General features: G+C 36.1%; 4 protein-coding genes, 1 non-coding gene and 3 pseudogenes across 10 annotated transcripts; 4 read left to right on the top strand and 4 right to left on the bottom strand.

Annotated features, from left to right (window-relative positions):
- Positions 1-19903: 19903 nt before the first annotated feature.
- Positions 19904-21077, bottom strand: LOC102998262 (glycerophosphodiester phosphodiesterase 1-like; annotated as a pseudogene).
- A 302-nt stretch (positions 21078-21379) lies between these two features.
- Positions 21380-78479, bottom strand: EFCAB7 (EF-hand calcium binding domain 7). Of its 4 annotated transcripts, none has more exons than XM_007164335.2 (14): positions 78183-78283; positions 76061-76248; positions 68659-68870; positions 67936-68022; positions 67180-67375; positions 66638-66759; positions 56303-56444; positions 52456-52565; positions 49967-50124; positions 48959-49092; positions 38860-39008; positions 24384-24593; positions 22655-22762; positions 21380-21632 (listed from the first exon to the last, which is right to left on the bottom strand). In XM_007164335.2, exons 2-14 carry the CDS (start codon positions 76245-76247, stop codon positions 21558-21560), a joined length of 1890 nt encoding a protein of 629 aa, XP_007164397.2. In that variant the 5' UTR covers position 76248; positions 78183-78283; the 3' UTR covers positions 21380-21557. The 4 variants fall into 4 exon arrangements, with proteins under 4 accessions (XP_007164397.2, XP_057386206.1, XP_007164398.2 ...); XM_007164336.2 differs by lacking the exon at positions 78183-78283 and adding an exon at positions 78328-78479 and having other exon boundaries at positions 21381-21632; XM_007164334.2 differs by having other exon boundaries at positions 21381-21632; positions 78178-78298.
- Positions 78480-78527: 48 nt separating this feature from the next.
- On the top strand, positions 78528-166267 carry ITGB3BP (integrin subunit beta 3 binding protein). 2 transcript variants are annotated; one of them, XM_007164339.2, is made up of 8 exons: positions 78528-78689; positions 99780-99822; positions 114215-114350; positions 131459-131528; positions 152326-152389; positions 152812-152905; positions 153239-153298; positions 165934-166267. In XM_007164339.2, exons 1-8 carry the CDS (start codon positions 78685-78687, stop codon positions 165939-165941), a joined length of 480 nt encoding a protein of 159 aa, XP_007164401.1. In that variant the 5' UTR covers positions 78528-78684; the 3' UTR covers positions 165942-166267. The 2 variants fall into 2 exon arrangements, with proteins under 2 accessions (XP_007164401.1, XP_007164400.1); XM_007164338.2 differs by having other exon boundaries at positions 78530-78689; positions 152326-152404.
- Positions 85354-85489, top strand: LOC114236573 (small nucleolar RNA SNORA16B/SNORA16A family). Its single transcript, XR_003622498.1, has one exon. It is a non-coding gene; the product is annotated as a small nucleolar RNA SNORA16B/SNORA16A family (small nucleolar RNA).
- On the top strand, positions 115056-115871 carry LOC103006594 (peroxiredoxin-1-like; annotated as a pseudogene).
- On the top strand, positions 117432-118169 carry LOC103006300 (heat shock factor-binding protein 1-like). The gene has a single exon (XM_057530267.1). The coding sequence runs from the start codon at positions 117468-117470 to the stop codon at positions 117696-117698; it is 231 nt and encodes a 76-aa protein (XP_057386250.1). The 5' UTR covers positions 117432-117467; the 3' UTR covers positions 117699-118169.
- LOC103016445 (keratin, type II cytoskeletal 8-like) lies at positions 128709-130463 on the bottom strand (annotated as a pseudogene).
- A 2907-nt stretch (positions 166268-169174) lies between the features above and the next one.
- ALG6 (ALG6 alpha-1,3-glucosyltransferase) lies at positions 169175-228444 on the bottom strand. 2 transcript variants are annotated; one of them, XM_057552962.1, is made up of 15 exons: positions 228317-228444; positions 224057-224328; positions 207986-208070; positions 202754-202843; positions 201518-201606; positions 199653-199735; positions 198206-198270; positions 194747-194932; positions 194044-194179; positions 191220-191305; positions 189720-189804; positions 186481-186551; positions 177008-177076; positions 176677-176875; positions 169175-170358 (listed from the first exon to the last, which is right to left on the bottom strand). In XM_057552962.1, exons 2-15 carry the CDS (start codon positions 224136-224138, stop codon positions 170161-170163), a joined length of 1524 nt encoding a protein of 507 aa, XP_057408945.1. In that variant the 5' UTR covers positions 224139-224328; positions 228317-228444; the 3' UTR covers positions 169175-170160. The 2 variants fall into 2 exon arrangements, with proteins under 2 accessions (XP_057408945.1, XP_057408939.1); XM_057552956.1 differs by lacking the exon at positions 228317-228444 and adding an exon at positions 227611-227913.
- Positions 228445-230267: the final 1823 nt, after the last annotated feature.

Here is a 230267-nt window from a genome sequence, read left to right as displayed (position 1 = left end):
TGGTGGGCTCAACTTCAGATTTCATGCTCTTTCTCTATTCTTCCCTATCTTTGGAACTAGGATGGGGCTTTTCATTTAAGAGGACTTGTTGCATACTTCTCTCACCTCGGAAGTTGTAACAATTAGCTTTAGCTATATAACAAACCACTCTTAAACTTAGACAATCATCATTTATTATTATTGCCCATGATTTTATGAGTTAACTGGGTGGTTCTGCAGATCTTGACGGGCTCCTGTAGATGGTCCCCACGATCCTCTCCTCCTGGTAATCATGCCTTTATGTCATCCCCTTATATTATTTTTCTTGCTGTGTAACACATTACCACAGAGTAAGCAACTTAACGCCCATTTATTCTAACAGTTCTACAGGTCAGATGTCTGGGCGGGTTTGGCTGGGTTGAATGTTCATAGTACATATACAACAAGGCTGAAATCGAGGTGTTGGCTAGGCTGGGCTCTTACCTGGAGGCTCTGGGAAGAATCTGCTTCCAAGTTCATTCAAATTGTTGCAGGATCCGTTTCCCTGCAGTTGTATGTCTGAGGTCCTTGTTTCTTTGGTGGCTCTCAGCCAGGCTCCACCCTCTGCTCCTAGAGGCCACCTACAGTGAGTCCTTCTCATGGCTGCAATCTCTGATTCCCTCTTCCACCGTCAGCCAGAGAAAACTACTGTTTTGTAAAGGGCTTGTGTGATTAGATCAGACATACCTGGATAACCTCCATTTTGCCACATAATGTAACAATCATGGAAGTTATATCCCATCATATTCGAATATTCTACCTGCACTCAAAAACTGACTTACAGATTTCCAAGTTGTAGTATTGAGAAAAGCAGCAGAATTATTCCTGTTCCCTCCTGGGTGGCAAGTGAAGTGGGAGAAGAAGCCATTGGACATGAAGTGCCCATACAAATAGAAATGAGAATTCTTGGCAGTGTGGACCAATGGTCAAGAATTCCGGGGGCTTCCCTGGTAGCGCAGTGGTTGAGAATCTGCCTGCCAATGCAGCGGACACGGGTTCGAGCCCTGGTCTGGGAGGATCCCACATGCCGCGGAGCGACTAGGCCGGTGAGCCACAATTACTGAGCCTGCGCGTCTGGAGCCTGTGCTCCGCAACAAGAGAGGCCGCGATAGTGAGAGGCCCGCGCACCGCGATGAAGAGTGGTCCCTGCTTGCCGCAACTGGAGAAAGCCCTCGCACAGAAACGAAGACCCAACACAGCCATAAATAAATAAATAGATAGATAAATAAATAAAATTTAAGAATTCGGCAGGATGATGTGTGCCTCCAAAGACATTTGGTATCAGAGGCCAGGTATTCTTCCCCAATGTTTGGTGCTATATAAGCTAATTGTACCTAATGATAGTCCCAGATGGATTATCTCAGGCAAATGAAATAGAAATCAAGATGAATTCTAGAGAAATAAATATTATTTCCTGAACACCTAACTCTGTGGACTGAGATTTGTATCTACTCAAAGAAATCTAAGTCTCTGCCACCTGAGCAGAATGGAGTTTAGAAAACATTAAGTTATTATAGAAAAAGTAAGTTGTCTTCCTTGCAGTTAGATTATAGTGAGATATGTGCCCCTTTCATCTTTTTTTCTTTTTTTTTAAAGTTATTTTTTTTTTTTTACTTGATTTTATTTATTTATTTATTATTTATTTTTGTCTGTATTGGGTCTTCGGTTCGTGCGAGGGCTTTCTCCAGTTGCGGCAAGCGGGGGCCACTCTTCATCGCGGTGCGGGGACCGCTCTTCATCGCGGTGCGCGGGCCTCTCTCCATCGCGGCCCCTCCCGTCGCGGGGCACAGGCTCCAGACGCGCAGGCTCAGCAATTGTGGCTCACGGGCCCAGCTGCTCCGCGGCATGTGGGATCTTCCCAGACCAGGGCTCGAACCCGTGTCCCCTGCATTAGCAGGCAGATTCTCAACCACTGCGCCACCAGGGAAGCCCTCATCTTTTTTTCTGATTCATATTTTTTTCATATTCATACAATATATCTACTTTCACTAATTAATCCTAATAAAAATCCAAGATGCTGTCAAAGATTTATCAAAAGATATTCTAACTCAGCATTACTTATATTATGGGCTTAAGTAAATAGTGTAACGTAAAAAAAAACAAAATTGTGTATATAGTATCATCCTACTTGAGTGTTTTAATTTCTTTCTTTTAGAAACACATACATGCAAAGGACTAAAAGGAAATAGATCAACATATATAACAATGATTACCTCTGGGTTGTGAGATAGGGTAATTCTTATATATTCCTTTATGCTTTATCTGGATCTTCCATGCTTTCTATAGAGAATTTGTATTGTTTTTATAATAATAAAAACACATTTTTTTCCTTTTATTACCTCTTTTAAGTGGTAATTCTCATGTTATTTCATTAATGAGTTATCCTTTATCTTTTAGATGGCATTCATTCATTCATGTATTGATTCATTCATTCTACAAATACGTTTTGAACTGCTACTAAGCACCAGCTCTTGAAAAGGTGTTAGGTGAACAAGTCAGAATGGTACCTGATCCCACAGAGTCTTCCATATGTTAGAGGAGACAAATACTGAATAACAAATCATACTTGTGATAAGTGCTACAAATACATAGTGGTGTTTTAAAATGTAAATAGGAGGATCTATCATTGGAGCGAGTCAGGGAAGATATCCTGGAGGAGCTGATGCACGAGCTGAGGACGGGAAGGATGAGCAGTCGTTGGCCAGGTGAAAAGGGAGGAAAGAGCATTTCATTCCATGAGAGGGAATGTTAAGGGGGCAGGTTGGAAGTAAGAAGGAAAATTTGTGCCATCGAGGATTTAAAGAGCAACCAGTGTCACTGTAGCGTAGAAACCGAGGGGTAGAGGGCCTAATCATGTCAGGCCTTCTAGGTGGTGTCAAACATTAGGATCTTTATCATAATAGCAATGAGCAACCAAAAGGTTTTTTTTTTAATTGTGGTAGAATATACATAATATAAAAATTACCACTTTAACCATTTTTAAGTACATTCAGTGGCATTAAATACATTCATTGTGCAACCATTACCACTATCTCCAGAACCTTTTCATCACCCCAAACTGAACCACTGTACCCATTAAATAATAGCCTCTCATTCCTCCCTCTCTCAGCACTTGGGAACCACCATTCTACTTTGTCTCTATGAATTTAACTATTCTATTCTCATATAAGTGGAATCACACAACACTTGTCCTTTTGTGTCTGGCTTATTTCACTCAGCATAATGTCTTCAAGGCTCATCCTGTTGTAGCATGCCAAAAGGGTTTTATGCAGAGGAATACTATGATCATAATAGCATTTTTAAGAGATCACTCTGGCTCCTGTGTGTATGAATGAAAGAAAGTGGATGAAGTGAAACCAAATAGGCAAGTGGAAAACTATAGTGGATTGTACTAGGTTGAAGTCAATGGAGATATATAGGAGTGAATAGACTCAAGATATTTTCAGAAAGTAGAGTCAACAGAACTTGCTGATAGACTGTATGCATAGGGTAAGTGAAAAGGAGTGGTATCTCCTGGCAACCTGGGACTGGGACCATTATGAGAAATGTGGGGTTGGAGGGTAGTGCAGTATAATCATGAATTCTGTTTTAGATATGTAAGGTCTGAGGTGACTGCCATGCATCCAAGAGGAGTTATAGAATAACGTGTTAGATATAGAGGTCTAGAGCTTAGAAAAGAGACTTGGCCGAGTGATATGAACTTATAACCCATTAGCATATAGATGGCATTTGAAAACATGAGAGTGAATGAGATAACCCAAGGAGAGAATATAGAGTACAGAAAAAAAAAGAGAGTCCAATACCAAGCTCTGAGAAACCCCAACATTTAAAGGCCAAGAGCTGCAGTGTGAAAAAGTTAGGCATTTCTACCTTTGAAAAACAACTTCTTTAGGAACATCGACCTAGCAGGAAGATTTAGATGTGTTTCTTCTGTATGTTATCCAGCCTTCCATAAACCTGAGTTCAAACCTATTAGGTTACATTCAAAGGCAAGGAAGATTTGCTTCTTAAGTAAGTTATTAATATGCCATTTAGGAGCCTTCCTATAAACCAAATTATCCAGAATTTTGTTAAGTTTGATCTAGGTCAAGGAACAAGCAGTTGGCGATTTTGTGAAAGAGTTGAATGATTTCTCTGTCTACATATACAAGTGTGTATAAATGGAAGGTAGGTTAAATCGTTGCTAGATAAGTATACAATACTTGGTCAAATCCCATTTCCAAATACAGTGCTCATTAAAGCAGCTTTACCTTCATCTTTCACAAATCATCATTTGCATTCCAACTATAATGATTTAAAGAAATGTGTTTAACATAGGATATCAATTTTTGATGACTTCAACAAATTGCAAATGGTACGCATTTTATAATGAAAAAGACATGTATGGAATTTATAGTGGAAACACTGGGTGGTGAAATGGGTGATCTAGTGGCATTAGCCATTTAACACTGGTTATATGGCTTATACAGAAACTGATTATCAAAATAAAAAACACTGAAAAGTCATTAACAACATGTAGACAAGGCCTTAGAAAGACCCTATATGGCATACAATAAAAACGTGTATCATATTGTAGTTAAAAACAAAACACAACTCATTATTTGTGTACACTCAACTTCCTATCTGGTGGTGTCAAGTGATAGCAGAACAGTATATATTGAGGAATATCGGAATAGTCTCCAGTTTAGGCCTAGAATGGTCACCCAAATCTCTCTCCTACCCAAGTGTTCTACTAGGCCTGTAAGGAGGTCTCTCAATTATGAGAAATCTGATGGAATACGTAAGTAAGTTGTAGATAATCTTCTACAACTGAATTTTCAATTATTTGTAGCTGTCAAATAACTAATTGATGACTCCATATCCCCATACAAATTAATACTGAACAACACTGCAAATGTCATTTTTGTTCTTTTGTTAAACCTAAATCATAGGTTCTTTGTGGCTGTAGATTTAGTTCATTATGTTAAATTTTGATCTATTTATAATTTGCTGAAATGACTTGTTCCTACATGTGTAAGTAATATAAAACCATTCAATATCTATTCTATCTGCACCTGTAAGTTATTCAGGTGCTTAAAACTTATTTGAATAAAACTTAATGGATATCTGTAGTCAGAGATTCTGAAATTGCTTGTTCCTTGCCAAAATAATAATAGTTTCTGCACTCATGTTTCAGTGTCAAATGGTTATTCATGAAGTTTTATGTGAAAAAGATGGATATATGATAAATTGGACTTTTCCCTTAGAATTCATTTTTGGAATCTACTATAAAGGATATCAGTCTGAATTAATTTATATGAATATTTGATATGCAAATATTCATATAAATGACAAAAAGATAAGCTTTTTAAAATACAGATTATGAAAGACATTTTTTAAGAGATAATGAATGTCTTCTGTTATCCCATTTCATCAGTGTTCTTGATTAAGAAATCAAGATGCTATGGTAGGCTAAATACTGCCCCCCAAAAAGATACCCATGAATGTTATCTTTTTTGGCAAAAAAAGGACTTTGCAGATATAATTAAGAATCTTGAGATGGGAGATTATCTTGGATTAATCAGGTAGACTTTAAATGCAATCACAAGTGTCCTTACAAGTGGGAGAAGGAGGGAGATTTTGACTACAGAAGAGGAGAAACAATATGACCATAAAGGCAGAACTTGGAGTGATGCAGCCACACACCAAGGAAAGCCAGCAGCCACCAAAAGCTGGAAAAGGCAAGAAATGCTTTCTCCTCTATAACCTCTGGAAAGAGCATAGCCTGATGATAACTTGATTTTGCTCAGTGTTGCTGATTTTGGACTTCTGGCCTCCAAAACTGTGGGAAAAAATTTATGTTGTATTAACCCACCAAATTTGTGGTAATTTGTTACAGCAACCATAGGAAACTAACACAGATGCTTTAACTTTATGGAGAAGTCTAGACAAGAGACTCATGGCCTGATTCTTTAGAGGCCTAAAGTGTGACTTCAGGTGGTCAGCAAGAGACAGAATAAGAAAAGAAGGCTATCCTGAGGCTCTACCAATGAATTAACAACAGAGGAAAGTATCTCAGGTATATCACAAATAAAAAAGGAATTGAGAAAATCATGGATGTAATTATTTCCAAATTATTGTTTTGCTTAAATTATCTAACAAATTAAAAATTTTTTGTTGAATTGTCTAGGAAACAGAGTCTCTGTTTCATCCACTATGTAGAATTGAACATAACATACTGTGAGTGTTCTGTATACCACTCTGAGATTCTGAATACTCCCTATCAGAAGTAGCTTAGATTGGCTTTAGCAATTTTTCCTCAGAGTGAATTGTTTTGTTTCCTTCCCTTGACACTCCTGACTCCTGTAGCTCCTGCTGTATGTTTTCTTAATATCAAAGATATCTTTGAAATAATTTATATTCATTGTCTTCACTAACTCTCCTTTTATCCATCCATCCTTCCATTCAAGCCTTCTATGAAATACTTACTAAACATATAGTACAAGATACTTAGGTAGGCCCAGATTTGTCACGTAAGATAAGATCCTTGTACTCAAGGAGTTTAAAATAGGAGAGTACAGACATGTATACAAATTAATAAAATACAAGAAACAAGCATGAGCCACAAAAAAACAGTATTGATTTTTAAAGCTAGTATTAGAATAAAAAGGTCCCAAATCAATAACCTAAGCTTTTACCTTAACAAACTAGAAAAAGAACAAATAAACCCAAGGCAAGCAGAAAGAAGAAAATGATAAACAGCAGATTTCAATGAAATTGAAAACATAAAAATAGGGAAAAATTAATGAAACTAAAAGTTGGCTCTTTGAAAAGATCAATAAAATCAATAAACCTGCAGCCAGTGGCAAAGAAAAGAAGACACATTTTACTAATATTAGGAATTAAAAAGGGGATATCACCACAGACCCCATAAACAATTTTTTAAAACTCTATGTGCATAAATTTGGCAACTTAGATAAAATGGACCAATTCCTCAAAACCCACAAACTACCAACTACCCCCCACCCAAGATGAAATAGATAAACAGAATGGTTCCATAATTGTTAAAAAAAATTGAATTAATACTTAAAAATCTCTAAAAATCTCCACACCCAGATGGTTTTAATGGCAAATTCAAACATTTAAAGAAGAGATAACACCAGTTCCATACAATCTCTCCCAGAAAATAAGAGGAGTGAACATTCCAGACTCATTTTATGAAGCCAGCATAGCTCTGATACCCAAACCAGACAAAGACATTACAAATCGAGAAAACTACAGACCAATATCCCTTATATACATAGTCACAAAAATGCTCAATAATATACTAGTCAATTGAATCCACAATATATATAAAAAAATAATGTATCACAACCAAGTGGAGTTTATCCTGAGAATGAAAGGGTGATTCAATATTTGAAAATCAATCAGTGTAATCCACTATATTAACAGTCTAAAGAAGAAAAACCATAGGATGATGAAGAAAAAAATATTTCACAGAATTCAGGATCCTGATAAAAACTCTCAGCAAACTAGGAATAGAAGGAAACTTCCCAAACCTAATAAAGGGCTTCTACAAAAACATTTTCAGCTAACATCGCATTAATGGTGAAGGAGTAAATGCTTCATTCCCTAAGACTGGGAGCAAGGTAAGGATATCCACTTTCATCATACTTATTCAACATAATTATGGAAGTCTTAGCCAATGCAATAAAGAAAGAAAAAAGAAAAGGCATACAGATTGAAAAGAAAGAAATGAATCTGTTCTTATTGCAGATGACATGTTTTTCTATGTAGAAAATCCTAAGAAATCTACAAACAAAAAACTCCTAGGACTAATATATTAGTTTAGCAAGAGTCTCAGGATATAACACCAACACACAAAAATCAATCATATTTTTATATACTAGCAATGTACAACTGTTTAAACTGAAATTTTAAAAAATAGATTTACAATAGCTCATAAAAATAAAATACTTAGATACAAATCTAATAAAGAATGTATACAATTTGTATGCTAAAAACTATAAAATGCTTATGAAATAAATAAAAGAACGCCTAAATAAATGAAGAGCTATACCATATTCATGGATTGGAAGCATCAATATAATAAACATGTCAATTGCCCCCAAATGATCAATACATTTAACACAATATCAATCAAAATTCCAGCAAAACTTTTTGTAGATATAAACAGACTAGTCCTAAAATTTCCTCAGAAAGGGAAAGAAACTAGATGACTTTGGAAAAGCACAATAAAATTGGAGGAATCACATTATCTGATAAAAAGTCTTACTATTTATAAAGCTACAGTAACAAGACAGTGTAGTATTGGTTAGGGGAACTACAGACAGATCAATGGAACAGACTAGAGTCCAGAAATAAAAGAGCGATTTAACAGAGAAAGAATAATCTTTTCAGCAAATGGTGCCAGGATAATTGACATCCATATGAAGAAAAAAAAAAATGAACCTCAACCTAAACCTCACAGCTCACACAAAAATTAATTCAAAATAGATCACAGTGTTAAAAAAATAAAAAATAAAAAGCTCAGTCAAATATTTAATTAAAATGGAAAAAAATAGATCATAGATAAAAATGTACAAAGTAAAACTACAAAATTTTTAGAAGAAAACAAGAGGAAATTTTTTTTGACCTGGGGTTAGGCAACAACTTAGATTTGACACCAAATGCATGATCCATTGAAGGAAAAACTGATGAATTGGAGTTCATCAAAGTTAAACTTGCTCTCCATATGACACAATTGAGAGAATGAAAAGACAAACTATAGACTAGGAGACAATATTTGCAAATCACATCTCCAACAAAAGATGTACCAGAATTTATAAAGAATCCCAAAACTCGGCCTACCCGGGCTCTTTGGTAGGGCTAATGGCAGACCCTGGGAGGGCTCACACCAAGGAGTACTTCCCAGAACTTCTGCTGCTGGTGTCCTTGTCCTCACGGTGAGACCCAGACACCCCCCACCTCTGCAGGAGACCCTCCAACACTAGCAGACCAGAGAGAAGACAGCAGAAGCAAGAAGAACTACAATCCTGCAGCCTGTGGAACAAAAACCACATTCACAGAAAGATAGACAAGATGAAAAGGCAGAGGGCTATGTACCAGATGAAGGAACAAGAAAAAACCCCAGAAAAACAACTAAATGAAGTGGAGATAGGCAACCTTCCAGAAAAAGATTTCAGAATAATGATAGTGAAGATGATCCAGGACCTCAGAAAAAGAATGGAGGCAAAGATCGAGAAGATGCAAGAAATGTTTTAAAAAGATCTAGAAGAATTAAAGAACAAACAAACAGAGATGAACAACACAATAACTGAAATGAAAACTACACTAGAAGGAATCAATAGCAGAATAACTGAGGCAGAAGAACGGATAAGTGACCTGGAAGACAGAACAGTGGAATTCACTGCTGTGGAACAGACTAAAGAAAAAAGAATGAAAAGATATAAAACAGTCTAAGAGACCTCTGGGACAACATTAAATGCAACAACATTCGCATTATAGGGGTCCCAGAAGGAGAAGAGAGAGAGAAAGGACCAGAGAAAATATTTGAAGAGATTATAGTTGAAAACTTCCCTAACATGGGGAAGGGAATAGCAACACAAGTCCAGGAAGTGCAGAGAGTCTCATACAGGATAAACCCAAGGACAAACACACTGAGACAAATAGTAATCAAATTGGCAAAAATTAGAGACAAAGAAAAATTATTGAAAGCAGCAAGGGAAAAATGACAAATAACATACAAGGGAACTCCCATAAAGTTAACAGCTGATTTCTCAGCAGAAACTCTACAAGTCAGAAGGGAGTGACATGATATACTTAAAGTGATGAAAGGGAAGAACCTACAACCAAGATTACTCTACCTGGCAAGGATCTCATTCAGATTCGATGGAGAAAGCAAGAGCTTTACAGACAAGCAAAAGTTAAGAGAATTCAACACCACCAAACCAGCTCTACAACAAATGCTAAAGGAACTTCTCTAAGTGGGAAACACAAGAGAAGAAAAGGACCTACAAAAACAAACCCAAAACAATTAAGAAAATGGTCATAGGAACATACATGTCGATAATTACCTTAAATGTGAATGGATTAAATGCTCCAACCAAAAGCCACAGGCTTGCTGAATGGATACAAAAACAAGACCCATGTATATGCTGTCTACAAGAGACCCACTTCAGACCTAGGGACACATACAGACTGAAAGTGAGGGAATGGAAAAAGATATTCCATGCAAATGGAAATCAAAAGAAAGCTGGAGTAGCAATTCTCATATCAGACAAAATAGACTTTAAAATAAAGACTATTACCAGAGACACAGAAGGACACTACATAATGATCAAGGGATCAATCCAAGAAGAAGATATAACAATTGTAAATATTTATGCACCCAACATAGGAGCACCTCAATACACAAGGCAAATGCTAACAGCCATAGAAGGGGAAATTGACAGTAACACAATAATAGTGGGGGACTTTAACACCTCACTCACACCAATGGACAGCTCATCCAAACAGAAAATTAATAAGGAACACAAGCTTTAAATGACACAATAGACCAGATAGAGTTAATTGATATTTATAGGGCATTCCATCCAAAAACAGCAGATTACACTTTCTTCTCAAGTGCACATGGAACATTCTCCAGGATAGATCACATCTTGGGTCACAAATCAAGCCTCAGTAACTTTAAGAAAACTGAAATCATATCAAGCATCTTTTCTGACCACAATGCTATGAGATTAGAAATCAATTACAGGGGAAAAAAACGTAAAAAGCACAAACACATGGAGGCTAAACAATACGTTACTAAATAACCAAGAGATCACTGAAGAAATCAAAGAGGAAATCAAAAAATACCTAGAGACAAATGACAATGAAAACACGATGATCCAAAACCTATGGGATGCAGCAAAAGCAGTTCTAAGAGGGAAGTTTATAGCTATACAAGCCTACCTCAAGAAACAAGAAAAATCTCAAATAAACAATCTAACGTTACACCTAAAGGAACTAGAGAAAGAAGAACAAACAAAACCCAAAGTTAGCAGAAGGAAAGAAATCATAAAGATCAGAGCAGAAATAATGAAATAGAAATAAAGAAAACAATAGCAAAGATCAATAAAACTAAAAGCTGGTTCTTTGAGAAGATAAACAAAATTGATAAACCATTAGCCAGACTCATCAAGAAAAAGAGGGAGAGGACTCAAATCAATAAAATTAGAAATGAAAAAGGAGAAATCACAACTGACACTGCAGAAATACAAAGGATTATAAGAGATTACCACAAACAACTATATGCCAATAAAATGGATAACCTGGAAGAAATGGACAAATTCTTAGAAAGGTATAACCTTCCAAGACTGAACCAGGAAAATATAGAAAATATGAACAGACCAATCACAAGTAATGAAATTGAAACGGTGATTAAAAATCTTCCAACAAACAAAAGTCCAGGACCAAATGGCTTCACAGGTGAATTCTATCAAACATTTAGAGAAGAGCTAACACCCATGCTTCTCAAACTCTTCCAAAAATTGCAGAGGAAGGAACACTCCCAAACTCATTCTTTGAGACCACCATCACCCTGATACCAAAACTAAAGATACTACAAAAAAAGAAAATTACAGACCAATATCACTGATGAATATAGAGGCAAAAATCCTCAACAAAATACTAGCAAACAGAATCCAACAACACATTAAAAGGATCATACACCATGATCAAGTGGGATTTATCCCAGGGATGCAAGGATTCTTCAATATATGCAAATCAATCAATGTGATACACCATATTAACAAATTGAAGAAGAAAAACCGTATGATCATCTCAATAGATGCAGAAAAAGCTTTTGACAAAATTCAACACCCATTTATGATAAAAACGCTCCAGAAAGTGGGCATAGAGGGAACCTACCTCAACATAGTAAAGGCCATATACGACAAACCCATAGCAAACATCATTCTCAATGGTGAAAAACTGAAAGCATTTCCTCTAAGATCAGGAACAAGACAAGGATGTCCATTCTCGCCACTATTATTCAACATAGTTTTGGAAGTCCTAGCCATGGTAATCAGAGAAGAAAAAGAAATAAAAGGAATACAAATTGGAAAAGAAGAAGTAAAACTGTCACTGTTTGCAGATGACATGATACTATACATAGAGAATCTTAAAGATGCCACCAGAAAACTACTAGAGCTAATCAATGAATTTGGTAAAGTTGCAGGATACAAAGTTAATGCACAGAAATCTCTTGCATTCCTATACACTAATGATGAAAAATCTGAAAGAGAAATTAAGGAAACACTCCCATTTACCATTGCAACAAAAAAAATAAAATACCTAGGAAGAAACCTACCTAGGGAGACAAAAGACCTGTGTGCAGAAAACTATAAGACACTGTTGAAAGAAATTAAAGATGATACCAATAGATGGAGAGATATTCCATGTTCTTGGATTGGAAGAATCAATATTGTGAAAATGACTATACTACCCAAAGCAATCTACAGATTCAATGCAATCCCTTTCAAATTACCAATGGCATTTTTTACAGAACTAGAACAAAAAATCTTAAAATTTGTATGGAGACACAAAAGATCCCGAATAGCCAAAGCAGTCTTGAGGGAAAAAAACGGAGCTGGAGGAATCAGACTCCCTGACTTCAGACTATACTACAAATCTACAGTAATCAACACAATATGGTACTGGCACAAAAACAGAAATATAGATGAATGGAACAGGATAGAAAGCCCAGAGATAAACCCACGCACCTATGGTCAACTAATCTATGACAAAGGAGGCAAGGATATACAATGGAGAAAAGACAGTCTCTTCAATAAGTGGTGCTGGGGAAACTGGACAGCTACATGTAAAAGAATGAAATTAGAGCATTCCCTAACACCATATGTAAAAATAAACTCAAAAATGGATTCAAGACCTAAATATAAGACTGGACACCATAAAACTCTTAGAGGAAAACATAGGAAGAACACTCTTTGACATAAATCACAGCAAGATCTTTTTTGATCCACCTCCTAGAGTAATGGAAATAAAAACAAAAATAAACAAATGGGACCTAATGAAACTTAAAAGCTTTTGCAAAGCAAAGGAAACTACAAACAAGACAAAAAGACAACCCTCAGAATGGTAAAAAATATTTGCAAAGAATCAACGGACAAAGGATTAATCTCCAAAATATATAAACAGCTCATGCAGCTCAATATTAAAAAAACAAACAACCCAATCAAAAAATGGGCAGAAGAACTAAATAGACATTTCTCCAAAGAGGACATACAGATGGCCAAGAAGCACATGAAAACATCACTAATTATTAGAGAACTGCAAATCAAAACTACAATGAGGTATCACCTCACACCAGTTGGAATGGGCACTGCGGGGGGGGTGGGGATGGTGGTGTGATGAATTGGGAGATTGGGATTGACATGTATACACCGATGTGTATAAAATTGATGACTAATAAGAACCTGCTGTATAAAAAAATAAATAAAATTCAAAAAAAGTTACATAATTAAAAAAAAAAAGAATCCCAAAACTCAACAGTAAGAAAACAACCCAATTTAAAATAGACAAAAGACTTAAAGAGATACCTCACTGAAGAGAATATATACAGATAGTAAAGAAGCATATGAAAAGTTGCTCAATATCATTGGCCATTAGGGGAATGCAAATTAAAACCACTATGAGATAACACTTCATATCTATTAGAATGACTAAAATAAAAAATACTGACAAACTAAGTGCTAACAAGGATGCAGAACAACTGGAACTCTCATATATTGCAGGTAGAAATGCAAACTGGTACAGCCACTCTGGAAAACACTGAAACAGTTTCTTAAAAAGTCAAACATACACTTAAACATATGATCCAGTAATCTCACGTTCGGGTATCTACCCTACAGAAATGAAAACTTATGTTCACATAGGAACCTATACTTGAATGTTTACAGCAGCTCTGTTAATATTGCCAAAAACTGGAAACAACCTAGCAGATGAATGAATAAACAAATTGTGTAAATCTTTATGATGAAAAACTACTCAGCAGTAAAAGGAACAAACTATTGATACACCAATTTGGATAATTCTCAAAGGCATTATGCTGAGTGAAAAAATTCAGTCTCAAAGGGTTAATACATGATCCCATTTATATGACATTCTCAAATAGAGAAAACCATAGTGATGGAAAACAGATCAGTGATTGCCAGGAGCTGGGAGTATGGAGCTAGGAGGAGAGGAGGATGTGACAAGGGAGTTTATTGGTGATGGAACTGCTCTGGATCCTGATTGCGGTGATGGTCAAACGAATCTATACATGTGTTAAGTTAATAGAAATACATAACCTCACCTCCTCCCCTCAAAAGGTCAAATTTATTGTATAATAATTATTTTAATATGGAATTAAAACCACACAGAGGGATTCCCTGGTGGCGCAGTGTTTAAGAATCCACCCGCCAATGCAGGGCACACGGGTTTGAGCCCTGGTCCGGGAAGATCCCACATGCCGCAGAGCTCCTAAGCCCGTTCGCCACAACTACTGAGCCTGTGCTCTAGAGACCTCGAGCCACAACTACCGAAGCCTGCATGCCATAACTACTGAAGCCCGCGTGGCTAGAGCCTGTGCTCTGCAACAAGAGAAGCCACCGCAATGAGAAGCCCACGCACTGCAATGAAGAGTAGCCCCCGCTCGCCAAAACTAGAGAAAGCCCGCGTGCAGCAATGAAGACCCAATGCAGCCAAAAATAAATGAATAAAATAAATTTATTAAAAAAAAAAACTCACGAAAAAAAAGTATTAGATGTAAAGTAGAAGCTCAACAGGGCCTAGAGATCAGAGTGCACTCTGTAGCATTGTCTCTGCAGGGCCCAACAAACAGTTGTTTACCAAGCGTTTGCATTTGCGTTTCCAACTCCACTTGAACTGCCCTCCTTTGAAGTCCCAAACCACCACCCTCAACATCCTCTTTTGTCTTTAGCTGATATGGTTTTTAAGGGAGGGCTTTGGCCATTTTAGTGAGCTGTTCAGTTTTCCTGATTCTCTCCCACATTATTAAACTTTTGTTTGATTTTCTCCTATTAAAAAATAAATAAATAAATAAAATAGAAGCTCAAGAAGAGAATAGTTTCTTCTGCATTGGGGAAAGGTTTAAAGGCTTCATGAAGAATGAAGCATTTAAAAAATATATGTTAAAGGCCCAGTGTGTAATACTTGTTCACAATCTATCTTCTCTGATAGACTATATATAATGAGAGCAGGAACAATGTCTAGTTTGGTCACCTCTGTACATGCAGTAAATAAAGCAGTGCTCTATACATATTAGGCAATCAATAAGTATATGATTATTGACTTATTGCCTATGATATTAATAGGCAGAGATACAATACAGGAAATTGTAGGAAAAGTGAAAAACATGAGAAAATGCCTGAAATTTCCTCCTCCCCCTTCTAAATCCCTTTTATCCCTTCAAGTTCAGTTAAAGTTCTAGCTCATCTCCCTGATTCTTCCAGCCACACTAATCTTTCCAACTTGTCCAAACTGGTTCTACCAAACATGGTCTAATATTTTAGTGTAGTACTTCTCAATATTTTAAAGCCTATGACTCATTTCCTTTAATAGTTATTAAAATGTGCCTTTTCCCATTATTTAAAATTTAAAATACATTGTATTGCATGACTAAAAACAAATCAAAGCACTTGTCGGCTTCAAACCACACTTCTTTCATTCCTTCAGTCCTCCAAGAGAATCTTATCACCCCTCTCCCCTCAAAATGGGCAAGTCTTCCCTTCCTCTTCTGTTCCCGTAACCTAACTCATCCCTAGTTTATGCTTAATGATCAGTGTTTACTACTGTAATTTAAGACTTAATATCATTCCTTAGTAGGATAACATGTAACTCATTTCCTCAGCTCTTTCTTCTCCTGAGGACAGAGATCATGTCTACTACTTCAGTCTTGTAACAAATGCCATGTGTGCTAGATACTTGCTAATTTTATGTCCTTGTATACCATTCACCAGTCTACTTGTCTTCCAAAATTTTTACTGCTCTGCAAGGAAGAAAACAAGTCTTTTTGAAGAAGCTAAATCCAAACAATTTTTACAACAGATGTTTAGAAACGGCACAGAGAAATGTACTTTTTAGTAATGCTGCATATTCATATCTATAATTGCCAGAAAGGTTACAATGCTGGTATTCTGTAACTGGCACTATTGCATTAATATTATATGTTGACATTAGCCTCATACGGATGATTGAACTTAAGCTGGCCTTGAATTTAATTTAGATGATCTTGTGTTAAATTGTAGAGGAAAGAATAAAGTTAAGAATATGTATAAAATGTTGGATGTTTACCAACTGTATTTAAGAGAAATTTTAAAATATTGTTTTTAAATTTGGGGGGAATGGAGCCATACTTTAACCACTTTATAATATGTTGATCTTCTTTTTAACATTCATATATATCTTTAAATCAACTGTGGTCAAATATCACAAATATATGCAGCTTGTGAATTATTCATAAGAATTGAGAATGCCTATTCTTCATCTTCCTTAGACAAGAATTAGCCATAGCTAATAAGTACAGACACTTCAATCAAAGTCCTTTACCTCTTAGATTTTCAGCAACAATTCCTAGTCCCTGGCCCCTAAATTGTGTCTCCACATGAATCGCATCTACTTTCCCTAAATCAATTCCATTATTTGCCTTATTTTCCCTCAAATCTTTATGTAGTTCTTATTTTTTCCAGAAATTAAGCAAGGCTGAGTAGCAAAGATAGGCTTTATAATCCTATGTAAAGCTAGCAGGGCTATCTCTATATGTCCTTATATAATACTTGTAACATCATGAATAAGTGAAGAGCCTTTTAAGAGCTGAAGATTTAGTATTCACTTTACACGTTAGAAATAATTTTTATATATTCTCTAATAAGAATGGGTGTATATGCCTGTGTATGGATGTATCCACAATATACAATATATTTCCCCAAAGCAGTCTTAGAAGTCATAAAGGACTTAATCCACTGCTGAGAAATATTATCAGTCTCTCGCTCTCTGGGGCATATGTGTGCACTAATGAATAATGAAATAATATGCTCACCCTCTGGTGGTCAAAACCAGAAATACATTTCCATTTTCCTGGATTATATCCCAAATATGATCACTGTGGTATATTAAGTTTCTGCTTCCTATTTAACCTACACCAAAAATAGATCTAAAAGAAGGCCACTGGCTTAAAAAAAAACACCACAGGTCTACTACAGTATGTAATGGAAAAATCAACAAAATTATTAAATATAGTAATTTAAAAATTACTTATGACAGCATTTGATAATTAACACTAATTTGGCTTTAAAATATCGGAACTGTAGAATTTTAGAGTAGGAAGGAATTACAGCGATCATTTAGCCATTTCCCCTCCCATTTAAAACTTAATGAAAAAAGATTTCATTTTGTTTTAGTTGTTTAATCTGTTTCATGTAATTAATTACATGAAAAACAAAGTCTGTATAAGTGCAATTGGATAGTAATGAGACCTTGTGTTTCTTTTCTTATGTTTCTATTTTTAACTTACAAATAGCCCAAGAACTAGGAAAAAATTATACCACATGTAAGTTTAAATTTTCTGCCCACTTTATTCAATCATCCAAAAAATATTTATTGTATATTATGGTTCCAATGGTATATGCTGGAATTGTAACTATCCCTGCTTTCAGCCTAGTGAAGGGTACAGATAAAACAGTAATTCCAGTATAGGATGCTGAGTGTGACCACAAAGAGTGAGCACAAAGTAATAGGGCCATCAAAGTGGTCTTGGTGGGGGCAGTAATCAAGAAAGGATTCTTGGGAAAACTGACATATTTGGTGAGACCTGAAGGAAGAAGAGGAAAAGGGGAAGGAAGACTTATTCTATGGGCAAGAAGGAAATATTACATCCAAAGGGCCTGAGGTGAGAGAGAATGAAGAAACTGAGAGAAGGTACAGAAGTATGGTTGGCAGAAGCCTGAAAAGGAATGGTCAGAGGTTGGAAGAAAATCTGGAGAATATGGTGTCAGAGAGATCAACAATATCTAACACTGGAGAGAAGACTTCAAAACATCCACTGTGTTTAATGATAAGGAAGTTATTGATGTCCTTGGAAAAACAACCATTAGTTGAATTAACTGGAAAGAATGAATGGGAGTCAAAAAAGTAGGTATAGCAAACAATTCTTTCATGTCTTTTTGGTGTGAAGGGGAGGACAGAATAATGATAGAGATAGATGGGGAATGAGAGGTTTCTTAAAGATGGAAAGTCTAGAACACATATAAATAATGATGAAAAAAAAGCCAATTTCAAGGAAGTGTTTGTAGATAAAATTTATTCATGGGGAGCTTTAATGTAGATACCATGAAGATAGGAAGGGCACAGGAGAGACTTGGGGCATTTAGATGTCTTTTTCGTAAGTTGACTCCTTGTGCTTTTAAAATTAAACAACATGAAAAGTTACCTTTGAAAATGTAATAGTCAATCTGCACAAAACTACCCTGAAAAAGGGTAGCACCTCTTGAATTTAAAGAAAACATTCTTACATGTTAATCAACTTTATTTTAGTTGAATAAAGAATCATTATCAACCTATGAGTCTGGTATTTCAGGACTTGAATTAATTTTTTCTGGATATTCTAGTACCACAGTACTGAAGTAATCCTTAGAAAATCATTTACTTAAAGGTCAAAAAATGGAACCCAGCTTATTATAATCATTAACTAGCTGATTCCCTTGGATTTTCATTTGCTTGGAAGAAAGTTTAACTTGAAACAAAATATCTTTCTTTTCTACTGAGTAATTGAAAATGGGACCATAAGATAGCTGGGTTTTTTTCCCCTCTAATAAGTGAGTAATGGGAAGAAGAAAAAAGCCTTGGTATGTCTAAGTGGTGACAGTGGTGGAAGATTAGGCTTAAGTGCTCACTATTCTTTCTTGAGTCTCCATGTTCCAACGATACCACTTTATGTCACGTATCATCCTATTATAAAAAGCCTTTTTACAACTTGCTGCAAAGATAGCAACTTTGTCATAGGCTTTTGGTAACAGAGCCAGATAATTTATTTCCTGCAACTCAATACTTTGTGAAATAGAATATAAGGCCACATTTATTTGACTTACAAAGCATCTGGCAATTAATAAAATGCTTTCACATTGCATTTCTTTTTAAGACATCATCTGAAGAATTCAAACTGCTAGATAATGACAACCCATTTTACAGACATCTAATCAAGGGCCAAAAATCCAAGTGACATTTAAACTATGTGCTAGCATGTGCTGGGTAAAAATAATATACTGCTATACTGGTATTCATATTTCAAAAGCTGACATTTACTAGCCAAATATTCTGTTACTGATATGGTTACGCAGTTCTAAATTGCTTAATATAATTTTTCATGCACTGTACTACTTCATTAATTGCTATTTGATTTAATTTCTATTATTTCAAAATACATTTAATTAAAAATACTCCACAAGTAAATCCATTAAACAATTTACTGTCAGAACAAAATATTCCTACTGTTGTGATTAGATTTTGGCTTCTTTAATACAAAAATTAATTTCTACAAATTTTGCTTTAATTATATTTTCTGATGGGAAAACTAAATACAGTATATAATTAAATGGCTGTTTCTGCATTCACTTTTTTATTCCTTTTAATGATTTTTAGTGTGGTCACAAGTTTGACAGCCACAATACATTGATAACATAGCTGAATACAGTATTTGAAATAAATGTTACAGAAGCGTGGCAAGTTTTAAAATGTAAACTCTGAGTGATGGTGCATTTCCCATGTATTTGCATCTGTACCCCCAAATTTCACAACTCAGTCTGTGCTTATCCTCACCAGGTTAAGGTGTATGCCTCACTTAGGTCGTGGCAGGAGCTGTTGTGCCTTTTTGCAGACCCAGATTTTCAAGAGCAAGTGTTGAACTCAGGCATTCCATGGAGCATGTTGGCAACACCAGACTTTGCTTTGGTTCAGGTAAAAATGCAATTACTATTACTTGTGTGAGCTACCTGATCTCCCAGGGTCTGGGCTAGCACAAGGGGTATTTTGATATCCCTGCATGAGACCAGCAGGCAGTTTCTGTACATGTTTCCTTGGGGAGGGGGTTGGGGGAGAGTCTAGAACTGATGTGCAGTCTTCCAATACACTGTCAGTGACAGAGCTGGAAGCAAGATGGGATTCATAGTAACTTTTTTCATCAAAGGTATTAACCGTCCAAGCAACAACCTGAATGCCTTTAGTTGACCACTTCTTCAAGTAGTTTGGGGATACAAAATCCTTTTGCATGAGGAAACCTGAAATTCCACACAGGTACCATAAGATATTACGTATGCTCCAAGCAAACGAAACATCTATTACCACAAACATGGATTGTATCCAGAGAGTATCATAGTCCCATCTGCTGTATGGCTAAGGTTCCAAGGTCTGTGAGTTAAAGCCATTACTACACTGTGATCTGTTTGTCTCATAGATAACTTCTGGCAAGAAAGAGCAAATAATACTACTATTGTATAGTTGAGGAAATTCCATACACATTTTCTTTAGAACATCAGTAGCCATATTTGCATGGCCTTTGACATCAAAGAAGACTGTGACGTTATGTTTCAGGCACTCTGCTCCAGCTTCCCTCAGGGCAGGGATCTTCTCATCAGGGAAATTATTCCTGAATCTGTGATCTGCTGCAGGATTAAACTTTCTAATTTGTTCAAGTGTCAAATCACACATCGACCAGTCCCATCAGTTGTTGTATCTACTTGTGCTACTGTGCATTAAGATAGCAATCTCATCAGAAGTAAACGCAACATCCAACTGTTCTCTGACTCATTGTGACTGCCACTGCCAATGGCAGAAACTCGGGCCTGGGGCTTGAGCACCAGCAGAGCCCTGTGGGAGGGCACATGCTCAAGGCTGAAGAGGCGCAGCAGGAGATCGAGGCTGCCAGTGAAGAAGCAAGCGGTGAAGGGGCTGCACGCCACCAGCCACAGCAGCAGCAGCAGGAAGGAGGACTCCTGGTCCTCTCACAGCCACATGCCTGTGACTATACCGGTGAGGACAGGAGTCCTGGATCCACTGGGCTTCTTGGACAGGCCAGAGCACAGGGATAAAGCACAAGGCACTCACTGCAGCTTGCCCATTTACATTTTATTCCAGGATTTTTTTGATAAATAAATCAAAAGTGTATAGGATTTTATAGAATTCATTGAGTATTACTTTTTAAAAGTTTACCTGTACTTTGATTTCAATTTACTAGTCATAAATGAAATATGCCCAGATTTCCCATTAAATTAATAAGGCCACACATTAAAAAAATTATTTCTATTTTAATAATAAAGTATATAATATGGACATGACATGTAAATGCATACAAATTAAAATGATTATTATGTACATCAGTTAAATTGATTAGCATTTTGTTGATCAACAAATAACAGACTAAACTTGAAATAATTCTTCTTAGTTTGATAGTCTCAAGCAAAATTATTTCCTAAAAACAGTGTTTAAGATATAAGGGAATACACACAATAATATATCCATTCTTGTCGTTCATTCAGAGGCATCACATGTTGACAAACCTGCATATAAAAATAGAAAGCCTTTACCTTCCTTTTATATACTGTAATTTTGGGCTAATTTTTCAATAGGACAACATTTCTAGAACCTATGTAAAAAATATATCTGTGCAGATAAAATTCTTTAATATTTGTCCTTAGCAGGGACCTGCAATCTACGATCTGATGTCTAACAGGATAATCCAGCCTAAATTTTACGTAATGTAGTATTTGGTAGTTGGTATTTGTGAATGTGGGTAAAGAGGAGTGGTAGAAAGGGAAGTAAATATTCTTTCCTCTCTAAGCCTAGAACATATAAAAAAAACCATGATTGGGATAACAGAAAAGATAAACTCTTCTTATCCTGTTTTAGCATGTTTTAGGATTTCACTGACAGTATGGAGAAAAAAAGGGAAAGAATAGAAAGTTTTCTCCTTTTTCCCTTGACTAAACTAGTTTCAGGGTCTACTGATCTCTCCCTGCCTTTGAACTCCTGGCTAAATCAGAAACCCAGAGTTCTGCTAACACCAGAACTTCAGCTATTCCTAGCTCTTGACTTAGTTGGTTATATAAAACTCACAGGCATTTTCTCTTTTAGGTTACCTCAGAAAATCTTAATAATGTAGATAAAAATATTTTGAGTTGTCAAAAGTCCTACTACTATTAACACTACTTTGTATTTCTATATAATATTCAATAGTGCTTTCACATATATCATTTTATTTTTATCTTTACATTAATTTTGTGAAGTACCTAAAACTGGTGACATTACATTAATTTTACACTTAAAGAGACTGAAACAAACAAAAAAGAGACTGAAACAGAGAAGTTAAGTGAATGTCCCATAATCACTGAACCAAATAGTGAGAACTGGATTAGAACCAGTCTCCTATCTCATAGTACAGGATGGTACTAATACAAATATCATACTTAAAATAATTTTCTACTTTATTTCATATCTACATATTTATCCATAACATTAATAGCAAAAATGTTTTTTTCAAATTGATAAAACAAAAGGCTTTAATAAGAAAACAATGCATTACCATTGTAGATTTTGGTGCCACTTCTACTGCAAATATGTCAAGTCCTCTGTTGTTTACACAGTTTTTACTCAGCTCGTTGTTGATGTGAATAATCACTTTATTATCTGACTATAAAAGAAAGATTTTATAAGTTGCTAGTCCTTTCTTTACTAAATACATACAAACAAAACGATAATTGCAAAACACTTTGCAAGTCTTGTGATAGAGATATTCACAGGGTTCTATAGAAACAAAGAAGACATTATAGAAACACAGAAACATTAGCTCAGACTAAATCTAAATCCTAGTTATCCTTCAAATCCTATACACATGTTTAAATCCCACATCACAGTTCCCTTCCCCCTAATCACAAACTCTTCCCCAACTTCTATAGTCCAAACTAACATCAAGTACAAGAGATGCAAATACAGTTGAATTCTTATTGCACACACAAACAGTACTATGTAATTTAACATTTAACTGTTGTTTCGAGAGTATTAATTTTGCCTTTACAACTAGCCCATAAACTCCTTGACAGCAGAGACCATGTTATACTTTCTAGTGGCCCCTATTGTGACTATGAGAGTTACATAATATATATTCACATTGACTCAATACTCAGTCAAATCTTAAGCACTTTAAGAAATTTATGGCAGGCAAAAAAATAATGTAAATCTCACCCAGGAACTAAAAGAAATAAGCCAACAGTTCTAAAAACCTAGCCATCTTGAGTAAGATTTTATAAAAATTTATAATTTCTAGAAAACTCAGTATATCTGACTTTAAGAATTTATGTGTGTATTCTCTTGACCTGCAATATCAATAGTAGCAGAGAAGATGGCCAAAGTCAGAAATAATTGGCTTGATAAAAACAGGTCCTGGGGCTTCCCTGGTGGCGCAGTGGTTGAGAATCTGCCTGCTAATGCAGGGGACACGGGTTCGAGCCCTGGTCTGGGAAGATCCCACATGCCACGGAGCAGCTGGGCCCGTGAGCCACAATTGCTGAGCCTGCGCGTCTGGAGCCTGTGCCCCGCGACGGGAGGGGCCGCGATAGAGAAAGGCCCGCGCACCGCGATGAAGAGCGGTCCCCGCACCGCGATGAAGAGTGGCCCCCGCTTGCCGCAACTGGAGAAAGCCCTCGCACGAACCGAAGACCCAACACAGCCAAAAATAAATAAATAAATAAATAAATAAATAAATAAATAAATAAATAAATAAATAAAACAGGTCCTGGACAGTAGAATATATTTAATTGGATAAAATGATGATAATCTGTAGGATTTCTGATACTGCAAAGTTTGTATAAAACAGTTGGGCTACATTCTTTTCTTTACTTTGTTTATATTTCTTTAAAACATGATGTCCATTGTTTAAAATAGCTATGTTATGTGTGAAGACTTTTAGTAACAAACTAAATAAAATATTTTGTACCCAGATTATGCTCTATCTTCATAGATCTCCAAATATTTAATTTTCATAATATTTTAAGAGAAAAACAATTGTCTCATAAAGAAACACAAAAAATAAATATCTAATAAATAAAGTAAATATTATATACCTTAAAAATATATAAAAATTATCATGCCCAGTTTGAGTTAGAAACTCAAAAAGAAAAAAGAATAAATTGACTATTATAGATATTATTAATGTAATGGGGTATTTAATTACTATGCAAGAATAGGGTGAGAAAGAAGATGGAACATAGTAGCAAACATTGCTGTTATGAGGAGAACCACCTCATAACTGATACCTTGTTTTCAATAACTGACGTTATCCAGGTGTCACACTTATAAGTATGTACAATTATATTTTCATAGCCATCCATTACTTTGGCATCGCCTTTGTTAAGAACAGATTTACAAATGGCCTTCTCAAGTTGCCCACTGCATGCCTCCATATGGACAGTTTTAATTCTTGGCTTGCATTTGTCTGCATAGATATCGATGACAAATGGGCATGCCTGAAATGAAAAATAAATCAAACCTTGTTTTAGCCTTTTGATAGAATTTAAATTATTTATTATTAATATGTTTATCATATGACTTAAGAAGATACTTTCTAGCTTGTCCTTCTGATACACATTTATGAGGAAAATTTTAGTACTATGAATTGATTAATAAAAAAGCATGAAATTCTGATTTTTTGGTTGCATATTAACTGATAATGTTCATAGAAAAGGAAAGAAACCTCCTTTACACCAACCCCTCCATTTGCTCTAAAGCTAACTCATGTCATGTTAGTTACTTAATTTCCTTTCCTAACTACAGAAAGACTACAGAAAGAATTCATCAACAGGCTCTAAAGAAATTATGTGAAACTCAATACACGAATATACAGCACCAAAAATAACTAAGTGTAGAAAAATTAATTCACACAGTTTATAGTTAGTGTAAAAGCACCTTTAAAAATCTGAGATCTAAAGAGATTTTCTGCATTTGGAAATAGATTTTTCTAATGTCTACTCTTTAGTCTCTACTGTAGCCTACAAGATACTGCACACGGTAGCCTCTCTATACAGCCCCGTCTCCTGCCTTGCAGGAGATGTTCCAGTTACTCTGCTCTTTCATATCCTAGAACAAATAAAGCTCCTTCCTGTGTCAGGGATTTCGTATGTAGTATTCTCCCTGCTTAGAAGATTCATACCTTTTCACATATATATCTCATCCTCCTCTTTCAGGTTTAAGCTTAAGTGTCACTTCTGCAGAGACAGTGGCTCTGGTCCCCCAATCTCCTTCACTCCCCCACTGTTCTCTACTTTGGCCACTGGCTTGTTTCCTTCAAAACACTTTTGAAATGATTTTATTAATTTTGCATTTAATTAGTCATCCTCCTTCATGGAATGTCCATGAGGGCAGAATTTTTGACTATTTTATTCATCACTGTGCCTCTTTATTACAAGCTTACTTTTTGTAGGCATTAAAGTGTATTCGTTGAGTAAATGAATGAATTCACACAAATTGATGATCAACTTTTTATTATGGGGACAAAAGATAAAAGTCTGAACTTAGTAGAACAATATACATTTTTATTTTTTTTAAAAAAGTTTAAAAATATTTAATGACTCCAACCTTTGGCAATAATAAAGTCACCTTTTTAAGAGATAGTAGACTGAAAAATCGTTGGAAAAGAAAGCAGAAGATCTGAGTTTGTAATTGGGTTTTGCCATTTACTAGCTTCGTGATCTGGGGAAGTCATTTCACTTCTAAGAGGCTCGGTTTCTTCATTGAGAAGGTGGGGATAAACAGTATATATCCTGCCAAGAGTTGCTAGAAATATCTAATAGGTAACATGTGTCAAAATATTTCACAATATAGAATTCTAAAAAAATTTGTAATAATTATGATTATGGCATTTTAAAGGTTTAATTTATTTTTTCAGTACTGAATAGATTCTGGTATTATTTTACCATTTTTCAAGTCTTGCTTATTTGTTTTATTCGACCAAAGAGTATCAATATTACATTCAGATGTCACTGACCTCAAACGTCTTAAAGTCTTTGTTAAAGACTTATTCCCTAAAATTTTTAAATAAAATCTTATCTACTCTAAAAATGGTGCCCTTTAACCGTATTATTTTTTTCTGTTCATGGACTTGATCTTTTATTTACTTATCTTTTTTATCCTACTAAGTTAATATAGGAAGCATACAAGACGGAAGAAAACAATTCATTGTAAATTGGTAATTGTAAAAATATTAACAATATATAATAAGGAAGACGGGGAAGACGGTAATAAAAAAACCTAGATTAAGGCATGCTACTAAAATTTTGCACAAAGTGTGGTTCTTAGCTACCTGTTAGCCAAGATAAAAGTGAAATAGAGTGTATTACATAGCTCTCAATATCTAAAAAAAGAAGGAAATTTTTCCCAGTTCTGAATTCCAAAAGGAATTTATACCATTAAATTCTTTTTTAAAAAATAAGAGAAGGAGGGGCTTCCCTGGTGGCGCAGTGGTGGAGAATCCGCCTGCCAATGCAGGAGACACGGGTTCGAGCCCTGGTCTGGGAGGATCCCACATGCCGCGGAGCAACTGGGCCCGTGAGCCACAACTACTGAGCCTGCGCGTCTGGAGCCTGTGCTCCGCAACAAGAGAGGCCGCGATAGTGAGAGGCCCGCGCACCGCGATGAAGAGTGGCCCCCGCTTGCCGCAACTAGAGAAAGCCCTCGCACAGAAACAAAGACCCAACACAGCCATAAATAAATAAATAAATTTATTAAAAAAAAAAAAAAAACTAAATCAGTCCAAATACCTTCAGATTTTGTATGAATCCTTTAAATAAAATGTTATCACATGTGTATATCCCTATCATTAATGGAAGCAGTCAATATTTTTATACCAATTAATTAATTATGAATCATTACTTTCTCCCTGTATTACCATCTGCTGATTTAATACTTTCAATCCAACAACTCTGAATGAGGAGAATCTCCTCATTATGATTCTGTAAATCAAGAAGTATCCATGCCCAGAAAAAAATTTTGGACGCTTCAATACCAAATCCTGATTTAATATTGTTTGCTGATGGGGTTATATTAAAAAAATAAAAAGGACAATACCAGGCTTGACATACAATAAGTAGCTTAGTCTCTTTTGTAAAATCTATTTCCTTACCATGAAATAGCTTAGCTCAAATGATTAAATTATGGCTCTCTCTAAGGCATACCAAATCAGTAGAAGAGAGTAAAATACATATAAGCTAACAGCTAGTATGCTTTTAGAATAATTGACTTTTAAAAAATGTTATAGAAAAAAAACAAGGTTTTTTTTGTGCTTTCTCAAGTACTCTTTAAAAATGAACAACAAATACATTTTTTGATACCTAAAATAATTGCTATCATAAAGGAAGAGACAGTAAAAGAAGTTCTATAGAAGCTAATATCTATACTATAGATACCACAGAAATACTTTAGAAGTACTATACAAATACTTTTAACACACCATTATATTAAACAGACTACTCTGACTAAAGTCCTTATGTAAAAGCATTGTAAGAATAACAAAATAAAATCCATGGAAAAAAAAAATCCATGGAAAAGTTCAAGGATTCCATTGTAGATATACAAATTTTGGCCTGCCAAATTCTGAAAAGAAACAATGGGTACAATCAGGTTATAAGAACCACGAGGATTAAGATCTGACAAAACCAAAATAGCCACCTGGACTATAAAAATAAAGGATTAAATCCTCTGTGAAACAATTCATTCCAATAGGGACAAACTGGCTATAATATCAAACACTAAGGAAAAAACCTTCATAGGATGATGAAGGATAAAGTCAGTCCATGCTTTATTTGTAACTAAATTAACCTAGAAAAATTGAGGGACATGAACTGAGACTATGCTCTAAAAGACTCTGGGCATTTCCAAATTGAATTTCTACAGTTGCCTCTCCTGCTATGGTTTCTGAATATGTCGTACTAATAATAGCACATTTCTTTTCAGAATGGATCAAAATATTTCCCTGTTGAAAGGTCACAACCATCATGACTGCCTAGGACATTTCAATTTACTGATCCCATGACAAGGGACACATTTAACTGGAACAATTAGTCATAAATTTGGATTATGTAAGGCTTTGCTCCTTACTCAAAACATTTTTGTCTTTATCATTCCCAAATCCCTGGGAAAACGATAAGGGCCTTAACAGAATTAGAAAGATACATCCTTTAAAGATCCTAAAGTGAGGTTTTCCAGAGAACCTCCAGAAGCCAGCTGTACACAGAATTAACTGCTAATCCAAAAACCTTTCAATAAGCACATGACCATATGAAGTAAGAAGCTTCCTCTCGAGACCACTGGAGCAAGATTCTTCTATAGGTTACAGTCTTCTTTGAACACTCTTGTTTATTCATAGCTTTCCTCTTTACTGATTTAAGGGTATATATGTCTGACTTAGCCTATCATGTTCTCCTTATTAGTAATACTGACTTTCCTAAGTCTAGGCTTTAAGGAAAATATGTTTGAACTATGAGAAATAAAAATGCAATATTTATTATTTGTCACAGCACCAAGAAACAATATACCTACAATCCCATAAAGGATGATTACATGATTTGTGCAGCTTCTATGTGGAAATCAGACTATTTAATGCCAACCCAGAACGAAGGTAAATTATTTTGTACAGCTATTAGTTAGGCCATTCCAAGGGCATGACCCTCCAATACCCTCAGTGGGTTATATTTCCTTACATACACCCCAAAAGAATAAAACCCTTTCTGCAAAAGACTCCTGAAGATAGTAAGCCAATGCACAGCAGTTATGCCACTTCACATGATCACCAAAAAATTGTTCCTTCATTTTGGTTGACACAGTAATTAATATAGCCTAAGCCCTGGGGGCACAACAATCCAGTTGAGTTAAATTCTTTAACTCGAATAGGTATAGATAATAAAAAAGCCTGACTTTCTTTTGAACAATCAGGGAGGCATCTGAACTAATGCTAATACTTCAGGTTGTACCTGGATTAACACTAGAAGTAAAACTAACTAAAACTACAAAAGGCTATAAAAAATAGACTTAGGGAGTCCTTGGGACTTTTCTCGGCCAAGTCTGGAAAATCTGGGGTCATGATTCTGGAGTGCCCTTCAGTCCTTTCTTATAATACTTCTAGTTGTACTTGTCTCAGAGTTTAATGTTGTCCAGAATCTTAAAATGCTTCAGTAACTTAAAAAGTTACTTTCCCAACAGATGACTTAAAGGCAAAAACAGGATGAAATCATGATACACACACAAACTGAAAATTAGATCTCCACAGAGGAAACCTCTTCAAAGAGAATCAACATCAGTGGTTGAGTGAATCTTTGATGGTTTTTTCTGCAGCCTTAGCTGGATGAAAATCAAAAGGAAAGACTGGGAATAAAAAAGTGCCCATAAACTTATGAAAAAACTGATTATTCTGTTGTCATGGTAATGAGTAGTCATCAGAACTTGTTTTTTTCTTTAATATATATTTAATTTTTATAAGTAAAATAGTTAATTTACAATGTTGTGTTAGTTTCTGGTGTACAGCAAAGTGATTCAGTTATATACGTATGTATATATATAAACACACAGATACGTACGTATATATTATATATATATTTTTTCATATTTTCTGTTATAGTTTATTACAAGATATTGAATAGAGTTCTTTGTTCCATACAGTTGGATCTTGTTGTTTATCTATTTTATATGCAGTGGTTTATCTATTTTATATATATAGTAGTTTGCTAATCCCAAACTCCTAATAATTTACCCCTACCCCTCTTTCCCCTTTGGTAACCATAAGTTTTTGTTCTATGTCTGTGAGTCCGTTTCTGTTTTGTAAATAAGTTCATCTGCATCATATTTTAGATTCCACATATAAGTGATATCATATAATATTTGTCTTTCTCTGTCTGACTTACTACACTTACTATGATAATCTATAGGTCCATCCACGTTGCTGCAAATGGCATTATTTCATTCTTTTTTATGGCTGAGTAGTATTCCATTGTGTGTGTGTGTGTGTGTGTGTGTGTGTGTGTGTACTCCATTGTGTGTATGTATGTATATACCACATCTTCTTCATTCATTCCTCTGTTGATGGATTTTTAGGTTTGCTTCCATGTCTTGGCTATTATAAACAGCACTGCTATGAACACTGGGGTGCATGTATCTTTTTGAATTAGAGTTTTCTCTGGAAATGTGCCCAGGAGCAGGATTGCTGGATCATATGGTAACTCTATTTTTAGTTTTTTAAGGAACCTCCACACTGTTCTCCATAGTGTATGCACCAATTTACATTCCCACCAACAGTGTAGGAGGGTCCCTTTTCTCCACACGCTCTCCAGCATTTATTATTTGTAGACTTTTTGATGATGGCCATTCTGAACAGTGTGAGGTGGTACCTCATTGTAGTTTTGATTTGCATTTCTCTAATAATTAGTGATGCATCTTTTCAGGTGCCTGTTGGCCATCTATATGTCTTCTTTGGAGAAATGTCTATTTAGGTCTCCTGACTGTTTTTTGATTGCATTGCTTGTTTTTGTTTTTGTTTTTGATATTGAGCTATATGAGCTGTTTGATATTTTGGAGATTAATCCCTTGTTGGTCACATCATTTGCAAATGTTTTATCCCAGTCCATAGGTTGTCTTTTCACTTTGTTTATGGCTTCCTTTGCTGTGCAAAGCTTTTAAGTTTAATTATGTCTCATTTATTAATTTTTTTAAAATTTATTTATTTATTTTTGGCTGTGTTGGGTCTTCGTTTCTGTGTGAGGGCTTTCTCTAGTTGCGGCGAGCGGGGGCCACTCTTCATCGCGGTGTGCGGGCCTCTCACTGTCACGGCCTCTCTTGTTGCGGAGCACAGGCTCCAGACACGCAGGCTCAGTAGTTGTGGCTCACGGGCCTAGTTGCTCCACGGCATGTGGGATCTTCCCAAACCACGGCTCGAACCCGTGTCCCCTGCATTGGCAGGCGGATTCTCAACCGCTGCACCACCAGGGAAGCCCCCCATTTATTAGTTTTTGCTTTTGTCTCCATTACTCTAAGAGACGAATCAAAAAAAAATATTGCTGCAATTTATGTCAAAGACTGTTCTGCCTATGTTTTCCTCTAGGAGTTTTATGGTGTCAAGTCTTATATTTAAGTCTTTAAGCCATTTTGAGTTTATTTTTGTGTATGGTATGAGGGAGTGTTCTAACTTCATTGATTTACATGCAGCTGTCCAGCTTTCCCAACACCACTTGCTGAAGAGACTGTCTTTTCTCCATTCTCCATTGTATATTCTTGCCTCCTTTGTCAAAGATTAATAGTCCGTAGGTGTGTTTGTTTATTTCTGGGCTTTCTATTCTGTTCCATTGATCCATATGTCTGTTTCTGTGCCAACACCATACTCTTTTGATTATTGTAGCTTTGTAGTATTGTCAGAAGTCTGGGAGGATTATGCCTCCAGCTTTGTTCTTTTTCCTCAGGATTGCTTTGGCAATTCTGGGTCTTTTGTGATTCCATATAAATTTTAGGGTTATTTGTTCTATTTCTGTGAAAAATGTCATGAAAGGGATCTCATTAAGTCTACAGATTGCTTTGGGAAGTATGGCCATTTAAACAATATTAATTCTTCCAATCCAAGAGCATGGAATATCTTTCCATTTCTTTGAATCATCTTCAGTTTCCTTTACCAATGTTTTATAGTTCTCAGCATATAAGTCTTTTACCTCCTTGGTCAGGTTTATTTCTAAGTATTTAATTTTTTGATGTGATTTTAAAAGAGATTTTTTTTTCACTTTCCTTTCTTATATTTCATTGTCAGTGTAAAGAAATGCAACAGATTTCTGTATGTTAATCTTGTATCCTGATACCTTGCTGAATTTGTTTATCAGTTCTAGTAGTTTTTGCGTGGAGTCTTTAGGATTTTCTATATATAGTATCATGTCATCTGCATATAATGACAATTTTACCTCTTCCCTTCCAATTTGGATACCTTTTATTTCATTTTCTTGTCTGATTGCTGTGGCCAGGACTTCCAATACTATGCTGAAGAGAAGTGGTGAGAGTGGGCATCCTTGTCTTGTTCCAGATTTTAGTGGGAAGGTTTTCAGCTTTTATCATTGAATATTATGTTGGCTGTGGGTTTGTCATAAATAGCTTTTATTATGTAGAGATATGTTCCCTCTAACCACATTTTGGTAAGAGTTTTTATCATGAATGGATGTTGAATTTTATCAAATGCTTTTTCTGCATCTATTGTAATGATCATGTGCTTTGTCTTTGCTTTTGTTGATGTGGTGTACCACATTGATTGATTTGTGTATGTTGAACCATCCCTGTCACCTTGGGATGAATACATTTGATCACAGTGTATGATCTTTTTTATGTGTTGTTAGAATTTTTGCCTCTATATTCATCAAAGATATTGGCCTGTAATTTTCTTTCTTGGTAGTGTCTTTGGTTTTGGTATCAGGGTGATGGTGGCTTCATAGAATGACTTTGGGAGTGTCCCTCCTCTTCAACTTTTTGGAAGAGTTTGAGAAGGTTTGGTATAAGTTCTTCTTTGTATGTTTGGTAGAATTCCCCAGTGATGCCATTGATTCTGGACTTTCGTTTGCAGGGAGTTTTTTTTTTTTTTTTTTATATAGATTCTATTTCACTTCTAGTGATTGGTCTGTTCAAATTACCTATTTCTTCTTGATTCAGTTTTGGTGGGCTTTATGCTTCTAAAAACCTGTCCGTTTCTTCTTGGTTGTCCAACTTGTTGGCAAATAATTGTTCATAGTATACTCTTATGGTTTTTTGTATTTCTGCAGTATCAGCTGTTATTTCTCCTTTTTCATTTCTTATTTTGTTTATTTGGGTCCTCTCTCTTTTCTTCTTGGTTAGCCTGGCCAGAGGTTTATTGATTTTGCTTACCCTTTCAAAAAGCCAGCTCTTTGTTTTATTGATTTTTCCTAATGTGTTTTATCTCTATTTTATTTATTTACTCTCTGATCTTTGTTATTTCCTTCCTTGTGCTGACCTTAATTTTTGTTTGTTCTTCTTTTTCTAAGAAGGTGGTGGGTGGTAGGTTAAGTTGTTTATTTAATTCATTGTTGACCCATTGGTTTTTTAGTAGCATGTTGTTTAGTCTCCATGTAATCATTTTTTTCTCATTTCTCTTTCTGTGGTTTATTTCTAGTTTCATGCCATTGTGGTCAGAATAGATGCTTGAAATAATTTCTGTCCTCTTAAATTTGTTGAGGCTTATTTTGTGTCCTAGTATGCGGTCTATCCTAAAGAATGTTCCATGTGCACTTGAAAAGAATGTGTATTCCGTTTTTTGGATGTAATGTCCTGAAAATAGCAATTAAGTCTAACTGGTCTATTATATCATTTAGGATCTCTGTTGCCTTATTGATTTTCTGTCTGGATGATCTGTCCATTGATGTCAGTGAGGTGTTAAAGTCTCCTACAATTATTGTATTCCCATCAATTTCTCCCTTTATGTCTGTTAGTATTTGTTTTATGCATTTAGGTGCTCCTATATTGGGTGCATATATGTTAATGGGTGTTATGTCCTCTTCTTGTATTGATCCTTTTATCATTATATAGTGTCCTTCTTTATCTTTCTTTATGGCCTTTATTTTACAGTCTATTTCATCTGAGTATTGCTATCTACCCCTGCTTTCTTGTCATTTCAGTTTGCATGAAATATCTTTTTCCATCCCCTCACTTTCAATCTCTGTGCGTACTTCACCCTAAAGTGGGTCTCTTGTAGGCAGCATATTGTAGGCTCTTGTTTTATTATCCACCCTGCCACTCTATGTCTTTTGACTGGTGCATTTAGTCCATTGACATTCAAGGTAATTATTGATAGATATGCATTTACTGCCATTTTAAACCTTGTTTTCCAGTAGATTTTCAATTTCTTCTTCGTTCCTTTCTTTCTCTTTTTGTTTTTCCTTTGGTGGTTTGATGGTTTTCTTTTGTGTTATGCTTGAGTTCTTTTGTTCTTGTTTTTTGTGAATCTATTATATGTTTTTTTGATTTGTGGTTACCCTGTTTTTCAAGTATGTTAACCCATTAGTATATCTACTTGCTTTAGACTGGTAGTCATATAGGCTCAAACACATTCTTAAAAAAAAACCCTACATTTTCTTACTCCTCTCCTCCACATTTTATTTTGATGTCCTCTTTTACATCTTCATGTTTATGCTTTTGCTGTTCATTGTAGTTATCATTGCTTTCACAAAGAAATTGTTTTTCTGTGTAATGCCTGATTTGACTGTGATTTTCTCTTTCCTATAGATTCTTGTTTCTTTTCTATTTAATTTTTATTTATTTATTTATTTATCTATTTATTTATTTATTTATGGCTGTGTTGGGTCTTCGTTTCTGTGTGAGGGCTTTCTCTAGTTGCGGCAAGTGGAGGCCACTCTTCATCGCGGTGCGTGGGCCTCTCACTATCGTGGCCTGTCTTGTTGCAGAGCACAGGCTCCAGATGTGCAGGCTCAGTAGTTGTGGCTTACAGGCCCAGCCGCTCCGCGGCATGTGCGATCTTCCCAGACCAGGGCTCGAACCCGTGTCCCCTGCATTGGCAGGCGGATTCTCAACCACTGCGCCACCAGGGAAGCCCTCTTTTCTATTTAGAGAAGACCATTCAATATTTCTTTTAGGATAGGTTTAGTATTGCTGTATTCTTTTAGTTTTTGCTTATCTGAAAAATTCATTATCTTATCTCTCCTTCTATTCTAAATGATAATTTTTCTGGGTAGAGTTTCCTAGGTTGCAGGTTTTTCCCTTTCAGAACTTGGAATATGTCTTGCCACTCCCTTCTGGCCTGCAATGTTTCTGTAGAGAAATCAGCCTTATGGGGCTTCCCTTGTAACTAACTCTTTGTTTTTATCTTGCTGTCTTTAGAATCCACTCTTTATCTTTGATGTTTGCCATTTTAATTATATAATATGTCTTGATATAGTTCTGTTTGGGTTCATCCTGTTTGGGACCCTCTGTGCTTCCTGTACCTGGATATGTTTCTTTCTTTAGGTTTGGGAAGTTTTCAGCCAAAATTTCCTCAAATACATTTTCAATCTCTTTTTCTCTTTCTTTTTCTCCAGGGATCCCTATTATGCATAGATTGGCTTGCTTTATATTATCCTATAGGTCTCATATATTGCTTTCTTTTTTTTTTTTTTTGCTGTTTATCTTTCTATCTGCTGTTCTGATTGGGTGATTTCCATTATTCTATCTTCCAGATAACTTATTCGTTTTTCTGCATTACTTAGTTTGCTATTTACTGCCTTTACCTTGGCTTTCATCTCAGCAAATAAGTTTTCTAATTTTAATTGGCTCCTCTTTTATAGTTTCTAGTTCCTTGTTACAGTTCCTTGATCTGCATTTCTATCAATAGGCTTTCTTAATTCCTTCAGTGTTCTGTTGTTGTGTTGTTTTGTTTTTTTTATTTTGGCTGCGCTGTGAGGCTTGCAGGATCTCAGTTCCCCAACCAGGGATTGAACCCAGGCCGTGGCAGTGAAAATGCCAAATCCTAACCGCTAGACCACCAGGGAACTCCCTCTTCAGTGCTGTTATTACCTCCTCTTTGAACTTGGGATCTAGTAGACTGGAGAGGTCCGTTTCATTGTTTGTCCTTTCAGGGACTTTCTCTTGTTCTTTTCATTGGGAGTGGTTCCTCTGATTCTTCATTCTACTTATATTTCTCTGACTCTGAATTTAGGAGAAACAGGTATCTACTGTGGTCATGAAGGGCTGTTTTTATGTGGGAGTATCCCTGTGTAGCCTGCATGAGTCTAATAGTTTTGGTGCGAGGGCTGTTTTTAGTATGGATGCCTGCCACATTTTTCCTCAGTGTGTGCTGGCTGTTATCCCCTTGATAGGGGGCGTGATTGGACTTGTGGTGACCAGAGCCTTCACTGGATGTTGAGCAGGGCCTCCTCTTTGCTCTGTGGCTGTCATAGCCTTGTCAGGGTCAAGGTCTGCTCTTCAGTTGTTGAAGTAGAAGTCCCCAGATCCATTTCTGAGCTGTGGTGTGGGGTAGGTGGGGTTGAAGTACCTCTGCTGGGAGAGCCACTGAGTATTCCTCTGTGGGAGCTGTCCACAAGGTAGTGTGCTCCAGTGTCGCGTGTCACCCGTCGTGTGCTCACGAAGTACACTGTTGTTGGCACTGCCCTCCGCCCCACCTCAGCCATGGGATTGCAGGCAATCAACCCAGATGTCCCTCAGGCACTGTGTTCACAGGCACCAGGACCCACAGTAGTCACATATAGTTGTGCCTCTGAACCCGCTGTGGGCACTAGGGAATCAGCACAGACCCTGGCCCTGCCTTCGCATGTGCATGCCTGCAAAGCCCACAGCTGCTAACTCCAGGCCTGCCCCAGCCATGGGAGCACCAGTAATCCATGCAGATGTCCCACAGGTGCTGAGCTTACAAAGGTGCTGGCAGCATACATCCATCAAAGTTGCAAAGCCTCTGGACAAGGCTCAGATTTCAGCCCGGCTTCTGAAGTCGAGCGGCCCCTGGGGATTGGCTCAGATTTCAGCTCTGCCTCTGCATGTGGGCAACTGCAGCTTGGTGCTCCCAGAGCTCATGGAGGTGGAGCTGCGCCTGCTGTGAGGTCACTGGAGAATGAGGCTGCTAGTGTAGGGCCCTGCCCCTCCCTTTGCATGCATTAACAACGGGGCTTCTATGGCAGACCTAGGCTTCATCCTGTGCACACCCCCATTTGCGGCCCAGGCCACACTCCAGCCCCTTTGGGCCGTCTCCATGCAGCCAACCCCAGTCCCCTCCCCAGGTCTGTCCGCTGAAACCCGAGTTTCAGCACCCAGCCACTGTGCACACCAACAGATGCGCATCTCAGGCTGGAGTGTGCAGCAAGGTGGCCAGGACCATCTGTGCTGGTCTCTTTCTGCTCTGCCTGCTGCAAGCCTATTGCTGCACTCTCCTCTGAGCCTCTGAATCTCCCTTTCTGTCCTGGCTGATCTCCCAGCTGGTGAGGGGGGTTCCCAGGGTGAGGGAACCTTTCCTCTTTCACAGCTCCCTCCCAGGGGTACAGGTCCCATCCTGATTCCTTTTTTTTTTTTCTTCGTCCTACCCAGTTACGTGGTGATCTTTCTTGTAGTTTTGGTTGTATGAGATCTGCCAGTGTCCAGTAAGTATTCTGTGAGAATTGTCCCACATGTAAATGTATTTTTGATGTATTTGTGGGAGGAGGTGAGATCCACATCCTTCTATTCTGCCATCTTGATCTCTCTCCCCAGAACTTGTTTTAAAACTGTTCAGTTGATCTGCAACAACTCACTTCAATAAACACACTTTTGTTTAAGTCAGCCAGTGTTGGCTCCTCACTTTTGAAAGTCAAGCAATCACAGACAGACTCATGTAAATAAATATACCACTGAGTGCCAACCAGTCAACAGTCTCACCTGAGTAACCATGCTTCCCCAAAACACTTTATAAATAAGATGAACATTCTGCTTTGCATAGAGAGACTACACCTGACCAGATAGCTCTCCCTTGTAGTAAGCAATCAATTCATTTTTGTCTTTTTATTTCAGCTACTGAGTGGTGGTCTCATCATCCTTTGACATTTTCACTGTATAAATTTTTTTTTTTTTACCTTTCAAACATTCAATGATATGAATATATTACCTATTCAATAAAAAAATAAAATTTAAATAAAAAGATATTTGTCTCAGAAATCCTTCTTGCCTGTGACTTCAGAAGTCAATGACATCAGCAAATGTTATAAAATGTCTTAATTTGCTCTTAACTAATTCCTTTGTTAAGTGAAAGCATGTGTAGCAGACACAATATTATTCACAGATTAGACGCTGATTTTGCACCATGCTTAAAAATGTGAGATTCACTAAATGTTAGGTTAAAGTAGGATGTAAAAAGTTACTGGAACTATTCACCTCTTATTAATAAAAATGGCAAAAAAAATTATAGAGAACTTCTCAGAAAACAAATTTATGAGGAATGTTAAATGATGTCAAAACTAGGAACTAAACCAAAGACTCAATACACCCAAAACTTAAAATTTGTTGGTGGTAGTGTTACCCTCTGAGGTTGATTTATTTATAGAAAGGACAGATACTATTTTTAATTTATAAAAAAATGTATTGTTATCTAATTGTGTGGTCTAAAACTATTAAATCCTTTATTCTAAACTTTATTAAAGGACACAAAAATATAAAATTTAAGAAATAGGCCTAATTTTTATTATTCCTCTGGTTTATTGTGAGTCTTATTCAACTTTTATACCTTATCATGTTAATAAATAATAATAATGATAGCTAATACATACACAGTGCTTTCTATGAGCCAAGCGCTGTTCCAAGTGTTTTACAAATATTAACCCAAGGAATACCTCTGTAAAAAGATCAGAATTCCAGTTCTCATCCAGACATATTCTCCTTATTATGAGAGCCTTTATTCTATTAGGACAAAGAGTCTCTGAATAGAAACGAAATTTTAGCAACTCAAATAGCCATCACCAATTAAGAAATATAATTTTTTATATTACCAATCTTTTTCCTGAATATCATATGCTCAAACTCCTTTCGTTGCTGAATTACTTAAATGTTGGCAGTAACTAAATTTCAGGTAAGAACTTGTATAAACTAGCAGAAACATACTGTTGTGCCCAGGATTCATTCATGTATTTAAGTTCAAGGATTTTAGAGCCCAATTCAAAAGTCCTGTGTCAGGAAAATGCTCATGGGGTAAAATATTATGTACATTAAACCCACTGCAAAAATTCAAGATTGTTTTACCTCTGTCAGTTCCAGAGCTTTATTGTAGCCCATTGAGTGTAGAGTTACCCAAAGGTCACGAGGATCTCCTTCTCCATCATTGGCTTCCATTAGATTCAGATCCATAAAGCCCTGTCTTGTTAGTTCATTCTTCTTTGTATCGAAATTCTCTGTCAAAACAACCAAAAGTTTCTTTCTTACATAATTTTAAAATTCATACACTTACTAAAATGTCTATTATTTATTAGTATTCACAAATGTTTATTTTAAAGGAGGCCTTAGGAATCTGTGAGCACTACAAAAGTGAAATAAGAATGACTCAAAACATGTTTGAGAGATACTGTTCTAATTTTCCACAACTCAGCATAAGCACTGTCACAGTGCATGATTTAGTTTTTCAACAAGATCTGAAGTCAAAAATAGTGCAAATATATTCCAAAATCAGAGGAAACTTTAATTTTTCTGGATAAATTCCAACCTGCCTGCTTATCTAAAGTATATACTGACATATATTTCAAAAATTAGTATATGTGCTGCCAAAGCCAGCGCTGTATTTCAAAAATTAAAATGCTTCTTATATATTTGCCATTTAAACCCAAATGAATTTGATGTAATAGCCCCCAAACTACTGGTGTTTCAAAAGGGAAATGTGGATGGTGCCAGGTTTAAGGAGACTGCTATATTCTTTTTTTTTTTTTTTAAATAAATTTATTTATTTATTTATTTTTGGCTGTGTTGGGTCTTCGTTTCTATGCTAGGGCTTTCTCTAGTTGCGGCAAGTGGGGGCCACTCTTCATCGCGGTGCGCGGGCCTCTCACTATTGCGGCCTCTCTTGTTGCTGAGCACAGGCTAGGAGACTGCTATATTCTTAATTGCTTTAATTTTAACTGAATTGTCCACTGGTCCCTAAAAAACTGTTAGATAATGGGGAACACTTTGGAGTCCATGAATGTCCCAGACAAATCTAAGTACATCCATTTTAACATTGTTTATAAGCATAAATTCATGAAGAAATATCTAGATATATATAATTCCTGAATGTTTCTATAATATAGATAATAAACAGCTACTCATTTTGGATTACATTCTGTTAATTGTCCTACAAAAAAGAAAGATCTTATTTTCCAACTCCCATCTGTAATATACTGAAGGAAAATGGGTACTCTTATTTGAGATATCTCTTTTGTACACATTATTGTGAGAAAAGAGGCAGAGACATAACTGTTTAAAACTGGTTGACTGATGAATAGTTTAAAAAGTTTAGAGTTTGGAAAGTGACTCACAACTTTTGTAAGGAAAAAAAGTAAATGTAGATTAAATTAGATCATAGAAAGATATGGTAGCCACTAAAATGGAAGCTGGAGCTACCAAGTAGAAAAGCAAGATGAAAAAAATTAATATTTGATACATAATAAAAAGAAATTATTACTTTCAAGAAAAATGTATCTAGATACTATGCTATAGAGACTATCAATAACTAATCTACTTTTAAAACTTAAAATGATCAATTCTCCATTAAGTTTTTAAAGTTTATTAATACCCAACTTCAAAACTTACTTTAAAGCTACAGTAATCAAGACAGTGTGGTACTGGTGACAGATGAGACAAACAGATCAGTGGAACAGAATAGAGAACTCAGAAAGTACTCATACAAATATATTCAACTGATATATGACAAGGGAACAAAGAGAATCAAAATATTATATCATTAAAGTTACAGGATGATTACATCCTCCTAAAAATAATACTCTATTATGTGTGTTATCAATCTTATTAATTGAAGTTTACTATTATAAATCAATATACATTTCTTGTTACTGATTACAGTATATAAACTTTCAGTTAAAAAGAGATGTATTGGAGGATTGGAGAAGATGGCGGAAGAGTAAGACGCGGAGATCACCTTCCTTCCCACAGATACAGTAGAAATACATCTACACGTGGAACTGCTCCTACAGAACACCCACTGAATGCTGGCAGAAAACGTCCGACCTCCAAAAAGGCAAGAAACTCCCCCCGTACTCGGGTAGGGCAAAAGAAAAAAGAAATAACAGAGACAAAACAATAGGGACGGCACCTGCACCAGTGGGAGGGAGCTGTGAAGGAGGAAAGGTTTCCACGCACTAGGAAGCCCCTTCGCGGACAGAGACTGCGGGTGGCAGAGGGGGGAAGCTTCGGAGCCACGGAGGAGAGCGCAGCCACAGAGGTGCGGAGGGCAAAGCGGAGAGATTCCCGCACAGAGGATCAGTGCCGACCAGCACTCACCAGCCCGAGAGGCTTGTTTGCTCCCCCGTCGGGCGGGCGGGGCTGGGAGCTGAGGCTCGGGCTTCGGTCGGATCGTCGGATCGCAGGGAGAGGACTGGGGTTGGCGGCATGAACACAGCCTGAAGGGGTTAGCGCACCACAGCTAGCCGGGAGGGAGTCCGGGGAAAAAGTCTGCAGCTGCCGAAGAGGCAAGAGACTTTTTCTTCCCTCTGTGTTTCCTGGTGCGCAAGGAGAGGGGATTCAGAGCGCCGCCTAAACGAACTTCAGAGACTGGCGCGAGCCGCAGCTATCAGCGCGGACCCCACAGCAACAGGGGCGCAGAGGAAAAAACGGAGAGATTCCCGCACAGAGGCTCGGCGCCGAGTAGCACTCAGCAGCCCGAGAGGCTTGTCTGCTCACCCGCCGGGGCAGGCGGGGCTGGGAGCTGAGGCTCGGCTTCAGTCGGATCCCAGGGAGAGGACTGGGGTTGGTGGCGTGAACACAGCCTGAAGGGGTTGGCGCACCACAGCTAGCCGGGAGGGAGACCGGGAAAAGGTCTGCAGCTGCCGAAGAGGCAAGAGACTTTCTTGCCTCTTTGTTTCGCTGCACGCAAGGAGAGGGGATTCAGAGCGCCGCCTAAACGAACTCCAGAGAAGGGCGCGAGCCGCGGCGATCAGCGCGGACCCCAGAGACGGGCGTGAGACGCTGGGGCTGCTGCTGCCGCCTCCAAAAAGCCTGTGTGTGAGCACAGGTCACTCTCCACACCGCCCCTCCCGGTAGCCTGTGCAGCCCGCCACTGCCAGGGTCCCGGGAGCCGGGGACAACATCCCCGGGAGAACACACGGTGCACCTCAGGCTGGTGCAACGTCACGCTGGCCTCTGCCGCCGCAGGCTCGCCCCGCCTCCTCTGTACCCCTCCCTCCCCGCGGCCTGGGTGAGCCAGAGCCGCCGAAGCAGCTGCTCCTTTAACCCCGTCCTGTCTGGGCGGGGAACAGACGCCCTCAGGCGACCTACACGCAGAGGCAGGTCCAAATCCAAAGCTGAACCCCAGGAGCTGTGCGAACAGGGAAGAGAAGGGGAAATCTCTCCCAGCAGCCTCAGAAGCAGCGGATTAAAACTCCATAAACAACTTGATGTGCCTGCATCTGTTGAATACCTGAATAGACAACGAATCATCCCAAATTCAGGAGGTGGACTTTGGGAGCAGGAGATATTAATTTTTCCCCTTTTCCTTTTTTTTGTGAGTGTATATGTATACGCTTCTGGGTGAGATTTTGTCTGTATAGCTTTGCTTTACAATAGCTTTATTTTACTTCACTATATTATAGCCTCTTTCTTTCTTTCTTTCTATTTTTTCTCCCTTTTACTCTGAGCCGTGTGGACAAAAGGCTCTTGGTGCTCCACCCAGGCATCAGGGCCGTGCCTCTGAGGTGGGAGAGCCAACTTCAGAACACTGGTCCACAAGAGACCTCCCAGCTCCACGTAATACCAAACAGCAAAAATCTCCCAGAGATCTCCATCTCAACATCAAGACCCAGCTTCACTCAACGACCAGCAAGCTACAGTGCTGGACACCCTATGCCAAACAACTAGCTAAACAGGAACACAACCCCATCCATTAGCAGAGAGGCTGCCTAAAATCATAATAAGGCCACAGACACCCCAAAATACACCACCAGACGTGGACGTGCCCACCAGAAAGACAAGATCTAGCCTCATCCACCAGAACTCAGGCACTAGTTCCCTCCACCAGGAAGCCTACACAACCCACTGAACCAACCTTAGCCACTGGGGACAGATACCAAAAACAACGGGAACTATGAACCTGCAGCCTGTGAAAAGGAGACCCCAAACACAGTAAGATAGGCAAAATGAGACGACAGAAAAACACACAGCAGATGAAGGAGCAGGGTCAAAACACACTGGACTTAACAAATGAAGAGGAAATAGGTAGTCTACCTGAAAAAGAATTCAGAATAATGATAGTAAGGATGATCCAAAATCTTGGAAATAGAATAGACAAAATGCAAGAAACATTTAACAAGGATGTAGAAGAACTAAAGAGGAACCAAGCAATGATGAAAAACACAATAAATGAAATTAAAAATACTCTAGATGGGATCAATAGTAGAATAACTGAGGCAGAAGAAAGGATAAGTGACCTGGAAGATAAAATGGTGGAAATAACTACTACAGAGCAGGATAAAGAAAAAAGAATGAAAAGAACTGAGGACAGTCTCAGGGACCTCTGGGACAACATTAAACGCACCAACATTCGAATTATAGGGGTACCAGAAGAAGAAGAGAAAAAGAAAGGGACTGAGAAAATTTTTGAAGAGATTATAGTTGAAAACTTCCCTAATATGGAAAAGGAAATAGTTAATCAAGTCCTGGAAGCACAGAGAGTCCCATACAGGATAAACCCAAGGAGGAACACGCCAAGACACATATTAATCAAACTGTCAAAAATTAAATATAAGGAAAACATATTAAAGGCAGCAAGGGAAAAAAAACAAATAACACACAAGGGAATCCCCATAAGGTTAACATCTGATCTCTCAGCAGAAACTCTGCAAGCCAGAAGGGAGTGGCAGGATATACTTAAAGTGATGAAGGAGAAAAACCTACAACCAAGATTACTCTACCCAGCAAGGATCTCATTCAGATTCGATGGAGAAATTAAAACCTTTACAGACAAGCAAAAGCTGAGAGAGTTCAGCACCACCAAACCAGCTTTACAACAAATGCTAAAGGAACTTCTCTAGGCAAGAAACACAAGAGAAGGAAAACACCTACAATAACAAACCCAATACATTTAAGAAAATGGGAATAGGAACATACATATCGATAATTACCTTGAATGTAAATGGATTAAATGCTCCCACCAAAAGACACAGGCTGGCTGAATGGATACAAAAACAAGACCCATATATATGCTGTCTACAAGAGACCCACTTCAGACCTAGAGACACATACAGACTGAAAGTGAGGGAATGGAAAAAGATATTCCATGTAAATGGAAATCAAAAGAAAGCTGGAGTAGCAATTCTCATATCAGACAAAATAGACTTTAAAATAAAGACTATTACAAGAGACAAAGAAGGACACTATATAATGATCAAGGGATCGATCCAAGAGGAAGGTATAACAATTGTAAATATTTATGCACCCAACATAGGAGCACCTCAATACATAAGGCAAATACTAACAGCCATAAAAGGGGAAATTGACAGCAACACAATCATAGTAGGGGACTTTAACACCCCACTTTCACCAATGGACAGATCATCCAAAATGAAAATAAATAAGGAAACACAAGCTTTAAATGATACATTAAACAATATGGACTTAATTGATATTTATAGGACATTCCACCCAAAAACAACAGAATACACATTTTTCTCAAGTGCTCATGGAACATTCTCCAGGATAGATCATATCTTGGGTCACAAATCAAGCCTTGGTAAATTTAAGAAAATTGAAATCGTATCAAGTATCTTTTCCGACCACAATGCTATGAGACTAGATATCAATTACAGGAAAAGATCTGTAAAAAATACAAACACATGGAGGCTACACAATACATTACTTAATAATGAAATGATTACTGAAGAAATCAAAGGGGAAATCAAAAAATACCTAGAAACAAATGACAATGGAGACACGACGACCCAAAACCTATGGGACGCAGCAAAAGCAGTGCTAAGAGGGAAGTTTATAGCAATACAAGCCTACCTCAAGAAACAGGAAACATCTCGAATAAACAACCTAACCTTGCACCTAAAGCAATTAGAGAAAGAAGAACAAAAAAACCCCAAAGCCAGCAGAAGGAAAGAAATTATAAAGATCAGGTCAGAAATAAATGAAAAAGAAATGAAGGAAACAATAGCAAAAATCAATGAAACTAAAAGCTGGTTCTTTGAGAAGATAAGCAAAATTGATAAACCATTAGCCAGACTCATCAAGAGAAAAAGGGAGAAGACTCAGATCAATAGAATTAGAAATGAAAAAGGAGAAGTAACCACTGACACTGCAGAAATACAAAAGATCATGAGAGATTACTACAAGCAACTATATGCCAATAAAATGGACAAACTGGAAGAAATGGACAGATTCTTAGAAATGCACAAACTGCCGAGACTGAACCAGGAAGAAATAGAAAATATGAACAGACCAATCACAAGCACTGAAATTGAAACTGTGATTAAAAACCTTCCAACAAACAAAAGCCCAGGACCAGATGGCTTCACAGGTGAATTCTATCAAACATTTAGAGAAGAGCTAACACCTATCCTTCTCAAACTCTTCCAAAATATTGCAGAGGGAGGAACACTCCCAAACTCATTCTACGAGGCCACCATCACCCTGATACCAAAACCAGACAAAGATGTCACAAAGAAAGAAAACTACAGGCCAATATCACTGATGAACACAGATGCAAAAATCCTCAACAAAATACTAGCAAACAGAATCCAACAGCACATTAAAAGGATCATACACCATGATCAAGTGGGGTTTATTCCAGGAATGCAAGGATTCTTCAATATACGCAAATCAATCAATGTGATACACCATATTAACAAATTGAAGGAGAAAAACCATATGATCATCTCAATAGATGCAGAGAAAGCTTTCAACAAAATTCAACACCCATTTATGATAAAAGCCCTGCAGAAAGTAGGCATAGAGGGAACTTTCCCCAACATAATAAAGGCCATATATGACAAACCCACAGCCAACATTGTCCTCAATGGTGAAAAACTGAAACCATTTCCACTAAGATCAGGAACAAGACAAGGTTGCCCACTCTCACCACTATTATTCAACATAGTTTTGGAAGTGTTAGCCACAGCAATCAGAGAAGACAAAGAAATAAAAGGAATCCAAATCGGAAAAGAAGAAGTAAAGCTGTCACTATTTGCAGATGACATGATACTATACATAGAGAATCCTAAAGATGCTACCAGAAAACTCCTAGAGCTAATCAATGAATTTGGTAAAGTAGCAGGATACAAAATTAATGCACAGAAATCTCTTGCATTTCTATACACTAATGACGAAAAATCTGAAAGTGAAATTAAGAAAACACTCCCATTTACCATTGCAACAAAAAGAATAAAATATCTAGGAATAAACCTACCTAAGGAGACAAAAGACCTGTATGCAGAAAATTATAAGACACTGATGAAAGAAATTAAAGATGATACAAATAGATGGAGAGATATACCATGTTCCTGGATTGGAAGAATCAACATTGTGAAAATGACTCTACTACCCAAAGCAATCTACAGATTCAATGCAATCCCTATCAAACTACCACTGGCATTTTTCACAGAACTAGAACAAAAAATTTCACAATTTGTATGGAAACACAAAAGACCCCGAATAGCCAAAGCAAACTTGAGAACGAAAAATGGAGCTGGGGGAATCAGGCTCCCTGACTTCAGACTATATTACAAAGCTTCAGTAATCAAGACAGTTTGGTACTGGCACAAAAACAGAAATATAGATCAATGGAACAGGATAGAAAGCCCAGAGATAAACCCACACACATATGGTCAACTTATCTTTGATAAAGGAGGCAAGCATATACAGTGGAGAAAAGACAGCCTCTTCAATAAGTGGTGCTGGGAAAATTGGACAGGAACATGTAAAAGTATGAAATTAGAACACTCCCTGACACCATGCACAAAAATAAACTCAAAATGGATTAAAGACCTAAGTGTAAGGGCAGACACTATCAAACTCTTAGAAGAAAACATAGGCAGAACACTCTATGACATACATCACAGCAAGATTCTTTTTGACCCAGCTCCCAGAGAAATGGAAATAAGAACACAAATAAACAAATGGGACCTAATGAAACTTAAAAGCTTTTGCACAGCAAAGGAAACCGTAAACAAGACCAAAAGACAACCCTCAGAATGGGAGAAAATATTTGCAAATGAAGCAACTGACAAAGGATTAATCTCCAAGATTTACAAGCAGCTCATGCAGCTCAATAACAAAAAAACGAACAACCCAATCCAAAAATGGGCAGAAGATCTAAATAGACATTTCTCCAAAGAAGATATACAGATGGCCTACAGACACATGAAAGAATGCTCAACATCATTAATCATTAGAGAAATGCAAATCAAAACTACAATGAGATATCATCTCACACCGGTCAGAATGGCCATCATCAAAAAATCTAGAAACAATAAATGCTGGAGAGGGTGTGGAGGAAAGGGAACACTCTTGCACTGTTGGTGGGAATGTAAATTGATACAGCCACTATGGAGAACAGTATGGAGGTTCCTTAAAAAACTACAAATAGAACTACCATACGACCCAGCAATCCCACTACTGGGCATATACCCTGAGAAAACCATAGGTCAAAAAGAGTCATGTACCAAAATGTTCATTGCAGCTCTATTTACAATAGCCAGGACATGGAAGCAACCTAAATGTCCATCGACAGATGAATGGATAAAGAAGATGTGGCACATATATACAATGGAATATTACTCAGCCATAAAAAGAAATGAAATGGAGGTATTTGTAATGAGGTGGATGGAGTTAGAGTCTGTCATACAGAGTGAAGTAAGTCAGAAAGAGAAAAACAAATACAGTATGCTAACACATATATACGGAATCTAAGGGAAAAAAAAAAAAAAGGCCATGAAGAACCTAGTGGCAAGACGGGAATAAAGACACAGACCTACTAGAGAATGGACTTGAGGATATGGGGAGGGGGTGGGGTGAGATGTGACAGGGTAAGAGAGTGTCATGGACATATATATACTACCAAATGTAAAATAGGTAACTAGTGGGAAGCAGCCGCATAGCACAGGGAGATCAGCTCGGTGCTTTGTGACCACCTAGAGGGGTGGGATGGGGAGGGTGGGAGGGAGGGAGATGCAAGAGGGAAGAGAAATGGGAACATATTGTATATGTATAACTGATTCACTTTGTTATAAAGCAGAAGCTAACACACTATTGTAAGGCAATTATACTTCAATAAAGATGTTTAAAAGGGAAAAAAAAAAGAGATGTATTTTTAAAAACCTTTATATTAATAATATTTCTACCTTACTTGCTGTTTAGATAAACAGACTTATCAGACTCCTCTCTGGCTCACTGACTGCCAAGCTTAGACCATTTCAAGAACCAGAGGATTAGGACACATTACTACCCCAGTGACAGCAACATGTGAGTTAATCTCTCTCCTGACTGCATTCTAACCTCCTCAACTTCTTGTTCTGTGATCTAGAGTTGGCTGTGGCTTTCTGGCTTTCCCCTTTGACCTTTCAGCCGTTGGCTTAAATATACAAGCTCTACCCTCTTCCCAGACTCCTTGCAAGTGACAACTGACTTCGCCTAGCTCTCAGTATTTTTCTTTGCCTATCTTAGCATTTTTGGCTTTTATACGTCCATCGATGGACTTTCTTAATTCAACTCAAGTACAAAAAACAAAAGAATTCTTAACATATATAAACAACTTCCTGGAAACCTCTTAATTTTTAGTAAAACTCTAGCCTATTAGCTCTTTGCTGCCCTCTCCTGGGCGCAGTTTGGGTCTCTCAACCACTTCAGTCCCTTTGCTATCAGAGCTAAGACAAAGTTTTTTACATTCTAAGCTCCAAAGAACATAGAAATTATGATTAAGTAATTCACATTTTCTTTTAACTTGAGTACTATACCAACTACCAATTTAAGGAAAATAAATGTTTAATTTTTTATGGTCTACAAACAATGCTACTACTTTTAAACTGTCCTAATTGCTATAATATTCCACGGAGAAATTTGACATTTCACTTCTTAAGGATGAAAGGGTGTGTGTATGTATATATATATATTTTACATATCTATTAAGAAAAAGAAAAGTGCTTACCTCTGCAGACAGCCCAAGCATCTTCATCACATTTCTCACCACTTGTTCTCAGTTCAAAAAAATTATATTCTTCAAGGCTAAGAAGACCATTTCCATCTAAATCAATTACTTCAAATATATCTGATAAAGCTGACCTAAAATTACAAAAAAATAGCAGATTATTTGTCTCTAAGGCAACTAGACTGAAAAAGGTTTCTATGAGGATAACTTTCAAAAGGAAGTAATATAAAGGCATTAAACAATATTTGTAATGATCTTATCTATGAAACAGAAACAGATTCACAGACACAGAGAACAGACTTATGGTTGTCAAGGGGGAGGGAGAGTGGGGGAGGATTGGATTGGGAGTTTGGGACTAGCAGATGCAAACTATTATATATAAAATGGATAAACAACAAGGTCCTATTGTATAGCACAGGGAACTATATTCAATATCCTATAATAAACCATAATGGAAAAGAATAAAATAAAAAACAATATTTGTGAATGATAAAATTAATGTATCCAAATATATATTTTACTCAGTCTAGCATTACATGACATAAACAAGTTTCCAAAGCAACCACAGCATGTCAACATGTAGTAGGAACACAAAGAGAAGTTCCCTTCTTCTTTTCTCCTTTCTCCATCTACTTTCTTCTTCCTCTCTACCTGCAGCCAGATCTTACTGTGTACATGTAGGGTATGGGAGGACTACCCTATTTGGATTTCATATTTGATAGCTATCTAAGTCAATAGTGCAACTAGCAGGACCTGTTTCTAGTGGAGGAGAAATCAGTAGATACACAACTAAAGTTGACTTGCCAAATGTATGGAACCCAGAAATGAATGGCAATCCCAGACCTATGAGCAGAAGGTCACTTTCAGATGCCTAGTGGATGAGTTGAGCTATTGATTAGAATCTGGGGTTGGGATTTGCAGCTAGCCAAAGGAAAGGATGGAAGACAGGCTACTGATATATATCCAGTCTAGATGTTATAGCTCTTAACTTTAATAAACAAAACTTACCTAAACTCCTTTGTGAGAAATAATTCCCCTGTTTCATCTCTATATACAAGCTGGGCTTCTTCTGTTATTGGTTTTCTTTCTTTCTTTAGCCTGCAGCCAGTTGTGGAAGGAATTAACCAGTAAATTCCAGGTCCTAGTTCACCAGTCCACCCAAACATCTTTTCTCAAAAGAATTTTAAAAACAAACAAACAAACAAACAAACAACCACCATGAGTCTTAATGAATTTTAATCTTTCTTATGAAAGGGAAGCATTAGAAATAGTTTCTTTTTTCACCAATATTCACCAATTCTATTATGGTTCTATCAATGCTTTATAGGCTTCAAAATATTTTTGTTAATGGTAAGGCTAATAATATTAGATGTAGTTCTTTATATATTTTAAAAACAAATGCCTAAAACTGTAACAGGTTCGAAGTTATATAACTTCTAAATCTTCCCAATAATCTTCAAAAATGTTTGTTATGCAAATATTTCAACAGGAAGCAAAGAGAAAAATCTTAGAGTAATTTTTCTGGGTTATAGTTGCCTAATTTGATTCAAATATAAATATATGATTTGTAATTCAGATTTCTATGCCACAAAATAAAAATTAAATATATTTTAAAAGAGTTCCCTATTTGTATGAATTAGCCATATTTGTAAAAATACAATTATGTGGACAAAAGCACTGGAATTTTACTACTATTTATGTAATATGGACTATAAAACAAGAAGGCAGAGTCCCAGATAAACCTACCTTATACAAAATTCTTTTCCATCACAGGATATTTATAATGAGTGCCAAGACATTTGTATAGGAAAACATTTTATCCTCCTGTTCTATAAGAAAAAGCAAAATGGCATCCCTCTATGAACCTTCTAGGTGCTTTCTGGAGCCCAATGGCTTCCTATAAAACCTAGGGATTGTCTCTGTCAAATATATTAAACCTAAGCATTTCCTAGTCGTGTATAATATCTAAGCAAGTAGCCATTTGCCCTTCAGCACAGAATAACCCTAGGGAATTCTGTCTGGTATTGTGTCTAAAACTCCTTTCAAATCCCAGGTTTATTTTAGGTCATCCTGGGGACTCATATACAAAACAAAGTTGCTCATCCAAATTCTGGGTTCAGCCCTATTTCTACCCTCACAAGTCAGAGGAACCATAATCATCCTAAAGTGACCATGTCCTATTTTGATAAAAGAAGCAATCCAATAAAAGTGAGGGCCATTTTGAAAACTAAAGATTGACCAAACCCATCTTTTGGAAATCATAATCTTTTAGATTGGCCAGATGTAGACTGATATCCAGGAGTGAAAAGCAGTTCTTGCTGTTTCCTAATATATGTTATCCCTTGAACCTCCCTTATCTCTACATATAAACTTGAACTGCCACAGTGGTTGGCAAATAGAAAGTCTTTCATGGGCACAAAACTCTTAAAGAAAATAACTGTGAAACTAAAACTAAAAATCCTTTGTAAATAAGACATATTACAGATAAACAGAGGCCTATAGTAAAGAGGTAAATAGAAACTCATCCAAATTTTATTATAGGCTTGCTATGTACTAACATTTTTATACATGTAATCTCATAAGAAAGTAATTTTAACCAAAACAAAGTGGGAAAGCTATTGTTTTAGACAATGCTTTATCTTGAATTTAACTTTGTAGTCAGTTTTGAAGAAGAGTTTAATCAAAACATTAACTGTTGTCATTTTATTTGTTTCTTGCCTATAACTATTCTTGTCTGTTAGGAAGCCAACAATAAAGACTTTTATATAACATTCCATCAGGGAAATGTTTGTCTGTCGTTGGGCCTATATAAAGATTAAATATGATATTGCAGTAAGCCCTTGAATAGTATTATTCCTGTTGTTGTGTAGCAGATGTATTTTGTAGTCCTCATAAAACAAATAGCCACATTTATGTATCTGCCTCACATATTTGGCCTCTGAGTAAATGTATAATTAGAAAAGATCAGAACAACCCCATGGGCAAAATATAAAATCATTTGAAAGCATTTCTTCAGATCAATCTGTTTTTGGACCCTATGAGTCAAGCCTGAGGATAGTAATCTTGAAGTTTTTCTTTTTTGCAATAGTAGTATAAGTAAGACAAACATCTACAGGAACATTTTCAAAGCCTTGAATTGCTTGTATTTAGGGGAAAAAAATCCACTGGCATCAATCATTTTTATTGAGTATAACAAAAAAATGTTCACATGTGGGGTATCAGGTCATTAGAAAAGAGGAAAGTGAAGTACAATGTCACACAACTTATAAGTTATGAAGCCAAAATGGCCAATCAATCCTCAATTTTTAAATCTCAGCAAATAAGAAAAAGTCCTTCACAATTAATAAAACATATGTAATATGAATAGTGATTACTGTATATACCTTAATTGGAAGGGAAGATAAAAAGTTTTAAAATATATAGAAAAACTATTATTTTCCTCAAACTTGAGGTCATACTATATTTTTAACTAAACATTAGAAAATAAATAGGTATACTTCTCTATTTCGTAGTTCAGTAAAACACATGAGCTGTAGATTTGCTTGACTCTCATTTTCCTTAAGAATATACAAGGCAGTATCAACTGATAACCAAGGGGATGGTTTTCCTATAAACAAAAAAAACCAAACATCTTAAAATAAGCAATCACTACTTACCCTTTCCTATTTAAAAAAGTAGTGGTTTCTTTCCCCTTTGGATTTTTTTTTTTAGAAATACACATCCATTTTTATAAACATCATAGCATTTGCAATAAGGCATATACCTATACACAATGAAATTGTTAGAAACATTCTCTATATACACACTTTCTAAAAATCATAACTTTTCTTAAACTCATCAGAAAGCTAAGGTTGCCAGGCAACCAAGTAGGCTGAAATCCAAGGACAAACAAACCCTTTCAAGAAGACAGAAGATGCAAGCACTGGCTTACCTGTAAAAGAGCATAGGAGGAAGAGATGTTAGACATCATCTATGTGCTGTTAACTCCAAAATTTGTATCTCTTGCTAGGACCTTTCCTCTGAACATTAGACCCATATATCCAACTGCCTATTTGACATTTCCACTTGGATTTCTGTCTAAAACTGGCTTTCCCAAACATCTGAAAAAAAAAACCTGTCCATCTATACTCTTTTCTATCTCAGATAAGAGTAACTCATTCCTTCCAGTTGCTAAAACCCAAAATCCTGGAATCATCTTTAACTTTTCCCTTCTCTCACGTATCATAACAAAGCCTCAGGAAATGCTATGGTTTGACCTTCAAAATATATCCGGAATCTCTACTTCTTATCCCCTCTACACCCCAGTTCAAAGCAACACGAGTCCCCTCTTAGAATTCTGCAATAGAGTCCTAGCTGGACCCCTTGCTTTCTGTACCTTCAATCTGTTTTCAATACAGCAACCTGACTGTTCTTGTTAAAATATGTCAGATTATGTTCCAACTCTACTTAAAAATCCTCTAATGCAGTTGAAAGTTGGAAGAATGTTGCTCCCACCCTAACAATGAGAAAAAATGCATGAAATACAAAATCATAACATTTCTTGAACCTGTCAGAGCTGAGGTCACAGGACAACCAAGCAGCCTGAAATCCAAGGAAAGACAGACCCTTCCAAGGAGAGATGAGATGCAAGCACTGGCTTATCGGTGGTGGCGCACAGGAGAACAAGATGTCAGGTGTATAAGTGGAAGAAAAGAGAGAGCAGAAGAGATAAAGATGGAAAATGTTCTAAAAATAATGAGACAACAAGCCATAAATCTAAGAAACTCAGAGAGCCCTTTGTAGGATAAATACCAAAAAGATAAACACAAACAAGCAAACAACCAAAAAAAACAAAAAACCTCCCCAAAACTCAAAAACAGCATCAACAACAACAAAAAAACCCCAAAAAACACCAAGACACATATTCAAACTATTGAAAATCAAAGATGAAGAGAAAATCTTGATGGCAGCCTCCTAAGGGTTCCTCTTTTCTCTCAGAGTAAAAGTCCAAGTTCTCATTATGGCAAAAAACAAAACAAAACTCTACCTGATTTTTGTCCTTGTTTCTCTCTGTCTTCATCCCCTACACTCTCTCCTTACTTACTTCAATATACCCACTCTAGCCACCTTGTTGTTCTTCTAACACCAAGCACACTCTCACCTCAGAGCCTCTGAACAGAGGATTCCCTCTACCTGTCACTTCCTCCACTCTTCACCCATCCCCTTCCACCAGCCCTACATCCACAGAGCTTACTCCCTTGCCTCCTGTGGAAGACAGCAAAAATGGCCATCCCTCTCTGTATCCACAACCCCTTGCAATGTGACTTGGTAGCTCTTCCATCAAGATGTCAAATCTATTTCTCCACCTTGTAAATCTGTACTTGCCTTTTGACTTGCTGTGCACAACAGAATGTAACAGAAGTAATGTGCTGGTTCTGAGCCCAGGCCTATGGTGCTTCTGCTTTCTCTCTTAGATTCCTGTTATACCATAAGAAAAGTCCAGGCTAACTTACTAGAGGGTAAGAGACTGTAAAAGGCTGAATCAAGTGTCTCAGCTGAAACCCATACACAGGAAAGAGCCCAGCCAAGATCAGTTAAAGCCAGCCACCAGCTAACCTGCAGCTGATCACAGATGCATGAGCAAGCGCTACAGAGAAAAGCCAAGCCCAGCTCAGACCAAAAGAACTGCTCATAAGCAAACAAACGTTTAATTGTTTTAAGCCACTGAGTTTGTTACACAGAAGTTGATAATTAATACACCTCTTTCAAAGTCTGCTCAAATGTCAACCTCTAATGAAGCATACACTAATAATCCCTTTCAATGGCAACTCATATTCCTTCATATTCACAATGCCCCTTTTCCTCTATGTTTTTCCCATAGCACTTATAACCTTCTAACACACCATGTCATTTACTATTTATTATGTTTATTATTTATTGTTTATTTCCTCCACTAGAATGTAAGTTCATAAGGGCAGGGATTTTGTATTTTTTGTACTCTGATGTATCTGTATCTTAAGCACCTAAAACAATACTTGGTTTATAAGGTCTTCAATAAATATTTGATAAATAAATGAAAAAAAAATCTTCTTCATAAGAATACAGAGAATAAACAACTACATTGAATTTGCAGACCTATCTTGATACTTTTATCTGAAAAATGACTATTGTAATTGTCATTTAAAAGTATCAATTACCAGGGCTTCCCTGGTGGAACAGTGGTTAAGAATCCGCCTGCCAATGCAGGGGACATGGGTTCGAGCCCTGGTCTGGGAAGATCCCACATGCAGCAGAGCGATTAAGCCTGGGCGCCACAACTACTGAGCCTGCGCTCTAGAGCCCATGAGCCACAACTACTGAGCCCACGTGCCACATCTACTGAAGCCCGCATGCCTAGAGCCCATGCTCTGCAACAAGAGAAGCCACCGCAATGAGAAGCCCACGCACCTCAACGAAGAGTAGCTCCCGCTCGCCACAACTAGAGAAAGCCCGCGCGCAGCAACAAAGACCCAATGCAGCCAAAAATAAATAAATAAATATATTTATTTAAAAAAAAAATTTAAAAGTATCATTTACCAAATGTTGTAAGTGTCCTACAAGATATACAGTGAAAACTTTCAGAATCTCTACTTTAGGAGGGAAAAGTAATGTAAGTGGGGAAGAATCCTCTAGTAAGTAGATGTTTATATGTAAACATAATAAAAGAAAAATAAAGATTGATACTTAGAACAATAACATTAAAAGGATATCTACGGAAAGCACCCATATAGCCATTTTTCACTAATTAAAAATTATGTAATAACCACTGTAGACACTAGGAAATTATTAATTTTTATCTAGCATTGGTGTATAGAAAAAGAAGATACGAAAATTATTAATAAGGATTGTCTAAGTCATATGACATAGCACTTTGAAGGTATTCAAAAATACTTGCAGTTCATATTTGTCCCAAATTATCCTCCTATAGAAGTTGTCTCATGCATATTAATTTAAAAAATTGATAAATGGAAAAAGCTAAGGATTAATTAGCAGATAAAAAGTTAATTCTACCTCAAAAGGAAACCAGGTAACATTTTGTTCTCATTTTTAAATAAATTAAAAGAAAAATACTTTAAACATGTACAAAAACAATTTACTTTCTTTGCATAATATGACAACACAGTCCATGTGTTGTCAACGACTTGTCAACGACTTTGTTGTCAAAGAAAGTCAATGACTTTCTTTAAGTGTATTGCAATATGTAACCACATGTTTCTTAGGCAGATCATTTTCTTCACTAACTAGAACCATCAAATACTTACATAAGTATTTTCAAAGTGGGCATAAATTGATATTTTTTAAAAAATACAGAAAATTTAAACTTGCCTTCAGCTTGACTCAGGTTTAATGGCTTAATTGTTAGATAAACCAGGGATCTCTGAGCTATTTGCATCCTATATTGATGACTAATGATTTCACCATCTTCTTCTAAGAAAAAACAACCTTTTGATTGTACACATTGCCACTCCTGAAATGAAGGAAAAATATTTTCAAACAATATTTATTACAAGTTTCCAGCATGCAGAGCAATGAGAAGAAACCTAGGGAACATATAAAAGAAATGTCAACTAGAGTCAGTGCCCTCCAGGAATTTGCAACATCATTAAGAGGCAGCATTTAGATAACAAAAAGTTAGGAAAAGATATAATGGAGAGGAGAAATATGAAAAATATAGTTCATGAGAGCTGGAGAAGTACGGAAACAACGTAATAAATGAACATGCTGCTGCAATAATCAAGGTGAGATTAGTGCTTAGAGCACACTAAGAAAGAAGAAGTAAGGATTGTTAAAACTGATACGTTGAAAGAAAAAGTGAAAAGACTTTATATTTAAAAGATAAAGTATAATAAACCAAAAAAATTGTTTCAAGTCTAGGTAACTAAAAGACTGAATTCATTTCACAGCTATAGCAAAATGCTGATAAATACCAGTTTTCAGAAAGACCTCTCTATAAAATTAGCTCTACTATCTCTTGGTCTCAAATTCCTTCTCCTAGTTCCAAACCAACATGCTTATATGTGATCTCATAACTAGAACTTCATAACAGGTTTTACTTGAAGATGGCACTTTATGCAGAAAGTAAAGGATTCTTTGTAGAAGGTATGAGAAATTGTTCCATTACCATAGATGTGAGCAAAAATGCTTTCCACTTTATCATTAGTAGGCTTGCCCACCTATAACACATATTTCTGTTCCACTCCTAATGGCTTCCAAAAATAGAATATTAATGAGGTTTTGAAGTGACTTTATAAAGGATGACTTTGAAAAATTATCTGTTAGTATATTTAGATAATAAGCTCAAGGCTTTAATAATATTAAGATAACAACTGAAAAGGCATGCATTAGCTATGTAACAATAATATCAAAAATATTATTAATCCTGGGACTTCCCTGGTGGCTCAGTGATTAAGACTCCACGCTCCCAATGCAGGGCGCCTGGGTTCGATCCCTGGCCAGGGAACTGGATCCCACATGCATGCCGCAACTAAGAGTTCACATGCCACAATGAAGGAGCCCACATGCCGCAACTAAGGAGCCGGTGAGCTGCAACTAAGGAGCCGGTGAGCTGCAACTAAAAGGAGCCCACCTGCTGCAACTAAGACCCGACACGACCAAATAAATAAATATTAAAAAAAAAATATTATTAATCCATTTTAGAAGGATTTACTATGGCACTGAAGAGTCAAGAGCAAACATTATTTACATTGATATTGATATCTTACTCACATTTTTAAAGGCTAAACTATCTTAACATATACTTACACACCATTTTTCTATTATGTAAATTATAATTACATTTATATTTTATATTATTTCCTTGGTACCAAAATACATTTAAAATTAGAAATTTAAAAATAAGGAAAAATAGTCCCCATAGTTCTACCACCCTAGTTTGATTCTTATGTAATCATTCCTAATACTGACCTTACATAAAAACCTATTTTTTTACATTCTAATTAATATTATTTTATGTCCTGCCTTTTTCATTTAATGTTATATCTGAAACATTGTGCTATTGAAAAGGAACAAAGTTGAAGAACTCACATTTCCTGATTTTACTGCAAAGCTACATTAATCAACACAGTGTGATACTGGCATAAAGACAAACATATAGACCAATGGAACAGAAAAGATAAACCAGAAATAAACTCTCACAAATATGGTCAAATGATATTCAACAAGGGTGCCAAGACAATTCAAATTTCAACAAACGGGGCTGGGAAAACTGGATATCCCTGTGCAAAATAATCAATTTGAACCCTTACCTTATACCATATACTAAAATTAACACAAAATGGATCTAAGACTTAAATGTAAGTACTAAAATTACAAAACTCTGAGAAGAAAACATAGGGGGAAAGCTTCATGACATTAGATTTGGCAATGATTTCTTGGATATGACACTCCAAAAGCATAGGCAGCAACAAAAAAATATAGATAAACTGAATTCATCAAAATTAAAAACCCTTTGTGCATCAAAGGACACTAACAACACAGTGAAAAGGCAACCCACATAGTGGGAGAAAATATCTGCAAATCATATATCTGAAATGGAGTATTATCCAGATTATACTAAAAACTCCTACAACTCAACAACAAAAAACCAAAAAAAAAAAAAACCAATTAAAAAATGGCCATAGGGCTTGAATAGATATTTCTCTGAAGAAGATACACAGATGGCCAATAAGCATATGAAAAGATGCTCAGCATTATCATTACAGAAATGCAAATCAGAACCACAATGAGTTACCACCTCATACCCACTAGGATGGCTATTAAAAAAAAAAACAGACAATAACAAGTGCTGACAAGGACGTGGAGAAATTGGAACACTTGTGCATTGCTCATAGGAATGTAAAGTGAAGAAGCCACTGTGGAAAAGGTTTGACAGTTCCTCCCCAAAAATTAAACATAGAATTACCATATGATCCAGCAATTCTACTTCTGGGTACATATCCAAAAGAACTGAAAGCAAAGACTCAAATATATAAAATGTCCATTGACAAATGAATGGATAAACAAAATATGGTATATACCTACAATGGGATATCATTCAGCTTTAAAAAGGAATGAAATTCTGACACATGCTACACATGGATGAACCTTGAGGACATATGCTAAGTGAAGTAAGCCAGAACAAAAGCAAAAGGACAAATATTGTATGCTTTCACTGATATGAGGTAGCTAGGATGGTTAAATTCAGAGACAGAAGGTAGAACGGCAGTTGCCAGGAGCTGAGGGCAGGAGGAAATGAGGAGTTACTGTTTAATGGGTAAAGAGTTTCAAGTGGAGATGATGAAAAAGTTCTGGAGATGGATGGTGGTAGTGGTCTTACAACAACACAAATGTATCTGAGGCCACAGACTCATACATTTAAAAATGGTTAAAATGGTAAATTTTATGTTATGTGTATTTTAGCACGATAAAAAAAAATTTTGCTAAGCAATATTCAAATTTTCAATTTAACTGGTTCTTTTATTACCCATTGAGTTTGTATACCATTACTTACTTAACTATTTCTAAAGTGTTGGACATGTAGGTTATCAGTATAGATAATGCTAAAATGAATACTATTTTGTCTAAATGTTTTTCTTCTGATGAATATCCTTTAGAAGAATTTCTAAGCAAAAAGTATGTGGGGACTTCCCTGGTGGTGCAGTGGTTGGGCATCCACCTGCCAATGCAGGGGACACGGGTTCAAGCCCTGGTCCGGCAAGATCCCACATGCCGTGGAGCAACTAAGCCCGTGCGCCACAACTACTGAGCCTGCGCTCTGGAGCCCACGAGCCACAGCTGCTGAGCCCATGTGCCACAACTACTGAGGCCCACATGCCTAGAGCCTGTGCTCCGCAATGGGAGATACCACTGCAATGAGAGGCCTGCATACTGCAGGGAAGAGTAGCCCCCACTCGCCACAACTAGAGAAAGTCCATGTGCAGCAACGAAGACCCAATGCAGCCAAAAATAAATAAAGTAAAAAATAAACAAATTTTAAAAAAAAGTATGTGTATTTTTAAGGCTAATGACATATGTTCATAGCGCTTTATAAAACAGCGGTGCAACTTTACAGTACCACTAATGGTGTCTAATGTGATAATTTGTTATTACCATAACTTGATCAGTAGTATTACCATTAAAAAATTGGTTAGTGGTTGGGGATACTTTCTTAAGCTAGGTGTGAGTACATAAAATATTCATTATAGTACTCCATATATTTTTGTATATGGTATTGTTAATGATTTTTTACCATAATTTATATTAATGTAATAAAATATAATAAATTAAAATGGTATTGCAATGATTTTTGCATTAATTTCCCTAATTACTAGCAAGGTTGAACATTTCCCCATGTGTTTATAATTTTGTCTCCTTCTGTGTGAACTGCCTATTTATCCCCTATTGTCATAGATCTATTGTGGACTTGGTATTTTTCTTACATATTTTAATAAGTTATTTTGACTATTTTAGATATTAATCACCTTTGTAAACTTTGATGCATGTATTTTCTCTATTTCCTTTAATTTTAGTTTTGGTTATTTTTCAATTATGTAAGTTTTCCATTTTTATATTCATCTTCTCTCTGGAGATTTCTTCTTAAACTGAATTTTAAGAAATTATCATTATTTCTAAACTATTACTCAAGCTTTTAGTCAGTCATTAGTCACATGCACTGTCACACCTTTGGGTGTATATATAAAAGATATGTGTACTTTTAATTCTGAGAAATTAAAATGTGACCTTAAATTACTGGAATTCATCTTCACAAGTATACTTGCCCATGACAGAAACAAGTCATTATACATGATATTTCAACAACATCCCTATAAGACAATATGGGGTAGATATAAATTAGTCATTTTAATAAACAGACAAATTGAGATACCCATAGATTATATGGGTTCAGAGTTACACAAGGAGTTTGTAGAAATATTAGGTGTAGAGTCTAAGACTTCTAGATCAAAGCTTTACCATTAAATCATGTTTCTAAAAGAAAATATACTCAGGGTACTAAATTCAAAATTTTTATAACACAATGAGGTTCAAAGTTGGGCTTGAGTCAAAAGTTCAAGTTCAACTGTTAATGATGAGTAAGAGTATGTACAGACTTTCATTTAGCCTCCCTGTAAATCTCTTGGATGGGAATATATTATTGACTAACAACATATGCTGACGTTATTTCAAAGCCCATTGTCCTGAACATAATCAACATGACCTTGGACGATGATGACTGCCACAGATAAGAAAGGAAAGATATAATCATATAGAATTTTGAGACAGTTTGAACTAAGATTCTGACATCAAATGGAAAACACTTAAACTGTTTTCCTTTCAATCAATTTTTTAAAAATATTTATTTATTTATTTATTTGGTTGCACCAGGTCTCAGTTGTAGCAGGCGGGCTCCTTAGTTGCAGCACGCGTGGAATTTAATCTAATATAATTTATGAATATATTTTTTACATTTACCCAACTGGAATGGTAAAGGATACTAGTTTAGAATTACAGAATATTAAAGGTAGAGGTCTAAAAAGCAATTCAGTCAGACTTCTCTTTTGACTGATGAAACTCTGAAAAATAAAGTGATATGCTTAATTCACAATTCTCGTTGATTGCAGAACCAGACCTGAACCTAAGTATCCTTACTTTCTCTCCAAACTACCAGCTATATTCAAAATTCTATTTTTTCCCCACATTTAAATATCTGCCATGATTTTTCTAAAGCTAATATTTTTAAAACTTCATGTTTATGAAATTATCATAAGTATGATAACTTATTATCATTCAGAATTATACATATACTGAAGTGTTAAGATAAACATAATTATTTGGTTTTCTTACTAAAAAAATGTAGATTTTAGTAGCTAAAAAATTTCTTAAATTTGTATTGGAATCATGGGTATGGCAGCCTCCTACTCACTGGTTAAAAAATGTTTAAATGAAACTAAAAAACAATGCACTTTGCCTGGTACACACAGTGAAAAGTACTTGTGGCATTTGGGAAACTCAAAAATGGAAGAGCTTCTCCATGTGCTTATGGTATCTCTGGCTGATAGGAGATGCTTTATAAAATTTAGCTGGGGAGCGAATTAAGTATTTTTATTAGACGTCTTTCCTAAGTTCCAATTTTAGAAAAGGTACAGGTAGAAGGGAATTTACAAGTTTCTTTGAAAGACGATCAATCTGAATACAACACATGGTTAATAAGGCTGGAAAATGGTAAGAAAACAGATATTATTAAATAGAAGAAAGCCTATATATTATATATATCAACCAAACTTCAAAGTGATAATCAGTTTACTTTGAATACTAAATAACACCACTAGGAGAATTTGTAGCTCTCTTGTTTGAAAGGAAGAATTCAAATTCTTAAGATCTGTCAGAGTTATTAAACACACAATGCTTATTCAACCCCGAATTTCCTTTAAAACAAATAGACTTTCAATCACACAGAGCTTTTTCTCTAGGACCTAGACTAAAATGTTATGAATTAAAAGGAAAAAAGTACTGACAAATTGGCTGGCTCATTCAAATAAATCAACTTGAAAGGATTATAGATTAAGTTGACAGTTTGAGTATTATGAGAAAAATGGAAGAAGGTTGAGTTTTTAAAAAATTCTTAGAATGATAGAGTAAGAAATTCCATGTATGATATAATTTTTGACAATATAAAGCAGAAATAAAATAGTAGCTTGTAATTCTTATATAGGGCATAAGGTGGTGCTATATTCTACCAATTCAAGTAAATTCATATAAAAGGAAAAAGAACTGTTAATTCATTTGTCATATACAAATATTATTTATTTTCATTCACAATACATAAGGAAATGCTTAAAAGCATAAATTAAAAATAGTAAAGTTGGGCTTCCCTGGTGGCGCAATGGTTGAGAATCTGCCTGCCAATGCGGGGGACGCGGGTTTGAGCCCTGGTCTGGGAAGATCCCACATGCCGCGGAGCAATTGGGCCCGTGAGCCACAACTACTGAGCCTGCGCGTCTGGAGCCCGTGCTCCGCAACAAGGGAGGCCGCGATGGTGAGAGGCCCGCGCAGCGCGATGAAGAGTGGCCCCCGCTCGCCGCAACTGGAGAAAGCCCTCGCACAGAAACGAAGACCCAACACAGCCAAAAATAAAATAAAATAAATAAATAAATTTAAAAAAAAAATAGTAAAGTTGAAAATTCTAGCTCTCAAAAACTTAAATATATCAGTAAAGTTACATTTTTCTTGGAACACTGTAGAGAACATGATTTGTTTTGACATACAATTCTGTATTATTAATTAAAGTTTTAGGTGAGGTAGAATTATTAAGCAGTATATCTGCCATAGACTTAGTCAAAGGAGGAACTTATATGTCATCATTACCATCATCATCATCACTGTTGCTTTCTATAAAGATACCCTATGTCACACTATTCAAAGGCTATTTACTTTTTGTTAAGTAGGTAAACAGACTGCTATTGAACTTTTTGTTATTAAAGAATTATAAACTGTACATACTTAAAAACTGTACATACTTAAAAACAAGAGGTTAAACAGACGATTTATAAGGGGAAAATTTGATATAGATTGCTCACCTAATTGACAAGTTGAATTGATCAACATTTTGAAAATGAGAGACTTTTATAAGAAAATTATTATTTGGAGCCTTCACAAAAATTAAGTTAGACAACCATCTGAAGTCTAAAATGTTTATATTTGTATTGTTTTACATATATAGACATATATAACCTACATGTTACAGAACATATTCACATACAACACATATGTTGTATTATATATATGTTACACAACACATATATATGTAAAATATATGTAGACATAGTCTAACTAGGAATCTGGATATAGTATTGCATCTCTGGAGCTTACAACTCATGGCTTTCTCTAATTTTAGTCGTGACTGGCAACTGAAGCTATATTTCTCTCAAAGAAAAATTTCTAACATTCCTTGTACATTATGAAACCTAAGTAAATGGATAGAATTCAGGATTAAAAAAAGAATAGTGATACAGTACTTACATATGGTATACAGAAAGTAACACATGTATAGTCCCTGTGAAGGTGGTACTTTCCTCCCATAATTCAGGTCTTTTACCATTTGTGTAGATTTATGATTTAAAATCTGGCTTATGTGTACCCCACTACAATAATTTTCTAATTTCTGAAAAGACCTTTCTTTTCTGTCCCAATTCCATACTTCCCCACTCCACATGAAACTGAGGTACCCAAACTTGTTTAAAATAGATTTAAAATATTTGAAGAAAATTAATTTAATAATTTTTTTAGTAACTTATTCTATCACTCTCAATTAAAACAAATTATACAATAACTGTATTCCTAACCAAGTACTTCTTAGAGTTGTTGTGAAACTTAAGAAATATACAAAATTTAAGAAATTAAAAAAAATAACTTCAAGGTAAAATGCAAACAAAGAACTGAATCCTGCTGAATAGCAAAAGGATCACAGATTTAAAAAAAAAATCATTTCAGCTCATCTAAGAAATATCAGAGAGTACAAACAGTGGGCAATATCAAAATCAGAAAAAGGACATAAAAAGTCAGGTAAGTAATATGAAAGCTATGAAGTATTTCTAAAAGATATTAAATTTTATATGGAAGTCACAGAATTTACGAGTTGACAGTACACCATCTTCTTTTAATCATTAAATTCTCCTACTATCTTTTACCTAATTCCTAATTATCATCAGTACCTTTCCTTGCTCTTGATGTCTTAGATGCAAAACTTTAGTCTTTTGTTATACAATCACTATGGCCTACAGATTAATTTTGGTGTTGTCTATTAGAGTTGTCCCTTCCTTACTATGTTCAGGTACTACCCTTGGCCTAGCTGTACTTACTTTATACCTGGATAACTCTATCAGCCTCTCTATAGTCTCCCTAATTTGAAGTCTCCATACACAATATACAACAGTATAATAACTTTTCTTAAACTATACTTTCATCATGTTATTCCCACATAAAGACATACAGTAATTTCTTAGTTCCGTAATAATATTAATAACAATATTATTTATTAAAGTAAAACTATGTCCCTGGCATTGTGCTAAATTATTTATATATGTTAGATGATTTAAATCTTTCAAAAACACACTAAATATAATTATTCCCAATTTATAGATAAGGAAACTAAAACTCAGAGGGGCTGCTGACTAACTTACCAAAGGTCACACAGTTATTAAGTGACAAAGCTAAAAGTTAAACACAGGTCTGTCTATTCAAAGGTTTTAATCAGCACCTTAGAACAGTGCTTTGCACAAAGTAGTCATTCAATAAATATTTGTTGTTGTGGGAATTCCCTGTTGGTCCAGTGGTTAGGACTTCACGTTTTCACTGCTGAGGGCCCGAATTCAATCCCTGGTCAGGGAACTAAGATCCCACAAGCCACGCTGCTTGGTGCAGCCTAAATAAATAAATAAATATTTGTTGAATAAATGACATGCTATACTAACTTGGTATATTGTTAATAATGAAATGAAAATCTTTATTTTTTTAATTCAGGGCCCATTACACTAAGCAAAATAGCTCGCATACGTTACCTTTTTAATGAATATTTGTTGAGCTGAACTAAATTAAAGGAACTGTATTGGTATGTACCCAATTAATAAGAGCATGAAAAAGAGAAAAAGTTTTATTATGGCTTTAATATAACCCATATTAATATTCATTTATATTTTATAAAATTATATTTATTTACACTTTTGAATCAGGTAAGCAACAATTATTTAAGTTGATTTTATTAGTTAGCATTTAATTTAGTTGCAAAATACAGAAAGTTTCCACTGGTGGAAAATAATATTGTTGGAACACTAAATATTGTGTGTGAACATGTTGGACATGCACACCAAATTGCTTAGGGTGTATAGATTCCTAAACAGTCTGAAAAAAGTTCCTTGGAGATAATGTTTTAAAATTTTAATATAGAACAAATGTCACTGTCTAGCAATTTAAAGATATAAGGGACTTCAGAGTTCAATAACAAATACAGAGTTGTTATTTGAAACAAAAATGTAGCTCTTGAGAACAATCAGTTCAGTTTTCTAACAGCAGTTATAGTATGTGGTCATAACCATTTTTCCCCCTTTTACAGAGGTCCCTAGGTACACATTTTTAATGTATCCTAGCAGTTTCCAGTTAATGTTTTATATTTCTGTAGCTATTATTTTCTGTTGAAAGAAAACTAGTAAAGGTTGAGTCTAGAAAGGGAAAACAAAGGAAGAAGATCAATATTAACACTCTACAAATATTGACTTAGCGAAGTGACTTTGTTGTCTTTCTCTCAAAGGAACTGGTATTGAATGAATGATTTATTTATAAGAAACACCTATGAAAAGTATTTGTTAAACAAAACCAAAAAATTGCTTGGCAAAGTACATAATTGCATAATCTATTCATCAAGTTCAAAAACTGAAGAGTCATCATTTTTAAACTGAAGACCATTTAATAATATTCTTGTCCATCATTTTCACTTTAAATTTATTAAAACTGGCTTATAGGTAGAAATGCTACAATCCACAAAAAACCTCAAAGAATTACTTCATAAACTTTACTTGTTCTCTGTAAACACCAAAAAGTTATTAATAAACTTAATGTCAAATTTGTTTTCAGAAAAAGTCATACCATACCTATTCATTTAAAATACTATACCTTTATTGAGTTTGGCTCAGTTAACTTTGAGTTTCGGTTACTATTAGCACCCATGGTAATTGTGAAAGAAACAGATGTTCTGAACTCTCTAGTTGTTGTCAGTAAAGAACTCTTGGTGTCTCCTGTAACAAGTAATAGTTATTCAGTGTCACATTATGAAAAGCTGTCAATAAGAAGTCTGTTTCTAAACACAGTGTAGTATGAAAGGACTATGTATTAATTTCATCTCTTTGTTCTTCCTATTGAAATAAACTCAAAAGTTTTATATTTATCAGACTTTAATGGCTCCTAATTTCTGATCTACTAATAAGATTCTTTATTTCAATCTGTCATCTTTTAGCCTGAAATTTTAGTTTTAATAAAATATAATGAGCAAAGCCAAGTCAAGTTCCATAATAAAATTTTACTTCAATAGATTTTTATAGCTAAGTGAGTCTAGAAACAGTAGCTAACAAAAGTTTGTTTTATCACTGATAAGCTAAGATGGAAAGAAAAATTTATCTGAATATGATCCTTAATTCTTGAACAAGAAAAGTAAATACCTTTATCTGAGAATGACTCCTGATCAGTTTTTCTTATGATTCTGGGTGATGGTTTTGGTACTGGTGATGGGTCCCTTTCAGGGGCCCCTTCTATGTGGCTTCCAAACTGTTGACGCCTCAGTTTACCGTCAACCTCCAATTTTTCTAGCGTAGTTTTGAGACATTGTTCATTGGTTGTCATATATAATTTACAAAACTACAGGAAGCAAGTACTCCAGTGAGTAAAACATTCAATCATACATTTGGGAGGAGAAAGAAAATGCACATTAGTAGGCAAGGGATAGACTGATAGATGGAATATATTTCCTATTGAACTACGTTACTCATTTTATTTTCTTGAATCAGATTGACCACCCTCAAGTGACCTAGTGAAATGCAGCCATGATTCAATAAGGAGGCCATACCCTGAGTGAAAATAAAATGTTACACAAAGAAAGGTGATTTATTATTATTTTTTTACAAGACATGTGCAGACTTGCATTTGTTCTAAATAATTTTTATGATTCTTCCACTCCCGAAGAGGCATATTTCAAAGAAGAGTGTGTGTGTGTGTGAGCACATGCATGTATTTTAACTTTGTTACATTATTTTTAAGGTAGTCATCAGATTACAATTGTGGGACTGGAGAGATTAAATTTCAAGTACAATTAGTACATAATATATAATTATATCATTGTCAATATTTAAAAGATGTGTGCCTTTAAAAATACTTCTCCTATACAGTAAGCAAATTTACATCAGTATGAGCTTATGTACCTTGACATAGTCAAATCTGCCATCAGCATTTACGTCAGCCAAATTGATTATGGCATTTACTTCTTCTCGAGTCATCTTCTCACCTCTCTGGAAAAAAAAGATTTATTTTAAAGCAACATGACTATCACTTTGTTATGCATGGGAAAAGTGGAAATTAATTTTAATCTTTTCTACAAGTAAATTTGAATATATGGTTTCATTAAAAATCTCAGAATGAGTATTATGTCAAGCAAAAATGAACCTATTGTATGACATAAAATTTTACAATTTTATTAAATTGTGTAAAAGTTTGCTGAATTTCAGTTTACTAAATTTCAACAATATATATCATAGATTCAGTAATAACTACTATTAAATTCAGAGTAACAATACTTTCTCATGCTGTACCAAGAAACAGAATGGTTTCTGAATCTCATTTATACTTTAGTTCTCTTTTACTTATCACATATGAACCTATCACTGATTTACAAAGAGTTCTGGCAGGAAAGAATTGCAAAGGAGCACAAGAGGATTACAACACAGGCTCAGTTTTATGCTTTATCTTTTATTTATAAAGCACCTTTCATCCAGAAGGATCTTTAAGTACTTTACAAACAACATATATGTGATTCATTTCACCTGCCAGTGAAATAGTTATTTCTGATGTGGACTTTGGTAGCCAAAGCTAGATTCCAAGTTGTTCTGCAAAACATGCATATCACAAAACTGTTTCACAGATCTTACCTTTGTTAGAAGTTTATAAAGATCAGTGTGTAAAATAGAGCCATCATCATTTACATCTAATTGCTTAAATGATTTTAGCAATTCTGCTTTTGAAGTAGGTTTTTCCTTTCTTAAAATTAAACAAAAATCATCAAAATTCAGTTTGGCAGTTTGAGGAGTCCAATACTTATTAATGGTCTTTTGGGATGGATTTCTTCCTGCATGCTGAAGAGCTGCCCAATAAAACAAGTATTATTTGTTACAGTAACATTTGGAATTGGTATTTAAGTGCATTTTAAAAAAATCATTATATACTACAATATTATACAAAAGTACACACATACCAATACATTACCTTTGATGTTGATAATCTAGTGCTATCAGTGTATGCCTGACTTTCAAAAATGACAATATACATGTATGTTACCAGCTAAAGATTCTCAAATATATTAAAATGCCAGAATTAAATAGATTTTTCCTATTCTTATAGTTGGTTCTCATCTTACATGGTTTAATTAACTGACAATATCTGAGTTACCTCATAAGAGTGCCTGGAGAAAAGAAAAAGATTTAAAAACAGCCATTCACTTAATTGTTTTGAGGACATAGGAATAAAAAAAAGCATAAATTATTACTTTTTCTGGCTCAACAAATATCTTAATGAAATGAGTAAATCATTAGTTTGAGAATATCGTTGACAACAAGTCATTATATCTAAAATGTTCATCACTGCCAGCTATTAGTTTCAAGAACATGAATCACGTCCCAAATGTCAAATACATGCACAAAATGTATCCTACTTGCAGTTACAGCCCTGCTAAAAATCAAGAATGTCAAGAAACTTTGAGAGAACTCTATTATAGAGATACAATGGTCAAATTACTTTTCATTTTTAACCAGAACATTTAAAAATAGTCCTATAACCAGTTATTCATAAGATATTCCTATTTTAAAAGCTATGCCCTTATAACTATGAGATGCAAAGAATTACAATGTGAGAAAGGCTTTGTATATTTGCATGTCATATCACACTAAAATATAATGGTTTTAAACAATTGTAGATATTTTGTACAGTTGAATAGGAGTAACTTGGTAATTTGCAAATAGACTAATCTCTTCATATTAAGACTTTAATATCTTAACACTATCTAAAATGATCCAATAGTAAGTTTCCTAAGCACCACAGACAAAATTAACAGAATTTTAAAAGGTGTAACTGTCCTGAATTATACTACAAACTTCTATTATAAAACCTTATATTGGATATTTCCCGCTATCTTAGGTGAGATTTCACAAGATCTATGCATTGTCAATCACCATTAAAAATTGAAAACCTAGATATTCTACAATTTAATGTAATAAGGAATAATATATAAAAAACAATTTAACTAAAGAAATATCCTCAAGGAAATAGAACCCAGATTAAGGCAATAAAATGCAGACATTTGTGAGTCCATTATATTGAACATTCATTGTACACAAGAATAATATGAGGTGATTTTTTATTTTTAAAGATATAAGCTTCTTGGTTCCTAAGAAGTTTTATAATCTAAATAGCAAGTCCACACCTTAAGTGTAAAGTTGCTACTTGTGGTCAAGATTTATGGCTAATAACATATTAGAAGTTAATGGACTAAGATAAATGTTCCCATCTTCCAGATTATGCCAGTGCATTGTACCTAGATAACATAAACTTTGGCAAAGAAACAGAAACAAGATCATCAACTAGAGGTGACTCTCAGAGTTACCAAAAGTTACAGCTATAGCAACTGCCATCTTCCATTCACCTAGAAAGCCTTTGTGGAAATTTGTAACAGTGGAAATAACATGTTTTTTAAAATTTCCACAAGTTTATTTTGGAAGTAGACAAAAGCCCTAATTACCATGTTGCCCAGGAATAAAAGATAAGTAGTCTGCCTAGTGTATAAGTGGACAATTCCTTAATTCATCTATCAAGATAATCACAAAAAAGGGCATATGTGTTTTAGGATTCCATCCCCAGTCAGCCTCCTCCCTTTAAAATCTGGGAATACAAGTAGGACCTAAATGAAGTTGTGATTTAAAGTCAAAAGTCCATGTGAAAAAAATGGTATTTTCTGTCCAGCTCTGGAAAAATAGATGTGTAACTCTTCCCCACAAGTGGCAGCTCAAATGCTTGTTGCTATCTTCAATAACAAAATATTTTAAAAATATTTTTTAAATTACTGTTGTCTAAAAGAACAACTTTCTCAGAATAAAATTATTTTTGCCAAAACATGTATTAACTAAACATTCCCATATCTAAGAAATAGGTACAATACTAACCTAACTTTAATCTTTAGTTTTAGAATTAGTTGGAGCTCATTATTAAGTCCAATAACAGTGAAAACACAATGTAATTGTAGATGTTTAAAGGTTTACACCAAAATACTGATCTTCTGCCAGGGTTTACTTTAAGCTTTGACATGAGTTTATAATACCTGTATTATTTGTAAGCTGGGAAAAAAAGGAACTCTAAAGTTCTCTTTGACTTTCCATTTCCAAATAAGATAAAGTACTGCTTTATCCTATTTCAAAATGGAATGTCAAAGCACATGTACGTGCATAAGTGGCAGAAGGTTATAGACGAAAGGCATAAAAGTTTAAGAAAGAGACATCACTGGTTCACACAACCAGTTTTTTAAAATCTAGATTATCTGAAATCAATCATTACAATTTTACAAAGAATATTCCACCATAAAATCAAAAGTTGTAGAGATGAACACTACATTATTATCCTCCCAGATAATTCTATACGACTGATAACACCTTAGTAATACATACTCATTGATTTAAACTAAATGCCATAGTAGCAGAAAGCATGTTAAACTTTTAAACTTTGTAGATTCATGATCTCAGCCAATATTCAAAAGAATAGAGAGAAAAAACTAAAATTATAGTTTATAATAAAATATAAATTTTAATCTTTTCAATTTTTATATTTCCCAAAATGGGTTTCCTCAAATAGATATCTTATTGCATATAAATCCAAGACACTGTTGCAAGAATATGTCAGATTTTTTATTTCAGGAAACTGTTTCTAAAGTTGGCAAAAAAACTCAGTTTTTCTACCCATAAAGTTATTAGCCTTGATGAAACCGACATGAGCATAGTATTATCTGGTATTGTTGTTTCCCACTTTCTTAAGACTAAAGACCTCCAAGTCATTTGACACACCTAGTAAGGACCAAATTCACTGGTTTGGGGGATATCTGCACCAGAAGATTTAAAATATAATGGAAAACACAACCATACAAAATCTACGGGATGCAGAAAAAGCAGTTATTAGAGGAAAGTTCATAGCAATACAGGTCTTCCTCAAAAAACAAGAAAAATCTCAAATAAACAACCTAAACTACCACTTAAAAGAATTAGAAAAAGAACAAACAAAACCTAAAGTCAGCAGAAGAACGGAAGGAAGAAAGATCAGACAGGAAATAAATAAAACAGAGCTTAAAAAAAAAAATAGAAAAAGTCAATAAAACCAAAAGCTGGTTCTTTGAAAGAATAAACAAGACTGACAAACCTCTGGCCAGGCTCACCAAGAAGAAGAGAGAATACAAATAAACAAAATAAGAAATGAAAAAGGAGACATAAGAACTGATACCACAGAAATACAAAAAAACCACATGGGAATAGTATGAACAATCATATGCCAACAAATTTGACAACCTAGAAGAAATTGACAAGTTTCTAGAAACATACAGCCCACCAAAATTAAATCAAGAAGAAATAGATAATTTGAACAGATGGATCACTAGAACTGAAATAGAATCTGTAATTTAAAAACTCCCTACAAACAAAAGTCCAGGACCAGATGGCTTCACAGGCAAATTCTACCAAACATACAAAGAAGAACTTATACCGATCCTTCTCAAACTCTTTCAAAAAGTTGAAGAGGAGGGAACACTCCCAAGGTCATTCAATGAAGCCACCATCACCCTGATACCAAAACCAGACAAAGACACCACCAAAAAAGAAAATTGCAGGCCAATATCTTTGATGAATATAGATGCAAAAATTCTCAACAAAATATTAGCAAACCAAATCCAACAACGCATAAAAAAGATCATACACCACGACCAAGTGGGATTCATCCCAAGTTCACAAGGATGGCTCAACATATGCAAATCAATCAATTTTGTTTATGATACACCACATAAACAAAAGAAAAGTCAAAAACCACATCATCATCTCAATAGATGCAAAAAAAGCACGTGACAAAATCCAACATCCATTCATGATAAAAACTCTTACCAAAGTGGGTATAGAGGGAACATATCTCAAAATAGTAAAAGCTATTTATGACAAACCCACAGCCAATATAATACTCAATGGTGAAAAATTAAAAGCCTTTCTGCTAAAATCTGGAACAAGACAAGGATGCCCACTCTCACCACTTCTCTTCAACACAGTATTGGGAGTCTTAGCCACAGCAATCAGACAAGAAAAAGAAACAAAAGGTATCCAAGTTGGAAGGGAAGAGGTAAAATTGTCATTATACGCAGATGATATGATACTATAGATAGAAAACCCTAAAGACTCCACACAAAAACTACTAGAACTGATAAACAAATTCAGCAAGATAGCAGGATACAAGTTTAACATACAGAACCTGGTTGCATTTCTTTACACCAACAATGAAATATCAGAAAGGGAATGTAAAAAACAATACCTTTTAAAATCACAACCCCAAAAATAAAATATTAGGAATAAACCTCACCAAGGAGGTGAAGATTTATATGTTGATAACTATAAAGCATTAATGAAGGAAACTGAAGATGATTCAAAGAAATGGAAGATATCCCATGCTCTCGGACTGGAAGAATTAATATTGTTAAAATGGCTATACTACCCAAAGCAATCTACAGATTTAATGTGATCCCTATCAAATTCCCATGACCTTTTCCACAGATCTAGAACAAATAATCCTAAAATTCATATGGAACCATAAAAGACCCAGAATTGCCAAAGCAATGCTGAAGAAAAAAAACAAAGCAGGAGACATAGCCATCCCAGACCTCAGACAGTACTACAAAGCTACAGTAATCAAAACAGTGTGGTACTGGTACAGAAACAGACATATGGACCAATGGAACAGAATGGAGAGCCCAGAAATAAACCCACACACCTATGGTCAATGAATCTTCGACAAAGGAGGTAAGAATACACAATGGGAAAAAGACAGTCTCTTCAGCAAGTGGTGTTGGGAAAGTTGGACAGCTGCATGTAAATCAATGAAGTTAACACACTGTCTCACCATACACAAATATAAACTCAAAATGGCTTAAAGACTTAAACATAAGACATGACTCCATAAAACTCCTAGAAGAGAACACAGGCAAAATATTCTCTGACATAAATTGTACCAATGTTTTTTTAGGTCAGTCTCCCAAGGCAATAGAAATAAAACCAAAAATAAACAAATGGGACCTAATCAAATTTACAAGCTTTTGCACAGCAAAGGAAACCACCAACAAAATGAAAAGACAACCCACAGAATAGGAGAAAATATTCGCAAATGATGCAACTGACAAGGGCTTAATTTCCAAAATATACAAACAGCTCATACAACTCAACAATGAAAAAACAAACCACCCAATTGAAAAATGGGAAGAAGACCTAAAGAGACATTTCTCCAAAGAAGAAATACAAATGGCCAATAGGCACATGAAAAGATGCTCCACATCGCTAATTATTAGAGAACTTCAAATCAAAACTACAATGAAGTACCACCTCACGCTGGTCAGAATGGCCATCATTAAACAAATAATAAATGCTGAAGAGGGTGTGGAGAAAAGGGAATCCTCCTACACTGTTGGTGGGAATGTAAAGTTTGTGCAGACACTGTGGAAAACAGTATGGCGGTTCCTCAGAGAACTAAAAATAGGGCTTCCCTGGTGGCGCAGTGGTTAAGAATCAACCTGCCAATGCAGGGGACATGGGTTCAAGCCCTGGTCCGGGAAGATCCCACATGGTGCATAGCAACTAAGCCTGTGTGCCTAACTACTGGGCCTGCTCTCTAGAGCCTGCAAGCCACAACTACTGAGCGCACGTGCCACAGCTACTGAAGCCTGTGCACCTAGAGCCCATACTCCGCAACAAGAGAAGCCACCGCAATGAGATGCACGCACACTGCAACGAAGAGTAGCTCCCACTCACTGCAACCAGACAAAGCCTGCGCACAGCAACAAAGACCCAACGCAGCCTAAAATAAATAAATTTATTTAAAAAAAAAGAAAACTAAAAATGGAATTACCATATGATCCAGTAATCCCACTTCTGGGCATATATCTAGACAAAAACTATAATTCAAAAAGATACATGCACCCCTATGTTCATAGCAGCACTATTCACAGCAGCCAAGATATGAAACAACCTAAATGTCCATCGAAAGATGAATGGATAAAGAAGATATGGTACATATAAACAATGGAATACTACTTAACCATAAAAAGAACAAAATAATGCCATTTGCAGCAACATGGATGCAACTAGAGATTATCATACTAAATGAGAAAGAGAAAGACAAATACCATATTATATTACTTATATGTGGAATCTAAAATATGATACAAATGAACCTACTTATGAAACAGAAACAGAATCACAGACATAGAGAATAGACTGGTGCTTGCTAAGGGGGAGGAGGGTGGGAGAGGGTTGGACTGGGAGTTTGAGATTAGCAGTTGCAAACTGGTATACATAGAATAGATAGACAACAAGGTCCTACTGTATAGGACAGGGAACTATATTCAATATCCTGTGATAAACCATAATGGAAAAGAATATGAAAAAGAATGTATATATATAGCTGAGTCACTTAGCTGTACAGCAGTAATGAACACAACATTGTAATTCAACTCTACTTCAATAAAAAATAAACTAAAAAAATACAATGGAAAGAAGCAAAAAAAGATCAACTCTCTCTAACTCTCACCCCTAAAGAGCAGGACAAAGCCCAGAATTCTTAACTTTCTTTTAAAATGTCACTTATTTCCTATATATATATATATTCCCTTTACATTTTCCCCAGTGTAGGTCAAATTCAGACTAGTGATTCAGTTGCCAGAAGTGTTTTAATTCTATCATTATAAATCTTAAAGTACCAACATAAGAATTTATGAATCTTAAAGTATGAAGATAAGAATTTCAAAAATGTTTTTAAGCAAGTAATTGATGGAAGCTTTAAAAATACTAATCTAGTCCATTTGAACACTGAAAGTTTTATTTTGAACCTCTTAGACGATGTAGCTATATAAAATGGCACAATAGCATAAGGTAGTTCCATTGCTCAAGCTTAACTAAGAAACTGGAATGATTCAACAATGTAATTCTAATTGCAGTCTTTCTGATCTATTAGCTTTCAACAAATAAGGCAAGCTACTTAAGTTAAAAAAATTACCTAAGCAAAGTTGATCTTTAGAAATAATGTTATCTAAGCTGCTTTTGAAAACAGTTAAGTAGGCAGCTCTACAATTCATATAAAATATCTCCTCTTCAGTTAGTGGAAATTTCTTTGATCGAGGACTCTCTGAAAGCGTTGATTTCTGACTGGAGAAAGCTGCATCACTTCCTGGACTGATGGCCATTCTATTAGAAAATAATTTAAAATTTTATTTTAGTCAATGTTAATCCTAAAATGCAAGTGTCACTTTGCCTTTCAAACTGGGGCGGGGGGGGCGGGAATCAAGACATCAAGGTTTTTATATGTGGAAAAAAGCTGTACATTATAATATGCATACAGTTATATTATCATATGTTAAGCTAGAATAAGCCTTTGGCAGTTGCTTTCTAAATATATATATATAAGAGAGCCAAAAGAACAAAGCCAAAACAAAGGTGTAACATAAATACAAAAGAAGAATCACAGGGCAAAGGAAAAGCATGCATCTATTCTCTCAAAATTAGAGGACAGTCAGTTGAGACTCTTCATAGGGTTGTAATGAGGATTAAGTAAATTAACACATGTGAAGCATATAGAACAGTGCCTGGCACATAATAAGTGCTAAATAAACTGTAGATAGAGTGAATCGCCACCATAATGAGAATTTGACTATAATGTGATTGGCAGTTGGCATCCATCTCCACAGCAGCATCAACCAGGTCATTTCACTAACATCTCAGTAATTCAGCCCCACATTTTAAATGACTGAATTTTAAAAATCCAGTCATTTATAGCATTATCCTGAGGTTTTACTGTGTTCCATTACTACCAATAATAATGTTAATAATAATAATAATAATTTGGGGGGTTTATATAGCACCTCTGCTCATAAGAGCTTAAAGAACTGTCATACATCTTGATTTATACCTACTACAGTGGTCAGGTATTTTTTGCCTGTTTTACAGATAAGGACATTGAGAGACAGAGATGTCATCCAGCTAATAGTAAGTAGCAAAAGGCAGTAAATTTCAATACCAGTTTCTTCTTTTTTTAATGTGAATGAAGGCTTCTTGTACAACAGTTACTATGAGGCCCTAAATTGTGCTGGAGGTCTAACAGCTTGCAACATTATTTTACCCAGCTCTGACTTCTAAAAATACATTCCAACATAATAAATTGAATATTTCAAGTTTAACAATAAGACGACACAGGTAGGGTCCCCTTCAGGACTCATTGGATTCTTACTCAGGAGGCCTAAATCACTTGCACCTTCTTGAATTATATAGGTCTTTTACACTTGGGAAAGAAAGATAATAATCGCTTATCATGGATGAAGTACCCTATTTATAATACACAGACCGCCTGCCTGACACTTTCATCTTACACCAGATTTAGAAGGACCCCACAGGGATGCGGTGTCACAGTCTGGTTACTGCAAATTGGTATCACTATAATTAAGCATCACAGTTCTAAACACATACGCATGCAAGCATCTCCTCACAAATGTGAAAGAAAACTGTTCCAATAAGGAAGGGAGAATGAACGTTCGTTTTGCAGCCAGCAACTTAAAAATGTAAATATTTTTTTAAGATTGTCCTCAAATGCTCTTTCCAAATAAGGTGACTCCCTCACGTGGAAATTCCATGTGTGATATGTTCCAGAATGCTATTTTTTCCCTCTCTGTAACGAGAGACTAAACTGAAGCTTAAATATATAATTAAATATATAATTGCGCCCCTCAGGCTTGGAAACCTCCTGCATCTAAAACTCCAGCCCAAGACCAAGACAAGGGCCTAGAGAGTACATTGCAGCGAACCGCTCCATAAATAAGCAGCCACACAATAGCAAGAAAAATAAACTGTGAACAAGCGCCTAAGGCTTCTAAAGGGCCAAGGGAAAATAGCCATCCAGTCGCCGTCCCTACACAGTAACATACGTTCACAGCTGATATCCGGCAACATCTCTCTATTTTTGTATTCCTCTGGGAATAAAACTGCATTTATATGTACATTTTTAAGTACAGACACGGAGCAAGTGTACGTATGACAGAGAGGTAAAAGATGCAGGTGGAGAAAGAGAAGCCGAACAGTGACGAACGGAGCGGGCGAAGAGACAGACAGCGAGCTGCTTGCTACCTAACTGCAGGTCACAAACGAGGAAGCGCAGCCAATTCTCCTCACGGATTCCGCAATCCTCTCACAGCGGCCGGACGGTCCTTGGCCTTCTTTTAATTACCATGGCAACTGCACCTCTCCGCTACCGGAAACAAGATACGGAGTACCTACCCAAATGGTCCGGCTAGAAATCTAGGGATAGTTAGTCCAGAGCCAACGGAGATGGCTCTGCCTCTCTTCTATCGGGGGCCTTCTGGTCAGAGTCGTGAGAGAGGGTCCTGCGTTGCCCTGGCAGGGACTGAGAGCTGTCCTAGGCTAGACTCTCCTCCCCCCTTCCCGGCATACACTGGGATCCCTTGTCGCTGGGGGAGTGTTTCCGGCGGGCCGCGTGGAGTGTGGCACAGCGTCGAGTCACCGTTCGCCCGCGCTTTTCAGGCTTCAGTGTTTCCCTCCGAAGGTTCTCTGTTTTCGTAAGAGGTTGCTCAGTGGTTTTTATCCAGCGACAGGGGTGCGTCCCTGAATGTCGAAATGCCGTAAGTATCTCCTCCCCGGGTGTTGCTGTGTTTGGGCCCCTCTGTGAGCAAGAAGATATTATGTAGCCCAATAACCTTTTCTGTTTTCCCACTTTTCCTACTTTTTCTTTATCTTTTCCTCCGACAGTTCCTAGTGCTTGGTTCCCTCAACCTACGTCTGCTTCCCTTCCAGCCTTACTTATCCGGTAGTATTTGTCCACTTTAGTTCTGATTCCACAAGGCTTCTGACAGATTTTATAGGCTGTGGGTTTTATTTAGTGATGTATTGCTTGAAATAATTTCAAATATGGTTAACATACCGAGAATAGGACAGGGTAGATTGCATCACGCCGTATAATTTGATAAAGCCATTTAATGCCTAGATTAGTGTCGTGAGCTCATACAAACTTGTGGCAGAACTCATGGACCGGGTCCCAAGAGACCTGAACGCCAGCTCTCAAATGAGGAAGCATAGCCAATTCTGTAAAGAGCTGTCCAACGTTGAGCGAGTCAATCATCTCCGGGCTTCAGTTTTCTTGCTTATCACTGCCCAATAGAGCCTTTTTTTTTTTTTTTAAGCTCCGTAAAGGACTTTTTTTGGGGGGGTGGGGGTGGGGATAATATATAACACATGAAATTCTCTGGCTGCCTCTTTGTCCCCAGGCTGATTTAGGTACCCTCTCTTGCGTGCTTCTAGAGTAACTTATTTCTCTGTCACATTCAGGTTTGAGCAAATGCAGAGTAACACAGGGTGGGAGGAGGGACATCTGTATCAAATAGGAATTGACATGAAAGTGGAAAGATTTGCAGAAATAATAACCTACATTTGTTGAATGTTTAATTATGATTTGGATACTGTGTTTAGCAATTTCCCTACATTTTCTCATTGAATCTTAAAAAGGACCTTGGGAGGTAGGCGCTGCTGTTATCTCTACTTTCTAGATTAGGGAACTCAGCACCTAATACGGTGTCCTACACACAGGTATCAATAAATACATGTTTCACTTATACCCTTAAAAGGTATGGATTATTAAAGAGGTCTTCCTTTCCCCAAAATGAAGCAAAAAGACTTGCCTCACTACTCTTGCACTAGAAGAATAACCCAGTTAGCACTTATACAAAGCTGTGAGGAAAGTGTAACAAAGTCCCTGCCAAATAGGAATACAATGGAAACTTGTGTGTGTTTGCTTAACAAGTAGTGATACTTTCTGAACTATGCTCCTGTTCTGCTGTAGATAGTAGGGAACCCCAAAAAAAACTGTTAAACGGGGACCTTTTGGACAACTGTTTTCTTAACATATTAACAGGTACATGTTATATTAGGAGTGTCTGCAGTAATTATATTTTGGAAATAAATACATAACCTTAAAGTTGAGGTTGACATCTTAAATATATAGCGACTTCACTGAGTTTATTTTGGCATAGTGATTTAAGACCAAATTAATGGTTAAATAATGCAAAAGTATTTTAGTAGAGGATCTCCACAATTGTTAGTAAACTTTTATTTTTCAATGTGGTTAAACTGCAGGGTCACAAATGGTGGTGCAAAAAGTCATCTTGGCAAGTTACATGTGAAAGTGGTATGGTTTTTAAGTGATGTTGAGATGTTGACTTTTTGGTACTTGGTATTTTGGGTATTGGATTGTGTGATCTATCTCTTTTCTAATTTCTTTAAACCTTGACAGGAAAAAAATATAATGAGTGTGGAAATACACATGGCCTAAATTAATCTAAAATGAATAATAAACAATAAATATCCAATACCAATAGAGTGGATGGATGAATCTTAAAAATATACTGGGTGAAAGAACCAATTTGTAGAAAACTACATATAGCATATTATCTTTATAAAGCTTAAGAACAAGCAAAAAAACTTTAATTTGGGATTCTATATGTATATGATAAGATTATTAAGGGAAGAAAAACAGGGAATTGATAAATACAAAATTTAGTTTAATGGTTGCCTTCTCGGGAAAGCAGACGTAATAGAGAAGGAGCATACAGGTGTACCCATCCATATTGGTAATGATCTAGTTCTTAAATTGTGTGGTGAGTTTATGGGTGTTTATTTTCTTATTATGCTTCGTAACTTGATTATTATACATGTATTCTTTAGTATGCATCAAATACTACTTAAAATGTTTTTAAAGGATTTAGAGATTACTTATCTTGAATTAAATTCTCAATAAGTATAGTTTTCTCTGCCTTCTCTTTGTTTCTATAAGACAGATGCTATCTTGGAACTGGGAAAACAAATGAATTGGATAAATGTGTTTCCTGGTTTCATTAGGCTAATCATCATCCCTTTCAAATTTGCTCCTCCTCTGTGTACATTATAAAATTAGTGGCATCATCATTTCTCTATCTAGGTTGAAACCTTAATTTAAAATTTTATTTTATTTTTATTTTTTGGATTTGAAGACTTTGAAATGAGACAAACCAGGGTTTGAATCTTGGTTCTGCTACTTTACCAGCTGTGTGACCCTTAGATTGTTACTCAGTGAGTTCATGGATTAGTATAGTTACTCATTAAATAGTAATTGAATTATAAAGTTGCTGCTTGTAAGAGATTTCATCTTTATAGACAAATTTCACACCATGTTTATATTTGCATAATACTAAAGTCAAACATACTTTTGTAATAGCTCTTTCTGTAAATAATCAAATCCCCTTCTAGTGCTTTTTCCCCCCTTATATTTTTTCCTTTATAAAGATTCCTAGTATCACTTGCTTAATCTTTCTAATTAGTGTGAATTATCATGCTAATTCAGCCAAAGACATTCCATCTATTCCTGTAAGAGTTAATTTTATTCTGTTCCAAGCTATAGACTGAATTAAGATTATAAAGTTGGAATACCTTTAGTGTTGGAGGAAACGGTTAACAGTATTTCTGTGGGGTCCATTCTGATGATGTATTCATAAAAATCTGAGAGTTTTCTGAGAGAACTTTAAAATATGCTTTATTTTCCTTGATAAAAGAAAATGAATATAAGAATATTCTGGGTCTGATAAGCTATTTTATTGCACCTATTTGGGTTTGTAGTCATGCTGGTGATAGCGCCAAGTACAATGATTTTTATTGTTGGGGGGGGTGAAATGATGTGCCAGGTTAAGTAAAAGTTAACCATTTAATAAACACCCATTGAATCATAGTAGATATTCAAAGTTCTATTAATTCTTTTACTTTAAAAGTATAGTACATTTTAAAAGAAGATTGAAGTTGTTAGTACTTGCTTTAAGTATGAAAAACATGAATTTTAAATACAATTCTTTCCTGCTTGTGAAAGTCAGCAAAAAAAGTAAGGACAGAAATGAGGAAGCTATAGTACAGCCTTGTAATAGTGACATGAGGGACTCCCCTCATATGGCAGACAAGAATCTCTCAGACTCTTATCAGTCAAAAGCAACTTGACCCTGCATAAATCATATTTTTTATTGCATCCTTGGACTTGGAGGAAGTTAAATCTCAAGGGGTGAAACAAAAATAGCCAAAACCAGATCTGTAATCAGTAAGCACAGATGAAAGGCAGATTGCCCTGAATATAAATACTGATATCCATGTTGTGCTTGATAGACTAAGCCTTGGGCTATAGGCAAGGTAAGGAAGTTAAACTTGAGACTACATTTAAGCTGGGAAGGGAGCTAAAATGATCCCTAGTTGGTATGGATCCCTTGGCTAGTAATGAAATTAAATGTACATCTTTGGAGGAAGCATCCTCAATTTAGGCCTCTACTTTTTCACAGGTTAAGATCAACCAAATATCCAAAATCTAGATAAACAAACATAAAAGGAAACAAACTACCATGAGTGAAAGTTAAAACACATAGTAATCAACGGATTTAGATCCCAAAGACTTTACAAAATGGAATTATCAGAGATACAATATGAAATAATTGAACAGAATACTTAAATAAAAAGTTGAATCACAAAAATTAGCAAGTAATGAGACTACCCAAAATGACGAGGCAAATTTTAAACTAGGATGATTAAAATGTTTAGAAACAAAAAATATATAATTGTTGAAATAAAAGCTCAGTAGATGGACTTCAGTGTTATAGTAGATTGTGTTGAACTGAACCTTCCATAGATAACAATTTTAAACTCTGGGCAAAATATTAAAAGTAACTTCTTGAAGGCACTGGAAAGCAACCATACTAGGTAGAAATTGGAGGGGAGTTGACCCTTGAAAGAAGGGAACTACAATGTGCAAAGTTTGCATTTATATTGTTTTATCCAAGGGCAGTCCATATGATGTAGTACAGCTAGAACTCAATGAGAAAGCTCCAGTTTTACTTGTTTGAAGAGTTGGGTTAAGAGCTTGGGATTACCAGAATTGCTGGCAAGTAAAGGGAAAATCCTAAAAAGAGGGTAGCCCCAAAATCTGATTATAAACTGCCAGAATCCTTGATGGATCCCTTAACTGCACATGGATTAGGGATTCTCCATGAAGCCTGGCAGGAAGCAACAGCTGGGATGCTGAAAGAATTGAACAGTGATTTCAGCTGCTGTCCATCACTGGGGAGACAGATTTTATAGTTTGAGTTTATTCAAGTTAAATGCCTGCTAGAACAAAACAACACTTAAGAGTTAAGAGTAAGAAAGAGTAAGAAAGCAGAATTCAGAGTCTCAATGTCATATCGTCTACAATGTACAAGATGCAATAAAATAATACCAGACAAGCAAAGAAACAAAATATGACTCGTTGAGAGAGAGTCAATTGAAATTGACCCCAAGATGACTTAGATTTTAGAATTAGCAGACAAAGACTTTAAAGCACCTACTATAAATATGTTCAAGAACTTAAAGGGAAAAAAATGGTCATAATGAAAGGACACATGGGGAATCTCAGAAGAGAAAAAGATGCAATGGAAATTCTGTATTTGAAAAGTACAATACCTAGAATGAAAATATTTACTGTGTGGGCTTTATAGCGCAAGAAAAGAACTTGAAGATAGAATAATAGAAATGATCTAATTGAAAAAATAAAATACAGAGACTTAGTGACTTCTGGGACAATATCAAGTGGTCTAATATATGTAAGTAGAGTCCTAGAAACAGAAGAGAATGGGAATGAAATTAAAAATATATGTATTTTAAGAAATAATGGCTCCTAAATTTCTCACTTTTGCTGAAAAACATAAAGTACAGATCCAAGAAGCTCAGCAAACTCCAGTTGAGATGAAAAATATGTATGTGTTTGTCTATGCACATGTACATATACGTGCCATAGTCAAACTGATAAAAATTAAAAATGAAGCAAAAATCTTCAAAGCAGCCAGAGAAAATTGATGCTTTACCTGTAGGGGAAACTGTTCAAATGAAAGCTGACTTCTCATAAAAAAACCATGGAGGTCAGAAGACAGTAGAATGACATTTTAAAGTGCTAAAAGGAAAAACACCTCAACCCAGAATTCTATATGTAGACACTATCCTTCAAAATGAAGGTAAAATAATGATATTATCAGATAAAAACAGAATATTTGTCACCAGCAGACCTGCATAGAAGAAATGCTAAAAAAAGTTCTTTGAGCTGAAGGGAAATGATATCAAGTACAAATTTACATCTATTTGAAGAATACTGGGAATGGTATATATGTGATAAGATATAAAAGACTATAGTTGTCCATCAGTATCTGTGGAGGATTGGTTCCAGGAGGCCCCACTTATACTAAAATCACACAGATTTTATGCTCAAGTCCCTTATATAAAATGGTGTAGTACAATGAAAACAGTTGGCCCTCCGTATCCAAGGGTTTTCTCTCCACAGAGTCAACCAACCATGGATGGAAATCTTGATCCACAGATGTGAAACCCATGAATATGGAGGGTTGACTGTATATTTATAGAAAAAAAATCTGTGTATAAGTAGACCAGCACAGTTCAAATGCATGTTGTTCAAGGGTCAACTGTATATATTTTTTGCTTGTAACTTCTTGAATAGATGTGAGTGTTTAAAGCAAAAATTATAACACTTACTGTGGGTTTTATAACATGTATAACAGTATAGCACAAAGGACAGAGGAAATGGACAGTAACATTGTAAGATTCTTGCATTTATGTAAAGTAGTATTGTATTAACTCTAAATGAACTGTGATGTGTTAAAAAGGCATACTGTAATGCCCCAGAGTAACTAATAAAAAATACAAAGAAAAATAATACATAACCCAAAAAATACATAAAAAACAACAGAGGAATTGAAGTGGTATACTGAAAAATGTTTAATCAAAAGAAGGCAGGAAAGGAAGATCAGAGGACTAAAAAACAAATGAGACAGATAGAAAACAAGTAGCAAAATGTAGACCCAACTGTATAATGATTACATTAAGTTTAAGTGCAATAAAGATACCAACGAAAATGTACAGAATATCAGACTGGATTTAAATATATATAGATTGATGTATATATATGTTTATATGTATATATGTATATATCCCAACTCATTTAATCCTCATAACACTGATACCACCCTAACTGGATACCAAAATACAATAAAAGAATTATAAGAACATTGCTGAACAATGTATTTCATGAACATAGAATCAAAAATCCTCAGCAGAAGATTAGCAAATCTAATTCAGCAGCTGTAAAAGAGACAATACATCATATCCAAGTAGGATTTATCCCAAGAATGCAGTTATTTCAATATTTGAAAATCAATTATTGTTTTTAAAAGGAGAATAAAGGATGGTCCTAATCGAAGATGCAGCTGCTTCTACATAACTGCTCTGGTCAAAAAGGAGTCCAAAGTGACAGTTTTCCTTGATGATCACTGTTCTGTTTGCTGTAAATGATCTACAGCATTTCAGGAAAAAGACAGTTCCCATTGTACCTGTCATTTCTCAGCTGTGCCAGCTGAAGGTTGAGCTTTCTGGTGAGTGAGGACTCTGGGGTCATGACAGTGATGGAACACAACAGCCTCAGGACCTGGTTGCCCCAAAGTTTTCCTAGCAGTGTCTGAACTGAAGAATCTTGAAGATACCAGCTTGTTGCTGGAGCTGTGCTTTAGAATAAGATTTGTCTTAAACTGTGATTGTGGCTCTACAGAGTTGGGAAAGAAACGCTATGGGAAGAGGCAAGCTAGGAGAGTACAGGCTCTGTTAGATGGAAACATTGACCTTTGTTGGGTTTTTTTTTTTTTGCTAATATTGGTACTTGGCATATAAGTGACCAATAAAAGACTCCTGGTTGGATGAATTGATTGATAGATAGGTGAATACATAGATAGGTACATACTATAGAAGATCATATTAATAGTTCTACGAAGAACACACCCATTTATGATATAATAAAAACTTAGCAAACTAGGATAGAAGGGAACTCCTTCCTATGAAAAACCTACAAATATCATACTCAGTATTGAACGCTTTTTCTAAGATTAGGAACAAGACAAGAATGTGCCCACTCACAACTTCTATTTAACAAAGCACTAAAAAAAAAGGAAATGCATAAATGTTGGGAAGGAGAAAGTAAAATTGATGATCCTCTGATGATATGATCATGAACATAGAAAATCCTAAGGAAGCTGCAAAACAATTATTAGAACTGTTTAGCAAAGATGTAGAGCACAAAGTCATTGTACAAAAATCAATTCTATTTCTACATGTTAGCAATAAACACCTGGAAAATGAAGCTTAAGTTTTTCCATTTATAATTATGTAAAAAAAATATAATAAGTTCAACAGAAGACATGGAAGATTTCTACTGTGAAAATTACAAAATGTTGCTTAGAGAACATAAAGATTTAAATAAATAGGGGCATGTATGGATTGGAAGACTCTATATTAAAATGTTGGTTCTCTCCAATTGATCTTTATTTATTTTTTTAATAAATTTATTTATTTTATTTATTTATTTTTGGCTGCATTGGGTCTTTGTTGATGCTTGTGGGCTTTCTCTACTTGCCGCGAGTGGGGACTACTCTTCGTTGCGGTGCACGGGCTCCTCATTGTAATGGCTTCTCTTGTTGCAGAGCATGGGCTCTAGGCACACGGGCTTCAGTAGTTGTGGCACGTGGGCTCAGTAGTTGTGGCTCGCGGGCTCTAGATTGCAGGCTCAGTAGTTGTAGCGCACGGGCTTAGTTGCTCTGCAGCATGTGGGATCTTCCTGGACCAGGGCTTGAACCTGTGTCCCCTGCAATGGCAGGCAGATTCTTAACCACTGAGCCACCAGGGAAGCCCTCCAACTGATCTTTAGATTCAATGCAATTCCTGTCAATCCTGGCAAACATTTTAAGGAAATAGAAAAACTGATTTCAAAAATTTTATAAAAAGGCTGAGGACTTACAGTAGTCCAAACAATCTTAAAAAAGAAGAATGAAGTTGGAGTACATAGACTAACTAGACTTAGTGTATGTACAAAGTATGTACACTACCTAGACTTAACTATACTGTATAAAGTGGCAATGAAATCAATGTGGTTTGGGCATAATGGCAAATCGATAAAATGGAAAAGAATAAAAAGCCCAGAAGTAGAACCAAACCAAGTACCGAAGTAATTCAGTTGTGGAAAGAGAAATCTTTCCAACTGGTTCTGGAACACCACGTGGAAAAACAAACCAAACAACCTTGACTTCCACCTTATACCATATACAAAACTTAATTTGAGATGTAGCATAGTCTTAAATATAAACAGTAAAGTTTCTGGAAGGAAATACATGAGAATATTGTTACAACATGGGGTAGATAAAATTTTAGGCGAGGTACATAAAACAACCGTAAAGGAATAAAATTGATAAATCAGACTACATCTAATTTATATATTGTAAATATAAGTTTAGAACATATAAAGAACTCTTGGTACTTCCCTGGTGGTCCAGTGATTAAGACTCTGCTTTTCCACTGCAGGGGGCACGGGTTCCATCCCTGGTCAGGGAACTAAGATCCCACATGCCACGCGGAGCAGCCAAAAAAAAAAAAAAAAAAAAAAAAAAAAAAAAATATATATATATATATATATATATATATATATGAAGAACTCTTACAACTCAACAGTAAAAAGATAAAAACCTTATTAAAATAATGGTCCAAAGACTTGATCCAATACTTAATAAAAGAAGTTACGTGAATGGCAAATAAGCATTTTGTTAGACATCAGGGAAGTACAAGTTAAAATTAAATTGAAACACTATATAACACCCAGTAAAATAGCTGTACAGTTGACCCTTGAAGAACATGGATTTGAACTGTGAAGGTTCACTTACATGCCCATTCTTTTCAATAAATGTGTACTACAGTACTGCATAATCTATGGTTGGTTGAATCTGTGGATGTGGAACCAAAGATATAGAAGACCGAGTATAAAGTTATACATGGATTTTTTTTTTTTTTGATGTGGACCATTTTTAAAGTCTTTATTGAATTTGTTACAATATTGCTTCTGTCTTATGTTTTGGCCTTTTGGCCACGAGGCATGTGGGATCCTAGCTTCCCAACTAGGGATTGAACCCGCCCCGCTGCCCTCCATCCCCCCCACCCCCGGCCCCACACCGGAAGACGAAGTCCTAACCACTCGACTGCCAGGGAAGTCCCTATACGTGGATTTTTGACTGCAGGGGATTCAGCACCCGTAACCCCCCACATTGTTCAAGAGTCAACTGTGTATTCATTTTACATTTTGAGAATACTAGGTGAATAATGAATCTTAGTAAATAGATTTGCTTTGCACAGAAGTATGGGTTAGCACTTCTTCAACTAGTTTCTGTGTGCTCTAGGCTTGAGAGAATAAGTTTATTGCAAATAATGTGAGCTAGGTTTTCACTGTAGGCTGAGGGATTTAAAATATGTTGCCTTTGCATTGGAGGTATCAATATGAAATCATGGATTTTTAAATATATGTATAAAAATCCAGGTAGATAGAAAAGTATGTGTGTGTGTTTTCTGTTCTAGCTCTGTCCATTGCCTTTAAGCAATGACATAAGTAGCAATGAACACATCTAGTGCCGAGATTTTGATTTATAAATGCCATTGTCCACTAAAAAGAACCAAATTTCTTTAAAGCAAAAGCTAATTCCAATGCTGGAGCAGAGAACATTTTGTGAGAGTGAGTGTGCATGTGCAAATAAGGAAATATAATGAAGTGCTCAAAGAATTACAGGTACATGAGGTACATTGGAGGTAGTGTGAAAGGGGAATGATCCAATTGCCAAATCTGGGACAATTAAGCATCAACATAAATGGTAGGAATTGATTATAATCCATTGGATTAAATAAAATTCCATGATTCTGTAGTGATATAAATAAATGAATAAAGAGGAGAGAAAGGAAAGCTATTCCTTGGAGTGGAATGCTAATTAATAAATATAAATATGATAGGATTAAAAAATCATCAATGGTTCTTTAAAAGTATTAAGACAAAGTTTGATAGGAAACAAGCTATTTACATATAAGATTTCTTATGTATTACATTGGAGAAAACTGGCAGATAACATCTTAATCAATGATCAAAATACATATCTCACTGATATTGTGCGAAACCAACATCATGTGCCTCAAGTAATCATGCTCTCAAAAGGATACAGCATCATTTTTGTAATACTTATGGCAAAAAACCCACATAGCCTCATCATGGGAAAATGTCAGATAAACCCAAATTGACAGATATTCTACAAAGATAGCTAGACTGTGCTCTTGAAAAATGTCAAGGTCAAGCAAAAGAAAGGTTGAGGAGGATCTGTTCTAGGTAAGGGGGACTAAAGAGATGGGACAATAAAATGCAATGAGTGATCCAGGATTGGATCCTAGACTTGGCGGTGGGGGAGGGAGGGGAGATTGGCTATAAGGGGCATCTTTGGAGCAAGTTGTAAAATTTGAATATGGACTCTTGATAATAGTATTGTATCAATGATAAATTTCCTGATTTCGATCAGTATGCAAAAATCAGTTGCATTTCTCTACACTAGTAACAAACTACCAGAAAAACAAATTAAGAAAACAATTCTGTTTACAATTGCATCAAAAAAGAATAACATTCCTAGGAATAAATTTAACCAAGGAGGTAAAAGACCTGTACACTGAAGACTATAAGACATTGATAAAAGAAAATGAAGACAGAAATAAACACAAATATATTCCATTCTCATGGATTGGAAGGATTAACATCGTTAAAATGTCCATACTACCCAAAGCAGTCTACAGATTCAATGCAGTCCTTATCAAAATTCCAATGGTATTTTTCACAGAAATAGAACAAACAATCCTAAAATTTGTATGGAACCACAAAAGACCCTGCATAGCCAAAGCAATCTTGAGAAAGAGCAAAGCAAAGTTTGAAAGCATCATGCTGATTTCAAACTATATTACAAAGTATAAAAATCAAAACAGTATGGTATTGGCACATAGATCAATGGAACAGAATAGTGACTCCAAAAATAAACTCACACATATATTGTCAATTAATTTACAACAAAGGAGCCAAGAATATACAATACAATATGAAGGACAGTCTCTTCAATAAATGGTGTTGGGAAAACTGACAGGCCGATGTAAAAGAATGAAATTGGACCCCTATCTTACACCATACACAAAAAAATCAACTCAAAATGGATTAAAGACTTGAAGGTAATACCTAAGATCAACCCTCTTGAAGAAAACATAAGCCATAAGCTCCTTAACATTGGTCTTGGCAATGATTTTTTGGATCTGACACCAAAAGCAAAGGCAATAACAACAAAAATAAGTGGGACTACATCAAAGCAAAAAGCTTCTGCACAGCAAAGGAAATCAACAAAATGAAAAGGCAGTCTACAGAATGGGAGAAAGTAATTGTAAATCGTGTATCTGATAAGGGATTAATATACAAAGAACTCATACAACTCAATAGCAAAAAAAACCCCAAGCAATCCGATTTAAAAACTGGGCAGAGCTAGCTGCTTGTAAATTTTGGAGATTAATCCTTTGTCAGTTTAATCTCCAAAATTTACAAGCAGCTCATGCAGCTCAATATAAAAAAAAAAAAAAACCCAATCCAAAAATGGGCAGAAGACCTAAATAGACAGTTATCCAAAGAAGATATACAGATTGCCAACAAACACATGAAAAAATGCTCAACATCATTAATCATTAGAGAAATGCAAATCAAAACTACAATGAGATATCATCTCACACTGGTCAGAATGGCCATCATCAAAAAATCTACAAACAATAAATGCTGGAGAGGGTGTGGAAAGGGAACCCTCTTGCACTGTTAGTGGGAAGGTAAATCGATACAGCCACTATGGAGAACAGTATGGAGGTTCCTTAAAAAACTAAAAATAGAACTACCATACGACCCAGCAATCCCACTACTGGGCATATACCTGGAGAAAACCATAATTCAAAACGAGTCACGTACCAAAATGTTCATTGCAGCTCTATTTACAATAGCCAGGACATGGAAGCAACCTAAGTGTCCATCGACAGATGAATGGATAAAGAAGATGTGGCACATATATACAATGGAATATTACTCAGCCATAAAAAGAAACGAAATTGAGTTATTTGTAGTGAGGTGGATGGACCTAGAGTCTGTCATACAGTGTGAAGTAAGTCAGAAAGAGAAAAACAAATACCGTATGCTAACGCATATATATGGAATCAAAAAAAAATGGTCATGAAGAACCTAGGGGCAAGACGGGAATAAAGACGCAGACCTACTAGAGAATGGACCTGAGGACACAGGGAGGGGGAAGGGTAAGCTGGGACAAAGTGAGAGAGTGGCATGGACATATATACACTACCAAATGTAAAATAGATAGCTAGTGGGAAGCAGCCGCATAGCACAGGGAGATCAGCTCAGTGCTTTGTGACCACCTAGAGGGGTGGGATAAGGAGGGTGGGAGGGAGGGAGATGCAAGAGGGAAGAGATATGGAGATATATGTATATGTATAGCTGATTCACTTTGTTATAAAGCAGAAACTAACACACCATTGTAAAGCAATTATACTCCAATAAAGATGTTAAAAAAAAAAATGGGCAGAGGACCTGAATAGACATTTTTTCCAGAGGAGACATACAGATGGCTAACAGGTACATGAAAAGGTGCTCAACGTCACTAATCAGCAAGGAAATGCAAATCAAAACCACAATGAGATGTCACCTCACACCTGTTAGAATGGCTCTTATCAAGAAGACAAGAGATAGCAAGTTCTGGTAAGGATGTGGAGAAAGGGGAACCCTGTGCACTGTTGGTGGGAATGTAAACAGATGCAGCCACTATGGAAAACAATAAGGAGGTTCCTCAAAATACAGAACTTCTATATAATCCAGCAACTCCACTTCTGGGTATTTATCTGAAGGAAATCAAAACATTAACTACAAAAGACACATGCACTCCCATGTTCATTACAGAATTATTTACAATAGCCAAATATCCACCAATGGATGAACGGATAAAGAAAATGTGAGATATATATATATATATATATATATATATATATATATATATATATACACACACACACACAATGGAATATTATTCAGCTATAACAAAGAAGAAAATCCTTCCATTTGCAAGATGGGTGGACCTTGAGGGCATTATGCTAAATGAAATAAGTCGGAAAGTAAAAGGTGAATACCATATGATCTCGCTTACATTTGGAATCTTTAAAAAGAACAAACTCATAGAAAAGGAGATCAGACTGTGTTTACCAGAGGTGGGGGTTAGGGAGGGAGGAATTGGAGGAAGGTGGTCAAAAGGTACAAACTTCTAGTTATGAAATAAATTAAGTCCTGGGGATGTAATGTACAGCAGGGTTACTATAGTTAATAATACTATATTGTATGTTTGAAAGTTGCTAAGAGATTAGATCTCAAAAGTTCTTATCACAAGAGAAAAAATCGTAACTATGTGTGGTGATGGATTTTAACTAGACTTACTATGATGATCATTTCACAATATATACATATATTGAATCATGTTGTACATCCGAAATTAATGTTATATTTCAATTATATTTCAGAAAATTTTCCTGATTTTGATGATTGTATTGTGATTATGTAAGAGAATATCCTTGTTCTCAGAAAAACACACAGAAATATTTATGGATAAAGGTATACAGTGTCTCCAGCTTATTTTCAGTGGATCATAAAAAAGATTTTGCATTGTATATATATGTGTGTGTGTATGTTTCTATAGAGAATGATAAAGCAACTGGGACAAAATGTAAACAAGTATTAAGTCTGGGTAAAGGATATCAAAAACTGTTATTCCTAGGATATTTTTTAACTTTAAAAATATATAAAAATTAAAAGTTCCCAAAAATACCCATCAAATTGTTTTAAAAAATGCTAATGGATGGATTAAACAGTAAATTAGACAAAATTAAAGAAAGAATTACACAACTAAAGATAGACCTGAAGAAATTGCCTGACAGCATAGAGATCAATGATAAGAAATAGATGTTTAGAGATATGGAAAATGGAATAGAAAATCTAAAATTTCTTCTAGAGGGAGTCTCGGAAAGGTAGAATCAAGGAGAGCCAATATTTGGAGAAATTATGGCTTAGATTTTTCCAGAACTGATAAAACACAAATCCATATAAGAGACTGCCTTAGAGATAAGACAGTGTTAATATGACATCCTTTGGGAACCTGCATTTAAAGCACCTTAAATAGAATTGAAGGATTATAAAAAATGAAAGGAATTAAATATATTCTTGAATTTAAGACTGATGTTTTAAGTAAAAAAAAAAAATTAAATACTAATTTATATAACACCTTTGTGCCAATCACTGTGTCAGGCTTTGGGGATTCAAATATGAACCGATGTTACACTCTCTAGTTTGCATTTTAGTGGGAGAGATAGTTCAACAAGTATTTTTAGAACTCATAATTTACCAGTTAACAGACAAGATGCTAATGATATAAATACATTAGTCTAGGGAGGAAATAGACTATTTCAACTGGATAAGTTTAATGAGAAGGACATGCACAAGTATTATAGGTATGGAATGGAAAGATCCTTAGTGCAATTTGGACGGTGTCAGGGAAGAATTAAATATGACTGTGCTGGAATCTCAAAGAAAAGGTAGACATCAATGTTAGTTTATTATTGTTAATTTTCATGTTGTAAAATATTATACATACAAAAAGGTATATAAAATATCACCAATCTACCACATTTAATTCTGATAAACCTGTTTAGCCCCTTTTAATAGAATCTTTTGAAAGACTTATTCATGTCCTTTATATATGTATGTGTGATGATACACATATGTATATGTTTCTCACAGAAGGTAATAGTAATGAATGTTTTATTAATGTTCATTTTTGAGAGTACCCATTTAAGAATGAAATGATCTTATGGCATTTCTCATTTTATTCAACCCAAAGAACATCTCACCTCCATCCATATATCTTCTGGGTTCAGTATTCCCAAATATATCCCTTTTATGTCTGTAAAAATTCTTTAGCTAATTCTTTATTAATCTTTTGATAAAGCAGCTTTTGACACCATAAACGTGTTGCCCAATAACTGGTTAAGGTTTTGGCTAGTTTTATCATGAAGAATAACAAGATTAATCATTTATTTAGTTGCTTTCACGTGGTGACCATATTTCTCCATGCAGTGGAGTGATAATCCCACTTACCCATGCTGTGATAGTGAATTATTATGTGACCTCTGTCAGTGTTGAACATAAAAACGCATAGGCTTGAATGAAAGGGAGAATGCAAAAGGATATAGGAGATTCTTCTCCCTTCTTTGCTCATTCCCATACATGGAATGGAAAATGTATCATTTTAGATTTCTCAATTTGTACCTAGAGTCACATGGGATGTGAATTGGGCCATTGCCTTTCATCAAAGGATTTCTAAGCATCTCATAAGCATATTCCATAATCCTCTAAACACTGTTTGTGTAGTTGTAGCGGGCAATATTATTATCTCCATTATGGAGAGAAGTAAATGGAAGCACTGATATACTAAGTGATATTTTTATCTTTCATTCAGAAATTTACCACTGGTTTACAAGCCAGTATTATTTATCACCTTTATGAAGCTTAGTGAGATTATGTGATTTGCCCAACCTTAGGGGAGAAATTTGGCATAACGTCAAGGCTCCTGAGTGTTATATGCCTTACTAATTTTATCTCCTCCCCACACACATACACTCTTACCCTCAGCTCTATTGAAAATCATATTTAATCCAATGTTTTAAAGTCCTGTAAGGGACAAGGGATTACTATTATTCATGATTGTGGTTACTTATATGGGAGAAAGGAGGGGTGAACAAGATGGGACAAATGGAAGGTTTTGGGGGATAGCTGGCAAACTTCTATTTCTTGATCCTGGGTGATGGTTACAAGGGTGGTTGCCTTATAATAATCCATTAAGCAATATACTTTTTAATGTAAAAAAAAAAAAAAAGTCCTGTAAGGGAACCTTAAATCATGTTGCTTCATGAGTCTTTGAGGTGTCATTCCTGGTTCTTAATTAGGAATCAAATGATAGTTTATTTTTTCTAGAATAGTTTTTTTTTAATATTGTAATATTGTAACTGCTGTTAGTAATGTTACATACTAAAACTCATGCACTTGTTCTGTTCTGATGAGTTAGAGAATCCTATTCAGGATACTACCATGTGGTAAGCTAAATAAAATAGTGGAAGATGGTCTTAGAGAGTAATATGGCTAATTCTACATGGTTACTTTCTTTTCTTTTCCTGTTGATATAAAACTACATATCTTTATCTTTCTTAAATTCTCACCAGCAATAATGCTGGTAGCAACCAGAATTTTGATCCCAGTGAACCTAAACCTAGTACACCTAAGTGTACTAGGGGTACTGTAGTATTCAAATTGTGGGCATTGGTGTAAATTTGGGTTAAGTTGAAAGTGAGAAGTAACCTGTAGAGCAGCGGTCCCCAACCTCTTTGGCACCAGGAACCGGTTTCATGGAAGACAATTTTTCCACGGACCAGGGTGGGGGTGTGGGGGGTGGATATGATGGTTCAGGCAGTAATGCGAGCGATGGGGAGCGGCAGATGAAGCTTCACTCACTCGCCCACCACTGCCCACTGTGCAGCCCAGTTCCTAACAGGCCGCAGACTGGTACCGGTCTGTGGCCTGGGGGTTGGAGACCCCTGCCATAGAGATTATAAGGTTACCCATAAGAGGGAGGTAATTAGGATATAATAGGTAGGTGCCCATTTAAAATTTATTTATTTATTTTTAATTGTGAAATATACATAGCATAAAATTTACCATTTTAACCATTTTAAAGTATACAGTTCTGTGGCACTTAAGTCCAGGTAACCCTTGAGTAAATTGGGGATGTACTCTAGTCATAGTCCACCTATAACTGTACAGTCAGCATTCTGTAGCCCTGGTACCACATCCGTGGATTCAACCAACTGCAGATGGTGTAGTACTGTAGTGTGTATTTCTTGAAAAAAAAAAAAACTTGAGAATAGGTGGACCCTTGCAGTTCAAATTCGTGTTGTTCAAGGGTCAGCTGTACATTCACATCGTTGTACAACTATCACCATCATCCAACTCCAAAGCTTTTTTCATCTTGCAAAACTGAAACTTCCTATCCATTGAACAGTAACTCCCTGTTCACCCCTCCTCCTAGCCCCTGGCAACTACCTTTCTATTTTCTTTTTTTTTCTATAATATATATATACTTTTAATTTTTATTGGAGTATAGTTGCTTTACAATGTTGTATTAGTTTCTACTGTACAGCAAAGTGAATCAGCTGTACGTATACATATATCCCCCTTTTTTGGATTTCCTTCTCATTTAGGTCACCACAGAGCACTGAGTAGAGTTCCCTGTGCTATACAGTAGGTTCTCATTAGTTATCTATTTTATACATAGTATCACTAGTGTATATATGTCAATCCCAATCTCCCAATTCATCCCACCCCCCCCCCCCCGCTTCCCCCTTGGTATCCATACATAAATGTCTGTGTCTCTATTTCTGCTTTGTAAATAAGATCGTCTATACCAGTTTATTCAGATTCCACGTGTACGTGTTAATGTACGATATTTGTTTTTCCCTTTCTGACTTACTTCACTCTGTATGACAGTCCCTAGGTCCATCCATGTCTCTACAAATGACCCAATTTCGTTCCTTTTTATGGCTGAGTAATATTCCACTGTATATATGTACCGCATCTTCTTTATCCATTCCTTTGTTGATGGACATTTAGGTTGCTTCCATGTCCTGGCTATTGTAAATAGTACTGCAATGAACACTTGGGTGCATGACTGCTTTAAGCACCACATTTGAGTGGAATTATATAGTATTTGTCCTTTTTTGCTTGGCTTATTTCACTTAGCATAATGTCTTCAAGGTTTATGCATGTTGTAGCATGTGGACTTTCTTTCCTTTGAAGGCTGAATAATATTCTCTTGTATATGTATATACCAAATTTATTACTTATTCCTCTGTCCACAGACACTTGCATTGCTTTCACCTTTTGGCTATGTGAATACTGCTGTTATGAACATGGGTGTACAAATATCTGTTTGTGTCCCTACTTTCAGTTCTTTTGGGTATATATTCATAAGTGGGATTACTGGATTATATGTTCATTCTAGGTTTAATTTTTTGAGGAACTGCGAAACTATTTCCATAGCAGCTGTACCATTTTACAGTCCCACCAGCACAAGAGTTCCAGTTTCTCTATCCTGGCCAACACTTATTTTCTGGTTTTTTTGATAGTAGCCATCCTGATGGTTGTAAAGTGGTATCTTGTGGTTCTGATTTGTGTGTGTGTGGTTCTGATTTGCATTTCCCTAATATTAGCGATGTTGAGCATCGTTTCTTGTGTTTACCAGCCATTTGTATATCTTCTTTGGAGAACTGTCAATTTGAGTTCTTTGCCTATTTGGGGGTGCCCATTTTTTTAAAACCAAGGTAGTAACCACAAGAGCTGCTTTTTACTTTACAGAACTACCAGAGATATATCGCTTTTAATTGCTAACTAATACTGGTAGCAAATGAGTAAGAACTTTAGGAAAATATTTGTCCCACATATCTAATCAAGTTTTGCCTGTCCTTCCTTTGTGGTTTTCATCCATCTCTTCCTCTCTGTTTCTGTTAAGATCATCCTAATCCACTTAGCATCATCTATGCTACAGTTGTTTGTGAGTTTTTTAAAAAGGGTAAAAGCATTTAGTAGGCGCTTAATTTAATAACTGATATCTTGACACTGGGCCCAGTTCTACCAGAATGGTAAAAATAGATGGTCATAAATTCCTCTAGTAGGTTTGTTCTTCTTTACCTCTTCTTTAGCTCCTCCCCCTCAATTCAACAAGGATTTATTATGAACAGGGTGTAAAATCTGAGTTTCTCTCCTTCAAACTGTGTGATAGGGGGCAAATCACACCAACTCTTCCCTATTGGATGACCTAAGTAATCTCTTAGGTTTCTCCTAGTCTTGTCTAGTAAATGTCTTTATGATTCTTGTAACTATTACCAGCTTTTGGATATTAGATGCCTGAATTATCTGAGAACCACATTACCCACAATAAGTCATGTTTTTAGATTCTCACTAAACTGTTAGAGTGAGAGATAACAGTCTAACTCAGATCACTTTCTTATTTACTTTTACATATCTCCTTGGGCTTCTTAGATCAACCTAGGACCTAAACTGGAAACCTTTTAAATACAAACATTTAGTTTCTCTAAGAATTAACCATCACTAATAAAGCAAGAATATTTTGAACGGTTAATATCGGGGGTGGGGGTTGTTTACTTCTATAAAGTATTATTTCATCTTAACAGCATTTAAAAACAAAGGCTGAAAAATGCTGTACTGTGTACTTTTAGTTTTTGATTTCTACTTTTGAAGTTTTATAAATACAAAAACATCTCACACACCTGAATAGGGTAATATATATTCCAAAGCTAAATATAAGTACTTTTTTGGATTAGCTGCCATTTTTGTTTGTTGATAACCTCTGTTCTCTTCTTGCTTCATTGAGAATTCACATTAAATTGATTTCAAGTGGACTTTTAAAAGATATGAGTAATTCTTTAAACCAATTTAGTTAATTTTAAGAAATAATGTTATGTGATAGGCTAATGTAGATATAATAGCAAAATTAAGTGAACTATTTTAGATAGATTAAATTTTTGTATTTAATATTTATTGCTGAGTAATTTTTATAAATTGTCCATCTCTTCTATTCCTGCTTCTGTCACTTGCTTGAAAGTCAGTAGTCAGTTATTTATGAATAGTCATTTTCTAGGATCTATAAATTTTGTTTTGTTTTCTGTAGTACAACCTTTATAATAAAATTTGTTTGCTTTATGCTCAAATTCTCTAATATTTTAAATAACTTAATTTCTTTTTCTCAGAGATCGAGAAAGTACTTTTAACGTCACATTTGTCACTGGGAAAACTAGTTTTAATTTATATTGACCTTTTTCTCCTTTGAGCATTTAGTCTGTGTTCAATAAAATGTTGATGACTGTTCTTTAGAAGACAGCTGTACGAAATAAAGTATTATAAATATTCAGCTTTCCTTTCTAAGCATTGTCACCAACAGCTGGGCATCCAGTTTAGCAGAACAGGTTTTGCACAGAGAGAGCCTGGCATGTTCCTGAATCAGTTTAGTGAAGGAGACAAAAAATAGTTTCTTATGGATTGGGGACTTATAAAGACATAGAGCATCTGTTCCTCAGTTAAGTCATAGTCTGGTAGCACTGAATCATGTTTAAAGCTAGAATAATGTGCAAAACTTTTTCACCTTGCTCATACTTTTATTTTAGTAGCTAGTGTATTATTTCTGCAAATAATATACTTTCAACATCTCCATTGAAGGTATGTAAATTATTTTCCTTTTATGTATAATTTTTGTTAGTGGTATTTTAAAACACACAAATATATTAATTTTTTACTAAGATTATTTTATAATATAACTTTAGTGTTTGAATTGTATAATGGTGCATATATATAAAACTACATACATAAAAATCCATTTAAATATTTAATTATGATTTCATCTTGATATATGCTATCAAAAAAACAGTTTCATCATTGTGAAAATTGCTTTCTTCATAGGTATTCTCCTTTAGTTGGTGAAAGTAACTTAGAATCTTTGTTTATATAGATTACTCTTAAATACTTGGCTACTTAAAGCATATTAAATCTAAGATGTCTTTAACTATTTTGTTTGCAGTGTTAAAAGATCACTGAAATTGGATGATCTGTTAAAAGCAAATGTAAGTATTTACTTATGAGTTTGTAATTGCGTAATAAGATTGTGTTTTTAATTTTTTAACAGCTAATTTACCCTTATACTAAATGTAAAAAGTATCAAAAAAAAACCCACTGTGACATAATTGTTATTGGTACACCATTTTCTACATATAAAATTTGTAATCTAATATATAGAAATTCCTGGCCAGCTTGAGGTTTTTATTTAAAGGGCAAATTATTTGAAGCCTTAATGAAATAATTTAGTAGAAATTAATTCACTATTTGTAGAAAAAAAATGCTCTGCCACTTAAATGCAGATAAATAAAGATGGAACAATGGCAGTGCTTTAATCTGCATTCCCTAATCTGCTAAATTGAAATAAAAGCATTAACAACATTTTTATGTCAAAAAGGTAATTACCCCCTCAGCTACGCTGGCATGAATAAACAATTAAATACTAACACTGTAATAAATTTCACTGTGGTTGTCACAATAAGAATAAAATTGTACTGTTGCTATTACTTTTTGTAAATCTCATCATAGCACATTACCAATACCAGCATATCATGACATATGCTAGTTTATTATCTTTTCATTACCAATATTGGATCTAGATACAAACACTAATACTGGGATACTTATGGCCTTAGTAATCTTAAATGAAAGTAAATTGGTGAGAAAGTAAATTAAAACAAATAGCTAGTCAGTAAATGGGCTCCTATGCGAGATCCCGTATGAGAATGCCATTTCAAGAAATGGGTTTTATATGGAATTTCTCTTCAGAAGACTCACTGGTATTTAACAATTTACCATTTTTAAAACTTCCTAGATGCTTTTAAAAAAAATTTAAATAAAGGTGGCAAAATACTGCATTGCCACTAAAAAAATCATTAGCGGTGTAGTTAGCAATTTAGAACGCCATTATCCAACTTGTTCTATACAGAATGCAGCTGTGACTGTAATTTTGCATCTGTTTCTTTGGTCAGAATGGTATTTTGGTAGATGAGTAGTCCAGCTTGAAATGAAATACTGTTCTTTCCTGCCCCAAAACTGTTCTTTGGGAGGTGGTAACATCATTTGAATGGAAGAGAATGGCCATTTAGGAATTCATCCTTTTCATGAAGTACAGTTGTCGTCATGGCAAGCTTTCTATCCATTTTTTCTCCAGATTAGGATGTGTCAAGGTAGCCAGTGACACAGCTAATATCCTGTATTAGAAAAATACATTGTTATGTTTGGCCCAATTCTGTACCTTTAAACCAGTTGACTTAGCTTGGTACCACATGGCCACCAACTGCTAAATGCAGGTTCCTAGCATCCTAGCCTGGGCCTTCAACATTTCGGTTTTCTAACCTATTTCTAATATTTATTATTATTTCTGATATTTTCAGCTTTTGTATCTTGCCTCATAATTTGTTCGCAGCTCTATCTTAGATCTGACAGCTTTTGCTCTGGTGCTAAGTCTAGGCTTCTCTCTTTAGCTACATTTATGCTTCTATCCATTCCAGTAACAGCTAAGCCCTGAAGCAGCCTGGTTCCCAAGAATCTGCCTACATGCCAGTGATCCCATTGAGGCTGCCTTAGTCCATGCGAAGGAAAATCAGACATTTACCTATAATTCTAAGAGCACCTAATTGCTGTGAAGCTACAGAGGAACTCGTAGTAACTTTGTGGTCATTTTGCCTTACCCATATGATGCTGAAGGAAGAAGACTCTGGTGTCCAAGGAAAGGAGATGGCTCTTACATGCCAGTTGGTTGAAGTGGAGCCTGTTCATTCTAAACAACTGGTGTTTCCTCTCCCAGCAATAATTAGAACTACAAAATCCCAGTGCTCCCAATGTGGCTACAGACCTTCATGGAGATTAATGCTCCATGATGTTAGGGCAAGTCTGCAAAAGTAATTTTCCTTATGATTCCCCTAATAGGGAAAACAGAGGTATGGATCATTCCGTGTTATCTTCCTTTAATATATATAGAGTATATACTACGAGTACCACTACTTGCTGAACCTCTCAAATTGTTGGGGGGTAATGAGTGATGAAGGTTTTGATTTATCATTGCAATATTGGGGTTGCTGAAGTTATTGCCCTCCAAGCACTGTTTCTAGATGAATTTTCAGAAACAAAGTGGAATTATTTATTACAAACTGTTGCCAACGGCAGTCCAGATGAATTTATAGGAACAGCTGGCTACCTGGTCATATACCTAGCCAGCTTGACCTAATCTCTTTCAGGCAACTTCAGAGAAGGAATGGGAGAAGCAGATACTGCAGATTGGGAAGGGAAGGAGCATGCTTCCTACCAAGGCCAACTCAATAGGCATGCTGCTAGAAGGAATGCAGTGCAGGTTTGGGGGAGGTTTGCTGATTTGGACATACATACCCAGTCGAAATTATTCCCTTACCGTTTGTAGGATACTTCTAAGTCTGATTATTCCCATGGCCTAACCTTATCTTATCTCTCTGAGATAAGGCTTTTACTGACTCCTGAAATTAGAAAGAACTTGGGACTTCAGGGCATTAGGAAATATTATAGCTCACATTCTGTAGGTTTACTTATTGATTTGGCTCGTCTGCTCTTTTTTCTCCCCCTTCCTCCCTCTTCTTCCCTTCCTTCCTTACCTTTTTATTACGGAAATTTTCGAACATACACGAAAGTAGAGACAATAATACAGTGAACTACCATGTAACCATCACCCAGCTTCAAAAATTATTAACATTTTGCTAATTTTGCTTCATCTATTTATATATATATGTACACATATATTAATGTATATATGTGTGTATGTATCTGTATATTTTTTCCTGGAATTTTACAAATCCCAGACATGTTATTTCATCAGAATATTCTTCAGTATACATTTCTAACAGATAATGACTTCTTTCATAACTATAGTGCCATTATCATATCTTACACAATAAGAAGTAACTCCTTAATAATATCTTTTTAAAATTATTATTTATTTATTTGGTTGTGCCAGGTCTTAGCTGTGGCTCATGGGCTCCTTAGTTGCAGTGCATGGGCTCCTTAGTTGTGGCATGCAAACTCTTAGTTGCGACACGCGTGTGGGATCTAGTTCCCCGGCCAGGGATTGAACCCGGGCCCCCTACATTGGGAGCGCGGAGTCTTTACCACTGTGCCACCAGGGAAGTCCCAATAATATCTTTCACCCAGTTTATATTCACATTTCTATAGTTGTTTCAAAATGTCCTTTTACAGTTGGCTTATTAAAATCAGGATCCAAACAAGGTTTACACATTGTAGTGGTTCTTATGAACCTTGATAATTTTTTCCCCCCAACTTCTTTTAAATCTTTTAAAATCTCACTCTTTTTCTTGTAATTTATTTTTTGGAAAAAACTGAAATATTTTTTCCATATTTCACATTCTAGATTTGGTTGATTGTTTTCTTGTGGTGTCCTTTAAGTGATTTCTCTAATCTTCATATTTCCTATAAAACTTGTAGTTAAAACTAGAGGCTTGATTAGATTCTGGTTCATATTTTGATAAGAATGCCTCATAGGTAGTCTGTGTAGTTCCTGTCTCATCACCTCAGGAGACACAAAATGGTCTTGGTTTCATGTGTTACCAGCCTGATCCACCCATAATAAAATTCTCTGTCAATCTTTCTCCTAATGGTTTTTTTTTTTAATTCATTGATGATTATTTTATAGATTCCTTATTTCACTACAGTTACCAAATACTGATTCCTTTTTTTACCTTTTGATTTTGGAGAATTTTGATTATGGAGAATGCACTGCCCATTACCCAGCTTCAGTAATTATCAACACAAGGCTAATCTTGTTTCATTTATAGTCCTACGCATACTTCAGTATCCCCCATACTAGATGATTTGAAGCAAATCTCAAACATCATCCATATCATCCTAAATACTTCAGTAATTATTTCTAAAAGATAGACTTTAAAAAAACTATAATAGTATTATCATATCTCTCAAAATTAATTCCTTAATCATCAAATGAACATCTTTGTTCAAATTCTCCAATTATCTCATATACTTTTTGACAGTTCAGTTCTCTTTTTTTAATTTTAGCACTTTTTATTGAGATATAATTCATGTAATATAAAATTCATAATTTTAAAGTATACACCAGTGGTTTATTATATACTCATTACATTGTGCAGCCATCACTGCTATCTGATTTTAGAACATTTCCATCACCCCAAAAAGAAATCCATTACCTATTAGCAGTTAGTATCAATTTCCTCCCCCCCCACCCCCCCAGTCCCTGGCAACTACTAATTCATTTGCTGTCTCTATGGATTTGCCTATTCTGGACATATTATATAAATGGAATCATACAATATGTGACTGACTTCTTTCATTTAGCATAACATTTTCAGGGTTTATCCATGTTGTCACATGTAACAGTACTTTATTCCTTTTTATGGCTGAATCATATTCTTTTGTATGGGTATATCACCTTTTATTTATCCATTCCTCAGCTGAAGGACATTTGGGTTGTCTCCACTTTTTGACTATTATGAATAATGTTGTATATAACATTCTTGTACAATGTTTTGTATGAACATGTTTTCAGTTTTCTTGATTACGTACCTAGGGGTGGAAATGGTGGGTCATACGGTAATTCTGTCTAACTTTTTGCGAAATTGCCAAACTCTTTTCTACAGCAGCTGCACCATTTTACATTCCCACTATCAGTGTACGAGGGTTCCATTTTCTCCACATCCTCATCAACACTTGTTATTTTCTGAATTTTTGATTCTAGCCACCCTACTGGGTGTGAAGTGCTATTTCATTGTGGTTTTAATTTGCATTTCCCTGATGATGTTGAACATCTTTCCACGTACTTACTGGCCATCTGTATATTTTCTTTAGAGAAATATCTATTCAAATCTTTTGCCCATTTTTTAATTGGGTTGTCTTTTTACTGTTGAATTGTAAGAATTCTTTATGAGTTCTGAATACTGTTACCTCGTCAGATATATGATTTGCACATACTTTTCTTTCATCAGTTCTGTGTGTTGTCTTTTCACTTTCTTGATAGTATACTTTGATACACAAAAGTTTTAAATTTTGATGAAGTCTAATTTAATTTTTCTTTGATTGCTTGTGCTTTTGGTGTCATATCTAAGAAACTGTTGTACAGTCTATGTAATGCAAACTTTCACTGTGTTTCTTTCTAAGAGTTTTATAGTTTTAGCACTTACGTTACATTTAAGACCTTATTGAGTTCATCTTTGTACATGGTATGAGGTTAGGGGCATGTGGATATTCATTTGTCCTAGCACTGTTTGTTGAAAGCTATTATTTCCCCCATTGAATGGCCTTAGAACCCTTGTTGAAGATCAGTTGACTATAAATTCATGGATTTATTTCTGGACTCTCGAATCTGTTCCATTTGGTTGTAGATCTGAACTTATGCCACTACCATGCTGTGTTGATTACTATAAGTTTTCAAAATAAAAAGTTTTTAATTACTATAAATTTGAAATTAGGAAGTGTGAGTCCTCCAACTTTGTTGTTCTTTTTCAAGATTGCTTCTGTTGTTCCATATGCCTTGCAATTCCCTGTGAATTTTAGGGTCACCTTGTCATTTCTGAAAAAGAAAAATTTGTACTTTTGATAGGAATTACACTGAATCTGCCATTTTAAAAATTAGTAATTCTTCTAAACCATGAACACAGGATCTATTTCTATTTATTTTGATTTTCTTTAATTTTTTTCAACAATGTTTTGTAGTTTTTAGTATACAAGTCTTATACTTTTGGGTTATATTTATTCCTCAGTGTTTTATTCTTTTTGGTGCTAATGTAAACATTTTTATAATTTCACTTTAGATCGGTCATTGCTAGTGTATAGATACACAGCTAATTTTTGTATATTGATCATGTATTGTGTAGTGTAACTTTGCTGAACTCGTGTATTAGCTCTAATACTTTCTTACAGATTATTTAGGATATTCTATATATCAGATCATGTCATTTTTCTTTCCCATCGGATACCTTTTTTTCTCATTCTTGCTTATTGCCCTGGCTAGAACCTCCAGAACAATGTTGGGTAGAGTGGCAAGAACAGATATCATTGCCTTGTTCCTGATCTTAGGGGGAAAGCATCCAGTCTTTTACCATTAAATATGATGTTAGCTGTGAGTTTTTCCTAAATGCCCTCTGTCAGATTGAGACACTTCCCTTCTATTCCTAGTTTGATGATTATTTTTTATCATGAAAGAATTGCATTTTTGTCAAATGCTTTTTTACATCTATTGAGATGATCGTGTGGGTTTTTTTCCTTTATTCTATTAATATGATGTATTATATTGATTGGTTTTTGTATATTGAACCAACCTTGCTTTCACAGGATAAATCCCACTTGGTCGTAATATATAATTCTTATTTTTCTCTGGTTTCAGTTTGCAGGAATGTTGAGGATTTTTGCATCTGTATTCATAAGGGAGATTAGTCTGTAGTTTTCTTTTTTTGTAAGGTATTTGTCTGGTTCTAGTATCAGAGTAATGTGGTCTCATAGAATGCGTTAGGGAGTGTTCCCTGTTTTTTGATAGAGTTTGAGAAGAATTGGTGTCAATTCTTCTTTAAATGTTGGCAGGATTCACCAGTGCAGCTCTCCAGTCCCACGCTTTTCTTTTTGACAAGTTTTCTGAATTGATCTAATCTCTTTACTTGCTATTGATGCGTTCCAATTTTCCATTTCTTCATGATTCAGTCCTGGTAGGCTGTGTATTTTGGGGAATTTGTCCATTTCATCTAGATTATCTAATTTGTTGGCATACAATTGTTCATAGTATCCCCTTATAATACCTTTTATTTCTCCAAGGTCAGTTGTAATGTCTGCCCCCCATTCCTGATTTTAGTAATTTGATTCTCATTTCTTTCTTAGTCAGTCTAGATAAAGGTTTGTCAATTTTCTTTTCAAAGAACCAACTTTTAGATTCATTGATCTTCTCTATTTTCTTATTTTCCATTTCATTTGTTTTCTCTTTAATATTAGTATTTATTATTTCTTTCCTTCTGCTTCCTTTGGTTTTAGTTTGCTCTTTTTCTTGTTTCTTAAGGTGGAAGGATAAGTTATTGATTTGAGAGCTTTCTTCTTTCTTAATGTAAGTGTTTAACTTTCTCTCTGAGTACTGCTTTCTCTTCATCCCATAAGTTTTTACATGTGTTGTGTTTCATTTTCATTCTCCTCAATGTATTTTCTAATTTCCCTTTTGATTGGTTATCTAGGAGTTTGTTAATTTCCATGTATTTTTGTATTTTCCAAATGTCCTTCTTTCTTTAATTTCTGATTTTATTCCATTGTGATTAGAAAACATTCTTTACATGATCCAAATCTTTTTAAATTTACTGAGATTTGTTTTATGGCCTAACATATCTTCTATCCTGGCTAATGTTACATATGCACTTGAGAAGAATGTGTATTCTGCTTTCGTTGGGTGGAGGGTTCGATAGATGTCTGTTAGGTCTTATTGGTATATAGTGTTGTTCAAGTCTTCTGTTTCCTTGCTGATTTTCTGTCTAGTTGGTCTATCCATTGTTGAAAGTGGGACACTGAAGTTTCCAACTATTATGGTTGAATTTTCTATTTCTTCTCTCAATTCTGCCAGTTTTTGCTCCTTGTATTTTGGGGCTCTCTTGTTAGATGTGTATGTGTGTGTGTATTTATAATTATTATATCTTCTTTTTTCAGTGTCAGTAAGTCTTTATTCATTGTGTTTTCTTGGAGAAAAGAAGAGGAAGGGGAAAGGATCAACATATAGCAGAAGTATATAGCAAAAGTATAGCAGAAAGGAAAGGAAGTATCCATTAAAACCGTAAACACACACTGGTGATAGATTCACCAAAGCCCAAGGGAGGTCAGTCTTCTGTAGTTCAGGAATGAGAGGAAGGTATCAGGGAAAGAACAAACAGGTTCATGCTATCCTTCCCTCCTTATAAAGTCAACAATTAGCACAAAGCTTTGGTTTCTAGTAGTAAACATGGAGTTACATTTGTCCATCTCCTATTAAACATAAGTTTTGACTTAAGTTTTTTGCATCTGCATAAAAGTTCCCGAGTGACTTGGATATATACATTCATCTTCCCTCTCTTGGTTTCCCACCTCCTCTTTCTACATGAAAGCCCCCCATTGCTTCTCTCAATCCTGTAATAGGAGATTAAGTAGGTTTGGTCCATCCATATGCCAGTGTAAGTGTTTTGCATAAATCTTATCAAGGAATAGTCTTGACTCACAAGGTTTGGCACAAGGGATGACGTATTCCTAACTTCAGGTTTTCTTATACAAATCATTCAGGAGTTATGGAGACACTCAAGAATCTAATGAGTATGTCTGTGTAGCGTAGGAGTCAAGTTTTTAGGACAGAAGATCTGGTCTAAAATAGGAAATAGGGAAAGGAGAACAAAAAAAAGGATGATCTAAGGCTTTCCCTTTTTTTCAGCTTTATTGAGATATAATTGACTAAAATATAAGATATTTAAAGTATACAATGTGATGATTTGATGTATATATTGTGAATATATATACACTGTGTGTGTGTGTGTATACACACACACACAGACACACATTGTGAAAGGATTCCTCCCATCAAATTAATTAGTGCATCCATCACTTCAAATTTTTCTTTTTTTCTTTTTTGGTGAGAACGTTTAAGTTCTACCCTTTTAGCAAATTTCAGTTACTGTATGATACAGTGTTATCAGTTATAGTCACCATGTTATACATTAGATTCTCAGACGTATTCATCTTATAACTGAAAGTTTGTACCCTTTATCAACCTCTTTCTATTTCCCCCATCCCCCAGCCACTAACAACCACTTTTTTACTCTCTGTTTCTGTGAGTTGGACTTTATTTTTTTCCCCTATTAAGTGATACCATGCAGTGTTTGTCTTTCTGTCTCTGTCTTATTTCACTCAGCATAATGTCCTCCAGGTTCATCCATGTTGTCACTAATAACAGGATTTCCCACTTTAAGAAGAGTGGCCCTAAGATGATATTCCAGATCCCTTTGGCTGGTACACAGTCCTCTGAAAGATACTTTGTCTTTTTTGCTTTCAATACAAAAAGAAATTTGTAAACAATTAAAAACCCAGCAGAACATTTAGAAAGATCAATACATTATATTTACATAGTCTGAGTGACCTAACAATCACCAAATCAGCAACTGTCCAGCTTTATAAATCTAAGACAAATAAAATGTTTAAATGGAAAATTAGCACATGAAAAAATGTTCAACATCATTAGTCATTGGAAATACAAATTAAAACCACAAAGGAATACCATTCCCACTCACTTGAATAGCTAAATAACAACAACAAAACAGAATGGCTTTAAAAATCAACACTGGAATGTCTAAAACAACCTAAAGGTTGGTGAGGATGTGCAGCATTTGGAACTCTCATTTATTGATGGTAATTTAAAATGATACAAACACTTTAGAGAACTATTGAGCCTTTATTTTATATATAGAAAATAAATCTATATCCATCCTATAGCCTGGCAATTCCATTCCTGGGCTTCCCAAATAAATAAAATCATATATCCACAAAAGACATATACAAAAATGTTCTTTAGCACCGTAATTCATAATAGCCCTAAACTGGAAATAACCCAAATGTCCTTCGACAGGAAAGTAGAAAAACAAATTCTGGTACATTTATACAAAGGAATAGTAAAATTAAAAGGAACACAATCTTACCACTCACACCAACATAGATGATCTCAAAAACACATTGAAAAGAAGAAGCCAAACATAAGAGTTATGTATTTAATTTATATGAAGTTCAAGAGTAGGCAAAAATAGCTATGGTTATAGGAATTAGAAAGTGGTTGCTTCCGGGCTGCAGAGTGGGAATTGAGTGGAAATGGGTACAAGGGAATCTTCTGGGATGACAGAAATGTTCTTCATCTTGGGTGGTGGTGGCATCAGTGTATACAGTTATCAGAACTCAGCAAGCCCGACAACTTAAGATCTGTGCATTTTATTGTAAGTAAATCATACTTCAATAAACAAAAATATATTTGAGGTAGGATTCACTTTCTCTTCTGAAAAAATAGGAGGACATATGAAGGAATGATAATAGCCATGAAAGTATATCTTTAAAAACTTATTGAAGACTACAGTGCAAGAGAGTAACAAAATGGTCATGTCTTTAATATTAAAATTAATATTTTAATGTCTTAAAATTGTGGAACAGTAGTGAGCACAAATAGAAACACCAGTGTATCAACTTTTTAGCCAATGTTTTATTTTTCCTGTTAAAATGTTTTTATCAAAGTAAAATTTATAGATTGTGAAATTCACAGATCTTGAGTGTACAGTTCAATGAGTTTTAACAAATGTGTATCCCTGGGTATCAAACACCCAATCAAGAAATAGAACATTGTCATCAGCACAGATCTAATATATTGGTTATATCCTTTCCCTGCTGTCCCTGTAAGATCACTGGGTAAGTGCAAAATGCTTTTGTTCTCCATAAATACCATTAGAAATAACAAAACCTAATCATTATTAGAGTCATTAAGGGTGATAATTGTGGCAACTGATAAAAAGTTAGTTGATATTTAGGATTCTTCTAGGAACCCTAGGCCCAAATCGTGAAAAATCCCTGAGACAGCTAGTATTTAAAATTTTCTAATGTAAATTCTATATTAAGTACTAGTGATTTATAATACTGCCTTAGGTGAAACATTCCAATAACCTAATTAACCAGTATAAGATTATAAAGAATTGTCTCCCTTTAGCTACCCTAATTTTTCTTTTGCTTCTGGTTGTCCAAATACCTACAGTACCTGTATTTTTAAATATTTCAGTGATAGCATAGTCTAGTAGTTCATAATAATAATAGCAGATCCATTATATCCCACATTTCATCCTGAAAGAACCCTTAGTTAGTACTTTCTAGACTGTTTATAATAGGTAAAAATCAATAAAATACAGGCACCTTTTTGGTAGAATATGCTTTAAACAAGGTGATGAAGCAAGCTACAATTTGTGAAAGATATTGAAGGAGAATGTCATATATATTTGAAATTATGGAGAGAACATTCATTTCTTTTTTTCTGGGCAGAAAAATCAATGCCCAAATTTTAGTTTTGCTAATGTACAAGGTTTGACCTTACAAAAAGTACAGTGGCATTTGGACTGATCCTAGACAGAATCTTTTTTTTTTTTTTTAGTGTGGTGTTAAATATCTTTGTCAATAAATATTACAAGCAGTTGTAAATTATTATAGAAAGTAGTTGTGACTTATCTGATTTCTATATCCTTATATTTTGTTTGCATCCTGAATTCTTTCCCTTCTCTAGCCAAATCTGTTCTTCTCACTTTTTCTTTCTCTATTTTTCTAAAGGACCTGGTAGGTAGCACTCATCATTGCTGAATGGAAAGAGTTCCAGACTTCTCAATTAGTAGCTCAGTTTTCTATCAAATCCCAGTCTTCTTAACTCTTCCTTTTGTAGGAGATTAATGAGAAGACCAAGAAGACTTTTTTTTTTTTTTTTTATGTTATTTGTTGCTTTTCCTTTGCTACTTTTAATATTCTCTACCTTTAATTTTTGTCATTTTCATTACAATGTGTCTTGTTATGTGTCTTCTTTGAGTTAATCCTGTATGGAACTCTCTGTACTTTCTGGATTTGGTGACTGTTTCCTTCCCCAGGTTAGGGAAGCTTTCAGCTATTATGTCTTCCTCAGCCCCTTTCTCTCAGCCCCTTTCTCTCACTTCTCCTTCTGGGACCCCTATAATGCAAATATTAGTGTGCTTGATATTGTCCCAGAGGTCTCTTAAACTGTCCTAGTTTATTTTCATTCTTTTTTCTTTTTTCTGTGCAATGGTAGTGGTTGTGATTCCTTGTTTATGTCTTTAGTTGTTGAAGATCTTTTCTGGCCGGTTCTGGTCTTTTTCATTGATGGCTGTTCTGCAGATGGTTGTGATTTTGGTGGACTTGCGAGAGGAGGTGAGCTCAGGGTCTTTTGACTCCGCCATCATGGCTGATTTTTGCTTTGATGACCATTTCCCCTGTTTCGCCACTGCTTCAGAAATGTTTTTGACTTTCAGTCTGATTTTCATTAGGTTTGAAGCAATTCTTTGTTATAGTTTAAATTGGTTCTTTTGTTCAGCCTGGTCAACGTTTGGGGGTTGGCAGAATTGAAATTTTTAGGATTCTAGGATCACTTTTAAGCATCTTCAGAGTTTAAAAATTAGAGGAGAAAAAGAACTTAAAGAAGTAAGACTATGCATTTGTGTATATCAGTAGGCAGACATATAAAAATGCATTATTTACTGAAGAATATTTAGTGGGATAGTAGGGAAAGGTAGATTTTCTTTTTTCCCTCTAAGTACATTACGATTATAGACAGACATTTTAATCAACACAGATCACCAAAAAAAAAAAGAAAAGAAAGAAAGAAAGAAAGCAAAAGAGAAGACTTAGTATTTTTAAGGTGAGGGGGAAAAATTTATATATATATATACACACACGTGCACGCACACACACACAAAGACTTATTTTACGAAAGCTAGAAAATTGTTTTCAGGGAGAAATGTATGATCTACAGTTGCAATGTTTAGATATTTGGCAATTGGAAAAATAATTTTTGGTGAAAATAGGAAAACAGATTGATGTAAATGTACATTAGGGTAGTGACTTTCATTTCTTGTACATACACAGTGAAATATTTCTGGGCAATAAATTCTTAGAAAAGTGGGGTTGGATTGGATAAATGTCATAGTTTATGACTGAATACTTATAAACAGCTGAAAACTCAAGATGGAGAGGTAATAACCACCTGTTAAAGAGACTTAAAACCCTTTCACCTTAAAAAAAAGATTACTTTAGAGCTATAACTTGATATTATAGTTTGATTTTTTTTTAAATATTGGTTACATTTGTGGCTACTGTGGATACATAAAATAAAAAATGTAATGCCTTTTGTTCCCCCAATACAAAGAAGTATCTATCATTTAAAATCTTACCTGTAAAAAAAAAAAATTGATGCTATAGCTTCTGGAATTAATACCAAGATTATTGAAAAAGGTGACATAGCCACTATTTCTGCCATGGTGTCTTGAAAATAAAGAATAGGTGACAATGGAGAATTATATAACTATTTCAAGTCAGCAACCAAGCTAAAGTTTAATTCTACAGTGTTGGCAACATATCATGAACCTTCAGACCTTTCCTTTATCCCTAAATCCACCCTGTGCTGTCTGTTTCACCTCTAGATTTCAGTTTTTTCACACCTTTTATTTGCACTTATCTAAGCCTCACCCTTCATCTTCACAATAATCCTTCTGTGAGATTACTGCAGCCCACTTTGGTTTTCCCTCTTCTCTGAATTGCTGTAGCAAGCATACTACTTTTAGACCTGTCCTCTGCTGTTTATGAGGCCAGAACAATTTGTTCTCTTCCTATATACACATTAGTTAGCAAATGCTGGGTGATTAGTAAGCATTATAGAAAATATGTTTAAAAAGAATTCAGAAGAGCAAGAAATTAATAGTGTGATAATGGGTGTTTGGAGGAAGTGGATTATGAATGAGGCCCCAAACCAAAGGAAGACTAGCTGAGACCCAAATGTGCATAACCTAAGTGACTGGGACTACAGGCGCCAGTTAATAATAGATGAATGAACCAGTGAAAAAATGAGTAGATTCTGAGTAGAGTGGCCTGGCTAAGTTTACTGGGCTGTTTCTTTTAAATCATTCATTCATCATACATTTTTGAGTTCTATAGTACAAGGATGAAATAATATTTATTTTCAGAAACTTAAATTCTAATGGGGTATACAGAAATGTAATAAATTATTAGAATTTACTAACTCCAGTAAGAGGTATGAACAAGGTCTATGGGAACACAGAGGAGGAAGCTGCAGAGAGGATTTGTGTAGAATAGATCAAATTCTCAAAGGCCTTAAATGCCATACTCAATTGTTTGAACATTATTTTTGTTTTATCATTAAGATACTGTGTCAGAGCAACTTTGTGAAGGTTAAGGACACCACTAATCCTTCCTAGAATTTCCTTGTGGGTCTTACTAAGAGACACTTCTGAGAGTTTCTCTGGTCTAGGCCCATAATTATACTTCACGTTCAGCTAACAACAAATGTCAGGATGTAATTGGGAGAGTCAGCCATCTCTACTTGTTTGGAAATACCATCTCAGAAGGTAGTAACCATTTAATGTTAAAATTTCATAAAATCAAATTGAGATGCCCTAATCAGTATGGAGACCAGAAAAATGTACATACCTTGAAATAACAGTGTTCACTTTGAAGATAATCATTGTGTATATTTAAAATCCGAAAAGAAACATCAAGGAAAAGAGTATTAGTTTGAATTTTGTGAGTTTTTCAAATGTATTTCCAAAGATCTGTAACTAAACATAAGTATTTTTGTCCCAAATTAATATTTATTTCTAGTCATTTGATTCTTCAAAAATCAGAAGGAAGATAAGTGTTACAGCCTATTCACCAACAACTGGAACCTGTCAGATGAGCCCATTTGCTTCTCCCACAAGCTCTAAAGAACAAGAGAACAAAAATGGACCATCAAATGGTTAGTTGAAAATTCTTTTCCACTTATTGTGAGATTTTTCTAGTTATTGGTTAAATCAGAATTTTGATTTAATAATATGTGGATCTTGCTGCAGCTGATTTTTCTCTTTTTTCTTAAAGAATTCAACATAGAAAAGACTAGAATATAGGTAACACTTTGGACATAAATGTAAACTTTCTAGGCAGTTATTTTAAAATGCTACTGCAGGCTTTGTTCCCTTACTATCCCATCCATTAAATAGAAATTATGGCCTGACTGCCTTCAGCCACTATCAATTATAATGGTATAACCCCTTAACAAGCTATCCATCATGTGCATAAATTAAAGGGCACATAATTCAGGTAATGCTACACTACAATTTAAGAGTGATACTTCTGAATGTTATTTTTATCCATGTTGTCCGTTTAGTTTTTTCCACATTTCCTGTGTCTTTATAGCTTGCTTTTATTTATTATATTTCATCCTCTTCCTTTACTATTTTAAATGCATTTGCAAAAGGTTTTTAGAATTTTCCATTAGAGAGTAACCTAATTTTAATATGAAATTCTTTATTTTAAAATATTGTTAGTTTAATTTTGACCACACATATTTCTTGTTCTCTAGTAGTTTATTGCTAAAATATTCATTAAAAAGATATAGAAATCTAGGCGTGTCTCCTTCCTGACTGTCCTCTGTGGTTTGTCTGTGAGAACTGCTGATAGCAATATGTCTTCAGGAAATGCCAAAATTGGGCACCGTGCCCCACAGTTCAAAGCAACTGCTGTAATGCCAGTGGTCAGTTCAAAGATATCAGCCTATCTGACTACAAAGGAAAATATGTTGTGTTCTTCTTTTACCCTCTTGACTTCACCTTTGTGTGCCCCACGGAGATCACTTTCAATGATAGGGCAGAAGAATTTAAGAAACTCAACTGCCAAGTGATTCGTGCTTCTGTGGATTCGCACTTCTGTCACCTGGCATGGATCAAAACACCCAAGAAACAAGGAGGACTAGGACCCATGAACATTCCCTTGATACCAGACCCCAAGTGCACCATTGCTCAGGACTATGGGGTCTTAAAGGCCGATGAAGGCATCTCATTCAGGGGCCTTTTTATTATTGATGATAAAGGTATCCTTCGACAGATCACCATAAATGACCTTCCTGTTGGCTGTTCTGTGGATGAGACACTGAGACTAGTTCAGGCTTTCCAGTTTGCTGACAAACATGGAAAAGTGTGCCCAGCTGGCTGGAAGCCTGGCAGTGATACCATCAAGCCTGATGTCCAGAAAAGCAAAGAATATTTCTCTAAGCAGAAGTGAGCACTGGGCCATTTTAGGGCCAGGCTGCAGTAGGTGGCCATGAGAACAAAACCTCTTTTGTACTATTGTCATGCTTAAAACACAAGACCTTACACTCAGCCCAGATGTGCTGTGGGACAGGACAGGCCTTTCCTGCAGGGATTGGGGAGGCCAGCCTTTCTTACTCTGGAGGGAATGGCCTGAGCTGTATTATGGAGCAGGCAAACTGATGTGTATAGTAGTAGGGTATCACTTTTGGTCTTCTGTAGTTTTATTAAACTTGAGCTGGGGGAAAAAAAAAAAAAAAGATATAGAAATCTAGATTTCATAGGTTTAATTTTTAATATTATAAAAGGTCATGAATCAGTGACATGTCAAGTTTTTATAATATAAAATATTAAGTAGGTTTAAATTTAATAAAATATATTTTAGATATGCTGTGATTAGCCTGATTCATATTTACTATTTAACATTTGAGTGCTAAGCGTGTACTAGAAACTACAGAGAAACAAAGAAGTCTCCTCATTTTACCTAATTTGTTGTAATGAAACCTATAATGAGATCTTAAACTTTTGAATGACTTTTATTTTACTTTAATCAGGTGCTTTTTATCTTAAAGCTATCACTACTAGGTTTGCTTTCACAAAAATATATGAAGATGTATGTGTTTTCTTCAAGCTCTATATAGTTCTGGGGGTTTTTTCATTAACTTGATATATCTTTTGTTTAAAATTAAAAATTAGTGCCTTAGAGATAGAACATCTCTATCCTGAAATGTGAGTAGATTTTAAGTGGATACGTACTCAATTTCCATATTGAAATTAAATATGGACTTAAGGGAACATTTCTTTTGCCCATAAAAAGATTGGTCACATGATCTCGGTTGACATTTAAGTGGATAATTATCACAGATTATAGTACTAGGTAAGCTCTTTTTTAAAAAGTCATATAGCAAGGGTTCCTGGGGTGCTGGTAATATTCTATTTCTATGTGATGGTTATGCGAGTTCACGCTATAATTATTCATTAAACCACACATACGTGTTTTATGTACTCTTTGATATATAGATCACACATACGGAAGTCTCAAAATAGGAGAATTCTGTCTAGAATCTTATATCGGATTATGTCATTTGTAATCATTACATTGCTTTTCCTAATATGTCATCTTATATGTGTTTTAGAAATAGGAAAGCCTGGGTCTTATAAAGTAATTTAAGTTCCGAATGAAGTCATAACTTCTGTTAACAATTCTCACTTTTTGAATATTGTACAAAACATAAGGTACAATTTAAATAAGCACTTTTACTTAAATAGCATTTTCAAGGACATTTTAGGTGCTATTCACTTCCCATCACACTTAGGGTATATAAGTCAAAACTTTATCATGACTTTCAGGGCTATATGTCATCTAATACCTGACTACCTCACCTGCCTCATTTTCTGCTGCCCTTCCGATGTTTACAATGCTTTAGCCACTCTTACTTTCTGGCTATTTGTCAATCGTTCTGAGCCTGTTGCCTCCACAAGAACTGCACTTGCACTTTTCTCAATCTCGAATATTCTTCCTCCAGGTATTTATATGTACTTTCTATATTCATTTGAATCACATACTATGTGAACAGGTGACAATATTAACTTTAAATCTATTTATAGTTATAAAAGGAAGAAAAATGTGGTTCTAAGTCTTCCCTCTACTTAGACTCTACATGGCCCACAAATGGAGTGAATGCTTCCAGTTTATACATTTAAGATACACACATACGGGGCATCTGCGCGGACAAATGGAAGTGTAGGTGACGGTCTGAGACAGCACCGCCAAGCTGGGAACCAGGGAGATGGCAGAGGCTGAACCCAAGACCGTGCAGGATCTCACCTCGGGGGTGCAGACACTCCTGCAACAGATGCAAGATAAATTTCAAACCATGTCTGACCAGATCATTGGAAGAATTGATGACATGAGCAGTCGCATTGATGGCCTGGAGAAAAACATCGCAGACCTCATGACACAGGCCGGGGTGGAAGAGCTGGACGGGGAAAGCAAGATCCCTGCCACACAGAAGAGTTGAAGGTTGCTCATCTGCACTGGAATCTGGAACACCCTTTTTACAAGCCAAGAGAAGCCAGATGGCTTTTTGCAACTAACTACTCTGTGTAGACAGGTTTTATATTATAAAGTGTGCATTCTTCTTACCACATACTATAGAGTTAGTTTATAGAGTGATTTCCCTCCCCTGCCCCCCATGTTTCCTGAACATGGTAACTTCACATCTTGGACCTTGGTCAGTTGTGCTATTAAACACTAAAACTTTGGCGGTTCCTGCATACATTAGTCAAATTTTTTAGTGTATTTTTGTGAAGTCATTTTTTTTTCTATCATTCCCTTTGTAGTAGTTGCTGTTTGATAAAAGTTGCTGTGTAATTTTTTTATTAGACATAGGGTAGATCCTTGGTTATAATAAGATTTTGTGAAGTAAGGCATTGATAGTTAAGGTTCTTTGATCCTCAGAGTGACTGTTGAGTGAACACCAAATAGTGTGTTGGCGATACTTTCCAAGTGGTTAAAAACATTTAAAATTGTGTATTCAGAAATATCTGGCACTACTCTGTCGCCAGAACTCGGAATGGAACCATGATTTTATGTCTGAGTCCCTGAGGTCAGATGCTACAGTAACAAAGAGTGACCACAAGCCACTTTACTGTTAGCATTTTTAAATACGGACAATGACAGAGTTGCCTGATGTGATGAGGCTTTCAGAAGTTAGAGTTTTGCCTGAGGTTTGAACCTTCAGTAGGACCCTACCTTGTCCATCTACAGCAGTTACCATAGGAAATCTGGCAGGACTTTACAACTAAGCTACTCCATCTTTTGAGCTACTGGCTGGGAAAAGAAACAGAAAAGGAAAACAGACCATGTTAAGTCCATGCCTACTAAATAACTAGCAGTAGGCTTGAGTTTTTAAGAAATACTGTTTCTTTAAACTGTTTCTTACCTAAATTCGAGGAGAGTAGTGGCTTTTTTATTGATGATGGAAGACAGGGAAAATAACTCCTGCGGCTCAGCCGTGCAGTGTCAGGAGTGCTGAGCCCAGAGGCAGTGTTGATGGGAAGGAGACCCATGCAACTGTCACAGCAGGATGATTTTGTATAGAGAATATGGAAGAAGTTGAGGAATGGAACAGTGCTTTAGAGAAGGAAACCCGTAGTCAACACAGCGTGATTTTTTTAAAGTTTTCTATGTCACTAGTCTTAATTGTTAGTATTGCAAATATATAATAATATTAAGGAATAACTTGTCCTATTTATAAATTATATGGGGAACACAGAGGAGTCGATTTCTTCTGGGATAAAATGAATTTCCCACTGTTCTCACCGAGCTGTAGAAACTCCCTCACTGGGCCGGTAGGTTGTGCTGCGAGGTGTGGCCCTGAAAGCCCAGAGCCAGCTGGACTCAGGGACTGGATGGAACCGCATGCAAGATGCTTCCAAGCCTGGGAAATGGCAAGTGGACCGTCAGGATGTAAGCAGTTGGCTTCCTTAAGTAACAGGAAGGTTTCAGAGGAAGCTCCCCTGACCAAAAATACCTGCCGTGAATAAAGGTGCCTGAAATCCTGCTTAAAAAAAAAAAAAAAGATACACACACACACACACACTCTTATTTATTTATCACCATATATATTGATTACATTTATGTATGTTTGTGTGTGTGTATCATTATATTGCTCTCCCCTCCCCTACCCCTTAGCAAATTTTTTCCAAACTAGTATCCTTTTCAGAGGAGAGGAAAGATGGTAAAATTTTCTGTTCCTTTACTCCCAAGATTGCATCAGACTTATTTTTTAATAGTTGGGGTAGAAGGATAAACAACAAATTTGCATAGTCAAAGAGAGTACTTGTAAATTAGACAATAGATCTGTAGAGATCACCCAGACTGTAGCAATGTAACAGCACAGAGAGATAAAGAGATGGAGTATATGATAAAACAGTAAAGAGAAATAATGGATAGAATAAGCTCCAACATATGTCAAATAGGAGTTCTACAAGGAGGAAATAGAATGGAGCAGAGGCAATATCTAAGATATATGGACTATCGGTTTTTCATAATTGAGGAAAGACAGGAATTTCCAGATCAGACTAGCATGCATCATCTGAGCAGGATGAAATAAAACAAATTAAAACAAATTCACACCTAATCTTATCATGGTAAAAATGCAGAACATCAAAGAAAAAGATAAAATTTTAATGACAGCTTGACAGTAGACTTCTCATCAGTATCTATAGGCTGCAGCAGGAAATGGAGTAATAATACCAACTGAAAATCACAGCTGAACTTTATTCAGGAAGTAAGAATGAAGTAAAGGTATTTTCAGACAGTCTGAGAGAATTTACCATTCACAGATATTCCCTGAAAGGATTACTAAAGAATGTACTTCTGTAAGTACGTGCTCATAATTGAGCCTCAAATAAAGGAATGAAATGCAAAGAGCAATGGTAAAAAAAAAAATTAGCAAACATGTTGGTAGATCTATAAATCTAGTTATAAAACTGTGATTACAAATCTTGCTGACTATAAAGCAAAAGAAAAACAACTTGATAGGGGGTTGAAAACAAATACTAATAGACCATAATAGCATGGGAGATATATGAGGAAGCAGAAAGGAATTAAAAATTTTAAGGTCCTTGTAATTTTCAGGGAGCAGATGGAATATCTGTCACTTGACTTTTTAATTGTATTTTTGTTTACTTGCCTGTAAAATGGGGAAAATAATAATATCTACCTCAGGATTGTTGTGAGAATTAAAAGAATTAATGTACAAAAAGGACTTAGAACAGTGCCTGGCATACAGTAAGTGTTCAATACATATTTTAGCTATACTTTAAAATATTATTATACTTTAAGACGTCAGATGATTTAATGTAAAAGGATAAAAAAAACAGTGAATATTAGCTTTTTATAAAAGCTGAGTTGGTATAAGAATATTAATATTAACATAGACCAAAATAGACTTTAAGACAAAAAGGCTTTATTGAAGATAATATGAATTTTTACATAATGAGAGAAGGAAAGATTCACTACCAGAAAAAGGATCCTGACCTTTGTGCATCAAAAATAAAAACTCGGGCTTCCCTGGTGGTGCAGTGGTTGAGAATCTGCCTGCTAATGCACGGGACACGGGTTCGAGCCCTAGTCTGGGAAGATCCCACATGCCGCAGAGCAGCTAGGCCCGTGAGCCACAATTACTGAGCCTGCGCGTCTGGAGCCTGTGCTCCGCAACAAGAGGCCGCGATAGTGAGAGACCCGCGCACCACGATGAAGAGTGGCCCCCGCTCACCACAACTAGAGAAAGGCCTCGCACAGAAACGAAGACCCAACACAGCCATAAATAAATTTAAAAATTAAAAAAAAAAAGCAAAAAAAAGCCTCAAAACATGACGAAATAGGACAGGATTACAAGGAGAAACTCACAAATCCCTGATCATGATAGGAGATTTTAAACTACCTCTTTCAGAAACTGATAAAATGGATAAAAATAAATTAGGAAAGATATAGACAGTTTGTTTGTTTTTATTGTCATTCAACCAATATTTTTTTCTTCCAGTTTTATTGAGCTATAATTGACATATAGCACTGTTTAAGTTTAAGGTGTGCAGCATAATGATTTGACTTACATACATCATGAAATGATTACCACAATAAGTTTAGTGAACATCCATCATTTCATATGGAAGCAAAATAAAAGAAAAAGGAAAAAAATTTTTTCCCTGTGATGGGAACTCTTAGGATTTCTCTCTTAACAACTTTCATATATAACATATCACAGTATTAATTATATTTATTGTGTTGTACATTACATCCCTAGTACTTATTTATCTTATAACTGAAGTTTGTACCTTTTGACTACCTTCATCTCATTCCTCCTCCCGCCACCCTGTGCCTCTAGTAACCACAAATCTGACCTCTTTTTCTATGTGTTTGTTTGGTTTGGAGGTATAATTGACATACAACACTATGTTAGTAGTGTACAACTGGTGTACAACATAGTGATTCGATATTTCTATACATCACATAATGATCACCACCATGAGTCTAGTTACGATCTATCACCATAAAAAAATACCACATTATTATTGATTATATTCCCCAAATGTACATTTCATGCCTGGGACTTACTTATTTTATAACTGGAAGTTTGTACTCTTAATCTCCCTCACCAATTTCTCTCATCCCTCCATTTCCCTCCCCTCTGGCAACCACCTGTTTGTTCTCTGTATCTATGACAGTTTCAGTTTTGTTACATTTGTTCATTTATTTGGTTTTTTAGATCCCACATATAAAAGAAATCATATGATATTTGTCTTTCTTTCTCTGACTTATTTCACTTAGCATAATACCCTCTAGGTCCATTAATGTTGTCACAAATGGCAGTTTCATTCTTTTTTAATGGCTGAGTAATATTCCATTGTGTATATATATACCACATTTTCTTTATCTGTTGATGAGCACTTAAGTTGCTTTTAATATCCTGGCTATTGTAAATAATGCTGCAATGAACATAAGGATGCATATATCCTTTCTAATTAGTGTTTTCATTTTCTTTGGATAAATACCCAGGAGTGGAATTGCTGGGTCATATGGTAGTTCTATTTTTACATTTTGGAGGAACCTTCACACTGTATTCCATAGTGGCTGCACCAATTTACATTCCCACTAAACAGTGCACAAGGATTCTCTTTTCTCTACATCCTTGCCAACACTTGTTATTTCTGGTCTTTTTGATAATAGCCATTCTGACATGTATGAGGTGGTTTTGATTTGCATTTCCCTGATGATTAGTCATGTTGAGCATCTTTTCATGTGCCTGCTGGCCATCTGTATGTCTTCTTTGGAAAAATGTCTGTTGAGATACTCTGCCCATTTTTTAATCAGGTTGTTTGGTTTTTTGATGTTGAGTTGTATAAGTTCTTTGTATATTTTGGATATTAACTCCTTACCAGACATATCATTTGTAAATATCTTCTCCCATTCAGTAGGTGGCCTTTTTGTTTTGTTGATAGTTCGCTTCGCTATGCAAAACTTTTTTGGTTTGATATAGTCCCGTTTATTTATTTTTGCTTTTGTTTCCCTTGCCTGAGGAGATAATATCAAAAAAAATATTACTGAGACCAGTGTCAAAGAGCTTACTGCCTATGGTTTCTTCTAGAAGTTTTATGGTTTCAGGTCTTACATTTAAGTCTTTAATCCATTTTGAATTTATTTTTGTGCATGGTGTGAGACTGTAGTCCAGTCTGATTCTTTTGCATGTAGCTGTCCAGTTTTCCCAGCATCATTTATTGAAGAGACTGTCTTTTCCCCATTGTATATTCTTTGTTGTAGATTAATTTCCCATATAAGTGTGGGTTGGGTTCACTTCTGGCCTCTCTCTTCTGTTCCTTTGATCTATGTGTCTGTTTTGGTGCCAGTACCATACTGTTTTGATTACTGTAGCTTTGTACAATAGTATAGTTTGAAATCAGAGAACACAAAACTCTACCTTTGTTCTTTCTCAAGATCGTTTTGGCCAGTTGGGTTTCTTTTTTGTTGGAAAGTATAAAATATTTAGAATTGAGTGATAATGAAAACATGTCGGCACTTAGAGGAAAAAATTTATACCTAAATGCTGCATGATACTAGAAGAGTTCTTGGGGACTTCTCTGGCAGTCCAGTGGTTAGGGCTCTGTGTTTCCATTGCGGGGGGTGCAGGTTCAATGCCTGGTTGGGCAACTAGGATCCCACATGCCACGTGGCACAGACAATAAATAAATAAGTAAATGAGTTCTTAGTGGAAAACTTATATTTATAAATGCATATATTGTAAAAGAAAGAATGACTGAAAACTAATGAGCTGAGCATTCAACTAAGAAAGATAGAAAAAGAACAATAGGACAAACCCTAAAAAGTAGAAGGAAATAGTAAAAGATATAAACAGAAATTATTACATAGAAATGGTTAATTAAAAGAATAACAGCATCTCATTCACCTCTTAGCCTACAGGCTCCAACTTGATCTGGCAATAACTCTTTTAGAAAAAAATTAACTAGTATGTGACAACTTAGATAAGTAATTTGAACCTCTGGGTCAAGGTTTTCCTCAACTCTTTTTTGGTTTGGGACCAAATGATGCCTCAGATGTGTGCCAACTGTAAAGTATATGTATCTAGAAGCAGCATGATACTGGTCTCAATCTGTTTGAACTTTATATTAATTTATTAATAAGCAATCATAGCATCAAGGTTAATAGCACAGTTTTTGCAGCCAAATGGCTGGATTTAGATCCTGACTCTGCCACTTACTAGCATTGGGGCTTTAGATAAATTTTATGACTATTCTGTGCCTTTGTTTCCTCATCTGTAAGATGGGAATAAGAGTGACTATCTTAGAGCTGTGCAGATTAACTAGTTAATATATATAACATTTAAAACAGTGCCTGGCCCTAAAGGCACTTTACAAGTGTTAGCCGTTATCATCATCATCACTGATTATACTTCTAAATGTTATAGTCTATTGAAAGCTATCTTCATTAGTTAGAGAAAGGGCTTCTGGGAGCCTTACCAGAAAGTCCAAATACAATTTTGAAATTAGTCCAGATTCAGTGATGGTACATTTATCACCAGTGTTTTGTGAAACTGCATTTAAAGTGAGTCCAGTACACAATTATTAATCATACATAACCTAGCAAGAAAAAGACTATGTAGAATCCACAGTCCTTTAGCTATGTTAATTGCTAATAAAATGGAATGAAATAAGGAAAGTGATTATTAAGTAACTGGAAAACTCTTGGTGATATATTAGAGTCTACTCAACAAGTCTTTGATAACTGATCCAAATGTTATTCTTTGAGACATTAAAACTCCTCCTCTTTAACAAATGGAAAGAATATTAAAAACATAAGTCCTTCCATGAGAAGATTGAGATTAATGCTATTGATTATGTTTTATAGGATGTGATATCTGACTAATCCTCTTACTATAATCAAAATGTTTAGAAAGGCCTTAAACACCTGGTGAAAATTCAAAGAAAGCATTCTTTTGCTATTTCTCACCTAGCGTTACTGACTGCTCGTGCTAAAATGTGAAAAATAATTACAAGTTAAAGGAACAAAGTAATTTTAATATTGTGGAGCTTTATTGAATGCAGATAGCATAATACAAAATTCAGGAAATTAGTATTAACCTTTAGGCAAAGATTTTATGAAATAAAGTTTTAATGTGCACTGTGGCTTTCATTAGTGTTTTTTTCTAAGAAATATATTTTTTAAGAGAGACAGATTTTTTTTTTTTTTTTTTTTTGGCTGTGTTGGGTCTTCATTGCTGCGTGCAGGCTTTCTCTAGTTGCAGCAAGCGGGGGCTACTCTTCGTTGTGGTGCACGGGCTTCTCATTGCAGTGGCTTCTCCTGTTGCAGAGCACAGGCTCTAGGCGCATGGGCTTCAGCAGTTTCAGTGTGCAGGCTTCAGTAGTTGTGGCATGAGGGCTCAGTAGTTGTGGCTCCCAGGCTCTAGAGCACAGGCTCAGTAGTTGTGGCACACGGGCTTAGTTGCTCCACAGCATGTGGGATCTTCCTGGACCAGGGCTCAAACCCGTGTCCCTTGCATTGGCAGGTGGATTCTTAACCACTGCACCACCAGAGAAGCCCAGAGAGACAGATTTTAATAGACTTATTTCCTGAAAGTTTTCTAAAATCATAAATAAAATATTATTACTCTTTTTCCCTTTCATCTTTTATTAAATAAACTCTTAACCATATTTATTTATTCTGTTTGGAATTTAAGGATACCAACAAATCAAATAATGAAAAGTTAATAAACAAGAGAGGTAACTAGTACTTTAGCAAAATTTCTAAACCACAAGTTTTTCTCTTTTTGGTATTAAAGACTATTTTGAGATAACAATTTAGTTATGACATAATTTTTTTGAGAGAAAGCATAATGTCCAAAGTAACAATGAGGGAAATTATCGTTAATCAGTTTCTGAACCAACTCCCTCAATGAAATTGTAAATGCCAGAGAATAGAAAATAATACTATAAATAATCTTTTCCTCTAGTAATAGGTGCAAATAAGAGTAATGGAATAAAAATTAAATGAAGGAAGAAATGTAAACCAGCATTCGATAGTCTGCTCCAGACAATATATCAATGTTTCTTAATGTGTTAATAAATTACATTTAAATTTTAAAGAAATTGCCTTCATGTTATCTGTGTATTTGGTTTCATCTGGAAGTATTGGATCCTCCTGCAGTATTATCTAGAACTATACTGTCCAATACATGTACATGTTGAGCATTTGGAATGTGACTCAGATGAACTGAAATGTGCTATAAGTGTAAAATACACACCAGATATTAAAAACTTAATGTGAAAAAAAGAATATGAATTACCTCATTAATAATTTATATTGATTATGTGTTAAAGTTAGAATATTTTGGGTATATTGGGTTAAATCAAATATTCAAATTTATTTCACTGTTTTTCCTTGTTTTAAAAATTTTGCTAGTAGAAGATTTTAAATTACATAAGTGGCTCACATTACATTTCTTTTGGAGAGTATGAGCTAGTTTTTCATGATACATTGTATCAAACAATTTTTTAGAAAAATAACAAGAATATTGAGTAAATAATAGTTCCTGTGCCAGTTGTTGACCAAATGGAACTACGTTAAAATGTGTAGTGCGAGGAGGGCGTCAATGTTTATACGTTATAAAAAGTGGTTTCTCTAGTAGTAAAGAGTTTGGATTATTAATTCATTTGCTTGTTTCAATAAACATTTATCAAAGGCCAGTACAGGGCTTCCCTGGTGGCGCAGTGGTTGAGAGTCTGCCTGCCAATGCAGGGGACACGGGTTCGAGCCCTGGACCGGGAAGATCCCACATGCCACGGAGCAACTAGGCCCGTGAGCCACACCTACTGAGCCTGTGCGTCTGGAGCCTGTGCTACGCAACGGGAGAGGCCGCTACAGTGAGAGGCCTGCGCACCGCGATGAAGAGTGGCCCCCGCTTGCCACAACTAGAGAAAGCCCTCGCACAGAAACGAAGACCCAACACAGCCAAAATAAATAAATAAATAAAATTAAAAAAAAAAAACTTAAAAAAAAAAAAAAAAGGCCAGTATATGTAAGACACTGATATTCTTTAACTATGCTAATGTGTCCTCAAATACTCATTCATCGAATATGTTTAACATATATTGTGCACATAGCACTATAAAGTACTGTAGAACAAAAAACTATAAATGGTTAGCTCATAAAACAGTTGTCCACTTGACTACTAATAAGTGCAAACATCATGTTCTACTATAAAATCGAATTTACATTTCAACCCAGCATACATCTGAGGGATTATAACTTAATTACATTTGTATTTCCATTTGTGCTTCTGTCAACTTGTTGAAGTTTTTTAGCTAAGCGATGGCATTAGATAACTACATAGTATTTTAAATGGATAGAATTTGTTTATTTCTTTTATTAATATCTAAAATAAATACCTTAATGAATGAAATATTTTAGTAGGCACCAAAGATCTTAACAAGAATTTACTAAATCAATATGCTTTTTTAACCTGAAGTATAGTTGATTTACAATACTGTGTTAGTTTCAAGTGCACAGCATAGTGATTCAGTATTTTTGCAGATTATATTCCATTATAGTTTATTAAAAGATAATGGGTATAATTCCCTGTGCTATATAGTATATCCTCATTGCTTGTCTATCTTATATATATAATTGTCTGTATCTGTTAATCCTATACCCTAATTTGTCCCTCCCTTTTTCCCTTTCCCCTTTGGTACCCACAAGTTTGTTTTCTGTATCTGTGCGTCTGTTTCTGTTTTGCATATACATTCATTTGTATTATTTTTTTTAGATTCGACTTATAAGTGATACCATACAGTATTTGAAATATTTTCATAGGCACTAAAGATCTTTCCAAGAATTTACTAAATCAATATGCATTTAAACAGTCAGGTACTTTTACCCCTAAAATCGTATTTATTTTACTGTGATATCCTGAGGAACTCACTATTTTCTAGATATTAGTATCAACAATCCCTTGTTGTTAACTCTGAGACAAAAAAAATAGGGGTTAAATAATGCAAGCTGGAAACTTTAATATATTTTTGATTAAAATATATATATATATTTTTTTAAGGAACCAGTTGGTTGCTCTCGTGAAATCCCTTTTGTTTTTTTAAACATCTTTATTGGAATATAATTGTTTTACATTGTTGTGTTAGTTTCTGCTGTATAACAAAGTGAATCAGCTATATGTATACATATATCCCTATATCCCCTCCCTCTTGCGTCTCCCTCCCACCCTCCCTATCCCACCCCTCTAGGTGGTCACGAAGCACCGAGCTGATCTCTCTGTGCTCTGCGGCTGCTTCCCACTAGCTGTCCATTTTACATTTGGTAGTGTATATATGTCCATGCCACTCTCTCACTTCATCCCAGCTTATCCTTCCCCCTCCCCATGTCCTCAAGTCCATTCTCTACAACTGTGTCTTTATTCCTGTCCTGCCCCTAGGTTCGTTAGAACCTTTTTTTTTTTTTTTAGATTCCATATATATGTGTTAGCATACGATATTTGTTTTTCTCTTTCTGACTTACTTCACTGTATGACAGACTCTAGGTCCATCCACCTCACTACAAATAACTCAGTTTTGTTTCTTTTTATGGCTGAGTAATATTCCATTGTGTATATGTGCCACATCTTCTTTATCCATTCATCTGTTGATGGACACTTAGCTTGCTTCCATGTCCTGGCTATTGTAAATAGTGCTGCAATATACATTGTGGTACATGACTCGTGTGTGTGTGTGTGTGTGTGTGTGTGTGTTGGCAGAGCCAGCTGAAGCTTTACTCTGAAAAAGACACTTGGATTGGCTTTTAGTTGGGGGCGTGAGCAAGAGAGGGAGCCCCAGGCAGTTGACTCCCCCCGGGGTGGGCTAAGGACGGGGCTGAGCCTCAGGTCTCTGGTTCCGACACTCCCCCGCACAACTCCTTCTTGCAGGAGCAAGTGAGTGGGGAGGCTGGGAGGGATCGCAGGAGTCTTTCACTTGGTCAGGACGTCAGAGGACTCAGATACCAGCTTCCCATCATGGGTCTCAATCTTCTTAACAACCACAGCCTTGGAACTGGTACGGCTGAAGGAGCTAGAGCCCCTTCCAGCGCCCAAGCTGGACTGGTAGGAGCTCAGGCCGTAGTTGAGGCCAGGGGTCCCGTAGGCTGAGGTCAGCCCACCTGAATACCCGCTGGTGGTCTTGGTGTGGATACGCACGTTCTGCATCCCAGACTCCAGCCGGCTCTCGTTGCCCTCCAGCAGCTTGCGGTAGGTGGCAGTCTCCACGTCCAGGGCCAGCTTGACGTTCGTCAGCTCCTGGTACTCACGCAGCTGCTGTGCCACGTCCTGCGTGGCGGTTCTCAGAGCGGCCTCCAGCTCAGGCAGCTTGGCCTGAGCATCCTTGATGGCCGGCTCACCACGCTGCTCAGCATCAGCAATGGGCGCCTCCAGGGAAGCCCTCTGGCCTTTGAGGCCCTCAGTCTCAGCCTGAGTCAGTTGATGTTCCAGTTCATCTCAGAAATCTCTGTCTTCGTGTGACAGAGGTCATCCCCGTGCTTCCCAGCCAATGTCTGCAGCTCCTTGTACTTGATGTGGTACATGGTCTCAGCCTCGACCCGGCTGTGGTTGGTGATCTCCTCATACTGGGTCTTGACCTCAGCAATGATGCCGTCCAGGTCCAGAGAGCGGCTGTTGTCCATGGACAGGACCACGGAGGTGTCAGAAATCTGCGACTGCATCTCACAGATCTCTTCTTCATACAGTTGCCTGTAGAAGTTAATCTATTCAATCAGCCCTTCCAGGTGGGACTCCAGCTGTACCTTGTTCATTTAAGCTTCATCCACATCCTTCTTGATGATGACAAATTCATTCTCCATGTCTGTGCTTTTGGATCTTTTCCTCATACTTGGTCTTGAAGTCCTCCACCAGCCCCTGCATGTTGCCAAGCTCCACCTCCAGCTTCAGCTTCTCCTGGACCACGGTTTCCAACTGATGCCAGAGGTTGTTGATGTAGCTTTCATATATGTTGTCTGTGTTGCTCCGGGCTGTCTTCTGCTGCTGCAGGAGGTTCCATTTGGTCTCCAAAATCTTATTCTGCTGCTCCAGGTGTCGCACCTTGTCGACGAAGGAGGCAGATTTGTTGCTGAGGGTCTTGATCTGCTCCTTCTCCTGGGTGCGCACGGCCTAGATGTTGGGGTCCACCTCCAGCTTGAGGGGGCTCAGCAGGCTGTGGTTCACTGTGACAGCTGTGATGCCCCCCAAACCCAGGGCCCCACCATAACCTCGAGCCAGACTCATGCTGGTGCCCAGGCCACCCGGAAGTTGCTGCTGCTGCTCACCCAGGAGGAGGCCGAGGAGCTGGTAGCTGAGGCTCGCGCCCATCTCTGGAGCTCGTTTAGGCTGTGCTCTGAATCCCCTCTCCTTGCGCACCCCAAAACAATGGTCTCTTGCCTCAGGCAGGTCCAGACTTTTTCCCGGACTCCCTCCCGGCTAGCCGTCACGCACTAGCCCCCTTCAGGCTGTGTTCACATAGCCAACCCCAGTCCTCTCCCTGGGATCTGACCTCCGAAGCCAAAGCCTCAGCTCCCAGCCCCCACCCGCCCTGGCGGGTGAGCAGACAAGCCTCTCGGGCTGGTGAGTGCTGGTCGGCACTGATCCTCTGTGCGGGAATCTCTCTGCTTTGCCCTCTGCACCCCTGTTGCTGTGCTCTCCTCCGTGGCTCCGAAGCTTACCCCCGCTATGCCCCATCTCCGCCAGTGAAGGGGCTTCCTAGTGTGTGGAAACTTCCTCCTTCACAGCTCCCTCCCAGAGGTGCAGGTCCCGTCCCTATTGTTTTGTCTCTGTTTTTTTCTTTTGCCCTACCCAGGTACATGGGGAATTTCTTGCCTTTTGGGAAGCTTGAGGTCTTCTTCCAGCATTCAGTAGGTGTTCTGTAGGAGTTGTTCCACATGTAGATGTATTTCTGATATATTTGTGGTAGGAAGATGATCTCCATGTCTTACTCCTCCACCATCTTGAAGGTCCCTCCTCATTAAAATATTTGATAAAAAACGAATGTATTTTAAACTAATTATATTATCAAAGTGGATTTATCTAGTTTTTCTTTTTAATATACCAAGCCCCAATGGAAATTTTATTCAAAAGATTATTTCTTCTATATAATGTAATCATGAATAAAAAATTAGGTGGGCTTCCCTGGTGGCGCAGTGGTTGAGAGTCTGCCTGCTAATGCAGGGGACACGGGTTCGAGCCCTGGTCTGGGAAGATCCCACATGCCGCGGAGCGGCTGGGCCCGTGAGCCACAACTACTGAGCCTGCGCGTCTGGAGCCTGTGCCCCGCAACGGGAGGGGCTGCGATAGTGAAAGGCCCGCGCACCGCGATGAAGAGCGGTCCCTGCACCGCGATGAAGAGTGGCCCCCGCTTGCCGTAACTAGAGAAAGCCCTCGCACGAACCGAAGACCCAACACAGCCAAAAATAAATAAATAAATAAATAAAGTAGCTATAAAATTAAAAAAAAATTAGGTGACTGGTATATTAAAAAAAAAACACTACCTATTGAAAAGTTATCCACAATAGTGAAAAAATTTTCCTGTAGCAAATTTCAGGATACTTTTTCTTTACCTACTCTTCTTTCATTTGTCTACCCTTTTATTTTCTATTGGAAAGTTGGTGATTTAAATTCTATTTAAAATTTGACAGTTTTTGCCTTAACTTTATGTTCTTTTTATTGCACACATATAGGAAAGAGGAAAAACTGGAATCACCTCAGTATAACCGAAAGAAAGGAATCTACTACACAAGACAATGATGAGTAAGTTTGTTGTTGCTGAAATAATATACTCGTGTGTCTTAAAAGAAAAAGGTCATATTTGTTAAAGTGATGATTTAAGATAAATCATTTCTTTGCAGAAATGAATAGTTTATACCTGAGTAGACGTATTTTTTCTTAAAGAAGTAAAATACTTTATTTATGATGTGTTTTGCCATGTTCATATGATGGTGATATATGATACCTTTATTTTAATACCCACTTAGCCCAGTTTCCCCAGCCTATGCATAAGAGACTAGCTTAGGGTAAAACTGAGGGAAACACCCTCTTTGGATTTACATGGATGGACAAGTAATACACTGTCTTGGAACATTATTGCTGGTTCAAGAGCTAGGAACACAGTGAAGCCAGCAGAGTAAGGAATCTAGAGGAACCTACAAGGCTTATCGGCCATCAATCATTTTCATATTGGCCTGTCAAGGGTGCCTTGAATGAAGTCATTATGTGTAGGAAGCTACTGCCTATGTATTCTGGGAAGAATATTTATATCTATCCACTGAGGCTGGAAAAATTGAAATAAGCAGAACAGGAGGTTAAAGTTTTAAAGTACTTCATATGTTCAGCTCATTTACCTTTCCAGCTGTATCTTCTGTGTGCCATACAGTATGATGGATGGGTGGAGATGAGGAAAATGAAACATCTACCCATTGGGAGCTTATGGTCTCATGTTGTAAGTTAATGTATCTACTCTAACTTAGAAATGGGTTATGGGTTATGTTTCAATATGGTATTTATTTAAATTGAAGTATAGTTGATTTACAACATTGTGTTAGTTTCAGGTGTACAGCAAAGCAATTTAGTTTTATATACATATATATGTGTGTGTATATATATATATATATGTTATTACAACCTATAGATTATTACAAGATATTGAATATAGTTCCCTGTGCTATACAGTAGGTCCTTGTTGTTTATCTATTTTATATTGAGTAATGTGAATCTGTTAATCCCAAACTGCTAATTTATCCCTCCCTTCCCCCCACTTTTCCCTTGGTAACCATAAGTTTGTTTTCTATGTCTGTGAGTCTGTTTCTGTTTTGTAAGCAAGTTCATTTGTATCATGTTTTTTTAGATTCCACATATAAGTGGTATCATATGATATTTGTATTTCTCTGTCTGACTTACTTTACTTAGTATCATCTCTAGGTCCTTTCATGTTGCTGCAAATGGCATTATTTCATTCTTTTTAATGGCTGAGTAATATCCCATTGTGTGTATACAACACACCTTGTTTATCCATTCATCTGTCGATGGACATTTAGGTTGCTTCGATGTCTTGGCTATTGTAAATAGCACTGCAATGAACATTGGGGTGCATGTATCCTTTCAAACCATGTTTTTATCTGTATATATGCCCAGGAGTGGGATTGCTAGATCATATGGTAGCTCTATTTTTAGTTTTTTAAGGAACCTCCATACTGTTCTCCATAGCAGCTGTACCACTTTACATTCCCACCAACAGTGTAGGAGGGTTCCCTTTTCTCCACACCCTCTCCAGCATTTATTATTTGTAGACTTTCTGATGATGGCCATTCTGACTGGTGTGAGGTGATTTCTCATTGTAGTTTTGATGTGCATTTCTCTAGTAATTAGCGATGTTGAGCATCTTTTCATGTGCCTCTTCGTCATCTGTATGTCTTCTTTGGAGAAATGTCTATTTAGGTCTTCTGTCCATTTTTTGATTGGGTTGTTTGTTTTTTGGTTATTTAGCCACATGAGCTCTTTGCAAATTTTGGAGACTAATCCCTTGTTGGTCACATTGTTTGCAAATATTTTCTCCCATTCTGTGGGTTGTCTTTTCGTATTGTTTATGGTTTCCTTTGCTGTGCAAAAGCTTTTAGGTTTAATTAGGTCCAATTTGTTTATTTTAGTTTTTATTTCCATTATGCTAGGAGTCAGCTCAAAAAAGATATTGCTGCGATTTATGTCAAAGAGTGTTCTGCCTGTGTTTTCTCTGTGAGTTTTATAGTGTCCAGTCTTACATTTAGATCTTTAATACATTTTATTTTTGTATATGGTGTTAGAGAATGTCCTAGTTTCATCTTTTTACATGTAGTTGTTCGGTTTTCTCATCACCACCCATTGAAGAGACTGTCTTTTCTCCATTGTATATTCTTGCCTCCTTTGTTGTAGATTAATTGATCATAAGTGCGTGGGTTTATTTCTGGTCTCTCCTGTTCCATTGATCTGTGTCTGTTTTTGTGCCAGTACTGTACTGTTTTGATGACTGTAGCTTTGCAGTATAGCCTGAAGTCAGCGAGCCTGATTCCTCCAGCTCCATTCTTTCTCAGGATTGTTTTGGCTCTTCAGGGTCTTTTGTGTTTCCATACAAATTTTTAAATTACTTGTTCTAGTTCTGTGAAAAATGCTATTGGTAATTTGATAGGGATTGCACTGAATCTGTAGATTTCCTTGGGTGGTATGGTCATTTTAGCAATATTGAGTCTTCCATTCCAGGTGTACGGTATGTGTTTCTGTTTGTGTCGTCTTCAGTTTCTTTCATCAGGGTCTTATTGTTTTTGGAGTACAGGTCTTTTTCCTCCTTTTGTAGGTTTATTCCTAGGTATTTTATTCTGTTGGATATGCTGGTAAATGGGATTGTTTAATTTCTCTTTCATTGTTAGTGTATAGAAATGCAACAGATTTCTGTATATTAATTTTGTATCCTGCAACTTTACCAATTTATTGATGAGCTCTAGTAGTTTTATGGTGGCATCTTTAGGATTCTCTATGTCTAGTATCATGTCATCTGCAAACAGTGACAGTTTTACTTCTTTTACTTCATTTCCAATTTGGATTACTTTTATTTGTTTTTCTTCTTGATTGCTGTGGCTAGGACTTCCAAAACTATGTTGAATAAAAGTGGCAAGCGAGGGCATCCTTGTCTTGTTCCTGATCTTAGAGGAAATGCTTCCAGCTTTTCACTGTTGAGTATGATATTAGCTGTGGGTTTGTCATATATGGCCTGTATTATGTTGAGGTATATTCCCTCTACACCCACTTTCTGGAGAGTTTTTATCATAAATGGATGTTGAATTTTATCAGAAGCTTTTTCTGCATCTATTGAGATGATCACATGCTTTTTATTATTCATTTGTTAATGTGGTGTTTCATGTTGATTGATTTGCTGATATTGAAAAATCCTTGCATCCCTGGGATAAATTCCACTTGATCATGATGTATGATCCTTTTAATGTATCATTGGATTTGGTTTGCTCATATTTTGTTGAAGATTTTTACATGTGTGTATTGGCATGTAATATTCTTTTTTTGTGATATGTTTGTCTGGTTTCGGTATCAGAGTTACGTTGACTTCATAGGATGAGTTCAGAAGTGTTCCTTCTTCTACAATTTTTTGAATGGTTTCAAAAGGGTCAGTTTTAACTGTTGTCCAGATGTTTGGTAGAATTTGCCTGTGAAGCCATCTGATCCTGGACTTCTGTTTTTTGGTAGTTTTTAAATTACTGTTTCAATTTCAGTAGTTGTGATTGGTCTGTTCATATTTTCTGTTTCTTTCTGGTTCAATCTTGGGTCTGAGTGTTTTTTAAATCATTTGAGTGAACCCTAGAATGCATTTTCCATACAAATTGTGTTATTATTTGTGGTTATAACCTCAAGTCAGGGCTACAAGTCTATTTTTTTCATAATGTAGGTGAAGTATAGTATTAATCAGTAGTAGTCTAGATAAAAAGATATGGAGAGTGCCACTTAGAGTACAATAGGGACAAAGGGAAGAGTTTTCTCAAAGAGGTCTCCTTCTTTGACAGCTTCATCTATCACCTGTACCCCTTTATCTGTTTTTATAGCTGCTTTCCCTAGCCATACTCCCCCCAGTTCCAAATATTTTCATGTGCCCTATCCCACAGATATTTTTGTTGTTAATTACTGTTCCTCCTTCCTCTAAGCAAAGTTCCAATTTCCTTGGTGAAACCAATCTCAACTAGATATTAAATGAGAAGCATTATTTTTTTGTTTAACTCATTTAATATATTTTAAAAGAGACAATAGATGTACATAATAAAAACTCAAACTGTACAAAGGGATATATAGAAAGCAAGTGGCAAGTAACAATTTTTGAGTCACATATAATCTTGTATTTGAAAGCAATTACCTGTTAAACCAAATTAATCTCTGATACAGTTGTATGAAATATAACAAACTTAGAAGTAAAAGTAGACAGGCAATGAGAAAATATTTTTGGACAGTAGTGATACCATGTAAGCAAACCAGACTTACCTGTTGCTTTCCCCTGAATCAGCTCCACTTAAGCTATCCTAACTTTTCATAGTGTTTTTCCTTTTTTCTTCTTCTGAACCCATCAATCTGCTTACAGCTTGACGTTTTTTTTTAACTTTTTATTTTATATTGGAGTATAGTTGATTAACAATGTTGTGTTATACAACAAAGTGATTCAGTTATACATATACATAGTAGCTCCCATAGCAGTGAGCTTTCAAGTAGCAAGGGAGGAGCAAGAACCTTTGTTATGGGTCACTTAGGAATTTGCCAATATTTATTTAATTTCCCTCAATATTTGTTTCTAAAGATCCCTGTTATTTATGTGTATCACTCCATGACTTGGTGTTAGAATTAATGAATTTAAGTACAAGCCAAGATATCTTACAATGTATAAAAATTATGTGTTTCTGATTGTTTTTTTCCACCCATCATAAAATTACTCAGACCTAGTCAATAGAGCTGTTTTATTAGCTTTAGTAATAAGCTCTTTATTTATTCCATTTGTTTAGATTTGTTTTATTATTCTGTAAAACCATTCTAAAGACTTGGATTTTTTTTAAACTCTTTTTTTTTTTTTTAATTTATTTTATTTGTTTATTTATTTATTTATTTATTTTTGGCTGTGCTGGGTCTTCGGTTCGTGCGAGGGCTTTCTCTAGTTGCGGCAAGTGGGGGCCACTCTTCATCGCGGTGCGGGGACCGCTCTTCATCGCGGTGCGCGGGCCTTTCACTATCGCGGCCCCTCCCATTGCGGGGCACAGGCTCCAGACGCGCAGGCTCAGTAATTGTGGCTCACGGGCCCAGCTGCTCCGTGGCATGTGGGATCCTCCCAGACCAGGGCCCGAACCCGTGTCCCCTGCATTAGCAGGCAGATTCTCAACCACTGCGCCACCAGGGAAGCCCCAGACTTGGATTTTTTAAAACCTGAAATAAAACCAAACATTTTGTATTTTTAGATCAATTTTAAATGATTATAACATTTTATGTTTTGTTTTGGCAATTGTATTAGGTTGTGGTTTTCCAGAGAAGCAGAACCAATAGCAAATGTACATACATATAGTAATATAATAATGACAACAAAAATGTATTACTGATGTAATAATTATTAATTAATAATAGATTAATAATGAATTATATATACAATTACCTATATAGATAGACTTATTATGAGGAATTGACTCATGCAATTATGGAGGCTAAGTCCTACCATGTACCATCAGCAAGCTGGAGATCCAGGAAAGCCAGTGGAGTAATTTCAGTCCAAGACTAAAGGCCTGACGACCAGGGAAGCCAATGGTGTAAATCTCAGTTCAAGGGCAGAAGAACAATATAGCAGCTAAAGAAGGCAGGCAGGGAACCCATCCTCCCTTCCTCTGCTTTTTCTTCTATTCAGACCCTCAGTGCATTGGATGATGCCCACCCACATTGGGGAAGGCAATTTACTGAGCTAATATTACGAAGACAGTTGCATAGCAGTGATTTTCTAACCCTATCATTCTTTCTGTTAGCTGGCCTTTTTGAAATTCATGAGTTCATAGTGATATAGTGTCTTTCCTTGCCTCCCCCTTTCCATATTTGCACTCCTTTTCAAACAGTAGATCTCTGGCTCCTATTAGCAGCAGTCCATTTGCACACTTGCTTATTCCTACAATATACACAAAATAGTTTCAGAATTCCTGCACTGCTAAAAACAAACCTGCAAAAGCATTTTTGTTTGCATTCTTTTTTGTCTTTAGTTTGAAGGTATATAGTCAAATTACTGTGTTCAGAACTACTTGGATTAGTTCTCCATATGAAGAATTAGTCAGTCATGTGAAGTAGTTAGGTTAGCTTGTTGATGTTTATATGCAATTTTGATTTTTTTCTCATCCTTTTTTATTTTTGTTTTTTGACTATGTAAAACAACTGATATGGTTCCAAAAGTCAAAACTTTACAAAAAAGTATACATAGAGATGTGTTACTATTCCCTGCTGCATTCCTTCTGTGTAGTCCCTATAAGTAACCAAATTAATTAGTTTCTGGTTTACCTTTCACGTGTTTATTTTTATAAAATTAAGCCATTTCATTTATTTTATCTCATTTCTCTTCTTATACAGAGATAGCATACAATTTATACTCTTTCATACTTCGCTCTTTCCACTTACGAATATGTCCTGAAATCACTGCCTGTTAATCGACTTGGCAAGTTTTGAATGTAAGAATTCTCCAGCAGGAAAATATAGTTCCGTGTTTTAGGTAAATTTTTTTTCCCCAGAAGACAGGCAATTAGTGACATGTCAATAAAGCTCAATATGTTGATAAAGTTTGTTTATAAATTAAACAAACACCTACACATTAATATTTTATGTGAACTTCCATATTCTTTATTCTCTAAAAGGAAAATATATAATTCACTGCCATTGGTTTTTCTTCCTCTTTGCAATTTCTTGCTGCTGCTGGCACTGCTACAAAAAATGCAGTAATGGTGACTGTCCTTCTATAAAGTTTATTTTCATATAATTGTAGGTTTGTCATTTTGAGAAGTAGAACATAGATCATGTGTACCCTTTTCCCACTTTCCTGACATGATAACATCTTGCAAAGCTGTAGTACAATATCAGAACCAGGAAACTGATGTTGATACAATGCCCCAATCTTTATTCAGGTTTCTAAATTTTACAATACATATTCATTCATATATGTGTGTATGTTCTATACAATTTTATCACAAATGTAGGTTCATGTATCCACCACCACAGTCAAGATACAGAATAGTCCTGTCACCACAAGGATCCCTCCTGCTGTATAAAGTGTATTTTCAATCACTGGTTTATTCTCTTATAAGCAGAAGAGTAACTTTTATTTCTATACTAATCCAAATAAGACCTATTTAAAAGTAATGTTATGCCATAAATGGGTTTTGTTTTTTGTTTTTTATCTATACAATTTAATTGTGACAAGTAACCACATTTCAGAATTCTGATTTTCTCTTTACTGTATTTTAAGTATTTAATCAAAAAACAAGAATACTGACTTATGGGTCATTTTCTGCTTAAATGAGGGTCTCTGGGGGTAAGTTAGTTGAAAATGTTTATCAGAAGCTTACGATGAAGATATAGTTATGCCTATATCCTGTAGGTGATCAAAGACTAAGAGGCAAACCAGTATTTACTTCCATTTTCAACTGTTTAAAATTCTTGAAAGGAAAGAATGAAAACTTTCCTTCAAACATCAGTAACAAGACAAGCGTGCTCACTTTCACCACTGGTATTCAATATTTTACTGAAAATTCTAGCCAGAGCAACTAGATAAGAAAAAGAATGAAAAGGCATCCAACTGGAAAAGAAGAAATAAAACTATCTCTATTTGCAGATGACGTGATCCTATAGAGAGAGACTCCCAAAGAATGCACAAGAAACTGCTAGTACTAATAAACAAATTCAGCAAAATTACAGGGTATATGATCAATACACAAAAATCAGTTGTGTTTCTATACACCTGCAGTAAACAATTTGGAAAGGAAATGAAGGAGGCAATTCTATTTACAGTAGCATTTAAAAGAATAAAATACCTAGGAATAAATTTAACCAAAGAGGTGAAAGACTTGTACACTGGAAACTGCAAAGTATTGCTGAGAGAAATTAAAGAAGACCTAAATAAATGGAAAGACAGCCTGTGTTCATGGGCAGAAGATTTAATTTGTTAAGATGTCAATACCTCTACCCAAAGTGATCTACAGATTCAGTGTAGTGCCTATCAAAATTCTACACCATGTACAAAAATTATTCAGTCATAAAAAGGAACAAGGTTCTGATACATGCTACAAACACAATGAACCTTGAAAGCATATGGTAAGTGAAATAAGCCAAATGCAAAAGGACAAACATTATACAATTCCAATTATATGCAATATATAGAATAGACAACTTCAAAGAGACAGAAAGTAGATCAGAGATTACCAGAGGCTAAGAGCTATTGCTAAATGTTACAGAGTTTCTGTTTGTGGTAATAGAATAGTTTTGAAAATAGATAGTAGTGATGGTTGTACGATGTTGTGAATGTAACTAGTACCACTGAATTGTACACTTTAAAATGGTGAAAATGGCAAATCTTATATATATTTTGCCACAATAAGAAAAAATTTTTTCAATTAAAAACTAGCTACAGGGACTACTTGAATATGCACTGTCTGGCAAGAAAGCAGAGTAGAAGGATGTGAACTCACCCCTTCTTACAGAAACATCAAAATCACAACTAACTGCTGAACAACCATCAACAAAAAATGCTGGAACCTACCAAAAAAGATACCGTACATCCAAAGACAAAGAATATGCCACAACAAGATGGTAGGAAGGGCACAATCACGATAAAATCAAATTCTACACCTTCCTGGTGGGCGACCCACAAACTGGACAATAATTATACCGCAGAAGTTCTCCCACAGGAGTGGAAGTCCTGAGCCCCACGTCAGGCTTCCCAGCCTGGGGGTCTGGCAACGGGAGGAGAATCTGGCTTTGAAGACCAGTGGGGTTTGATTGCAGGAATTCCACAGGACTGGGGGAAACAGAAATTCCACTCTTGGAGGGCACACACAAGGTCTTATGCACCAGGAGCCAGGGAAAAAAGCAGTGACCTCATAAGAGACTGGGCCAGACCTACCTGCTAGTGTTAGAGTGTCTCCTGCCAAGGCGGGGGGTGGCTGTAGCTCAACTGCGGGGACAAAGACACTGGCAGCAGCAGTTCTGGCAAGTACTTATTAGCATGAGCCCTCCTGGAGATCGCCATTTCCTCCCCAAGACCTAGCCCCACCCAACAGCCCATAGGCTCTAGTGCTGGGACACATCAGGCCAAACAACCAATAGGGCAGGAACGTAGCCCCACCCATCAGCAGTCAGGCTGCTTAAAGTCTTCCTGAGCATGGCCCTGCCCATAAGAGGGTAAGAACCAATAAACCTACCTAAGGAGACAAAAGACCTGTAGTCTGAAAGCTATAAGAAGCTGATGAAAGAAATCAAAGGTGACATAAACAGATGGAAATATATACCATGTACTTGGATTGGAAGAATCGATATTGTCAAAATGATTATACTACCCAAGGCAATCTGCAGATTCAGTGCAATCCCTATCAAATTACCAATAACATTTTTCACAGAACTAGAACAAAAAAATCTTAAAATTTGTATGGAGACACAAAAGACCCTGAATAGCCAAAGCAATCTTGGAAAAGAAAAACAGAGCTGGAAGAATCAGTCTCCCTGACTTCAGCCTATACTACAAAGCTACAGTCATCAAAGCAGTATAGTACTAGCACAAAAACAGAAATATAGGTCAATGGAACAGGATAGAAAGCCCAGAAACCCACACACCTATAGTCGATTAATCTATGACAGAGGAGGCAAAACTATACAATGGAGGAAAGGTAGTCTCTTCAATAAATGGTCCTGTTCAATGGAACAGGATAGAAAGCCCAGAAACCCACACACCTATAGTCGATTAATCTATGACAGAGGAGGCAAAACTATACAATGGAGGAAAGGTAGTCTCTTCAATAAATGGTTCTGGGAAAACTGGACAGCAACATATAAAAAAATGAAATTAGGACATTCTCCAACACCATATACAAAAATAAACTCAAAATGGATTAAAGACCTAAATGAAAGACTGGGTACTATAAAACTCTTCGAGGAAAACATAGGCAGAACACTCTTTGACATAAATCGCAGCAATATCTTTTTTGAGCTGACTCCTAGCATAATGGAAATAAAAACTAAAATAAACAAATTGGACCTAATTAAACCTAAAAGCTTTTGCACAGCAAAGGAAACCATAAACAATACGAAAAGACAACCCACAGAATGGGAGAAAATATTTGCAAATGATGCGACTGACAAAGGATGAGTCTCTAAAATTTACAAAGAGCTCATGTGGCTCAATAACAAAAAACCAAACAACCCAATCAAAAAATGGGCAGAAGACCTAAATAGACATTTCTTCAAAGAAGACATACAGATGACCAAGAGACACATGAAAAGATGCTCAACATCACTAATTACTAGAGAAATGCACATCAAAACTACAATGAGAAATCACCTCACACCAGTCAGAATGGCCATCATCAGAAAGTCTACAAATAATAAATGCTGGAGAGGGTGTGGAGAAAAGGGAACCCTCCTACACTGTTGGTGGGAATGTAAAGTGGTACAGCTGCTATGGAGAACAGTATGGAGGTTCCTTAAAAAACTAAAAATAGAGCTACCATATGATCTAGCAATCCTACTCCTGGGCTATATCCAGAGAAAAACATGGCTTGAAAGGATACATGCACCCCAGTGTTCATTGCAGTGCTATTTACAATAGCCAAGACATGGAAGCAACCTAAATGTCCATTGACAGATGAATGGATAAAGTAGGTGTGGTACATATATACCATGGAATATTACTCAGCCATTAAAAAGAATGAAATAATGCCATTTGCAGCAACATGGATGGACCTGGAGATTATCATACTAAGTGAAGAAAGTCAGAGAAAGACAAGTATCATATGATATTGCTGATATGCAGAAACTAAAAAAAAAATGATACAAATGAATTTATTTATAAAACAGAAACAGACTCACAGACCTAGAGAGAGAACTTATGGTTACCAGGGCGGAAGAGTAGGAAGGAGGGATAGATTGGGAATTTGGGATTGACATGTACACACTGCTATATTTAAAATAGATAACCTTGGTCAGCTAATCTATGACAAAGGAGGCAAGGATATACAATGAAAAGACAGTCTCCTCAGTAAGTGGTGCTGGGAAAACTGGACGGCTACATGTAAAAGAATGAAATTAGAACACTCCCTAACACCATACACAAAAATAAACTCAAAATAGATTAGAGAACTAAATGTAAGACCAGACACTATAAAACTCTTAGAGGAAAACATAGGAAGAACACTCTTTGACATAAATCACAGCAAGATATTTTTGGATCCACCTCCTAGAGTAATGGAAATAAAAACAAAAATAAACAAATGGGACCTAATGAAACTTAAAAGCTTTTGCACAGCAAAGGAAACCATAAACAAGACGAAAAGACAGCCCTCAGAATGGGAGAAAATATTTGCAATCGAATCAACGGACAAAGGATTAATCTCCAAAATATATAAACAGCTCATGCAGCTCAGTATTAAAAAAACAAACAACCCAATCCAAAAATGGGCAGAAGATCTAAATAGACATTTCTCCAAAGAAGACATACAGATGGCCAAGAAGCACATGAAAAGCTGCTCAACATCACTAATTATTAGAGAAATGCAAATCAAAACTACAATGAGGTAGGCTTCCCTGGTGGCACAGTGGTTAAGAATCCGCCTGCCAATGCAGGGGACACGGGTTCGAGCCCTGGTCTGGGAAGATCCCACATGCCGCGGAGCAACTAAGCCCGGGCGCCACAACTCCTGAGCCCGCACTCTAGAGCCTGCGAGCCACAACTACTGAAGCCCGCACACCTAGAGCCTGTGCTCCGCAACAAGAGAAGCCACCGCAATGAGAAGCCCATGCACCGAAGAGTAGCCCCCGCTCGCCGCAACTAGAGAAAGCCCACGCACAGCAACAAAGACCCAAAGCAGCCAAAAATAAATAAATAAATAAATAAATTTATAAAAAACAAACAAACAAAACTACAATGAGGTATCACCTCACACCAGTTAGAATGGGCATCATCAGAAAATCTACAAACAACAAATGCTGGCGAGGGTGTGGAGAAAAGGGAACCATCTTGCACTGTTGCTGGGAATGTAAATTGATACAGCCACTATGGAGAAGAGTATGGAGGTTCCTTAAAAAACTAAAAATAGAATTACCATATGATCCAGCAATCCCACTACTGGGCATATACCCAGAGAAAACCATAATTCAAAAAGACACATGCACCCCAATGTTCATTGCAGCACTGTTTACAATAGCCAGGTCATGGAAGCAACCTAGATGCCCATTGACAGACGAATGGATAAAGATGATGTGGTACATATATACAATGGAATATTACTCAGCCAGAAAAAGGAACGAAATTGGGTCATTTGTTGAGACGTGGATGGATCTAGAGACCGTCATACAGAGTGAAGTAAGTCAGAAAGAGAAAAACAAATATCGTATATTAATGCATATATGTGGAACCTAGATAAATGGTACAGATGAACCGGTTTGCAGTGCAGAAATTGAGACACAGATGAAGAGAACAAACATATGGACACCAAGAGGGGAAAGCGGCAGGGGGTGGGGTAGTGCTGGGATGAATTGGCCGATTGGGATTGACATGTATACACCGATGTGTATAAAATTGATGACTAATAAGAACCTGCTGTATAAAAAAATAAATAAAATAAAATTCAAAAATTCAAAAAAAAAATAAAATAAAATAGATAACCAACCAGGACCTACTGTATAGCACAGGGAACTCTGCTCAGTATTATGTAATAACCTAAATGGGAAAAGAATTTGAAAAAGAATAGATACATGTGTATGTATAACTGAATCACTTTGCTGTAAACCTGAAACTAACACAACATTGTTAATTAACTATACTCCAAAATAAAATTAAAAAAGAGAAAAACAGCTACAGGAACAGCTAAAGAAAACCTCCTTGAGAAAGCTTTTGCGAATATAATGGAATAAATAGACCTAAATACAGAAAAAAAATTCTTTTGACAAGAAATGTCCAATTTTTTATATTGTCCAGATTTTTTATTTAACCAGTCTTTCTTCAGAGAAAATGCCATTAATTAATTTTGATGTGCATAAGAATCTCCTGGAAAAATGTATTTCTAGGCCCCATCTAGTGATATTCTTGATTAGTAGATCTTGAATGCAGCCTAGTTTTTAAAAAGTTGTATCTTTACCAGTCTCACCAAGGAATTTTGATGCCAGTGGTGAGCTTTGGGAAATATTATTATAAACATAGGTCAGAAACACCTCAGTTCAGCATCTTTTCATGTGCCAGTTGGACATCTTTGTCTTCTTTGAAAAAATGTCTATTCAGCTTCTCTGCTCATTTTTTAATCAGGTTTTTGTTGTTGTTGAGTTAAATGCATTCTTTATATATTTTGGATATTAACCCCTTATTGAATATATGATTTGCAAATATCTTCTCCCATTCAGTAGGTTGCATTTTCATTTTGTTGATGGTTTCCTTTGCTGTGCAGAAGCTTTTTAGTTTGATGTAGTCCCATTGATGTATTTTTGCTTTTGTTTCCCTTGCTGGAGAAGATATATCTAGAAAGATATTGCTAAGACTGATGTCAAAAGAGTATACTGTCTAATACACAGTTGGTGGGAATGTAAATTGGTGTAGCCACTTTGGAAAACAGTATGGAGATTCCTGAAAAAATTAAGAATAGGACTACCATATGATCCAGTTATCCCATTTCTGAGTATTTATCCAAAGAATACAAAAATACTAATTCGAAAAGATATATGCACCCTTATGTTCATTACAGCATTATTTTACAGTAGCCAAGTTATAGAAGTAACTTAAGTGCCCATCAGTGGATGAATGGATAAAGAAGATGTGGCATAGCATATATATATACAATGGAATATTACTCAGCCATAAAATAAAAAGATGAAGTCTTGCCATTTGTGATAACATGGATGGACCTTGAGGGTATATGCCAAGTGAAATAAGTCAGAGAAAGACAAATACAATATGATTTCACTCATATGTGGAATATAAGAAACAGACAAACAAAAAAACAATAAATGAACTAAACAAAACAAACATGTAGATACAGAGAACAGAGTGGTTACCAGAAGGGAGGGGACAGAGGGAGGGCAAAATGGATAAAGGGGATCAACTGTATGGTGACAGATGGAAACTAAATTTTTGGTGGTAAGCACACTGTAGTGTATGCAGAAGTGGAAATATAAGGTTGTACACATGAAACATATAATTTTATAAACCAATATTACCTCAAAATAAAGAGGAAAAAAAAACACCTGGGTTCAAGTCCTGACTGTGCTCCTTATTGTGTACCCTTGAATAATTAAATAATTTATTTATGCTTCAGTTTCCATACCAATAAAATGGAGATAATATTTACCACAGAGTTGTTTTTTTGTTGTTGTTGTTTTTGTTTTAATTTATTTACTTTTATTTATTTATTTTTGGCTTGTTGGGTCTTCGTTGCTACGCGTGGGCTTTCTCTAGTTACGGCGAGCAGGGGCTACTTTTCATTGCAGTGCGCGGGCTTCTCATTGTGGTGGCTTCTCTTGTTGCGGAGCACGGGTTCTAGGCGTGCCGGCTTCAGTAGTTGTGGCTTGTGGACTCTATAGTTGTGGCTCGCAGGCTCTAGAGCACAGGCTCAGTAGTTGTGGTGCACGGGCTTAGTTGCTCCGCAGCATGTGGGATCTTCCCGGACCAGAGTTCGAACCCGTGTCCCCTGCACTGGCAGGCGGATTCTTAACCACTGCACCACCAGGGAAGTCCCCAGAGAGTTGTTTTAAAGATTAAACAGGATACAGCTTGTAAAGTAATAAATACTATGCTTTGTATTTCGAAAGAGCTCAAAAAATGTTAGCAATATATTTCATTTTTATAATCCAGCTATCATCATCCAAAATAATTTAGATTAATAGAGTTAGGTAAATAGAGGTTCAGTGATGGATTAACCTTTTTCTGTATGAGACATTTTTTTTTAACATCTTTATTGGAGTATAATTGCTTTACAATGGTGTGTTAGTTTCTGCTTTATAACAAAGTGAATCAGCTATACATATACATATATCCCCATATCTCCTCCCTCTTGCGTCTCCCTCCCACCCTCCCTATCCCACCCCTCTAGGTGGTCACAAAGCACCCAGCTGATCTCCCTGTGCTGTGCGGCTGCTTCCCACTAGCTATCTGTTTTACATTTGGTAGTGTATACATAATATTGTGAGAATAAAGAAAAACTTGTTCATTAAACTTATTGTGGTAATCATTTCATGATGTAGGAAGGTCAAATCATTATGCTGTACACCTTAAACTTATATAGTGTTGCATGTCAATTATATCTCAATAAAACTGAAAGAAAAATTAAAATAAATTTAAAGAAAAGAAAATTTTGAGGATTTTATCCCTGTTATGTACATGCAGCTCTCAGGTTTCTTGAGATTTTATAATAATACAGTCTCTTATGGGTAGTGACTTTCAAATAAGTTTTTAGTAATGGAATTAATTAAGAGTTCACTTGTGGCCTATGAGAGTATAGTGTTAGTAGAGTAGTAAGGCAGAAATCTGAATATTTGAATTTAATTTCAGTATGGAGGAAGTGGAGATTGATCTAGACCATTACTTTGAGCAATGGTTTGTAAAAGAGACAATATTCATTAAGTAAAAGGAGAGTTAAACAGCATCAGGGGCCCAGCAAAATCATATATGTACTTGTAATATTGACCATCAATAGTGCTGTAAGTTTTCTCTAGCACTCACAGCTTGGGCCAGGAATGAATAAAACAAATAGGTAGGAAATCCAGGATTACGTATTAGACACGCATGTGTGTGGCAGGTTAAGGGACTGAGAAAATTTTCTTTTTCTTCAAGTTTTTTCCAGCTTAATTGAAATATAATTGACAAATAAAAGATATATATTTAAAGTGTATAACGTGATGATTTAATATATGTATACATTGTGAAGTAATTATGACAGTATTGTTAATTAACATATTTATCATCTCACATAGTTACCTTGTTTTCTTGGTGGTGAGAATGCTTAAGATCTACTCTCTTATCAATTTGAAGTATACAATATAGTATTTTTAACTATAGCTACCGTGCTGTACATGAGATCCCCAGAACTTATTCATCTTATAAATGAAGCCTTGTACCCTTTGACCAGCATCTCCCTGTTTCCCCGACCCAGCTTTCTCAGTGATGTAACAAACTGATGAACTATGAAGTCTATGATCAGAAGGACGTAAAAGAAAGAAAAAAATAAAAGATGAGCATATTTCACTTGGATCTAGGAATGGATGTTCACTGGACTAGGTCTTTTTTATTTTATTCATTGATCCATCAAATAATATCTACCATACTACAGACACCATGCTAGGTAACTTGGTTTATAACGTAAACAAGTAGAGACTGTCCTTTCCTTCATGGAACTTACAATCTGGTGAGGAAGACAGATGCCAAACAATTGGAAGTTACAGAAAGGGGGAAATCAGGATCTTTAAAGACCGTTATGGCTTTTAGACGTTTCTCCTCTTCTCTCACTACACCCACAGTGCCTGCACAGTTAATACAGCAGGCACCATGGGTCGCATGCTAGGGAATCTTGAAGACGTTAGTGGGCTCCTTTCCTATCTCCTTTGCCTCCCTTCTTCCACGCCTAGAATGGCACAGCAACAGCTGAGTTAATCACCTGTATCGGCAATTTTTAGTCAGACGCACCAATTTAATGATAGTTTCTCCGTATTCTTTTAGTTCTCCCCTCAGAATATATCTGAGGAACTTAATGGAGAAAAGGAAAATGATGAAGCTAAATTTGAAGGTAAGAATGGAAAATAATTGAAAGCAGTCAAGATGGGAAAAAAAACAATTGGAGCAGAATGATAGTTTTGAAAGTTACATTACATATGACTTGCTTGAAACTGTGGAAGAAATTTACAGCATAATTAATGGATACATCCCTCCATGGATTTTATGTGGTCGAAGCATCTAATTTCAGTTGTTCTTCAGAATAATAAGACTTCCTCTTTGGGGAAAATGAGAGAACTCTGAATTTCACAGTGAGACTTTTCTAGGCAAATTGGAAAAGGCACCGAAAACCCTGAATTTTTGGCATGTGGCTTTCTCAAGAGAGCAAGAGATATTAATAGTGAACATACCGTAAGAATCTGCCCTGACATAAGGCAGTCTGGCAAAAACATGTCACAACGTGAACAGCTTTCTGTTGTGCCGGAGCAACTGGATCATAGTTTCTTTTTTAAAGTATCTTAGAGGACTAACCCAGACACTTTAAAAATACTAGTTGGTAAAAAAAAAAGATGATGCTGGACTTTTACTCTACTGACAAACAAAAAAAGATTCATTCAAGGAGGACCAAGATTTCAGATTTCTCAAGTTGTACTACAGTGGTCTTTGGCCATAATATAGGATGTGATCAAATCTTATAAGGATGCCATGAAGCTGGCAGCGGTCACTGGATATCGGGATGCAGTACCCATCAACATCTGCATAGCTTGCAATGGTCATTATAAGATGAAGGATTTGATCCAATTTAGTCCAGCCAGAGGCAAATCTGTTTACGAAGGGAGTAGTGTTCTATAAAATATGAACGGCACCTACTGATGACACTTTCACTCACCAGCTTGAAAGAGGGAGCAACAGTAACTTGGAAATTTTGTAACAGAAATGTACTCTGCAGGCAGGAATAAGTAAATTAGTGAAGGGACATCGAGATGATATTAAAGCAAACAGTGATGCTGTCTTAAGGCAACAAAGTACAGTTTGAACCATCCATTGAAAATATAGAAAATGCTATTAGCAGCAATAAAAATCTAGTCTCCAGCACAAATGGGATTAAATATAAAAATTGCCATTTTCTCTAGGATGAAGACAGTGGCAACCATTCTTCTCCCAAAAGCTGCTCAGCAAGTAGTTTATCTCCAAAGATTATGAAGCCTTGTCCACTGAGTCAGAAGATGTCGAAATGGAGAACACACTTCCTGAATTTCTCAAAATTTAACAGTTGGATGACAGTTTTAAAACCATTCTGTGAATTTGGTTGCCACCGAGATGGGAAAAGGAGTTGATTTCACCTAGGAAGAAGTAAAAGGAGGAGGAAGAGGAAAGGAAAGGAAATTAAAATAAAAATTACAAGAGTGGGGCTTCCCTGGTGGAGCAGTGGTTGAGAATCTGCCTGCTAATGCAGGAGACACGGGTTCGAGCCCTGGTCTGGGAAGATCCCACATGCCACGGAGCGGCTGGGCCCGTGAGCCACAGCTGCTGAGCCTGCGCGTCTGGAGCCTGTGCCCCGCAACGGGAGGGGCCGCGATAGTGAAAGGCCCGCGCACCGCGATGAAGAGCAGTCCCCGCACCGCGATGAAGAGTGGCCCCCACTTGCCGCAACTGGAGAAAGCCCTCGCACGAACCGAAGACCCAGCACAGCCAAAAACTAAATATATAAATAAATAAATAAATAAATAAATAAAATAAAATAAAAAATTAAAAAAAAAAAAAAATTACAAGAGTGATGGAGTGTCCACTACACTACTTTGTCCTGCAGTGGAGGCAAGTTTCCCTGCAAAAGTAGCTTAGGCATGTGAAGAATATCTTGATACTCAGTGAATTGCTACTCAGTCCAAAAACTCCAAGGTTACAGTTTGCTTAGCTGCTGGATAACTATCTTAACTTGGGAGAGAGATTTACTAATAGGATTGTTGGGGATGCTACATAGCACAGCTCCTGGGGGCACCATTCACATCTTACTCTATCTGAACAGAGCTCCTTTGAGTCATTCAAGATGGCAACCCTGCAGGACCCATCCCTTCCCACACAATTCCCTGAGGGTAGACAGGGAACAGCATCAGTTCCTTAAGGTGTGATAAGACAGTGTGGAGAGGCTCTGCCCCTCCAATCCTCCCAGGAAAGGGATGCAATGAAAACAGCCCCTAGGACTCCTCATAGCAGAGTAGCTTAATTGCCTCAGCTTTGCACTTCTGAAGCACTTAGTAGGCTTACGTATAATATAGGGGAAGCTGGAGGTTCCCAGCCCTGGGTGGGAGTCACTTAAGTCGTCTTGCTCCTTCAGGCTTTTGGAGCTCAATTGGAGGAGCTGGAATCCTTTTATGATACTGTCACAAACTGAGGTTCCAGTGGTGAGCAGTTGAGGCCTCAGACAGATAGATGACTTCTAATTTAAAATGCATAATAATAAAGGTAAATTTTTAAAGAAAGAATATGACCTGTAATTCCACTATCCTCACATAATTTTTAGCTTTTGCATAATGCTTTCTCTCCATTCCTTGTTGCATACTTAGATATATATTTTACTTAGTTGAAACATACTGTTCAGGGACTTCCCTGGTGGCACAGTGGTTAAGAATCCACCTGCCAATGCAGGGGACACAGGTTCGAGCCCTGGGCCAGGAAGATCCCACATGCCACGGAGCAACTAAGCCCGTGCACCACAACTACTGAGCCTGCGCTCTAGAGCCTGTGAGCCACAACTACTGAAGCCCGCGCACCTGGAGCGCGTGCTCCGCAACAAGAGAAGCCACTGCAATGAGAAGCCCGCGCACCACAACGAAGAGCAATCCCCGCTCGCCACAACTAGAGAAAGCCCACGTGCAGCAACGAAGACCCAATGCAGCAAAAAATTAATTAATTAAAAAAAGAAAAACATACTGTTCATATTCATTGTGTATGTACGTTTAACATCACATTTGTCTTATTTTTTAATAGCACACAAATGTTAATGGATAACACTGATGTGATTTTGAAAAGCATTTAAAGAGAATATCTAGTTTCTCTCATAAAATCGATAGTATAGATTTGTGCTCTCCGAAACAGTAGTCACTAGCCAGCCACACATGCCTAATGAGCATTTGAAATGTGACTATTCTGAAATGAGATGTGCTATGCGTGTAAAGTATACACTGAATTTTGAAAAAAAAAGTAAGTATAAAATATCTCGAATAATTTTTATATTGATTACATGTTGAAATGGTAATACTTTGGATATATTGGGTTAAATATATCATTAAAATTAAGTTCACCTATTTCTTTTTACTTCTTTTAATGTGGCTACTAGAAAATTTTTAATTACATATGTGGCTTGCATTATATTTTTGTTAGACTGCACTGGTATAGATTATCATACACAGCTATGAGATCTTAAAATTGAAAAAGAAACTAAAATTGCAGCCATAAGGAAATGGTTAAATCATCTTTGGTGTATTCACTAGGTACAATATTGTGCAGCTTTTAAAATTATAGACACATGAATATGTGTGTGTTTGTGTGTGTGTAATGTTATATTAAGGCAAGAAAGTGTGATATAAAGTTATAAAAATATTTTAAAAACCTAAGATTTTTCCAGAATGCTAATATGCTAACTAGAGATATGTTTAGAAGGAAAGTAGAATTACAAAGTGAAGTTTTCTTTGTTTTCAAATTTAAAAGAGTGCCTTTGTGTCTTTGTCACACTGAAATATATTAAAGCTAAAAAACTTGGTTTTTTAGTAAAGAAGATCACTGGGTAACACTGATTCATAGGCTTAGATCTAGGTAAATAAGGAGATGGTGATGTATTAGTTTTCTCAAAGTGGTATGGGGGAGAAAGGACAAGCCAGCTACATCTTCTCTCCCACTGCTTAGTGGGAATGAGGAAGTGAAACACCAAAGGACAGGATGGGTGGTAAAATATACTGTTTGTAAAGGAATGAAAGCATGAAGGAGGAGCATTTACATCTTTTACCACTTTGAAAAATATAAAGAAAAGGATTAGAAAACTGAATCAAAGATGCTTTCAAAAGAATTAAAGCTCTGAAAGTGCCTGATCTTGCTGAATATTTTTTTCTTCATTCATAGATTCATGGTGTTGCTATCTAAAGTTGAGAAATCATCAGATGAATTCATGGAAATAATGCAAAATTTAAGTAATATACAGGTTTGCTTTTTTTGGCATATAATTTTTCATATTCTGTTACCCTATTTGAAAAAGAATAGGAGAATCCAATCCCAGAAAGAACTTACAGGGGATATGTTCAATTTACTTTCCATGGGAACTTCTTTTCATATATGAACATTAATTAACCATAATATTTTAGTAATATCTGGCTTCTTCACATTTAAAAGTAAATTTATTAATTATGTTTAGTCTTTTTAGTTAATAAATTGTTTTTATTCAGGTATTTTAAGGCTTGCAATAGTTAACCTAACCGAAAAAGTTAAATTTCATTATCATAGAGTTTAAGTTTTTCATATGAAGGAAGCAGTGTACTGTATTTTCACTAGACTTGTCAGTAGTATTATATTTGTAGAGAACTTAACTCATTTAAGATGACTTTCTTTTAGGCTTTGGAGGACAGTAGAGAGCTTGAAAATCTCATTGGTATCTCCCATGCATCATGTGTCTTAAAAAGAGAAATGCAGAAAACAAAAGACCTAAGTAAGAGAAATTTATGAGTTTTTGATTGTGTCTCTCTATTACTTGTTTGCAAACTTAGAACAGGAAGCCACATATCTTTTGCCAGGATATGTTATTTCAGGGATTCTTCTTGAATGTGAAGGGAAAGAATGTACCTTGGTAACTGGTATTAGGCTTTTTTTTTAATGCAGTTCTCATTCTTTAAAAAAGATATACGGTATTGCATTTTATACTTGATATTTATAAGTATGTATTGCTTGAAATTATTGTTTCTTATGAAGTTGTTTCTTCCAAAATGAGAAATTATTTAATATTCCGTATTAATTTTTAATGTGAGATTTTTTTTTCCTTTAGTGACAAAAGTAACAAAACAGAAACTATTTGAAAAGAAGAATTCAGGACTTCCCAACAAAGGTAAAGAGTTGTGTTTTAATTTATTACATAAAGAGATCCTTTCATCTCATTTTACCATTTCAACCAATTATCATGGGCCCTTTTTTTAAAAGACCACGAATCTCATTTGAAAAACATTATATTGCATTTAGCAAAAGACCGTGTCTCGTAAGATCAGCTTCCCTGATGATTGAACTTTTGAAATACAATTTTCGGTTCAAGAGTTAAATTTTTTCTTCTATCAAAAGTTCTTTTTGGGGGCTTCCCTGGTGGCGCAGTGGTTGAGAATCTGCCTGCCAATGCAGGGGACACGGGTTCGAGCCCTGGTCTGGGAAGATCCCACATGCCGCGGAGCAACTAGGCCCGTGAGCCACAATTGCTGAGCCTGCGCGTCTGGAGCCTGTGCTCCGCAACAAGAGAGGCCGCTATAGTGAGAGGCCCGCGCACCGCGATAAAGAGTGGCCCCCACTTGCCGCAACTAGAGAAAGCCCTCGCACAGAAACGAAGACCCAACACAGCCATAAATAAATTAATTAATTAATTAAAAAAAAATTTGTTAAAAAAAAAAAAAAAAGTTCTTTTTGAGAATACAGACAAGTGGTGCAACAATGCATTAATATATGGCAGCTTTTAATGGTGAATTAGAAAGATCCACAAAACATGAAAAGTTACTTTGTAACCAGTGTTCTGAAAACTTTCAGATTATTAATGACATTTGATCTACTGTGAACTCTTATACCTTGTAGCATTTCACAGTATGGGAAACTAAATTAGCAGATTTTAAGTTCTCGTGTAACACATGCACATTCATACCTCAGTAAGCAAAATACTATAAAATATTAAAACCATTAGACCAACTTAAGAGGGATGATTTTAATATTACTGACATGAATGCCATTTGGCAATCTCTGCAGATGGAGGTAGGCCTTGAAGTGGATAGCCATGTTTTAGTCTACCATTTTTGAGTACCAATGACTGCCATTTGTTGAGGACTAGTAATTACTGTGTTCCCAATACTAGGATCAGCAGATCATTACAACAACCCTGCAAGATAGCTATTATTGTCATTATAGATAAGGAACAAAGACACAGAAAAATATTAAGTAACTTGCCCAAAGACACTGCTACTTAAGTGTCAGAGCAGGGCTTCCAACTAAAGACCAGTCTTACCTCAAAAAGTATGGTCTTTGCATTTTTCCATGTTGTCTCTTCCTAAAACAAATGAAATCATCCAGTCATCCCTGCTCTCAGATTCAAACACAAGGCATAACTGAAACTGGTTCAACCAATCTAGTATGTTAGTCTGTGTTTAGGATCTTTAACAAAGCCAGCGATGAGTTTGCAGTGGAAAGGGCTGGGATTCCCTGCTGGTCAGTTCCAAAGGCCAACTGGGTCATGGCAGGGCAGCAGCCATGGAAAAACTCCTCCAAAACTCATGTGGGAAGGGAACTGAGCAGGCTTCCTGAGCCATTCAGTTGGGCAGCTAACTCCCATTAGGATCCATAGAATTTAAGAGCATGAAGGCAGCTCTTTCCTAGAAAAGGCTTGAGATCTCTTCTAATGCTGTGTAGCTTGATTATAATGTGTAACTGGTTTTCAGTGGTTTTAATCTCTACTAACTTGACAAGTTTTAGAGGATCATAATGGGAAATTGGAATATTTATTATTTCCCAACTAGAGGAAATCTTTCTTCTATATATTCTGTGGCAATGGTGTAATTTTTTTTTTAATCTGTAATTTCCTAGAACTAATTAGAATTAGGCTTTACATTAGGCCTGTGCCAAGTTTTGAGAAATGAGGAAAGGAAAATTGTAGAACAAATAGGTGAACTGTCACTGCTAATAATTAATGGGAAAAAATTTCCCAAAAGTATTGTTTCCTTCCCTAAACATTTATTAAGACATTAAAGTTATTTCCACATGTTAAAACAGTCATCTCCTTTCAGTTATCCAGTACATACTGATTCTTTGTGTGTGTCTGCATGATCAGCCTTAAAACTATTTTCTAGTATTTTAGGCATTAAAACTGACTTGCCCATTACCAGGTGTTCCCTAAGAACTGAGTGTTTGTTCATGCATAGAGGAGATTGTATCACTAAATCATGCTTTAAAGTTTCTAATAAGCATTGATTATTTGTTGTGGTTTAAATGAAAACTGAGCTAAGATATATTAAATATATAATATTTATATAAATTATATAGAAATATATATATGAAAATATATGTCATTTTCCATTTCTGTTTCTTGTCAAGAGCTACATTAACTCTTTTTTTGTCCCCCCCCCCCTTTTTAATTAATTAATTTATTTATTTTTGGCTGTGTTGGGTCTTCGTTTCTGTGCGAGGGCTTTCTCTAGTTGTGGCAAGCGGGGGCCACTCTTCATCACGGTGCGCGGGCCTCTCACTGTCGCGGCCTCTCTCGTTGCGGAGCACAGGCTCCAGACGCGCAGGCTCAGTAGTTGTGGCTCACGGGCCTAGTTGCTCCGCGGCATGTGGGATCCTCCCAGACCAGGGCTCGAACCCGTGTCCCCTGCATTAGCAGGCAGATTCTCAACGACTGCGCCACCAGGGAAGCCCTAACTCTTAATATTTACTTAGGTATTCAAATCTTCATTAGTGTATCACTTATTTTTTAAAGTAATATTGCCTGAAAAATAGATTGAATTTTTTAATTTGAATTTGAGCTAAATATTTTTACAGAATACTTTTCCCTGTTTTTTTCTCTGGTTCCTAATATATGTATTTTTTAATATTAGTGGGATTTTTTTTTTCAGTTATAGGTGATGGACACCAACACATGCACGTTATATGTAAATTTCTTTGCTAAGTTAACTTTTACCCCCTTCTATTCATACATTCATTTTAAGAGGGCTTTGTTAGTTTTTTTGACAGTTCAAACTAATTTGCTTTATATATTCCTTATTTGGGGATCTAGCCTTCAGCTTTTCATAAAAATTTCTAATTTACTCTTTTCTTTTACTATGCTGTTACCCAGAATTACTTAAATTTTAAAATGTTTTGAAAATCTCCATAATATTAGAAATTATATAGTCACAAATTACATAATATAAAAATCAGCCCTATAATATGTTTTGGATTTGGTTTATTAGGTAATTATGAAAATGAAAATAAACAGATTACTTGTTTCACTATCAAAAGAATGTCCTTCAGATTTTTTTCATTTAGATTCTTATCAAATTTTCCCAGAATAGTTAAAATAGACAATAACAGAAGAATTCCAACATTTATGCTGTCATTGCACCTTTGAATTGGTCCTTTAGTTCTGTTTATTTTTTTTCATTTCAGTGCTAGTTTGTTTAGCATCAGTTGTAGTCTTTATTACAGGCAGAGAAGTATAATTGTAAAGATAAGACTCTAGTGTTTTAATTAAATAGACATCTGACACACATTCTAAGGCTTTATATAACCTATTCCAGGGAAATTTAAAACATACACAGTAACATGAAAAGGTACACTGAGATTTTCATAGTTTTCAGAACTGGACCTTGCACATTAGGGAATGCCTTGATAGAGCATATGAATAAAGAGGACCTCCTTTGCTAAATACAAATTTCTTAAACAAAGGAAGGCTTCTTTCTTTTTTCAGTTACTTAGGAAGTAAGCCTAACTTCACTTTCCTTAATAATATTGGCTTTATGACTATTAGAAAAATAATGAAATGAAAGGTTCTTTTTCTGTTATATTTGGATGCGAATTTTCAAAATTATTTTTAATTTGTTATGCTGAAGATTTAAAACATATGACCATTCAATGGGTTGATACAGATGGAATGTCACATTATCATCACATGGGAAGGCATGAAATTTATTTACTTTGCATAATCAACCCCTACATAAAACAACTTGATACAAATATTCCTGAGACAATAGATGGCATTATATTGTACTTGGTATTTTCATTTTTTCTGGAAATATTAGAAAATACCAGCATTGTTTGTCTGTGACTAGTACTTCCAGTAAACAAAATGTTTTTTAAAAGAATGTAAGCAAATTGTAGAGCAGTTGCCAAGATATGAAATCTAGACACTTAAGATATGAAATCTAGACACTTAGCTTCAGTCCAAAACATATTTTATCTGTTTTGAGAATAATTGTGTAGGTTGAAGTATGCATAATTTAAATGAAATGTAACCATCTGAACTTTACATTGTTCAAAAAAGTTGATTGTTTCAGCTGTTTATAATACAAAATATTTCAGAATTTCTAGCTCTGGCCTTAAAAAGAAAAAAGCACAAACTATCATGTTCTGGCTTTCTTTAGCTAACTTACCATCTTCTTGCATTGTAAAATTCATCTTGGTTATAGCATTTTGAAGTTTTCAAATTCTTGGACCACAGGACAAATTTTAAACTCCTTCTGTTCTAAGACTATAAAATAGCTTGATATTGCCTTTTCATTCTAACCACCCACTGAAGTATTTTTTAGCTTAAAAATATGTTGTTCTTTCCCCCACTCAGTCTTGAAAAAGTATTCATCATATCAGCTAAATAATTTTACTCCTAGAAAACTACTACCCTTTTTTTTTCTGTTATGTCTTAACATTAAGCAATATCTTTTTTCAAACAAATACTCCAATATTAAAAGCACTGAGGTTTAGACATGATGAATTTTAGGAGAAACAACAAAAATTCCCCTATGCTTTAACATTCTTATGTTTATGTTAACATTCTTATGTTTATCTCCAGATAAACATTAGTTTATCTGGAGATAAAAAATAGAGATGTTAGTTTTGGTGACACAAATACACATTAATGTACAACTGTAGTCCTCAGCTTTTTATAAGGATTCAGCTGTCACATATGCTGTATGTGGGTCATACCTTTTCCTATTAATAAATGTTCATGCTTTTGCTTTACACTATTCATCACTTTTAGGGCTACATTTCGACTGCTTACTTGAGATTTGTCTAGGATTTAAGGAAAAACAAACTGGTTTATTACTTTTCAAAGCCTTTTAAATAATTTCTTCCAAGATTTATATTTTTTTATACTTTACTAGAAGTATGATGCTTTTATCTTTTAAATAATTAGGTAAAAAATTTTAAACCATAGATTTTAACTCATTTAATAGCAATTATGTGTTTAAGAGGTGTAAATAACTTGCTATCAGACATTACAAATATCCAGGTGCTCTGTATGTGCTGATGACAACAAAATTGAAACGAAAGACTGTAATAATTCTGACTGGTTTTCTCTGCAGAAGATATTGATTATTTGTGTGTGGTGAGAGATTTGGAAAATTCAATTAAAGGAGTTGTGCAAAGGTTTCATAAATTTTCCTTCTACAGCGTGTACACAGACATTGTTGCGTATTAAATCAATGCAGCACTTCACAATATATTTTCTTTGAAACATAAAAATAAATAACATTTAAACAGTTCTGCTTACTACAGAAACAAATTTTATTTTCTGTGAAGCATTTAGTCATGTGCTATCACTGACTCATACACATTTGCCAGCTGTAACAAATTTTATAGACATTTTCTCCAGAGACATATTTCATATACTATGAATTTTTAAATGAGCAAATGGTGAAGAAGGGATGTCAGCAATATAAAAATTGATCAGTTAAAAGATAAAAGCATAAGTAAAGAGATTTGTATGGTAGTCTTAATAGGTTTTATTAAATAAAAATACTATAAAAAGATAGTAATGAACAGACTGAAGACTAACTGTTCTTGAGGTGGAGAAAAATTATTCTGGCACATTTAGTAGGAATTGGTTTTATGTCACCTGACAGGTGAACATTTTTTTTCCGTTTTAACTCTTAGAGTAGTCAGAAAAGCTCCTCAAAGTGTTAGATAAATTCTCTAAGTTGTTTTTGTATTTTAAACACATCTATATAATAATAAAGCAGATATTTATAGTGTTATATAACTAATTATATAGTTAAAAGCAGGACTTGGGCAATCAGTACATATTAGGTGTTTTTCTTCCTCCAGCTCAGACCTCACATAGGCAGAAAGTAGTCTTTTTCATTCACACTGTTCATACCATATGCTTCAGTCCTCTGGAATCTCTCTCTCTCAGGACGCCAGGCTTCTCTACTACTTCTCTCTCTGCCTGGATCGTACTTGCTTCCTTCTTTGTCTAGCAAACTCCTGCTCATTCCTTAAGGTCAGCCTTCAGTGTCACATCATTTGAAACTCTCCCCAGCTCGCCTAGGTAAAAGGCTAAATTGCTTCATCTTCTAGGCTTCTACAACACTTGTCTGAATGTTTATAAATGTATCATGTGGTAGCGTATTGTAATTGTCTGGTTACAGGGCTCTCTCTGGGCTTCTCCTTGGCAAACAAACAAAAGTCTTATCTCTATACTATAGTCCCAGAGTTTAGTATAGAACCTGGATAGAAGGTCCATAATGCATATTCAGTGAATGAATAAAAACAAATGGCCACTCTAAGAATTTTTTAAAGGAATTATTTAGATATTTTCAAATACTTATAAATTGCTATTTCCTTACATGCCCCATTCATTTAATATTTATTGAATGCCTACTAGGAGCCAGGCACTATTCTAACATTGGGGATACACTAATAAACAAGACAGACATAGTCCTGCCCTCAGGATTATAAAGCCTAGCACAAAAGATGAGTAATTATAATAAAACATAAGCACACATTATAATAATAAGTTTCTTGTCAGTTTTCATCCTAAATTTTTAAATGTACATTCTGAAACAGAATCAGGCAAATCTGTAGGCTGTTGAAACAAGAATTTATAGCCCCAAAGCTGTTACTTATAATGTAAAATAAAACTTTACGTGTAGGTTCTTTATTTTAATTTCATTTTGATTAAGCATTTATTCTGCATCATTACTATGACAACTTACTTTGCACTGTTTTCTGAAAAAAAAAGTTTTTTCTTTCATATAGAATTAATTATATGATCTTGATAGCTATGAATTCCTTAAAACCATTTTAAACCGAGGTACTGTTTCACCTTAATAATTAGGTTTAGCCTTGTTAGATTTCACTGTTTATTTTTCAGGTGGAAACATTTTAATTATATTATCAAACTTGGTATTGTCTGTCTGTAAAGAAAATAGGGACATTAGTTGAAATTATATTTTATCTATTCTTATAAATAATAGGAAGGCAGTCTAACAAGATCTGTGAGTTAGAGGCCGTTGAAAGAGAACACTGTTGAGCTTACCAGGCCAGCTTTCAGAGAGGGCATATTTTTTAGTGAATATAAAGAGGGCCCTTAATTGAGTACCTTTGGTAAAAATAGCTAATAGTGAGAGGTAGGTTATAGTTTCTATAGTGCACATCTGACTGAACAAAGACATAACAAGTCGGTGAGTTTGGAAATGTGCTGAATTAAGTAAATAATTACATATTAATTAGTTGTACCTTTCCTTCAAAACAATTCCTGTGGATTCAGCAATACAAGTAAAAATGATACATTTATAAATAGCTTACTATAACATATTAGCTAGAAGCATTATGAGTCATGATGTAACATTAGTGTTTAGTGTACCTGCAACTGAAGGTTCACAGTAAAAACTAGCATTATCCCAGACGTAGTGGCATCAATATTAAGATTCTTAGGAGCGAACCAGATGTTGCCTGTTTTCTCTCAGAAAAAAATTAATGCAAAAAAAGAATTCTATACTGAAAATACGTTGCTTTGGAAATGGTATCTCAAGTGATTAATATTATCTCCCTAACTAGCTGTTTTTAAAATATTTGCAAAGCATCTTCTACAGAAAATTGTATCACTTTCACTCCTTAAAATGTTCATTCTGTAGTATACAATAAATAATAGCTTATAATAATAGCTAAATATTTATTGAGCACTTTCAACGTGCCAGACACTGTTATAAGTGCTTTATACGCATCCCATTTAACCTTCACAACAACTTATGTGAAGTAGATAGTTATTATCTTTATTTTACAGGTAAGGAAACTGAGGCACAAAGAGGTTAAGTGCCTTGTACCAGAATCACTTAAGAGACAGAGCCAGTATACTAACCAGAGTAGTCTGGTGCCAGAGCCTGTGCTCTTGCCCACTTCATGGTCGTAATCAGTGAATGTCAGGTTTCATGACTGCTCAAAGGTTTTAGATTCTATTGAGTTTTAAGTATACAATATATATACAAATACATACATTCATTCATTATAGGGTAAAATGTTTTATACAATTTCTGACCTATGGAAATCCAACAGCAAACTATTAGATGGTTGTCATAAATACACAGTTATACACACACATAAATATTCACAGTTATACATTTGGCAAATGAATATACACATTTAATATATGACAGTCTCATTAATGAACTTTTGGGAAACTTAAGAGTACTGAGAATAGCTTTGTGTTTGTGGATTCTAGTAAACATCATCACATGTTAGGGATGTTTTTCTGAGTCTTTATTTTGAGTAGTACTTTCAAAAACCTTGAAAGAATTAAGGTTGACCTACTAGTCAACTTCCCTTTTAGTGGGAAGCAACAGAGAGAAATTACAGTGAAATGTACTTGACTACCTTTGAGACATTTCCCTGGGTTCTTTTGATCATGTTTTCTTCTCACCTTGGGTGCTTTCTTCATGATCTCATCCATTCCTTGACTTTAGTTCTCACCTTAGTGTATAAGTCACCCTCCTCCTGAGCTGTAAACAATCTCAGCTCCCATACATTATTCCCCTAATATGCTGATTTCATCCCCCCCTCATATTATCCCTCATTGTATCTTTCTAGGGATTACATTCATCCAGTGATAAGGCTGAAAACCTTACAATTCTGTCTCATCTAGTTGTTCCCACATCCAAACTGCTGCCAAGTCATATCACTTCCCAAAACGTTTACTTCTCCTTTCCATGTCCACTGCACTGGTTTATTCCTTCATTACCTCTCATCCAGATTATCTGCATCCTCATTGTAACCTGCCTCTCTGCTCTTTGATCTCGTTTCCCTACAGCCTGTCCTGCTACTGAACAAATTATGCTTTCAAAGGTATCACTCCACCATATTCATAGTGAAATCCAAATTTATACCATCATTCAGAACTCTTCCCTGATCTGACCCCAGCTTACCTTTCTAACTTGTCTTTGTGCCTCAGTCACTCCAGATTATTTGCCATTCATACCTAGATACATTCCTCAGAAAGCACCTGTCTCATTTCCTTATCTTTGTTCTTGTCTCCTCTACTTGGCATACCTTTTCCCCCATCATCAAAATTTTACCCATCTTTCAAAACCTGCTTATAACTTACCTTACACAAGGCTTCCTTAGATCCCTCTCTTCCATGTTCTTTTATGCATTTGTCACAGCTGCCTAACTGGTATGACTAAGGGAGGATATTAAACTCCCTGATCTTGTCCTATGCCCTAGAAACCTCTGACAGTCACAATGCCCCTGACACCACTGTGGCCAGATTCCCTGTCTGCACATCAGCTTCTGCCCTCTGTCACACTTCAGTTATTATTCCTCCCAACCTATATTATTCAGTGGGGGTGAGCACCCCATATGCATTCGCTCCCAGAGCCTTTAGAAAGTGGAGCCTTTATAAAATAATGTTACAATAAGAGAGACTGTGCGTAAGGGAGACAGCAACCCATAGGCCACAGACAGTATGAAGACCAGCAAAAGAGGCGGAGAAAGCATGATTTGGGCTAATGTCAACAAGCGATGCTGAGATACATTTCCTAGAAACAGTGTAAATAAATCACTTGGTTAACAAAAGTGTGAGGATTAGTATAAACAAAGCACTTTGCTTAATGCCAACCTAGTATTCAAGCTAAGGATATAAGATTCATATTATATACATGAAATAATAGTAAATAATATAGTAAATAGTAAATAATAATAAATAAGGCAAGCTATGATAAGTGATACAAGTTCAGACCCTTCTTCTTTCTAGGATTCTGGCCAATAGCAAGTACAAAAAAAGATTATGAATCCAGCGAGGATCACAGTATCAACTTGATTAGTGGAGGAATTAACCTCCAACATGGCAGGCCCTCTGGTAGAAGGTTGGGGTAACTAATGTGGACTAAGGCAGAAGTGGAACCTCCCCTCTCCCATACTGAATCTAGATCTTGAATCCCATGTGCTCTCCTGAACCTGAGGAGAAAGCTGGATCCTTGAAACAGACCCAAGTCCACGTGTCTCTATAACAGTAAAGACCACAGACCTACCTTACATGCTTGGTTGCAGAAGAGAGAGAATGGGCCGGTCTCCTTACAACATGAAATTAAGAAGCATGAAGGCCAACTGGACTTGAGAGTAGACAGACGGTGAAAGGGAAACTGAATAGTGGGGAAGAAGAGTGTTGTGTAAGAATAGTGACCGAATATGACTAGTAAAATGTGGACTACTGTTCTGGACTTCAGTCAGTCAAATTTGTCACTTTTCCATGGGCTGTAGGGAGCAGAAGAGTTGACAGAAATTTCTTCCTCTTCAGACTGAGGAGAGTAAACATTCTTTTCTACTCTAAGTACGAAATGAAGAATAAGCAGTAGTATAGGAATACACAACATAGACCGCCTTTAGGATAGAGTGATTAGGTCATTATTTAAGGGTTCATGATTTTAAAATCAGTTTTAGTTATTCCACTGTACATAATCTCTAACAGAGGGCCATCCAAGACCCTAGTAATGGAAATGTTTGTATTTTACTAGGAAGCTGGAATTTGAAAAATGGGTAATGTTGATGGGCTGTGTAAACATACTAGGCAGAGATAACAACATGAACAAAAAAGGCAGAGAAGCAGAATGAACAGTAGATTCCAGATACATCATTGACAGTTATGATCACCAGGCTAATAAATTAGCTCAGACTTTATTCATTAGGCAGAAATGGACCAGTGAAGATTATTAAGGAAGTAACAATCCAAAATATGTTTTAGAAAGAATATAATATAATTGCTATATAAAGGATGATTTCTGTCAAAATACTGCTCATGAACTGCATCACTGGATGTAAATTTCTTCTCATTTGTGTTCTGAGAGCTTCATCTCCAGAAGCAGTATGACAGTGTGTAGAAAACCACCATGCTGCTGCTCCTCACACGTGTGCTATGATATACGTCACATTGATCAAAGTAGTGATTTTTGCTGGATCCTAAATTTGGCCTCAGAATCTTTCTCAACACAACTGTCCTGGCAGCCATGATCAACTGATGAGACTTCTTTGCAGGGCCTGGCATTGTAACAGAGAATGGGATTTGGATTAGATGTCCAGCACCAGCTCTACTACCTACTTTAGCTAGTGGCCTTAAACAAGGCACTCGGTTCCCAAAACCTTAATTATAAAATGGGACTGATGCTATTTACCTTGTGGATTATATAAAATAGTCTAGGGAATTCCCTGGTGGTCCAGTGGTTAGGACTTGGCACATTCACTGCCAGGGCCCTGGTTCAATCCCTGGTCAGGGAACTAAGATCCCGCAAGCTGCGCTGTGTGGCCAAAAAAACAAAAATAAAAAGCAAATTAATTAATTTAATTAATTAGCTTAATTAGTACCTTCCCCACAGTAACTTTTTTTTTAAATTTTTATTTATTTATATTTATTTTTGGCTGTGTTGGGTCTTCGTTTCTGTGAGAGGGCTTTCTCTAGTCGCGGCGAGCGGGGGCCACTCTTCATCGCGGTGTGCGGGCCTCTCACTGTCGCGGCCTCTCTTGTTGTGGAGCACAAGCTCCAGACGCACAGGCTCAGTAATTGTGGCTCACGGGCCTAATTGCTCCGCAGTATGTGGGATCTTCCCAGACCAGGGATCGAACTCGTGTCCCCTGCATTGGCAGGCAGATTCTCAACCACTGCACCACCAGGGAAGCCCTCCCACAGTAACTTTTTAATAAATGGCAGTCTTCCTTTCCTCCACAGTATTATCATTAGTTCTAACTGTGTATCAATAACCTATAAGGATATTAAGTGAACCCTAGGATGCTTAAAATCTTCTACTAGTATTCAGATCAGACTCAGCTCATGAGTTGGCAAAAGTTGGTTGTCAAGTTGGCAACCTATCTACTTGTAGGACAAGAAGAATATAGGTGGACTGTCATGAATAGGGAAATATAGGGGCCCACCATGTATTACTTATTCATAGCTGCCAATATAAGCAAGGAAGGGATATTTCAGGAAGTAAAGGGTCCACATGCCCTATGGGTATATATGCCATCAGCTGCCATTGGGTGCTTTTTTCAAAGGCTTCCTCTCACACAAGTGTCCTAAGGCCAAATAGACAAGAACTTCTATCACCACTAGGAGTCCCCAGAGGGACATACTCTGAATAGGAATGTCAGTAAAGACTGTCTCTTTTTTGTGGGGGCAGCTGTTGGAGGAAACACCTGCTGAAAGGCCCTGAAGGCTTACAGACAAAAGGCATGTAAGATTTGGTGTTTTCATTAGGTCATGTTGGAGTTTTAGAACCCTCTCGAAGTATCTCAAATCCATCTTCACATAAAGTGAAGAGTGCTACGTCAGAGTAGTCATATTGACAATTATTTGTGAAGGTGAATCTTGCTTTGAAGACTCAAAAATAGCAAATGAGAGATGACCAGTACCTAACTAAACTAGGTACCAAATTACATAGTAAACGGGTGTTTAAATCATTTCTTAAATCATGTATGAGATGCATGTTAATTTGGAAACTAATTCTTGATGATTTAATAAGCATCTTTTTTATCCTGCAGGCATTTAGAAGAAATGCACTCGCTATGAAAACGCCAACTTCTGTATCTGCCTGATCATATTTAAAGGAACAGAAGAAATGTTTGTAATTAATCTGCCCAGTAAATACCAGATCATAGCACAGGCAGGTGCATGTCTAGATAAAATTTCTTGCAGCTAATTTAAACTTTCTACACGCACCAGTAGATAATCTCAACGTAAATAATACATTTCTTCTTGACCCTTTAAAGTAAGCCAACATGTAGAAGAGGATCTTGACTTATATTTTGTATCTCATATGCTTCTATATACTTTTAGCATTTGTGGATAGACTTAATAAAGCATTAATAAAAATGGCACCTTTGGTAGAGCTATATATTTTAAAACTCATATTAAATCTAATAGTGAGTGGTATTAGGTACCAGTTTTCCCATTTAAAGCTCCAGATGTGTATTTATTAGATTCTTTTGAAAGCTTTTAAAGTTTATAAGTTTATTTTAGCTACTATCTCAGGGATGAGTCTTTATTATATTCTAGTTATTCTTATGCTTGTAGAGAAAAAGTATTTTCAAGCTTTTAAAATTTCCACATCTCCTTTTATAAAATATTGGAATGTATTTTTCAGTATAGACTTTTAAATATGAAGTTGTTTTTAAACTGAACTACAGAGACTCTACTGAATTTAAAGAAAAGACCTATCTCATGGAGCAATATGAGATCCCCTCCAAATTATTTTGAAGCATTATTTTAAATTTTTAATTTTCTAGTTTTTTTTGTATCATCATGTTTGTGCTGTCACAAAATAAAGGGGAAGAGAGAATCACAGAATTGATAGCATTTTTTTTAAACCTTATATACTTTTCTTTGACCATTTCCACAGGGAAAAAAATGCTATTCCCTTGCATAATACCTTATACAAATTGTCTTCACAAAATTTGTATAAGATATTACCATGTCATTTAATTCACTGTATCATGAAAATAAAAATACTATATGAAAAATTTGAAACAAAATTTAACAAATTAAGGATGAACATAACTAATTTTCCATTTACAGAAATTTCAGATTCACCTCTTAAAATGAAAATGAGTTATTTTTAAAAAACTATTCATTGGGCTTCCCTGGTGGTGCAGTGGTTGAGAATCTGCCTGCCAATGCAGGGGACACGGGTTCGAGCCCTGGTCTGGGAAGATCCCACATGCCGCGGAGCAACTGGGCCCGTGAGCCACAATTACTGAGCCTGCGCGTCTGGAGCCTGTGCTCCGCAACAAGAGAGCCCGCGATAGTGAGAGGCCCGCGCACCGCGATGAAGAGTGGCCCCCGCTTGCCACAACTAGAGAAAGCCCTAGCACAGAAACGAAGACCCAACACAGCCATAAATAAATAAATAAATAAATAAAATAAATAAATAAATAAATAAAAAAGAAAGCATAAAAAAAAAAAACTATTCATTGAAATGATACTAAACAGTAACTCAATTAACAAAACTAATTGCCTTCACTAGTGATTTTATTGGTACTATTTAAATAAGGTTTTTAAGAGAATCTGCTAAATATTAAGGATACTTTGTGATACAGTGCTCATAACAGGACATTGCCTAAAATATACCAAAAAGGATAATTCCTTTGTGTTCTACCATTGAAAACTTACCTTAGAATGTAAGCCAAAACATAAAGAAACCTACATTAGTCAGGAAATGTAAGGGTTAAGAAGTAGATTGGTTTCATATGTAATCCAAGTTATGTAGCTATGTGCTTAATGCTATTAAATCAGTTACTGTATGTTTGACCTCTTGATATACTAAGCTTTTGCCTTTCAGAACAGCTGGGTCGGCTAAGAATCCCTTCCCAGTTCTATTCATTGTAGATCAGATGACTCTCGCTTTATCACCCTTGGAGGCCACATGAAGGACAAAGCAGAAAGATCCACACACAAAACTAATGTTTATATGGGCGGGGCGGTGGGGGGGCAGAAGGGGGGGGATACACTTGGCCCTGATCTTCCAATGAACATAACAGAAGAGAGAGACCAATTGAGACTTGAAACCATTGTGTTACTCGAACCATTATTTAGTTACATCCTATCCATCTCTTACTCTCTTTCCCTTGAACAGAGGCTCCTTTGGCTGCCTTGACTTTTGTAAATGTTTCACTCACTTAGTTGTGGTTTATCATTTGGACAGAATGCTACATCGGGGATTTTTCTCCCCTCCCTAAGGCTTCAAGACAAAATGACTTCTGTTGCCTCATATTTGATACATGAACATATACCCTATTCTCTTCATTTTAAGACGCATACCTAAGTTTATTGACAACAAAGAAAACTGCATTTTTCAGAAACAGCCCTTCCCTCTAAAATGAACTGGAAAATAACTTGGAAGAGATCATTCTTTGACAGGTATATCAGTGATTAAAGTGAGAAGTCTTTAATTTTTTTGTATAAGCTAAATATCTTTATATTAAAATATCCCTGTAATCCTGAATATAGCTGAGAGAAATGCTTTGGAATTGCCTATTTCTGATCTTAATTCATCACTGGACATTTTTGTTATTTTGGTACTTAATCCCTCAAAGTTCAAAGTGGACTGTTCTTAAACTGGTTTCTAATAGATACGAGATACTTGACTTATAATTGCTACAAGTCTCCATTAAAGCTACAGTGTAACTCCATATGACTAGATTAAATCATCTGGAAATGTATTTTTATTTAGAATTCACCTATAAGATACCTTGAATGTGGGTGCATTCTATTTTACTAATGTTTAAATAATACTTTCATTTTCAAATAATGTTTCTCTATTCCAACTATTTAGAAGTTGTCAGAACTTCCTCATCATTGAATTAAATCAACATCCTGTATTAAATGCAAGTTTTCTATTACAAAAAATAAAAAATAAGACTACACCAGGCAGCCAAGATGCTGACATTTGGGCACAGTGATTACAGATGGTGACCATGGACAGCGATGTTCCTGCTGATTCGGCAGCGATTCAAGGCTGCTTTTCTGTGCTGACCTGCCCTTTGAGTCTTTATGCACATTTGCTTTGAGAAAGAAATACTTCTTGATTTTTTGCTTTGTCTAAACCCACTTCCTTTATCAGACTTAAAAACATATACGTTGTTGCATCAGCCTGTAGGTGTCCGTGTCTAGAACCAAATTTTCTTTGTGTATATGTGTTTGGCTTGCATTGTTTTAAAATATACCACCACTTAGTTATTATGCTTTAATGGCTTATTAAAGAAATATATTCATTAAAAACATAGGTTGATGGGGAAATGGTTATTTTTATTACAGAGACTAAAGAAAACATATCTTTACATGAGACTCTACAACATGGCTACAATAAATTATTCTTACCAACTGAATACTATAGTAAAGATGGGCTTCTTCTAATATAGAGTGATACAGTATTAACAGGGCTACTAAGTTAACATGAAGCATGATATGGATCAATGCATATGGCATTGCTAACCTTGAACCATGTCATAACAAAGAAGAACAGAAGGATGAACCCAGTATAAGGCCACTTAACTTAAACAGAATGATCCTGAAAGTTTAGAACTAATGATCATAAGTAATTAAAAAGACTTCATTCAAACCACTTAGATTTAAATTTAGGAAAATTCATTGTTTAATTGCATTCAGGTAAATCAGACTTCTTGGAAATAAATAAGAACACAGTTTAATCTCTGCCTTGCTAAAAAAAATTCAAATTTGCACGAGTAATGAGGCATGTTTAAACTTTAAATAGTTTAAATTGCCTTCTCATAGTAATATAAAAGATTATCACAAATTTAATCCCTGAGATATAATTTCTAAAGCATTCTAAAATGTAAGGAAAATGAAATCTGAATACCAAAATTAGTGATTTCCTTCAAAAATAAGGGGCTAAATTCTCCCATTAAGCTCACTGTATTTGCAGATTTTTTTCAAGACAACAAATTACAGAGTACATTTCCTAAGTAAACACTGAGATTAAGGACAAGTTTCTCTTATTTTCCCACTTGAATAACTGTGAATTTAATAAAACTACAATATTTCTTGGCCACTCAGTAGTTAGTTAGAAAATAAAAGCCTCCATTGCTTTGGTCCCCATATACATATATTTTGTGTAGACAACAATGACTTTTCACCATTTCCTTTCCTATAATTCCATGATTCTCAAAATGATCATTTCTTTTTATACACGGCAAAAATTTCACAAAAGCTTGTAGCACTATTAACATTTTCACATTTCTTTGGGGATATAGCTAGTTGATCTTCTTCTGATTTCTTCCATTTTTGGAATCCCACATGATTATAATGTTGAAGTATACCAAGAAGAACAGGAAGTTTAAGCAGGATACAAAACACACCAATACAGAAAACAAGTCCGGTAGTTTCTGAGGAGGATCCAGTGTGACAATCATCAGTGTCAAAAGGACCATAGTGATTACTGAGATAAGAAACTATAAGGAGGGAAAAAAAAATGTTACTGCATAGGATAAAAGATAACATGTAAATGTACTGGTAACATTGATTTATAGTTGTAAATGAGCAGAATTGAAGGGGAGAGCTGGGGGTTCAATCTCTTCTACTAATGAATCTCAACCTCGGCTGTATGGAAGAGTCATCTGGGAGTTTTAAAAAAATCTCGGTCCTCAGACCACATCCCAGACCAATTAAATCAGAGTTTCTGGGGTAGGCTCTCCAAGTGATTCCCAAGTGTAGCCAAAGCCTGAGAGCCCCTATCTTATACTTCTTATCACCCAAGCACTGAAAAAAGGAATCTGAAACATAATATTGCTAGTCAGGGTTAAATTCATGGCATGCTCCAGGGCCCTACAGGATATAAAATTCTAAGTTAATCTAAGAATTCATCTATGAAAAATTTTTCTACAGCAAATGCAAAACTACATTTCATATTCACTGAATGCATTCAGTGAGCCAGTGCTGTAGTAAAGCATGGTGGGGCACATGAAAGAAAATGTCCTCTGGCCTCGAAGAGCTTCCAATTTAGGGGAATGAATGAACTAGTTAAATAAAATCACAAAGTCACAGTTTAGTAAATGCCAAGATGAGCAGTAGACATAATTACTGCATTTATTGTAATTGTGCAGCAGTCAGTTTCCTTCTCTAGACCAGTGCTCCGCACCATAGAACTTTCTGCAGTGATGGAAATGTTCTATATCTGTGTACTCCAAAAGAGTAGCTGCTAACCACATAACGGCTACTGAGCATTTGAAATACGCCTGCTGTAACTGAGGAGCTGAATTTTTAATTTTACTAAGCTTAAATCCACGTGTGTCTAGTGTCTACCATATTGGACAATATAGCTGTAGACTGTGAGACAAGGACCAGCCAGACAAGGACATGGAAGCTGCTTAAGTAAATGTAGAAAACAAGCAGTGAGAAACAGTAGTGACTTTCGTGAAGGAAGTGGGACATAAATGGAACCCTGAAAGATGCTTTAATGGCTAGATAATGACAGAATTGGTAAGACCTGTAAAGAGAGTAATGCAGTGATCATTCCAGACAAGAATGGGAAGGATGGAAGCCAAAAAAGGCTTACAAACAGGTATAAGTAGGCTGCAAATATCCTCCAAAGGGAAAATATGAGTCAATCTTAGTGAGGAATGAAAATTTCTGAAGTGAAATCATCAAATCAAAAGTTTCAAACTTAAGAAATATGGGACTGAATGAAATGTCATGATACTATGATCTTGAATCAGTGTCAGACTCCAGCCATTACCCCATTTGTCTGCTCCTGTTTAGAAAAAAGTTTCCTAAAAGAGTTAACTATAACTTGCTGTGTCCAATTCTCCCTTTCATTAGTGAACCTGCACCAATTAGGCTTTCACTCCAATCACTCCAATGAAAGATCCATAATGACCTCCACTAAACTAAACCCAGTGGTCAATTCTTATTGCCTTATTTGATCTCTCAGCAGCATTTGAAATAATACATCACTGCCATCCTGAAACCCTTCCTTTGGCTTCCACGACATCATACTCTCCTGGTTTCCTCCTACCTCACTAGTTAATCTTTCTCAGACAACTTCACTGGTTCCTTCTCAATCTATAATCACACCTTTGATGAGCTCATCCAGTGATGTGACTTTAGTCACTGTCTATATACTGAAGACTCAAATTACTATCTCCAGCCTGGACCTCTCCCCTAAACTCCAGACTCATATATCCAAGTTCTCCTTAAAATCTCCACTTGGGTATCTAATAAGCACCTAAAACTAAGTGTATATGTATGTATGTATATATATATATATATATATATATATATATATATATATATATATATATATATATATATATATGTATATGAACTATCCTCAATAAGATTAGCAATTGACTTATCAGAAAATATGGATGCCACAAGGCAGTGGGATGGACGATACTCAAATTGCTGAAAGAAACAGCAAAAATACCCTTCAAAACTGAAGGGGAAATTAACAAAACCAAGTCAATACATTTGAAAATACTGAAATAATACAAAGTATGTTCTCTAAATACATTAGAATTAAATTAGAATAGAAAAACATGAAGTAGTCAAGGAAATCCCCAAATATTTGGAAACTGAAAACCAAATGCCTAAATAATTCATGAGCCAAAGAAGAAATCAGAAGAAATGGACTATATATTTAACTAAATTAAAAAACATATATTTCAAAGTTTATGGAATACTGCTTAAGAATGGCACAGGGGTTATATATGGGTTTGAATGACTATATAAAAATGGAAGAAAGGTCTAAAATCAACCACCTGAACTTGAACTTTAAGAAACTAGATAAAAAAGAGTAAACCAGGGACTTCCCTGGTGGTCCGGCGGTTGAGACTCCGCACTCCCAACGCAGGGGGCCCAGGTTCGATCCCTGGTCAGGGAACTAGATCCCACATGCCACAACTAAGAGTCCACATGCTGCAACTAAAGATTCTGCATGCCACAACTAAAGATCCCACATACCCCGCACACTGCAACAAAGATCCCATGTGCCACAGCTAAGACCCAGCGCAGCCAAATACATAAATAAATATTTTTTTAAAAAAGAGTAAACCAAACCCAAGCATGACAAAGGGTATATAAAATTAGAACCAAAATCAGTGACATAGAAAACAGAAAAACGAGAGAAAATCAATGACCAAAAGTTGGTTCTGCAAAAATATCAATGAAACTATCAAAATTTAGCTAGACTGACCAAGGCCAAGAGAGAAGGTACAAATTTCCCAAGTCAGGAATGAAAAAGGAACATCACTCCTTACCATACATAAAAATAAAAAGGATTATAAGGGAATATTATGAACAACTGTATGCCAACAAATTAGATAACATAGATGAAATGGACAAATTCTTAGACACACCACTGAAATTGTGTCAAGAAATACAGAAAGTCTGAATAGACCTATAACAAGAGATTGAATTAATCATTTTTTAAATGAAGTACAGTTGATTTACAATATTGTTAGTTTCAGGTGTACAGCAAAGAGATTCAGTTATATATATATTTTTCAGATTCTTTTCCATTATAGGTTATTACAAGATATTGAATATAGCTCCCTGTGCTGTACAGTAAATCCTTGTTGCTTATCTATTTTATGTATGGTAGTTTGTATCTGTTAATGCCATACTCCTATTTTATCCCTCCCTCCTGAATTAAGTCATCTTTAAGATCCCACAAAGAAAGGTCCAGGAACAGGTGGATGGCTTCTCTGGTAAATTATACCAAATGTTTCTAGAAGAACTAATACCAGTCCTTCATAAACTCTTCCGAAAAGTAGAAAAGGAACACTTCCTAACTCATTCCATGAGGCAAGTATTAAGCCTGATTCCAAAACCATACAAAGACATCACAAAAAAGAAAACTACAGACCAATATCCCCTATGAATATAAGATGCAAAAGTCTTCTACAAAATACTAGCAAACCCGAGCAAGTGGCATATAAGTAAGGTTATATACCATGATCAAGTGGAACTTATCCCAAGAATGCAAGGTTAGTTCAATATACAAAAATCAATCAATGTAATATACCATATTGATAGAATAAAGGAAAAAAACATAATATCACTAGACACAGGAAAAGCATTTGACAAAATCCAACACCTTTTCATGAAAAAACATTCAATCTAGGAACAGAAGAGAACTCCCTAACCAAATAAAGGCCATCTATAAAAATCCCACAACTACATCATAGTTAATGTTGAAAGACTGGATGATTTCCCCCTAAAATCTGAAGAAACGAAGATATCCACTCTTGCCAGTTGTATTCAACACTGTACTGGAGCTGTTTAGCCAGGTAATTAGGCAAGGAAAAGAAATAAAAGGCATCCAGTTTTAAAGGGAAGACATAAAACTATCATGATTTACAGATGACATGATCTTGTATATAGAAAATCATAAGGAATTCACTAAAAACTTATAGTACAGAATACAAGTTCAGAATTTAAAAAATCAATTGTATTTTTATGCAGTAGCAATGAACATTATGAAAACAAAATTAAGAAAACAATTCCACTTACAAAAGCATCGTAAAGAATAAAATACTTAGAAATGAATTTAACAAAAGAAGTGCGAGACCTGTACATTGAAAACTACAGAACATTGTTGAAGGAAATTAAAGAATAAATTAATGGAAATACATCCTATGTTCATAGGTTTGGAAGACTAAATCTTGCTAAGATGGCAATACTCCACAAATTTAAATACATATTCAAAGCAACCCCTATCAAAATCTCAGCTGGGTTTTTGGAGAAATTGATGAGCTGATCCTAAAAAGAATATGGAAATGCAAGGGACACAGAATAGCTAAAACAATCTTGAAAATGAATAACAAAGTTAGAGGACGCAATTTTCAATCTCAAAACTATAAAACCACAGTAATCAAGACAGTGTGGTAGCAGCATAAGGATAATATAGATCAGTGAAATAGAATTGAGAGTCCAGAAATAAATCCTTATGTTTAGGATCTGTTGATTTTCTACAAGGGTGCAAACACAATTCATTGGTGCTGGAACAACTGAATAAAGTTGGACTCCTACCTCATACCATACACAAAAATTAATTCAAAATGAATCAATGTCCTAAAGAGAATTAAAATTATAAAACTTTTAAAGAAAACATAAGAGTAAATCTTCATGACCTTTGGTTATATATAGATTCTGAGATATGACACCAAAAGCACAACAACAAAAGAAAAACTAGATATATTAAACTTCATAAAAATGAAAACTTTTGTGCTACAAACAATACCATCAAGAAAGTCAAAGAGCAACCCACAGAATGGGGGACAATATCTGCAATTTAGTAAGAGACCTGTATCAAGAATGTATAGAGAACTCTTACAATTCAAAAAAAAAAAAAGACAACTCAACTAAAAATGAACAAAGGATGGGAATTCCCTGGTTGCCCAGTGGTTAGGACTCCGTGCTCTCATGCCAAGGGCCTGGGTTCAATCCCTGGTTGGGGAGCTAAGATGCCACAAGCCATGCAGTGTGGCCAAAAAAAAAAAAAAAAAAATGGGAGCAGGATTTGAATAGGCATTTCTGCAAAGAAATTACAAAAAGATACTCAACATCATTAGTCACTAGGGAAATGCAAAAACCACAATGAGATACCATTTCACACCCACTTTGTATGGTTATAATAATGGAGGGGTATAATAAAAAAAGCCAATAACCAGTGCTGTCAAGGATGCGGAGAAACTGGAATCCTCATATATTGCTGGGGGGAATGTAGAATCATGCAGCACTTTGGAAGACAGGCAGTTTCTCAAAATGTTAAACACAGAATTACCACTCCTAGGTATATACTTGAAGGAAATGAAAACATATGTGCACTGGTAAACTTAATACACAAATCTTCAGGGCAGCATTATTTATAACAGCCAAAAAGTGGAAGCAAGCATCTACTGAAGAATAGATAAACAAAATGTGGTCTATCCATATAATAGAATTGGCAATAAAAAGGAATGAAGTACTGATACGTGCTACCACACAGATGAAAATCAAAAATGTGCTAAGTGAAAGAAGCCAGTCATCAAAGACAACATTTTGTATGATTCCATGTTATAGACTGAACTATGTCCCCACAAAATTCATATGTTGAAGCCCTAAGCCCCAATGTGACTGCATTTAGAGATGAGATTAAATTAAGGTTAAATGAAGTCCTAAGGCTGGGGCCCTAATCTGATAGGACTGATGTCCTTATAAGAAGATAAAAAGACACCAAAGAACTCTCTCTCTCTCCACACATACACACACACACAGAGAAGAGGCCACATGAGGAGACAGCAAGGTCACCTACAAATCAGCAAGAGAGGCCTCACCAGAAACCAATGCTGATGTCACCTTGATCTTGGACTTCTAGCCTCCAGAATTGTGAGAAAATAAATTTCTGTTGTTTAAGCTACCTGATGTGGTATTTTGCTATATCAGCCCTAAGGGACTAATACATTCCATTTATATGAAATGTCCAGATAGGCAAATCTATCGAGACTGAAAGTAATTGGGTGGCTGTCCAAGGCTGAGGTTAGAGGTGAGGGTGGAATGGGGAATGACTGCTAAAGGGCACAGGGTTTCTTTTTGGGGTGATGGAAAATAATCTAAAACTAGGTTAGGGCGATGGTTGTAAAACTCTGTGTACATACTTAAAACACTGAGTTGCATGCTTTAAATGGGTGGATTTTATGGGAATTATATCTCAAAAATGCTATAAAAGAAAAAAGATATTATAATAACTTTTTTTTTTTAAATAGTACCTTAAAAACTAAACAACTTACCAAATGTTGTATAATTCTGGGAAGAAATGTAAAACATGGAAAATATTTCCTAACAGAAATGGAAAAGGATTTCAACTGCAGGTCTTCTTCAGAAGTCTTTTCAAATATTGAAAAGGAGGTTGCACAAGCTATGAAAAATGCCATCACTGTCACAACTGAGGGCATTAGGAGTTCATCCTTCAATAGAAGAGGCAGCATACTATATGGGAAAACAGAAAAAACGTTAAAAAGAGAATTGTCAATTCAAACCATAATCACTTTGTAAAAAAGTTGTAAATGAGTTTATAAGTACTATACTGAAAATATTATACTGGAAATTGGTTTGACTCACCTAAATGTTGACACAAGTAAAAACCAAGTAGACATAAAAGGAATTTCCCTTAAAACTAAGCAGACTGGTCTAAAATGACAAAGAAAAATATGTTAATCTTAGAGAATATAATTTCAATGCTTACATGTAAAAATATGAATACATTTTACCTGTCTGATTTTTGAGGTAGTTAAAAAACACACACACAAAATACTCCATAGGGACTACTGATTCATTTTTTTATAACTATCAATCCAAACTAAATGAATCTAGACACAGAGAAGGTGTCAACTCCTCATAATAACTGGAAAACTGCTTCTTCCAGTATCCATTAATGAAACATTTTTTCCCTATCATACAAACAGTAGCTTAAAGAAAGGATCAAACAGAACTGAACATTCAGAGAAAAAGAGCTTTTTCACATATTTCATCCTACTTGGTAAACATGAATATCCTACTTGGTACAGTGGTTTTCAAACTTCTTTTTTATGATCTTCCATGTGACGTAATGCTCAGCTAAGTTAAAAACTAAAAGACAGGATCGTCATCTGCCACTGCAGAGAGGACAACAGAGCCAAGGAAGAATTATAAAGGGTTGATGATGGTAGAATAAAAGAAAAAAGGACGAAATGAGTAGGAAGAGGCTACATGAAAAGAGCAATAGTACAGGAAGAGGAAGCGTAACACCAGTAGATGGAACCACTGGCTTCATCAGAAAGCTGTGTAGGGTCATAGGTCCAAGCTCTGTGACCTCCTTAGCACCGCCCCTGGTTGCATTACCTTCTGGATTCAACTGTGGCAATGCTCCAAAAGAAGGGTCTAGTCAGAAGACTTAAGTCCTACCTAGTCCCATCCCTGCCACTTACTTACTGTTTGACTTTGAACAAGTGATTAATTTAACCTTTTTCTTATGTGTAAATGGAAATAATAACAATACCTTGGATTGTCAAAGTAGTTGAAAGAACTCTTCTGCAAGTATTATCTAGTGTTTATTTTTTAGTAAAACAAAAATAAAATAACTTTTTACTAATGGTGGTAGTTGTTGAATAATTATTTTTGTTGTTATTATTATTGGTCTCCTTATTTTAAAAGGTTTAAGTATTCTCCTTTCTTAGAAGGATGACTCTTCCTCATGTCAGCTAGAATATGAGATGGGAGGCCTGGGTTTATAAACTGATTGAAAACTACTGCACTAAAAGAAAATACTAGAGGACTTTCAATTTCATTGCTTTATGCTTTTATAATTGGAATGTATTTTTGTTCATTACAAGCACACAGTAGGTGTTCAATAAACATTATTTTCTCTTTCTAGGTCTTAATTCTTTCCCACTTAATCATTCGGTATTCATTTACTGAACATAAGCATTTATTGAAAATGTAGTATGTAAAAGCACTGCTCTGAAAGGAATGCAGTGATGAATGTAACTCAGTCCTTAACTTCTAGGTACTTAATATTTATAATCAAGCTGCAAAATCGCCTACAACCTCAACCTCTTCTCTGAACCCTTCCTTTCACCACCTTGTTCAAAACAAATCCTGGTTCTCTCCCGCTAAGGAAAATGCTGCCCCTCTGCCCTGTCAATTGTGCCTATTTTGTTATTGTTGTTGTTTCCACAGCCTCCAAACAATTTAAAGGCCCTGAGAAGGGAGATAACCTCTTTGCTCTTCATCACTACTTCCACACTACTCGCCCTCTCCCCACCTTAACAGTTTCCAGCTTTGAATCTCCTGTCGTCTGGCTGTGTATCCCCTATTATTCCTCAACTTTATCATCCGCCAGCCTCAAGGATCACTTCACTCATTACTCAATAATTTCAACTTCTTACACACTGTCACTGTCTACAACCCTATTCATCTCAATTCTTGGCAATTTTAACATACACATAGATGATCTTCCAACACCCAGACCTCTCATTCGCTGGAACTCTTCTCTTCTAGTGATCTCATCTTCAGTCCTACACTTAGGGTCATATGCTAGACTGTCAGTCCCCCGTAATCACAACTCATCAGTTGCATTCTGACTACTATCTCCTACCTTTTCAGTACTCCAACAATCTCCACCAAGACCTTCGATCCATTGTTCCTAGCACATTTTCACTTTGCCTCACTATTTTAATGGCCTTTTCCCTTCTTACCCAGGTTAAATTCTAAGATCACTCATTATAATCACTCCCATGTATTCAATCTCAAACCCCAAGCAAGTGAGTTATCCTCACTAGACAAAACCATAAACCTGGAAATACCCAACTCTCCACCTGCACTTACTCTGGCCTTACTGAGCAACTGCTCTGGAGGAAAACATTTACCCACACTAACTATTCTCACTTTAAATACATGATCATGATATTCAAGTGTCCAGCAATTAGTATATATTTCCCTAGTCTGTTCATACTCTGTGTCTCCTTAGAAAGATAATTCCACCTTCTCCTCTCTTCTCATATTCCCAACAGCTCTAACCCACTCTTCCCTAATGACTTTGCCTTCCATTTCAATAAGAAAACTAAAGCAATTAAAAGAGAACTTTCAGAGATGTCACCATCACATCTACTCTCTTCCCAGCATCTGTACTGATACAGTGTGTTCCCTCTTTTTATTAAGATGAACGATTCATGCATCTGTCCATAGCCAATCCTTCCATTTGTGCTCTAGATCCTACTCCCACCTCTGTCTCTGAAGGACACTGCTCCAGCAACTCTTACCTCTCCTGTATCATCAATGTTCCCTATTACTGACCATTCCCATGCCATTATCTCTCCTATCTTAAAACAAATAACAAACCTCTTTTGACCCCACTTTCTCTACCAGTTATTGCTTAATTTCTCTGCTCTCCTTTTTGGCAAAACTCATCTAAAGAACTGCCTACCTATCTCACACCATATACAAAAATGAACTCAAAATGGATCAAAGACCTAAATATAAGAGCTAAATCCATAAGTTCTTAGAAGAAATATGAGGGTAAATATTACCTTGGATTTGGCAATGGTTTGTTAGATACAACATCAAAAGCACAAGCAACAAAAGAAAGAATAGATAAATTGGATTTCATCAAATTAAAAATTCTGTGCATCAAAGAACACTATCAAGAAAATCCAAAGAATGGAAGAAAGTATTTGTTAATCATATATCTGATAAAGGTTTAATATCCAGAATATATAAAGAACTTCTAAAACTCAACAAGAAAGAGAAACAACCACTTAAAAATTGGACCAAGGATTTAAGTAGTAGGCATTTCTCTGAAGAAGATATACATATTGCCAACAAGGACATAAAAAGATGCTCAACATCATTAGTCTTTAGAGAAACGCAAATGAGAACCAGAGTGAGATACCACTTCATACCTACTAGGATGGCAAAAACAATAACAGACAATAACAAGTGCTGACAAGGATGTAGAGAAATTGGAACACTTATAATTACTGGTGGCAATGTAAAATGGTACAGCTACTGTGGAAATTAGTTTGGTGGTTCCACAGTAAGTTTACAGAATTATTATATGACCCAGAAATTCCACTCCTGGAGACCCAAGAGAACTGAAAACAAGTGTTCAAACAAAAACTTATACATGAATGTTCATAGTGGCACTATTCCCAATAGCCAAAAGGTGAAAACAACTCAAAATGTCCATCAACTGACGCATGGACAAACAAAATGTAGTATATCCATATGATGCAATATTATTCAGGCATAAAAATGAAGTACCAATACATGGTACAACATGGATGAACTTTGAAAATATTATGCTAAGTGAAACAGGTCAGAAACAAAAGGCCACATATTTTATGATTCCATTTATATGAAATATCCAAAACAGGCAAATCCATGGAGACAAAGTAGATTAGTGGTTACAAGGATTAAGGGAAGGGGAGAATGGGGAATGACTGCTTACTGGGTATGGGGTTTCCTTCTAGGGTGATGAAAATATTCTGTAAGTAGACAGTGGTGGTGGTTATACAACATTGTGAATGTACTAATAGTGTATTTCACCATTATATATATATATATATATATATATATATATATAATATATACTTAAATATATATATATATTTTTAAAAGAATCATCTATACTTATCCTCAATTCTTCTCTTCTCATTATGTCTTAAACCCACCCCAATCAGGCTCTTCCCTGCATCACTCTACCAACACTAGCCTTTTCTAAGTGACTTAGAAAAGTCACTTTTCATCAGTGACTTCCATTTCACTATGGCAAATAGTCTATTCTTAACCCTCATCTTATTTGACCTATTAACAGCATCTGATACAACTGATCACATCATGTCCTTTTTTCCCCAGTTTTATTGAGATGTAACTGACGTATAACATTGCACAATGTGAACAAAGTGTACACTGTGATGATATAGGTATATGTTGCAAAATGATTACCACAGTAAGGTTCATTAACACATCCATCAACTTAAAGTTACCTTTTGTGTATGTGTGTGCCCTTGTGTGTGTCTGTGGTGACAACTTTTAAGATCTACTCTCCTGGCAACTTTCAAGTATACAATACAGTAAGTCCCCTACATACGAACAAGTTCCATAGTGAGAGCACGTTTGTAGTCCGATCTGTTTGTAAGTCCAACAAAGTTAGCCTAGGTACCCAACTAACACAATCGGCTATATAGTACCGTACTGTAATAGGTTTATAATACTTTTCACACAAATAATACATTAAAAAAACAAACACAAAAAATAAAGAAAACATTTTTAATCTTATAGTACAGTACCTTGAAAAGTACAGTAGTACAGTACAACAGCCAGCATCCAGGGGCTGGCATCGAGTGAACAGGCAAGAAGATTTACTGACTGGAGGAGGGAGAGAAGGTGGGAGATGGTAGAGCTGAAGGACTGTCAGCAACAGGAGACAGAGGGCAAGCTGCAATTTCACTCACACGTGACACTGAAGGAACGCACATTCGCATCCTTGAAAGTTCACAACTTGAAGGTTCGTATGTAGGGGACTTGTTAACTTTTGCTAACTACAGCCAGCTACAGTGTATGCTGTACATTAGATCCCCAGAACTTATTCATCTCATAACTGTAAGTTTGTACTCTTTAACCACCTTAACCCATTTCCCCCCCACCCCAACTCAGGCAACCACCAACTTACTCTGTTTCTGTGAGTTTAGTTTCGATGCTTCTATGTCTTAACATTCCTCATTTAAGTGAGCTCATACAGTATTTGTCTTTCTCTGTCTGACTTACTTTATTTAGCATAATGCCCTCAAGGTTCATCCATGTTGTTGCAAATGTCCTTCCATTTTTTTTCTTTGGCCGCACCATGGCATGGCAGTGGGATCTTGGTTCCCCAACCAGGGATCGAAACTGTGCCCCCTGCAGTGGAAACGTGGAGTCTTAACCACTGGAGGAAGGAAGTCCCCAGGATTTCCTTCCTTTTCTATGGCTGAATAATATTCCTCTGTGTGTGTTGGAGGGGGGAGTAATACGCCACTTTCTGTATTTATTCATCTGTTGACAGGCACTTCCATGTTTCCATGTCTCGGCTGTTGCAAGTAATGCTGCGAAGAACTCGGGGGTAAAGATGCCTCTTCAAGACAGTAATTTCATTTACTTCAGAAATATTCCTGGGTCATATGGTAGCTCTATTTTTAATTTTCTGAAAAACCTCCATACTGTTTTCCATAGTGGCTGCACCAATTTACATTCCCACCAGTAGTGCACAGGGTTCTCTTTTCTCCACATCCTCATCAGCATTTGCTACCTCTTGTCTTTTTGATAAGAACCATTCTAACAGGTGTGAGGTGATATCTCACTGTGGTTTTGATTTGCATTTCCCCGATGATTAGTGATGTTGAGCACCTTCTCATGTACCTGTTGGCCATCTGTATGTCTTCTTTAGAAAAATATCTATTCAGGTCCTCTGGGTTATTTGTTTTTTCTACTACTGAGTTGTATAAGTTCATTATATATTTTGGATAATTAACCCTTTATCAGATACATGATTTACAAATATTTTCTGCCATTCCACAGGTTGCCTTTTCATTTTGATATTTCCTTTGCTGTGCCGAAACTTTTTAGTGTGATGCTGTCCCAATTATTTATTTTTGCTTTTGTTCCTTCTGCTTTTGGTGTCATATCCAAAAAATCATTGCCAAGAACAATGTCAAGGAGCTTCTCCCTTATGTTTTCTTCTACAAGTTTTACAGTTTCAGGCCTTACATTTAAGTCTAAGCCATTTCAAGTTAATTTTTGTGAGTGGTGTAAGACAGGGGACCTTGTATCCTTAAAATACCTTCTTCACTCAGCTTCCAGGACACCAACTCTTGTGGTTTGCATCCTAGATGGCCATTCCCATTTGCCTCTTCTCCCAGACCTCTTAATATTGTGTGGCCCAGGACTCAGTCTCTGGCATTCTTCTCTGTCTATACTCACTTCCTTGGTTATCTCATCCAGTCTCATGACTTTAAATGTCATCTCTACTGAGAAATTACTAAATTTATGTCTCTGGCTCAGTCTCTCTCTGGACTCCACTCATATGTCCAACCCAGACTTGTATTTAAATACTAACTCAACACCTCCACTTGATGTCCAAAGACATGTCCAACACTGATCTTGGGAACCTCCCACCTTGTTCACATCTAGTGTAATCCTGCTCCACTTGCAATCTTCCCCATTTCAGTCAATGGCCACTCCATCCTTCCCATTCCAGGCCAAAAACCATGAACACACCTTTGATTTTTCTCTTTCTCTCACATGCTACATCCAAATCATCGGGAAACCTTCAGGCTCTACTGACCACTTCTCACCTCTTCCACTGTTACGATCTTGGTCCCAATCACCACCATCTCTCAACCTGGATAATGGTGATTGCCTTCTAAATGGTCTCTGTGTTTTCTACCCTTGCTCTGTACAATCTGTTCTTGACTTGCCACCAGAATGATCATTTTATTTTTTAACAACTTTATTGAGGTATACTGATATACAATTAACTGTACATATTTAACATGTATAATTTGATAAGCAAAGTGATCCTTTTAAAACATCAAGTCAGGGGACTTCCCTGGTGGCGCAGTGGTTCAGAATCCGCCTGCCAATGCAGGGGACATGGGTTTCGATCCCTGGTCCAGGAAGATCCCACATGCTGCGGAGCTACTAAGCCCACGCGCCACAACTACTGAGCCCGCGTGACACAACTACTGAAGCCCACGCACCCTGGAGCCTGTGCTCTGCAACAAAGAGAAGCCACCGCAATGAGAAGCCCATGCACCGCAACAAAGAGTAGCCCCTGCTCGCTGCAACTAGAGAGAAAGCCCATGTGCAGCAACAAAGACCCAACGCAGCCAAAAATAAAAAATAAATAAATAAACAAAACAAAACAAAAAAACCACATCAAGTCAGATCATGCGTCTTCCTCAAAATCCTTCCATGGCTCCCCGTTTCCTTCAGAATAAAAGCCAAAGTTCCCAATATGGCCTACAAGATCCTATATAATTTACCTTAAAGTTACCTCTTTAACTTCACCTCCTATTACTTCCTACATTTACCACTGCACTCTGGCCACACTGGCCATTCTGTTGTTCCCTAAACATATCAGGCATACTCCCATCTTAGGGCCTTGGCACTGGCTGTCTAGAATGTTATCCTCCCAGATGTCCACTTGGCTAACCCTCACCTCCTCCAGTCCACTCAAGTATCTCCTCGACAAGGCCTACCTTGACATCCTTGTTTAAAACTGCAACTTGCACTTAATCCTGTACCCCCAGCTCCAGTACTCCCAACTTCCCTTATCCTCTTTTATGTATCCTTCGTGACTTTTATTACCTGCTAACACGTTATTTAATTTCTTATTTTTATTTAATTATTAGTGTCTGTCCTTGAGAATGAAAGCTAAGAAAGTAGGGATTTTTGTCTGTTTTGTTCACAGATATATCCCAGGTGCACAGAACAGTATCTGGCAAATAGTAGGCCCTCAATAAATATTTATTGGGTGAAATATTTGTTTAATGATAGCTTAGCTGGAACCAGGTCAAGAGGAACTTTAAAATATTTGATCAAAATTATATTAAAGTCATGCACTGTTATGAATAATCTAGGTACAGTTGTAGAATATGAACTTCCAGAAATTCAGGGCCCAAGAGCTAATCTGAATGGTCAGATTATAGGTCACTCAGTGATCGAGCTCCTTTCTCTGGAGTAGGAATCCTGGGGAAAATTATACATGTTTGAAAGCAACACCTCTCCATAGTTCCATCCCCTGGCACTAGGGATTTGCATAGGGTCAGCCTAGCCTCACATAACAGTGGTCAGATCTAACTCAAGTTTAGACTTCAGGGGATGAAATTAAGCTGCCCTCCCAGTCTGCAATGGTACGAGACTATTTTTTTCGGAGAAAAAAGGCTTCCCCATAGGCCAGCCCCACCTACTACAAAGCTCTGCACTAAAGTTTTAGTTCAAAGCTCCACCTAATAAAAGCAATACACCCTTCCATTTGTCATTAGTCATTTCATACATGCATCTTCCACAGGAACCTAGCAAACGCAGGGTGAGGGGTGCGGCAGGCATGGGTGGGATTGATCTTGGGCAGGATTCAAGTATTCCAATGTGTTCTGGGCAAATACTATTTTAATATTGGGATAATATACCCCCAACTGCCACTCAATTTCTATGAAGAACAGGAAAAAATTTTAATGCTCCTAAAAAAAAAGGAGTCTGGTTAGGGATTGCCAATAGGGTCTAAACAAAGGTTTTGACAGAAGAACTAGAAAGAAGGCAACATATAAAAGCCTCTAAAGAGGTTGATGGAGAGAACAGGCTATTGAATAGATGTGGAAATGAATGAAATGAAAAAGGCAAAGAAGACAAACAGGCTGGGCTTCCCTGGTGGCGCAGTGGTTGAGAATCTGCCTGCCAATGCAGGGAACACGGGTTCGAGCCCTGGTCTGGGAAGATCCCACATGCCGCGGAGCAACTAGGCCCGTGAGCCACAACTGCTGAGCCTGCGCGTCTGGAGCCTGTGCTCCGCAACAGGAGAGGCCGCGATAGTGAGAGGCCCGCGCACCGCGATGAAGAGTGGCCCCCACTCTCCGCAACTGGAGAAAGCCCTCGCACAGAAACGAAGACCCAACACAGCCAAAAATAAAAATAATAAATAAATAATAAATTAAAAAATTAAAAAAAAAAAAAAAAAAAAAAAAAAAGAAGACAAACAGGCTCCAACCTAAGTAGAGCCTCTTTGGAAGACAGTTTTTATTAGTATATAGAAAATATAAATGAAAAAAATAGGAAGAAATAAGATGTCAGAAATTCTATAAAATTTTATCAGTTTAAAATATATCATAAAGAAGTAAAATTGTAAGAGATCATCATTCTGGAAAAAATGTGATTTTATGAAATAATTTTATGCAATTATGTAACACTTGCATAGTTTTGATTTGCACTTAGGTGATTAAATGTAAGTAATAAATTTATTTATATATTATAAACACATCATAATAAATAAACAAATAAAACATACTTGAAACATTTTTACTTACAATGATACCAAAAGAATGGACTTTTCATGCACTTGGAAAGAAAATAGAAAGAATGACAGTGCACAGCTAACCTTAAGGAGAAAGGGGACAAAATCAGATATAACAACTTACAAAATATAATATTAATTTAATTATGAATCTGACTAAAAATCATTTCAAATAAAATTTTAAAGTTTAATATAGCTTGTAGCTAGAAGGAAAATATATACACAACTCTAATGTGCATAATATTTTATTCAAATTTAATAATCAAAATATTTTGAAAAATAATTATTATAAAGCTATATCTAACCATCTACAACAAGTTCATTGAGTCTCAGTTATTAATAACAAAACTACTAAATAATCCAGACACAACAATCATACCTTCATCCTCCCTTGGAATCTCTGACAATTTAAATTAAAAAGCATGAAGGACAAGAAAGTCAAAATCTAAAACTGGCAAAGTAAATCCATTTTAGTGTTTTTAAAACGTGCACTTTAATAAAATATATTCAGTGTTCTATAAAGTAATCATTTGCTATTTGGGATTTTAAATTAATAATTACTTAGATCTATTTTCAGGAGTTTATATTCTGCATATTAGACATTTATCTATATACATCCAATCTAGTTGCTCAAGCAAAAAACCTGGATCACTATCTTGTACATGCTATACATCCAATCCATCAGCAAATCCTATCTACACCATCTCCCAAATACAATATCCACTGACTTCTCTCCACTCGCCTCTGCTGATGGTGGCAGAGGAGTGGTCTAAGCCATGCCCATCTTCCTGTTGGACCACTGCAATAACCTCCCAATTGGTAATGCTCCTGCCCCTGATAATCCATTCTCCATTTAGCCCCCATATCAGATCATGTAATTTCCCTGTTTAAAATCCTCCAACAGCTTCCCATTACACTTAGAATAAAATGCAAACTCCTACATAATCTGGGTCCTGCCTTCCTCTTACTGTCTCCCTCACTCATTTCACACCAGCCACTTCATATTTGTCCCTTTAATGCTTCGAACATGCCTAATGTGTTCCTGCCTTGAGAAGAAACTTGCTTTTGTCAAGTCAGAGCCCAGATCTTCTTGTAATTGGTTCCTTCTGATCAATCAATCATTCAGTTCCAGGATGAAATGTCACTTCCCTAGAGAGGCCTTCCCTTACTCAATCTGAAGTAGTACCCCCCTAACCAAACCCCACCAGCCCTCTTTTCACATAATACTATTTTCTTCATAGTCCTCATCACTCCCAGATATTTTCCTGTTAACTGATTTATTTTGTTTATTGTTCTTCTCCTGCCACTAGCATGAATGTCCCCCAATTAAGAGAGGAGGGATATTAGCTGTCATTCATTTATATGCCAATTCCTAGAAGAGGACCTGACACATTAGAGGGCACTTAACAAATACTACTTGAAAAGATACAGATAAAAGTAACTTTGCTGCTATAGATATATTAGTATTCATACTATCAATTACCTTAATTATAGACCTATATTAAGAAATAATTCAATCTAAATTGAAAGGAAAAAACACTTTAAAATAATTATAATGGGAAATGTTTTAAAGCTCTCAGAAGTATTCAATAAGAATTTAAAACATTATCAACAAAAATAAAATAAGTCATTAATATGTCTTTTTTATTTTTTAAACACAATGTCTGGTATTAAAACACAACAAACAAAATAAAATTAGGAAATTAAGAGAAAGAAAATGCTTTTTCTGCTTTATAATCCTAAAAGTAATCATCTCTAACACTGCTAGTTACCGGAACTCTGAAATTCCATTCCATCATCTTTGAAATATACCTTTATTTAGCATGATAAATAACCATTTTACATAAGCTTGCAAATATTTCAAGTTAGGGCTACTGAAGACATCAGAATATTACTAACCACATCTCTCCTATTCTAAACATTCTATAGAATATTAACTATAGATGACTTACTATGATCAGAGTTCATTCACAGAATGAAACAACAGACATCGTCAATAAAATAGTAACTTTAAAAAAGTGGAACATGAATCTTTTTGCACTGTGGAACCAATAAGCACTTTTGAAATATTTGACTGACATGCTCTGTTCTGGCTTGTTTTTAGAACGCAATATAAATAAGTGGCAGTCCCAGAATTGAAACCCCAATTTCTAAAATGTTGTCCCTTTAGGGAATTTCCTGGCAGTCCAGTGGTTAGAACTCCGTACTTTCACTGCCAAGGGTCTGGGTTCAATCCCTGGTCAGGGACCTAAGATCTCACAAGCTGCGTGGCATGGCCAAAAATTTTTTAAAAATAATAAAAGGTTGTCCCCTTTATAAGTCCACTAAGACTGACTGTTTTCATAAACTCTTCTTGATATTTTAAAAGGATATTCTTTAAATGTCATTTTATAGACCAAGGTACACAGGAACAAATTCTAAATACCACAGAAATACAACCAGGAGGAATCTGTAAACCCACGCAGAGAAACGCTAAAATATAAAATATATACCCAATCCATGTTCCAACTGATACAAGTCACGCTCCTAAAACAGAGGTCTGTTCCCTCTCCTTCTCCAAAATCTTTTTTGCTCCTCTTGCACACAAATCAGACTCCAAATTTTTCAGCCCAGCATTCAAGCTCTTACATAATTTGATTCTTTCTGACTCTTCTCTCTCACTATATCCTCTCCTAACCTCAACACACACATACCCACATAAAAGTTACACAAATTTCATTGGTTAATAGCTGTTCCCAGATCATTCCCTATCCTTTCCCACATCTGTACCTTCAAGCGCTTCCTCCTGTCTCAAACTCTCCTGTTATATAACCACCTATTCCAAATCTTGCCCAGCTTTCAAAATTTGGCTCTGATTCCACTTGCTTTAAGAAATAGTCTAAAATCTGCCCTCAAAATAATATCTCCTTTTCCCACACTATCACAGCACTCCATTGTACCTGAGAGAACTTAATACCGTCTGCTTTATAGCATAATAATTTAAACATGTCTATCACCACTGTTTTCTTCTTTGTATTCCCTCACTGACCACCACAAAGAAATTAAATAGTTGTTGAATTAAACTGAAAGATTCTGATTGCTCAGCCTAGTACAAAACAGCACCTGTCAGACACTCAGTAAGTGTTTGCCAAATAAATGAATGTCTTATGTCTCAATCCAATAAATCCTGTTCAAAGCAGGAAAATAATTATCTGTATTTTTAAAAGATCAATTGCAGCAAGAATTAAGTATCTAAAGTAATGAGAAACTTACCAGAGTAAATTTGAATCCTTTGGGAGAGGGGTGAAGTGTCAATTTTATACATGCCGGAAGCAGGCTCAAAAATGTAAAACAAAAGCTAAAAAATTAATAAAAATTAAACATTTGTTTTCTCTATAAAGGTATATAGCTAAAACAAAGAAACAATTTTTTAATGTAAGGATCACATTACTTATCAACTTAAGTTGATTTCAAATTAAAGTTTTTTATGTATTAAATAATAAATTCAAGACTAAATAACATTTTAATAAAATCCATACACTGAAATATGTACACACTTTAATATATACATGATTATATAAAATAGAACAAAATATTATAGAACTAAATATTGTTTATGTTTTTTTAGTATTTAGTATCAAATATGGAAAAGATACAAAGATAGCTAAAAGTCAATTATCAAACACTCAAACAAGAAAACATAACCAGGTATAAAGAGACAATGCTGTATTTGTAACACAAACATTCACAAAAGTTACTCACAAGAGAACCTCTTTGGCCCTCAGTTTCACAAAAGTTGATTATCTGATTTTCAAGCCCATGGTAAATCGGAAAGAACAAGCTAGAAAGGGAGTGGGAAGCTGCTAGAGCTTCTCCTTGTGATGGTTGATGGGCAAGGAGGAAAAAAGAACTCAACAAGCAGAGCAGTCTGGAGCCACTTAGTACCAAGGCAAACAGTCTTTGAAAGCCCTGAAAACAAGTATTATAATGCAAAACAATAACTAATTTTCCCACTGGCGGTGGCTTTGTGGCTTCAGCTTGACTAGTCTGCTTCCTGTTACGGTGGGCTACAAAGGATACTCTCCAACCAAAAGAACTGGAGGAAAGAGAAAGGCAGCACACACACACACACACCTCCCAGTTATTCAAACACTAATGTTGGTGCTGCTGTGAAGAGATCTGCAGATGTAAGTAAAGTCCCTATTCGATTGATTTTAAGTTATTCAAAAGGGTTCGGCCTTGGGTGGGGCCTGAATCACTTGGAAGCCCTTTAAAAGAAGGCTTAGGCCTTCCCTGAGATCAGACTCCAAACAGCAGTGGGGTCACTACAGCTCTTCCTTCCCTCTAGATAGTCCCTCCTGAATGTCTGTCTTGTGGACTGGCATTCAGTTTGCTTAGCCAGCCCCCCACAACTGTATAAGCCAATTCCTCATAATAAATTCACACACACATACACACACACAGTGATCTCCTACTCATTCTCCTTCTCTGGTCGCCCCTGACTGATACACCTCTGAAAATTATGACTCTTCAAGGTTATGTTAAATCATGTTTAATATACTGTTTAAGGTAGACAGAAGCAGGTAACAATAACTTTCACATAAAATGTTTCAAATAAAAGAGTTCTGTTATACAGAGCAATGAGTTTACATTATGTGGAATATTCACTAATGAAGACCACCTTACTCTCTATGATGCCAGATAAATGAGGTATTGCCATGACACTTTTAGAGTAGCTTATAAAACACTCTATACAAACTTGGTGTCTCTTACCTGATCATTATCTGGATGTGATGTGGCAAAATATCCCTGATCTTCAGAAAGACACTGAAGGTGCACCAAATATTGGCTACTTTATCCTTAAAAGAAATTTGTTAGTTTTACATTCTAGTATAATTAAAAGAAATATTAAACTCCATGAAGTACAGCCCATAATCTCTAAATAGATAAACTTTTGGGTCATGAGAAGCGCTTGTTCACAATTTCATAACTAAGTTGATTAAACTCTCTAAGGAACACATACACACACACATTTTTCACAATAGGAGGTGATCTAGCCAACCATAATTTAGATGCGCCCAAGAAATACTTAATATTTTTCAAAGAGCAGCACATTATTCCTAAATACTGAAGTTATTCATCTTTGGAAATTTTTCTAAGAAATCTTTACTTCCTCTAATGTAGAACACATATTGTTTGACCCATTTTACCACACACCTGAAATCAGAGTAATCTATTAGCTAATCTCCAAAATATACAAACAGCTCATGGAGCTCAATATCAAAAAAACAAACACCCCAATTAAAAAATGGGCGGAAGACCTAAATAGACATTTCACCAAAGAAGACATACAGATGGCCAAGAGGCACATGAAAAGATGCTCAACATCACTAATTATTACAGAAATGCAAATCAAAACTACAATGAGGTATCACCTCACACCAGTCAGAATGGCCATCATCAAAAAACCTACAAACAGTAAATGCTAGAGAGGGTGTGGAGAAAAGCGACACCTCTTGCACTGTTGGTGGGAATGTAAATTGATACAGCCACTGTGGAGAACAGTATGGAGGTTCCTTAAAAAACTAAAAGTAGAACTACCATATGACCCAGCAATCCCACTACTGGGCATATACCCAGAGAAGACCATAATTCAAAAGAACACATGTACCCCAATGTTCATTGCAGCACTATTTACAGTAGCCAAGACATGGAAACAACCTAAATATCCAACAACAGATGAATGGATAAAGAAGATACATATATACAATGGAATATTACTCAGCTATAAAAAGGAATGAAATTGGGTCATTTGTAAAGATGTGGATGGACCTAGAGTCTGTCATACAGAGTGAAGTAAGCCAGAAAGAGAAAAACAAATACTGTATGTTAACACATATATGTGGAATCTAGAAAAATGGTACAGATGAACCTATTTGCAGGGCAGGAATAGAGACATAGACATAGAGAACGGACATGTGGACACAGGGGGGGAAGGGGAGGGTGGGACGAATTGGGAGATTAGGATTGACATATATACACTACCATGTGTAAAACAGATGGCTAGTGGGAATATGCTATAAAGCACAGGAAGCTCAGCTCAGTGCTCTGTGATGACCTAGATGGGTGGGATTGTGGGAAAGAGGTTCAAGGGGGAGGGGATATAGGTATACATATAGCTGATTCACTTCATTGTACAACAGAAACTAACACAACATTGTAAAGCAATTATACTCCAATTAAAAATAAATAAATAAATAAAAAGAAAGTAACTATCACCGGCAACTGTACCATCCTACCTCGCTCTGTCGGGCCAATGAAACTGCTCTTCAGATTTTGAGGGCAACAAGGGAATGTAGGTAACCAACAGCACCATCAAAAGTGTATGACACTCATTTTTATAATTATCATGATAAATACCATTTCTGAAATATTGGGTTAGCCAAAAAGTTCATTTAGGTTTTCTGTAAAATATTATGGAAAACCCCGAACAAACTTTTTGGCCAACCCAATAGAAGGCAAGGCAAATAACCAGGCAGCTTACATGGAGAACTAAACTTTTCTTTATATAGGTATTAAGATTAGAGGATATATAAAGAAGTTAGGAGCACAATCCTCAAAGTACAAATTACAGCTCTGCCATGCAAAAGCTATATGAATCTCTGACCTCAGTTTTCTGATCTGTAAAGTGGGTATAACAGCTACTTCAGCACTATGGTTAGGGATCAAATAAAATTACATGTGAAGTGCCTGGTACCTAGTAAGAAAGTGGTGGTGAGATCAATAGTGATTATTTATGATTATCAGTACTATCACTATCATCATCCCCATTGACATACAGGGCACACATTTCTGTTCCTTCACAACACCAAATTCTTTCTTAGTCTCTTTCAAAATGCTGGTTCCATCCTCCCACAGATCCACTGAAAGATACTCTATAGCATTTCATATACTCAAAAAGATATATATGCTTTTCTAATTCTTTTTAAAAGAAATGTTTATTCAAAAGCAAATTATCTATAAATATGTTGTCTCTGTCTAACTTTATTAAAAGACCTTTTTGTTTCCGAAAAATGGTTTGTTTAATTTAATTACTAACTCTAAATCAAATTATCCATGCAATAAAAATTTAACAAGAGTGATTAAGCTGGCATTAAATGAAATGAAATGAATGATTCCCATTAAAAATTACTATGGATGAAAGCTATATACCTCATAAGGAATTATGAGATCTTTCTGAAGCAAACATGATTATTAGTTTAATAAATAATTTCCTAGGACTAAAAAGAGACTATAAACCAAAAAAACCACAAAGCTGTTACCTTTGTAGCTGCAACTTCTCATGCTTTCATTATGAACCCTATTTCATTAGAAAAATGTATAACTGAATTATGGATCTCATGATGGCATAAATATTACCTATTTGTACAATGTACTGGAAAATGCCAGATAAGCTATAGCTTATGTACCAGATTAAATAACTGGCAAGGAATGACTGCAGGAGGAGAGCAGCTGAAGTGCTTCTACATGAAATCCCCAAAGGTCACAGGGAAGGTACTGTAACAGAAAGGAGCGAGAGAAAAGTTTTCAAACATGCCTCAAATAATCCACGATCAACTGGAAAGAGTCTTCTTAGAACTTGCAGGGTTTGTTCCCTTTCTGTTAAGAATGGCAGCCAGCAGAGAATGAAGGAAGCCACAACAGTACAAGCCAGTTTAATCAACAACACAAGCCTAGAACAAAAACAAAGGGAACCAGTAAGATAGGGAGAGGTTAGTAATTCTGAGAAATCAATCTGCGTCTCATTACTATAAATATAATAAATGCAAATGTATAGTAATGATAAATCTATGCCACCAATACAGGTTTAAGATGAGAGTCTACTTAAATCAGTTAAGACATTCACAACTATTAAGATGTGCAATTCCCCAACAAGAAGACTATCACCATCCTTCTTAACATTTAACGTAGATGCCATTCCTATGCAGCTATGAAGAAAAATGTCAAATTGGGATTTATTTCTAATAAGTATATAATGTAATATGCTCTAAAGGGATGAAATCCTACAGCAATGTTCTAACAAGCTAATTCACATTACCTCCAGTAAATATACATCGATCAAAATATTTCTCTAGTTAGGAAGATTTAAAATACAATAATATAGAACATGACTTGATCTCTTTCCATTTACTCCACAGCCACCAACACATTAATAAGAAATCACCAAAAGGCAAAGGTAAGTATGCCAAATAAATTATCTGAAGTAATTTTTTGAATTCTGTTGTTTAAAAGCCACTCACCCCTTTCCTTTGAGGCCTTTCTTAAAACACTTGCCAAGTAAAAAACAAAAAAATGGCAAGGAATGGTAAAGTTCCATCTGCTTATAATTTATAGCTAAGCAAAACGCCAGGGACCCCAGCAGGTCCCAGTCGTAAGATACTCCAAGAACACCCCACAAGGCAAAGCCGAGACTCACAGAATTATATATGTTCCTGTGTCAAGGAATTATCTCAATAATTAAAAGAGATAGATTTTGCATTTTATAGAACATTTTTCGTATGTGATTTTGTAATAATATATTATAATGAAAACGATTTCTAAATAAAAGCTGAAAGTATTGAATTGATAAACAAATTTGAAATTATATATAGTGGCTTCAAATATATTAAATCTACTACTAAACAGAGCAACTGATTTGTTTAGGTTTAAAAGAGCTCTAAATAGTTAACACATAGCTTTGTTTTCTGCTAGGCTATTTGACAATATTACTATGACACATACCAAAATCAATGCTCCAAAAGTTAAAAAAAAACACCAAACTTACTGATATCACTATTTTTCCTCTATAATATGCATCAATAATATAAATTAATATATGTGCTTGATTAGAAACTAATAACACTGTTATATGAAAACAATATCACAACTAGATTTTCAGTTGAAAACGGTGAGCTGAGTACTCATGTTTACCTCCTCTCCTTCCCGAGACTCCCTTAAAATGATAGGGAATTTTTTAAAGTATAAATTCACAGCCATAAAGAGAACAGGAAGATGCATTACAAGAGATGAAGATTTCAACACACTTCTAGAAGATGGAAAGAGGACAGAGAAGTGGCAACAAATAAAATAAACTAGAAGGAACCACAGCTTAGTGAATGCACAGAGGAAGCTCAGGCTAGCAAGGAGCCAATCCACCCTGCAGGCCCCCAGAGAATTCTGGAAACAAGCAGGTTGGAGTGCTTGAGTATGTTGAAGAGAAAACAAGAGGATTCACTGAAAATTCCTAGATGGAGATGTCAAATCCCACCTCACTCCTTTGCAAAGATTACCTGGCAGCCAAAACATTTACTACCAGGCAACAAAAGAAGGAATATTTCTCCAAAGAAATGGAATGAACTATCTGGGCAACTAGTGTAGAAGTCAACACTATAGTGCAAATTCCTCCACATTGTGACATTTAAGGATCCCAGAGTGCTGGCCAGAATCCTGCCATGTACCCTATAGTGGACCAAATGTATAGAAAGCTCACACGCAGCTTTCTCTTCTGCCTTATTCTTAGAATAAATACACCAGGATCAAATAGACATATAAGGAACACCTATGACAGAAAAAGGACCAAAGTGAAGAGGAGAAAAGACTGACCCTAGGAGAATGGAAATAATTCAGGGAACAGTGGGGGAAAAAAAAGAGTAAACTGAAATTTAAGATATTAAATGCTTAACAGAACAAATGAAATTTAATAGAAGTGTTACTCATAAAGCAAGACAGTCTTCAAAACTGTAAAACAAAATGACAAAGAGATGCTCAAGATGGAGCTGAAAGATCTAATATCTGTCTAATAAGCTCAAGAAAGAAGGGAGAGAATTTAAAAAAATAATTTATGAGAATTTCAGAACTGAAGAACATGAGTCTTCAAAATGAATGACCCATAGTGTCCAAAACAACTGTCAAAAATACCTTTGCCCAAACAAATCATTATAAAATTTCAGAGCCCGAAAAGTAACAAACAGGAACAACAAAAGCAGCAGCAGCAGTAACAGATAATAATAGCAATACTTAGGTAGTGCTTAGTACCTCCCAAGTACTGCTTTAAATGCTTTACAAATATGAATTCATTTAATTCTCAAAAAGCTTAAAAAGTAAGGGTTATTATCATCCCCATTTTACAAATGAGGAAAGTAAAGTAAATAGTGGTTAAAAAAAGGTGTCCCAAAAAAAAAAAAAAAAGGTGTCCCTACAAAATGACATAATCCCCAAAGCTTCAAGAGTTTGATTCAAATCACAGAGAAGATACCACTACGAATTTACCAGAGTGGTTAAAAGGAAAATAACTGACAACTAGTGAAGGTGAGCACCTGGAACTCCTACACCATTGCTAACGGGAGTATTAACTGGTAGATCATGCTTAAAAACCATATGGGAATATCTAAAATTAAGCAGTGCACACCCTGTAATTCAGCAATTCCACTCATAAGAAATATATTTACATGTGTACAGAGAGATATTTACAAGAAAGGTCAAAGCAACATAGTCATCATAGCCAAAACCTGGAAACACTCCAATGTCTATCAGTAATAAAATCATGTGTATTCATGCAATGGAATATTATAAAGCAACGAAAGAGAACGAACTACAGCTACATACAACTACACGAATAACTCTCACAAACAGAATGTTGAACCAAAAACACCAAGCACAAAGGAATCCGTACTGTGTTGTCTTTTTTATAGAAAGTTCAAAAAAGGGGGAGAACCAAACTATAGTACTAGCAGTCAGTAAGTGGCTATCTTTGAGAAAGGAGGAGGGAGAACTACTTGGGATGCGTACAGGTGTGGTTTTGCATACTGACAATGTTCTATTTCTCGACATGGATAATAGCCAGTTCATTTACGTTTTGTGTACTTCTCTGTATGAGTGTTAATGTTTCAAAGTAAATATAGTATTAAAAAATCTTGTAAACAACTTTTTTCTTTTCTTTATTATCAGTGTTCTTGATATTATCAAACTATCTAAAAGCCATGATCCTATAATGCCAAAAAAAAGGGCTCAATTAGGAAAGAGGACTGAATAAAAAATATGATGGAAGTAACTACCTATTTGAATATCTTTTGCAAGTCCTTTGACAGATACACATTTTAATTTTATAAATAAAACAGATTGGCACCAAAAGGAAAAAATATTAATTAAGCAATCATGGTGTGGATTATTTTTTTTTCCTTTGGGACAGATAGTAATATTTAATACATTAGAAGACAAACTGGAGAGCCATGTACAGATTTTATCAACTTTCCTCTATAATTTGTTTATTTGAATGTTCCTTATTTTAGGTATCAAAAATTACACCATAAAATCCACATACATTTATTCAATTTTAGTTTCCTGAAGCTCCCAGCTACCACTATCTGTTAGAGAAACATTTTGTTTTAAAACTCAAAAACTGGAAGATTGTTTTTGTCAGTGTCAGATAACATTTACAAAAGATAGAAAATGTTTCACCTTTTCAGAATCAGCTCCAGAACAGCTAATCAGTTACCAACATCCTGTTCCCAATCCAAATAGTTGTGAAAAAACATTGCTACTTTTAATTTGTACTTTACCCTTCAACTAAACACTTGAAGAGATTCTTTTACCATTTTAAAAATAGTTTATATAAGCAAGAACCCTAGTAAATAAGACATTACTAGATGACAACATTATACAAACTGAGCCTAGATTTCATGATATGCATCTGACTTCATTTCTAAATTAGTAAAGGATACTGAAAATGTCCATAGTCGATAAGAATAAGGCCTGGATACAGCAATATGCATAATGCATTAGCAATCTGTAAAGAAAATTATTGTGAAATAAGAAAGTAATCTGTTACTTGAATCAAACCGGGTAAAAGTGTAATTTCATTTAACACAGTAGCAAATGTTCCCCTCTTACCTTCTATTTATCAAAATACTCCATTTTTATAAAGCAACTCTTTAAACACTAAAGTCTTCATGGAGGTAACATAGTATACTTCAGTAAAAAGGAAAAAAAAAATCCCCTAAAAGCGGGCTTCCCTGGTGGCGCAGTGGTTGAGAATCTGCCTACCAATGCAGGGGACACCGGTTCCAGCCCTGGTCTGGGAAGATCCCACATGCCGCGGAGCGACTAGGCCCGTGAGCCACAATTGCTGAGCCTGCGCGTCTGGAGCCTGTGCTCCGCAACAACAGAGGCCGTGACAGTGAGAGGCCCGCACACCGCGATGAAGAGTGGCCCCCACTTGCCGCAACTAGAGAAAGCCCTCGCACAGAAACGAAGACCCAACACAGCCATAAATAAATAAATAAAAATTAAAAAGAAAAAAATCCCTAAAAGGTGTTTGTCTGAGAAAGCACTTTTAGATATATAAATCAGATAAATTAATCTAATGATTAATCTATATAAAATGACCAAAGAGAATAGTCATGGGACTTCCGTGGTGGCGCAGTGTTTAAGAATCGGCCTGCCAATGCAGGGGACACGGGTTCGAGCCCTGGTCTGGGAAGATCCCACATGCTGCGGAGCAACTAAGCCCATGCGCCACAACTCCTGAGCTTATGCTCTCGAGCCCACAAGCCACAACTACTGAGCCCGTGAGCCACAACTACTGAGCCTGCACTCTAGAGCCCACGAGCCACAACTACTGAGCCTGCACACCTAAAGCCCGTGCTCTGCAACAAAGTGAAGCCACCGCAATGAGAAGCCCACACACTGCAACGAAGAGTAGCCCCTGCTCGCCGCAACTAGAGAAAGCCTGCACGCAGCAACGAAGACCCAACGCAGCCAATAAATAATAAATAAATAAAATTCTAACACAAACCATTTGATTTTTTTTAAAAAAAGAGCATATTCGTTAACTGTGAATATGAGAATATACAGCAACTTTTCAAAATGACTTTCAGTTGTCATTCTCACAAGCCAACTCAAAATTCAGATTTACCAGTTAAGCAATAAATTTAGCATGCTGTGCAATTCAGCAGTATATAACTTCTAAAATTCAGTGCATCTTATTACTATATTTGGACATTAAAATAATTACTCTAAGTTAATGTTTCTAAATGAAAATTAATTGACAGAAGATATACTGTTCCCTATTATCTATTCCCAAAAGCATGACTTCCTTAAGCTCTATACTTAATAGTTAAGGTAATAAAACATTTCAGAGATGAAATGTCAGGTTACTTCAAAACTTACCTTTTTCTTAGTTGAGATTTCTTTTAAACAACAACAGTACAAAACCACTGCAGGTATGTAAATCAGCAAATCAGCAATTAACACTGAAAAAACAAGCAAATGATTTTAAGCGTTCAGTCCATCAGGATCTACTATAACCTATTAACAGCCTTCCTCCAACCCCGAGTGGGAATTCTATTAACACGAGGTTCCTACCCACTCTGGACAAGTCCTTTCCACGTTGAGCACTTTCCATTCCCTTCACCTGTGCCTAATTTCAACTGATACAGTACTACAGAGTCTCTTAATTTTCTCTAACAAATTCACACATTAAATCAATTAGCTGTATCTAAAACCAGTTCTCTCTTTGCTCTGACTTGGACTTAAAAATTAAGAATACTCAAAGCAAGGGAAGGAAACTTTTATTTTCCCCTCAATATCTGTATACTCCAAATTTTCTGATGTGAACAATACCTCAAATGTGGAGATGCATAGGAGAATCTTTGTTAATGTGAATATTTATAAAAATTCATAAGTTTTTGCTAATTAATGCCTACAAAGAGCTTGAGAGGCCCAGGTGAGGAGGAAACTGAAAAAAAGTGGGGAAAAAAATAAAGCAATTCATAATTCTGAATGTTCAGTCCTTTTAGAACAAAGAAAAACTAATATATTAAGTTCTTCAACAGTACAACATAGCTATCCAAAAAGCCTGTTTTATTCTTGTACCACACATATATTTGTGTTCAGAATAAGATAAATGATAGTAAACTGTCAGTGGTAGATGCATGCAATCCTATTTTCAGCTCCAGATGCCACATTTTAGATGACACTGACAAACTGGAACATATCTGAAAGAGCACAACCAGAGGCCTCGAAACCATAATCACATTCAAGAAACTGGTCATCTAAGAAACAGCTAAAGTATTTACGAATGTTTAGCCTCGAGAGGAGATGACTTCAAATGTCTGAAGGGTGTTAGGTATATAAAGGATAGGACTTGTTCTATGTAGCCCAAGGAAACAGAACCTAAAATGACTAGTGAAGGTTCAATATAAGAAGGAAATTTCTAATGATTGGGGCTCTCTGAAAATAGAATAGTCTCTAAAAGTTGTAAGTTCCCTGCAGATACAGGTATTGGCTCAGAAGCTAAATATCACGTGGTGAGTATGTGGTTCAAAAAGGATTAAAGCATTAAAGCGTTTGGGAAGAGGGAGTGGTGTGGGAGAGGGAAAGACAGGCAATACAGGTTATCTCTTGGGCCTGATATTCCATGACTGGATGAATAGTAAAGAGAACAAACCCTGACTAGATTTAGACTAATTAAGGAAAAGACACAGGTTAGCATTAAAGCCTAAGTCTTGTAAAGCTTTTAAAGAAACTTAAGCTTATTACTTTCAACTTTTAAACAGCACACAATAAATGCTCAATAAACATTTGTTGTAAAGATTAATTTAGCAACACTGCACAGCAATACAATATATGACATACAGCTGTAATTCACTGTAAAAGTGAAAGGGATTTATTAAAGCAACAGCCTAAACAAATAAAACTTCAATTTAGAGCTAACCAACTTCAGGTGAGCTATTAATATTAGCCTCACTTTACTAGGCCTCAGTTTCCTCAGCTTAAAATAAGGATAACAACAGTATTTACCTCATTTGGGTGTCCAAATTATTAAGGGAGATAATAGTAAATGTAAAGCACCCAGAATTATTAGTTTCTACTCTTTTGTTTTTTAGCTTACATACACATTTGCTCACATATTATACATATATATGCATATTTATAGTTACACAACTATAAAAGTAAGGACAATAATAGAACCTGTCATCAGTTCAAAAAAAATTTTAATCAAATTTTACACTCAATGCCTATTGCTCTTTTACCTGTTGCACGCATGAAGAGCTTATGTGCCTGACTCTCATATCCTCGTGATGTATGAAGAGCAATCCAGTCTGGATTTATAAACTTTGCCCTGCAAATCAAACATATATACATGCACTTTATTCCCCATTACTTTTAGCAATAAGGACATCTGAGGACATATGAATCTATTTTGAGAAGTGGCCATTGCTCCTATAAAGCAATGGAGTTAAGGCTTAAGCTTTACTCTTTGTATTTAACCATGTGAAACTGACTAACGCTATCAGAATCTGCCATGCTTATCTTCCAACAAACCCATGTAGTGTGTTAACTAAAAGCCCTACCTTCATGATTCTTCCAGTGTGAAAACAATCTGATGTCACATTTCATTTATTAAACATATACTTTGTAAAGAGCAATACACTAATATTGATAAGAGGATCATAGTTTTATAATTTATAATCTTTTCAGTTATCATAATAGGCTACAATAAATAGCTATTAATCGTAAATCATTGCATAAAACTGAACATAATTATTAAAGATAAATTAAGTTTTCAAACATATTACATTCTCCAGAACACTGCAAAGTATACTTGATTATCCTGAAGTTCGGAAACTTATTTTTAATCCAGGAAGCTAATTTTTACAAAATATGAAATAGAACCAATAAAATGAGGTCAGAAGATAATGTGAAGAAGTTCCTCAAATTTCTGCTGATACACTTCAAATCTGAAATGGAATACCAGGACAGAGTAGAACTGGTTCTCCACTAAATAGAAGCACCTAATCTTCTATAAACCATTCCATTTCTGTAAAAGAAAAAGGAATTCCAATCCTGATCTTAAATCATAAGTGAAATACTATGGTACTTCTAGTTTCTTACTTGACAGGTTAGTCAGAAAACCATTTAGACCTTTATTTCTCATTTACTTTGGGCCATTCCAGGAAAAAAGCTTTTCTATACACAACTAACCGTATTAGATATATTTCTCAGTAATCCATGCGTAATTGGTAACATCTCTACTTCAAAACAAAGCTAGATTTTTGCATCTCTTTCTAGACTTTCCTCCAAAAAAATTATGAAAATAGTGAAACTCTGATAAACTTTCCTACAATCCAATTATAAAGGTATGGTGCTCTACAAACCATAATACAATAGTAGTTACAAATGAGCTCTCCTCTATTCAACAAACTCTTCCTTACTACATCTGCTAAGGGCATAAATATTTAAAGTTATGTCAAGGAAGAAAAACTTACACATATGCACATAAAAGACTATGGTAAGCTGTAAGAGGTGGATAGTCCAATCCCCAATACTGTAAGTTGTTATCACTGCCGTTAAAATACCTGAAGAAAAAGGAAAAAGAAAGCGCCGTTCCAACAATCAATATTCAAGAAATACTTATATTTGACGTCTCACTTCATTTAACTTAATTAACATGAAAAAATGTTATACAAGGTTAAAAAAAAAATTCATCTAAACTTTTCTCCCCCCTCCTAAAAATTTTTGTGAACTCACAATTAAAAGTTGTTATTGAGTAGTGTGACTAAATAATTTATTGTCTAAAGCAAGGTACTCTTAAGAGTGAAAGAACCTATAAATAATTAAGCCATAACAACAGAGGCAAACCAAGATTCTCACAGGCAAACCGAATTTGTTATCACTCAACTATTAGTAAACTTAATGACCAACACTTATACAAAAGAAAATATGCAACAAAAAGAGAATTTGCTTCTGACAGTCTAAAAAATTAAAGAAACAATACGAAATCACAATTTAAATAAATAAAAAATGAATGTCAAAGACTACATAAAGATTTGGTTTACAAAGAAAGAAATATTGCATGAAACAGGTATACTTTTATTAATAACACTTTGAACACAATTCAACCAACATGTAACGAGAGCCTATTACATGCAAAATTCTGTGAATTAAGGAAGAAAACTAGATCTAATGTTCATAACTTAACAGGCTCCTCTAACTGGTCAGAATGGGAAGGAACGAAATTATATTCAAGAGTGTTATCATTAACTTCAAAATGTAATTTTTTCTAACATATCATGGGTATTTTTGCTTTTTACAAAAAAATACTATAATTTAAAATAGTTCCAGGACTTCCCTGGTGGCACAGTGGTTAAGAATCCGCCTGCCAATGCAGGGGACACGGGTTCGAGCCCTGGTCTGGGAAGATCCCACATGCCACAGAGCAACTAAGCCCGTGCGCCACAACTACTGAGCCTGTGCTCTAGAGCCCACGAGCCACAACTACTGAACCTGCGTGCCACAACTACTGAAGCCTGCGCGCCTAGAGACCGTGCTCCACAACAAGAGAAGCCACTGCAATCAGAAGCCCACACACTGCAACGAAGAGAAGCCCTCGCCCGCTACAACTAGAGAAAGCCCGTGCACAGCAACGAAGACCCAACACAGCCAAACAAAAAATTTTTAATAATAAATAAATAAAATTTAAAAATAAATAAATAAAATAGTTCCAAACTTAAAAGTTTCAAGAACAGTTCAAAGAGCTTCTGTACATCAAATGTAAAAATTTATTTAACAAAAGACACCATAAGAAAAATTCAAAGATAAGAACAGGAAGAAGATATTTATACATATATAATATACACACATATATATATATACATATATATATATACACACACCAAAAACTGATTAAAATATAGAATACTATTGTATACTGTTGAATACTGTGGCAGACAGACTTTAAGGTCATCCCCATGAACCCATCTCCTGGTGTTCCTGCCTTAAGTGTGTACAATCAATCCCCACCCCTCAAGTGTGGGCAAGACCTGTGACTTGCTTGTAAACAACAAAATACGACAAAGGTGATAGGATGGTCACGCCTGTGCTTATGTTTTATGTATATGTAAGATTCCACCTTGCTGGCTAAGCTACAGAGACTCCCTTTCACTGACTTGGAAGAATCAAGCTGTCACATTTTAGTAAGTGGGCATACTGGAGAAGCCACATGGCAAGAAACTGCAAGTAGACCCTAGGAAATAAGGGTAGCTACCAACAAGAAACCAAAGCCCTTAGTCTTGTAAATGCAAGGAAATTAATTCTGCCAATAACTTGAGGGAACTTGGAAACGGTTCCTTCCCCAGTTGAGCCTCTGATTAGACTGCAGCCTCAGATGACAACTGGATTGCAACCTCCTGAGACCCTCCCTGATCATAATATTGAACTAAGCTGTGCCCAGACTTCTAACCTAAAGAAACTACAATAATAAATGTGTGTTTAAGTAAGTACCATTTATGGTCACTTGTTAACACAGCATAGAAAATTAATGTAATTGTTTATTTTTAAATCATATAAATCATTACAAAAAAGATCAGCAATCCATAAGAAACATGGGGGAAATATATAAATATGCAAATTTGAGAAAAAATATGATGGTCAGTAAATATATTAAAAGATACTCAACAACACAAGTACTCAAGGAAATGGAAATTTTAGAAGTCTGGTGTTAGTTGTTATTATTAAATATTGGTAAGGGTATATGGAAAGAGATATTCTTGTGTTGGTATCCATTAAAACTGGCTACTTTAGAGATTCCACTTCTAGGAATCTACTTAGGAAAAACATGTACACATGTACACAGGAGAAATGTACTTTATTTAATCATTCACCTACTAAAAGATATTTAGAGTGTTTCAGGCTTCTCATAATTATAAACAATGCTGAAATAAAGTCATTCCCACAATTCCTGACTTATAAACCTGTGATTTTTTTAAAAAAGCAACATGCTCAGGGTAGGTGGACTCTTCTCCTAGCCCTGGTATAAACCATGCCTGCACTGAGCCAGGCGTTTCTTTCTATTAATGATTGCTTTAAGGGTAGGAAAGATGTTGCTCCTGAACAAAAAGAGAGGTAAAAAATAAGGTATTCCTATTATTCCTGCCTTGAATATGGTTGTACAAAGTCACGGTGCTGGTAGCCCTGGCAGTCATCTATTGATCATGGGGTGAAAAGCCTCAGGATGAAAAGCCAACATGCCAAGAAGAATGAATGAAAGAGAAGAAAAATGGAAAAGCCTGAGTCCTTGATTGCTATTATTATTTTTTTAATATTTATTTATTTATTTGGCCGTGCTGGGTCTTAGTTGTGGCATACAGGATCTTCGTTGAGGCATGTGGGCTCTAGTTCCCTGACCAGGGATCGAACCCAGGCCCCCTGCATTGGGAGTGCGGAGTCTTGACCGCTGGACCGCCAGGGAAGTCCCTTGATTGCTATCATTGAGCCAGTTTACCAGCCCTGCAAAGACCTACTTATTGAGACAATTATTTTATTGTTTAAACTACTATTACTTAGGTTTTCTACTACTTGATGCCAAAAGTACTCCTGACTTCACACATAAGGAATTGTCATTATAAAATTAAAGAAAAAAAGTTCAATTTTCCTCTATTACTTACAACTATGTATATTGAAATGGAATAAATAAGTGTTTCAATTTAGAATTATAAAACTGACTTTTTTTTTACAAATTTATTTATTTATTTATTTTTGGCTGCATTGGGTCTTTGCTGCGGTACGTAGGCTTCTCACTGCAGTGGCTTCTCTTGTTGTGGAGCACAGGCTCTAGGCATGTGGGCTTCAGTAGTTGTGGCACGTGGGCTCAGTAGTTGTGGCTCTCAGGCTCTAGAGTGCAGGCTCAATAGTTGTGGTGCACAGGCTTAGTTGCTCCGCAGCATGTGGGATCTTCCCAGACCAGGGCTCGAACCTGTGTCCCCTGCGTTGGCAGGCGGATTCTTAACCACTGCACCACCAGGGAAGTCCCAAAACTGACATTTTTAAAGTTTACCTCATAGATCCTGATTTCACATTTTAGACAACTTTGTCACTTGAAAGTTTTGACTACATTACAGCTAACTTTCTAGATGAAGACAGAAAGATTTCACTCTTTGAAAAAAAAAATTTTTTTAATATTTATTTATTTATTTATTTGGCTGCACGGCGTTTTAAGTTGCCCCATGTGGTATCTTTAGTTGTGGCATGCAGGATTTTTAGTTGCGGCATGTGGGCTCTTAGTTGCATCACGTGGGATCTAGTTCCCTGACCAGGGATTGAACCAGGGGTCCCCTGCACTGGGAGCACAGAGTCTTAACCATTAGACCACCAGGGAAGTCCCCACTCTTGGAAAACTGAAGTTAAAAAATGAGAAACCATTCCTCAGCCACATTGCTAGGTAACAATAATGGCAAACTAATCAAATTTGACAAAATTAGCCAAAAAAATTCAGAATATTAGAAATGTTATTTCCAATATAGATTTATATCCACTGTTGATAATAGTGAACCTGTCCCAAGGATATATTTTCTTTTTTATAAACTGTGCCATTGAGATATATCTTGTTCAGTGATAGTCATTATGAATCATATAGCAATGAACTTCAACCTAGGGGAAAAAAAAGAAATCACACCATTTAAACATTAGAACTCGGCACTTTGACTGCCATGGCCTAGGTTCAGTCCCGGGTCAGGGAACTAAGAGCCCACAAGCTGCGCAGCGAGGTCAAATAAATAAATAAACAAGCATGCACACACCTATTAAAAAAAAAGAACAGTATCAAATATTTAGCTGACCTCTATTTTAAATACTCCAAACTTGGACTAGGGTACAGCCAACCTATTAATAGAGAGTTCAATATGAAGTTCTTGTATGTAACTCTCTCAGAAAGGAGTTATATAAAAGCAGTGACCAAAGCAATCAACAGAACAATATAAACAGTTTGCATAGCCAGATTTAATCAAGTAATCTACCAGGCATCTAATAAGTAAAATAATACTGTCATCAATTGTTATCAGAATGTGTTCAACAAAAATGACAGTGCATGGATTTCTGTGAGATATAACTACAGCTAACATTTATTGAGAACTCATTACACTTCAGGCACTGGTCTAAAGTGCTTTAAATGAATCATTTTATTCAATCCTCACAATAACCCAGTGAAATATGTATTCTATTATTTCCATTCTATGAGTGATAAAACGTGGCAGAGATAGTTAAATAACTTGCAAAAGCTCACACTGCTAGTAAAGAGTACAAGCCTTGATCTGAAGTCTGGCAGTTTGACTCTAGCCCTACACTCTTCACCACTAAGCTACTGCTTTTTTTTCATGTCATATGTTCCTTACAGGAGAAACTTTGCGAAACCTCCACAAGAAATACTCTTAGTCCATAAACTTCCACAGTTTATGTCCTGAGGAGCTTCCATGGCATACAGTGTCCTATCCTCAAAGTTCTAGTTCAGTACCATATTCCAGCTGGTAACTAAATATATAGGTAACTTTCAGGAGGATGAAATTTCAAATGAGCCGACAATATGCAGGGTAATATATGTGACATCAGTATACAGGAAGATGAGGATTCTGAAGATGAAGAAATAGCATATTTTCCTTTTAAGTATCTTCAAATAATCTACATTAACTGACCGATAAACAATAAAATCAAGTTAAAATTATCCATACCATTGTTTGATCGGCAAATTAATAGTAATCTCTTGCCAGTGTCTCTGAGCTTCATAATCGCCAAACATAGGGGGCTTTCCAGCACCTAAGATGAAAGGTAAAAAAAGCAAAATAAAAATACACTTTAGTATATCAGTGATTTTATTTCCTTATGAAATAAAATCCTTATGAAAATTTCCTTATGAAAATTTTCTAAATTATAGAGATAGTATAGGTGGAGGAAAAGAACACAGAAGTTACCCAAAAAGTCAGAGAGATGAGGTCTGAATACTGGCACTGCTAGCACACTGAGTGACTGTGTACCCCTGAGCAAATGACTTAACCTCCCTAAGCCTCAGTACATTAAAAACAGAATCAATACTGTCACCTCAAGGACTGCTGGAATAAAGAAAATAATGAACATAAAATAACCTGTATAGTACCTGGCACACATAAACATTCAATAAATATTGTTAACATTAATTAGTTATTAACATTAGTTTTGTTTTGTTTTTTTTTTTGGCCATGCCGCGCGGCATGTGGGATCTTAGTTCCCCAACCAGGGATCAGACCTGCACCCCCTGCATTGGAAGCACGGAGTCTTAACCACTGGACCACCAGGGAAGTCCCTTAATTAGTTTTTAATTAATTAGTTGGTAATACTAATCATAAGATAGCCAAGTTTATTTTTACTTCATGAGAAAGACTGTCAACTATACTGTCCAATAAGTATCATAAAACAATAATAATAACAAATGTCTATATTTTACCAAAGGCTTTTAGAAACTAAATGTAAATAACTTCAGGTCAAGTATAGAACCAAAAACGGACTATATATTGCAAAGACATTGGTTAGGTCAGGCTTTGATGTCAAATGAGTTATATAAAAACTGCCACTTTATAGTTTTTTTTTTACTTCAAAATTGCAAATAAGGGAAAATGGATCTTTAATAACTAACAATTGACAGTGTCTACTACATGCCAAATACAACAATGGAGCAGGTATTATTATCATCCCCACTTGACAGCTAGCAAAACAGAGGCAATGGTCACCCAGGTAATGAATAGCAGAGTCTGGACTGGAATCCAGGCAGGCTGGCTCTATAATCCATGTTCTTGGCTCCTACTGTGTATTGCCTCACAACCTGGTTAAGGTAGGTTGTTAACCTTAAATCATTTTAAATGATATAAGGGTAATTCCATTTAGTAAATAGTAAACAACCACTATTTAGCTAACAGTTGACTACAAAACTGTGAGAAGGCCCAAATAGGTACAGTACAGACACAGGTTTCTTAATCAGCAAGTGAAAATCACATACAGTCAAATATATTCATTAATCCACTGGGAAGGCGTGCCACATTGGTGAATGATATGTTATCAATCACTGAACTCTAACCCAGACGTTCTCCAGCTTTGGAACACTACATTAAGTAGATTTTCTGCATTTAACAGCTGTATGATACCACTATTCTTTAAATGCTAGCATCTCCACCCAAGGAGATACTCCCAGTATGAGATAATCATGGGAAAAGCAGATTAACATCTCCAAAGCATATACACGTTGAGTGATTGACGTAAAAAAATTACCCACGGTACAGGCACATGTGTATACACACAAACAAACCTACCCCTGTCTCTCTCTTAGAAAGCACCATATCTTATTCATTTTTGCATTCTCAGGATGTAATTGCACCTAGCAGATTCTCAGTGAATGATGATGTAGGAAGGATGTCAATATTATCAGTATGATATAGCAAGGATTTTAAGTTCAAAAAGATTTGAATTTTTGAGTCCCTTATTTTCCACTTACTGAATGTGCAACACTAAGCAGTTTGTGATGGCAGACCAATTAATTATGCGAAGGCTACTTTAACACAATGCCCATATACTGGTTCTTGTCTCAAAACATCTTTAAGTTACTATCTGTCATTTTGAAATTCCAAGCCTCTGCTCATGCTGCTTACTTCCTCTCCCTATTCATACACCTCTCTTATCAACTCGTATCCAACCTTTAAGAACCATCCCAACTGCCAAATTCTCCACAAAACCTTCCCTTATAAATTAAAAACATACTGATCATTAATTATTGACTTCTTAGAACTAATATTTATTAAGGGCAAACTATAGACATCATACTTATATATATTATTTTATTATTCATTACAGTAAGTCTAACAAGCAAGTGTTGAAATACTTATTTTCTTCATATTAGGCTAGGGATTGTCAGAGTGATTAAGGAAAAAGAATTATTAGCAACTGCAGTAGTGAAAACTTCATTAAGTACTTAAGAGCAAAATAAAATGCCAAGAGCTTTAGATGTAACTCATTTGATCTGCAACCTATGATTTTACCAACATTTTACTGATGAGGAGACCGAGACTGAAATTTTAAAATAACTTGCCCAGTGTCACACAGCCAATAAGACACAGCTAGTAACATTCAAACCCACTGGCGTTTAATCTCAATACCTATGACCTTGTCAGAGAGTAAACAGTAGAGCCACGATTTGAATAGGAAATAGAAGACAATAGCCATAACAAAAAATAAATACCAAACTTGAAGTATATCAATTGTTTAGTGAATTGAAAACCCATTACCACAGTATCTCAGAGCTATATCTCCTCCTTCTGTTTAATAAACAGCATATGAAAAAACGTAGAAATCAAAATAGGTAAGTCAAGTAGATTTTAAAAAGGAAAAAAAAAAGTATTGACTTCTCATAATACTTATATTTTCAGTATCATATATTTTGTCACATGATTATACTATTTTCTAATAGCTACCCAAATAAGAATTTTAATTCCAGTGGGCATAGAATGTGATTTTTCCAGAGTTCACAGGAAACATATTGCTAGGCATACAGTACATACTTTCAGTTAAAACTTGCTCAGTTAACTGAACAGGAGGGGGAGATTAACTTACAATTTTTTTAAAGAAGGAAAATAATTTCCCACTGAATTAACTGCATCTTTACGTGTGCACTTTATAGATGTGTGTGTGCTGTGGGGGCAGTTTCTCTTTTTGGTGATACAGCTGCTGTCTACAGGGAGAAAGGAATTGATTTTTATTTTTTTTCTTTTGCTTTTGTTTGCTTGTTTTTGGCCCACTGGGATAATACCTATACAGTGGGCATAGGAAACTACTTAAGTCATAGAGGATCTTAAGTAGTTTCCTACACCTGAAAAAATCCAGCTATCTAGATTTTCTGAAATTGCTCTAGACTTGGGGTCAGTGTGGAAGAATTTATTACCATTCTCTAACAAACAGAAGAATGGATAATGACTCTCTTCAGGGTTGAGAAACAAGTTTCTATCCAGAGTCTGACCTACTTCAATAAATTCAGCTGACACTGGCTATGAAGTTAGTACTTAAGTTTTTAAAACTGCTAAAGTGCCCTTAAAGCAACCCAGAAGAGCAACCCAACTGTACCTATGGGAGCTTCACTTGGGAAGGGCAAAATGGATTCTTTCTACTGTGATTAATTCTACAAATTCATTTACATGAGATTCAGAATTATGTAAAGAAAACGTATTAATGTACATTTACAAAGCTTCAATTTTGTCTCATTCTTAGGAAAATGGGCTTAAGCACCACTTAAATGTTCATTTTATTAATTGCTGAACTATTCAGAATTATGTTAGAATTTAAAAAACAAGTAGTTTCTTTGATAACAATACATACTAATTGCCTTTACATTGAAACTTTAAACATTCTAAGGGAAGAGAATTTGGTTAAAATTTTCCATAATAATCCCCCTTTTATATATCCTTAGTGAGTGAGAGGAAACATTACAAATAACAATGGGTCAGCTGAGAGAAACTATACAGTATGTGCATTTCCAAAGAAGAAATAACGGACTAATACTAAGCAAGCTCACCTGAGCTTCCTCACTCCAGTGCTTCCTAATTACAATCTTAAAACAAGAAAAACAAAAAGCAAACTAAAATAAGCATGTTAGAAACAAATTATAACCAAAATAAGTATTTTAATTAATAGAGGGAAAAAAATCTCAACGGCATCACAGATGTTACACTCATTCAGTAATCCTCCCAGCCTCCTATGATACAGAAGTTCGTCACACATGAACACTAAATGTCACACTGTTTACGATGGAGTTGAGAACTCTGACAGAATCACCATTTTTCTTAGTATTTAGCATTTTTATTTTTCTCATCTGAAAAATGACAAAAATATATAACAACCACCTACAAAAGATGCTACAAATATTTTAATATGCAATAACAATACTCTTCTTACATAGTAATCCAAAAATACTCTTGTTCTGTTGACTTTCTTAGAAGACAATTTAAGAGTAAGGTTTAACTTATTTGTTTTTGAAGTATAGTTGATCTACAATGCAGTGTTAGTTTCAGGTATACAGCAAAGTGATCCAGTTATACATACATATATATCTATTCTTTTTAAAATTCTTTTCCCTTATAGATTATTACAAGATATTTAGTATAGTTCCCTGTGCTATACAGTAGGTCCTTGTTGGTTATCTATTTTATATATATATAGTAGTGTGTATATGTTAATCCCAAACTCCTAATTTATCCCTCCTCTCCCTTTCCCCTTTGGTAACCATAAATTTGTTTTCTATGTCTGTGAGTCTATTTCTGTTTTAGAAGTAAGTTCATTTGTACCATTTTTTTAAGATTCCACATACAAGTGATATCATGATATTTGTCTGTCAGGCTTACTTCACTTAGTACGATAATCTCTAGGTCCATCCATATTGCTGTAAACAGCATTATTTCATTCTTTTTTACGACTGAGTAATAGTCTATTGTACATATTCTTTAACCATTCATCTGTCAATGGACATTTAGGTTCCTTCCATTGTATATACTGCTGCAATGAACACTGGGGTGCATGCATCTTTTCAAATTATAGTTTTCACCAGATATATGCCCAGGAGTGGGATCGCTGGATCATACAGTAACTCTATTTTTAGTTTTTTAAGTTAACTCCATACTGTTAAGAGTAAGGTCTAAAATAAGTAAGAGGACTTTCCTGGTGGCGCAGTGGTTAAGAATCCGCCTGCCAATGCAGGGGACACAGGTTTGAGCCCTGCTCCGGGAAGATCTCACATGCCATGGAGCAACTAAGCCCATGTGCCACAACTACTGAGCCTGCGCTCTAGAGTCCGTGAGCCACAAATACTGAGCCTGCGTGTCACAACTACTGAAGCCCGTGCACCTAGAGCCCACGCTCTGCAACAAGAGAAGCCACCACAAGGAGAAGCCCGTGCACCACAACGAAGAGTAGCCCCTGCTTGCTGCAACTAGAGAAAGCCTGCAGCAGCAACGAAGACCCAACACAGCCAAAAATAAATAAATAAATAATTTTTAAAAATAAATAAAATAAGTAACAGGAGTCCTGTTTTCAGATGAGGGAAGTAACTGAGTAAACTCAGACTTTAGGAGAGAAATGTTAGAATAAGTAATGTATGTAAGCCACAGGGATAGAAAAGTATTATATATGCGTGTTGTCCTCTACTTGATTCCCATTAAGCATTTGGTTATGTACACTAGTAATACTGAAATGGTGTGATTTTTTTAAAATTATTTAACCCTATACCGTGATATTAATTTAACTTTCTCTTGAGATAAAGAGTGCAAAGAAAATAATATATCTGTCAAAATTAGAAGACTAAAGGAAAATTAGAAGACATAGGATTGCAAACTAAATAATGATCAGGAGTAATACAGCCTGAAGTAAGAAAAGGGAATGACTATCCAAAGGACCAGTTACGGATTGAAAGCAAAGGTAACACAAATTACATATTTCATATGACAACTTTTAACTGGGCTTTTCCTCAGCCCTCCTTTATCCCATTCCAGCTACCAATTAACTCCCTCCTTCCATTCACTGACAAACTTCTTAAAAGTTGCTATGTCCACTTATTAACTCCCATTTAGTCCATTATGTTCTGGTAGTTAGGAAGCTCACAATGGCCTCCTAGTGATCCTTTGTCTATTATAAATTTTCATTCTACTTGACATGTCTAGAACTTGACACTGTTGGCCAGTCCTTATTTCTTAAAATTCTCTAATTCCCCGGCTTCCAGGATAATAACTTCTCCAGGCTCTAATCTTACATGATTTCTTCTCAGTCTCCTTTAATCATTACCCCTTCTCTGTGAAGATGATCAGTGGTTAAATCCGTTTTCTTCTGTACTACAGATACTCCCAACTCTGTGGCTTCAACCATCATCTCTATCAACCTTTTGTAAAAATCAGAATAACCTGTGGAGCTTTAAAAAATACAGATGAAACTAGTTTCCAGCAACATGGCAGACTCAGAAGGTCAGAAAAACACCTCCAATACAGGGAAAGTATATATTTTTTAATTATTTATTTTATATATTATACATGTACAATTTTAATATATGGTTGAATCAGCAGCAAAATAAGAGAATTCCTTAGAGGCCAGAAACAACAAAAAAAGCATAGACCCAGAAGACTACGCATTTGTCCTGAGGGAATCCAATGATCTTCGGTGGCTTATACCCTAGGTACTGAAAAGCTCTATGCCATAAGTAAGGAGGCAAAGCCTTAGTACTTGAACAAGTAGGAATTCAATGTCAGAAAAATCTCTACTAGGATTAAAAATACAAAGCCTTTGAGGAGATGGTGAAGATAGTATTTATCTCTGCCTTGGCTCTTGGTAGTACAGGAAAAAAAAAGTCTCCCAAAAATTCCTAACCATAAGTCTGCACTCACCCAGTTTGGGGCCTGAATTCACATCAAGTATTTGCCAAAGGAATCTTAAGATGAGAATTTAGTTTGACTTTTGTTAAAAGTGCCCCAGGTGCCTGGGAGGAGGCAACCCAAACCCTCTGTGGAGAAATACACAGTAAACTGAGGCCTCAAAGAATTCCCACAGATAAAAGTTCTAAGTAACATGAGCTCACAATTTTAAAAAAATCACTAAACTCATGAAGAAACAAAATAACATAAGCAAGAGTCAACAACAAACAACTAACTATGAAATCAGACTGCAGGTATTAGAATTTTCTGATAGGTAATATAAAATAAGCATGTTTAGTATGTTTAAAGATATAAGAGAAGACATTAAGAGTATGTTGAAGAACAAGAGATCATCAGAAATGATCAAAAAGATCTGAAAAGGAAACAAGTAGAAGTTCTGGAAATTAAAAATGTAATAGTTGAAATTTGAAAACTCAATAGATGGGTAAAAAAAACAGATTAAACACAGCTGAAGAGAAAAGTAATGAACAGGAAGACAGATCTGATGATTATAAAGAAAGCAGTATGAAGAAACTATGAGAAGGGAAATACAAGCAATTATGAGGTATAGAGAGAATGAAAAGACCCAACATAGTTTGCACAAGGAGAATAGAAATGAGAGAGATGCAATATTTGAAGAGATAACAAAATTTTGAAGTCAATGAGGTGAAGAAACTGTTGTCTATTTTATTCTCTGCTATATCACCTACCCTTGGCATAAAGTGAGTGTCCTACACACACCTGCTGAATGATTAAAAGAACAAAGATATAATATATACCTAACCAGAGTTCTACAAGGAAGAAAAAGTATGAGAAGAGACAGTTGGCTGAGCAGTTTCTAAACAGACACAGGGTACCATTCCTTAGAGTCAGAAATCCCAAAAAATCCTAAGACAAAATTTTTAATATTCACATGTAGATATACCATAGTGAAATTGCAGCAAGAGAGAAAAGACAAATCACCTACTAAGGAGTAACAATTAAAATGACAGCTGATGTCTGAACATAAGCAACAGAAACTAAAAAACAATGAGAGAAGATTTTCAAAGTATTAAGAGAAAATAACTGTCAATACAGAATTCCATACCCAGAAAAACTTTACAACAAAGAGCAAAATAAAGGTATTTTCAGACAAAAATGGAGTTTGCCAGCAACAGACTCTCACTAAAAAAAAAAAAAAACAACCCTCCCAAAGATGTACTTCAGGAAGAAAGAAAATGATCTCAAAGGAAGATGTACTATGTAAGAAGGAAGGGTAAACAAAGAAAATGAGGGTAAAACTGGATAACTATAAATTGTATAAAATAACAGTGACTAACATCTAAAATCATGAAAGAACTGAAATCCTAGGCAATAATACCATTTTAATTTGGGGCAGGAGGTGAAGATTTGTAACTAGAGTTAAAACGTTCTAAGGTCCTAGTGTTGTTCAAAAAGAGGATATAAATATGAATTTTAGGTTTTGTTAAGTTAAATATGTATGTGAAAATCTCCAGAGTAAGCCCTGAAAGAACAAAATAAAGTATAGCTTCCAAATCAATAGGGGAGAGAAAATGGAATTAGGGAGGGGAATTGGTTAGACATATTTAAATCATAGGGATTCAGAGGTAGAGGGTAAAAGAATAGAAGAAGATATACCAAGCAAAAATTAACCTAAAGAAAACTAGTAAAGCTATATTAATTTTAGAGGAAATAGACTTTAAGACAAAAGCATTACTGTAAATAAACAGGGACATGACAATGATGTCATGAAATTCAAGTCACAAGGAAAAAAATTCTAAATCACCTAATAATATAGATTTAAAATATTAAAACAAAAATTGACAGAACTACAAAAAGAAACTGCAGCTCTCTCAATAACTGGTAGATCAACTGGGCAAAAATCAGTAAGAATATAAAAAATTTGAATCAAAGCAACTGATATTAAGTAAATGGATATATGCAGACTATTAAACTGGAGAACATATATTTTAAACCAAAAACAATTCCAGTCTTGAGTACTATTCCAGATTTTAGGAAAAGACAGTATACTCCCTAATTCATTTTATGTGGCTAGCACATCCTTGATAACAAATCTGACAAAGGCATTTTAAGGAAGTAAAATTGCAGGCCAATTTTATTTGTAAGCATGGATGCTAAAATCATAAATAAAAAATTAATAAGCCAAATCTATCAATATACTTTAAAAAAAAGATAATATATCACAAATAGAGTTATTCTAGGAATGCAAAGTTGGTGCAATGCTAGAAAGAACAAAAACATACTCAATGGTAAATTAAAAGCATCTATTAAAATTAGGAACAAGAGAAAGAAGCCTGAATCACTACTTCTATTCAACACTGTAATAAGGTCCTAGAATTAAGACAAGAAAAAAGAAATAAAAATGGTAGGAAGTAGAAAAGAAGAAATAATACTGTCATTATTCATGGATAACTTTATTTTACACAGAAGATCCAAAAAATGCTTCAGAGAAATTATTAGAATTACAAGTTTAGGAAAGTTACCAAATATTAAAAAATAAACCACATTTTTATACCCCTGGAAAAAGCATTTAGAAAAGCAACTTTTTAAAAGATACCATCTACAATGGTGAGGAAGAAAAGATACTTAAGACACCTAGGAATACATCTAAGAAAGGATGTATAAGACTTTCATGTAGAAAACTATAAAATTTTGTTGAAAGACATTAAAGAAGACAAATAAATGGAGAAGCATACCATCTTAATGAATCAGAAGCCCTACCTACTATGGTAATGATTGTCAATTCCACCCAAATTAATCAATAGTATAGAATATAATTCCAGTCAAAATCCCAACAGGGTTTTCCATAGGACTTTAACAATCTGATTTTTAAAAAAGACATATATGGAATTCCCTGATGGTCCAGTGGTTGAGACTTGGTGCTTTCACTGCTGTTCAATCCCTGGTCAGGGAACTAAGATCCCACCAGCCAAAAAAAAAAAAAAAAAGACACATGTGTGTATTAGCTTTCTATTGCTGTATAACAATTATTACAAAATTAGCAGCTTAAAACAATATTCTTTTGTAATCTAATAGTTCTATAGGTCAGAAGTCTGGGTGGGCATAACTTGGTTCTCTGTTCAGGGCTCACAAGGCCAAAATAAGGTATCAGCCAGTCTAGACACTTACCTGGAGGCCTGGGGAAAGGATTCAGTTCCAAGTTCATTCAGGCGATTGGCTGCAGGTCTGAGGTCGCTGTACCCTTGCTGACTATCAGCTGGGGGCCACTCTCTGCAACTAGAGGCCACTCCTATTCCTTCTCACATGGCCCCCTCCATTGTCAAACCAGCAAAAGTGCTGCGTCCTTATGATCTGAATCTCTCCAGGGTTCCCTTCTACTGTCAGCTGGAGAAAGTTCTCTGCTTTTAAGGTCTCATGTGATTACAGTGGGCAAACCTGGATAATCCAATGCAATCTCTCTATCTTAAAGTCAATTATGTCATATGACATAATATCATCACTCCCAAATAGATCTCATCATTTTCACAGGTTCTGGGGATTAAGGCAGGACATCTTTGGGGGACCATTTAAGAAATTCTTCCTACTACAATATGAAATAGCAAAGCCCAGAATAGCTCAGACACCAGTGAAGTGGGACTATCAGGTAGGAGAACTTGCCTCACAACATATCAAGACAAGGTAAAATTATAGTAATAAGACATGGCAGTGATGAACCAATGGATCAGAATGAGAGAGCCAGAAACAGACCCTTGTGTGCATGAAAACCTGATAGAGACAGAGCTGGTACTGCAGATTTATGGGAAAGGATGGACTATTCAATAAATGAGCTGAAACAACTGTTTTTATCCATGTGAAAAAAAAAATTTTTAATGGCTCCCTAACTCACATGTTATACATAAAGTTCAGTTCCAAGGAGATAAAGACTTAAACAGGAAGGACAAATCTTACAATTTTTTTTTTTTTTTTTGTGGGCCACGCAACACGGCTTGCAGGATCTTAGTTCCCTGACCAGGCGTTGAACCCGCGCGCTCGGCATTGAAAGTGCAGAGTCCTAACCACTGGACCGCCAGAGAATTCCCAAATCTTACAATTTTTAGAAGAAAATTTTAGAAAAATATCTTTGTGACCCAGAAGTAGGGAAGGATTTCTTAAAGATACAAAAGCACAAATTGTAAAGGAAAAAGATTGATAAATTTCATTATTTTAAAGTCAAAAACTCTTGTTCACCAAAAGACACCTTAAAGTGTGAAAAGATAAGCCATTACCTGGGAGAAGATATCTGCAACTTGTACAAAGGTTAGCTTCCAGAATACAAAACACATAGGAAAAAAACAAAAGCCAAAATATAGAATACATAAGAAAAAAACTAATACAAATGTACAAATGATATAAGCAAATATCACAGAGAAGGAAATGCAAATGACTAATAAACACAAAAGTATGCTCAATCTTTTAGAAATGAAATTCAAAATAAATAAATGAATTCAGCAATGAAGGAAATTAAAATTAAAATCACAATAAAATATCATTTCACACACTCCAGCCTGGCAAAAATTCAGAAGTTTAACACTACCAAATGCTGTGAAGAATGTGGAGTAATAGGAACCCTCCCTCTTGGGAAGTGCCTCAATACTAGAAAGGCTCAGAATGGACCACCTACATAAAATTGGCTCTAGGAATTGGCACAAATGATTTCTGGTTCACCTCTTGCACTTGCTTTGTTCTAGCTCTGAGGTTAGGCATGAGCTTAAAGAGAAATTGGACAAAATAGGATCTGCCTACTTTGATTCTAGCCAAGAAAAAAGAAGTCCTGCTATTGGCCCTGCCAAGGTCACCACCAGCCTGCACTGGAGTATGAAGCTAGAAACTAACTCTAATAACAAAGTGTTCTCTGTGACCAGCTGAAGATGGATTTATGTGTTCCTGTGCCCCCAGTCAAGTTGCATCTCCCAAAATTCCCGCTTTTTTATATGACTAAAATGCACCCAAATCTTAACATAACCAAAAGAGAATTCATTACCTTCCCCCACTGAATCTGCCCTACCTCTCAGTTTTCAGTCTCAGTATCTCTAAACTTAGAAACCAGACTCATTCTCAAACTCTTCCTTCTTATTTATCTTTGCATACAATTAGTCATTAAATTTTGCTGATTTTTACCTAATGTGGCTCTCAAATTTAGTCACATTTTTACCTATTATGGCTCTCAAATTTAGTCACTTAGTCCAGGCCCTTACCATCCCTTTCCAAGACCACTGAAACCAGCTATGCATAACAACTTCAAATAAGCATTATAAACATATATGAGGCCACTACACATAGATGCTACCATCAGTCTCTACACGTTCTACTCCAAACGCCATGCTGCCTCTAAAGCTGTCTTCTTAAAAAACAAATCTGATTATGTGAATTCCCGGCTTAAAAACCTCTATTGCCCAAAAGATAAATCCCTCACACATTACTTTGGCTCACAGTCTGCCTCAAATTTATTTCTGCCACCCCATCTCTTACTGTTCCACTTACCATGCACCCTGTATTCCAGTCACACTTACATCCTCACCAAACCTCAAAGAACTCTCATCCCTTGGTCATGCTATTTCCTCTTACTGGAATACTCTCCTCACCTCCTTTTCTGCCTAGTAAAATTCTTCCCTCCGTTTTAGAACAAACTTTAATGTTACACAGCAAATCCCCTACACACTAAAGAGTTCCGTTCCGAGAGCACATTCGTTAAGTCCAACAAAGTTAGCCTAGGTACCCAACTAACACAATCAGCTATATAGTACTGTACTGTAATAGGTATAATACTCTTCACACAAATAATACATAAAAAGCAAACGGACACAAAAAATAAAGAAAACATTTTTAATCTTACAGTACAGTACCTTGAAAAGTACAGTAGTACAGTACAACAGCTGGCATACAGGGGCGGGCATCAAGTGAACAGGCAAGAAGAGTTACTGACTGGAGGACGGAGAGGAGGTGAGAGATGGTAGAGCTGAAGGATCGTCAGCAATAGCAGACAGAGGGCAAGCTGCAATTTCACTCAGGCCTGACGCTGACGGCACAGGTTCTGGTTCCTTGCTGGATTCAATTCTACCTACCCTCTTGAAAAAACAATCCAGTGATGTCTGGGCAGTAGCTCTGTTTTTCTCGTCATAGATGACACGGTAGCACTGAATTGCATTCTGAACGGCTGCTGCAACCTTCGTGTACCATTCTACGTTTGGGTCCTGTGCCTCAAAACTAACAGTGCCTCCCCAAATAAAGAAAATCCCCTTGCCATTTCCTGCGTCTTCAGTTACTTCTTCTTCCTCTTGTCTCTCTTCATCCTTTCTCTGGGCCTCCAATTCCTGGCACTTCTTAGCAGTACCAGCTATGTCACTGCTGCTTTTACGCTTGCTTCTGGACATCCTGGGCTTGAAATAAAGATACTGTACTACTGTACTCTATACAGTGCTGTACAGTAAAGTACACAAAAGCACAACCACTTGTAGAGGATGCACACACGTGACAAGGTACGCCAGTCACGTGAACTAATTCACGTGATTGGACAGGCGAACACACGTCCGCATCTTTGAAAGTTCGCAATTTGAAGGTTCGTATGTAGGGAACTTACTGCATTCTAAGCCTTTCTCATCTGAATTAGAAGTCCCTTATGCTCCCAGTCTACTTTGTTTATACCACACTATATTTTAATGTAATATATATCTACATGTCTGCTCTACCCACTAGACTGTGAACTTCTCTAGGGAAGTAAAAGTGTGATTCTAAGACCCAATTACAACATTTGCGGGGGGGGGGGTTTCCCACACACATCCAGCAAGCAATTCTCTGAACACCACCTGGGTATCCTATATCTCAACTAAATTCTGACACTATCTACCTGGAGATAGCATTAGATCCCATAAGTTATGGGTTCAGTCCTACAAGACTGCATCCCACACCCCACCCCCACTTCAGACACCAGTGTCAAGACCTACTGCCTACAGGTTGCAGGTTGCCCCCTCCAACTCAGGGTGTCAATGGCAAATCCAGGTTATCACACAAAGTTCTGACAGGCTATAGATCAGAGGTACCCACAATCTCCTCTTTAGGTTCGATCAATTTGCTAGAGTGGCTCACAGAACTCAGAGAAATATTTTTCTTAACTAGATTACTGGTTTATTATAAAAGGATGTAAGTTGGGAACAGCCAGATGGAAGAGATGCATAGGGCAAGGTGTGGGGAAAGGAGTGCAGAGCTTCCATGCCCTCTCCAGGCATGCCACTCTACCAGCATCTCCACGTGTTCACCAACCCAGAAGCTCTCCAAATCCAGTCCTTTTGGGTTTTAATAGAGGTTTCATTACATAGGCATGACTAATAAATCACTGGCCATAGGCAATGATTCAATCTCTAACTCTTCCCCTCCCCTCCCCAGAAATCAGGGGGTGGGATTGAAAGTTCCCACCCTCTAAGCATAAGGTTGGTTCGCCTGGCAACCAGGCTCCATCCTTAAGTGGGGGAACCAAAGCCACCTCATTAACATAACAAAAGACAATTTTATCATCTCACTTAGAAAATTCCAGCGGTTTTAGGAGCTCTGTGCCAAAACCACAGATGAAGACCAAATATATATGTCTTATTATGAATCACAATATCACAGGTACATACCATGTATTATTCTTGGCCACCCTAAAGACCAGACCTAAAGATATGATCACCAGCAAGACCTATTTTTGCTGCAAAGCAGACACTCGATAAATATTTTGGAGTTAAATGATCTGATGTCAGGATCAAATGAGAAACAGTTATGAACCACTAATGTGCTGATTATATTCCTACATTACTAAAAATAAAGCACAATCCATATATATTATCTCAATCCTCACAACAACTCTGTTAAAGTACATATTAATATTCATAGTTTGTAGAAGAGGTACACAAGGTTCATGAAGATTAAGAACCTTCTCCAAGATCAGGCAGCCAACAGGTGAAAGAACTAAGATTTGAACCCAAGGCTATGGCTGCATTCAAGTGATTTTACTTCCTCAATATTCCTTAAATTCATTTCTCCATCTTTCAACTAACTGACTTAGCTCAAGACTTCTTTCTCAGAGGCCACAGAGCAGAGTTAAAGCACTGACTCTGGAATAAAATATAACTATATTTGAGTCCCAGTTGTCATTTATTGGTTGTCTCATTTTCCACTTGTAAATTAGAGATAATACCTATCTTCACTGGTGTGGTATTAAGGAAAATGCTCAGTGTCTAGCATTTGGTAAATACTTAAAAAAGAGTAGCTCTTAATTCTATTACTAAGATTGTCTAATTTGTCTCTTTACACCCAACTTTCTCGCTACAATAATTTTTTATTAAAATGAAAGTTATTTTTCTAAGACACAAATAATTTCCTGAGCTAACTGTATAGCCAAATCTCTAGCCATCCCTCCCCATCCTTTTCGTTCCTTCTTTTTATGCTATCCAATACCAAACACTTCTAACCATGCTCTCATGCCATCTACCATGTCTTCGCACATGTTCTGCTGTCTAGAGTATCTTCCCCATTTCATTTGCCTAGCAAATTCCAACTCATCCTTCAAACCTTGAACTCAAAAATCATCTTCTCTGAAAAGTTTTCTCCAATGCACCCTGATCACTCATTTCTCTATGTTACCTTTGAACCTCACACATACTTCAACATTATAATTATCACCTTGTATTGTGACTACTTATCTACTAAAATGTGGACACTTTAAGTACAGGAGCCATTAAGTATTTAAGTATTCACCTGGAATTTCTAGCACTTAGCATAATGCCTGGAACATGAGATTTCTAGCACTTAGCATAATGCCTGGAACATGAGAAGTATTAAATAAATACTCACAAGGTTAAATTTAATCCCATCCCCAGCCTCCAGGACCACACTCCATCAATTCCTCCTCCCTTTCTCTCACATCGTCCCCAATCTTATTCTCCACTGGTCTCTTCCTTTCAATGTAGTAACATGCCTTCTCTACCATAAACAAACAAAAAAGCCTCTTTTGATTCTGCTCCCCCTTTGAAGTACTAGCTCATTTCTCTCTTCAATGCCTAATAGATCATTGTTTCTCAACCTGTCATCTTCCCATTTAAAACACATCTTTGTTTTATCATTATCACAAAGCCCATGCTTCTATTTAGCTCTTATACAAATTCTACTTATTAGAATTAGATGCTTAAGTGTACTTTCTTGACTACACCAATAAAACCTAAAATTCTTCTCTGTCCTGGTCAGAAGACTATAAACTATTACCAAAAACTAAAAACCTCAAAAAACAAACAAGAAAACTGATTCAAAAAATTATTTACCTATCTTAAACGAAAAATGCATTACCTGAGTAAGAATTAAGAGAAACTGTCCACCGTACTGTTAGTCCTAGTAAGACAACAGCTGTCATCAAGTAGCATTTCTCCATATTTCTTCTCAAATTTAGGGAGAGGAAAAATAACAGGACCAATGCCGGAATACTTTTAACACGCAGTCAATCACTTCTTTTCTTGATCAGAGAAATGTTATCAATTCTTTGGAATTAGGAATTTGAGAGGATTTTAAGTGATGCTTCGTTTCCAGTTAAATATTGATTTTTATGTCTATGAAGAAGTAGCCTGCAGGAAAAAAGAAAAAAGATACCAAGATTTAGCTGAGCATAGTACCTACAACAACAAACCCATTAAACCAAGTAAAAAGATGGAGAAGTGGGGGAAGCGGAGGCAGGGAATCGAGGAAAGGGGATAATTTTAAGTTCCTTATCCCCTAGTCCTCTAGTTGGGAAATGTACCTCAAAAGGTAGCTCTCCCTATTAAATGTGACTCAGTATATCTAAAGATATAGTAAGGATCTGCTCTCACAAGGAAATATGTCTGAGTGAAGAAAAACAGCAGAGATATGTAGATAGTAGGTCAGTTCTAAACAGAGAATTTTCACCTACAGGTAAAAACAAGACCACAAAGATAAACAAAGGGGTGATTTTACCTTTGGTGTAGACAGAAAGAGGACTTTTATCTTTCTATTCAGCTTGAGAAAATCTTCCACTAAAGTAATTTACGTAGTTTGATTTTTCTTTTCTTCCAAAATATACTTGAACTAACTACACCAACTTTCCGTTCTAAAGAATGAACCTTTGCAAGAATCAATAAGAATAGCCCCAACTCTTAAGAGAAAATACAAAAGCAGTAAAATACAATTAACCACTTACATGCTTCATTTTTTTTACTTTTTCCCTATTGGGTCGGGGTTCTAAAAGTTAAAAGATTTGAAAAATCATGGGCCATTTTAACCACAGGATATAATTTAATTTACATATATTCAGAAAAATGCAATTAATATATAAATGAAAATTTTAGGGAAAAATTGGCATATTCTACCTACAGGTCAAAAAAGTATTTTCTTACTTAAAAATAGCAAGGGACAACTCTAGAACTAATAAGTCTAGCATCTCAGTCAGGTAGAATGACTCAAAGCATTTAATAAGGCTATGTGAATATATTATTCAAATTTGGTTTATATAAATTCCCTTTTTCTTTCCTCCCTCCTACTGCATCCACCTTTGATCATTCCACTGTTCATTAGAAATTTTACCACAGAGGCAAGGTAGGAGGAGAAATTAAAATTAAATCACTTTCCGATGTTGATTTCAGGTTTGACACAGTTTACAGGCCATTATAAACTTTTCAAATCCTTCTTTAGTCTAACTCGAAAAGCCCCTTTTAACAACGCATTGCACTATATATTTCAGAATTGCAATACAACACTCTATTTTCTGCTGAGATATCAAGTTTAAAATTGACTTTACAAATGCTAATTCCTGGATTTAAAAATACAGCTTAACTAATATTCCATCTTGGAAATTTAAATCACTAATACAAACAAGTTAAATCAATAATCCACAGTTCCAGATAATCATATTTAAGTACTTCCCCAGGAACCTTAACTAACAAAAATAAGACAACCAATGACATTTAATAATCATAATAAACTTTAAAAGAACATAATGCTTAACTAATAATATGCTGATCAAGTTTTTTTGTTTTTTGGCTGCACCGCATGGCTTGCGGGATCTCAGTTCCTCAACCAGGGATTGAAACCAGGCCCCCGGCAGTGAAAGCAAGGAATCCTAACCACTAGGCCACCAGGGAACTTTTCTGATCAAGTCTGTTAAAAGCACAAAGGTGGGGCTTCCCTGGTGGCGCAGTGGTTAGGAGTCCACCTACCAATGCAGGGGACATGGGTTCGAGCCCTGGTCCAGGAAGATCCCACATGGCGCAGAGCGGCTGAGCCCGTGCGCCACAACTACTGAGCCTGCGTTCTAGAGCCCGCGAACCACAACGACTAAAGCCTGTGTGCCTAGAGCCCGTGCTCTGCAACAAGAGAAGCCACCTCAGTGAGAAGCCCGCGCACCACAACAACAAAGAGTAGCCCCAAGTAGAGGAAGCCCGCGCACAGCAACAAAGACCCAACGCAGCCAAAAGTAAACAAATAAATTTAAAAATTTTAAAAATTTAAAAATTAAAAAGAAAGAAGCACAAAGGTGGAACAGCTGACAGATGAAAGAATCATATCCAAAAAGATTTGGACAACATCTATGATGGACCAAATCTAACTCCAGAAATCATTACGGGGATAAATTCAAATAAATTCAAAGTTCTGCACTTAAATGTGAAAAAACCAACAAAAATCAACTGCTTGAGTATTTAAAGGGAAGCAACAGATAACAGATGATAATTACAGTTCTGTATGGACCCAGAACTGATGACCAATATTAGATTAAATATTAGAAAAACTTTTCTAACAACTAGAGCTGTCCAAAAATTAAATAAGCTTCTTCTTGAGAAAGGAGTTCCTCTTTGAAAGGTTCAAGCAGAAGCTAAGCAACAACTTGAAAATAATAGTTTTAGAGTGGAGAACAAATAACTAATTTCTAAACTGTGTTTTATATCTGATTTTGGATGCATATTATGTGTCTAAATTAATATAAATCCTGACAATACAAAAGATGATTTCGTCTCCCAACATGTCCTAATCCCCAGTAAGTGACAAGTATTGTCACTTTTGTAGGGTTTCTTTAATGAGTAAAATGGGCAGGCCTTCGCATCCTCCACAAGTGGCTCATGTTAGAAACTGAAGGACATCAAAAACATCTCTTCCTGGCATCTATTACGCTTAGAATAAAATCCAAATACCTCAGCCATAAGATCCTGCCTACCTCTCCAATTTCATCTCCTCCCACTTTCCCACAAGGTCTTCCCTCTTTCTAGAACCTGCCCATTTCATTCATACCTCAGTTCCTTTCCAATTCTATTCCCTTTGCTTGGAATGCTCTTAAGCCAGCTCACTGGCCAATCTTTTGTCATTCATCTTATACCTCAAGTCATCCCCTCAGAAAGTTCATCCCTGACCACCCTTACTAAGGTTTCCACTTCTTACTGTCTGTGCCGTTACCTTCTTTTATTTTCTTCCTAATTCTTTTCACTATCAGAAATTATATTTTCACACAACATGAAACAATCTCACAAACATAATCTTGAGTTTAAAAAGCTAGACACCAAAGAATACACACCATATGGTTCCATTTACAAAAGGCTCATAAATAGGCAAAACTAATCTGTGGTGTTAGAAATCAGGAAAGAGGTTACCTTTGGGGAGGAAAGGGGATGGCGATTGGGAGAGGTCTCCAGGAAGGTCTCCTGAGAAGATGCTGTGAATGTTGCTTCCTGATTTGAGTGGTGGTTAAAAGATGTGTTTACTTAATGATAAATCAACTAGTTACAATTTATGATTTGTGTACAGTATTTTCTTGTACATGTTATATTCCAATTAAAAAGTATAAAGGAAATTACATGTATTTGCCAGCTAGAATATAAGCTCCAGGCAAGTAGGGATCCTCCTACCTTAGTCGTGGCTCGGTTCCCTGCGCTTAGAGCAATGTTGGCAGAAAGCGGGTACTCATAAAGTATTATATTTGCTGAACGGAGATCTTCGTGTGTGAAAGAAGGTACCTAATTTTACTGAGTCCTTTATGGTTAAAGATATTATGTGAGACTTTTAACCGATCTCTTCTCCTTGAGCAGTAAAAAGGGTTATTACTTTTCCCATCTGTAAAGCAAAGCACAATAACTTCCTAACCCATCCTTGCGCCACGAAGTTGCCACGCGGGCAGCAGAGGAGTTTTCCGTCCTACTTTGCCCCGAGGGTGCGTCTGGACAGAAAAAAAAGTCTGCCGTCCACATCCCAGGGCCGAACTTGCTCCTTTCAGTCTGAAAGGTCCCTCCCCCAGGTGGACACCACAGCCAGGGAGTACTGCTATCCCAGGTGAGCACGCCTCGCCCAAGGGACCCCTCCTGATGTGTCTCTCCCTTTCTCCGGCGGGCCAGACCCTCAGGACCGCAGGAACAAGGGTGCCAAGCCGCTCCAGCCCAGGGTCCCCCCACCGTCACCGCGTCCCCCAGCCGACTCCCAAGCGAGCCTGCGGGCTGGTCTGCGGAGGCCTCGCGTGCCGGTCCTCTGAGCGAAGCGGTGCCGGGAGCCGAGCCGCCAGCCCCAGTCTCTCCCCACCCCGGCCAGGCGCCCCAGAACGGCAGAGAGCCGACCCCTTACCCCGCCGCCCGCGGAACGCGGGGATTCGCGCCGCAGCGGGTCCCAGGAAGGCGCCTGCGCGCTCGCCCCCGCGGCGGAGTGCCGCGCCGGCCTTCCTTCCGCGTCCGCGTGCTCGCGGTCCGCCCGCGTGCCCTGCGCGGGAGCGAGCCCGTCGAGCGTGAGGGGTGGGGCGGGGAAAAGGCGCGGAGAGGAGGCGGCCGGCTTCGGAGGCGGAGCACCAGCGGCTGGAACCCGAGAGGCCTGGCGTCCGGGTGAGGCTTGGGGCAGGTGGAAAGCCCCTTGCTCTTCTTTCCTGGGATCGTGGCCAAGGTTTGAGCGGCTGCTTAGTCCACGGATTCCTGTCAGGGGCGCGTCCTGGCTCGCTTCCCACAGTGGACAGCCCCATGGCTAGTCCTCACCAGCGAGCAGGAGATCTTCCTCTGGACCTGTGCCCTCGAGGAGCCAGAAAGCCAACCTGCTTTACTTTCTTCAAGCTACATGTCTGCGAAGAAGAAGGTATGAAGGCTGGGAAGTCACTTCATGGAAGAAAGAGTACTGAACGTCCAGCCATTTTTGAGAGACTGTTGGTGATGCAGAAGAGCAGCCCTGCCCTCCAGTAGCCACCACACAATCCCCATCGGTCAGCTTGGATCACCTACGCCCAGACTTGCAAGTAATAACCACATTCCCTTCCTTTAGTCAAAGAATGCTCTCATAGCCCCCTTCTGAATCTTGCCATTCTGTAAAAGCCAACCCCTCTGTAATCCGTAACTACCAGCAAATATTTGGCTTCGGCTATGGCTTTATACTAAGTGGATCTGAACAGCTCTCTGGATCTCGGTTTCTTCATCTATGAAATGAGTGAGTGGGCTAGGTAAACTTCCAAAAATAAAATTTCATCCTACTGTATTTAAAAGACCATCGGCCCTGGAAATATAAAGAAATATGGCCAAGTCCCTGACCTCAAGAGATTTAATTCTCATTGGAAAGTCATTTTCATGCATAAAAGGATAGAAGAACAGATGCTAAATGTCAGATTACTGGTATATGCATTAAGTACTGTAGGAGTTCAGAGAAGAGGGTTCACTGTAAACTAAGAACTATCAGGAAATGCTTTCCCTGGAGAAGTCAGCTGAGCTTTGAAGGAAAGCCTGGGCCTTCATAAGCCAGGAGGATGGGAGTAGGACTCTAGACAAAGGAAATGGTTCAAGCCAAAGTTGTGGCAGTTGAAAAGTGCAGAACATTTCCTCCAATTGAGATGGTGGGTGATGAAGCTGGAAAGGACTAATTGTGGAGAGTTTTGAATACCAGGCTGTGGTGTTCAGAATTTATTCAGTGATCAGTAAGGGACCATTGAATGACTTAGCATGTAATGACTTTTAGCAAGTGTACAGTAAAGTGTTAGAGAAAATTTAATGTAGTAATAAGGGATAAGATAAATCAGAGAGAGAAGTAGAAATCTTTTTAGTAGTCCATGCATGATTAGACAAGAGCCAGGACTGAGATGGCAATAGTGGAACTGGAAAGGAAGAGATCAATGCCGGAGGAGGAATGTACAGATCTTGGTAACACAGTAGATATGTAGAAGTGAAACAAAGGAGAGGGGAAAGTCAAGCATGGCTCCCATGGTGTCAAGTCTGAAAGAAGAACTGAAAGATCTAGAGAAGTCTGAAGGAGAAACTGGCTTGGAGGGAAATATGATGGATTGTATTAAGTTCGAGGTGACATCAAGACAACAAAGTAGTAATATTCAAGTACCAGTTTTGAATCAGAGCCCAGGAAAGAAGTTGGGGCGGAAGACAGAGATATGAACATCTTTCATTTGGCTGAAGAAACATGGAGACAGTACAAAAAGAAAATAGACAACCATACTTGAGTACACACATATTTAAGGCCAAGAGGAAAAAGGCAAGCGGATGAAGGATATTACGTGGATAGGAGGAAATCCAGTACATCACAGGATCATAAATAT

The sequence above is a fragment of the Balaenoptera acutorostrata genome, chromosome 1 (genome assembly GCF_949987535.1).
Source record: "Balaenoptera acutorostrata chromosome 1, mBalAcu1.1, whole genome shotgun sequence".
In the NCBI taxonomy this organism is placed as follows: domain Eukaryota; kingdom Metazoa; phylum Chordata; class Mammalia; order Artiodactyla; family Balaenopteridae; genus Balaenoptera; species Balaenoptera acutorostrata.
This window is presented reverse-complemented; position numbering and strand designations above follow the sequence as displayed.

Bases quoted from the DNA above. Each gene is read 5' to 3' on its own strand.
- EFCAB7 (XM_007164336.2), bottom strand. From the start codon at position 76,247: ATGGCCATCAGTCCAGGAAGTGATGCAGCTTTCTCCAGTCAGAAATCA. The intron at 24,594-38,859 runs GTAAAACAATCT...TTTTCATTTCAG, and splicing joins AAGCTCTGGAACTGACAGAG to GCATGCCCATTTGTCATCGA. The intron at 22,763-24,383 runs GTATCAGTTATG...TTTCTTTTATAG, and splicing joins CGTCAGTTATTGAAAACAAG to TCAGATAATAAAGTGATTAT.
- ITGB3BP (XM_007164338.2), top strand. The intron at 99,823-114,214 runs GTAAGTATTTAC...ATTTATTTCTAG, and splicing joins ATGATCTGTTAAAAGCAAAT to TCATTTGATTCTTCAAAAAT. The intron at 114,351-131,458 runs GTTAGTTGAAAA...GCACACATATAG, and splicing joins CAAAAATGGACCATCAAATG to GAAAGAGGAAAAACTGGAAT.
- LOC103006300 (XM_057530267.1), top strand. From the start codon at position 117,468: ATGGCAGAGGCTGAACCCAAGACCGTGCAGGATCTCACCTCGGGGGTG.
- ALG6 (XM_057552962.1), bottom strand. From the start codon at position 224,138: ATGGAGAAATGCTACTTGATGACAGCTGTTGTCTTACTAGGACTAACA. The intron at 208,071-224,056 runs GTAATGCATTTT...CTTTCATCTTAG, and splicing joins TTCTCTTAATTCTTACTCAG to GTGCTGGAAAGCCCCCTATG. The intron at 199,736-201,517 runs GTAAAAGAGCAA...TTGTTTTTTCAG, and splicing joins GCTCTTCATGCGTGCAACAG to TGTTAATTGCTGATTTGCTG.